Below are 243,793 nucleotides of genomic sequence, written 5' to 3'. Positions count from 1 at the left end.
AAGGAAAACACAGGGTAAGAGTTCACGGTGTGGTCACTGCATGGCGTCACCCTTCCCTCTGACCCTCAGGCCTGGGGGCTTTGTCTGCGCACTGCTTCAGCGAGGCTGCAAAAAGGAGAACACACCTCCCCAAACCTCAGTGAGGCTTTTGTAAGAAAAAAAACAGGCCACTTCATGGACATCTAATGACAAAAAATAAAATACACGTGGGCCATGGCAGGAGATGGAAAATCTCCCCTCATCTTCTGAGAAATGGGACAGCATTTTCTCTCTTGTGCATTAGTCAGGAGAGACTAGTTTGGCTACAGTAACAACCCCAGACTCAGTGAATTAAAATCACTCAGGTTTATTTCTCACAAATGCTAAATGTCTTTCAACATTAACTGGGGACTTTACCCTGCTTCATCCTCACTCTGGATTCTGTTTGACAGACAACAGCGACCTAAAATACTGCTGGAGAGGAGAAAGGGCTTTGTAGCATCTCATTCCAACAGTTAAATTCTCTGCCAAGAGGTGACAGTCACTTAGTTTCCTAACCCACTGGTTAAAACTTGTCACAGTGCTCCACTTAACCACGAGGGGTTTGGCAGGTGCAACTCTACCATGTATGTGGAAGGTACCTGAACATCAGTAACGACTAGCACGCTGGAGATTTGCCCCTTTTGTCTGCTTCCCTTTGCAGCCTCAGTCAGGAGTCCACGTGCTCTTGTTGCTCTGTGATCGACCACTATCTGCTTGATTCTGCCGTTATGAGTTTCAACTCACATTATCAAGAACTATGATTGGTAGATCAGCGGGTGGACAGGATTCCCTTGTATCCGCTGTTCACCCCGTGCCCAAGCAGCCTGGCTGGCAGGGTGGGAGTGGGGCCTGTGGTTCCTCCCAGGCAGCAGGGTTTGTAGAGGTGATGCAAGGCATTCCTAGTACTCCCACTCTGCCATGCTGTCTCCTTCCTCATTCTTGGCAATGTCTCTCATCTTGGCTTCTGTCACTCTGGCTTCTTCTCCTTATAACTTTTGGTCCCCACATGGGGACCAAAAGTTTTTCTCTATGTGCTTCTCAGTCCTAGAAAGACAAGAGGAAGTGACTAATCACCAGAATACAGAAGCCGTCTAGTGCTGCTCTATTAACAATTCATCTAGTTACAGCGGAGTTTCGCTCTAGCCCAGCCATATATACTTCGTTGCATATGTAGTCTTTGTACAATTTTGCGTCATGCATTTTTACATTACATAATGCTTATTTTAGGTTGAAAATCCTAAATCCACTGTCATAAGTGAATGCCAAGTTCATTTTTGGGCTTTTTCATAACTGTACACAGAGGATTAAATGCTATTTACCGGACCAGCTTTATAGTTTAATTTCTTTTCATCTTCTTTTTAAGTCATTAAATTGTATCACATCGAAAAAAAAAAAACCCCAAACCCTGCATTGGCGGTTTTCCCTAACGTTATGTAGGCTTAAGGGATAGTGAAACCAGGACAGAGAACTGTTTCTGTGCCCAAGCGAGTAAGGAGCAATAACTTATTCATTACCCGAGAGAGAATGCCACTCCTCCTTTCCAGGCTGCAAAGAGGCCAGGCTCAAAGGGCAGGCGGGCTGGCTTAGGCAGCGCCTCTGAGGCTACCTGGAAGCCGAGCAAGTCACCTGAGTCGTGCCGGTGCCTGGGCTGCCAACCTGCAGCCACCGGGCCGCAGTCTGCGGGGGCAGGAGGACACTCCCGGGGCGGGAGGACCCCCTTGGTCCTCTTAAGCAGGCAGCCGACCCACGGGTGCGGCGGCGCCAGGTGCCGGTACCCAGGTAGCGCGTGCCCCGGCACCTGCCGCACCAACCCCGCGCCCGGGGCGGGGCTTCTCGCGTCCCCTTTAAGAGTGCGTATCGCTCGCCCCTGACGTCAGGGTGTCTCTCCGCACGAGCCCGCGTCCCGCGCCTCTCCGCGCCCCCGCGCCCACTGCCCCGGCGGCTGCACGACGAGCTGCGGCTCGGCCAGCGCGCCGCACAGCTCGGTCCTCCCTCCTGGCTCCGCCGGCCGCCCGCTACCCGCACCGCAGCAGTCCCGCGGGTCTTCCTGCGCCATGTCGGTGGCCGGGCTCAAGAAGCAGTTCCACAAAGCCACTCAGGTAAGGCGCGTGACAGGTGCGCCGCGGGGCGGTCCCGGGAGCGGAGGGCGCGCTGGACGCCGGCAGCGGGCAGGGAGCGTGGGGATTACGGCCAGCAGCGAGCCGGGCCCGGCCGCTCCCCGCATTGCTCGCCCAGACCGCCGCGGCGGCGGCCCGGGCATCCCGGGGCTGGGAGCCCGCCTTGCGTCCCGCACCCCCGGCTCAGGGCGGCGCTGCGGGCATCCACGGGTCCCAGGCGTCCAGCCTAGTCGCTCCGAGTGTCGCCCCCGTATCGCCCCGCGCGGGCGCGACAGGGAGGGGGCCCCGGGGCAGCCTCGCCTCGGCGCGCAGGTGCCCGGGCGGCACGGTGGGAGATTATGTAAAGTCGCCTTTTCCCTGGTGACCTTGCGGTGTCGGTGCGCCCGGCTGTCCCGGGATGTGCTGGCTGGGGAGGTGGCGCGCCCTGGGGGTGGCTGCGGAGATGCCCGCGGTCTGCGCTCTTCCCCTGTGGTCTCCGAATTCCGCCTTCCAAGGCATCCGCAGGCTCCCTAGGAATGGGAGGATGGGGCTTCCTTCTGGGAAGCTCATGCGTTAACTTTTCCTTGGAGAACTCGGTCGTGAAACTCCTTTGAGGCCAAGGCTCGACCAGCAGTCTGCATGCCTATAAAAATTTCCCATGGGTTTTGCAGCCTTAACATTACCAACTCATCATGTATTTCAAAGTATTATTTTTAGTGAACCTTTTACATTGGATGTGCCCATCTTTATGGGGTTAATAAGCTGTGATTATAATAAAACTTCTTTAATTCAGATTTTAATAATTTAAATCTTGCTGGGCTGGGTTGAAGAATTTTACATAGGGAAAAATAAGTGAATACTTATAATGTGACCTATTTCTTATATAATGAGTATGGTTCCTTTTTTTTTTTTACCCTTCTGAAACAGTTCTAGTTTAAAATAAGAGGTCTTAAGCCAAGGACTTTGTTGACTTCTTTAAATATTTCACCTAATTTAGCCTTAAATATTTTTTTCATAGATTTGCCCATAATTAATGCTGAGCTTTCTCATAATTTCTCAGAGGTAGTGAGGTTTTTCCCAGGCTACCACAATAAGTCCTATTATAAACCACCTCCAGAGAAGGTGAGGTTTATGTTTTACAGAATTTTGGTTAAGTTAGGGTTAGAGATGCAGCATGAAGTTCATCCCGTGTGCCCACATGCCATCTCTATCACCACAGACCTGCCTTTATAGAATCAGTTATATTTGTCAACTTGGGAAATGGAGAAAAACTAAGACTATTTCGGTAAAAATACCCATTAATGTATTTTTGCTTTTCACCTTGGATCTTTCTGAGACTTCTCTGCCAGAAGAAATATTTGTAAGTATAAGTGCATTGTTGGTGTAATTTGGAAGGCCTCTAATAACTTTATACTTCACATTCCTTCGGGTTTACAGAAGCAGCATATGTGCTATCCAGAAATTGTCAGGCAGGATTTCTTTGATGTCACTAACCTTTTTTATTTCTGGTACTTGTCACTTCTATAAAGCATCACCCCACCCCCAGCACCAAATTGACTAACACCACATCCTTTTTCCACTTTGATTCTGAAGACTTCCTTTGCAAACCCTGGTGTCCTACAAGGCAGTTGGGAACCTTGGCTTTGGAGTGGGAAAGGCTAAGGATTGACCCATCTCTGCTGTCTATGACCTTGAGCAAGTTACTTAACTTTTGAATCTCTCCTTGCTAGAATGAGCATAATAACCATTTCTTAAAATTGATGTAAAGATAAATGAGTTTTTAGAACACACATTTTAAAATGTTCAATAAGTGGTATTAACATTAAAATAATTTTTTTAGTATAAAATACTGTCCTTTATATTAGTAATAATGAGACATGAGGAAATTATAGAAGCTGGAATTTCTAGCTTTGCTACCTTGAAAAATTAATCAAACCACTCCATTTTAGCTAAATTGTGAAGCTACATGCAACTTTGAAGTTCAGAATAAAAACTTGAATTGTGGTATGAAAGAACTTCTCAGAGCCTTGGAGGAGGTCTGCTTGTGATGAGATGAGATTAGTATTTATCACACTAAATCCAGATGCAGAATCACTGTGTCATTTTCATTTTTTTACTGAAAAGCCTTTCATTTTAAAGGGGAAGTGACGCGCAATCCCTTATCCATAACTTAACGTAGCACGATCTTAGAAAGCCCAAGGCAAATGTTATTCTCCCTGTGCATGTGTGGGCATTTTCAAGGGTGTGTAAAGCCAGCGCTAATGTTTGCATGTGACAAAGGTATTAGGGGAAATAGCCATGTCCTACTTTTTAAGCCATTTTCCCCCATACAGTTCCATGAACTTGATCTTATCTACAGAGGAAACTTTAGACCTAGAATTACTCCGTTTTGAGAATGGATATGCTAGATTAGGTACACTGTGTTTATAAGTGGAAGGCTCTGCTTCAGGAACATTTCTCTGGTCTCTGTGAAATTCAGTGTTTTGCTTATGTTTGTGAGGGGTGATATTTGTATTAATAAAGCAGTTTATTTTCAGTGTTTACCCACTGATTGGAAATCTCTGAATTAGATGTGTCACCACTGTTCTCTTGGTTTGGAAGTGATTATTTCTGCCTTGTTGCTGACAATTATTTTCAACATCTCTGTTCTTTGGAGGTTAAAAAATGCCTTTGCCAAATAAATTTTATTAAAGGGGAAAATCCTTCAAGCTTGAGAACATGTTAAAATAGCAAAAATTGATCATCTTTTTTACTTGAATATAATTTATTACTTAATTGCTCATAAAGATGTAATTTATCATGCAATTAGAATAAATAAGATACAGTTTTTTAAACTATAAAATAGGGCAAATGAGCATGCATTATTCTACTTTAGTGAATTTCATGTATATTGAGATTTCATTTTAGCAAGAGTAATGCCATTTTTTTTCATTTGTTGGTTTAAACCAGCAGCAGATTAGGTAAAAATAGCTCTCTGGTTCCAGTTAACAAGCTGTTCTTACAAAATCTATACTTTTCAAAAAACTTTATCAAGCATTTAATATGGACACACCTTGCTGTAGAGTGAAAGGTTCTTCAGAGTATAATTTGTTAGGTCCCTGTATTAGTTTGGTAGAGTTGCAACAAAGTATCACAAACTGAGTGCCTTAAACAACATGAATTTATTGTCTCACACTTCTGGAGACAAGGTGTTGGTAGGGCTATGCTTCCGCTGAAGGTACTAGGCAAGGATCTGTTCCAGGCCTCTTTCGTAGCTTCTCGTGCTTTGTTGGCAATCTTTGGCCTTTCTTGGTTTGTGGACACATCACCCCAATATCTGCCTTCATGTTCACATGGTGTTTTCCCTGTCTATGTCCAAATTTCCCCCTTTTGTACAGACACCAGGACAAGGGCAGATTGGGGGCCCAACATACCTGATGAGTATGGCCTCATCTTAAGTAACTATATCTGCGTGACCCCATTTCTAAATAAGGTCACATTCTGAGGTACTGGAGGATAGGACTTTGGCATACGAATTTGGAGGGGGGACTAATCAGCCTATAACAATCCTTATTTTCCTAAAATCATTCACCACAGTGTTCTTCTAAACATTGTGTTCGATTCAATGTAAAGGGACAACTCAGTCTGTAAATGGTAACTTTTTATTGCATAAAATGAGAAATGCTTTCGTCTTTTCAATGAGTTTGGTTAGACTATATACCTATTATAGACTATACCTTCTGATTTTTTTAAAGGATAAAGCATATTTGGTTAGCCTGTGTTAATTATGATATAGTCTGGTATGTAATTATTGTCACACTCAGATTCTTCAACTGGAAACATTTAATTACATTGGTATTTTATGCTTTTCTGTTTTAACTAATTTCTTCATGCTTTCCTCACATTTAAAATGCTGTGTTTTATATAGATGTTTTGCTCTGGAGAATGTTACATGAATCTGTTTATGCATTTGTTGATTCGGTGAGACTTAAAACTGGTTGAGGTATTTAATTAAATATATAATTAGTTATGACTCTGAGTGAGGTTCTCAGTTCCTTAATTGCCTGCTCTAAGCAGTAAAATCTCTGCTGCCTTCACAGTCTTGAGTATGACTTACCTCTATCCCTGCAGGTTCTTAGCCTGGGGTCCATAATAGACTGCAGAGGGCCTATTTATTTGTTAAAATTATGCCACATTTTATATGTGCAGTTTTCTGTGGGAGAGTGTCCTTAGCCTATCACCAGATTTTTAAAGGAATTCCTAATCCCTACCTCTCTTCTCAACAAAGTAAAAATACATTATAAGAAGTTGATCATGTCATCAGGAGAGAATGAGGTGGTCCTTATAATAGTGATCACTCCCTCCATTCTTTTTATTTATTTATTTATTTATTTATTTATTTTTTCCGGTACGCGGGCCTCTCACTGTTGTGGCCTCTCCCGTTGCAGAGCACAGGCTCTGGACGCGCAGGCTCAGCGGCCACAGTTCACGGGCCCAGCCGCTCCGCGGTATGTGGGATCTTCCCGGACCGGGGCATGAACCTGTGTCCCTGCATTGGCAGGGGGACTCTCAACCACTGCGCCACCAGGGAAGCCCGACTCCCTCCATTCTTTACTGGGCTTTACAATGTCTGCTCAGAATGCAGCCTTCTCTGAATGAATTTTAGGGGCAATCAAATATAAAAAAAAAAAGTTTCCAAAGGTGTCAGAATTGAATGGGGTGTTTGTGATAATTTATATAATAACCTTCTGATACACTTGGCAAATGGACCTGTGGGGTGTTTAAACTGAAAGTGGTGACTGAGAGTCATTTCCCTTGCGACTGAGATTCTTCGTGATTGAAGTTTTTTTCGTGGACACGGTTATATTTTTGCAAGGGCTCTCCCCTCACAGTGATTCTTTAATGCTTTAAATTGAGTTTATATGAATTTTGGTGCCAGTCTACTTGGAACATTTAAAGTACCTCCCAGATTAATTGGAAATACCCTTGAAAATGGCAAGGCTTGCTTGGGGAAAATGGTGACTGTTTTGGGAAGAAATGTCATTGTGGAAGGAGGGCTTAACATTGGGATGCTTAAGCTGGCAGAGCAGATTCCACTCTGCTGAGCCTGGCTGCATAAGGGCGTCAGGAGCCCTGGGCCTTCTTTACAGTGGGTGGTTTGAGGAGGTGAGCAAGAAGGGTAAGGCCACAGGTAAGTAAATAATGAGAATTGTGTGAGTTGAAGAACAGCTCCAGGGTTTAAAGTGGTGGGGCTTTCCTAGGGATGAGCGGTCCTTCACAAGTTAAGGCCGGATGGGCAAGATTCTGGGGGTTAGGAAATTAAAGGATTTCTTTGGCTTTCCTTTTTCCCCCTTTCTGTTCTTTTAATCCTTTGTACCCTTGTTTGTGTTCTTCTTTGTGATGACCAGTCGGGTGTGGCCACAAGTGGGGAACACAGAGGTTTAGGAAAACAAAGTTTATTATACTCACAGGTCCTAGAGAGACAGAGTCACTGCACACTGAGAGAGGTCACAGGGGAGGAGGGCCAGGAAAGTGGGCTCAACCAAGCAGGTGGGAGCCAAGAGAGAGGACGAAGACCCGTGGACAAGCCACCTTTATGGAAGGTCAGGGTGGAGTATGCAAGAAAAGGGATGAGGGAATTTCCTTTGTGCATGAGAATGTTACTAGTTCATGGTCAGGGGCAGGCAGAAAAACAAACCTTGTGGTGTGGCCCACCTTATCACACAGGTGCACTTAGTCACCTGGGTGGGGTGCTCACAGCTTGAGTGTGTGGGGATGTTGAGGGAGCAGGAAACAAAATATGAAGTTTTAAAAACTTTACAGTACAGCCTTTCTCTCTCTCGCACTCTTTTTCTTGGTTTAGATTTTCTTTATTTCCCTGACCAGTTTGGAGCCAAAATGTTTGAGTGATTTATATGGTCTATAATGGATAATAAAGACTAAGAAGAGAGCTGTGTATAGCTGTACCTATTAAAATGTCATGTTGTGAGACCCTGTCAAGTATTCTTGCAGACTATCGACGAAATATTTTCAAATGATATTGAAACTTCAGCTGAGTCTGATGCTTTGGGAAATCACTATTTATGAAGATTTTACATTTAGTACAACTTCTAAATTCAGAATATGATGTTTTTCTTGCTTTGCTCTCACCTTTCTCCTCTAGCCCTGGGTCAAATCATATATGGTATATGACTGTGAAGAAGCTATCTGTCATTCTCTAGAGCCACTCAGCTCCTAGGAGGTTTGCTCAGATTACTTTCTAGCCTCTTCTGACTTGTGATGTCTGAAAGAAACAGAAGTATCTTTCTTATAATTCAAACTGAATTTACAAATAGATCCTAATTGGAGCAGCTTAAGCAGTATCTCAGTATCAAGGCACAGTTCTTGTTAGGCACGTACGGGTAGTTTGCCTTTGCTTTTCAGTGTACAGGAAAGCTCATCCACAGTGAACACTCCCACTTGGGAAAAGAAAGAATGGGAATCATGGTATTTATGATCCATAACAGTGATGCCATCTGCTGAGTAAGGTGAAGTCCCCCGCCCCTACAGTAGAGGAAGTTCCTTGGTTTTACCCTGTTTCTGCAATCTGGGAAGAACTCTTTTGTTCTTTCTTTTATTTGGCCAAGTCTAAAGAGAGTGACAAGGAGGGTGGCCTCTGGGAGCTGCAGAGCTTCTTTAGGTGGCTTCCTGTTTATGTAAATTTGGGGGTCACTTTACAGTCACAGGCTTTTAACTACTCATGGCCCATGGCTGATTTGACCAATAACATTTCTTCAAAAACTTAGAAGACTTCTGATATGTTTTATTCTTGTTGTTCCACTTGCCACTTACCACAGTGGAATCTTTTTGTTCCCCACTGGATCCGTTTGACCTTCTTTAGATCTCATTTTCAACCAGGACATTTGGTTTTGTTAATCTGAACTTTGCACGAAGTCCTAATGCTTTGGTTTAACCAAGGGGTCTTAAGGGATCTTTGTTGCTCAAACTTCTTTCCATTCTTATTTCCTGTTATTTGCTTCAGGGATCCGGGATGACTAGGGTTCCGCCATCTTTAACACATGGTTTTCAAGATCGCCAAAGGGAAAGAGTGTGTCGGATCAAGCATGGGAGATTTTCACGGGCCAGACCTGGAAGAGGAATGTGGTCGGCAGGACATTAAGACCTTCAGTGACCCTCCCTCTTGTATGGTCCCCTCCCCTTTGAGTGTGGGTCAGCCTGTCACTATGAAAAGATGTCCCTCCTGAGATTATTACTTTATATGGCAAAAGGGAGATTATACGGTTGGGCTTAATCTAATCACATGAGCCCTTTAAAAGAAGAGCATTTTTTTCTGGCTGGTAGCAGAAAGGGAGGTCAGAGAGGACTGGACATGCTGTTGCTGTTCAAAGATGAAGGGGCCATGCGACAAGGAGTGTACTTAACTCTAGGAGCAGAGAGCAGCTCTTGGATGGCAACCTGCAAGGAAACAGGGACCTTCTAAGGTCCACAGCTTTTAAGAACTGGATTTTGCCAACCATGTGAATAGAAGATATTTCTTCCCCGGAGTCAGCAGATAGGAGCCCAGTCTAGGTGACACCCTGTGGCCTCGTGAGACTGAGCAGAGACCCAGGCGAGCTGGCTCAGGCTTATGACCTGTAGAAGTCTGAGCAAAATAAATGGCTGTTGTTTTAAGCTGCTAAGTTTGTGGTAATGTGGCAACAGAAAACTAATAGAAGGAACAATCAGTTACGTTTAGGTTCAGTTTGCTGGAACTTGTAACCTGGCCAAGCCATGGAATACCTAAATGCAAGGGAAGAAGGGAGGAGGCTGGGAACTGTGGTCTATCGAGTGTACCCAGAATGTAGAAGTGGGTGTTGGTAAAAATCTAGAAGCCTTTGCGATGCCTTGTGTCTATAACACATTCATTTGTATGGGTGCTTGTGTGTGTATATGTATACACACACATATACATACAACGTAAACACGCACACATAAAATTTAAGTCTCATTTGCTGTCAATCTTATTACATAAGGTTCAGTATTACATATGCCTCTTTTAATACATGTTATATTTTACAGTTTTTTCCCCATGGTTAGTTTGTTTGGTATTTTTCTCTGGTGAAACACAAGTTTCTTTTTGTCGTCCCTGATCAGTTTTAAACAGTGAAGCTGTTAATTACTTTCTGAGCATCCTCTTAGCTTGGTAGGCTGCTAGTGCAGTGACAGCTTCATTAACCTTGGAATGGGGATAATGTGGAACATTGAACAGTTTTTTGAATTGTTAGTTTCCAACAAGGCTTCAGGGATCTTTACCAGTGAGAGCAGAGTGGTTGACTGTTCATCCCACATCTGTTTCTGTGCTTGTGGAAGGCTGATGCCACCACAGGTACAGTGAAATGCCCTTATCTTGTATGGGCACATTAGACAGCTACATGGTAATTTGAAGTTGTTCATTAAGTAGTTGTCGAGGGTTCCAGATGACTGTGGCACACGTTGTGTTGTTTGCGAGTGATGTGTTAGCTTCACATTCTTTGACATGATTACTGGATCCAAAGCCCTGAGTGGTTTTCTAGGTGTAGCTGGTGGACAGTGCCAGACCTCTTTTGGAAAGGATGAGGTCTTGCACCCTGAGATGGCCTGTGCGGGCTTGGTGTCATTTGACAGCTTGGCCAGGGAGAGACTAGTCAGACAACGTTCTGTTTCTGAGTGAAGTAACCTAAAGGTGATGTATCCCGTAGGAATTGATTACAGAATGAGTACAGCTTTCACCCTTGTCGTTCCCTGCATTTACTGCTCACTGAAGTGACCCTGGAGTGCTTCTTTATGTTGCATGAATGTTGGCCATGTTTATAGTATTCATTAAACTGCTTAAGTGGCTACTTCTGGGCAACAGGGACCTGCAAACCCAAACCCTTGGCCGTGGCTGCCCTCCTTCACGTTTGTAGACTGACTGAGTGAAGTGCTTTCTGGAGATGTTCTCTTCATTACTGTTCCCAAGATTTTACTCATGCAAGTTAATATCTTGTTACCCAGAGATTCTATTCTGCTTCTTAACACTCAGCTTTTCACTTGAGTGCTGTCTCCTATTCCACTTTCTAATTAAGTTTAACAAAATTGTTTTTCATTAAGCTCTTTTCTGTCCATCTCATCCACTACTCTCTGTGTGACTTTGGTCCCTTTGAAGCTCACAGATCCAGACTCTTTAGATTTTCTACTTTTTTTGCCCATTACCTTTACCTTAAACCCAATCCAGAATTTCCAAAGAGATACGTAAAATGCTCATCATCCACCTCTTTTCTAAATTTGTTGATACAGACGTGGAAAACTCCTTTTTCTTAGCTCCAGCAGAAGCTTGGAAAGCTTATCATTGTTTACAAAATTTAAATTGTTCAGCAAGTATTTTGTGATCATTAAGATGCATTTAATTCATTTTTATAAGCTCTTTCAGCTACTTTCTATGTCTCAAGATATGCACACTTAAATCATTTTGATCCATTTTCACCATAAACCACCTTATGTGAAAGGATGTGTCCTAAACAGAAAGTTTATCATAAAATCTCTATAGCAATGCATTTGTCCATATTTGATTACTGTTACTCTGCTTTTATGAGGCAATGAGTTATGCTGATATCATGTGATATATATTGGCTTGCCTTTTATAACATTTAAATTATTGCTGTCTTACGTCGCTGTGTCTGCTGGTTGCTGCCGTGAGTGATTCAAGTGAATTTCTGTAGGCTCTTTTGATTTCTGTAGGCTCTTTCCATATGATTATGGTGGAGTAATTTGTTTCCCATATTTGGCATTCAGCTTTATCTTCATGACTTTTGGACATCTGCATTCATCTTTAATTTACTGACTTAAACAAGGAATCGTTATCCTTTGATAAATGGAAAAACCACTATCACTTATCATAAATAGAGGTATAGGAAATTATCATACAAAAAAAGAGAGTCAAGTCCTACATACTCTTGCTTGAGGAAATCTGTGAGCTTGAAGTTTATTCTGCTTTTGTTAAAACAGGAGATTAACAAATGTTAGACAAGCAGTAAATACCCTAACAATACACTGAAGCCTTTTTCCCTCACTAAATCAGAACGATTGTAAGAAGACTGAAGCAAATGATATCTTCATTGAGGGAATCAGTGTAATTGAGGATACAAGTCTGCACCAACTGTGTTGTTCAAGACTTGCCCCCTCCCACAGTTTCACTGTGTAAATGGTCGGCTCTTCTCTGTCAGGGAATTTTCTGCCCATGATGTAATTTGATCATGTATCATAAAAGCCAAGGTCATTTGTTTAGAGCAGCACTGAGTCATCTGTTCCGTGCTTAATGTTCAGAAGGGTGCCCCAGGCATGCTTCAGGAGAAGCTCTTGACATCCTGTAAAATATGGTAAAAGCCTGTCCATCATTAGGATAGTGTAAAACATGAGCGGTAGGAACCCAGGATTTAGAAACTCAGAGACCTCCGACATCCTCCTGGTTTTCCCATTCTGAGGGCCTGTGAGACCTCGGACAAGTCACTAGTCACTTGATTTCATCTCCACCCCCACAACCCCCAGTCCCTAAGTTCCACAGCCGAGGCAAGATGGACTTGGACGTGCGTGTAGGTTCTGACGTTCATGCTTCTGCTCTTGTTCGCCTCTGATTCATATCTGAGTGGAGCTATCATCATCTTTCTAAAGAGCAAATCTAACGTTGCTCCTCTGCTTAAAACTCATCAGTGGTCCTTATGGCTCCCAATATAAAGCCCTTGTCAGTCCCATGAGAGAGTTTGGAGTGTGGTCGGACGCTTTTTACCTACTTAGTCTCATCTCTCACAGCTGTGTAAGTGTGAGATTATCTTTTACCCCATACTGTACACACTTACCTGCTTTTGGGCCTTTGCACCATACTGGCCTCTTTGTGGAAATTCCCCTTCCCTCTCTTCCACTTTATACTTGACTAATCACTGCTTCTCTTTCAGGTCTCAGCTTGATAATTTCTTAGGTACCCTTCCCTCATTTGGTATGGGTTAAATGCCGTTCCATGTGCAATGAAAACTGCCCATAGTGCTTCTCTTAAGTGTGGGGCTTGGCCCACTGCACTGCTTGTTGGTTTATTTCCCTGTTGGTATCCGCCAGTGTGGGTATAAAGAAAGGGACTCTGTTTTGCTCTTCATTGTTTCCCTAATGCCTGTTCCTTAGTGGGTATTCAATAGACATTTGTTGAATGAATACATCCTTCCTGTTTCTCTTCTACTTATCCATATTTATGTATGTTTAAAAGGGGTTCTCTTGTGTATGTATTTTTTTTGTTTGGTGTTTTTGCGGTACGCGGGCCTCTCACTGTTGTGGCCTTTCCCGTTGCGGAGCACAGGCTCCGGACGCGCAGGCTCAGCAGCCATGGCTCACGGGCCCAGCCGCTCCGCGGCATGTGGGATCTTCCCAGACCGGGGCACGAACCCGTGGCCCCTGCATCGGCAGGCGGGCTCTCAACCACTGAGCCACCAGGGAAGCCCTGTGTATGTATTTTTTACTTTATTTCTGCTTAAAGATACATCACATATTTTGAGTTAATTTAGAAGTTGAACTAAAACATGCTCTTATAAAATTGTAAATTTGTAAATTTAAAATAAACTTCCTTAATTATAAAAATGGCCAACATGGTTATTAACTCATTAATTACCCAAACCAACCCCATAAGGGCATTATTATCCCCATTTCACAGATGAGAAAACTGAAGCACAGAGTGGTTAAGTAAGTTGCCCAAGATTACGCAGGTTTGGTGGCAGAGTTAGGATTTTCGTCCAGACTGGCTAGTTTCAGAGCTGATAACTGCCAATAATTCTCAACTACGTGTCCTATTCCAGCCTTAAATGTCAAACTAAGAAATATCTGAAAGGGTTTAGTAATCAGTAAGATAAAGATGAACATCTTAATAGAAAAATTAGAAAAGAATATGGAAAGACAATTCAGCTTTCCCTTGTTATCCACAGGGGATTGGTTCCAGGACCTCCACGGATACCAGAATCCGTGGTTGCTCAAGTCCCTTATATAAAATGGTGTAGTACAGTTGGCCCTCTGTGTCTTCAGGTTCCGCATCTGGGGTTACAGAGGGCTGATGTTATAGGAAAGGACTACAAGTGGCCAGGATACAAATATAAAAATCATGGAAATCAAACAGCAATATATGACATTTCTCATTATTTACATCGGCGTGGATTAAAGGGATGATAACATTCTGAGTCAGCAAAGGTAAGTATGTGGGCTCTCGTTTGATGGTGGGAGTATAGATGTCAGCAGTTTTCTTCCTTGTAATTCTTTTTTTAGGACTCTATTTACAGAAAATAAATGTATGAGCTTGCAAAACTTGTGTACACAGTTGTTCATTTTAGTAGTTATTGTAATGAAAAGTTGTAAAGAACCTAAATGTCAAATGATAGGGGATAGGGAGGTAAATCGTGGTATGTCTGTATCGTGGAATATCTATAGCTATTTTGTCCATAGGGGAGGATTTATCAGTGCAGAGAAGTATTCACGATGATTGCAGTGAAAAGAACAGGTCATAAAACAGATATGCAGTAGGCCTAATAAAGGGTAAAGAGCTACAGTAGTAGGTAAAAGACACTGAGAATTTATATGTCAGGCACTTTGCTATAAGATCGTTTTTAAAATTAACATTTAAACAGTGGTTTTTCCTGGTCAGTTGGGCTTATGGATGAGCAGTCGGTGTTTCTGCATTTCTTCATCTTTTGTAATTAAATTTTATCTATCACTACATTTTCTTTCCACTCCATCATCCTCACTTCTTATTCCCATCCCCACTTCCTCAGGTTAAATTGAAAACAAGGAATAGAAGAATCTTGCAAGCCATCTCTGGGATTGGAAGCAAACCCCATTTCCAGCGAAGTTCTAGAACTGTCAATCAGTGTAGGTCTGTTCCTTTAGGCGTTTGGCTTCACAGCATTAGAACACCTACCTCGCCCTCCATAGAGCCCTGGATTAAATTGTGCTGCTTGGGTTCTTTCTGAATGCGTGGCTGCTTCTCCTGTTTCTTCAAGAACTGTAGAGGCCTCATGAATAAGAACGCTGCTAATGACTTTGGCTGCCATTTCTCTTGAATGATGTTTTCTTCTTCCAGATCCCTAGTCTTATCCTTAGGAAAGACAGTGTCATGGCTTTGACTCTGTTTTGCATAAAGGGAAAGAGGGTAGCTAGGACATGTATGGTGTAAAAGAGTGTTTCTGCAAGATGCTCTCTGTCATTTGGTGCATACTGTCCAGCCTCATTCTTCAGCTCCTGTACCAGGAGTCTCCTGGGCATCTGTCACTTCTTAGCTTCTCAGCAAAAGGCCCGTAGGCAGTGCATCCCAGCAAAGAAGAATGAAGCCTGGTGGAGACTCTCTAACAAGATAGGAGACATCCCAAGTGATTGCCTTTGAACATGAATGCAGAATTCTGTTAACAGCCTCTCGTGGGCTTCCTTCTATTGAGGATAGAAAATGCAGAGTTTAGGACATAAATAGAAAAATTATACCTTCTTTGCACCCCAAGCAAAATAGAACAGAGTGGAAGAACCATGACCAGGAAACACAGCCTCAGTCATGAGATGGGCCGGCGGGATCAACCCGAGCACTGAGGGTGGCTTTGGGTTGGGTACCAGTGTGCCTTTATGGATAGTTCGGCTTTCTCTGGGGCCTGGCACTCTTTAATGGCTTCAGTGAAGAGTGCTTCAAGCTCTTAAGACGAATAGGCTGTGAAGTCATTTCTGGATTAAAGCTTGTTTTTCCAGCCTTTGCAGAATCACTTTAAATTTCTGGAGCCAATATTTGTAAGTTGAGAAATAGGAGTTGAAGACTCTGCCTCAAGAAATTTGTTTCCAGCATAGTAATCCTGCATATACTAAACGGATGCTTTTACTTGCTGCAGAACTTCAGGTTTTGGTCCTCTTAAGTGTTTTGAGACTTGAATATTTAAATAGATCCCTGAGAAAGAGTGATTTTTGAATTGAGGTATATGTAGCGTGATAGAACTTTGTTACCTATGCATTCTGGTCTGTGCCCTTCTTAGGTGGTTCTCTGAAGAGTGGAAGAGTTTTGCAGGACATTTTTCTCATAATTGGGCATTACTGGTGGAAGGTGAGGTGTGAGTCTATTTGATTTGTTAGATTTTTAGAGCAGGTTATTAAAATATGCTTTTAAAGCTATTCAGTGAATTATCTTGATTTAAAAACTGTCTCCATGCAAGATAGATTCTTATTTGTATCAGTATTTTAGTCTCTTTTTGTTCCTGAATGGACCGTTGGAATCCTGAAGTCTTGGTTATGGAGTACCCATGGACTGGGAAAAGGTGTGCAATTCTGTTCCTGTAGATTAAATTACTACACTTTTTGGTTATACTTCTGAAGATGCTTTCCCTTTGCCTCATGCTTCATTTAGTAGTGATTCTCACCCCAACCTACCATCTCTGCAGGTAGTTTAAGGCCACTTACACTTATGTAGTGGTTCCCAAACCTGGGAGTGCATCAGTCACACGTGGTTCCTACTGCATGGGAGTCTGAAATAGATGTGAGGAGGGGCACAGACATCGCCATTAGAAAACTCAAAACCCCTAAAACAGCTCCTCAGCTTTAGGGACTGCTGTCCAAAGAATCTTCTATTAATACAACAAGGGGGAGAGATACCTACCAAGACCAAATAAGTCTGAGAAATATTGGAAACCAGGTTAAGCATGTGTCTGTACCGCAGGGCTTTGCTGAGCCTAACCATCACAAAACGTTCAGAGTCCTTAAAGCAGGGTTTGACTACGTACAGTTGATTTACTAATCCTCCTGCCTGTTTCCTCCCCGCTCCCCTTCTATTTTTCTTTTCCTTTTTTCCCTCTTTCATTTCTCTTTTTTAAAAAAATTAATTAATTTATTCGTTTTGGGCTGGTTGGGTCTTCGTTGCTGTGCGCGGGCTCTCTCTTCTTGTGGCGAGCAGGGGCTACTATTCGTTGTGGTGCGTGGGCTTCTCACTGCAGTGGCTTCTCTTGTTGCAGAGCACGGGCTCTAGGTGCGTGGGCTTCAGTAGTTGTGGCTCACGGGCTCTAGAGCGCAGGCTCAGTAGTTGTGGCGCACGGGCTTAGTTGCTCTGCGGCATGTGGGATCTTCCCAGACCAGGGCTCGAACCCTTGTCCCCTGCATTGGCAGGTGGATTCTTAACCACTGCACCGCTAGCAAAGTCCCCATTTCTCTTTTTTTAAAAAAAAAAAGTTTAAAGGAAGATTTGTTGTAGACTACCCATATATAAAATAATGGTTCTCCTTCAGAAGTTCTTAAAGTTTGGTTTTGATATGTGTTTCTTTAAGTGGAAGCATCATCTGTATTTTGAAATAAATGTTAGGGTCTTTTGAATAACCCTTCTGCCAGATGAAAGTTCTTTATTCAGTATGTCAGTTAATTAGATCATCATGATTTGTCTCTTCAATAACTACTCAGATTCTTGATTTTCTAACATCCGTCTCAGGAAACTCACATTAACTTTTCCCTTTTTGTTGATGAACGTGGAGTGACAGCTTAACATTTTGTAGTGTGTACGTACTGATTTTACTATTCTAATACCTCTCTAAGGAGAAGGCATGTTGATACTTAACCATTTAACATATGAGAAAATGGAGTCTGAGTACCTTGCCTATAGTTTCTGCAGAAGCGATGGTATTATGAGAGTCTGGGCCAAACTTGGTTTGCATCCTTCTTGCCAGTCAGCAGGCTGTTTGTGCCTAAACCACTGCCTACACTGCCAGATGTGTTCATGGCAGCTGTGAGGGATTGGAAGGGAGAGAAGCAACGCAGGAGTGTGATGTTCTTAAGATACTGCAAGAGGCAAGGGCTGTAGATGGCTTGCCCTTGCCGAAAAAGCCATTTGCAAATACAGAAACTCATTCCCTTCTCACATTAGAAAGAACTTAAAAATATGCAGTCGTAGGTTTTTCAGGAAGGTTATGAGGATTGAGGAGTAAGCATTCAAAGATTTTTTGGTAACATTGTGTATTATTTACTTATTTATTTTCCTAAGAGTAATAAACCATGGTGCTGTTGAGTTGCAAATATGGCAGGACAAAGGCCTTTAGCCTCTAAGCTTTGTGATCTTGATTTGATATTGTTTGTATATTCAATATATTTAATACACGGGAGCTGTCTTTTCATGGTTAATAATTCATGTCCTTTGGATGAGTGAAATTGCTTCGAACTGGGACTCCTCTGTGGGAAATAGACTTTATCTAGTTCCTACTCCCATTTGGCTTTATAGGTCCTTGATTACAATGACTTATTTCTACATTGTACAGTCTCACACTTGTATCAAGGTTACTAATCATGTAGAATTTTCTTTTTTAAGAAATAAATTTATTTATTTATTTTCGGCTCCGTTGGATCTTCGTTGCTGCATGCAGGCTTTCTCTAGTTGCTGAGAGCGGGGGCTACTCTTCGTTGCGGTGCGCGGGCTTCTCATTGCAGTGGCTTCTTTTGTTGCGGAGCACGGGCTCTAGGCACGCGGGCTTCAGTAGTTGTGGCGCACGAGCTTAGTTGCTCCGCAGCAGGTGGTATCTTCCCGGACCAGGGCTTGAACCTGTGTCCCCTGCATTGGCAGACGGATTCCCAACCACTGCGCCACCAGGGAAGTCCTAGAATTTTCTTTTCTGATGCCAAACCTCTCCCGTCAAACGTTGGCAGTTGTTGTAATGTCAGGTTTTTTTCTTTTTTTTTGTTTTGACCGCGCCCTGTGGCATGTGGGATCTTAATTCCCTGGCCAGGGATCAAACCTGCGCCCCCTGCAGTGGAAGCGTGGAGTCTTAACCACTGCACCGCCAGGGAAGTCCCTGTAATGTCCATTTTGAAATGCTGTGGAAGTCCCTCAGTCCACTGCTCACCCTCCCTCACCCCCCACCATCGTGGTTCAAGCTGTGACCCAGCATCTCTCCTGCCTCCAGTCAGGTCACATTTTAGCCAGAGGGATCCAAAGCTGAATATATCTTTGACTCGTACGTGCTTAAAACCTTTCAGTGGCTTCTGGTTGCACAGACTAAAATCCTAAATCACGAGGTGCAAGGGCCTGCCTGATCTGACCCTTGCCTCTCCACCCTGATTTAGTGCCAGGTTTCCACTCGCACTGTGCTCTGGTCATCCATCTGTCTTACAAATAGTAGGCGTTAAATCGATTACCTGCCAGGTTCTGTGCTAAGTTCTGAGTGTAGGGAGGTGAATAAAATACTCATTCCCTGCCTTCATGGAACTGGCAGCATAGTGTGGGAGACAGACCAATAATCCTGCAAATGTATGGTTAGACATTGTCACAAATGCAACAAAGAAATGCTAGGGTGCTATGACGTGAGGTCATACCTGACGTTGTGCTGTGGAGAGAGACCACACTCCCTTCACGCCTAGGAAGAAGGTTCAGGGTGCTTATCAGGGGCAGCAGGGGAAGCTCTTACCAGCAGAGACAATTCCAAATGTGAGAAAGGGACCATTATTTGCATGTAAAGAGCAGATGATGGTTTCAGAGATACCTGCATATGTTAATTCAGAAAGGATAGCCTTGAGGATAGATACTACTTCTTGTATTTTACTGCAGCTAGGATCTTGGAACATATCTAGCTGGAGTAGCTTCTGTTGAATAAGTAAGATTGTATGATCTGATTTACAGCAATAGCTTTCTTATCAAAGACCATATCTCTGGCTTTTCAGAGTAGATGATCATAGAGTGTCTCTCTGAGGATGGGAATTTAAACTGAGAAGAAACCAGCCCTTTGTGAAGTTGCCAGTAGAACAGGAAGATGTGGGGCTCTGCTGCCAGGCCTTTGTGGCTGGATTGTGTGTGCCTGTCCTCCCCTCACCCTAGGGACACTTCAGTCCTACTCATCCTTTACCCTTAATGCAAATGTTACTTCTTGGAAGCCCCTTCTTGGATCTGATAGATTAGATGAGGTTCCCCTTTAATCCGTTTACTGTGGTTTGTTACTGTGCATTAATATTGTGGCCATTTGATTAAATGTTTATCTCCTTCACTGGTCTCTAAATTCCCGAAGGTAAGGATCATGTTTCTCTTTGCTTACTTTTGGGGATGATGATAAGTAACATAAAAATAGTGCTTACCATTTAGCTTAACCCCATAAAAAACCTATGGGGTAGGTACTATTACACCCATTTTACTGATGAGGAAACTGAGGCGCAGAGAGGTTAAGTGTCTTTCCCGAAGTAAGGCAGCTATTAAGTGAAATAAGTCAGACAGAAAAAGGCAAATACTGTATAATACCACTTATATACGGAATCTAAAAAATACAACAAACTAGTGAATATAACAAAAAAGAAACAGACTCACAGATATAGAGAACAGACTAGTGGTTACCAGTGGGGAGAGGGGAGGAGTGAGAGGCAAGATAAGGGTAGAAGATTAAGAGGTACAAACTACTATGTATGAAATAAATAAGAGCTCCATCAAAAACAAACAATCCAATTAAAAAATGAGTGGAAGACCTAAATAGACATTTCATCAAAGAAGACATACAGATGGCCAAGAGGCACATGAAAAGATGCTCAACATCACTAATTATTAGAGAAATGCAGATCAAAACTACAGTGAGGTTATCACTTCACACTGGTCAGAATGGCCATTATCAAAAATCTACAAACAATAAATGCTGGAGAGGGTGTGGTGAAAAGGGAACCCTCCTGCGCTGTTGGTGGGAATGTAAATTGATACAGTCACTATGGAGAACAGTATGGAGGTTCCTTGAAAAACTAAAACCAGAACTACCATATGTCCAAGCAATCCCACTACTGGGCATATACCCTGAGAAAACCATAATGCAAAAAGAGTCATGTACCACAGTGTTCATTGCAGCACTATTTACAATAGCCAGGGCATGGAAGCAACCTAAGAGTCCATCTACAGATGAATGCATAAAGAAGATGTGGCACATATATGCAATGGAATATTACTCAACCATAAAAAGAAATGAAATTGAGTTATTTGTAATGAGGTGGATGGACCTAGAGTCTGTCATACAGAATGAAGTAAGTCAGAAAGAGAAAAACAAATACCATATGCTAATGCATATATATATGTGTGTGTATATATATAGAATCTAAAAAAAAAAAAATGGTACTGATGAACCTAGTGGCAGGGCAGGAGTAAAGACGTAGACATAGAGAATGGACTTGAGAACACGGGGAGGGGGAAGGGTAAGCTGGGGCGAAGTGAGAGTGGCATGGACATATATACACTACCAAATGTAAAATAGATAGCTAGTGGGCAGCAGCAGCATAGCACAGAGAGATCAGCTTGGTGCTTTGCGACCTAGAGGGGTGGGATAAGGAGGGTGGGAGGGAGACGTGTGTATATGTGTACATATAGCTGATTCATTTTGTTGTACAAGAAGCAATTATACTCCAATAAAGATCTAGTAAAAAAATTTTAAAAAATAAATAAGATACAAAGATATATAGTACAACATAGGGAATGCAGCCAGTATTTTATAATAACTATACATAAAATGTAACCTTTCAAAATTGTGAATCCCTGGGACTTCCTTGGTGGTCCCATGGTTAAGAATCTGTCTTGCAATGCAGGGGACGCCGATTCGATCCCTGGTCGGGGAACTAAGATCCCACTAAGCCTGCATGCCACAACTAGAGAGCCTGAGTGCCGGAACTACAGAGCCCCCGTGCTCTGGAGCCTGCACACCACAACGAAAAGCCTGTGCACCACAGTGAAAGATCCCACGTGCCACAGTTAAGACCCAATGCAGGCAAAAAAAAAAAAAAAAAAAAAAATTGTGAATCACTGGGCTATACACGTGAAACTTATATAATATTGTACATCAACAATGCCTCAGTAAAATAAATAAAAACAAAACAAAACAAAAGCAAACAAAAAACACAGTAACGCAGCTGTTGATGGTGGAGGCAGAATTTGACCCTGGCAGTCCATCCTTTGGAAACTGGAGTAGACTTTAAATCAATCACTTAGTGTTTCATTTATTCAGTCAGTGGAGCAGAATAGAAGGTCCGGTGATAAGTAGTGCAGGTGTATTGTGGTAATTTGGTATACAATAAAGGCAGCATTTCAGATCAGTAGAGAAAAGAATGGGTTGTTCAGTAAATGATGTTTGGATAGTTATCTGTCCATTTGGAAAACTGGATCCTTTTATCACACTTTATACTGAAATGGATTTTAAGTGGTTGGAATGTATAAAGGTAAAAGAATATAAAGTAGTAAAAGGAAAATATGGGTTCTCTTGAACTGGAGAAAAACTTTCTGAACGTGATTGATAAGGTGCAGAGACTGTACAGTAAAGGTGGGCGATTTTTTGCTACATAAAAATGAAGAGCTTCTGAGTAGCAAAAGCATCCTAAATATGGCTGTAATGACTAGTGGGATTAAGATATGCAGCATACAACTAAAGAATAAAATGGACAAAACCCAGCTTTGGCAGGTGTGTGGGGTCAGGGGTTACTCTCATGTCCTGCAGGTTCCTCCTTTTTGGGAGCCAGTTAGGCAATGTGTTGATATGTAAGTTCCCTTTGATTAAGGCATTTCTTAGAATTTATCACAGATAGGAAAGTAGGAGGTGTGGTCAAAGAGAGATGTTCAGAATTCATCACTGTGTTAATGGTAGTGAAATATTGGTGTGGTCATCCAGTGGATTTCTGTGTGGCTAATGAAAATGACATAATCTAGATTAATTCACAAGAACACCTTTCCTTGATATCATCGGGGCCAGGGGGTGGATTTTAGCAAGATGTGTATAGTGTGAACCTATATGTAAAATTGTAGGCAGGGCCTGTATCCGAACATGTGGCTGGGTGCATGTCCGGATTAAGGTTTACAATGTTAATAATTATCTCTAGATATGTCTTTTAAAAGTTTTCTCTTTCTTAAATTTTTTTGGATGTTATTTCTTTCAAAGGTATATGCTCATTGTTTGTATTTTGTTTTTAATAATAACAAAACTATCCGGAAATGAGAATAAATATCTAAGGTGTATTTTTTTCCAATCTGAACAATTTTCCAGCTTATGAAATAAAAAAACATTAAGACTTTTTTTATCCTTTTGTAAATATTTAAATTTTTTATTATTTAAAGAATTTTTATGGAAGTATAGTTGATTTACAGTGTTGTGTTAGTTTCAGGTGTACAGCAAAGTGATTCAGTTTTATATATATACATATATATACACATATATATGTGTGTGTATATATATATATATATATTCTTTTTCAGATTCTTTTCCCTTATAGGTTATTGCAAAATATTGAGTATAGTTCTCTGTGCTGTACAGTAGGTCCTTGTTGGTTATGTATTTTATATACAGTAGTGTGTATATGTTAATCCCAAACTCCTAATTTATCCCTCCCCTCCCCTTTGGTAACCATAGTATTTAAATTCTTATATCACTTATTTTTGGCTCCTATAAATGCTATTCCCACTTTTGTTCTTCCTAGCCACTGTATTAGGGATGTTTGAAGTACTCAGGGTACTGAACAGAAGGTCAAACCCAAGGAAGGAAATGGGGTTCAGAAGCATTTTCATTAAAATTGCATGAATACTGAAGTTTATTCCACAGCACAAAGCCTTACTGCATGAGCTGGATCAATGTTTAATGGAAACAGCCTTTTAAGCATTCTTAAACTCTCTGTTCTTAAACTCTCTGTTTTTAATTAAACATACTCTGTCCTTTAGCCTTAAAAGATGGAGTAACTAACACAAAGGAAGGGAAAAAAAGCATCAGCGTCAAAGATAGGAGTATAATGTCGAAGGGAGAATTTCAAATAAAGCACCCACACACACAGCTCCCTCAGAGATAATATCAAACAGCACAGCTCGTTCAGATTCTGATCTTTGTTCAGTTAGATCTTCAGAGAACAGTTTAATAAAGCATTAATTATGTAGCAGCCCTACACACACTGTAGACAGGGATAATCTCGCTGCATAATTTTGCTAATGATACATCTATAGGATGCTATTTCTATCCTAATATATCTGTTCTTTAGTGACTAGGGGTAGGCTTATTTTAGAACCACAAGCAGCATTTGATAATTCAACACTCTATCTGCTTCAATGGCTATATGTACCACTGTTTTGGATTTTGTGGGGAATGGACTTCTAAGAATGGTTTTAAGGTAATCTGCAATGTGTGGACAAATTGGGGATTTTTAAAATAATTTTTACTCATTGTCCTAGGTGAGGAAGATTGGAAGGCAGAGCATAGGGAAGGACGGGATAAATTGTCTACATAGGTGAAAAATGCCACGTGAATTTAGGGTTTAGGATATGGAGATTGTAATACGTTGATGGAGCTGCAATAGGTAACAGATCGCTACAAATTTTTTTCTTTTTCGTTAGCTCTATGATAAAACACTGTGATTTTTTTCCCCCTTTAATCAGTGTGTTCCTCAGCCTTTTAAACCATTGTATGCACGCATCACCTGAGCTTTTCTTTTTCTTGGATGCCTTCTGCGTGTTGTCGTATCTTCATCTTTATCACACCACTTGGCATCTTCATCCCATTTAGGTCCTGTTTGGTGGTTTTTGTTGTTGTTTGGTTGGTGAAGCTCCTGTTGTCTTAAGTGAGATCATACCCTTTACTCTGAACCAGTCTGTTACCAAAGGACATATAGCAAAATGGGTGAAAGGTGGAAAAAATAAACACAGGGCTTAATATTCAGAGGATTTTTTTTTTTTTTTTTTTTTGCTGTACGCGGGCCTCTCACTGCTGCGGCCTCTCCCATTGCGGAGCACAGGCTCCGGACGCGCAGGCTCAGCGGCCATGGCTCACGGGCCCAGCCGCTCCGCGGCATGTGGGATCTTCCCGGACCGGGGCACGAACCCGTGTCTCCTGAATCAGCAGGCGGACTCTCAACCACTGCGCCCCCAGGGAAGCCCTCAGAGGATATTTTTAGAGCTCTCTGCTTTCCATGAAATGGTTGAGTGTAATTAATGGCTCATGTTTCCGTCTTTGGCCAGCCGTTTTTCTTTAACGGATGAAATGCTGATTTTTTTTTTCTTTTTTTGGCGGTACGTGGGCCTCTCACTGTTGTGGCCTCTCCCGTTGCTGAGCACAGGCTCCGGTCGCGCAGGCTCAGCGGCCATGGCTCACGGGCCCAGCCGCTCCGCGGCATGTGGGATCCTCCCGGACCGGGGCACGAACCCGTGTCCCCTGCATCGGCAGGCGGATTCCCAACCACTGCACCACCAGGGAAGCCCCGAAATGCTGATTTTTAACTGCATGGGTGCGCTTGTGTGTATGTCTGTGTGTGTGTCTGTGTGTGTATTTGGTCCTCCAGGTTCATGGAAAGCAGTGTGGTTATTTTGTCTAATGGCTATGTGGATAGTATTTCCTTTTATCTCTTGTAAAGTATCCTTTTTAGTTGTTACAGAAATCAAGTCTTTTTCCTACATTAGCTTCAGAAAAGGTGAAGTGGTATATAAAAATAAACCATGACAGTGAGTAAATTAAAAAAAAAATTAGGTATAGAGGAGAAACCCAGTGAGTGGTTAGATGACATTATTAATTTTCAGGTTCTCTAGAATGCTTAGGTACAGCCAGAAGTAATTTTTTTAGATCATTTGAGTTTATTTGGTGACTGTTGAATCCTCAGAATTTGGATGTGGTCATTGCAGGAGAGAGTCTCATTGTGGGAATCCAGAGTAGGTTTGATTCTGTCAAATAGTTACAAGTAATTCTAGTTCTAGTAGTTACAAAAGAGAAATGGCCAAGCTTGGGAATCATGAATTGTATTTTTAAGCTGGGGATTTTACAGATCATTTGACATAAGTGAAACTGAAACCTCACCATTTTAAGGGCATTTGAGAAAGCCTTCTGGCTTAACTTGATGAAACCTAACTCTTTCTTCCCAGATTCTCTTCTCCTTTTGAAAACCAAACTGACATTCTTCATATAAAGTGCTAAAAAATGCAGAACTCTGTTTATTGGTGGTAAGACTTAAAAGAGGAAAAGACTGAAGAATGACAATCAGATATCCTTGAATTCTCCTCTGGACATGAGGCAGAATGCTCTTGGTGTCCCAGCACCCTTTATCAGGATCAGGTTAGCTAGGGACAGAAAGGATCTTAAATCATGGGACCATGACTTGAAGTGGGGCTGCTGGGCTCCTGGTTTTTTTTTAAAAAAACGCTTGCAACAACCTTTGAGTTCGCGCTCAGTGCATTGTCTAACAAGCCAGGTCTGTCCTGCCTCTCTTTTGCCCTGAGGCTTGGCTTCTTACACACTGCAGTAGTCCCTTGGTATCCCAGGGGGATTAGTTCCAGGACCCCGCCCAGATACCAAAATCCATGGATACACAAGTCCCTTATATAAAATGGCCTAGTACAGTTGGTTCTCCATATTCACAGGTTCTGCATCCGTGGATACGGAGGGCAGACTGCACCTCAGCCCACTTGTCTCCCCCAAGATGCATCGTCACATGTAAGGACATTACTTTAGCTTATTTACCTCAAAAACCTACTCAGTGGTGTCGGTTTGATTGCTGTCATCTGAACTCTTTTAGTTTTACTTAGGTCGTTTGTGGTAGGTCACATTTGAAGTCAATTAATTTTATGGCTGGGTTATGATGAGGCATACAGAACTATCTCTGATTCAGTACATTTCATCCAAAACATTTTTGTGCGACTTTGTCTTCTCTCTTTCCAAGTGTTTTGTAGTGGCTTCTGCTGTAGAGGCCACCAGCAGCTTATCTCTTTCACCCTTGCCTCCAGGAGATTGACAGGTCTGATTACTGTCAAAAGGGTGGATCTCGCCCTCCAGGTGAGACTTGACCCCTTGTATAGGGAGGAGTAGCCTGGTCTCCTAGGGCCGTAGCAGTGTAAAAATAACAAATATTACTGATTTGAGAAAGAACGATTACCAACGATGGTAGCAAGACAGTTAATTATGATATCTTCCTCTTTATTCATCCATTTTTTGGGAAAATGGAGTGGGCACAGATAGGAAACACCTGTACCAGAATGGAAAATTTTCTTGTAAGAATAACAAAGGACTTATATTATTGAATTTTTTTTTTTAATGTTTGAACTAACTGCAGGGTGTCCAACATAAAAATAAATCCTACAGTTATTCTAGAAATTGATGTGCTGTCAGGAAAACTGCCTTAAATCCCCTTTGGAGTGCATTCAGATGCTCCTATTGTGGTATTTTTTTGGGAGATTATTTCCCTTGGGTAGCAAGTGTTTGTTTTATTTTTCAGTTATAGGCAAAGAGCCATATTAATGACGGGGGCCTGGACCCCGTGATGGAGCAGTAGTGTGTGTGACTCTGATTCTTGAGATATGCTACACATGTTTGGGCCTGTGTTGAGAGCTTGGCTCAGTTCAGGAAGATTTGTTTATGAGAGATCTCCTGATTTGTTAAAATTTTTCTGAACGTTATTTGAATCCATCCTGTTCATTAACACCCAGAGTTACCTGTATAACCATGTTCATAGGAACATGAGTCACAAGAGCCAAAAGGTGGAAGCAGCCAAGTATCCGTTGACAAAGGAAGGGATACACAAAATGTGGTCTATCCATACAGTGGAATATCGTTCTGCCTTAAAAAGGAAGGAGTTCCTGTCACGTGTTGTACGATGATCCTTGGGGACATTATGCTAAGTGAAATAGGCCAGTCACAAAAAGACAAATACCGTATGATCCCACTTATACCGAGAGTAGTCAGATTCACTGAGACAGAAAGTAGCATGGTGGTTACCGGGGACTGGGGGGAGGGGGAATGGGGAGTTAGTGTTCAGTGGGTAGAGTTTCAGTTGGCGAAGATGAAAGTTCTGGGGATGGATGGTGGTGATGGTTGTACAACAGTGTAAATATACTTAATGCCACTGAACTGTGCACTTGAAAATGGTTAGTGTGGTAAATTTTATGCCTATTTTATCACAATTTAAAAAAATCCAGAGTGGATCATTCTGCTTTGTTTTGGCTTCGGGACACCGTGGGGTGTGGCTCTCCCCGTCCTATGATTGTTGATGGAAACTGTCGGCTGGAAAGGACCTTAGACTTTCTCAGCTCCGACACTCATTTTGCAGGTGAGAAAGCCGGCTCTCAAGTGAGATTTACCCGCTTCATTGGTGGGCATAGTCCTCCAAGCTACGGCTCACCCAGTTTTCTGTGGAGGCAGTATAGAGAATATTAACAGGCTGGCTGTGGGGTCCTAGTACTGGGCTTCACTCTGCCTCTGCTACTTAACTCAGAATTCACACAGGTGGTTCAATTCTCCTATCCTGTTTCTGAATCTATCAAGTGGAAAACATAGTAGTATCCCATGAGGTTGTTATGAGCTGATCCATATTAGCACTTAACACTTAGCATAGTGTTTTTCCATACAGTAAGTGACAAATGAATGGTAGCTGTTTAAAACCTGGTGGTCCATGGGTTAGGACTTGGTGCTTTCACTGCTGGGGCCCGGGTTCGATCCCTGGTCAGGGAACTACAATCCCACAAGCCGCACAGTGCGGCCAAAAAAAAAAAATATTATTATTGTTCTTGTCTTGTTGCTGTTAATAGCTTCTGCAAGGAGGATTTGGAGACCAAGGTGTTGGGATCGAGGCCCAGTGGTAATTACGTCTTCTCTGTTCTGAGCTGAACTGCTTAGCGTGTCCTTGTCAACCGGTGTGTGAGCGGGGCAGAGGAAGTGCCTGTCGTGGTGTGGCTGTGAAGGAAGCAGTGCGGAGCCTGACAGAGCTTGGTTCATGGTTATGAGCTGGGTCAGTCATAGCGGTTAAGCGGAGGTCGCCGCGGGCAGCAGGCCTCGCAGCTGCAGCTCTGCAGCCCTGCAGCCATGGCCGTCAAGAGCAGTGCTGAGAGTAGACGTGCTCGGCTCTCGTCAAGGCCCGAGGCTGCAGGTGTGTTCTCGTGGGCCTGTTTTCCGGGGCCTCCTGAGGGAGGGCTCCTGGACTCCTCTGGGTCGGGTGTCCCTAGCAGTTGGCCCGAGGTAGGCCTGCAGGTAGGACTCGGCTTAGTTCGGGGCAGGGCAGAGGTGTTAAGTGTTTTCTCACAAGTACTTCTGTTTCTGATCCAGGTGCTAAGCACCCCTCACTACCGACTCATTGTCTTGTCAGCCCTTTTTTAGCTCTTCCACCAGTTTATGGTGGAAGACTTCATCCAAAATTAAGCTTACCAGGGAGGTCATTTGTGCTCAAGGCAAATTCACGTAACAAATAGGTATGGAGCGCCTGTGTGCCTAGCCGGGGATGAGAGGCTGGAGCTACAGAGAGAAATGAAATGATCTTGCCCTGGAGGGGCTCAGCACTCTACAGTCAGTATACAGTCCTCGCCCCTGAGACCTGAGAAGAACTGGGTAGAGATGTTCATCTTAGCCCAGATAGCATCTCGGTGAGGAGGACTGGGGCCAACATTGCAGTCTTACCATGTATTACAAGTGTGTGTGTGAGTTTGTGTTCAGTGTATATATAAACGTTCATGTGTAGGTGAAATATATATGGTAAACTTCCTATCAAAAAATTCATGGTGTGGGGCTTCCCTGGTGGCGCAGTGGTTGAGGATCTGCCTGCTAATGCAGGGGACACGGGTTCGAGCCCTGGTCTGGGAGGATCCCACATGCCACGGAGCAACTAGGCCCATGAGCCACAACTACTGAGCCTGCGCATCTGGAGCCTGTGCTCCACGAGAGGCCGCGATAGTGAGAGGCCCGCGCACAGCGATGATGAGTGGCCCCTGCTTGCCACAACTAGAGAAAGCCCTCACACAGAAACGAAGACCCAACACAGCAAAAAAATAAATTAAAAAAAAAATTCATGGTGTGAGATTTGTCATAGTCTCTGACATTCCTGGTTAAAGAATCTCCTAATATTGTTGACCTCCAAACCAGATGAATCCTGAATGACTTTAAAACTCCGGCGCCAGAGTGGACAGAGGACGTGGCTTCCTGTCTGGGTGCGTGCACACTCACCCAGATCAGGGTCAGGCTATAAGTCAACTAATTATTTTATCTGCTCTAAAATTTCTGCACTTGTCTACAAGATCACTGTCACTAATGGCTTATTCTTTTTGTCAGTAGTCTAATCCAGTAGTTCTCAACCCTCACTGCTGGGTTAGGATCACTTGGGTTAGCTTTAAAAAAAATGCTCAGACCCCAACCTTCCCCAGACCAATTAAACTCAGGTGATATCACCGTGCAGCCTGAGTTGAGAACTGTTAGCCTACTCTTTACTTGAATAGCATCTCCTTTCCCTTTTGATGTGAGCTATGCTAGTCTTCTTGCTTTAATGGCATGGCTACTATGCCAGTTGGGTTTTTTCTTGTTAGCCATCCTAGAGGTTTTTTTTTTCTTTTAATAAATTTATTTATTTATTTATTTATTTTTGGCTGTGTTGCGTCTTTGTTGCCGCGCACGGGCTTTTCTCTAGTTGTGGCGAGCGGAGGCTACTCTTCGTTGCGGTGCGCAGGCTTCTCATTGCAGTGGCTTCTCTTGTTGCGGAGCACGGGTTTCTAGGCACCTGGGCTTCAGTAGTTGTGGCACGTGGGCTCAGTAGTTATGGCTCGGGCTCTGGAGTGCAGGTTCAGCAGTTGTGGCGCATGGGCTTAGTTGCTCCGCGGCATGTGGGATTTTCCCGGACCAGGGCTTGAACCCACGTCCCCTGCATTGGCAGGCAGATTCTTAACCACTGCACCACCAGGGAAGTCCCATCCTAGAGGTTTGATATAGGAAACAAAAAGCTAAAATTAGTTTAAGAAGTTTATGTCACATTTAATTGATGCTCTCTAGTGAAGGGAAAGCTTGATATTTTCCTGAAGTCTGAGCTGCCTAACATTTTCTGTTTGAGGTTTTACTTTCTCTCCTTTAGGTGCGTAAAGAAGGAATTTAGTGTTCCCTGTTCTCTGTCCATCAATGCTGAAAGCTACCACAACGGATAAGTAAAAGTATGGAATTCAAGATATATTTTGACCAGCTTCACTTCTTGTCTAGGCAGCTTCTTCTCTGGCTGTGAAATGGCAAATTAGAGTGTCAGCAGTTGAAAACGGGGCCTTGCTGTGATTTCCCATGAGTTCGTGTGAAAGATGGGAGCACCCCACAAGCACACTGAGCTTCAGAGGAGCACGTTCATTAGCTGTTGCCCTTTCTTCCTTCTCTTCTTGTAGATATAGAGGAAGAGAGTTTGTGTGCCAGGGAAAGGACTACTTTACTATGGCTCTTTGAAACGGTGACACGTTTAGCTGAAGGATTAAGTAAAATAAATCATATAAGGCCTTTTCCAAAGTATTTTTTATAGGCTTACTATTCATAGTCCGTATATATTTACATCATATTCTGGGATGTGCATAATATGACCTGCTTCTTCAAAATTTGAATGGATAATACTTCTAGCAGTCTCCAAGAGTAGTCTGTTGTTTGTTTCAGCCCATAGCAGAATTGCCTGTATTGAAATTACATGAAAATAATTGTGTGAAACATGATACCATCACAAACTGATTATTCAGACTCATGGATTAAATGAGTTTATTATTATTAACAATTTTATTATTAACAGTTTATTTTGTTTTATTATTTATTGAATACTTTTCTGTCCCAAATATCTGTGTTCAGTGCTGGACGTATTGATGATGTGAAATTTTTTTACCCTGAAGAAATTCAGGATTTTTCTTTCCCCTCAGCTCACCTGTTGAAATTAAAACAGAATCCTGGTGTTTGGGGGGCTGAATTGCACTTGTATATCAACAACTGAGGAAATTATATATTTAGAAATAACACCTTTTTTGAATTTGGAAGCAGCCTTCTTTATGGTCAGCCCTTATCAGAGAAACCTGTTAAAGGAAACGTTGGTAAACACATTAGGTTCTCTCTCACCCAGTTCTCACCCACCCAGATTGGAAGCAACAGTTATTTTTCTTTGACTCATCATTTATCAAGTGACATGACAATTTGCTGATGGATGAAGCACAGTGATATTTCAGCTGCTTTGACATTCCCTAGGAAAGCATTGTTTCCTGCAGTTTGAGATTTGCTCATGTTTTCATGATTCTTCACTGTCTCTCCTTACATAAGACATTTTGAGACAGAAAATAAAATGACTCAAGGCTCAAAGCACAGGAGTTGTCATCTGGATTTGAGGTTAAAATTCAGTATCATAAATGTGGAAATACAGTTTAACCAATCCTTTTTACTTCTAGTGAATATAAGGCACTTAAAGTCCCATAATTCATAATAATTTCAAAAATAACAACTTTTTAGTAAATTAGCTCTGTTTTGGTGGATGGAGATCTAGGTGACCCACTGACACATAAAGGTGATCTGTTCTTTCGCCATCCTTATCAATAATGGCGAACTGATGCGAGCGTCTTCTGCTTCTGCATCACACTGTTGGTGTCATGGGGGATGCAGAGCTGAAGACGTGGTCTTGCCCTCAGTGGGCTTTAGTCCAGCAGGTGACAGTGCTAGTAATCAACATTATCCAGCCCTTAATGAAAAATAATTCAAATAGCCTAGTGGCACCCCCTTTTATAGGTATAGCAGTGACATGCAGAGAGATAATAGCTTGCTCAGGATCACAGTTTATATGAGAGAGAATTAGAGTTTCCACCCAGGTAGTCGGGGGTGTACAGCCCAAGAACCAAATAAGTAGTTTAGGTGAAATTTTTCTGGGATTTTGCAAAGGAGGATTGAGACTGAAGAGAAGAAGCAAAGATGCCCAACCTTGTGTTCAGGCAGATCCATTGAGCACTTTTTGGGTCATGGCCTTTGTACCTATGAAACTCTGACGGGTAGCGGGGGTTACAACTCGAATGCCTGCAGGAGCCCGGTGGGTAGAGTGAAGCCTGCCAGGTGGGGCTGTGGCGAGCTGGAGAGCCTCTCCATGGGGCAGCCTCGAGGTGCAGCTGTAGCCGTGGGAAGGTGAGCTCTGTATGACTGCTCTTTAGAAGGGCAGCTAATTAAAGGTCTGAAAAACACCTGTGGGCCATGACAAGTTTGTGAGTCTCTAGTGTGCAACGCTGGACATGTACTTGAAAGGCGGTTGGGGAGAATTTTTGAGAATGTGGGGAAAACACTTTGTTCTCTAAAAGAAATTTATACAGATCACATTACAGAGCTACGGCTGAGCTCTGTGAGGCTGCCCGAGAAGGGCCTGGGCTCTCATTGGTGGGTGGGAGGCTCTTGGAAGTTACAACAAGATGCACCACACTTGGGCTTCTCAAAGCGTCATTATGCTGCCCCGAGATCTCCAGGCCACTAACAAGAGTACCTTCTGATGCAAGTGTATGGCTCAAGTACTTCTTTGCTAAGTTAGGTGGAGCCCTTGGTACCATTCAATCCGATTTTTCCTAATTTGGTCAGTGTGTTATGCATTGTTAACTCTCTGGGCCTGGATTTGGTTTGAGGCCCCACCTTACTGGAACTTGGCAACCGTGGACCAGTTCTGCCTTCTCAAGATTCCGCTTCCTCAGGGTACTGGAAGGATTAAATACCAAAATACACATAGGGCTCTGACATATGGCAAATGGTAGTTTCCTTTCTTTTCATCCTTTTCATTGATCACTTGATTTATGGAAGTGATATCAAATGAGCTTTTCTGATCAGTGCTGTGTGTGAGCCAAGGGCTCTGATGTTTTAAAATATTATTTTATTTTATTTTTTATTGAAGTATAGTTGATTGACAGTGTTGTGTTAATTTCTGCTGTACAGCAAAGTGATTCAGTTATACATACATACATATATATACATTTAAAAAAATATTTGTTTTCATTATGGTTTATCACAGCATACTGAATATAGTTGTCTGTGCTATACAGTAGGACCTTGTTGTTTATCCATTCTGTTTATAAACGCTTACAGCTGCTCACCCCAGCCTCTGGCTCCATCCCCCCGCCCCCACCCTCTTGGCAACCACCAGTCTTTTGAGGGCTCTGATTCTGTTTGCAGTCTGTTCTGGCTGACAGGCTGGCTTGGGCATTAGGAGACAAAGATGGGAGTGAAAGGCCTGTTTCTATTCTCAGGTTTTTGATTTAGGGTGAGAGACACGTAAAATCGGAAGTTTGATGGTGGGATTGGTTTCAGTGTTTGGATACCTTTGGAATGGCTACAATGACTTTAATGGGGTGAGTGCACCCTGCAGTGGGAACTGAGAATTTAGGGAGACCCTCGCAACTGTTAAAACATATACTTAAGGGGCTTCCCTGGTGGCGCAGTGGTTGAGAGTCCGCCTGCCGGTGCAGGGACACGGGTTCGTGCACCGGTCCGAGAAGATCCCACATGCCGCGGAGCGGCTGGGCCCGTGAGCCATGGCCGCTGAGCCTGCGCGTCCGGAGCCTGTGCTCCGCAACGGGAGAGGCCACAACAGTGAGAGGCCCGCGTACAGCAAAAAAAAAAAAAAAGCACTTAGATTGTCTTCTGTAAGCTTGTTAGCTGATCCACTGGAGAACTGTAATAAAAATAGGGCAATGACCCCTTAATATAAGGCCTTTTATTATGTTATAGGAACACTTTTTTAAATGAATAATTTATATTTACTGATCCCTTTCTTTAGGTCGTAGGCTCCTTACACTAAAGTTAATACAGTTAAAACATTACTGTCTGGATAAAGAAAAGTTGTTAATAATGCCAGGGTGTTAAATAAAACTCTCATTTCTCTTCAGTGAAGCATCTTGTTTTGAATCAGCAATTAATGTTTTCCCCCGTTTCTCTAAGACTGTACTGAATCATTACGACAAATTTCATTTTATGAAAGATGTGAATAACTTTAATTAGTTTTTGTTGTTTATGGTATAGACATTATATATGAATATAACTTGCAAATAGGAAGATATGCTTTATTAGTCTTTTATTTCATAAAGTTTAACAATTATTTTGCTATAAAGAAATACACAGGTATAGTAATTCCATCTGATTTTAAGACAGCCTTGTAATAAGTAAGTGGATGACTTGCTTTTTACAAGTCTTCTAAACTTGCTTTTGAAGCCGTTTTTAGAGAAATACATCATAAATATTTATTGAGTATTTTCATGATTATGAAAGCAAGATTAATTTTTATGGGATAAGTATGCATCCACAATAGACATATAGTACATTTTGGGTTCTTTTTTTCATTTTTGCTTTTGGTTGAAATTTATCATGAAAACTAAAATATATTCTACAGTGAAACAAGTTTTCTCTTATCCTCAGGGCACAGCAATTTCATAGAAAGGAAAGCTCATTTAGAACTTTATTGGCTTCAGTTCCATCTAGCTACCGCAAAATCAGAGACGTTGAATTTTCATGGCACTGCAGTGGTATGTTCGAGAGGCGCATGAATTGAGTATGGGACATTATACCTGAGACTCCATGACTGGTAACCATTATTAAGTTTGTGATCTCACACTGATATTCTCATAGGAAGCTGGTGGATCCCAAAGACATGGACTAAGGCTTTTAGTGCCTCTCAGAACATGTCTTGTTTCACTTTGGTCGTTGAAGCCTTTCTTCTCTGGGAATCGGCGCTGCCCTCGCTAAACCCCTTCGGAGGGATCAGAGAGGGCAGTGCCTTGGCCTCTGTCTGCAGAGCTCCCAGGAGGGGGCAGCAGGAATCTCCCATCCCCCCAGAGTCTAACCAGCTTCTCTTGTCTTTCGGGTCCATCAGGGGAATTGGAACGAGAACTTGCCTATCTGAACACTTTTCCCCATCATACGATAATATGATACTTTATGGTTCTTTAGGCTCTTTTTGCAAGCATTTTTTTATTTCACCCTGGAAACAGCCCTGTGAAGTCCTCAGCTAGTGGTATTGGGTCCAGTTGTACATATGAGAAAGTTGTCTCGGAGGTGAGGGTGCTGGGGGAAGGTCTTGCAGCAGTAGAGCTGGCAGAGAAGGCAAGCCCATGCCCCGTCTATGTGTAAGGAAGTCCAAGGGTTCAGCGGTGGAGTTGCCTCTCATCCTGTCTGTACTACAGTACTACAGTACTGTGCCTGGGAAGGTCAGGGAGGAAACACCCTTCCTGGGATACTCCTTGGTGTGGCTTGTGGCCGGACTTGGGACAGTAACTTTTTTTTTGTTTGTTTTTGTTTTTGTGGTACGCGGGCCTCTCACTGTTGTGGCCTCTCCCGTTGCGGAGCACAGGCTCCGGACGCGCAGGCTCAGCGGCCATGGCTCATGGGCCTAGCTGCTCCGTGGCATGTGGGATCTTCCCGGGACCGGGGCACGAACCCGTGTCCCCTGCATCGGCAGGCAGACTCTCAACCACTGCGCCACCAGGGAAGCCCTGGGACAGTAACTCTTGTCAGTGCTCAGTGCTTTAGGATATGATGAGTCCATATATATGATACAACCTCTGTGGTGTGAGAAGCACATGACCCTCTTAACATTGCCATACCTGAGAGCTTGCTAGAAATGCAGAATCTCAGGCTCCACCCCAGACCTGAGGAATCATAATCTGCTCTTTCACAAGGTCTGCAGTGATTCTCATGTACCTTAAGTTTGCAAAGCACCAGCTCTAGAATACAGAGGACAAGAGATCCTCCAGTTGATAATAAAGTGAGGAGGGGGGAGCGTGAGTGTGTGTGATTCAGATGATACTTCATTTTGCATATGTGTGTTTATCTCATGTAACTTTTTAAAAAATAACAAGTTTAATGAGATATAATTCATGGACCATGTAATTTGCTTATTTAAAGGATACAATTGAGTGGTTAGTATATCTACAGACTTGTGCAATCATAAACACAACCAATTTAAAAATTGTTCACCACCCTAAAAGAAACTCTGTACCCATTAACATGCACTGGCCATTTCCCCTCGAAGCCCACCTGCCTTCCTAGAAGCTCCTGACAATCACTAATGTACTTCTGCCTTTTTGGATTTGCCTATTCTGTACATTTCATATATGAAAGAACTCATATAACATGTGGTCCTTTGTGTCTGAATTTTCTCACCTAGCATGGTGTTTTCAAGCTTCATCCATGTTGTAGCATGTCTCAGTACTTCATTGCTTTCTTTTACTGTCATTGTACTTGTCGTGAGTTATTTTGAACAGGAGTCAGGAGATGCTGCCTTTTTTCTTAGCCTTGATGAAGTTGAGACAGTCTTTTCACAGTACAGTAGGAGTCAACAAGAGTAATTTAATTTCTTAGTGCAGTTGTTGCTTTTTAATGCCACAAACTCTAGGATCTGAGAGCTGTGTGACAGTGAAATGGAGCATTGTTACATGCTTTCAATTGAAAAGAATAAAGTATTATTTTCCATTTTCTTTCCAAGTGAAGTTTTGATTCCTTAATTTTCATCCACTTTTTCTATGAAAGCAGTGGTATGCCATCCATGTTCTGCTGAAAACTCTGCCTGTCTTTACAAAATATCCAGCTGATGTTGGTGAAAATTAAAATGACAAAATACTGTTTTCAGATAAATAACAACAATAGCTATATTTTTGGCAAGAAACCACGATTGTCCCTCCTCCAAGCAGTCTGTTCCCTGTGGTTCTGAATGTTAGTAATTTTAAGCTTCCCAAAGGAAGACTGCATTCTTTCCTTTGCTGTCTGTGCTAAGCTCTGAAATTTTTATTTGTCAAATAAAGGACAAATTTTCCTCTAGATGTTTAAAGACCTTTAAGAAATCTGTCATGCAGAATACGTTACTGATGGAGGAAGATGTTTGCTTGGCCCTTGGGCTTTCTTTTTTTTTATAGGTTTATTTTATTTATTTATTTATTTTTGGCTGTGTTGGGTCTTCGTTGCTGCGCGCGGGCTTTTCTCTAGTTGCAGCGAGTGGGGGGCTACTCTTCATTGTGGTGCGTGGGCTTCTCATTGCGGTGGCCTCTCGTTGTGGAGCACGGGCTCTAGGCGCACGGGCTTCAGTAGTTGTAGCTCGCAGGCTCTAGAGCGCAGGCTCAGTAGTTGTGGCTCACGGGCTGTGTTGCTCCGTGGCATGTGGGATCTTCCCGGACCAGGGCTCGAAGCCGTGTCCCCTGCATCGGCAGGCGGATTCTCAACCACTGTGCCACCAGGGAAGCCCCGGCCCTTGGGCTTTCTGAAGATCATTTCATAATGCATTGTAATGTGTGATGAAAAGGAAAAGAATGGTAGCAAGATATTTTTATACCTGCACAGAAGTCATTTTAGCATTTCATTGCTCTGATGGTGTTACACAGTCATTTGGAGATGCTTACTCTGGTTTTAGCAGTGTGAGGTTTCCCTTTCCCTCGGCTCTCCTCCCTGACTAAGCTCATCTTAATGCCACTAAATTACCAGCGCCTTATTTGGCTGGCTGCCTGGTAAATCAAATGACTGACCGTACTGGAGATCTTGTGTGGCCACTTTCTAAAGGGTTTTGTACTTCTTTTGGACTCTGTCTCCCTCTCCTTCTTTGGTGGGTAGAGTCAATTATTTGGCTCTGTTTGAGAAGGCTCTGGGCAAGATGCCATCTATCTATCTTTTCAACTTTTGGGGACATGCTTTCTTAACCGATCTCTTTGGGAAGTAAGTTTCTTTCTTTAACCTAACTACTATTTTTTCAGTGCTGATCGTTCTCAGCAAATCACCAGCGTTCTGTTCTTCCTCAGCATCCTAGCAAAGTCGCTGTCTTGTGGATGTGCATTTGTGTGTGTGTAATGCTGAAAACGCTTGGTTTCCAAGAAGAGAAAAATAGATAAAGATCCTTGCCTCTTTTTGTCTTGGAAATGAACGCGACTGGGTTAACCAGATTCCTCTGTTGGACGAAATAGGAAGGATTGGATTGAACCCTTATGTCAAGGAAGTTGACTTGGCTGGATTTCAGGGAGCAAGCTGGACTGCGCCACTAAAGATTTGTGTCAGGATCTTTAGTAGCCTTGGAATTGGCCCAGGATAGCTATTGTTTTATAGTAGGTCAGACTCTGGGGAAAGGGGCTGGCGACCAACATTGTAGCAACCTTGCGAGCTTTTGTATTACTATTGTTGTTGTTACCACTGTTGCTTTATAAATGGAAAAACTGAGGCCCAGAAAGGTTAAGATTCAAATTTCCCTGCTTCCACATAACTATAAGCAGCATTTCCAAGACAGGGGAAAGCTTCCCTGGCCTCCAGGGACCCACAGAGGGGCCCAGCAGCCCGTGACACCCCCTCATTAGTGTAAGCGCCCCCTTAGCTCCATCTGAGAATGCCCTATCCTCCCTCCTCTGAGGGTCCTCTCTCCTTGTGGCCCCTCCCAACTATATTGGATATTTTGGCTGTGTGCTTCTTGCTCGCAGGTGCTAAGTGACTAGTAGCAACTCATTGTTGAGTGTTTCTTTTATTTATTTATTTATTTATTTATTTATTTTGCGGTACGCGGGCCTCTCATCGCTGTGGCCTCTCCCGTTGCGGGGCACAGGCTCCGGACGCGCAGGCTCAGCGGCCATGGCTCACGGGCCCAGCCGCTCCACAGCGTGTGGGATCTTCCCGGACCGGGGCACGAACCCGTGTCCCCTGCATCGGCAGGCGGACTCTCAACCACTGCGCCACCAGGGAAGCCCTGTTGAGTGTTTCTTACACAATTGGGTGAATCAAAGGTTGACCTCCCGGTGAGTACCCTCTGATGGGCTGAGGCTACGGACCCGCCCAAAGTCTGTTTTGTAGGAAGTGTTTTCTAGGACCTTTCAGCAGTTCTCAAATAAAGCCATGTAATTGACCACCTGTATTTTCTATTAATAAATTTGGACTTTTGAAAAATGTATAATCTTTCCATCTTCAAAATTTCCCCATAACACCTTATTTTTTTATTTCCCTCTATTAATACATGCTCATTGTAAAAAACTTAGAACAAAAGTTAAATTAAAAAAACCCTACCCCATTATGAAGAAATCCTTATTAAAGAATTCTATATTTCTTTCCTATAGAAAAATGTTAACACTAGCCTTGTAGAACTCAGTTAAATGGCAGCACAATCATTTTAATCAGTTACTAATTTGCTCTAGTAGTTTAAAAAATAGTTTCACACCATTGAATAAGAAAGTTAAAATTTGTGCTCGTTGGTAGGATCCAGAAAGGTGTTTATGGGAATGGAGGTTCTGAGACAGTCGGCATTCTGCCTTCTCCAGGGCTCCCTAATTAATGGTGTGATGACTTTCTAGGATATACAGTGAATCAGTGATCCATTTTTCAGGAAGGTAGCGGCTGCATTTTGTTCCATTGTGGGGAAAACATAATATATGGGTACAACTTCAACTGTAGTTAGTTGGTTGTAGTGATACTTTTTAAAAATTGGAATCAACAAGGAGAAATCTGCTAAAATGAATTCCATATGCACTAAGCTAATAAAAGAAGCTGCTGTATTTTTTTGTGTGTGGAGGTGGTGGGTTTTTTTTCTTTTTGTGAAGGGTGTGCAAGAGGGAGGGAGAAGGGCCTGGGAGTTGGAAGAGGCTGCAAATGATAGAGCAGAGTGAATAACTAGATGATGAATCTTGAGGAAATCATGAGGGGGAATAAAATATTGTTACTGTTCTATCAAAAAGTATTTTCTCCTTTATTATTTTAAAAACAAGAAGGTATCAGCCTTTAGAATCATATCAATGATAGGTTGTTTCTTGTTTTGCCTCTTTACTAATAGAGCCTGCAGTTTTAGTAACTTCTTTAATTTCTGTTTGAAAGAGACTGGTAAAATTAGTTTAAGTAGTTATTTTTAACTTTATTTTTTTTTTCTGAGTATATAATGCAGTCAGTATAGTACAAAAGATTAGACAGGGTAGTGTTCTGTTGTACTAGTATTGTGCCATCACTTACTTAACCTTTGTGCTTTTGGTGAATGTTTTCAATTTGATCTTTTGAATAATGCTGCAATTCATGAAATTGTAAACATAGGTACCTTTGTGAGGAAGGAAGTGGAAATCAACAACTGAATGATGGTTTTAGGATTGTCTCTGGAAGTTGGGTCTCTGTCATTGTTTCCCAGACTGGTGCTCCTTGGAACCCTCATCAGGGAAGTAGACGTTTTTGGAGTATAAGGAAAGTATTTAATGGCCAAATAGGCTTGGGGGATGTAGTGTTCTCTATTTTCTCTCGGAGCTTCATAAGCAAATTAGCATATTAAAGAATTAAAGTGATCACATGGTGCTAACAACAACCAAAAAAAAAAAGGCCAAGATAATTTTTCAAACTTATTTGAGCATCACAAATATCAAGATGCATATTAACATCTGTCAAGATGGTTTCTGGGAAAAACCAGTTCGGGAAATGTTGACCTGTGTGATTCTTCCCTGCCTCCCCACTTCCGTAGACAGTGAAAACTAGCTAAACAATAGATTTTTCAGCTGAGAAATTGCGTGCCTTTGGAGTCATGTTTCTTGACACCTGTAGCTTGCTTACCTCTCTGGTCATAATGCTTAATGTGAGAAATGCCTTCTTGGGAAAGCTGTATGTCAGGACCATCTTCTGTTGGTGGGCATGAAGACAGGCGGATCAGGTATTCTGTGTGGAGCCCAGTGTGAACTAAAGCCTTGAATTGTGAAATCATGTACTACTTGGAGACAAAAGCAAGGAGTTCATTTTGACTGGGATTCAGGGTATTGTAGGGGGTGAAGGAGAGTGGGGAGACTTTGTAAAATAAGCAGCACTCCAGCAGAAGTTGCCGTTTGGAGTTTCTGCTGTGGAATATGGAGAGGAAAGGGGTAGTTTTTTTTTTCTGTCCTGCCCTGGTTCTCAAGGAGGGATGATTTACGCCCCCGCAACCAGGGGACATTTGGCAACGTCTAGAGACATTTTTGGTTATCATGACTAGAAAGGTGCTTTGCCATCTAGTAGTGACCAGGGATGCTGCTAAACGGCCTACAATTATACAGGACAAAACACCACCACAACAAATTATTCAGTCCAAAAGGTCAGTAGCACTCCATTGATAAGCCTGCTCTAGTGGGATCCTGCCAGGGTTGGGGACTTAGTAAATTTATTTTATTTTTTTCTAAGCATCTGAAGTAGCATAGATCAGCCATGTGCCTTTTTGGAATGTTGCTGCTGCTGTGATGCTAGCATTTGATAATACAGGTTCAGGACTTTCATTCACAGTTCTACATTTAAAAAGCTCTGAAAATGTAAAGTTTCTGCATAATTTATTTAGCAGTAAAATCTCACCTGTACTGAGTTGTCTTGGTTTATTTGATTCTGTGTGAATGTTAGTTAGTGTTTTGATAGTAGGGTGCTGGCCCACACCTGGCTTGGGGTTTTATATCGAATGGTCAGTGCACACTGTATGGTCTTTCTAAAATACGAAAAATTCTGTATTTGAAAACACTTCGAGCCCCAAAGGTTTCTGATAAAGGATTGTAGATTTATATATTGAGCTGAAGTTTTGCCGAATTTGGTTTCTTTTAAGAAATTAGGAATTATTAGTGGATATTTACTGATTTTTTTTTTTTTACTTCAAAAATGACGTAGGATCCTTGTAAAGAATTTGATAAGTACAGAAAGGAAATAATATGATTAACCACCTGTGCAGGGCTTACTGTGTGTCAGGGGCTGTTCTCAGTTTACACGAATTAACTAATTCAGTCTTCAGAATTCTGTTGTTGATGTTTACAAGTGAAGAAACTGTGGCATAGTAACTTGCCCGAGATCCCATGCCTAATAAATGGCAGAGCTGAGCCTTTTTGAACTCAGCAACAAAGAAGGAAATCATCCATAGTCTGAACAGCTAGAGAGGTTAAAGGGTAGCTGAATGAACCGTAATTTATTTAAACAGTCTTCTATTGCTGGGCATTTAGACTGTTTTCACTTTTTCACAATAGAACATTGACATGGGCATGTTTGTCTTGAAATGTTTGTTCACATCTCTGATTATTTCTTTAGGGAATATTTTTGAAGGGAACCCTTAGAGTGCATAACTTTTTACAAACGCTTCATATATGCTGTGAAACTCCCACGAGCACTTCACCCTCATCAGCACTGAGTGTTCAAGTTTTTTTTCTGATTCTGGGATGTATAGTATCTTGGTGTTTTCTGAGAAGATGGGACAGATGGCTGGACATTTAGCATGATTTTTTAATTTTTCAGGATACCAGAGTTAAAAATAAAAATTTCCCAAGAAAAAACACTCAAGTAGTTGGAACAACTGAATTTTACAACTTTACATTTCAAAACATTAAAATGTATAGCCACTTTCTTTTCAGGTTGATTCCTGAAGTTAAATTGAGGCTCCATTTCAAATTATTATGCAGAGTTGGCAGAAATAAGGATATCCAGCATTAAGGAATATTTTGGTCAGAATCTAATTGGTATGTGATCAGTGTATGACTAAAATAACCCTTCACTAAATATTCACGGAGCATTTTCTATGTGCCAAACACTGCACTTTGTGTTGGAGATGCAGTGAAGAAAAAGGAATAACAAAAGCAAATGCTTGTAGTGCTTCTTAGGTATCAGGCACTGTCCTAACTGCTTACGTATATTAACTCATTTAACCGTCACAGTAATGTTATGAGGTAGGTACTATTATTATCTCCAGTTAATTGATGAGGTTGAATCACAGGGAAGGTAAGTAACATGATCACAGACATACAGTGGCTAAGGGGCAGAGTCAACGTCTGAACCCAGGCAAAGCCTGATTCTATGAGTTTGAGGAGTAGGCATAAGCGTGTTAGCGCAGTAATCTGGGCATGAGAAAATGGCGGTCTTAGCTGATGATCCAGCAGTGGGGTTGGAGAGAAATGGAAAGATCAGAAAGATTTTTCAAGGCACAATTCATCAGACTTGGTAAATTCATCAGATTGGCTGTGAAGGAAGAGGGCCACACCTAAGTTTTCTGGCCTGAGAGACTTGCTGGATGGTGGTACCATCAGTGGATTGGGGAAGACCAGGGTAGGAAGAGGAGCATGTTTTGGGGAGGTAGAGATGACTAGTTTTTGGATTGGTTATATTGAAGGGGTCTAAAAGATGGAGATGCCCGGAAGGCCATTATCTCTAAAATATTTGAGAGTTATTAGGTTTGATGCCCAGGTAGTTTATTTATCAGAAAGTTATTTTCTTTAACTATTTACAGTGTGTGGTTTATGAGAAGGTTCTGCAGCTTTTACAGATGTCAGCAGTTTCAGTTGATGGCTTTGGTTTTCATGTATCAAACATGTACAAATTTAATTGTGTCATTTTAATGCCCTTTAAAAACCTCATTTTAATGCTTATAGACAGTTTTATAATGTGGTTGTACCATTATTTCTATAACCAACAATCTGTGAAGGGATAGGTTATTGGCATTTTTTCTTTAGATAGATTGTAGATATAATTTTATACTTAGTGTCTTTGTTCATAAAACACTTCCATCATTTGGGATTATTTCTTTGGAGGTCGATCAGAATGAGAGCTACTAGATATTAGTACATATTGCAAAATTACTTTCTTGTGCTAATTTACATCCACCAAATATGTGCAGGACTTACCTCTTGATCAGCCAGTGGGTTGAATGTTGTCTTGATTTTTGTGACGCCATCATTCACTTCCTACTTTTTATAACATATCCTATAATCACAATCATATGATGACTTGTATATTCTGTCTTTATTTCATTTTGATCAATAGCTGATTCACATATTCACAAGAATGTTTACAAATCTCATCTGATAAGGATGTGGAGATTATCATCATTGTTCTTTAACTCTGTCTGAAGTATTACCAGCATGATATTTAAAGTCATTTGAGATTGTCTGCCAAAGTCTGGCTGATGATGGCATAAACACCTGGAATTCAGCAAAAGATGCCTGTTCTTCAGTGTGTGGTTTGCCTGTCTCTATGTGATAAGTGGAGAATTAAAGCCATTTTATGGATAATTCAGGACAAAACCAAACTTTACTATAAGTTATCTGGTTATCTGGGGCAAATTAAGATAACGTGTTGACTGGAATTATGCCAGTAATGGCCTCAGTTTTGTACTTTGTTTTCCACTTTGCTCAGTAAAAACTTTGCTCTCCAAACTTTAATTTCTATAATTTTTCCACCACCAGTATCCCTATTTTGTGTAATTTTCTTGAAGTTACTAATGCCTGCCTCCAGAGCCATGGTATTTGGCTTCTTTTGATTATTCTCAAGTGAAATTTTGAGAAAACTAGAATCAGGCTATTTGTCATGTTAGAATTTTCTGCATTTATAAACTGACCTTCTTATAACCTTTTAATGAACTTGCATGAGTTGTGATGAAGGTTTATTATTCAGGGATTACTTATTAGCCTGGTTACTTGTCAGAGTGACACATTAAAAAAAAGAAGTTTGTCTACCCATCTGCCTCTTCCCATATCCCCCCAAACAGTCATCAACTGGGAGAATAATAATATGCAAATAAGCCATCTGCAATGTCCAAATGGGAGGATAGCTTCCAGTTCTCAGTCAGAGATGTGTCAGAAGCTGGGTAGTAATTTCAGTAGTTTTCTTCAGAGGGCGGGGATCTCTTAGGAAGTAGCTTGATTAAAAATGTTCCCATAGTATTGATAATAAGGACATTTGGATGTGAGTGCCCAGGCCACTTGTGAGTTAAAAATCTCCTATTTCCAGATTCAGCCTATAACTGTGGGATGCCTATGTTTCATCATAGGTGTTCTCAACTTAATTTTTTTATCCCTCTACAAAGACTCCTCCCACCCCCACCCCCCCAAAAAAAGTGATACCAGCTAAAAAATATGAAAGAATACTAGTTCAGGTTAAATAATACCTTTGGTTTTCTGGTGCAGTCCTGGGCCTGTGTTGTTCTCTGAGAAAGTGGGTACCCTTGATGCCCTGATGTTCAAAATGAGGAAGGTGAGAGGCAGCCATGGCAGGTCAAGAAAAATGGATCCTGAACCTGACCTGCAGGTTCTTCTTTTGGAAAGGTATGTGTTCGGGACATGAGAACAAAGACTTAAAATTGTGACAACTGGTGCTGTAGTTTTAGAGAATGAGGACTATACTTGGTGTCATATCGCAGAGTAAAATTATACCTGCTCTTTTCTCAGTTCCTCCCTTTCTCTTGAGCTTTTGGGTCGTCATTCTCCTTAGCTTGCTGTTGTTGGAAGGCGTGAAATAGAGCATGGTTCTCTTCCATCTGAGTGGCCCCATTAGTGGTGATCAAGAGTGAGGGGTGAGAGGCTGGTGTCCGGTGGTGTTGCTTTATCAGGCCCCAGGCTGTGTCTGAATGTTTTCCAGATCTGGAAGCTGTGCCCTGTCAGTGCTGAGTGGCATGTACGGAGCTCGTGGGAATCTAGATGGAGAGGTCCAGTAAGTAGAGTGTTTGGGAATATGGACTTAGGTGGTGGTGTGTCCATGTGTAGTTCAAACTTTGGGTGGGAGTTTATATATGACACTGTGTAGACTGAGAGCTAGGGACCTACCAATTTTAGGGAATGAATTGAAGGAAAGTTGCATATGAATAAGAAGTCAGAGAAGAAGTGGGAAACCCAGAAGAGAACAATGTGAGGGAAGCTAAGACATGACAATGATTCAAGAAGAATATAATCAGAGGATGAGAGCACGTGTGGTTTTTTTGTTTGTTATTTTTTTTAAGATGTTGGGGGTAGGAGTTTATTAATTTATTTATTTTTACTGTGTTGGGTCTTTGTTTCTGTGCGAGGGCTTTCTCTAGTTGTGGCGAGCGGGGGCCACTCTTCATCGCAATGCGCGGACTTCTCACTATCGCGGCCTCTCTTGTTGCGGAGCACAGGCCCCAGACGCGCAGGCTCCGTAGTTGTGGCTCACGGGCCTAGTTGCTCCGCGGCATGTGGGACCTTCCCAGACCAGGGCTCAAACCCGTGTCCCCTGCATTTGCAGGCAGATTCTCAACCACTGCGCCACCAGGGAAGCCCACTTGTTATGTTTTTACTTGGAAATAATTTCAACTTACAGGAAAACAAGTACAAATAATAACTGTCTACTCTTTCTGCAGATTCAACTGCTATTAAAATTTAACACTATTTGCCTTGTTTTCTATATACACACATGCACCACTATACACCTCTACACACCCACACAATACATTTTTCATTTTGAAGATATGTTACATACATCATGGCCTTTTACCTCAAAATTCCTAAATATTTCATAAGAATTGGGATAGTCTCTCATATAACCACAGTACAGATTATCAACTTCAGGAAATTGAACATTGATACAGTTTTTAAAGTCATATCTAACATTCATATTCTAACTTGGTCAGTTAACTCAATGATGTCTTTTTAAATATTTTCGCCTCCAATACAGGATCTAGTCTACGCTCAGATACTTACTTTTATTTCATTCATTAGCTTTCTTTCATCTGAAACACTTCCATAGCCTTGTTTTATCTTTTATGACATTGACAGTTTTTAAGACTGTATCCCTCCCCTCTGAAAAAAAAAAAGAATGGCCTTAAGTTTGGGGTTGTTTGATGTTTCCTCATGGATGGATTCTGGTTATATAATCTCAGTTGGAATATTGCAGAGGTGATGTTGTATCCTTCTCAGGATATCACATGTGGAGGCGCATAAGGCCTATTGGTGGCGATAACTTTGATCACTCTGCCAAGATGTGGTCCAGTTTCTTGACTGTATGATTACTGTTTGCTTACTAGTTGCAGGAGAGGGAAAATAAATCAATGAGGAGACACTTTAAGATTATGAAAATATCCTGCTTCTCATAAAAATCCAAGTAATGTTTAGCATCCATTGGTGATTCTTACTAGATCTAATCTTTCCTGGGATAGGTACAAAATCACAGAATTCCACCTCAGTACTCCTTCCATATTTACCGATCAGCTTTCAGCATTCTACTATAAGCAAGAGCCTGCCATTCATTCTTGTCTTTCTGTCTCTCTATCAATCAATCAATCAATAGGTTATTGGTATAGACTCATGAATTCTGTTTTCCAGTGCTTTATAAGTCACAGTTGAACTCAATTATTTGGTGCTCAAATTCTCCCAGACTTGGTCAGTGGGAGCCCCTTCAAGGTGGCTCTTGTGTCCATGTGGTATTTCCCCATCATTTTTTTGAGACCTTTTCTTACTTTCTGGCATAAAGAGATGTTTTGGGATCACCTTGTCCCTACTCCACCCCACCCCTGAAGCCAGCCATTTCTTTGAGGAGCCCAGGTTTCTTTTAGTAGAGAAAGGATACAGTACCTGAAGGTCTGTGTTTTCGGTGATCCTCTCTGCTGTATAAGGATTGGGAAAACTGCCAATTTCTTGGTGATGAATTTTGGATCAGGTAGAAACCTTGTGGTAATGAGGAAGGGCAGCTGATTTTCAGTTGTTAAAGAAAGAATATATATTCAGAGTACGTCTGAGATGAGGATTGTTCTTGCATTTAATTTATTTGTAAGCCTTGGCTGGAGTTAGCCCGGCAGATGGTATCCCTTTGCCTATGGCCATACCTTTTTGGAAAGGGTCTGGCCTGCATTTTAATGAACGTGCCGTGCGTATTCTGGTCCTCTCCCATACCTGCATTTTTAGGTGTCCCTTTGTCACCAAGCTCTAGACTATCCTTTAACACTGGATCATTGTGTATGAATGGACGGGCAGAGGAGGGGAGGGGAGGGGAGGGTGTCTGGCTCCTCGGCGAGAGCAGTCTGCAGGTGCCATTGAGTCCACGTCTGTCTGTTGTTGCCTGGGTCCTGTCTGGGAGCCCCACCTTGTACTGCTGTGTAGAAGGAGCAGAATCATAATTGCAGGGCTGTGCGGACACATGGTTCCTTTTATAGTCTACCCCTCCTAATTTCCCCCATACAACCCACGGCTTCTGACCACTGGAGCTATTTAAAATGTATTCCTACCTGTCCCATCATGGGATCCTCTTGACAGTAGCCTTGCGTAGTGATCAGGGAAAGATTAATTCTGTCTTACAGGTGAGGAAGCTAGGCAGAGAGAGATGAACTTTCCAAAGGTGAAACGGCTAGTAAGTGGCAGAACCAGGACTTCAGTCCAGCTTTTCTGTCTCTCCATTCCACGCTCTTTCACCTTGGTTTTGGAGATTTGAAGACTAAGGAAGGTAAGTGAGCCCTTTAGAAATGACCTAGGCATGGAAATTGGTGGGGGCAGGACGTGGGTTAGATGACATCCTTCTCAATCAGCTTCCTGTATGGGACTTCACATATCGAGGGTATACTTTTTCAAAGTGAAAGAGAGGACAAGGTCACTCCATGTCCTCATGGAGAACCAGACCCAGGAAGTATGTCCAAACCCCAGGGCTACCCCGAGGTAATTAGGGGAAACAGTATAAAGCAGCCTCACTGCTTTGCGGTTGATGAAGCAGAGCAGAAAAGCTGTTCTTTTCTCCTTGGCTTTAGTTTGCGCTTCCTCCCCTGATCCTCCTTGTCTGACCTGATGGGCTGGCTGTCTTGCTGGGCTGGGAGAGGTATCCGCTTGTCTCCCTGGCCGTAGCACGCAGCAGATGGAGCCAGTGGGAGCCTGTATTTGTATGCCTCAGCAGGTGCAGTCTGATGGGTTCTGACCTCTGCCTGGTACTGTATGTCAGGAGGATCTCACCCCATATGAGTATTTCCAGATTTCCTCTGGCCTGGGGCCAGGTTTGGGAACACCAGCAGTGATGCTGAGGGGGGCCTTTGTGAGGGGCCCTTGAGATAGCCTGAGGTTAGAAAACCACCGAGCTGCCCCTTCCGAGCTGAGCTGTCTCCACGGAGCTGTAGCTTCCCAAGGGAGCTGAGCCTGAGGCTTAGCTTCAGAATGGCTGTAGTTAGGCTGTGTTCTCATCTCTCGTATTTCCCGCTCCAGTTGTGTTTTCATTGTTTTGTTACAGGCTCGTGAGCTTGGCTTTTTCAAGTGGCAGCGATGATACTTTTCTTGTTTTTTAAAAAAGAGTAAAACAATGGCGATCTAGTGCAGTTACTTCAAGACACACACCAGCTACCCTTCACCAGTAAATTGAAGGCCATCAAATTAGTAGTTCTTAGGGAGTCTGTGGACCCCCTGAGATGAAATGCAGAATGTTACATGTGTGCATGAATATGTTTTTCTGCAGATTTGCACAGGTATTTGACAGCCCTTCTCCAATGCATGGCCTCCAATATCTTTCCCACCTTCCCTTGGCTTTGCCTGTTGTGTCCCTCAGAGGTTTCTGAGCCCTTTACTTAAAAAACAATTTTTAAAAAAATTTTAAATTAATTATTTATCTGTCTGCATTGGGTCTTTGTTGCTGCATGTCGGCTTTCTCTAGTTGTGGTGAGAGGGGGCTACTCTTTGTTGCGGTGCGCGGGCTTCTCATTGTGGTGGTTTCTCTTGTTGCGGAGCATGGGCTCTAGGCGCACGGGCTTCAGTAGTTGTGGCACACAGGCTCAGTAGCTGTGGCTCGCGGGCTCTAGAGCGCAGGCTCAGTAGTTGTGGCGCACAGGCTTAGTTGCTCCGCGGCACGTGGGATATTCCCTGACCAGGGCTTGAACCTGTGACCCCTGCATTGGCAGACGGATTCTTAACCACTGCACCACCAGGGAAGTCCCTGAGCCCTTTAATTTGTGGAAGAGTCCAGGGAGAGGAGGCCTTGAACATGGTCTCTCCTTACTACAACATTGCGAGTCTTGCCCTCCCCTGCCTCCTCCCGGTGCCTTGAGCACCATTCTGAGCTGGGATGACTTTCTTTCTTCTGCACTTAGTGTCAGGCCCTGGACTACATGCTGTGTGCACCTCCCCTCATTTAATACCAAGATTCCCCTCTAAGGGAGGTGGTAAACATTCAATAACACTTTCAAGCTATTAAATAGAGGAACTGGGACTACCAGTCACATTTGCCAGTTCCAAAGCCAGTGTTCTTCCAATACACTCCACAAAAATGCCAGCTGTCATTGTCTGAGCACCCACCAACGAGACACCCTCTAGTGTGCTCCCTCACAGCCATCCTGCGGTGCTGCAAGGCACCCCACTGCACAGAGAGTCCTGGGGGCCGCCTTGCAGCCCTGCTTCCTGTGAGAGGCAGAGGACTAGCCTGCTCTTTGGGGAACAGTGGCAGAGCTCTCAGAAGCTTCTCCATCCTCAGCCACTTGGCTGGATTCTTCATTCCTGGCCCAGATGAAGGCTCTTCTCAAAACGAAGACCGGAAACTGTGGCCTTCTTGCCTACAGTGATTCTGCTGGAAAAAGACAAGTAACACAAATGAACCATTAGCAAGCAGACACCATCCGTTATCTGACTTTTAAAATTAGAAATAATTAAAGTAATTAATGTTTTTTAATGTAGTCACATTGGCATGACAAATATAAACCCGAAGCTCAGGGATTTTAACTCTGGGAGTGTAATTTGTGTGTAATGCTATGAACATTGTCAATTAAAAAAACAAATTGCTGTGGCTGTGCTCTGATGGCACTCTGAGAAGGTAAACGTATTTATTATCTTGCCATGCCCCTTCGTCTGTCGTGCTGACCATGTAAACAAAGGCTAAACCCAGGTAAAGCTCCTGAGATAGAGGCTCCAGATGGCCTTAGCTGAAAAGACACCTGGCATCCAGCGTGGCCATGTGGCTCTTCATACATGAACCATGGGGAATTTTTTTTTTTTTTCACCGCTCTAGTGACTCAGGCACACAGTGGTGATCTGCGAAGTTTGGCTTTTAGCCTCTCCTCTGCTGTATTTAACCTCTCCATACCTCACATTTCTTCCTTTTTTCCAGCCATCACACAGGCTGATTGTGAAGATAAGTGTAGAGGAGATACAAGCGCCCTAAGCTCTCTTGGGTCAAAGGAGTGCTATCCCTCTGAGGAGTGTTTTGCAGTACAAAGCAGAAGTCAGTGCACATCGGAGACTGATGCTGTGGCCGTGGGAAAGTTACTTAAGCTCCCCTGAGCCTCAGTTTCCTCTTTTCAATATGATTCCATCATTCAAAATCATGGGTGATCGTTGTGCAGGTGAGCCCAAATAGATCAGGCACTTAGCATTGTCACTGGTACATGGGCACTGGGGGAGAAGGTGACTCTTCTCCCTGCCCCCTCACCTCCCTGTGTGTCCCCAACCCAAGGAGAACCTAGAGTAGGAGCATTAATCTATTTCTCAGACACAGTGCCAAGCTTAAAAATACATCTCTAGGGCTTCCCTGTTGGCCCAGTGGTTAAGAATCTGCCTGCCAATGCAGGGGACAAGCGTTCGAGCCCTGGTCCGGGAAGATCACACATGCCACGGAACAACTAAGCCCATGCGCCACAACTACTGAGCCTGCGCTCTAGAGCCCGTGAGCCACAACTACTGAAGCCCGCGCACCTAGGGCCCGTGCTCCGCCACAAGAGAAGCCACTGCAATGAGAAACCCACGTGCTGCAACTAGAGAAAGCCCGCGTGCAGCAACGAAGACCCAATACAGCCAAAAAAACAAAATCTCTAGCTCTGGAGATGGCCAGGGAACTTTATTATGGGGGGTGTGTGTATTAATCTATGTGAGTAAGGATGCATAAGTCAGGGTCTCACCTAACGAGAGGAAGCTTGCCTTGGTGACTTCAGTTCTTTTTACTCTGATTTGAAGATCTTAAGGTGAGGAAAGATAGAGTAACAACATATATTTGAAGCTAGAAGACTCAGTGGCTTGTTTGGAGGATTTTTTTTTTAATGGATAGCTTAAATTTCCAGCAAAAAGTTCTGGGTAGGTTTTGTCTAGCTAACGGGAGAATTGCATATCGGGCACTAACTATTAATGGATGAAATCCTGACAGCTACCCTTTTATAGATCTTCATTGTGAAACAGGGCTTCATATAGGTTGCCAGCTAAGAATCGATCTTCGATCCAATTCCATCAGAGCAGTTTTAATATTTTTAGAAGTAATGCTCACCCAAGCACAGCAGACGGTGATATGGAATACCAGCTGTTTATAAAAATCTATGTTTTAATTAATTTCTAGAAAATTAAATTTCCTTTTTTTTCTCTCCGATGCCTTCTGTCCAAACTGTATGAAACTGCATCAGGGTTCAGGAAATGGCCTTTGCAGAGAATTTAGAGGTGAATTTGGATGTTGACGTGTAGGACATGTGGATAGTATGGTATTGGGATAGCTGGGGCCAGGAGACCTGGGCTGTAGCCCCAGTTCTGCCTTTCATGAAATGTGTGATCTGGGCTTGATCACAAGGCCATTGTGGCCCTCAGATTGTGCAGTTATTAAATAAGGGGATTTTATGATCTTGGGGATTTTATGATCTCTAAACTTCGATCATGTTTTCATTTCAATAAATTATTATTATAACTGCATGATAGAAATGAAATACAGTGTTTGTAAGTCTCTGTCCTAAAATTGTGATATTATGTCCTTTAGAACCATGTAGCTTGGGTGGTTCTGAAGAATAGTTTGGGAAAAATGAGATTTAAAGAAGCAAGATATTGGTTTTTGGCAGTCTGGCACTACATCCTCGCCATATTAAGTAGATTCTCTTGTTCTGTATTTGAAGAGCATGTTCAGCTTACCTTAGACCTATTACTTTCCCATTTACCCAGGTTTCACGTTTTGTGATTGGCCACTGTAAGGCCCACCTTCTGCGTACACCTGTGATCAGGTTTCTCGGTTCAGTGAAGTCCTGTAGTGCTGTTCATTGATACCGACTTGGACTCTCAGATGATTCCTTGAATATTTCTTTCTGTATATATTCTGACCTCTCTTAGGCCACTGATTGAAGTCTAGTTCCCAGGCCACCTGCAATAGAATTACTTGGAGGTTCTTGATAAAAGTGTGGTTCCCTGTTCACATCCGATTCTTACCCAGAGCCGAGTGTCTTGGGATAAGACATAAAAATCCTAATTTTTTATAGCAAGCTTCCCAAGTGACTCTGAAATTTAAATCGGCCTCAGAATCACTGTCTTTGGGAACTGAGGCTATACCTTTGTTCATGTTCTCAGGATCTAACATAACTGGAGTTCAATGATTATTTTTTGAGTAAATGAATCAGTGCATGAATGGGTGAATATGTAGTAGTTTATTGGAAAGCTATAAAATACCTTTACCTGCCCATTTGTATTGAAGGCTCTGAGATATTTATTGAATGAATGAATGGTGCTGATAACAAGGTGATGGAAGTAGTATTTTCATCGATCAATTTCTAACCTACCACCTTTCATTTCATAAGTGTTCCTCAAACATTCATTTCATAAGTCTTCCTCAAACAATATATCTGTGTTAGAATATTATTGAGTGTGTACTGAATGTTACTGGAGGCGGCTCTGCTTGTGCACAGGTGTCTTTGACCTTGTGTTCAGAAGCACACTACTCCCTTGGTGAGAAGCTTGTAGGAGAACATAGGCACCGGGTTGCAGTGTAGGAAGGCCATCAAGTGGACTGACTAAAGGGCGGGATGTGGAGGGTGGGTAAACATGCTCTGGCTCCTTGCTTTTGCTTGTTGTTTTAGAGCTTTGTGGTTGTTACATAACACCCCTAAAACTAGAGACTAGGCAAGGCCAAAATGCACTGATTAAAGAAACTACTGCTGATTAGCAGTTAATCTGGAAACGGCCTATTTCCTTACTTCATTTTATGTTGATGATGTAGCCTGAGGGGCTTCCAAAGCGCATTTGGCTGCTGGGGGGTGGGAAGTGGATTTTGGTTCTGAGGCCCAATCTCTGCCTGCTCTTTATGGTCAGGGCAAGGCTTGATCAGTGGTAATTTCTTCAGTCATGGCCCCTTTCTCCCATAATGACAGTAGATGGTTAGGACCCTTTAATTGTTGAGGAACTTGGTTATTCAGCAGATAGATGCAATCAGAATGATGGGAAGGAAAGGTAGGTAGCAATTGATTTAATATGTGGTCTTTGATAGAGATAAAAAAGTATCCAGAGCCTGTGAACACTGCGATGGCTTGATAGTATAGTTTTAGTTTGAGTAACGGCATAGAGATGGTGATTCTCTAGAGGCGTGGTTGAGAGGAAGAATTGAACTGATCTCTAGGCTTCTTAATTCTTAGAAACTTTTCTGTTAATAAAACCAGCCTAAAAAGGTGAAGCGTACAGTTAATAGCTAATAATGTAAGCATAGCAGACTCCCCACTGTTGTCACATTTCTTCTAAGTAATTCTGTTTTGGCAGTACATTTTGTTCTTAGAAAATACAAAAGTGTAGTAATTCATTTTTCAGAGAGCGAGGTGGATACTATCCATCTTTATTCCCTTTAGAATTCACAATAGCCTCCTTCACACAATCCCTGTTGGTGTGAAATATTTTTCTAGTCTTCTAAGATGAAATTTTTCTTCCTAGTCTCCTGAGTCTGTTTTCTCACGTCTAAAATGAGAGTTTTGTATCACAAATGATCTTGGACGCCTCTTTCAGCTCTAATAGTTAGATTCTGGGTAAGAGACGGTTTTTTTCTAAATGGATAATAAGTTTAACTAAGATCACACTTTACTTGCAACATTTTAGGTCTCTTAATATTTGTAATCTAGTCCTAATATCTTTCCTTAAAAATTTTTTTTTCTTCCTCCATCCTCCCTTTCCTAGATTTATTGAGAATGTATTCTATAGTTTGATTAATTTGCAATAGAAAGGTTGAACTTAGATTTTAAATAAACCGTTTGTATTCCAAGGATGAGCTGCAGTTTCCTCAGTTCCATGAAAACTGCCGCTGGTGGGTTTCTCTGCCGTGCCTTCCCCGGGACTCTATTGGCCAAATTCCCTCTCAGGTTTCAGTGCAGTGATGATGACTGTGACAAGAGGCCCTGCTTGTGTGGACAAGAAGCAAAGAGAACCAGGAGTGTGTGCACACGAGGTTTCTGGGAACCCTGGCCATAGCGTAGTCCTGGTTGTGCCGTGCATGGCCTGCGTGACATCGGTGGGGAGAGGCCACTGGTTGTGTCTTTGCCTTTGCTCAGCAGTAAAGTGAGAGGGTTATAGTAGACAGGCGTCGAAGTAGATGACCTAATACTGACGGAATGCTTCAGATTACCAAAGTGTCTTTTAAGTCGTCAGAGAAATTACGCTAGTTATAGTTTGAGTGTAACACACACTTACGTTCTAATTCACCAAATATTAGTCATGTAAATATGGAATAGAATAGAATTGGTGGTTTCACACTGGGTGTGTAAGATGGTATGTGGAGATGTAGGAAAAAATAGTAGAACTTAATATTTCTACAGTTTTCTCCAACTTAAAAGTTGTTTTTATATTTTGAACTAATGTAGGATGCATATTGTTTCTAAATAAAAATATCAGGGCCCTGCATGCTGAATTTTTACTGATTGGGGTTTGTATTTGGGGTTAGAAGACCACGAGAACAGATTATAGGTCTCTTTCGCCCAAAAGAATGTATTTCATTAGGACATTCCAGTGTCTGATTGTTAAGCAATAGGATCTTCTGCCTTTCCTTGGGAAAGATTATGATAAAGAATTATTGTTTGAGTGTGTCCAATTCAGCAAAACTTTACTACTATGTATCTTGGGGTGTGTTGAGAGGGGAGTAGGTTTAAGCAGGCAGTTCTTGCCTTCATAGCATATAATTAAAATAAAAACAACAGCTTATGTGTTCCAATACCCTCTTGTTCAATTCTTATGTTCACCTGGGTATGGGATGTATTTGGTGAACCTTGGCCCTTCTAACTATTCCTGCTGCCATCTCTCTTGCTATTCTTTTCTGGGTTTATTGTAATGTAAACTGACCAAACAAGACTTCTGGAAGCCCTTTAGATGGAAAATATGAAGACTTAATTTGATATCCTGGAGAAAATGAAACCCCACCATACTGGATGTTCACATCAGCTGGGCTGGGTTACAGTGCTGGTGAGTGGGTGCTTTGAAGGCACTAGGGTTAAATGTTTTGAATACCACCCTAAGCAATAAGATCTTGGGTTCTGTGGGGCTTTAAAACATCCTTTATTCTATCCCACTTTTCACTGACCTCTGCAAACATTTTATAATTTTCTATACTCTTTCTGAAAATGAGCTTTTTTTATATCCCAATCATGTACCTGGAGAAGACATACTTTGAAAAGTAGAGAGGTTGGCTTATTGATGGGTTTAGGGCTTCTCCCTAGGTGTTCATGTTTACATTTTTTTTTGAAATTGACCTAAAACATCAATGCTTTGCTTTAGTTTTGAAATTTTTATGATAATTCCTTTCTGGGCATGTGAAAATATTGTTTCTTGGCAAAAGCATTTTCTTTTTAGGGTTGAGCATCTTCTTTTTAATGAATATTTTTGGGAAGATTTTAATAGAGCTTAAGGACTTTCTTAACCACATACAACATTATTTTTTCTATAAATTTATGGGAAAGGATCAATGAAAGGGTTAGCATAACACTAATTAGTGAATGTCATTTTCTCTAAAGCTGGCCTAAAATTGTCTTTGCATGCAGAAAGAGTTTGAAAAATTGATCAAAACTTAGCACCAGAAATAAAAAAATATTACAAACAAATAGGTCTTTCACTATAAAAACAAACTATCTGTAACAGCAAGGAAAAATAATATAAAAAATTCACTGTCCCTAGCTCAACTATTTTTATTGATAGTTATGCATGTTGTTTTAATTTTTGTCCATATAGTTATAAATTACTTATTTGATCTGGAGCAATTAGTTTGTATATATTTTTTAACATCTTTATTGGGGTATAATTGCTTTACAATGGTGTGTTAGTTTCTGCTTTATAACAAAGTGAATCAGTTATACATATACATATGTTCCCATATCTCTTCCCTCTTGTGTCTCCCTCCCTCAGTTTGTATTTTTATCTGCAATTTATATATGATCACTCTTTTAGTTTTTCCATTTACTGTACAAATATTACTGAAATAGCTACATAATGGGTTATCCAGTTGATTTACTATAATCAGTCTCATATTGTTAAGAATTACATTGTGTGCAGTTTTTGACACTGTAGACAATATTGTTGGAAAAGTATTTTTGCCTGTAGTGTTTTCCTTTTTGGGGATTACTTCTTTAAATTAAATTTGGACTTTACATTTGGAGTTTCTGGGTCAATGTTACTTTCATGGTCCTGAAATAAAAGTTTGTTTTATAGTTTTTAGAAGAAGTTTTTTGACAATAATGCAAAATGGAGAAGAGAGAATGACAGAGCTAGCCTAACCTTAGTTTTTAGCTTTAAAAAAACACCTAGAAACATTTAAGACATTTGCCCAGGTAACAAAAGTTAGTAGCAGAATCAAGACATGAAGCTAAGTCTCTACTGAGTGCCAATGAGCTCATTGGGGCCTGGCTTCTCTCATTCCCGGTTTCTCAGACTTTAATGGACGTCAGAATTACTGGGGTTTCTCAGAGCTGCATTGCTGGGCTCCACCTCCAGAGTTCCTGATTCAAGGAGGCCTGAGAATTTTCATTTTTACCAAGTTCCAAGGTGAGGTCAGTGCTCACACTTGGAGAGCCGCTAATACCTTTTTGCCCTCAGACAAGTCAGTTTGTGTGTCTCATCCCTTTGATCTACTATAAAGCAAATACAAATGTGGGAGAACATATGCTTACATAGTGCTTACTCCATGCTGGGCACTGAACTGAGTGCTTTGGACATGTTATGTCATTAATATCTCTAGTGATCCTTTGAGGTAGGTGTTACTATTTTTCTCTGTATTACACATGAGGAAATGAAGGTACAGAGAGGTTGGATGGCATTAAGTTCCCTTAACCAGGAAATGTTGGAGCTGGTATTTGAACACAGGCAGTCTGGCTACAGAGTCCATGTTCTTAACCACTAGGTGAAAACAAAGGTTGTGACAGTGTCTACCTCCTAGGGTTTTCTGTGACGATTATATGAGATAACCTTTGCAGTGGGCTGGCACATGTGTGTGTTTAAAGTCTCCTTCCCTTATTCTTATTCCACATGTAAAAATAAAGTCTAATTTTCCAGCTGTTAAGCCCTGTGGTATGTTAAAACACTGACCAGAAAGTGACTTTTGGCAGGAGAGGCAACTAGCCAAGTGTAGTTTGTGTCGCAGTTGCTCTACAAAGGTATGTTGAATGAATATGTGAATTCTGAATTGTCTGAATTAATGTGAAACCATTGCCGTTTTCTCTTGTGACACTGGATTAGATTTCTAATCTAAGATTTCTTAAACAGGACACAAAAAGCACGAAGTACAAAAGAAAAAACTGGTAAAATGGACTCCGTCAAAATTCAAAACTTTTGTATCTTTCAAAGAACACCTGGGGATAGAAAGGCAAGCCGTAGACTGGGAGAAAATATTTGTAAAACATAAATCTGGTAAAGGGCTTCTGTTCAGAACATATAAAGAACTCTCACAATAATAATAATAAAAGAGGCAGCCCAATTAAAATTTGGGCGAAAGATGTGAATAAACAGTTCATTAAAAAGGTACATAAATAACCAATAAACATGTGAAAGGATGCTCACCATCACTAGTTGTCAGGGAAATGCATATTAAAACCTCCGTGAGATACTATTACAGACCCACAAAAATGACTAAAGTTTAAAAGACTAACAATGCCAAATGTTGGTTAGGATGTGGAGCAACTGGAACCTTTATATGCTGCTGGTGGGGATCCAAATTAGAAACCAGTATGGCAGGATCTTATATAGTTAAACATAAATTTGCCGTGTAACTCAGCACTCCAACTTTTTGGTATTTGACAAGGAGAAATGAAAACATCTGTCCGTATAGACTTTTATGTGGATGTTCATAGCAGCGTTATTCATAACAGTCCCAAGCTGGACACAACCGAAGGGTGGCATACCTGTGCTCTGGAATACTACTCACAAAGGAACAAAATATTAATACATGCCGGTACATGTTGAATTTTAATGAATCTTAAAAAATTATGCTACGTGAAAGAGGTCAAACTCAAAAGAATAAATATTATCTAATTCTGTTTGTATGAAATTTTATAACTGGAGAAACTAGTGATAGAAAGCAGGTCAGTGATTGCCCGCGCTGGAAGTTGCCTGTGCATATAGACTGCACAGGAGCACCAGGAAGCATTTCAGGGCGATGGGATTGTGATAACTTGAATGGAGGTAGTGGAGGTTACAAGGTTGTGTATAATTACAAAATTTATCACACTGTACAATTAAAATGAGTGGCTCTTATTGTAATTTATTATTTTAATTCTAATTAATCAGTGAAATGATAAATTTTACCTCATAAAGTGAAAACGTTTAAAATATATATAGCCTCTGCCAGTTTATCTTACTGGCTTCTACCAGTGAAGCATTCTGCAGTGTTTCTTAATTAAATGTGGTAGTAAAGAGTTATTCTTCTAAGCATTTTATGCTCTTAGTCTTTTACTAGTCATTATGTGAGTGGAGAATTTGGAAGGAGGTTACTTTTTCCCTTTCCTTTCTATGTTTTTTTAAACCATATTAATCCAATTTGCTGGTCCTTTATTATTTTTTTCCCAAGAGCATTTTTTCCACTTACTATTAAAAAGACTGGACAGGTTGATGGGACACATATTCTGTTTTGTACTAGACAGCTTGTACTTCATAATAGTAAAGAAAACCAATAACATTTGTATTTTAAAAGGGCCTCTCTCAACCTGTTTTCTTACTGGAAAAGAGCCCGAATACTGCCCCTTGCAGGGCTGCTGTGAAGGTGAACTGAGACCACCTGTTTGCTGTGGCTGTACTATATGCCCAGGGCATGGCCCTCAGCAGGGCCAGTGGCTTTCCTGTGCTTTTCCATGACACTTGGTTCAGTTTTCTCAGAGCCAAGGCCTGGGAATGTTTTAAAAGGTTTACTTGAAATGTTTATTTTCTGTGACTGTGTTTTATTTATTTGTTTACTTACTATTCCTGTGTCCTTAAAATGAAGGCTGTATTATACAAATATTCCGATCAGATTTAACATATCATTCAGGCCTAAGAGAATATTCTTTTCTTTCAACATGTTACCTAATGTAGCATAATAGTATAGGATTTCAAGTTTCTAAATTAATTCCAAGGAAGAATGTAAATATAGAAAAGCTTGCCTTTAGAGATTACCTAAATTTATGTATAAATTCTAAGTAAAATACTGGCAGTGCATGTGGATACAGAATTACATAATCCTTGTGATTATAATGAAATTGAAAAGTTTTGTTTGGTTTTTACCTGGATGAGTTCCTTCGTAAAACTTATTTTCAAGCTTTTAAAAGGAGCCTTTTTGGGTGGGTAGATGCTGACTCTTTTATCAGTTTTCTAATATTCTAGACTCTGTGCTTAAGTTGAAGTTTATATTTTCACCTCTGACACTCAGTAGTGTTTCCAAGCAAGTAGCTTTTCCGGTTGTCTGAAATTAGGCCCGGTCGCTGTCTCCCTACTGCTCCTAGAGTACGCACTGCTTCTGGTAACAGATGAGAGCAAAGGTGCACCAATGAGATCAATCCATAAATATTTTGAACTCAGATTCTTCTCAGATTTCTATGGATATGAAATTGACAAGGCACAAACTGCTTCTCTAAACTGACTGACTTGTAAAAGAAATTTATTTTAAGGAAAGATGGAATATTCTCTAATCACACATATATTGTTTGTTTCTCCAGTGTATAAAAACACTATGCTGTATATTGTGGGAAAAGACTAAAATGAATAATAGCTAACACTCAGCAAGAGCTCATTGTGTGCCAGATGCTACACTAAATGCTTCATGTGGGTGATTTCATTTAATGCCTACAACAGCTCAGTGAAAGAGCTCTTGTTAGTTACACACACACACACACACACACACACACACACACACACATTTGAGGAAACTGCTGCTTTAGGAAAATGCAAATGATAGAACTGGGATGCTAATTCAGACCACAGAGCTAGTGTTCTTAACTCCCATGATTAACATCCAAAGCCTCACCTTCCTCATCTGTAGAATGGGGATAACAAACAAGCTTGTCATGAGGGTTAAATATAGTCATGCTAAAAAACACTTGGTAGTATACTTAATGGTAGTAGCTATTATGGCAGTCATTGGAAAGGGATTGTAAAGATTAAAATAAATAAAATGTATGTAAAGCACTTAGCAGAGTGTGGCACCTAGGTACTCAGTGGCACGAAGAGACATCCTTTGAATTGGACCTTAAAAACTGACAGGGTTTTTACATATGTAGATCAGTGCTTGGGGGAAAAACCATGACCAATATTAGGGAAATGCATGTACAAAGGCACTGAGATGGGATTGAGGACTGTTAAGTAGTCAGCCTAGCTACATTAAGGTACCTAGGAAGAGTAGGAAGCTGGAGAGCAAAGGTAATTTGGGGCCAAATCACTATAGGTGAATGTCAGGCAACCAAGTTTGGCTTTATCCTTCGTTTGGAAAGCCAGTATGCCGATTTAACTTGTTCAAAAATGTGCTGTATTTTTCCTTAGCATTAGTAAATTAATGATTTAGACACTTGAGAAGGAGAGTTCCCTTGGATTATTTTCTTATTATCATATCATTTAATACATTAATTTTCCAAAATGTCCTGAGATGGTGCCCTGATAGAATCAAAGCTGCTCAGAAAATGAACCATTGGCTTCTTTCAGGTAGCTTCTTAGGGTTCTAAATTACTGTGTTGTCAGGTCCCAGATACTGTCTCAGGTCTGTCTTTTGTTATATCTGATGTATTCAAAAGAGTTTTCTGTGATAGTTTGGTTCATTCAGGTTGAAATGATGAAGATAGCTCCTAGAGAAAGCTGACAATGTAGGTTACAATTGAAAACCTGGAAGCAAAGTACTGTGGGCTGTTCATCACATCAACAATTGATTTTCTTTTCAAATTATTACAATGAAATCCAGGTAGAAAAAGCACTGCTTCATCAAGTATATTATTTTATTCTGAGTATAAATGTGTTTCCTGTGTGACATTCATTGTGAGTGTGTGTGTATAAATCTGTTAGTGTGGGCTTTTATGCCTTTTTCTCTTAACTCACATATTCATTATAAGGTTCTACAGTATATATTTTTAAAACATTTATTTTTTTATTAAAGTATAGTTGATTTACAATATTGTGTTAGTTTCAGGTATACAGCAAAGCAAATATATGTATATATATATACACACATATATTCTTTTTCAAATTCTTTTCCCATATAGGTTATTACAAAATACCGAGTAGAGTTCCCTGTGCTGTACAGTAGGTCCTTGTTGTTTATCTGTTTTATATACAGTAGTGTGTAGCTGTTACTCCCAAATTCCTAACCTATCCCCCCCAACCTTTCCCCTTTGGTAATCATGAGTTTGTTTTCTAAATCTGTGAGTCTGTTTCTGTTTTGTAAATAAGTTCCTTTGTATAATTTTTAGATTCCACATATAAGTGATATTGTATGATATTTGTCTTTCTCTGTCTGACTTACTTCACTTGCTATGTTAATCTCTGGGTCAATCTATGTTGCTGTAAATGGCATTATTTCATTCTTTTTTATGGCTGAGTAGTATTCCATTGTATATATATATATATATATACCACATCTTCTTTATCCACTCATCTGTCTATGGACATTTAGGTTGCTTCCATGTCTTAGCTATTGTAAATAGTGCTGAAATGAACATTGGGGTGTACAGTATACATTTTTAAAGAGAGAAAACAACTATATTTTGTATTTAACAACTCACTTTACCTCACAAATACTGCATTCTGATTTGGCCAAAAGGTCTATGTTTTCAGTATGATTTAAATGAAAAAATAATTAATAATGGTATGATAAAGATAAATCTGTTACTAAATGGTATGATATTTAAAAGGGCAGGGGGGAATGCCATAAAACTTTACTTTTTTCTATTTCAAATGAAAAATAAATTAGTTTTCTCTATGCCTATTAATTAATACAAGTGAGTTTGCTTTATTAGACTTAGCTCAATGAAGCAGCACAGTTTTCTTTTAATAAAAACCTATGCAAGGCATCATTTCAGCCATGAGGAAAATAATGAATGTTTTTAGTTATTTTGAATAAAAAATGTGTAACACTGTTTTACTTAGAGCAATGTAGGTGCTTTTTCTACTATGCCTAAGTTTTGAACAGATAAATGTTTCAAACCAATTTGTCATACATCTGTTATAACAGAGAAATGAGGAAGAAAAATCACAGTTAACAGTTTTGACAGGTTTGTACCAAAATGGTATTTAATAAATCCAGATGTTCTACCCGGAAAAAAATGTAGAATGACTCATAGTTTAACTTAATCTAAAAGAAAAGCCTTCATATTCACCAGTTTTTATTTAGAGTCCCACACATTTCTAATATACTGACAATAACATCTTCTCTGTAGAGAGTAAAGTTGACTTCATACGAGCTCTGATTAGAATTTTAACTAAAAACAACAGTTCAGATGATGTAATTTTCATTCAGATTCTCAACTCAGTTATGGAATAAAATATTGCACATGTGTATCGATATAAAATAAGTAAGATGTGGTTACTGCCAGGATTTTACTTGAACTAGAAATAAGTGTCATTCTTGTAATCATTTGAAGTACACAAAAGAACATGAACTCTGGTTTGTGTGTTCCCCAAGGCTTAATAATCATGTTGCAGTCATCCCTTGGTGTCCGTGGGAACGATCCAGGACCCCTGTGGACACCAAAATCCACCAAAGCTCAAGTCCCTTATAGTCAACCCTCCACTGCCTCTGGGTTGCACATCCGTGGAAATCTGTGGTTGAAATGTGTTTGAGGTGATATCCACATGATGTTTTCAGTTAACTAACTGAAGCATATTTTTGTAAAACTGTCTGTAAATGGTAATATTAAGGATAAAGCAGATCTTAGTACATTATAGAATCTTGTCATATTTGGAATATATAAATACATGAGATTGCTCATGGTAATTCTTTGTTTTAGAGCATCTAGAGCCTTTCCTCTACTGCATAGGTGTGTTTCTTATTCTATGGAATACATGGTTTCCTTCCCTTCACTGGTCACCCTCATATCCTAATTATAGAGCCATAGAATTTCCCCAAATCTGAATTATGACACCTTATCACTGACCCCAGACCTTTTCTCTGATTCCCTTCTTTCCCCCATTTGTGTGTGTGTGTGTGCGCGCGCGTGTATGATAGCTAGAAAGAAAGAAAACATATTCTGTTTCATGACTTTTCTTCTTGATTCTTTTTCATTAGTTTTTACCATTCTCAATTACTGTTACATGATTAATTTTAATATCTGGCAGGATAAGCCCCTTCAGCTTTTGCTTTAGTTTCTTCCAAAAAATGTCTTAGCTGTTATTTTTCTTTTTTTCTTCCATATATGTTTTTAGAATTATTTTGTCAAGCTCCCTCCAATTCCTGATGGGATTTTATATGCAATGCAGTGATGTTTTAAGTTAATTTTAGAGAAACTTGATATCTTTAAAAATGTTAACTCATCCTGCCCATGAGCATCTCCTCTCTCTATATATACAGATTTTTTTTTGACATCTTTATTGGAGTATAATTGCTTTATAATGTTGTGTTAGTTTCTGCTGTACAACAGAGTGAATCAGCTATATGTATACATGTATCCCCATATCCCCTCCCTCTTGCACCTCCCTCCCACTGTCCCTATCCCACCCCTCTAGGTGGTCACAAAGCACTGAGCTGATCTCCCCGGGCTGTGCGGCTGCTTCCCACTAGCTACTGGTTTTACATTTGGTAGTGTATATATGTCAGTGCTACTTTCTCACTTCGTCCCAGCTTACCCTTCCCCCCCTCATGTCCTCAAGTCCATTCTCTATGTCTGCGTCTTTATTCCTATACAGAGATTTTTAAATGTGCTTTAAGGTTTTAACGTTTTCTCCTTGAGAATCTCGTGCAGCCTTTGTTAGGTTAATTCCTAGATATAATGCTTTTGTTGTTGTATATTGTTTGTTGTCCTTATTACAGTGGAGAGGAATATTATTGATTTTATGTATATTGGTTTTGTACTTGACAGTTTTGTAAAACTCTCCCATTAGTTCTCTATTCCCTTATCATACACCTCTTTGTTTTATTTTTAGTGGTCTGTGGGTGGGGTGATTAATTCTTTTGGCTTTTGTCTTTCTTAAAAAGTATTTCACATGATAGTTTTGCTGGGTAAAGATGGTTGATGGTTTTTGCTGTCAACATGTTCATCATATCATTTTCATATTTCCAGGATTTTCTTATCATTAATATTGATGTTACTTAACTGTTTTAAATTCTTATTCTCTTTGTTTCCCTCACTCGTTATTTCAGTAGTTATTTCCTCTCTATTCTGCCCTTAAACTCCTTGGATTTTGGTTTTTCTTATGGTGTGAGGGAGGGATCTTTGCCATTTCTTTGCCTTCTCTCTTGTCAGTCTTGCCTAAGGCTATTCTAAATCATTAGCCTTTAAAAAACACCACTTGGTTGTTTCTTAATCTCTCTCTTTTTTTATTTTTTGGTCTTCTTCTAGTTCATTGATTTCTGCCCATATCTTTATTCGCTGCCTTCTCATTTCTGACTTTATTCTCTTGGCTTTGTCTTCCTTAATGAATTAACTTATTGGCTCAGAGTCTCCTGCTGTTACTGTTTCAGGCACAGTCCACAGATTTTGGCATGAGCTCTTCCCTTGTCATTATGCCGTAAGGATTGTGAGTTCTCCTTGCTGTTTCTTCTTGAAATCACATATTATTTTTCATTATTACTTTTACATATATTTCAGATAGGATATCTTCTAGTTATCCTTTTATTATTTGTTTCTGCCTATTATTATATTGAGGTAAGAACATAATCTGATGAACTTTTTGGTAACTTTTTGAGGATTCCATTGTCGTTTATGAAGTGGTCAGTTTCTGTGAATATTCCATGAGTGCTTAAGAAGAACACATAGTCTGTGTTTCTAAAGTTCTATGTGTTACTATTAATTAGTATGTTTACATTTTCTCTATCATTTCTGAGAGGAGTATCTTAATATTACATGTAATATATATAATATTATTAATCATTTATTTAAATATCCTGTCAGTTTCTATGGGGAGTATATTAAAGTAACTGATGAAAATAGTTGATTTGTCTATTTATCCCAGTAGATCTGTCACTTGTTTACTTATATATTTTGTGGTCCAATTTTTAGGTACATAATACTTCTGTGATTATTGTAGTCTTGTTCTGTTTCATTCCTTTTCTTAGTAGGCAGATTCTCTCTTTGTCCTTGATGATGTTTTGGCTTTAAAGTCTATTCTATCTGATAGTAAAATTGCTATATTGGTTTTCTTCCATTTTATGCTCCTCTGACTTATATTTTCCATACCTTTAATGTTGATTCTTTGAGTCACGATTTTTAAAAAATTCAATCTGAGAGTCTTTTGGGTATTCAGTTTCGTCCATTTACTTTATTGCTGTTCTGTCTGCCTTATTTATGCCACCTTATTTTGTGTTTTGTCTTCATATGCTTGTTTTTTGCCTGCCTACTTGCTTGCTTTCCCATCTTCCACTGGAAACTCTTTCAACTGGACGTTTTAGCCCCACCCCCCCACCTCAGTTCTTGGAAATTCTTGCCTGTTAGCTTTTCAGCTGTTTTTTTCCCATCTGTTTACATTTCTGTATCCTCATGAGACTCATCTGGAGAGTTTCTTGACCTGGTTTCCTCAGAGGATATAGATTGTTGTCTTTCATTCCTAGTGCTTGTGTTCCTCAGCTGCCTTAATATCTTCTCTGGACTCATTTTAATTCCCCGGGAATTATCACCTGTCTTGGTAATGATGTCTGCCTGAGACTAGAAAACTTTGATAGGAAAAAAAGGGAGGAAGAACCTTTCTCTAAGTGAGAGTTTAAGACTCTCTCTGAAGCAAGAGTTGTGTGACCTTATGGGATAACTTGTTTGGACTTAGGTTTTCCCAGTAGGAGAAGAAAGGAATAAAAAGAATTCTCAATAATTGAGTTCTTTCATGTATTAACCTCTATGCCAGGCACTGTCCCACAGTATTCTCATTTAATTCCAACAGAAATCCTCAGAGGGGTAAGTAGCTACCATTCCCATTTTACAAACAGACCTAGAGGGAGTAACTGACAGAAGGAGGTAAAGAGCAGAGGTGGAGCAGAGTCTTTAGGAGAGCCACCAGCTTCGATACCCCGGCAAGCCACAGTCATGAAAAGAGGAGCATGGAAAGAGTCATAATGTTTGAGATTATGCATTCACCGTGTGATGATGTGTGGGAAGGGGTAGGGAAAGACCAATGTGTTGAAATGATTTGTTGCTTAGAGGAAGTTAACTTTTTCACGGAAGCTGGAAGGGTGAAAGCAGTTCATTCGGTGGGCAGCTGAATTGGGCTGGTCCTACGAAAGAAGAGGAGAGATGTTTCCTTAATGAATGTTCACGGAGACCTTCATAAGACGCCAACATGGAGGGTACGGGATAGCTTAGCTTCAAGTACGTAGAAAACATCAAGTTCAGAATAAAAGGAATGACGAGAAAGGTTTTTTTTTAACCCTGGCAAAAGCAGTTGTACAGTATATTTACACAGCCAGACTTCTGTCATTATTCAGTCTACATTTTAAGCTTTGACTTTTCCTTGACTCTAATTAGTGACGAGCTGCTAGAAGGTGTCAAGCCAAGGAGAGAGCTGGCAGGTGGTGGGAGGACAAGAAATCAAGAGAATCCTTTTCCCAGTCAAAGGAAGACCAGGCTGCAAAAGTTAATACGTCTCTGGCTGCCCCCTTCTCTTCCCTTCTCTGTGTCTTTGTTCATAAATCATTCACGATCTTTCCTTTCTCTGGTGATTGTGACTTATTTCTCTGATGGGTTTCTGTGCTGTTTCCCCTGAATAACTGCAGTCCAGGAGAGAAGGGGGACTGTTGTGTTTTTTCGTATTTGTTCACTGACGTTTTGTTATACAAATGAGTGGATAAGCAGTCATGGAAAATGTAGCAGTAGATATGAATCTTGCCTTTCTGCTAAGAAATGAGGGTTTTGATTTGTTTCTAGGAGAGCTCTGTCTCTGAGTCAGTATGCCTGTCTGAAAGGCTAGCCCAGAAGAGTAGATTAGGGCCCAGAATCAACGGAATTTAATGATGAAAGTGATATATACCATGTCCGGGAATGTCCAGGAATCTCATAAGAGAAAATAAGAAAATGTTTAAAGAGAACATTTATGAAAATGAAGTTGTGGGTAAAAATGAATTTAATCACCACTGACTGTATTAATCAGTAATTACTGTGGATAAGAAATAGTATGCTGAAAGATAAGAGAACACATTGTTTTGTGACAGAAGTGTAACACTCTGTTGCAACTTTAAGAGTAATAAGTAGAGAAAATGAGGTAATGGTAAAAAGTGAAAAATAACTGGGTGTGGTAACATGTGGACATTTTCCATCTAAATTGTTCCTTTTAATGACAGAGACATGCTGCTCCAGGAGGATGTGATTGGAGGTCTGCAGTGAGATTAAATAGGTCCCGGAAGAAACCATGGTTCAGTGTTCTGCAGATGTTCAGACATCAAACAGTTCTTTGCCTTTCTGTGAAATATCCCTCAGCAGAGGGCGGTGATGAAGAGAGGAACTGGATCAGCGTGCATTTTTCTTTTTTCTCTGGAAATGCTCTGGACCCCTAAGAGGCTTTGAGCCAGGGTCCATGAATGGGAAGCTGTAAAGGGGAAAAGAAAATCACAATCCAGCAGGTCAGAAGACCGTAATTTATTATAAAATAAGTACCTAGATGACATTTCGTTGTTTCATCTTTCTGAATTCGCATAGCACTTGCTTTTTCAGGTAACTGTGGGAATATGACAACAAGGAACACACTGCAGTCTCTTTTCCATCCCTCTCCCCAGGTTCAACTCTGTAATAGGGAGATTGGGTGTTTTACTACACGCTCTGGCTCTGCCTCCCTGATCATACAGCTTGGGAAGCTGGTGACATGAACTGAGTCCATTCTAATAATGCACATAGCAGCATGACTTAATATTTCACAATATTTTTTTTAATAGATATTTATTATAGAGGTAACTTTTTTTTTTATAATAGTGTTTATTTATTTTTACTTGTGGACAGTTTGCTTTATTTATTTATTTATGGCTGTGTTGGGTCTTCGTTTCCTTGCGAGGGCTTTCTCTAGTTGTGGCAAGCGGGGGCCACTCTTCATTGCGGTGCGCGGGCTTCTCACTATCGCGGCCTCTCTTGTTGCGGAGCACAGGCTCCAGACGCGCAGGCTCAGTAATTGTGGCTCACGGGCCCAGTTGCTCTGCGGCATGTGGGATCTTCCCAGACCAGGGCTCGAACCCGTGTCCCCTGCATTGGCAGGGGGACTCTCAACCACTGCGCCACCAGGGAAGCCCTCACAATATGTTTTGTATGATGGATGATTTATGCGCCTTGTAAGTTGAGTCTGAATAGTCAATTTTCAAAAATCATTTACAAAGAAATTTGTTTTACGTTACACCTTGATGACCTAAAACCTTAAAAAAAACCCAAAATAGTGTTTATTTAAACATACCACTTAAAACCTAAATGTTTTGAAATGCTGATTGAAGCACTTTTCCTTTATTTTTCACATCAGCTGACCTAGTTGCTGTCACATCTTCTGGGTCTGCCTCCTCTGGACTTCTAGCCCCAGTAATGTTCTTTAGCACACTGAACAGATCCAGTCCATGTGGTCTAAACTGGATCATCTCTAGGGTCACCATACCCTTCCTGCCTGCTTGCCTTCAGCCAGAGCCTCCTGAGTCAACCCCACCTGCTGTGTCCCAGGAAGAGGGGAGAAGGGGGTCCAGGTGGCTCTGCACAGAGACCTGTGCTTCTTGAAGCTGAAGGAAAGTACTGTTAAGGCCTAATGTGTTACATTTTAAGTTAGGATGAGATCTGAGGTTGGTTCACCCCTTCTGTTCTGTCTCAGTGCCCTGAATCGTACTTGGAATGAACTGTGGATACGTATAAATAAGCTCTTTCCTCTACCATGTTCATGTGCTGCTATTGAGTCATATGCCGACAGAGTTTTGGTTTAGATGCCATATATAAAATATATTCATGCTCGGACCAGAACTAAAAGTGTTGTATTCACCATATAGAACTTTGAATTGGTTTGGAGTATCTGCAGATACTCTATTAGTTATACGCTCAGCTTAATTTCAAAAGCAGTAAAAATACCAGAGCAATACTTTAAATTTCAGCAGTGGCTTTGAGGTAACATTAGCCTTAACTTCATGGGCAAATGGACTGCTTAGTACAAAGGAAACTAATTCTGTTTTTAAATAAATTTATTTATTTATTTATTTTTGGCTGCGTTGGGTCTTCGTTGCTGTGCGTGGGCTTTCTCTAGGCGAGCAGGGGCTACTCTTCGTTGCGGTGCGTGGGCTTCTAATTGCAGTGGCTTCTCTTGTTGAGGAGCACGGTCTCTAGGCACGGGGGCTTCAGTAGTCGTGGCGCGCGGGCTCAGTAGTTGTGGCTCGAGGGCTCTAGAGTGCAGCCTCAGTAGTTGTGGCGCACAGGCTTAGTTGCCCCGCGGCATGTGGGATCTTCCCTGACCAGGGCTCGAACCCGTGTCCCCTGCATGGGCAGGTGGATTCTTAACCACTGTGCCACCAGGGAAGTCCACTCATTGTAGTTTTGATTTGCATTTCTCTGATAATTAGTGATGTTGAGCATCTTTTCATGTGCTTTTTGGCCATCTGTATGTCTTATTTGGAGAAATGTCTATTTAGATTTTCTGCTCATTTTTTGATTGGGTTGTTTGTTTTTTTGACATAGAGCTGCATGAGTTGTTTGTATATTTTGGAGATTAATCTTTTGTCGGTCAAAAACATTTTAAATTATTAACAAAATGTGACTGTTCCTAGGGAATGGTCTTGAAATAGAGTTTAGTCATCAACCTCAAAGAGGAATATAATCTAATAGACTTAAGCACATTGAACTAGTATTTCATTTCTGCTTTTTTTTAGTCCCTACTAGTTGCCAGCCACTTTATATTAAGAATTAATATATTATGTGATGAATAATTATGTGATGAATACCTCATCATCTTGCCTTCCAGGAGCTTCTTGTCTAAAAGGAGAAAAAAATGCATGAACAGGCCATTTTAATATACTGCAGTAAGCACTTTGATAAAGGTATGTACACGTGACCACTTGGAGAATTTGGGGCAGGAAAACAGAGAGATTTAAGGGGCAGATGGTCCTCGAGGTCTCCCTGTGTCATCCTACGTAGAGGTGAGACCTGTGGCAGTAGGTCCTTACACGCCCTACGTGGGTCGGCTCTTATGGTTGACTTGGTTTCTGATGTCAGCGCCTCTAACTACTTGTGCCTTTAGGCAAGTTACTTACCTCTCTAGTTGGTTTCTTCATCTATGAATTAGGGACAGAAGTAAAAATACATGCCTCATAAGGCAGTTATGAGGACCAGAGAGATAATGTGCCTTACTGTGCTTTGTAAACAGGGAAACGGCATATGCGTGCTATTAGTTGACATTCTTGGCACTGACCTTGTCACTTGAGCTAATTACTTAATCTGTCTATACTTTGTACTTAGGTGTAAAATAGTAGTTTCTTTGTAGGGTTAATTGTAAGGATTAATGAGTTAAAATATGTAAAGCCCTTAAGACAGTGTCTAGCACACAGTAGAAATTGGTTATTTTAATTATTATTGCAACAGAAGAGGTTGACCCTAACTCTCAGTGATTCTAATGGAAGATTTTCAGCATACTCAGTTTACAGTGCTCTCAGCATAAAGATTCCATGTAGTTTTTTTTTTTTTTTTTTTTCGGTATGCAGGCCCCTCACTGTCGTGGCCTCTCCCGTTGCGGAGCACAGACTCCGGATGCGCAGGCTCAGCGGCCATGGCTCATGGGCCCAGCCGCTCCGCGGCATGTGGGATCTTCCCGGACCGGGGCACGAACCCGCGTCCCCTGCATCGGCAGGCGGACTCTCAACCACTGCGCCACCAGGGAAGCCCTGATTCCATGTAGTTTTAATGGCTTAATAAAAATTTTGTGTTGTTGGACTGCTGTTATAGATGAGCATCCAGAATTGGATTAACTGATTAGCTGCAGGTAGGATCGTAGGAGGTGCTCCGTATTAGATCACTCTTGAGGCCGAATTGTTCGGAAATGCTTCTTTCTGGTATTCGTATCATATACTCTACTCTGGCTGCAGAAAGTTGGTTTAATGAACAGTGAATAAGATGCTGCTCTTTTTAACAGTCTTTAATAAATTGTTAATTAAAAACTTCAGTCTGGGGCTTCCCTGGTGGTGCAGTGGTTGCGAGTCCGCCTGCCGATGCAGGGGACACCGGTTCGTGTCCCGGTCCGGGAAGATCCCACGTGCCGCAGAGCGGCTGGGCCCGTGAGCCATGGCCGCTGAGCCTATGCATCTGGAGCCTGTGGTCCGCAGCAGGAGAGGCCACAACAGTGAGAGGCCCGCGTACCACAAACAAAACAAAAAAACTTCAGTCTGGAGTGTCTGATGCTGTACCTTCAGCAGGCCACTTATAAGGAAAAACCCTTTTCCTTTTCTTGTGAGGGCTATGTAGTGTTGGTGGTTGGTGTCTTTTTCCTCTTGATACTTTCTTCTTTCCTAGCAAAACAAAATCTATAATAGATCTATTTTGTTTATACAACTACAGCAAGGTGAGTAGCCATTTCTGATAACTTTTCTTTTTTTAGTAGTAAGTCATAATACTTCCCTTTTGTTTGATTTCTTCTTAAGGCATGTTTTAATTCCCCTCCCCTTGGGATGTCTAAAAAGGCTTTATTTCATCTGAATTTCACTAGATGTGTGAAAGAAAATGGGTTTATAATAACAGTTAATAAAAAACAGTACCAAACAACATTGCTTATTAAATGTTTGCTATCTATACCATCCACAGTGCTAGGCATTTTAATACATAACCTCATTTAAAAATCATTTAAGAACATTGGGAGATATCCCCCGCAGTAATTTTTTTAAAAAAACTGGATGTTTATTTGAAGGTGGCTTGAAGCTGCATTTACATAGCAGGAACTCTGTAGTGTATTTACTGGGAGGGGAATTGTTGGAAATTGCGGGGAGGAGTGTGACTGAAGTCCTCCAAGCTGTACCTTGAGGTCAACACCTCTCGCCCTACCAAGGGACCAGAAAATCTACTGTGAGAAATGAGTCCTTTAGATGAAGTCTTCCCATCTTTGGGAGCCCCCGCTTAAAATGCAAATGTCCCTCAGAGGTAACTGATTAAATAGGAAATCAGTCATGAAATTATCCTCCTCTGAGCAAAAATGGAGCTGAACAAAGGCTCAAGTGACTTTTAATGGGACATGGAGAAACGGCGACGGAAATTTTCTTGCTAGCGGTAGTTCCTAGGGAATTAACTGACGGGAGAACGGGGGACCTAGGGAGGAAATACGGAGTGGGGAGGAAGAACGGGAAAGGGGAGAGAGCGTGAGGCACCTCCCTGTACTTACATGGGGATCCCAAGTTATGAAGGAAGTCTCTGTTTGGCTCTGATCCCTCCCTCAGACAATGCTTTGTTTCTCTTTGGTCCGCTATTGTATGTTCCTGGCATGACTCTCAGCCCCATGCGCAGGCTCAGCAGTAGATAATACAGCTGTAGGATAGGAGCCAGCAAATCCAGTTTTGAGATGCCTGGTAGGTGTGGGGACAGAGACATAGAAGTTGTCCCTGGAATGTCAGCCCTTGAAGTAAGTGTGGTGTGTGTATGTTTTCACACCAATATATTCTGTATGTCCCTGGGCTAGAGAGAGGTTTATGAATGAGTAGAGGTTAAGAAAATAGAATAGTTAATCTTTGGGTGCCAGTATTTAGATTCAGGGAGAGAACACTTAATCCTATTTACACAGAATATTGTATTTACATGTCCTCTTGAATTCAAGTTAGGAACTGGTGCTAAAACACAGAAATGAGTGTACTCGCAGGGTTTACTGATTATTTCATCAGGTAACAGTTCATAGTCAGTGTTATTTATTTGTTCCATTAAAGTTGAAATTGGCTTACTTTAGAGGCACAAGAATCTGGACAGTGACCTCCCAGCTAAATAAAAAGTGCAAGTCAAGAAGTATCTTCTAGTTTTAAGACTCACTGCTTGAGAGTCTTTCGTCCCTATTAAAACTGGAAGACATAAAACTGGGTTTTTGGTGTGTCAGGGGAGAATCTACTAATCTTTGTGACTTACTTCCCCCAATCTGTAAACGTGGATAATCGTAACTGCCTCTGAGGGTGGCTATAAGGATTAAATGAGGCAGTATAGTGCAGGTGTTTAATTAAACAGGCTTGAATTATGACTCTGCTACTTCTTAGCTATGTGGGCAACCTTACTTAATCTCTCTGAGCTACAAGTGCCTCATCCATTAAAACCCTGGTTGTGGAAAGAAAGAAAGTATGCAAGATGCCTGGCATATATTGAGTGGTTTGCCAGTTGGATGTGGTTTCTTTGATGGGGACTGTGTCAAATTTGAAATCGTTGCTGACATTTAAGCCTCAGAAGAAATCAGAAGATCTGGCCACCTTGCACCGGTGTCTCTGGCTGCCTGCTTGAGCTGTGTGCCTGCGGGGTCCTCTTTGGGTGGGACCACTGCTCCCAGCTGGCTATACCTTGCCTGCTCATTCACTCATGCTGTCTGGCTGATCCTGTAGGCATTTATTATTTTGCCAATAAATGGAGGTTTTGGTTAGGAAGTATGCAGCGCTGGCTGTGACACTTGGCATCCATCACCATGCTCAGTTAGTGTTTCCCTTTTTCTCTATTAGGCCACTGATGATGTAGTGAGAACGCAGGTTTAATCCAGATGATTTCGGCCCTGAACTAGATTCTGTCTCAGTTGACTGGGTGACCTGAGAGAACCACTTAACTTCTCTGAATCGCAGTGTTTTTTTTTCAGATAAACTGGAGCATTTGGACTGGTTGGTTCTCAGGGCTTCTTCAAGTAGTGAACTTGTCTGAAAAGTGGTATATACCACACTTAAACTTCCACAGGGTGTTTGCAGAAATCTTGTATGATATCCTAAAAAGAAAATGGTGAAGTATGGATTGTGAGACCAATTAAGTGAATTAAAAAGTGGCTGAGGGCTTCTCTGGTGGCCCTGGTGGTTGAGAGTCCGCCTGCCGATGCAGGGGACACGGGTTCGTGCCCCGGTCCGGGAAGATCCCGCATGCCACGGAGCGGTTGGGCCCGTGAGCCATGGCCGCTGAGCTTGCGCGTCCGGAGCCTGTGCTCCGCAGCGGGAGAGGCCACAACAGTGAGAGGCCCGTGTACTGCAAAAAAAAAATGAAAAAAAAAAAAAAGTAGCTGAAAAAATGTGTTCAAAGTTGTTGGTAATTCCAGTCTGACAAGCTGAAGAATTAAACCTGTGCTGTTGAAATTTTCATTCTTGATTGAATAAAGCTGTTGAGGGCAGGTCCATCAATGTCGCAGCTCATGTGAAGCTGGGAGTGACAGTCAATGATGGATGACAGGCCGCGGATAGAATGGAGCAGTGGACCGTAATTGAGCAAGGATAAATGGGCAGTGCTATAATTTGGGTGTGAAAAATGAACTGTATAAGTAAAGATGGGGAAGAAAATATCTTAAGAGCAGGTGAAAAAGAATGCTCAACCTTGAGGGATATCCATGACCATCACTGTGTTACATAAAGAAAACATTAGGACCTCTGTTCATGTTTATTTAGACGAGCATCTTTTCAAAATATCTACTTTTTGTATGTTGACGTACGTAGTAGGATGGTAGTACATGAATAAAAACGTTTGGAACACAGGCTTTCAAAAAAAATAATATGGGAGGGTGTGATCAAGTTTGGCAGTTACTGGATTGGAACCTCTGTTTGTTGAGAGGTAACATCGTACTGTGGAAACTGTAGACTTTGGAGTCAGATATTCTTGAATAAACTTTTTAGCTTTAACACTTAATGCTTATGACCTTACATAGGTAGCATAGCTTCTTTGAGTCTCACTCTTTCATCAAGTGTACAATACCTTTCTCAAAAGTATGTTGGGATGGTTACAATGAGATAATTTTCTTACCATCTTTCAGCTATTGGTTTCTAGTTTGATACCATTACGGTTGGAGAATATACTCTGGATAATTTTAGTTCTTTTGAACCTGTTGAGGTTTGTTTTATGACCCAGGATGTGATTTGTCTTGGTGAATATTCCTTGGGCACTTGATAAGGATGTGTATTCTGCTGTTGTTAGGTGCTGTGTTCTATAAATGTCAGTTAGATCTCATTGGTTGATGTGCTGTTCAGTTCTCTGTCTCTGCTAATCTTCTATCTAATAGTTGTATCAGTTGCTGAGAGTGGGATGTTGTAGTGTCATAGTGAGATGATTTTTTGTAAAGTGCCTGCCCGGTATGCCCGGAGTAGTGAGCATGGTGTACCTCAGAGAAGAGAAGACTTAGTACCTGCATAATATTAGGTCTTCAGATATTCACAGGACTGCTTAATGGGAAACAGAGGCTGCCCCTCTGAACAAATGCAAAAAATCCATAGGCGTAGAGTTTTCAGTACCATACAAGGGAAGTGTTCTCATCTTATGGCTTCCCATGAATTCAATATCTGATTCTGTCACTATTAGCTCTCTAGGTTTATAGAAATACTGTCCTGCCTTTGTACCCTTCATGGTTGTTGAGCAACCTTGAACACCAGAACCTCCAATTTCCTCTCTATAAAATGAGTTGGATAAGTTATTCTTTTAGTTTTTAATGACTCTTAGATACAGTTTCAAATATTTGGCCCTTTCTTTTGACATGTAGCACATAGAATTAACATGTTTTCACATTTCACAGTAACATATGTAAAATTATATGCTTTCTGTTCTTTGGCCAAATCCTTTCTTAATAAACCTCTTGGGGAGGACATATTCTAATGCAGGAGAAAGGAGTTACATGTTAAGTGACAAAAAATAGCCACAGGCTTTATATCTTAACAAAGCAGTCATTCATCACAGTAACATTTTGTTTCTTTGTGCCTCATTTTCTGGAGAAAGCTGTCCACTTCTTTGGGGGCATTTTTCCCCTTGGAATTAAGAGAAACTAAAGCAGCATCTATTGGTGTCAAAAAAAGACACATAAATGTGACTGCTGAAGCATCAAGTATTTAGTAATAACCGTAGCAGAGCAGTGCCACTATATTTCAGATGTGTCTCTTAAATAGCATATTGCTGGAATTAAAAAAAAGTCCAACTGAGAATTGATCTGTTAGCTGGTGATTTTTATGTAGAACAGATATATCAACTGTGATGGCTGTTATATTGAGATTTATTTATTTCCTCAGTTTTTTCCTCCATTTTCTATTTACTTTTGCTTTTTTTTTTTTTACTATGCACTAATGCTTTTGCTTTTTTTAAAAAAATTAATTTATTTATTTTTGGCTGCACTGGGTGTTTGTTGCTGCACGCGGGCTTTCTTTAGTTGCGGTGAGCAGGGGCTACTCTTCGTTGCGGTGCGGAGGCTTCTCATTGCGGTGGCTTCTCTTGTTGCCGAGCACAGGCTCTAGGCACGCAGGCTTCAGTAGTTGTGGCACCTGGGCTCAGCAGTTGTGGCTCAGAGGCTATAGAGCACAGGCTTCAGTAGTTGTGGCATGTGGGCTCAGTAGTTGTGGCTCACAGGCTGTAGAGCAAGGCTCAGTAGTTGTGGCTCATGGGCTTAGTTGCTTCACGGCACGTGGGATCTTCCCAGACCACGGCTCAAACCCATGTCCCCTGCATTGGCAGGCAGATTCTTAACCACTGCACCACCAGGAAAGTCCCTGTAATGCTTTTTCTTTTTTATTGCTTTACCCTTATTTATTATATGGATTAAACGTTTTCATGATTTCCCTTCCACTGGTTTGGAATGTTATGCATTTTATTTCTGTTAGGCTTAAATTTTAACCTGTATGCTCTGGTTCATTTTACAAAAGATAAATCTGGCTTTTAGCAAAGTTGTGAATCAAGTAAGTAGGAATTTATTATGGATCAAAAAACATGAGCACTAAGTTCTGAAATATGGATTTGTTGTTGTTCTGTGACTGCAGTCTGACATTTAGTAGTTACTTGTTAATTATATTCTTATTAATGATTCTGGGGAATGATCCATCATAGAGATGTGAAGGCTGATGTAAATCTACTGTGAGATGATTTAATCTGTGCCTCGGCACTGCAGACTTACTGTTAATGCATCTGTAATTAAAGTGAAGTTGCTGCCAGTGGCTGAACCTGAGTTAGGAAATGAAATAACAGTTAAAAAGCAAAAATAAACCTCTCTTATGAAACTAAAAAGTATCTATTGGAATAGCATGAATTAAAGACTCACCATTTCATTAGTGAAACGAACTTTTTTTTTCAGGTATGGAAAGAGGTGCTCTACCAGCCATCTTGGTTATAGTCACCACCTGTGGCAGTTTTAAATGCAAGAATGCCAAGGGAGAAAAATTCTGAAACAGAAATATTGCTATCATTAAAAAAAATGTCCTTTGGAAATGGTCTTTAGTTTTAGCTTTCCTGTATTCATACACAAAAGCTTTCATTTATGTCTAAATGAAGTTGGTAGCAGCTGAGGAGCAGCTGTTGGGAATGCTATTAGGCTTAAATCTCTGGTTAAAACATTGATACTGGTTTTTTCATCTCTTTTAAGCAAAAATGAATTCCCATGAATATGTTAGAAAATGGGCTTCCCATTACTATTTCTCTTACCATATGTAGTATCCAGAAATGTGTGCTCCAAAACAAATCAAATCAAGGCACTTGTGATGTGGAAATTGGGTCAGACTTGTGGAGTTTTCCGTTCCTGGCTTGCCTTGCATTATTGATCCTGAGAGGCATGCACAACACTATATGTCTTTGCTTTAGTATTTTACTCTTTAAAAATGAAAATTATAATGAGTTTGAACTCACATGATCGTGAGGCAGTTGAGGCTCTGAAAGAGGCAAAATTTTGCATTTAAATACATTGTAATGGAAATATATTAATGTCAAATTTATGAGAAACAAACTTATTTGGCAAAGACAGGGAAAGTGACTGACTCTATGATTGTATAGAAAATTCAAAAGTACCTTTGGAAAGAGTCAAGAAATATTTTCCAACTACTTCCATGCATAACCTTTCTTTCCTAGACCTTCTTTTCCTTTTAATTCTCTCAACTCTCTGGAGAACAGTGACATTTCACAGGGAGATTCATTCAAAACACAGAGGGAGGTTTAAGAAGGTTTTCTTTGCTTGAAAAAGCTGTTTCTATTTCTTTGCTTTGATTATATTTTAAAGAAACTGATGGCTTTTGAGTAACTTTTTATTTTAAAATGATGTCAAATTTACAGAGAATTCCGTGATTTGCTTAAAAAGCTACCAAACATAAACGTTACCCAAATTCGCCAAGGTTTGACCATGTGCTTCACTGGCTTTTTCGTTAGCTCTTTCCCTCTTGCATACATACTGTTTTTTTCTGAACTGTTTGAGTTAGTTGTAGACTAACCCTTACGTATTTCAATACATATATCCTAAGAAAAAGACATTTTCTTACATAACCTTATTACATTGATAAGAATGAATACTTTTAAAATTTTATCTATTGTCCTAATAACGACTTTTTTAGCATTTTCCCCTAATACTGGGTCCAGGATCCATTTGTATGGATAGTATTTAATTGTCATGTCTCTTTAGTTTCTTTTAATTTGGAACCATTCTTTATCCTTACTTGTCCTTTCATGACCTTCGTATTTTTGAAGAGTACAGGCAGAGTATTTTTTAGAATGTACCTAAACTTAGATTTGTCTTATATTTCTTCATATTGTATTCAGATATTTGTTTGCTTGGTTATTTCTTCTTTTACTTATTTATATTTTTATGAACTCATGCATTATTAGTCAGTGGTTTATAAACTGTTACTACCAGTACTTAACTTTGATGCTCAAATTCTCCCAAATTCGGCCAATGGGAGCTCCTTCAAGCTGGCTCCTTAGCATTTAGAACATGCCCTCATCATAATTTGCGTTATTTACTTATTTTCCAGCACAGCATGATGTTCCAAGCTCATTTTGTATTGTATACTTTCTCTGCTTCAGTCCTGGAATCAGCCAATTCGCCAAGGAACCCTAGTTCCTTTTAGGGGAGAATGGTATTTAGATCTTGGTGCTAGGTGTGTTCATTGCTACCAGGGTGTCGTAACTGTTAGGCCCTCTTGGAATTCCAAGCTAGAAAGAAAGAAAAAAAAGATCTATAGACAGACACATTACATATAATGTGTGTATACATATATACATATATATATACATAATGTGTATGTATACAGCTATCCATCCATCCATCCATCCATCCATCCATTAAAAACCATGAATTCTTACTGGTACCACCACTTTCAGTCTAGTACCACAGAGCTCTTTCTGGCATTCGTTCCTTTCCATATTTGTAACTCATTCACCACCTGTGAAAAACCTGACTTCCAGTGTTCTCAATATACCTACTTACTTGCTCAATCCTAAAAATTCTTTTAGAATTTTTTTACCTGTACTACTGTGAAAAAGAAACCTAATCACTAGAGTTCAATATTTATTTATGGTTCTTTTTGTCCTTAGATTGAGGGTATGTAGTGAAAGTACTGCATTCAAAAGTTGCTTGAGCTAATTCCCTTTTTCCTTTCTTCAATGGGATTATGTTCTGTATTCGAAATACGGTTGGGTCCCGTGTTTCTGTTGTGTTCCATTTTAGGATCCCTTTACTCATGCTTGTTGTTTTTATTTATTTGACTATGTAAAACATTAATATGTACCCAGAAAGTGAAAGTGAAAGTTGTACCCAGAAATGTCCACGCCCCCCCACCCCCACCCCAGTTCACATCCTAGCTCCTAGTACCTATAAGTAACTACGAGTGTCAGTTTCTGGTTTATCTTTCTTTTATTTCTTTTGCAAAAATATGCAGATACAGTTGGTATATTTTCTTTTCCCATTCTTTCATACACACGAGGTGACGTATGGTATATGTTTATGGACTTTGCTGTTTTCACTTAACAGTATATTCTGGGTTCTTTTACAGCAGCATAGTGTCCTTTGTCTCGATATCACGTGGTTTATTTAGCCAGTTTTCTAAATGTTCCCATGTAGGTTGTTTCTGGTACTTTGCAATCAGAAACAGTGCTGCAGTGGATAACTTGATGTATGTATAATTTCATAATGTTAGAGGTGTATATTTAAGGTAGATTCCTGGAAGTGAGATTGCTAAGTCAAAAGGTAAACACATAAGTTAATTTTGTTAGATATTGCCAAATTCCCCTTGGCTGTACCAGTTTTCATTCCTAACAGTAAGCTATGAGAGGGCCTTTCTTCACAGTCTTGGCTAATACCCCTTGGTAACTTCTCTTTCTCAGTGATTTTCGAGCGTGGGGAGAAACAGTTGTTTTTTGTCAGTGACATGATTTTGTCTCATTTAACCTGCTTATTGAATTGTAAATGGGCCATCAAGTTAGCATGCCCTCTGTTTTCCCAACTTCAGTGCTATTTTTGGTCCAATTTAGCTTGGAAAATAAAGTGGCAGAATCAGGTTTTATCCCTCTTTTATCTATTCAAAGCAGTAGGATTTTATATACGATACTTCAGTGGTTCTCAAGCTTGAGTGGGCATCACAATCACCTGGAACACAGAGTGGTGGCTCCACCCCCAGAGGTTGATTCAGTAGGTCTGGGGTGAGGCCAGATTATTTGCATTTCTATAATCTCAGGTGATACTGATGCTGCTGGTCCGGGGACTGCACTTTAAGTCTAGGACTTCCCTGGTGGCTCAGTGGTTAAGAATCCGCCTGCTAATGCAGGGGACACGGGTTCAAGCCCTAGTCCAGGAAGATCCCACATGCTGTGGAGCAAGTAAGCCCGTGCGCCACAACTACTGAGCCTGCGCTCTAGAGCCCGCGAGCCACAACTGCTGAAGCCCGCGCGCCACAACTACTGAAGCCCGCGCACCTAGAGCCCGTGCTCCGCAACAAGAGAAGCCACCGCAATGAGAAGCCCGCGGACCGCAACGAAGAGTAGCCCCCGCTCGCCGCAACTAGAGAAAGTCCGCACACAGCAATGAAGACCCAGTGCAGCCAAAAATAAATTAAAAAAAAAAAAAGAACCAGTAGTCTATATTAATACAGTGGTTTATGGAGTATCTCAAGGAAGCTGTTAGATCTTATGATTGATACTGTATTTGAGTGATTGTATAGGACAGATGTCATCATGTCTGTACTGCTGAAAAGGCAAGCTATCTAACAGACCTTTAAATCTTAGTACTGAAAGGCGATAGAATAGTCAAGCTTTAGGTCATCCATTTATTGAATCATACATTTATCAATCACATTTATTGGCTTTGAACTGTATTTGCTAGAAAGTGCAAGTGCTTCTGTTTTACATATTGAAGGCTTTTATTTAAGGAAAGTTACATGTATTTTCTAAGATCCTACATTTAAAAAAACAAAGCCCTTGACCTCAGGACCTTCTGAATAACCTCAGCAGTTCTGTGCGTCTTTGTGCACATAATTGATTTTATTGCAGTGGAGCTGAAAGTTAAAGCTGAAGTCTAATTCCACAAACTTAATAATGGCCTTCAGAACTGATAATGACACCTTGATTACCTTGAGATGATGTGGCTGTTGGTTGAAACACTATGACTTTAGGTGTTTATCTTGACACATAACAACTGTGTTACCTCATCAAAGATTGTACCCATACCCTGACTCAAATGAAACTATACCAGCCAGTTAATCCCATTTAAATCAGTGTAGAATTGACTGGGAGGTACCCACGGAGTAGTTTCAGAGCCTAGTGTGTCACAGGACACCTAATAGGAAACTGACCTCTGCAACCTGATGTTTTATTTTGCCCTGAATCTACTCTGCCATGTGAAATACAGTTATTTAAAGATATGTAAAAATGCAGATATTGAATTTTCTTATTTTGTTGTGAAGGTGATACACAGACATTTCTGGTTTGGCAATAGTTAAAATTGGGAGTAGAGAAGGAAAATTTGAGAAATCTTTGTTTCCAAGCAACTGAACACATAATATCAGATCCGTGTACCACTTGCTTAATGTTAAGATTCCTGAAGTGTAAATAATTGATTGAACAGAGATGAAAACAGCCATTATAGTCAGCTGAATTCTAAACTCCTTGACCTGAGTCAAGGCATATACATGGATTTTGAAGAGTTGATGGACTTAAATAAGCATTTAGTTTCCAATCTTTGGTTTTGTGAACGTGGGAATCCTGAGCTATAACCCATCAGGAGGTGAATGAGCTGCAACAGAGCCTTGGGCTCTCCCTTCACATCCCTCAATACAGAGGGCCTAAGGAGTGATTATTGCTATAAACGATACAAAGTGTAATATGCCTTACATTCATCAAATCCTATAATAACTTTCACTTCTAATTCTCCCTCTGATATCTCTCTTTTCACTCTAGAAGCTTTCCCTGGTTGATTTCATCTATACTCATGGTTTTAATTCTTGTACTTACATAGATGACTTCCATATGTACCTCTAGCTATATTTTGTTGATAATTCAGACTTGTATATTCCAGTACATGCTGTGCATCTTAACTGTTCCATTTGTAAGTCAAACTCAAAAGGTCCGAGAAGGAATTTATCTCGAATCTACCTTCTCCAGAGAAGACTACTCTGCCTGCTCTGCTCTGTCCTATTTGGAGATGATACGTGGGGATAGTATTGGGCTCTTTGATTTCTCCCTTATTACCCTTTACATCCAGTCATTTGCCATGGCCTGCCAATTCTTTATCAGTAGTTCTCCCCAATTAGTATACGCTCTCTTTTCCTATGGTCTCTCACCTTGACCTTGACTGTTCTACCTGTCACTGGGTGTGGCCTTCTCAATCTTCTACATCTTATTTACTGCAACCATAATCTTTTAGAAACATAATTCTAACCATAGTACTCCCCTTCGAACACTTGGATGATGCTTGATCACCAGCAGAATAAAGCCCAGACTCCTTATAGCCCACTGTGATCTCACTCTACTTCTCCAGCTAGACGTCTTGCCGTTCTCCACACATCCCTCAGAATGCAGCAATTCAGAACTGCTTTTAGTTCCCTGAAAATACCGTGATGTTTCACACATCCTCACTTGTGATTGTGCTAGTCTCTCTTTACTAACCTTTCTGCCCCTTGTAATTCTTTTGCTTTTAAGACTTTGCTCTGTCTGCTCTAGGATGCCTTCCTTAATTTCTCTTGCTCACTCACCTACTACCATCTCAGATTGTCTGTTGATTTTTCTCTACGGTCTCCATGGGGTACTCTATGCATATTTCTATGGTAGAATCTTGTCTACTTTATTGAATTCATTTTTAAGTTCCTTGAGTGGAGGGTCTCTATTTTGCTTCTCCTTGTATTCCTCTTGCCTAATAAGGCTCCTGAAATCATTATAAATTGATCTACACATTTGCTTATGAAGACGTGCAGAATTAACTGCATAGTGGTAGCAAGGAGTATCTTTGCCTTTTCAGTGACAATTTGAGGTAGTGACATTTTGGGGGTATTTATTTAGGGTGTCTATTGCTGCATACCAAAACACTCTAAAACTTTAGTGTTTAAAACAACAAACGTTTTATTTATTCATGATTTTCTTAGAAAACTTTGGACACCTAATTGGGCTGGGCTTGGTTGGATGTTTCTTCTTTTGGTCCTGTCTGGGCTCACTCAGGTGTCTTCATTCATCTGATGGCTTAACTGAGGCTGGATGGTTTAGAATGATCTCACTCACATGTCTGACAGTTTGGTGTTAGCTCTCAGCTCTGCCTCTCTCTCATCCTCAAAAGAGCTGGCCTGGGCTTCTTTACATGGTGGTCTCAGGGCTACAACAAAGTGAGGGTGGAGGATGCAGGTCTAGAAGTCACATGGTGGCACCTCTGTCACATTTTTAGGTTAGAGCAAGTCAACAGACTGGCCCAGATTCAAGGCATGGAGAAGAGCAGTCATGTCGCATTGCAAAGGAGTGCATAAAGGGATGGGAGGAGTTTTGTGACTTTTTTTTTAAACCTTCAGTATTCCTTGTTAATACTGGATTGACTTCTCTACTTTTTGAGTTCTTTTTGCACATTGTATTACTTCCATGGTAGTCATCTTACATGCTTTACAGCTTGTATGTTTTACTTCCTTCTTTAATTAAGTGATCTTTTTCTTGCATTTAGGAAGAGTATAATAAAAACAGATTTCATAGTGCATACCAGATTTTTTCATTTGGCAGGCTTTCAGTAAATACTTAGGGAGTGAATTATTTTTTTCAGTTAAGAATATTTCAAGTATACAGAGAAGTAAGAGAATAATATAATATATAGCTGTCTACCTACACTCTGAACATCTTTCCTGAGATAGAAATAGTGCTGTGAACCGATAGCTAAAATAGCATTGCCTGTGCAGTTACATGTGACTTATAATAAGCTGTTGTTGGCTGACTTGAGCTTTTAACAACCATTTATGACCTTGTTTCAAAGGGAGAATGAATTCAAGCACTCTGCCTTGCAAATTTAGCTGAGTCGTAATTTGGGGACCGCTTTCAAAGCCAAGGAGCTACCCCTGCATGTGAATATTATAAGCATTTGGATAATGTCAGTATCTATCTGAAAAGAATGAGCTAATTACCGAATTCTTTTAAGTTGTACAGAGGTAATTGTTTTCCTTGGAACTTCAAAATTCTTTGCTACAAGAGACTGAGGAGTAGATAGAGGTGCTTTAAGGGTGTAGACATGCTGTGTCTAGTACTGTTATTTGTTGTCAGGAATACCCTGCTAAAAATCTAAAGCTCTAATTGCATATTGGATTTGCTTCACAGATGACCAGCAGAACCCAGTAAAAATCCTAAGGCTTTCACTTGCATGTTGGATTCATTTCATGGATGGCTTTTCCCAGAGTGCTTGGAAGCTGTGTGTACACCATAGTGAGCTGGAGAGTGAGAGAATACAGCAGGTTAGAAAAAGGGAGAGAAATACTTTCTAGTTTAGGGACGGTGCATACTGTTCAGTTCACTGTGCCCTGTGTTATGTCTGGAAAACATAAATCCCTGCAGTTAATCTTAATTCCTCATCTTAGTCTCTGATGTCTCCCCCTTTTTTTCTACCTCCCCTAACTTTACTATAAAAATAATTAGGTATTTAGAATTATTTTTGCCAAAAGTTTGAAAAGTATATCACAGACCTCATTACATTTTCTTCCTTGATAAATAATTGTGCATCTCTAAAAATGACATTTTCCTACATAGTCTCAGTATAGTTTTCACAACTCAGATTTGTCCTCTTAAAATGAGAACGATGATTCCACCTTCATTGAGTCAATGGGGTTGTGGCTAAGTAGGTCTGAGACATAACAGGTGTTTCCCCAGCTTGCTTTTCCATCTGTTCCTGGTTTCCTTTATGTCTTTTTTCTCTATTTCTTTTTTTTTTCCCATATTTCTGCCTCCCTGTTTCTGCCCTGAGTTCTCTTATTGGCATTTCCACCTTGTGTGCCAAATATCTTAACTCCTCTGTCTTGGTTTCTTCCTGAAGTGACTGATGGAAGCCATTGCAGCACCAGGGCTGCTCAGAGGGGTCACCAGCCAGTACCCAAGGAAAAGCATCCAGAGAGGCCTCCCCCTTCCTCATTTGCCTTCAGTCATCCCTGTGGACTTAGGGATTTCTGCAGGGGTGAGCATGAGCTTCTGGCTTCAAAGTACCCACAATTATATTCTGACTTGTTCTCTGTGAAGATTTCAAAAACATTTTTTTTTCCCTGAAAATCTACATCTGTGCCCATTTGTGCAAACACTGGAGTCTCTTCATTGTTTCCTTTTTTGCCTATCCACATGTTGTCATTCACTAAATAATCTTGGTTTCGGCTTATGTTTGGCCTTTATGCATATAACATGGATTGGATAATTTTCCAGTGATGCAGTGCTCTGACATTGTACAGGTGATATTTCAATATTGATTTTTCTAGTGAGTGCTTTGAAATATTATCAATTAGAAGCATTTAGCAGTTTCTGACCTTTCACCAAGCTCTTATTTTGGGATCTACAATGGTTCCCTTAATATGTTAAATGAACAAGTTATTATTTCACACAACTCACACCAAATCTTTTAGCCACCTCTGCTTCTACAAGCTCTGAGTCTGAAAGTAGCTACATTAAAATGAGCAAAAAAAAAATAGGTAGAAACTTATGATGAAAAGTACCACAAATCATTTTTAGGAATGCTGTATTATTCTTAAACATAAGGGGGAAGAGAGAAGTGGCAAAAAATGTCTTAGTGTAATCAGTACAGGATTGGAAGCCTGTGCTGTAGGAACAGCGAGTGACACCCTGGTAATATTATCAGTTCACGCTTTGTTCTCTTTTTCTTTGCTCTCCTTGTGTTGTCCTCTCACAACTTACCTGAAACAATGAAAGCATATTTCTACACCTGCTGTAGGCTTTCCTGTGATACATGTCTGTGTCACCGGAAAGCCTCCTGACTCTTGAATTAAGGAAACTTGGTATCAAATCGGAAATGAAATGTTCGTCCTTTGCAAAACCCATCTGGGTTGGATCAGTTCTACGAGATAGCATTTTAATTTGAGTCTCAAGCACTGGGTGATATAATTCTCCTTAGCAAGTTGACATGATGTATGTGCATTTGTGTATTTCAAACACCAGAATCTTTCATGTTAATAAAAACAAACACACAGACAAAAACTCACAGGAACAAGCTACTGCTAGGATGTGGGAAGCTGGAAAGAGTATTGCCCCTATGCTTACAACAGTAAAAAGCCAGATGATCTACAAAAGTCACAACTTTTCTTGAATCCATCAGAGATTGGATCATAACACAAATTAATTCACGAGTCCATACTCATATAAGTAAGTAACTGAATAAATTTATTATTTATATTATATAAATAATATAAGTAAATAACTGAATAAATTAATAAATGGGGGAGTAGAGACAAATATCTCATGCAGAAGAATTCCAAATAATTTATGTACTCTGCTGTAAAGGAGGGGGCATGTAACTCCTCACTCCTTCAGTGTGGGCTGCTCATAGAGCCTTTCTTCCGAAGGCTACAGTATGACAAAGGGTTTTGGGGAAAAGAGTAACTTTACAGTGGGGAAACCTGACAAACGCTGTCTGAGCCAGGTGATCTAGGTTCCTATTAACAGTAACAAGTCGTATTGATAGTATGTACCCTGGATGTGTTATGATGAAAATGGCACCTTACCTCTGTGGTAAACCCACACATGCAGTCTAATTATGAAAACCATCAGACAGACCCTAGTAGAGGGGCATTCTGTCATATGCCTGACCAGCAATCCTTATGACTGTCAAGGTCATCGAAACCAAAGAAAAGTCTGAGAAACTGTCACAGCCAAGGGGAGCCTAAGGGGATGTGAAAACTGATGCGATTATGTGGTGTCCTGGATGCATGGTAGAACAGAAAAACATGTTACTAGGTTAAAAGAAGGAAGGAAATCTGAATAAACTATGCACTTCGGTTAATAATAATGTATCAATATTGGTTCATTAATTGTAACAAACGTAGCATGCTAAGGTAAGGTGTCAATAAGAGGAGACAAACAGGAGGCCCCTGGACCCTCCTTTAGACTGTGCTGACCACAGACTGTGAGGCCCCATGTGGTCTGGCCTTCTCTTCTCAGCTCCAAGTGTTAGCACTGCCCACTTTAGCACGGCTCCAGCTTCATTGGCTTTGTTGGTCTTCCTTGAGCACGTCAAGGTTCTTCCTGGTTTTCATTGGCCATTTCCCCTACCGGAAGTGTTTTCCCCCGGATGTTCACATATACTATTCACTGCCTTCTGGTCTTTTGGCAAATATTACATCATCTGAAAGCCCTTTACTGACCATCCTACTTAAAGGTGTGTCTCTTGGAGTCTGTAACCACAAAACCTGTGTTCTTTTTCTTCATGGTACTCAGTATTTCCTGAATTTATTTATTTTTAAAGTTTTCTATCCACCCCACTAGAACTTAGGTCACATTTGGTCAGGAACTTGGCTGGTCATATTTACTCCTGCATCTGTAGCTACTGGACCAGTCCTTGGTACATGGTAGGTAGGCACCTAGTATTGATAAATATCAGGTGAATGAAAGAATTCCCGAATTCTGCTCTTTTCTATTAATGCTTACACCATATTTCCTGTGCCTCTCATAACAACTGTGCTCTGCTGTGCATTATGGTTTTGTATGTATGAGACACTGTTTCCCTTCTGGATTGCTACACAGCAGCAGTTGTGTATCTCTCATTTATCTCCTGTCCCCATGGTGTCTAGCTTGTTGCCTGGCAGGGCATTACTGCTCAAAAGCTATTTATGGGATAAATATTTGTGTCTGCATTGCATCTGTCTTATAACTGCTCTCAGCATAGCCCAGTGGGATGCCACAGGCACTGCATCAAAAGTTAGATACGTCTGCTTTTCTTGGGGACATTACATCTTACATCCCTACTATTATTCTGAACTTCTCCATGCTTTAGCTCCCTGGATTTTGACCTCTTTGACTTTGGTCTTGGTTTCTCCCGCATCATATGTGCTCTTTAGAATTGGAGACATCACTTTAATTTTTTACCAAGGCCATGACATAGAAGTCCTGTAGGATGACATCTCATCTTGCCCAATAATTGTGGTTGTGAGGCATCTGGCTCCTGTGGCCAGCTAAAGACCAAGACAGATGTGAGGGCATCTGGGGAGGAAAGTCAACACTGTGAATGTATCCTGTGGCTTGCAGGAGGCAGGCAGTCTGCTTAATGGGAGATCGACTCGCTCCCCAGTCCTTTCCTAGCTCCTCACTTTTATTAAGAATGACAGGCAAAGTGCCAAGTACTGGGTACACCTAGATGAGTAAAATACAAAGACTTTGAAGAACTTATAATACAGATAAATGGTCTTCATATAGTTGAATCATGACACCTATGGCAAGCCAGGTCATTTGTTCATGATGCTTAAGCCAGGGTCCCCTGTTCACTTGGTACAGCTTCCATGAATGAGTTGTAGGCATAAGGATTAGCTAGAAGCAAACAGACTTCTGCGATGTAGCCTCCCAAAATTTGCTCCCAAAGCAGTGGCAAATATACTTTTAAATAAGCTCACCCTATGAAGAAAAGGGCATGTTTTGCAGAGTGGAGACTTCTGCAGTACTTCATAACCAATCAGTCTTATCGTACTACTTAAGTCAGTGATGGGTTTGTCCCTTGTAGGTGCAACACGCTAGGTTTCTGCTGTTCACGTTTGTAACATGTATATTTCTGTTTTCACCTTACTCTGCTGAGAATTAACTACTTTTTTTTTAGGTTTTCAAGGGAGTAGTAGTGACCAAATGACTAAGGTTTCTATGCATTTATCTTCTTTACTTTGGGAAGAATTTCCTTTAGGAGTCTCATTCCAGAGTCTGAGTAACCTTAAGCACTGTGTTTTTCATAACCTCAGGACCCAGGAGTTTTAGAGAACAGTTTATTAAGTGATCCTTTGAACTAAGAGAGTCTCTGTAGTTAAAGCCATGTCTGTGTTTTAAGACTGTTTTTATGACTTAGGTGTCAAGGTTGGTTCAGAATAATTTTTGCAGTTGTGAAAAGCTGGTTCAGTTGAACATAACTGCATTTTTTTTAAAGCAGGGAATCACGCTTGTGGCAATGCCCTTGATTCTGTTCAGCTAATTTCTTTTCTAGATGATTTCTTTGTTGGAGTACTTATTCCCAATTTATGGTCTCAGTTCTTAATTTCTCATGGACTAAATTCTTTATACAAAGTATAGAGATGGCAAATTTGACCTTGAAAAGAAAGCAGTTTCCCCTCTCCTCATACCTTCAGCAAAGAAACAAAACTCCTTTTCCTTTTGTCACATTTCTCATTTCTTCTATTCTCATTTAATTAATGATGAAACTATTTTCCTCTGGTAACTTATGGCAAAACAGATCTAGAGCTTAAAGAATCTATTTATAGTCCATCTTCTTTAAGACAAAATTGAAGGCTCTTTGGGTAGGTAAGTCAAAATCGGCATTTTTTGTCACTAGGCCCCTACAGTTTCCTCCCAGGTACTTGAATTATCAGCTTTTGAATTTTATTTTCTAGGATTGACGAATCTCCTTATTTGAGTACATAGGGACAAGACTTTAAACTTCTGGTAGTCATTTGCAGTTTTGCATGAATTGTTCAGATTTATCGTTTGCATTGACTGGGCATTGATATGGTAAAGTTCTAATGAGGGAGAACACAAAAGTATAATTTGGGGCTGTAAAATAATGCTTATGGAGAAAGATCTGTGAGGGTGCTGTCGTGGGCAGCCTGAATGGTCTAAGAAGACTCAGTTATTCATTCAGCAGTTATGCCTTGAGCACCTGCTGTGTGCCAGGTACTGTTCCAGATGCTGAGCATATGGCATAAAGAAAACAAAACTCTTAGACCTCATGGGACTTGAGCACTAGAGGAGGCGATTTGGAGAAGAGGCTAGTTCCAGGAGAATGCCTTAAAGTTCTTAATAATGTGGCCCAAGATTCATGCTGCTCCCCTTTCTTCCCCAGTAGTTTTGCACCTTGATATTAATTGTTCTGCTGTACACACTGCATTGAATAGAGCTGTGGATTGGTAAGCGCTTTGCCAGTAGAATCATGTCCAGGTATTTCTTCAGTTGTCTTTATTCGTTGTTCTAGTTGTTGCTTTATAGGTTTTTACCAGTTTTGAAACTTTCTTTTGAGACCTAAATTGCCCTTTTACTTCCTTTCTAACCCTAAGTCCACTAGCATTTTACCTTGTTAGTCAGAAAAATTACCATCATTATCAATAAAAACATTAAAGACGTTTTATTTACTTCTTGGACAGATCATATACAATTGATTAATAATACATTGCTCAGAACAATATGAGTACTTAGTGCATTTCTTAGTAACTTTGATTTTTCAGGGTAATCTACGAATGAGTCCCTTGTATAATTGGTTTTCGTCAGTTTATTACATCTTAAGCCTGTTTTTCCATTTGTTTTCATGTGATTCCTATGTGTAAAAGCGAAAATACTTTGTTTATTGAACATATGAAGCATGACTGGATTTGTTTAAATCTACACATAAACTGAATTGCTTTCTTCTTAATTTGCTGTTTTTGTTTTCAGACAAAAATGGATGGGATTTGTAATTACAGAAGATTTTTACACCAACATAGTTGGTATTTGATTAAAAAAACAAATGTGCTGTTCTAGTAACTATAAGGATTATAGACTTTTTTTCATTCTTGAACATTATTTAGATTTTTTTCTGATCATCATTTGTCATTTTGTCAGTATTTTATTTTGACTTTAAAATGAATGATTTTAAATGCTTTTGGCAGTTATTGTAAAGTACTACATACTCCATATAAATTGCCTGATATTCTTTGAGGGTATGTGCTGAAGAGGGTATGTATTTTAGTCGTTAGAAGAAATGGCTCAATTAGGAAACACCTATCAAAATTACAAATGCAATCAATTTCTGAGCATTTATTCTGAGGTATACTTATATGTGAAGTAACATGTGCAAAGGTACATTTTTGAAATGGCAGAGTATTGGAGAGAGACCATGTAATTGTATATTAACGGTATAGATGATGACGGTACATCAGTAGTGGAATACTGTGCGAGTGTTGAAAACACAGAGGGAGCTTGCTATGTATTCATATGGAGGAAAGCAAGGTGCAGAACACTCATCATGACAGGCTTTCTGTAGGAAGAGGGGTGGTGGTTCTGTTGTAACAGTAAGGCTGGGTAAGAATCACGGGATTGGAGATTGATGAAAGGTAGCCAATATTCAGTTCGAGAATCACGTGGTTTATTTCACACCATTACCACACAAGTTAGTCAAGTAGTGAAAGTAGAAAAGAGGGTCACGAGCCCTTCCAAGAAGTCCGGGAAGGAGGCCTCTTAGCAGGAGCAGTGACCCCTGGTCCAGCAATGGGCCTCTTGACAAGTGTGAGCGGGAAGTTGCCTTCTGCTCCAACCGAGCTGCTAGTGCAGTGTCCCTGGAAGAGCTCTCAGCAGCGTGGAGTCATGTCTTCCAGCGAAGAGCCAAGTCCCTTGGCCCAGTTGTCTCACTTTAAGCAGTCCATCAGTAGGGTGTTAACAGTTGCACTCCAAGCTGTCTTGTCTCTATGTTTGCTCCTTCTGTCCCAGTGAAGTCTCCCTGCAGACATTACCAAACAAATTCCTTGTCTAAGGTAACACTCTTAATTTATCACACTAAGACACTCACAGTCCTGGATCAGATGTCTCAAAACAACTATTATGAAAAAGTCATTGCTGTACTCAAGGTTTTCTAGAATTTCTATGTTTTCATCAAGGAGTTGTATAGTTTTCGCATTTTGTATTCAGACCTGTGGTTCGTTTTAGGTGATTTTTGTAAAGGGTTTAAGATCTGTGTTTAGATTCATTTTTTGCATGTGAATGTCTGGTTGTTCCCTCCCATTTGTTGAAAAAACTGTCTTTACTCCATTTGATTTTTTTTTTTGTTTGCTCCTTTGTCAAAGATTAGGTGACTGTATTTACGTGGGTGTGTTTCTGGGCCCTCTGATCTCCTTGTTTATTCTTTTACCAGTACCGCATTGTGTTGTTTACTTAACTTTATGGTAAGTTGCCATTGAGTAGTGTCCGTCCTCTTTGTTTTCTCCTTCAGTATTGTCTTAGCTATTCTGGGTCTTTTGCCTCTTCATTTAAACTTTAGAACCAATTTGTTGACATCACAAAAATAACATCCTGGGATTTTGATTGGATTGAATCTGTTGATCAAGTTGGGGAGAACTGATGTTTTGACAGTATTGAGTCTACATTATTTAGGACTATCTCTTCATTTACTTAGTTCTTCTTGGTTTCTTTTATCAGAGTTTTGCAGTTTTCCTCATAAAAATCTTCTACATATTTTGTTATAATTAATACATAAGTATTTCTTTTTTTGGGTGGGTTAATGTAAGTGACGTTGTGTTTTTAATTTCAAAATCCACTTGATTATTGCTGGTAAATAAGGAAGCAATTGATTTTGTTTAATAACCTTGTATCCTGCAACCTTGGTATAATTGCTTATTAGTTCCAGGAGTTTCTTTGTTGATTCTTTTCAATTTTCTGCAGAGACAATCACGTCATCTGCAAAAACAAAGACAGTTTTATTTTTCCTTGCTGATTTATATACCTTTTATTTCCTTTTTATTATTTTTTTTGTCTTATTGTATTAGCTAGGACTATCCATACATTGTTGAAAAGGAGTGGTGAGTGGGCACATCCTTGCTTTGTACTTAATTTTAGTGGAAATACTTCTAGTTTCTCACCTTAAGTATGATGTTAGCTGTAGGGATTTTTGTGGATATGCTTTATCTAGTTGAGGTAGTCCCTCTCCATTCCTAGTCTGCTAAGAGTTTTCAGTTGGTGTTGCATTTTGTCAAATGCTTTTTCTGCATTTATTGATATGATCATGTGATTTTTTCTTTAGCTTATTGTTGTGATGTATTATATTAGTTTATTTTTGAGTGTTGAACTAGCCTTGCATTCCTAAGATAAATCACACTTGGCTGTGGTGTATATATATATATATATATATATATATATAGTCTATACATTGGTGGATTCAATTTGCTGATACATTGTTGAGGAGTTTTGTGTTGATGTTCATGAGGACTGTATACTTTTTAGTGCTGTTGGTGTTTTTCAACCATGTCACTGTATTGCCCACTAAAATTAAAAAGTTTTTAAAAAGTCTTGGCCACTTGGGACCTTACATGTATACCACTATTGATAACGAGTTTTGTAAATTTGCTGGGTATCTCTGTGAGCAAAGAAAAAGTGATGTTTGGACACTGGATTGGGGTCGTCTTTTGAGATTTTTGATTGCTGGTGATCTTTTGTCCTTTGGCAAGCACCTGAGCTCTGGTTCCTGGAACAGAAATCCCTGCAGTAAGAAACCTAGTGGATACTCTTTTGGTTGCATTAGATGCATGAAAAAAACAAAGAGATGAACTAACTACACAATTTTCATTTTTTAGGAGTTGTCATTGCTTCTTTGTAAAATGGGGATAGAGGTAATATTTTTGTTTTTATTTTGTTTGGTACAATTTAAGTGGTATAAAGGCTCTTTAAAGAAATAAAAAAAGAAAGTTTGCTTTTTATTCTACTGTTTTGTACAAGAGCCTTTCCATACACATGAAAGAGGACAGCAGAATTGCTGCGTGAACATTTATAATTTTCTCTCTAATATTGTTTTGTAAGAATTGAGTTGAAATTGCTAAGAACTTGATTCATTCCCTACTGGTTTAAATAAGCAGGCAGTGAGCCGAATGCATGGAAAAGCCATTGATGGGAGAGGGATCTCATTTGGCTCTCAGGATAGGCACTGAACTTCAGTATATTTGGAATAATATTAACTACTTATTTCTTGGTTGGAAATTTATGATAATTTAATTCCTGTTGATAGAAGAGTTTATTATTGAATGTATAATGGAAATTTAGGATAATTATTAATGATCTGAATTTATATGAAGTATATGTTAACTTTCATTTTACTACTTTCTTCCATGCCTACTATTTCTCAAGATATTCATTGGCAATGGTTCTCTCTTTTAGCTAGTTGGAAACTTTCATATTATTCAGAAAGGAAAAATCCTGGTAAGGAAGTTGGAGACAAGAGCAGATCTTGGAATGTACCAAGAGTCCGGTGTTGACCGCCCATTTTTTATGCTAATAAGAAAACATTAGTTCTTTTTTTCAGGGGAGTTTCTCGAGTGTTTTATTCTAAAAGGAACTATTGCTTTTTTATACCATAATCCTGGATTTGCTGTATGCTAGGCATGTCCCTACCAGCTTAACAGTATTGACTATCATTTAGCCTTCAGAATTCAATTTATAAAATGTCATTTTTTTTTTCTTTCTGTCAGCTGAGACAGTAGAGCTGAAGCCAAGAGAGGAAAAAGCAAATATTTGAGAGTGTGAATATTATAAGTGTGTGACGGGTAGAAATGAAAATATCCGTCTCTAGGTAAAGTGTGCATATTCTTTTTAGATTTCTATGTGCCAGTAAAATGGGGATGAGTAATTCCCTAAAGAGTTGCTCTGAGGTATTAAAATAATTGGGTTAAATGCCAAACTTCATATTCATAGATCCCACTAAAATTTTTGCAAATAGGGGTTACGGACTGGACTAATCTTTTTTTTTTTTGGTAGGGGATGGAGTAAGAGAGAAAGCACTTCAGTGATATCTTTCACAGCAATCATGATGTTGAGTTTTGAGAAAATCCAATAAAAATTATAGAGTGCTATAGAATAAATAAATAAGAAAAAAATAGAAAATATCCAGAGATTGCTACAAGGGAAAGAGGCAAAAACTACTAGAGGGAATACAGAGGAAGAAGATAATTAGAAAACAGGTCATAAGAAATATCATCTTATTCTCTCCCCTGGCTGTTTTTTATGGCTTTATTCATTGGGTGAAAATGTTCAGTGATATCTCTTAGCTCAGCATTTTATCAAGATCTTTTCATTTTCTCGTAATGAAATGCAATCCCTCTCCCTTCTTATGGTGACGGGCACATGATGAATGATGGGAAAGGAATTCAAGGACCCCAGGATCTTGTTTCTGCTTGATACACAGCAGATGAGATGCCTGAGGTGTCAGTAAATATTGGAGATTTTATTTCCAAGTGGTTAGAAACTTTACGTACCGCCTCTCCTTTGCACTCATACGGAGTAATTGGATTATTTTCACGGAGTCAGTCAGGATTTTGGTGTCACGTAACATCAGTGAAAGAAATGTGATTGCTTGAGTCTCACTCAATGTACCCCGGCAGATCGAAACTTTCTCTAACCAGGAGGTATGTGAACTCCTTGTGTGCTTGCCTGGAGCCTTCTGACCTTCTCTGTCAAAAGCCGTTTCTGTCCTGACGTTCCTGGTGACGGTCGTGGGTCCGATGGCAGTTACATAACCACAGTCCCTTTTGCAGTCAGGCTGGCCTTTATTCAGAGAGCTAGTACAGGATTTCTTCTTGGCAGAAATAAGCAAAGAAAAAGCTATTCAGATTTTTTTTGTTAATGGAAACATTATGAAAAACAAAGTATCTGAATGGCTCTGAAATTTGAGGATGGTATTTTATCTGAAGGAATTGGTGGAGAATATCAGGGTCATTTCTTAGATCTGATCTTTGTAAGTAATAGGGGCCTTTTGTATTGACGTTGCATTTTTAAAAGGCATCTTGACATACTGGGGGTTGGGGTCCGGTGTGGGGGGACCCTAGATCAGGAGGAGACAAAGCCACTAGTTCTAGTCCAGGCTGTGTTGTGGTCTCACTTGTTTAGCCGTCTGATTCATGGAGGCCCTGTGTAATCCCAAGGTCCTTGCCGTTCTGAAGCTTGGTGTTTTAATTAGGGGCAGCTTGAGGACTCAGGAGGCCCACGTTATTGACATTAAGAAGACACCTTTTTTTGGTGGGGGGGGCTTCCCTGGTGGCGCAGTGGTTGAGAGTCCGCCTGCCGATGCAGGGGACACGGGTTCGTGCCCCGGTCCGGGAAGATCCCACATGCCGTGGAGCGGCTGGGCCCGTGAGCCATGGCCGCTGAGCGTGCACGTCCGGAGCCTGTGCTCCGCAACGGGAGAGGCCACAACAGTGAGAGGCCTGCGTACCGCAAACAAAAAAAAAAGAAGACACCTTTTTTTTTCTTTTAAAGAGGATATCTTTGAAAGCTAGTGTTGGAACTCAGGGAAGGATATTTTAGCCACAAATTGCTGTTACATTTGTATTTTATGATGATGATTTCAGATTTATGCTTGTGCCCTGAAGCTAACTGATTGTGAAGAAAACAAAAGAAAAAAGGAAGAATGCTTGCATGTATCACAGCAGAAAAGCGATCACTTGACTCTCAGGGATGTGGCTCCTCACCTGCTTTTTTTGGGTTCTTCTAACCGCCCACATCTTTTGTGTAGGTACTAAAACTTAAATTGACCTCCATGCATACCTTTGCAGTGTATCTCTGTGACCCTCTGACATTCCATTACTTTCTTGGACTTGTGCTCATTTTATGGTGGTTTTGAGAGACCGAACATATAGAAACCTCAGTGTCTTTTACAGATACAGTACAGTAGTTGATTAAAAAAAAAGTGTGTGTGTGTGTGTGTGTGTGTGTGTGTGTGTGTGTGTGTGTGTGTATGGAAAGAACGGACGCACCACTGGGGAGTGGACTAAAAGTCTAGTTGGAACTTTGATGCTGTCACAGGCTGACAGCTCCTCCTCAGGGGTCACTGACCCCACACAGGTACTAGAGTCCACATGGGATGTGAAAACTGGGAGATGAACACTTAGGCGTGGGCAGATATATTGCTAACAGATGCAGACAGTCCGCTCTCTTCCATGTTCATAGCTGGCTTTCCATTTTCAGCTTGGGCTCATCCTCAAATGTATTCCTGTATAAACTCCAATCAGAGTAGTAGCCAGTCCCAGCTTTTGTGTTCATAATATAACCTGAGGAATTCAAAGCAACATTTTTAGTCATCTGGCATAAACAGTTCTTGTATTAGCAACTTCATTAGAAATCCCCTGGTGCATAATTTCTGTTAATGACTTCATCAAGGAATCCCCATCATTGCTTCCCAAACAGCCTTTTTGACTACTGAGCTTGAAGTGAATCAAGGAAGGTTTAAATATCCCACAGTTTTGCAGTTTCAGAAACTGCTAGGAGTTGTAAGCCATGTCTCCTCACTATGTGGCCTGGGTTGCTTCTCCTGCATTCTTCTTGTCTTCTCATCTGCTCTATCATCATGATGTTGCTTGAAAGGAAAAACAAATACCAGATTGGCATTGAATCTCCAGAATCTGGAAGTGGGCTATTAGAATTTGAAAAGCATATTCATTTTCTGCTTTCTGTCTCTCTGTACTTACTCCTGTTCACCCCTAATCTTGTCCTGTAGCTGGTGTGTAGGATTCTATCATCAGCCTTAAATATATTTGACCAGGTACTACCCTAGAAAAACTTAAGGATGAATATTATGTACTTTAATAGACTCCTGGGTAGGAAGACTTGGAGACCTGGACTCAACTCCAGACACAGCTATTCACTTATGGCTTTGGTCAACACCTTAACCTCCCCAGGGTTCCATTGTCTGGTCTAATAAAGCATGGTGCCTTCTGACTCTGAATTTCTGCCGCATGAAATAATCCAAGCCATATTGTCAATGATTACTGCTGTTCCTATCAGCCTTGGAGACAGAGCTTTCCAGACATGCTCTAAGTTCTGGACTATACAAATACGTGAGCTTTTCTGTATCCGGTGGCCCCAGGAAAGTAAAATATAGCTGCTGGCATTTTTGAACTTTGTTTGAACTGGCTTCTGTTTTTGGTCCACATAGAAATGGAATCGGATTGAAAAGCAGCCTCCTCTCTGTGCTGTGTACTCCTTTACCCTTTATGTTGGACAGAGAAGCAAAGGCCTTGAGGTCATTGAGCCTTAAGATAGAACATTTGACAATAGTTATGGGGAGAGGTGGGGAAATCCCTGTGGGGAATGCAGTGTGGTTGTTGAAGAACCTTAATGGTGTACAGTTCTAGGGGATTAATGAAAGAGAAGACTTGTGCTCACAGGTGTGTGTGTGTATGAGAGAGAGAGAGAGAGAGGGAGGGAGAGAGGGAGACAGAGAGCAGAAGAGGTAGATCGATATCTGGAAAGTCTTCATGAATGGGAGAGAACCAGCAGAAAGTCCTTGGGAAGTTTTTATTTTTATTTTTTCATCTGTGTGAATATGTTTGTATTGGAATGGTTCTGAATCCCAGGCTTTAGATAACCTAAGGTAGTAGGACATAGTATCAAGAGGTAAAATTTAATCAGCCAGAGTTGAGAAGTATTAAATAACTGAGAAAGAAGAAAAAGAAAGAAAAGGTGAAACTAGATGGAGAAAATGATGCTGGGCAGATCATTTAGCAAACTCTCTGGCATTGTTTCTGCATATGTAGAGGAGTTGGACCAAATTAGACTTTAAGCTCCTGTTCTGTGTAGGTTATAAGTACAATGGAAGATGTTTCTGACCTTGAAGAGAAGTTAGATGTTTCATCAATTTTTTTCATTCAGTTTTTATTCTTTTCCTGAAGGTATAGTATATGCAAACTGTAAAAAATAAAATGACAGAATAGCATGTGGGAAAAAAGCCAAAATTCCCTGAAATATCTCCATCTATATAATCCTAATGGGTTTACCGTCAATCATTTGGTGACGATATTATTAGACTTCTGTGCAACCAGCATAAACTCTTTCATATCATTCAAGGTGAAGGAAACAAATGGTCACATCTTATATTTCTCCAAACTAAGTTAAAACCCACTGAAATATATACTTGCCAGATTGACAGGAGTTTCAGTATTACCCTCCAGGGATGTCCTCTCCTGTCTCTCCCACCCCAAGTTTACACAGTCCAAGGAGGAAATTCACTGAGACTGGCATTCAAGCAAGAAGAGCCTTAGTCTGTCTCCCGCGGCTCTCCCTGCCCCTTAGCCCTCCTGCCATGCTGAACACTGGCCCCACGTGGCTGACCAGCAGTGCTTGCCTGCTTCACTGTGTTATGTCCTGAGCTTAAACTCCCAGGAAAGACCACGTGGCTCTTCGAATAAGGCCAGCTCCACTGGCTTAGTGCCCCATCCATTTTATGTGTTACATAGAATTTCACTGATGACTTGTACCATCATTTGTTTAGCCAGTCATCTAATGGTGAATGTTTAGGTCATTGTCAGTATTTGTCATAATTATGTCATGGTGAAAACCCTATTCAATCATGTCTTTAGACTTAATACCCAGGGGTCATGTTGATGGATCAAAAAATATACCTGTTAAATTTCTACCCCTATTGCAAATTTGCATCCCAGGATAGATGGATCAATTTACTCTCCCAGTGAGAGTGCATGAGAGTGCCCTGCATTGTCACGCTTGCTGGTGATCTCTCTGAAAAAAGAAAATAGTTCTGGCTACCACAATCTCCAAAGGAGAACATATGGTCCCACACGTGGGCAAAATTATATTTAGAGAACTTGAGCTCCTCTGTGCGTTCAGGATCCATCTGTTAGGGACTTATTGTTTTTCCGTTTTTTTTTTTTTTATTGGTTTGTTTTGAATTGATTGTGTCTACCCATTTGGAATCAGAGGATGGGCTATTTACCTCATATTCTTTAAATCATATATGAAGATGTGGCCAGATTTCTCTCAACCTGCTGGGCATTTATGACTTTTTTATTATGTTTTTCCATATACATATGATTTACCCAGTAGAATAAATTTAAGTCCAGGAAGTCCAATTAAAATTTCCTTAAGTGGTATCCTAAAAGCCAGCTGTGAGCTTGAAAACTCAGCAGAACTGTGAAGTTGTTAGAGATCTCTCCCTTAGCCCTCTTTTTCTGTGGTTTCCTGATGGCTAGGTTACGTTAGGTTAGCCAGTATTCATTTCTGAGTCTGTCTCTGTTGTTTTTCTGAAGATTACCCGTTATTGTCTGTCTTTTGTTCTTTAGCCAGATTCACTTGCCATTAAAAATTTTTCATCTTTTCCCTTTATTTTACCCTTCTTCTTTGGAAAATGTCCTATATTCTATGCTTTTGATTTGAATGGTCTCCTAAATATTACAAAGGCCTATGTTAAAATTTTGTCAGCAGTGAGGCCATATGGTTTCCTAGATGTTCCACAGACTAAAGAAAACACTTATTCCAATATTTTGAATCCAACTCTGAGGACTTAAACATATGGTATAAAGATGCTAGGCAAATGGCTTTTAATATTAGAACCATATCCAGCAGAGTGGCAGATGAACTCATCTCTAAGACTTGCTTAAAGAGAGGGATGGAGCTTGCAGCTGTGTCTCGTTGTGCTCATGTGCAGTGTGCCTGCCCTTGGGGCAAGTCCTTTCCTGTTGGGCCTTCGTTCCTCATGGGTAAAATGAGCTGTAACGTTCCACCATTTCATAACCCCTCCCCTTGAAGTGGGCCCACAGAAGCAGAGAGGGAGGCAGTGAAAATGGAGTGTCTAATACATCAAGGAAGACCCCCTCTGAGGTCTGAATGAGCACAATCTGTACACAGGAGAAGTCTGTGCACAGAGGAATAAGACCGGAAAACTTGAAAAAAAAAATGTCTTGCTACAAAACTTAGGAATGCTGGATAAAATATAACAATTATATGTTTTAATGAATATCAGGGATAACCAGAAAATAAAGGAAATATCAGGGACCAAACATGAGGAGGTAACTGAAGACCTGATCTGTCCTGGGAGAAGTCGGAGTAGGGGCCGGGTGAGGGGGGGTGAGACCACAGGAGATGGGGAATGAGGGTGGGGCTTGAGTTTTATCTTTTTGAGAAGTTGGAAGTGAGTCATCCTCTCAGAAACTCAGGACACTCAAATAATTTTTTAAATTCACATATACATGTCCTAACAATACAAAGGAAAATATCCAAATGTTGAAAAACATGTAAATGCTTAAAGACAAAATATTACCTAAAATATGACAGAATTAAGACCAAAGCAGTGTGTATCCCAGGGCTGCTGTAACAACCACAAACTAAGTGGCTTAGAACAATAGAAATTTTTTCTCTCACAGTTCTGGAGACTAGAAGTCCAAAGTCAAGGTGTTGGCAGGGCCATGATCTGTCTGAAGGCTCTAGAGGAGAGTCTGTTCCATGTTTCTCCTAGCTTCTGGTACTCCTGGCAATCGTTGGTGTTCCTTGTCTTATAGACACATCACTCCATCTGTGCCTCTGTCATCACAAGGTGTTTTCCCTATGTTTCTGTTTCCTTGTTTCTTCTCTTTTTATAAGGCCATCAGTCATATTGGATTAAGGGTCCACCCTAATGCAGTATGACCTCATTTTAATATGATTACGTCTGTGATGGTATACCAAGAAGAAGCAGACCAACATTTTTAAAAAGCAGGATTATGTCTGAACCTACTATCAGACATAATTAAATCAAGGGTAGAAAGGAAAGAATTAAATGGAGCAAAAAATAGCTTGCTTTTTACAGAAGAATGACACCCAGTAAATGTGTTAGGAACGATAGAGTTAGAAAATCACAATTCTCTAACCCCCAATTGAAAAATGATTTTGATAAATGATGTTAGAGTCATTAATATGTTTGTATGGTACTAGGTTGTCACACCACAAAATTATTCCTAATTGAAAAGGTGGAAATCTAACTTTATCAAGGGGAAACCTGGAGGTGACCACTTTAACCAAGTGATCAAACTGAGCATTGATAATAGTGGGCCAACCTGACATGTGTGCCTCCTGATGTGATGTAACCTGAAGCACATATCCTCACCTTAGGAAGCAGTCTTCAGCCAAATAATTAACCTGAACCTAATTAAGCCTTGTGCACCTATCTTTGAGATTTCAAAAAATACATAGAGGACCAAGTTAAGTGACGCCATCAGAAAACAATTGGATGAATCTGAAGTTTGTAACATTCTCCAAAACAGTTGAGCCGGTCTGTTGAAATACCAGTGTCATGGAAGAAAAAGAAGAAGGGGTAGGGGAAACATTTCAGAACTGAAAGACTAGAAGGATATAAAAACTAAATGTCATTCATGAACCATGATTGATGTTCTGGAAAAGTGAGTTTAAAAGATGTTCTGAAGATCTAAGCAAATCACACATGGATAAGATACGGATATTAGGAAATTATTGTTTTAAAGTGTGGTATTGGCATGTGGTTATTTGAGACAATGTGCTTATTCTTAGGAGTTGCTTAATAAAATATTTGGGGATGAAGTCATAAAGTTGGAATTTGCTTTCACGCGGTTAAGCAAAAAATATATATATAAATCTGTATGTAATATGTATATACACGTCAAAAACAAATCTACAAAATTGTTAATTTAAAAAATTGAGATAGTACATATATAGATTATTCTTGCACTGTTGTTTTCAAGTTTTTTAAATAACAAAATGTTGGGGGAGAAATCCAGTTGGTCTTATTCAAGCTCGATGATGGCTTACTATGAGGGAGGCTGCTAACACATTTTGCCATGTTAGGTGCAAGGAGACGTATATAATTATTTCCAGAAGTGATAAAGGCATTTGATACAATTGAGTATTCATTCCAGTAATTCCTTATAGGAATAGATTAATGCTTCCTTAACCTGCCTCAGTCTCACCAACCAGCATCATGCCAAAATTTTAAAATACTCCCATTAGAGTCAGGAATAAGACTGTTGCTTAACTTTATTCTGGAGGTACTTTGTCATCAACACAGTTCAACAAGGAAAAAAGAGTGGGAGTATAGAAACTGAAAGAGGCAGTAAAATCGTCGCTATTACCAGATGATATGACTGTGTACCTAGAAAGCTTTATGGGATCAAATAGAGAATAACATGACAAACAATAAGCACACTCTTTTTTTTTTTTTTTCCGGTACGCGGGCCTCTCACTGTTGTGGCCTCTCCCGTTGCGGAGCACAGGCTCCGGACGCGCAGGCTCAGCGGCCATGGCTCACGGGCCTAGCCGCTCCGCGGCATGTGGGATCTTCCCAGACCAGGGCACGAACCCGTGTCCCCTGCATCGGCAGGCGCACGCTCAACCACTGCGCCACCAGGGAAGCCCAGCACACTCATTTTAACATACAGAAATAGCTTACATAGATAAAAACAACCACCAGTTAGAAGATAGAGTGGAAGAAAAGACCTCATTTGCAGTAGCATTAAAAAAAATGGCTAGGAATAAATTTTTTTTTATCTTAAATTAAAAAAAATAAAGTAAAATTCTTCCTTAGAAGGAGGCATAAGAAATAGAAAGGCATACCATGTTCCTTTTTAGATAAGGAGACTCAGCATCATAAAGGTATCAGTTTTACCTGAATTAAACTATAAATGTAACGTGATACTTGTAAAAAATGCTACTGTAAAATTATCATGAATTTTTTATGAAGAAATAATCAAGTATAGCTTGAAAAAATATAAAGAAGGATCATAAGGTAGTTAGCCCTGACAGATATTAAACACATTTAAAAATCTTTAGTATTTAAAACAGTGTGTTACTGGTTCTGTGACTTTGAAAATATTAGAAAAAAATAAATTAGAAAGACAGGGAATATGCTGCAGAAAATCCTATTAAACTAAATTTAGACACTTGCCCCTTGCAGTGTTCCAAATGCTCATGAATCTGTTAATGCCTTGCAGTCAGCTGGTTATGTCACTTGATTATCCTTTTGTTAATCCTGGCTCTTGCTCTGACCTGAACGAAGCCAGTTACTTTATCCTGCCCTTAGAAATCGCTTAGGACTGGGACAGAAGACAACCCAGCCGTCTTTACTAAATCCTTCAAGGTGTGTATACATTAGACATTGGCAGGAACCTCAAGCTCTTCAAAGACTCAACCCAGATGAAATGTGGAGGTAGCCTGGGTGTGTCCAGAATTTCTGGTCCTTTGCCAGATGAAAATCAGCTACATTCTATGCGTAGGGAAATTTTTTAAGGATTTTGTGGCTCAGAAAAAAAACATTTTTTTTAACAACTAGACTAAGTGAACCTTTTTTCATGAAGATATTTAAGATGCTGTGAGACCAACTAATTATGAGATTGATCAAGGTTGAATCTTGATACTCATAATGATAAATGTGACTTTTAAAATGCGTGTGACTGTTTAGAATAACATGTGCTGGTTTCATCCAATTTGTAAATTTCAGATTTTAAGTAAAGCTTAGAATTGTATTATTTGAGAATTTACACCTATTTATTTTGGAGTTAAGGGACTCTGGGCCACTCAGTAGGGCCTGGATTCCAGATCTCCCAATCCTCATGCTTGTGCCCTTTCTATAGGATCATACTTCTTTTCACACCTTTAAATTAGGTATCTTCATTTCCTTAGAATGTGTGCTGAAGTTTTCAGAAGGGCATGATAGACGTGAATGTAGTTTTATGGTGTCTTAATGTAAATGTTTTCTCCACATTGCCTGTGATGCTAGCACTTTTTCATGAACTTTCCTATGCTCTAAGTTGCTGCCAGATGCAGCAGGAACAATTGCTATTCCTAAGGAAACCCATAGCTCACTTTATTTTCCTCTTACCTTTTCTTACCCTGGTAAACTTTCATGGTCATTTAGCTCTGTCATAAGAATGAAAGGATGCAGTGAGTTTAATCTTTCCTGTGTTCAGTTATATGGTCCACACTATTTGTGTCTTCATTCCAGTTTTTTTTGGTGTGTGTGTGTGAATGGAAAGTTTTATTTATGAGGGAAGATCTGCATCTTTTTTTTTTCCCCCTCCCAGCTTCAGATGTCTCATAGATGGGCAGCTCAAGTCACTTGGATCTTCCTCATTTGTCCCTCTCTTCCTGATGTCTAAGGCTAATCTTATACTGTTAAAATGAATAATGACATAAAAAATAGAAGCCCGCTTCCTATATAGGAGAGACTTAATTAAGAGCCAGAGAAGGCTAGAGAAAGCTGCTGTAGGGTTTTGCCTCAACAAAGTAGTAAGTGTTGAAAGGAAATGCAAGCAGTGTGCTTTGGTAAGAGAATTGTAGCATGTCAGGGTAACAAGGGACTTTTAGGCAACATCTGTGTATAACGATGTGACGTATAAAGCCCCCCCAACTGCTGACCAGTGGTCAGCCAACCGTTTGACCCACGCTGAAGACCAGAAACTTGTGAGTACAGCTAGAATGACAGAAAGAACCTTGGCTTTTGGTAGGTCTCTGCATCCTGACTGCAACACATGTGCTCTGTTACCTTGGGCAAAACCGTCTCTCATCCTCAATTTCTTTATTGTAATCTCATTAGGCTGTTACGAGAATTCAGTGAGATCACAATAACTATTATTCTCAGCTAGTCCGTACTCAGAAGCAGAGCTGAAGATATCTTCTCGTTCTCATCTCTTGGTTCTGAGTGTACCTCTTGGGGCTATGCAGAACGTGTTTGTAATCTCAGTACCTAACCTCTATGGTTTAATTTAATAATTTCAGATCTCACCTCTCTCTAGGGCTGTTTGTTGTCCTTTGTGTATTTGAAAACTGTGTAATTGAAGGACAAATGCACACAAAACATTGGTAAGCTGGTGGCACCTTAGAGCATTCTCTGTGATCTACCTATATCCTACTGCGTTATGCTGAGTTTATGCTACACAGACAGTCTCATTTGTGAACTTGGTGTGTTTATGAACAGAAGCTTAAATTAAATTTAACTGTTTCAGTCATCTACTGATGTGGAAAATTGTTCACTTTCTGGAGAATATACTGTATACATATGTTCAGTCAGAGGAGAGTGAGAGTTATTGGCATCAAACATTTACTTTACAGCTGTTAGAACTTAACCCTAAATCCTTACCCCTAAGATATAAAGCACAGCCTATACATAAGTCTTTTCCACTTGCTATTGATAATCGAAATCCTGTCCCAACACAACAGGTGATAAAGTAACCCCATAGACATATATGATCTCACACATACCCATCACATGTATTTACTCTTTACATTCCAAATACAGGGTGAGACCTGGAGAGACACATTTTCACGTTTGTCCTCTTAGAAGCATGTGGCTTTTATGCATGCTGTCCCCATCGTGTTAAGTAGAGTGTACAAAGATAATTCAGCAGAACTTTATCTCTGGGCATCTCAATTCTGAATGGTCTGTGATTCAGGGGTGCCCTCAGGGCCTCTGAGATGGCTCAAAAAGGGTCTGTCCCTGGATTCTGGACTATTCTTATTGTCTCTTTCTTCCCCTCATGGTCATCTTTGCTCTTTGCAGTTGCTGTGCCTTCTTCTTGACATTCTTATCACCACCTCTACCCCTTTGTTCTTTTTTTTTTTCCTCCTACAATTTCCCTTACACTTCAGTTTGTTTTTCATATTCAGCGATGCTGAATTTTGCTTCAGCTTAATTGATTGCCGTATGTCATACATTTGATTATTTGAGCTTCACCCTTCTTGGTCCTGTTTCATGTCAGATATTTGTTTCTAGAGAAACTCTACCTTGAGTAATTTAGGAACCCTGGAATAGAACATATTCTCACTTGGGCTTTTAAACATGTAAAATTTGAGGATGGACCCTGTTAGATCTTGACTTCCTTAGAACCTCATTGTGTATATTGTTAGCAAATATATATGATTGTATTACATTGCACTCATAAATTAAATGTTCCCTAACCACAAGCACAGTGGTCAGGTCTCTCTGGTGGCTTAAACAGACCACTTTACTTACCCTCATGTAACTCAGATAATGAATGCCCTTTGTTGTGCTTCCAATTTGCTATGTGAAGGAGGTCCACTTCTGAGATCGGTTTTAAAAGTGTTGTTTCAAGGCTGTCTGCATGGCCCCACTTAAGAAATTAGGCTATGCAAATCCAACCTGATTACATGATTCAGGTCTAAGGAACTTCGAAGTTCATTTGAGGTTCCTGGTTACCATAGCTTTTAGATTTTACTGGAATTGAAAAACTGAATTTTAGGCTTTTTACGTTTGATGCAAGAATTCCACTTCTGGCACCAGTATGTTTTCTTTAATTCTGAGACCTAACTGACCAGGCTATAATTTTTCTCTATATTCAGAAATTGATTCTGTGACCTTGATATACTTTTGTTTATCAGTTTATTTCCTGCTGCCATGATTCTTACTCCTATCAAAACACTTGTTTCTAATGTAGGTAAAGTGCTAAGCCCAGAGATTCTGCTGATCTGTAATGTTCCTAATTGTGCAGGCTGAAGTGTCCCAAGGCTTGCTCATTTAGGGTCCACGGAGAATGCATTTGGCCTGGAAGAAGCTTGTTTTGTTTACTTATATCTTGTGAGAGAGGTCACTCCTTTATAGTGACCTGGCATGGGCCGAGGGCACGACTCCCCTTTTAGGCCCAGCTCATCAGTAGAAAGCCCGGCAATGTGGTTTGTGACTATTATTTTTCCTGTGGCAGTGCAGTGTGGAAAGCCAGAATCTTTTTGGAAAATCTGATGTTTTTTCTTTACCAGAAAGATTCACAGAATTAAAGGGAAAAAAATCCCGCAGTCGTCTAGTGTGCACAGTTCGAAACTGTCATTTATTTTAGTTTGAATTGTTGCTTCAGGAAAACGGTTATCCATAATCTTTTATCAGGTTTAGCTGCATGCTGAAGTACTCTTCTAATATCTTATTATTAGACAGTGAAACCATTTTTGCTCTGTGTATGAGTATAAAGCAGAAGCTTGTTAAACCTTTAATCAAGAAGTCATCCCAGATTCCTAGTCCCACATGGAAGAACATATTTCTTGTGTGGCGTGTTCATAAAATCAAAGGCCCAGTCCATGCACAGATGCATGTTACTCCTCAGCAGAGAGACACCCTAGATATTAGCCTGTATCTGGTACTGTGCCTGTCATTCAAGGGAGCTGTGTATCATTGGCCTCTTTTCCCCCACTGTGCTTAACAGGGCCCCCAGACTGCATCAGAAAGAACTTAAGAATGAAAATGGAAACTAACATGTGAATGCCTACATGTTACATATAAAAAAAGAGGTTTTCTCATTACACATATATGTATGTGTGTCTAACCTATGTGCATTATACATACACACGCACACATATGTTTAACCTATATTCTGTCTCCTCTGTTACAGTGCTTACTTTACAAAACGGCAATATTTTTATTCTTTGGATAGCTGAACTGGCATTCATTCATATATGTATTAAGTTTCTACTAATGTTCTAAGCACTATGGAAGAATAAAAATATGAATCTTGTTGTCAAGTAGCTTACAAGAGGTAGAACCATTAATATAGAGTTGAGGGATGTGCTAATAGAGATACTATATGTAAAAGGTGCTTTGGAACCTTAGAGGAAGGAGTGAAGTCCTTGGGTAGGGATCTCAGGGTAAGATGGAATTTTCTGGGAAAGACCTGCTGTGTTGAGGAATCTGAATTTCACCCTAAAGTCAGTTAGGGAACCGTTCGTGAATTTTATCCCTCAGAATGACATGGTCAGATTTGCCTTCTAGGAAGTTCACTCTGTGAACTACAATTTAAGAATGAGAGGGTAAGGTTATTCCTCAAAAAATTAGACATAAAATTACCATGTGATCCAGCAAGTCCTCTTCTGAGTAAATTCCCAAAAGAACTGAAAGTCAGGTACACGCATATTCACAGCAGTACAATTCACAATAGCCAAGAGGTGGAAGCAACCCAAAGGTCCATGGAAAGATGGACAGATAAACAAAATGTGGTATATAGATACCACAGAATATTATTCAGCCTTAAAAAGGAAGGGCATTCTGACACATGCCGCAACATGATGAACCCCGAAGATATAACGCTAAGTGAAGTAAGCCAGTCTTCATCTGTGAAGTGTGATAATAGCACCTGCTTCATAAAACACCAGGGCAGTCCTGAGTGATAAATGAGTCAACTCATATAAAGTGCTTCAAAGGATGCCTGATACACGGTAACTCCTCAGATACTAGCTGCTACTGGTGCTGCTTTTGCTGCTACTATTACTACTCCTACTTTATTTGAAGCAGTAAGAGGATAGATACAGCATATTAATCTTGGTTCTTTGACTTTGATGGGATGTCCTATTTTTAACAGTTTTATTGAGGTACAGGTGACATACAATGAGTGCACCTACTTAAAGTGCACAGTTTGCAAATGTTTGACATATGTATACATCCATGAAACCATTCATGAAATACCGAAAGTGAGAGTATCCATTGCCCCTCAGATTTTTCTCAGGCCCCTTGGTAATCACTCCCTTTCACGTCTGGCTTTATCTTTCCAGGCAACCACTGCTGTTCTTTCTCTTGCTATGATTAATTTGCATTTTCTAGAGTTTTATATAAATATGGTCATACAGTATGTACTCTTTTGTCATCTGACTTATTTTAATCAGCATAATTATTGGGATGCATCCATATTTACCTGTGAATAGTTCATTCCTTTATACTGCCAGATAGTATTCCATTGTATGGATATAGCACAGTTTGTTTACACATATGCACCTGTTGATGGATATTTGGAGTGCTTCCAGTTTGGGGGTATTACAGATAAAGCTTCTGTGAATATTCATCTATAAGATTTTCTATGGACAGAGATATGCTTTCTTTTCTCTTGGGTAAGCCAAGGAGTGGAATGGCTGAATCATATAGCAGTTTTATACTTAGGTTTTCAGGAAACTCCCAAACCAATTTACAAAGTGGTTGTTCCGTTTTACATCCTAGCGGCAGTACAGGAGAGCTTCTGTTGCTCCACATTCTCACCAGCACTTGGTATGGCAGGCTTTTTAATTTTAGCCCCTCTAATAGGTATACCGTGTACAGTGGTATTTAACTGTGTGGGGTTTTTTTGTTTGTTTGTTTGTTTTGCGGTACGTGCGCCTCTCACCGCTATGGCCTCTCCCGTTGCGGAGCACAGGCTCCGGACGCGCAGGCTCAGCGGCCATGGCTTACGGGCCCAGCCGCTCCACGGCATGTGGGATCCTCCCGGACCGGGGCACGAACCCGCGTCCCCTGCATCGGCAGGCGGACTCTCAACCACTGCGCCACCAGGGAAGCCCTTAATTGTGGTTTTAATTTGTATTTCCCTAATGACTAATGATGCTAAGTATCTTTTAATGTGTTTATTTGCCATTCCTGTATTTTCCTTGATGATGTGTATTTTCACATCTTTTACCTATTTATTGGGTTGTTCGTTTTCTTGTTCAGTTCTGTTTTATATGTGGATACAAGTCCTTTATCAGATATATGCTTTGTAAATATTTTGTCTCTGTCTATGGCTTGACTTTTCATTTTCCTAGCACTGTCTTTGGAGCAGCAGCAGATGTTAATTTTGAAGCTCTAATTCATCATTCTTTTCTTTTAAAATTTGTGCTTTTGATGTCATATCTAAAAAAATCATTACCTAATCCAGTATTACAAAGATTTTGTCTTATGTTTAGTTTTAGAAGTTTTATTGTTGTAGGTATTAGAGTTAGATCTCTGAACAGTTCGAGTTAATTTTTGTATATGGTGGAAGATATGGATTGAAGTTTTTTTGTTTGTTTTTGTGCATGGATATATAATTGTGATAGCACCATTGGTTGAAAACTATTCTTTCTTCACTGAATTGTCTCTCCACCTCTGTTTAAAACAATGTGTTGTCCTGTATATCTTTATTAATTTCTGGACTCTCTATTCTGTTACACTACTCTCTTTGTCTATTTGATGCCAGTACCATACTGCCTTGATTACTGTAGCTTTATAATAAATCTTGAAATCAGATAGTGTAAGCCCTTCAACTCTGTTCTTCTTTTTCTAAGTTGTTTTGGCTATCTGTGTTATTCATATTTCCATTTGGATTTTAGAATCTGCTTGTCAATTTCTACACATATGCAAAAGATTGTTAGAATTTTGATTGAGTTGAGTCTATAGGTCAATTTGGAGTGATAGAGATCTTAACAGTATTGAGTCTTCTAACCTATGAACAAGGTTTTTATTTAGGTCTCCATTTACTTAGGTCTTTTAAAAATTCTCAGCAATGACATAGTTTCCACTGTACAGGTATTTTTTTTTGTCAGATTCATCCCCAAATGTTTTACGTTTTTGGTGCCATCTTAAATGGTATTTTCATTCATGGTTAGTATATAGAAATACAGTTGATTTTTGTAGGTTGACCTTAGATCCTACAACCTTGCTAAACTCACTTATTAGTTCTAGTAGCCTTTTTGGTAGATTACATTGCAGTTTCTACACAGAAGATTTTGTTACCTGTTTTCTTCTTAACTTGAATTCTTTTTCTTCTCTTTCTCATTTTATTATATAATAATAAGTATCTCAGTGGCTAGAACCTTCATTACAGTGTTGAATAGAAATGTTAAGCCTGAACATCCTTGTGAATATTCTTGCTTTGTTCCTGATCATGGGAAGAATGACTTCGTTTTATTGATCATTAAGTATGATCTTACCTGTACATGAAGTGTTAAATTTGAGGGTGTTCCTTTCCACTCCTAGTTGGCTGAGGGTTTGTAGATGTTGGGTTTTGTCAAATGCATTTTCTGTATCTTATTGAGATGATTATATTATCTTCCCTTTTTAGCTTCTTATATGGTGATTGATGTTTGGAATGTTAATCTAGCCTTATATTGCTGGGATAAACTTCACTTATTAGTCCTCTAAAATTTGTAGAATATGTGGTGATATCACCTCTCTCATTCCTAATATTGGTAATTCGTGTTCTCTTTCTTTTTTCCTGATTAACCTGCCTAGAGGGTTATCAGTTTTATTGATCTTCTCAAAGAACCTGTTTTTTGTTTTATTGATTTTTCTCTATTGTTTTTCTGCTTTTTATTTCATTGATACTTGCTTTGAACTTTATATATAAAAATATGTTATTTAACCATGTGTACATACATTTATATGTGTGTGTGTATACACATATATAATATGTTTAACCATGTAGTATTTTCTGTGCTCTTCATTTTTTGTGTACATCTAGATTTCCATCTGATATCATTTATCTTTTCCCTGAAGAGCTTCCTTTAACATTTCTTCTAGTGTGGTTCTTGTGGTGATGGATTATTTTAGTTTTTGTATTTCTGAATATGTCTTTATGTTGCCTTTGCATTTGAAAGGTGTTTTCACTGAATATAGAATTTTTGGTTGACACTTTTTTCTTTTAGTACTTTTAAAGACGTTGCTCCACATTTTTTTGTTTGTTTTATATTGTTTATGCTGTCAACCAGAATCTTTATTCCTTTAATCCTCTGTATGTAGCATGTCTTTTTTCCTCTGGCCCACTCTTAAGATTTTTTCTTTCTTTTTTTAAACAGAAACAGACTCACAGATTTATTTATTTATTTTTAATAAATTCATTTATTTATCTTTGGTTGTGTTGGGTCTTTGTTGCTGTGCTCGGGCTTTCTCTAGTTGCGGCGAGCAGGGACTACTCTTCATTGCGGTGCACGGGCTTCTCTTTGTAGTGGCTTCTCTTTTTGCAGAGCATGGGCTCTAGATGCACAGGCTTCAGTAGTTTTGGCGCACAGGCTTCAGTAGTTTTGGCACACAGGCTCAGTTGCTGTGGCTTATGGGCTCTAGAGCACAGCCTCAGTAGTTGTGGCGCACAGGCTTAGTTGCTCCGCGGCACGTGAGATCTTCCCGGACCAGGGCTTGAACCCATGCCCCCTGCATTGGCAGGCGGATTCTTAACCACTGCGCCACCAGGGAAGTCTCAAGATTTTTTTTCTTGATCATTGGTTTTGAGCAACTTGATTGTGATTTGCTTTGGTGTGGTTTTCTTCATATTTCTTATGTTTAGGGCTTTTTGAGCTTCTCAGATTTGTGGCTTCCTCAAGTTTGGAAAAATCTCAACCATTCTTCAAATCTTTTTTTTGCCCCCCACCACTCTCCTCCCCTCCACAAACTCGTTATCCTTATATTAGCTCACGTGAAGTTGTCACCCAGCTCATTGGTGCTCATTTATTTACTTTTTTAGCTTCATTTTTCTCTGTTTCATTTTTGAGTAGTCTCTATTGCTATATTTTAAATTCAGCAATTTCCTGCAATATTTCCTGTTAATGTCATCCAGTATGTTTTTCATTTCAGACATTGTAGATTTCATCTCTGGGAGTTTGATTAGCATTATATCTATATCTCTATATAAGAAACTAATGTTTATTATTGAACATACGGAATACAATTACAGTTGTTTGAATGCTCTATAATTAATTATATCATGCATCAATTCTGAGTTAGATTTAACTAGTTGTTTTTTTGTATTATAGATTTTTTTGTTTGTTTCCATTTTTGATAATTTTTGGTTGTGAGATGTTGTGAATTTTATCTTATTGGTTGTTTTTATATTCTGTAAGACTTCTGGACCTGAGTTCTGGGACACAGCTAAATGACTTGGAAACAGTTTTCATCTTTTGAGTCTTTCATTTAAGATTTGCTGGGGAGGACCAAAGCAGGTGTTACAGCACCTTATTTCGCACTCCTGAGGCAAGAACTCTCTAAGTTCTCTACTCAGTGCTGAGTCAGTTATGGTTTTCCAATATTTCTGATGGGAATATACTCTGTTCCTCTCTCCATGTGAGTCTTGAATGCCGTTCCCTTTAATCTTCTTGGATGATTCTTTCAGCAGTCTTGGTTAGTTTCCTTACATGCTTGCGTTGATCAGTTCTCTGCTGAAAGTCAAGGGGACCCTCTACAGATCTCCATGGTTCTCTCTCTGTACAACTGTGCAGCTCTCTCCACTCCAGTACTCTGCCCTACAAATTCTAGCCTCCTTGTTCTCCTCAGACTCTAATCTCTGAGACTTCACCTGTGTTTTTCCTCCTTGCATTGTGGCCTGTAAAATCTCTCAAAACAGTAAGTTGGGGCAGTTGTAGGGCCCATCTCATTTGTATCCTGCCAGTCAGGGATCAGTGTCTCATTTCCTGATACCCAGTCTTGAAAACTGTTGTTTCTTATACACATGTACACACATATGCGCACACATGTGCACAGGCATACATACATATCATATGGTTTGTTCGTTAATTTCCGGCAGGGGAATAAATCAGTCTTTCTTACTCCATCTTGCTCTGGAACTAACTCTGATATATTAGTTTCTGCTGTACAGTGAAGTGAATCAGCTATATGTATGCCTATATCCCCTCCCTTTTGGACCTCCCTCCCCCCCTTCACCCCTCCCCCCATCTAGGTCATCACAGAGCACCGAGCTGAACTCCCTGTGCTATAAAGCAGGTTCCCACTAGCTATCTGTTTTACACATAGTAGTATATTTATGTCAAACCTAATCTCCCAATTTGACCCACCCTCCCCTTACCCCCCGTGTCCACATGTCTGTTCTCTACGTCCACGTCTGTATTCCTGCCCTACAAATAGGTTCATCTGTACCATTTTTCTAGATTCCACATATATATGTTAATATATGATATTTGTTTTTCTCTTTTCTAGATTATTTCACTCTGTATGACAGACTCTAGGTCCGTCCACATCTCTACATATGACCCAATTTCATTCCTTTTTATGGCTGAGTAATATTCCATTGTATATATGTACGCCATCTTCTTTTTTTTTTTTTTTTTGCAGTATGCGGGCCTCTCACTGTTGTGGCCTCTCCCATTGCAGAGCACAGGCTCTGGAAGCACAGGCTCAGCGGCCACGGCCCATGGGCCCAGCCGCTCCGCGGCATGTGGGATCCTCCCGGACCGGGGCATGAACCTGTGTCCCCTGCATTGGCAGGCGGACTCTCAACTACTGCGCCACCAGGGAAGCCCTACCCCATCTTCTTTATCCATTCATCTATCATTGGACATTTAGGTTGTTTCCATGTCCTGGCTATTGTAAATAGTGCTGCAGTGAACATTGGGGTACATGTGTCTTTTTTGAATTATGGTTTTCTCAGGGTATACGCCCAGTAGTGGGATTGCTGGATCATACGGTAGTTCTATTTTTAGTTTTTTAAGGAAACCCCATACTGTTCTCCTTAGTGGCTATATCAATTTACATTCCCACCAACGGTGCAAAAGGGTTTCCCTTTTCTCCACACCCTCTCTAGCATTTATTGTTTGTAGATTTTTGATGATGGTCATTCTGACTGGTGTGAGGTGATACCTCATTGTAGTTTTGACTTGCAGTTCTCTAATAATTAGTGATGTTGAGCATCTTTTCATGTGCCTCTTGGCCATCTGTATGTCTTCTTTGGTGAAATGTCTATTTAGGTCTTCTGCCCATTTTAAAATTTTTAATTGTTTTTTTGATATTGAGCTGTATGAGCTGTTTGTATATTTTGGAGATTAATCCTTTGTCCGTTGGTTCATTTGCAAATATTTTCTCCCATTCTGAGGGTTGTGTTTTCGTCTTGTTTCCTTTGCTGTGCAAAAGCTTTTATGTTTAATTAGGTCCCAATTTTTTATTTTTGTTTGTATTTTCATTACTCTAGGAGGTGGGTCAAAAAAGACCTTACTGTGGTTTATGTCAGAGTGTTCTTCCTATGTTTTCCTCTAAGAGTTTTATAGTGTCTGGTCTTACATTTAGGTCTTTAATCCATTTGGAGTTTATTTCTGTGTATGGTATTAGGTAGTGTTCTAATTTCATTCTTTTACATGTAGCTGTCCAGTTTTCCTAGCACCATTTATTGAAGAGGTTGTCTTTTCCCCATTGTATGTTCTTGCCTCCTTTGTCATAAATTAGGTGACCATATGTGCGCGGGTTTACTTCTGGGCTTTCTGTCCTGTACCATTGATCTATATTTCTGTTTTTGTGCCAATACCAGTCTGTCTTGATTACTGTAGCTTTGTAGTATAGTGTGAAGTCAGGGAGCCTGATTCCTCCGTCTCCGTTTTTCTTTCTCAAATTGCTTTGGCTATTCAGGGTCTTTTGTGTTTCCATACAAATAGTAATTTTTTTTTCTAATTCTGTGAAGAATGCCAGTGGTAGTTTGATAGGGATTGCATTGAATCTATAGATTGCTTTGGGTAGTAAAGTCATTTTCACAATATTGACTCTTCCAATCCAAGAACATGTTATATTTCTCCATCTGTTTATGTCATTTTTAATTTCTTTCATCTGTGTTTTATAGTTTTCTAGGTACAAGTCTTTTGCCTACTTAAGTTTATTCCTAGGTATTTTATTCTTTTTGTTGCAGTGGTAAATGGGATTGTTTCCTTGATTTCTCTTTCTGATTTTTCTTTGTTAGTGTATAGGAATGCAAGAGATTTCTGTGCATTAATTTGGTATCCTGCAACCTTACCAAATTCATTGATTAGCTGTAGTAGTTTTCTGATGGCATCTTCAGGATTTTCTATGTATAGTATTATGTCATCTGCAAACAGTGACAGTTTTACTTCTTTTCCGATTTGGATTCCTTTTATTCCTTTTTCTTCTCTGATCGCTGTGGCTAGGACTTCCAAAACTGTGTTGAATAAGAGTGGCGAGAGTGGACGTCCTTGTCTTGTTCCTGCTCTTAGTGGAAATGCTTTCAGTTTTTCACCATTGAATATGATGTTTGCTGTGGATTTGTCATATATGGCCTTTATTATGTTGAGGTAGGTTCCCTCTGTGCCCATTTTCTGGAGAGTTTTTATCTGATTATCTCAGTAGATGCAGGAAAAGCTTTTGACAAAATTCAACTCCCATTTCTGATAGGATGCTTTTTGAATTGTTAGAACCTGTTAGATGAATGTTTTTCAAAGGCATCCATTGTGGTGCAATGGGAACAGTGATATAAGGCTGTGAGAGCCTCATCCTTTCTACCAATGACCATCTGTATAAGTTTTATCAAGGGATAGACTCATGGAGTCTCCTGGTTGGATGGGACTCTACAGGTTATGTGGCTGATCCTCCAGCTGATGCATAAAACCCTTTCTGTACAGTCTCTCCTATACTCTCCCATGTTGGGCAACTTGCCTTTTTAAAGGACACATTCCCTATTTAGATGTTTCTCATGGTTAGAAACTTCTTAACTTACATGAGCTAAAATCTTTCTCCTACTAACTCCCATCTAGATTTGTCTAGTGAAGTCATGTGAAATTACTCTAATCCCTTTTCCACACAATAGCCCCCCTTACATTTGAGGGCCAAGTGCCTGCTTTCTTCCCAGGGCATCTCCAGGATAAATATCTTGATCTCTGAACCTCAATTGTCTTATCTCTTGAATGTAGTTACAAAAAGGATTCCTGCATCTGTGAGTGCCTTCGTGAGTGAGATTCCATGCTAGATGCTAAGGATACAGAAGAGAATATACTGTCTCTGCCTCCCAGAAACTCACCAGGGAAGAGAAGTCAAATGATGCAGCAGAGAGATGAAAAGCCCTCTTAATAGAAGTGTGCAAAGTGTGCTGGACCCTTCACAAGATTTTAGAGAAGATTAAATTAATTAAGATATTGGAAGTATAGTCTATACACTATAAAAGACTGTAAGTGTGTTTGGTATTACTATTAGCGGTAGTCAGAGATGTACCAATAGCTGATCTGTCCCCATTATTTTTTCTGAAGCCTGTTATGCCTCTGACCTTTTCAGTTTGAAGCTTCTGTTTGAAACCTCTGAGTTCCACATAATTAATGAGTTTGGATAGGTGATGGTGCCCACAGGGGGCTAGAAACATGCCAATAAGTTTATCTTTCCTCCTGCTCTTGCAGGTTGTTTGGGTTCGGGGCTTGTAAAAGACAATTGTACTCAGTGATTTTTTAAGTGAATTCAGATCTTATAAGCTAGGGACACTGTAAATCTCTACTGATGCTTTATTGTTTAAAACTCCAGATGGTGATGGTAATACTTCAGCTTTTCTCCATATGGAGAAACAGAAGACAGCTTTCAGAAGAAAGCAGTGGCAAAATTCAGATATCGTCATTTTGTAACACTAGGTCACTCTGTGTCTCCCTCACAGGGTGTTTGAGCTTCTCATGGTGATTTTTCAAGCATCTGTTTACTTTGCCAAGCATATCGTAAATGTAAGTAAGAGGAAGAACTATATATTGATGTGACATGATGCTGAGATTAGGGATTGCCACAATATGGCAGCATTTCTTACACTTGGGGAACTTAAAAATGCAGATTCCCAGACCCTACCTCCAAATACTCGGATTTAGCTATCTGGTGGGTGTTGGGAGAGGGGGAGAGCTGCTGCAGTGTACTTGAAATTCGTTTCTGGATAATTCTAGTACAGGTGGGCGCTGCATTGAGAAACACTGGGGGCAGAGTGCGCCTGTGATATGAGGGCAGTAAATCTTGTCCCGCCTCTGACTCTGTATTTGTTCTTGCCTCCACTAACTTTGGAGGGTCTCCTTTTTATCAGGAGTTTATATTGTGAGGAGTCAGCAAGATGAGTCTGATAGTTCCATTCTCAAAGAATCTTCAGTATAGCCTTAAGATGTCTGTAGATCCTGGTTTAGTAACTACATGACTTGGAGTGGGTTACTTTTAAGCTTAGTGATATAACCTGGATAATACAATCTACCTTTTCTTCAGGATTTTTAGGAAAACTGATTAAAGGTTAATAGGAAGACTATTATCTTCCCTAAGCTGGACAAGAACTGATTGAGTATAGCTGATATCCATTATTCAAGAGAAAACATTTCTCCATGCCATCTTGAGCATTCATTTCCTTTTGGACGTACTTTTGTTTTGTTTTGTTTTGTTTTATAGTTGTAATTTAACTATTTGGCCTTTGAGTGTGCTGTAAAATGTTGGGTTACAAAAGTTCCTTCTGTTACCAAATGGCTCATCAGGATTTAGACTTCTCTGGGCCACTTCCCTTCAGAGTCTGCTAGGGCTGCTACCACCACCACTTATTGTCTTTGTAAATTAGCCGTTTTCTTCTGTCAGTAATTTCTGTTGAAATCTGATTATACCAACTAGGCTTCCACTAGGAAGTGGTAGGTGTAGGTGTATCCAGGGCACTCTAAATATAATTACTGGGTTCTTTGAGCTAGCTCATTATTTCGGCTTCATGGTGCCCCATACCCCTTTCTTTCACAGATGTCTTTAGCTAAATCACCAGTACCTGATTAGTAAATTTGCTTCAATTGTAAAAGATAAACAATACTCTATAGTAAAAGCACATTTAAAATACACAGAAAGCAGAAAAAAAAAAACCCACCGCAACGTTTTCTGAGAGACGAAGCAAGCTTACTGCTGTGGTATAAATAAATGGTCTTTGTGGATTTCATTTGCATTATTTCTGTACCAGAGTTTTCATAATGTACCCTCAAAATCTCACATTATATATTTCTTACTTCTTTTTTTTTAACATCAAGAAAACTACCAACAACGATATATTTTTGAAAAGTAAAACATCATATGCTTTTTGTACATGCTTATAAGCCTTGCGAGAGCAAGGCCTCAAAAAATTGGGGAAAGACTCAGAATTGTTCCTCTCCAGGGAAATCTTTAGTAAAAGGTGAAAGATTTATATGATCTGAAGAGAAACCAGAGTATATTTCTTACTTTTTTGTACCATCAATAATCAGTGTTCGAGGAGTCTTCTGGCGTTTCTCCTGACTGCCCACTTTTATTTTTTACAAACATTGAAATCTTAAATTTTTAATTAAAAAATATGAATGAGTAAATTCTCTGATTGTGTGGTATAATTAATCTCACCTAACTTTTGCCTTTATTATCACCCACATGGTACATGCTTATAAGTAGTTAATAATTGAGTCACTTCTTTCTGAATATTAACAAATGAGTCTATATGAATTTCATACACCAACTTAAATACAAAATGCCTTGATGACAGGTCTGGTTGAGAAATGTATCTCAACAATCTGTGAGATGAAAGAGTTGTTAACTTCTCATAAACTTTCAAATCATGTAGATGAGAGTTTTTTAAAAAATTGACTGTAATGAAAAGGTAGGTTTTAGGTAATATCTTTTAACACCTGAGATCAGTATTCTCTTCATATTTTCTCTCAGCACTACCTTCCTGAGGTAATTCTGCGTTCTTCCTCTCTTTGCCGGAGGATTTCTGCTACCTACGAAGACCCTTTCCAAATGTATTTTCTGGGATTTTCTCTCTCCCACAGTCAAAACTTATATGTCTTTTCCTGATTTTTCTTTAAGCGCTCTGGCCTCCATTGTTTTTGATGAGAAGTCAGCTGTTAATTTTATGTTCCACAGTGGAACAAGTTGTTTTCCTCTGGTCGATTTCAACAATATATCTTTGGCTTTCAACATTTTGATGAGTTTGGGTGTGGTTCTCTTTGAATTCATCCTACTTGGAGTTCATAGAGCTTCTTAGAAATATAGATTAGTATGTTTTTTAAAAATAAAATTTGGAACATTCTCAGCCATTATTTCTTTGAATATATTTCTGTTCCATTCTCTCTCCTTTCCTTCTGGTACTTTCAGTGTGCGTATGTTCTACAGTTAATGGTGTCCAACCTTTCTGAAGCTCTTTTTATTTTTTTTCTTCTTTTTTCTTTCTTTTCTTTGGATTATATAGTCTCTATTCATCTGTTAATAAGTTTCCAGTTCAAATCTGCAGAGCCACTGTACTGAATTCTTCATTTCAGTTACTGTACTTTTTAACTCCAGAGTTTCCATGTGGTTCTTTGTTGTATTTTCTATCATTTTGTTGATATTCTCTGTTTGACAAGACATTGTCATCAAACCTTCCTTCACTTCTGTAAGCTTGGCTTCCTTTTGTTCTCTGAATATACTTAAAATGGCTGCTTTCAAGTCTTGTTAACTTCTGGGCACCTGTAAGTTTCTATTGCCTGTTTTTTTGCCTGTGTATGGGTCAAACTTTTCTGGGTTTTGTTTTTTTCTGTTTTTTGGGTGTTTCATAATTTTTTTGTTGAAAACTGCACATTTTAGGTAAAATATGGTAGCACCTCTGAATACTGACACTCCTTTCCCCTTCCTTTTTGGAGGAAGTTTGTTGAAGTTGGTGTTAGGTCATTTATTTATCTGTTTAGTGACTTGGCTGGACTAATTCTGTAAAGTCTGTTTTTCCCCACATTACGTCCTCTATGACGTTCTTGCTTAGGATTTTTTTTTCTTGTTTTTATTTTTGGCCTGAATTCTTAAGGGTTTTCTGTGGGTCTTTATCAACCATTTATTGATCACAGTTTGTGCTTAAGCCGCCCTAGCTACTTAGATGTGTGTGTGTGGTTTGTAGACTGTTTTCACACTTCAGGGAGTTTACAGTTTCTACCCATTTTTAGCCAGGGTCCAGTAGTTCAGAGGTCTTCTCTCCAGTGTCTCCAGGGAGGGTTCAGCACTGGCTAGGCACAACGTCTTCCAGACCGCAAGGGATAAATATGATTTTATTTTTAAGCCCAACTTCCTGACTTCCTTCTAGGTTAGAGTGGCTTATTGTTTAGCCAGTGTTTTGGTCAAAGGTTTTGCTTAAACCTTTTAAGTCAGTAAGGCTTCCACATTTGCTGATGGATCTATGTATGACTTGGGGAGTTTTCATGACTGCCCCAAGTCCCACTCTGGTTACTCCTGAGTGGGTACAGCCTAGGATATGTTCTCCCTCTTTAGGACCCTCAGGGATGAGTGTGATCCCAGGAGCACTCTTCTTGGATGTCTCTTAGGCTTTGTTAAATTTATGGCTGGTCCATCATTTTGTAATACGTATGATACATCATGATACTTACATCATGAAGCTACTAGGCGCATGTAATTATTTGCTTGCCACCGGAATCTCCATTGTTTTTGACAGTGTCCTTAGGCATGAACTTCTCCCTGGTATGTCCCCCAAAAAAACAGTCGATTCAGGCAGCATCCTAGAGCTCTCTGTCATTAGGGCTTCCCTCTTCTCCTGGGCAGAACCTCTGTGCCATTACATCAGATCTTTGGACGGGAACAGTAGCCCACTTCTCCCGGAGTGACAGCCCCTCTCTACAAGCAGGCACGGCATGGTTTTTTAGCTTGCTTCTCTCAGTGTGGAATCTTTGCCTGATGAGTGAGCTAGGGTTGCTCACTTGGTGATTGGAGCCCTAATGTTCTCAGCCTGTTGCTCCTGGGGCCAAGCCCTGCCCTGCAAGTAGAAAAGGAGTTGGGGAAGAGGATGTAGTCCTCTCAGCAGCACCTGCCCAGATTTGTGCTTCTGCATTGGAGGGTTAGGAGTGGAGGAATGGGAGACACTGGCAGCCTAGCCTGCCTCTCTCAGATGAAACCATAGCCCTAGACTAGGAGCTGGGGAGAGATAGAACCCTGTTCTTGGCTGTCTTGTCTGTTCTTGGCTAATCTACCCAGATTAGAGCTTCCATCACCTCCTCTTTTCCTGATTGTTTTCAAGGCTTTGCTGTAGGCTAAGTGATATTTAGCTCATCTGGCGATTAATCCCTTGTAGTTGAATGTGCTTCTTAGGTTGTGGTTTCTTATATCTTTATGTCTCTGTTGCTAGTACCGTTAATGTCATAGGAAGTACTCAGTAAATGTCCCTGGATGAATACCATATTTTTCAAGTGATGTGTTTATTTTTACTCAGAGTGGGTGATGTATACAATGGGGCTTTTGAGTACTTGGGAGCTCTGCTGGGTGTGGAAGTAGGTCTACACTCTGCTGACCTAGGCCAGTCATAGCCAGTCAGAACTTTCAAAATAAAAGGAGGATAAAGAACTACCACATGGCACGTGAGTAAGAAAAGACAACCCAATAGCAGAGCAAACATCAGTAGCAACCAAAAAAACAAAAAAATAGGCACGTGATATGCACAGGCAGCCCACAGAATAGGTATCCCAGAAGATCAGTTAGTGTGAAAGGATGTTCACCTTCCCTAGTAATCAGGAATATGGAAATTGAAAGCAATATTGTAATATACATCCATAACTATCAGATTTGCAAAAATTAAGAAGTCTGACAAAACTAAATATTGAGGAAGATGTGGAGAAACGGGAATTTTGGTACACTGAAGGGGGGCTATAAATTGGTACAACTTCTTGGGAGAGTAATGTGGCAGTAATGAAATAAACTGAAGATTCATGTATCATGTGTACCTTATGACACAGTAATTTCACTTCAGGGCACATATCCTAGAGAAAACTCCTACTCATGCAGCAGGAGACACTCACAGAGGGATGCTTATTGCTGTACTGTTTGTAATAGTGAAAAGCATAAAACGACCCAAGTATACATCACTAAAAAAATAAATTTTTATGTAGTCTTACAGAGGAACACCGTACAGCAGTTCAAGTGAATCGTCTGCCTCTACCTACAGTGCCATCTGTAAGTTTGATGTGTGACAAGTTATGGAAGGATGGGTGCAGTATGATACCATTTATATATGCTAAAAACAGAAGATAAACCTTTACACTGTTTACAGATTTTATAGCACAGGTTTCAGCATACCATGATCTGTGGGCCAAATCTGACCCATGGCCTATGTTAGAACAACTCGCTAGCTAAGAATGATGTTTATATTTTCAAATGATTGTAAAAACAAACAAAAAGCAAGCAAGCTATGGCTTTTCTCCAAGCAGGTCAGATAGACACTCCAAGGGAAGCTTGGAGCTCTGAAAGAAAGTTTACTGTATAAAAGGGAGAGTGTGCTTTAATTTAAAAAAAAAGTATGAGGCATAGAATGTATCTGATTGTCTTATAAGCCTGCTATAACAAAATACCATAGACTGAGTAATTTATAAACAATAGAAATTTATTTATCATAGTTCTGGAGGCTGGCAGTCTAAGATTTGGTGTCTGTTGAGGATCCTCTTCCTAGTTCATAGATTATCATCTTCTCACTGTTTCCCCACATGGCAGAAGGTGCTGTCTGGGGTCTCTTTTATAAGGGCACTAATCTTATTCATGAGGACTCCACCCTTACGATCTATTCACCTACCAAGGGCCCCATCTCCTAATACTAAAACATTGGAAGTTAAAATTTCAACATATGAATTTTGGGAGGATGAAAACACTGTCTATAGCACTGACCGTCAAGTCCTAACCTAGTTCTACTTGCCACTTTACTAAAAATTTGCTACCCCCTGGTAAACATATGCTCTGTGTGTCTAGAGTCATATTCCCTCAGCATAGCCTGGTGGATAGTTCCAGCATCCTTCCTCCAGCCTTTCTGCCACAGGAGTTTCTTCTATGTCTTGGAATTTTAGCTTTTTCTGGGTATTGCCTGACCTATCTGGAGGCAGCCTTCAACCAGTGGAAACATGAATCAGATGACTGCCCCAGCTTCATCCAAGGAACAGTACTGAGGTGTGTTCCACATGGTTCCTCACTGGGACCACTGCAGGAGCAAGCCACATTACCCAATTCTGGAGTGTGGTAACCAGCTCCAGAACACACTTTTCTGGGCTTTGCCTTTCTCTGCCCCACTCTTCCTGCTCCCTCATTCTGCTTGCTGGGACCACCATGCAAATAAACTGCTGCCACTTCATGCATGACCCAGACTCTGTTTGGGGAAGCTCCAAACTAAGACAGACACATAGACAGTAAAAGAACAAAACTGCCGTTGGGAAGGAGAGTGGTACTGTGGGGGTGGCAGAAGCAGAGGGGGGCACAGGGAGCATGAAAGGAGCTTTAATTATATTTTTACATTTTACTTATTCATAAGTATCCACAACAACTAGGGCAGAAGGTGAGCTTTTTAAAAGCTGAGTTGTGTACAGATGGGTATTTACATTTTAGAGTTTGAAATCATGTGCCAGATTTCTATGTGAAAATAGTCTTCCTCTTAAGTTTTCTTCGGGAACCTGTTTCTTATGGTGCTTAAAATCCAGCTTCTGCCTTGACACGTTGATCATACCTTTTTGAGTGAAAGTAATTCATTATGAGAATAAAAGAAAGGCACCCATATTTAAATAGTAGAGAAAATGCACCAGAGTAATTCAATTGAAAGAGACTTCCCCTTCATTTTTTAAAAAGATACTTCACAGGATAACTTTCTCCTCTAGTAGTAGTGATATCGAAAACCTTCTGCTGTGTTCAAGATATGCTCCTGAGCTCTAAATGACAGGTTGAGCATGCTCTGCGTTAGGAAGTATTATGTAAGAGCAGAAGGTAATTCACTCCAGAGAAACACAGTTTACAGGAAACTATAAAATAACTCATTGGGAACATTTCTTTTAGATTCCAGAAAATTAAGTCCCACTGTGGGTTTTCATGCAGAGTGTAGAAAAGGGAAACAAAACCAAAACAAAAGGACAACAACAACAACAAAATTGTGTTCTCTAAGCCCCCTTAGAGAGCAGGATGTTTTTATTAGCATATTTGGGACTTGATGCAGGCAAGACTTCTTTCAGAAAGAAGCCATATGTTCTCTTGTGCATGCCAGATTTGTGACAATCACGATTCTGTGGTCTTGCAAATGAAAGCAAAATGTTGTGTAGCCCTCCCAGCAGGGATGAAACCTTTTCCTAAAGCAGCATCCTTTTGTGATGCCCAGCTCTCATTTGACTGAGCTGCTTTGCGCTAAGTATATCTAGCAAAAGGTTTTAAAATTATAAATCCTCTCCTTTTACGCTCATTGCTCTTAGGATGAAGGCCTTCATTTGGCCCAAAAAGGCCTGCAGTGTCTGACTCCTGCCAGCATCTCCAACATCATCTTGGGTGCCTTTTCCTTCCCTCTCTAATCTTCATTCATGCTGGGCTCTTGGAGGAGCCATGCTTACCCCGGGACCTTTGCACATCCTCCTCCTGGTCTCTTCCTTGCCTGACAAATAAAAAGCATTCAGGGCTTCCCTGGTGGCGCAGTGGTTGAGTCCGCCTGCCGATGCGGGGGACGTGGGTTCGTGCCCCGGTCTGGGAGGATCCCATGTGCCACGGAGCGGCTGGGCCCGTGAGCCATGGCTGCTGAGCCTGCGCGTCTGGAGCCTGTGCTCCGCGATGGGAGAGGCCGCAGCAGTGAGAGGCCCGCGTACCGCAAAAAAACCAAAAACCAAAAAACATTCAGTAAATACTTTGCAAATGAATGATAGAGGTTAGAAAGTAGCAGAATCTTACATGGTGGTGGTGGTGGAGATGCTGTGGCAGGCAACAAGCATATAAAAAAGGCACCACTTCTGTCTAATCACCAGTGTTTTAAATGGGTATGGAATAGGCCAACTCTTCCTTTTACTCTCCTTTCCTATTTTCATCGTAGTCTTATCAGCAGTCATGCCAGCATATTATCTTAATAATAATTTTTTAAAAACTGTTTAAGGTACTGTTGGAGAATGTGTCCAGAGCTGCTGCTGATTATCCTGTATCCCATCAGACTTTGCCACCAGTAGAGGGGTATTTTGAGGGAAGGAAGAAAAGATAAGTACAATGATTGTTCAGGGGAATGATACCAAATAGAACTGAAATAGGAAAAAATTAAGCAGACCAAATTTGTGCATAGGTTGGTGTACTGACATACACTGCAGGCCAGCCCTGTGCCAGGGCAGTGCTGAGCACTAGGAAACAGATGAACAAGACCAAGATCACTGCCTTCTAGGAACTCTAAAACGTTGGAGAGGCATTCAGGTAGATGATGATAGTACAAAATACAACCTAACGAGTGCTGAATAGAGTCTGACCCAGTGTTACCGAACCAAACTTGGGTCCACTCGCCTGATGTGCAGCAAATCCGAGCTGCTGACACCAGCTTGTGGTGAAGGAAGTACAGTGTTTGTTGCCGGGCCAGCTGAGGAGACTGGGCAGCTTATGCTCAAAAGACCTGAACTCCCCAATGGCTTTTAGGGAAGGGTTTTTAAAGACAGAGTGAGGGACTGGATCCTGGGGCACCTGATCAGCTCGTGCACAGTTCTCTGATTGATGGGTGGTGAGGTAATCCCGTGAGGTCACAGGGATCAGCATTAATCAGTCCTCAGGCTCCAGCTGGTCTGGGGGCTACGTGCTCATGGTCATCACGTAGTTAGCTTCTTCCACCTGGTGGAGGTTTTAGTATCTGCAAAACAATTCAAGGACATGGCTAAGGACATTATCTGTAGCCCCTGAGGAAGAACTAAAGGTTCTTGACTAACCTATTCTTATTTTGTCTTGCTTGACTGTTTTCCTTTGTTTCTGCATTTTCTCACTTTTCTGATTAAATGTGTTCTTTGGAACTTGGGGAAAGCCTAGGAGACTAAAGCTTTTCTACAAACACGAGGCAGGTGGGGGATATGAGGGGTGGGGAGTCTGTCCTTGGGAAGGCCCTACAGTGTCTTGCTCAGTGTCACCAGGGCTGTGGGAGCACAGAGGAATTTGGACATCTTTACAGGGGAAGGTACAGGTGACCTAGTGACGATTTGATCACAGTAGGTACATAGGCACAGGAAGAGAGTTACAGATTTATTATTGAAGGACAGTAAAACCTAACTGATGTTAATCAAATCTTGTTAGTTACCAAGAAAATGCTTAGCAATGATTTTTAGCAATATAGACAGTTACGGAAAGCAAGTTAAATTTTTTAAAGAACTTCCGTACATTAAACTATCCTCTGATGTTGCAGATTGGTATCTATTGATTACCGCTAACCCAAGTAGACTCTCTCCTGGAAAACAGGATTTTTCTTTTTTTTTTTTTTTTTTTTTGTGGTATGCGGGCCTCTCACTGTTGTGGCCTCTCCCGTTGCAGAGCACAGGCTCCAGACGCGCAGGCTCAGCGGCCATGGCTCACAGGCCCAGCCGCTCCGCGGCATGTGGGATCTTCCCAGAGTGGGGTACGAACCCATGTCCCCTACATCGGCATGCGGACTCTCAACAACTGCGCCACGAGGGAAGCCTGGAAAACAGGATTTTTATTGAGTATGGGAATCGAGGGACCTGGGTTTCAGTCCTATCTCTGGTATGACCTGGCTGTCTGACCATAACGTATCTGTTTATCTCAACCCCACGTCCTCAGTGCTCCCCACCCCTGCTCCTCTCCCTACCCTCCAGCACACACAGGTACCCATGGGATGATGTAGTCCCAACAAAAACACAATTTTACTCCTGCAGTGCTTCTATTCTGAGGGGTGACCAGACTCCCTCCTTCCTGCAACGTCACCTCAAATTAGAATTGGAATCCCTTATTTTGCCAGAAAAAACCCAGCCCCCCCCAAAGAAAAAAACATACTGCATGCCCTCATGAATGTATTCACTTTCCTCTCACATTCTCCTACTTAACCTCTACTTGCTACCTCCATGAACTGCTATAACACAGAACTCTGGCTACGTGGGTTGATTTGATAAGAAAACTTAAGAGGTCACTTCTGAAAAATGGGTTCTCAGTATAGCATTGCATTCTGAAATGTAAATCTCCAGTTCATCTTTAACTGGTAACGAGTGCCCGCAGGAACACCATTTTGCTCTTTAAAGTTCCTCATCTGGGTCGATGCCGTATGTATTAATGGCCTTCAAGCCTTTATTTGGCCTGGATTTTGGGACGTGTCTGTGTCTTCCTTCTACCACAAGTTAGTCCTGGGTAGACATATTTTGGAAGTCTCAACCTTACAGTCGCCATGTCTGTGATGTCACTGTGTTCCTTTTAGGTAACAGAGTCACGTGGTGGTTCTTCTAGAGTAACGACACTAATCCTTTGCATTGGTGAAGTGCTTTACAGTCAACAAAGCACCTACTCAGTCATCTTATGTAATCTTCATAACTGTCCTGTGAGGTTGCTTTGAATTATCCACATGTCAGAAAAGTTGAGAGGTAAAATGATTTGCCCAAGGTTATCAACCTAGAAAATAACACAGAATGTCCATCACCTTATGGATGGACAAAGAAAATAGGGTATATTCATCCAATGAAATATTATGCAACCATAAAAGGAAGGAGGTACTAATACCTGCCACACATGGATGAACCTTGAAAACGTGATGCTAACTGAAAGAAGCCAGAAACAAAAGACCACGTCATTATATAATTCCATTTCTATGAAATATCCAAAACAGATATTTCCATAGAGACAGAAAGTAGATTAGTGGCTGCCAGGGGGTGGGGCCTTGAATGGAGTTGAGGCTGACTGCTAATGTGTACCAGATTTCTTTTTGGTGTGATGAAACTGTTCAAAAATTAGATTATGGTGATGATCACACAGCTCTGTAAATATACTAACAGTCATTGAATTGTATATTTTAAATGAGTGAATTTTGTGGCATGCAAATTATATCACACTAAAGTTGTTAAAATTTTTAATTCAGTTTTCTTTTCCCTACACCCCAGAGCTTTAGGGAAGTGACTTTAGGAAGTGTCTTCTTGATACATATTTGGCTTCACATTTCCCTGTCATGAAAAGAGATGCCCAGCCTCTTCTTAAGTCAGTCCCTTCCAAATATTCCTCCATCTCTTCTCTCATGTCCCAATTGAACAAATAAGAGGACAGCCTTCTCAGGGTCCCTGTGTCCACCACTCCCTAGCTGACATTAGCACATCAGTAAACCTGAGAAGAATTAAAAAGACAGTATTCTTTCTTATGTCCTTTCCATAGTTTATTTTTTGGCATATTTTTATCAGAGCTTTGCAATCAGTCAACTCATTCAAGAGCAAGTCTCCCACATGGTTGGTTGAAAAGCACTGGGCAGAAACTTGAAAGGAAAGGAAGCCAGTAGTGCCAGTTTGGAGTGCTGGAATTGTATTTAGACCCTGTCCCCAATTTAATGTATAACTTTGAGCAACTCTAAGCCTGGAGGAATGCCAAATACTTCCTACGTATATGTTTGTGTTTATATAAGTGTTTGTGTGTGTGTGAGAAATATAACTATTGGTACAGAATTGACTGAAGCAATAGGAAATTGGACAGTGAAGTGAGTAGTTTCTTTCCACACCTTAAAAGCATATTGGGAAAGAAGGGGTCAAATTAACTTTTAGATGATGTGGGATGCAGTGACATTACTCTGAACACATGCTCTAGCTGTTGCAGCAGGCTTGCCTGTGAAATATACCCTGCAGGGGCAGAGGACACCCAAAGTTCTAATAGTAGAAATAACGGGTAAAAAGCAAACCAGGAATTTGTATGATTGTCGGGGAGGGGAGCTTCCTCCACGCCTCCTTCTCCAACTTCAGCATGAGCCTACCAGGTGTGAATCTCCACAGTCGGCTGCAGTGCAGGCAGCAGACCTTGAAGCTTGAGGTAGAAGCAGAGTGGTGCACCTGTCAGGGCTTAGTCTTCTTAGGTGGTGACAAGATGCTTAGCATTCAGGAAATTCTGCCCAGATTATAAATGAAATCTGTATCTGTATCTGCCTTGTCACTAAGGTGCTTTTAACATTTTTGGTTCAGATGATGGAATTTCTGTCGGTATGAGTTATCAAACTTGATATCTCAGACAGGGATCCATCTTTCTGAGTTTTGTGTTGTTATTCTGTGTTCCCAATTGAATCCCTCTATTCGCACGTCAGTGATTTTTCTGTATAAGGTGGTGGATCTGGTGTCTCTTTATTGAATGCCAAGTGGTTGTCCATCCACTTTCGTGACTATCTCTGAGGTCTCTTCATATCTTCTCTTTATTATTATTTAAGGTAAAGCTTACTACAGCTAAGAGCATGGTGCTAGCTTTCTTTGGCTTAGGAAGAAAGGAGGATTTTTCTCAGGATAGAGCTTGGCTGCCACATTTGGTGATGTAAAATGCTATAGAGAGAGCTGAGTGTGGATGCGTGAAATACTTGCAGGAAGTCTCTCAAGTGTCTTCAAATACCCACTGGCTTGCAGTTTGTCCTTGATGTTTGCTTTCTGCAAAGGTGAGGTACCTACCTTGAATGGATGGATGGAGGCTGTCCAAGCGTTAGTGATAGAAATGGAGCATATTCTGAGCTGCCTGCCCTGCAGCTGAGACCCAGCAACTGTCAGTTACTCTACTTTTTATGGGCATCTTCTACTAAAGATGATTTATTGTCTTTTTTTTTTTTAATTTTAGAAGGAGATTTGCATCAAAATAATTCTAATCTGAGAATCTGGGGGTGGGAAGGGGGAGAATTCCATAGCATTTTCTCTTCAAACACTTTGCATGGTATTTTCTCTTCTCCTTCCTTTCCTAATTGTTATCTACCTTTGATGTACTATAAACAGCACTCCAGCAGGTAGAAATTGCATCAGTAAGGGTTCTTCAGAGAAACAGAAACAGTAGGATATGGGGGCAGAATTTCTTCTTCCTCCAGGGAACCTCACTTTTGTTCTTAAGGCCTTTCAGTTGGTTGGATGCAACCCACCCACATTTTCAAGGATAATCTTATTTAGTTAAACTCAACTGATTGTGGAATTAACACATCTACAGAATATCTTCATAGCAACAGCTAGATCAGTGTTTGATTGAATAACCAGGTACTATAGCCTAGCTAAATTGACTCATCAAATTAACCATAATACAAATAGACATCAAATTTTAAATTGGAAGACATCTTAGAACTCTCCCGGTTATCTAACCACACCCTACCCCTGCCCCATTTAGTGGATGAGGAAACAGAGGTCCAGGGAAGTTTGTGATTTCAGTTCACACACACACAAAAGGGCTTCCCAGCAGTTTCTCTTAACAATTGAAGGTCTGGTACTACTTCCCCTTGCCTTATCAGCTGCGTCATCAGGCATTAGGTTCTAGGCTATTCATTAACCAGGACTGAAATCCCAAATGATCTACTGGTACCTTTTTTTTTCTCTTTTTGAGTTCTTCTTTTTTCTCAAGGGATTTTATGACTGAGCTTTAAATAGAATTTAAAAAAAAAATACTGTGTGACATAATTCTAGCCCCAAGTCTTAGTGTCTATTTTTAGCAGACACTGTCTTTTTATGTTTTGTTCAGTTTGGGTGGCTTATTGCAGTAGACTATGAAAATGTGTATTTTTTTCCCCTATTGCCAGGGATGGGAAACTTTATGGAAATACTCTCCCACTCTGTGAATCCCCCTTGCTAAATTACCCCTTATCTGATGAGGAACTAGATTATTCTGGGGAGTTGAAAAATACAGAAGTGGTTATTGGTTTTTTATTCTGCACATTTTATATACTTAAAACTTTTTTTTTTCTTTCTGAAGGACAGAAATAGGATCACTTGTGAATGAAACTGTAGGTGATAGTATAAACTATGTTTCCAGGGAGGGACTGAAACTTGCATGATACCTCTCCTACTAACTCCCTTTGAGGGGTGTGTGTAAGTAATTGGCCACATAGTCCATGGGAGGTTCTCACTTTAGGGAAACAGGGCTTAGAAAGTTACTGCTTTTAACTCCAGTGAACCACACCAGAAGCTCAGAGAACATCATGTAAATTAATTTCTGCATTTTCTATATAGTATTTGACAAGAAGCAAGATAGGCTGAAAGCTAGGGAAAAGGCCAAAAGCTTAGCTCACCTAAATTCACTTTAAAGTTTGTGACTCCAGACATTCCAAGAAAATCATTCGCCATTCTATTGAATTCTTGGGGCGCGGGGTGGGTGGAATCACTAGTTTTTAGATTTTTAGGAACCTTTCTATTTTTCTTCAATATAGTGAGAAATAGCACAGTTAGCTCAATTAACTCAATTTAGATAGATGAAAATGCCTTTACTCATTTTCCAAGAAAGAATACAACATTTCTTGACGGGAAAAATAAATATATATTTTCTGAAATTCACTTTCAAAATATCATGGCATTTAAGCATTCCAATTTAATGACAGCTAAGAAAAACTAGTGTGAAACCTATATCCCATAAAGTGTTATCCACCCTGCCTTTCATACATGGAAATACCACCATCTGGAAAAACAAGATCTACTTGTATTTAGCCAGATACCAAGAAAATACTGCTGTAATTTTGACTTTTCTGTTTCCTTCTGAATATTGGGTATGTCATCAAGTATTACCATTTAATTTTTAGGACCTAACCAATGAATAATAATTAAAGAACTTTCATTAAGATTCAGAGTATGGGCTTCTTTTATTTATTATCATAGGTGATGCCTTTCTACAAATATTGGGAAAACAATATTTTGAATTTTCCGTTTTTTTGCCTGTTGACAGCGAAGAAGATATGACACTTTACAGGGGAGGTAAGAGTCTCAGAAAGAAGACTGAGAACCAGTGCTCATTCATAGTGAAGGGTCCTCCTTCAATTTATTTTTGTCTTAGAATAATTCATTGAGATACATTTTTTTTTCAACTGATAATTGTCTGCTCTGCAAACACTGTGTTAGGTGCTGCAGTCTCAGATGTTTTCAGACAAAGAAGCATGTGACATGATTCCCACCTTTTGCATCCTACAATAAGACGAGCAGAAGTTCTCAGCAATTTTACTCATCAAGTAGCTAGTTCCAGGGGGTCCAGCAGATGATGTGTTTCATTAAGAGTTCACAGGAAATCTAGTAACTTCCATCTAGGGCAATCAAGATGAAGATGGAGAAGGTGAAATCTGGGTGAACAACTTAGAGAATTGGTAGGATTTGAAAATAAGAAAAGAGAAATAGATCCAGACACAAGGCAGAAGGAATTAACACAGCATATTTGGTGGATGCTAAGGAAACCTGGCTTTGTATAATGAATGATGAGACAAAGCTAAACAAAAACAGGGACATTAGGCAGTAAATAACTTTGCAGTAAATAACTTTGCAGGGACATTAGGCAGTGACGTATGAATCAATTTGGTCTTAAGTCTATTGAATTTCACTGATGTGATTTTCAAGGAGGCCTTTATTAAAAGTAGCTGGAGATATGGTAGTTGGATCTTCAGTGTTTGATTGAAATGCAATGCAGGGAAGAATCAGAGCTGCCACTGGAGAATGGAGTGTCTTTTGCCTAGAGTTGACAGTTAATGTGGGAGAGGATGAGTCATTGTTGGAAAGCGAGAGGCATCCTTTGGGCTGGGAACAGTGGTCATTTATTTAAGCTGTCTCCTGCTGCTGGTTCCCTTGACATTTTTCTTATTTGGCATATAGAAAAAAATAGCATGAGACAACACTACTGCAGACTCAGAATTAAGACTTAATTTAAAACGTGAGTTGATTATATTATTTATTTTCTTTTTTTGAAGAGAAAAACTATCCCTGAGTGAGATAATCAGTCTTGTTTGCCTTACTTTATGCCTCCTTTCAGTCATCTTAACATTAACATTTACAAAACTACACTGTAGTTCAGTCCACAAATCTTTCCTGAGTATGTGTTGTGAGGAATACAATGAAGAATAAGAAGGTGGTGAGATTTTCGGTTTGGTTGGAATACAGAATATATGGAGAGTGTAATAGAAAATAAGATTAAAAGTATAAGCTCTCAGGCCTTCCCTGGTGGCGCAGTGGTTGAGAGTCCGCCTGCCGATGCAGGGGACACGGGTTCGTGCCCCAGTCCAGGAAGATCCCACATGCTGTGGAGCAGCTGGGCCCCATGAGCCATGTCCGCTGAGCCTGCGCGTCCGGAGCCTGTGCTCCGCAACGGGAGAGGCCACAACAGTGAGAGGCGTACCACAAAAAAAAAAAAAAAAAAAAAAAAAGAGTATAAGCTCTCAGTGTTGTGCTGCATGGGTACAATTGAAGATTTTGAACAGTAGAGTTGTTTTTAGACAGTACAGGTGGGCATATCGACTCATTTATACTGTTTTGTTTGATTCACATAACTTTTGCTGGTATTTATTTAAATAGGGGATCAATTTCTCAAAACGCAAGCATATTAGCTAAAGTATACTAAACAGCATCGGAAATCATTCAATTCTATGAAATCTTGGTTTTAGGAACCACCTCACTGGAAAATAGTAGGGCAAAACTATTCTTAAATAAATGGTGCTAGGTGAGGAAAACAAAACTCATCGTTGGCCAAATGAGCTCAGAGAGCCTGTCTTCCTCACCATGACTCTTATACACAAAGGCAATAGAAGTTTTAGTAACGTTATTTAAAGAACAGGAGGAGAAAATGTTTGGCATACTCCTTAGGAGCGAGAAGATTGTTATTTAACACATTGTTTAATTCAATGCCTTGATATGTTTAGATCCTTTGTGACTTGGGGAAAACAATAGCCCAGAGAACAATGTGGATGTCGTTTTGAATACTCTTCTTTTTCTGTGAATCTAATTAGATAAGAAAATTTATATCAACCAAATAATCAGACCAGGACCAGTATCTACCTGTTAGCTTCATTCAGTATATTTGGTGAACTTTTCTCTCAGAGCAGCTCAAATGTCAGCTTTTGTGGAGAATAGAAAGATTCATATTTTCTCTTTCTCCCTTCCTCTCTGTCTTCCTGCCTTCCCCTGCCTCCCCCTCAGTACTTAAGCCAAATAGTTAAAGCCAGTGGACTGATGAGTTGTCCTCCATGTGAGTTACCAGGACTAGTTCTAAATTACTAATGGCCAGTGTGATCCCATTTGATACAGAGCCAGCAATTGTGGTGCTAACCTGTTGATGGATGCAAAATGGGAGGAAATTAAAATTACTCTCAGTTGAGCAATATGGGATTGAAAGTATTATATAAGCCCTTGTGCTTTTGATGAAGGTCATATTTTATGGCTTAGAGATGGCCAAAATGGGATTAACCCAAGGTTACCAGGATTCTCTAATGTTACTGTAAATGGAGACATTTCTCAGCTGCTTGGTTTTTGTGACAGTTTTGCAAATGAAAATTAAATATCTCATTCACGGGTCATGGGAGGGGTATATCTATAATGATCCTCTTCAACTAAAATGGGGCCTTGTGATATAGTGAGTTCCGTGACATCGAAAACAGACAGGTAGAACTGAGACAGTTGAGTCGGGGTTGTGTAGCTTATATTTCTTTATTGTGCAGGAGTTCACCAAGATTAGAGTTTCCCAGCCCAAATTTAACAGAAAACCACATACTTCAAGAATAAGACACAAGAGGGGGGCTTAAGTATGAGCTAAAACTGCCATCACTGAGCAAAGTGAAAGGGAGGGAATCAGTGTAAAACTAATAGTAAAATTAGTTTGGTGATAGGGAAAATTCGATATTAATAACCTTTAAGTCCCCTTCTATCCCTTTTTCTATAACTTAAACCTCAACATGCAGGTTAAGTTACTGGCACTTGGAATTCCACTAGGAGGTTCTAAACTGAATCCTAAGGCCTTCCCATCCCCATTTCTGGGTTGGTAAACATCTTTAAGAGTAGGTAAAGAAGCTGACTTCTGGGCCAGATCACAGTTGATACAGGCTTTTTAGATTTGGTGATAGTGATGCTACACAAAACCTGGATCTGTGCAGACTGTTGAAATAGTTGATAGCCATCATCACCTAGGATACAGGTTAAGTGAGAGTGCTGATGTCAAGGACCGAAGGTTAAAGCAGTGAATCTAACTCTGGCCATCTGGCCCTTTGAATCTAAAGGAACTTCGGGCAGAAGTGGCCAGCACCACGGACAGCTCTTTAGCGCTGTGGTGCAAATGCAAAGCCACCTAGGGTTTACTTGGGAAAATTGCCTTCCAGGTCCTGGTTCCGCCTCTTCCTAGCTAAAGATCCCTACCATGGACAGGCAGTTTAATTTACTCAAGCCTCAGTTTTCTCATCTGCAACATAGGAATAATGTCTGCTCTACATAGTTCTTACGGTATGCATACTGGATGATAAATTACAAGTGAAAGTACCAGTTATACAAATTAAAGATGTGAATATTGTTTTTACTAACATTTCATTTTTAATCATTGACCTTTATCTGCCTAACATTGTATTATGTTAATGAAAATTGCTAGATTCTTCTCAAAGTATGAAACAACAGTTAAATAAACGGATGGGAAAGACCAGGGTATTTAATCAGATATACAGTTTACTGGTAAGAGAACAGAACTAGGATATATTGCATGTCTTGTAGGTTCACGCACCGGTTTTTATATTTACTATGCCATTTATTTTCATAACAACTCTGTGTACCATGGCAGTCCATTCCATGCCCTTCCATCATAGCATATTCCTCCTGTTAGTGCTGCTGAGGTGAAATCTGGGCCAGAGTGGTGATAGAATTCAGACTCTTGGTTTTCCCAAGAGTAATCTCTTCTAAAGGTTTTCCTGATGGCAGAATGCAGGAGTTAAAGAAAGAACGTGTAAGGACTATACCTCAGCCCCCTATAAGGGGATATCAGAGCTTCCACGGCCAGAAAGATGGAGCCACGTATGCCAGGACCCTTTTAGAAGGAGGTAACCCAAGCTCACTTGGATGACCCAAGTTGTTACTGAGGTTGCTGCAGGTCTGGCCATGGTGGGGATCCTCTGCAAAGACCCTCAACACAGTGGCTATTAAAGGAAATGGAAAATTCTACTTCAGTATCTGTGTATGATAACTTTATGTAGCACAGTGACATCTTAGTAAAAAGCATCTAACTACCTTTACAGTTATTTTAAGAGGAATGAAATTCTGGTGTCATTAGCATTTAATATTTCCTGTCTTTGATGAAATTAAAGTATCTTCCTTGTGATCCCTTCATAATTTTTATTAGACTTAATTTGAGTCTTTATTTCAAAACAGAATAGAATATCTAATCTTTTAATGAACATGAATTCTACATGTGGAAAATGACCATTGGCATATGTAAATTGATGAAAATAAAATGTATGATAATGGGAATTGATTGGGTAGCAAAGAATTGCCCTCAGCATCTTTCCACATAGTTTATCTTATGTATATAAGGATGTAGACAGCTACAGGGAGATTTATAAGATCTGAAGATCAGCTAGGCTGATATTTTTCATACCAGTTTGATAGATGCTTGTGATTATCTGTTCAACAGCCCATTGAGGAATAGGTTGAAGATGTAGCAATTTTCCACCTAGGTAGCATTTTAGATCCATTATCAGAGGGAAATGATTATTGTATGATGCTGTTTTCCCTAGGAACTTTCAAAACGAAAACGTTAGTGATTTGATAGTTGTGTGATGATTTATATAATAGAAAGAGCACTAGGGTTGAAATCAGAAGATATAAGTTTGAATTCTTGCTTCAGTACCTACCAGATGCATGGATTTTGGTAAGTTGTTCATATCCGCTGAGCCAAAGCTGTCTCCTATGAAAATGGGACGGCCCACCTACATCAGAGAATAGTTATGAGATTGTATTAGATGATGTTTGTCAAAGTGCTTAAAACTTGTGACACATGTTTAAAAGAAATTTTATTTATAATTCCTTTTTTGGGTTATTTTCTACAGAAAGTGAGTGAGAAAGTTGGAGGAGCTGAAGGAACCAAGCTAGATGATGACTTCAAAGAGATGGAACGGGTGAGTCTTCATCACTCAGAGTTCCCTTGACATAAAATTGCCCAGCATACTAAGTGGAGAAGAGAGAAAGGAAAGGGGAAACCGTTCTCCACTGGTACCTGAGAATACATTTGTTATTCTTAAAAGTACTCTCCTTTTAGTGTATATTTTAAAACAGAAAATGTAAAGTATCTGTTTTTTTTTTACTATCCTAAGAACAAAGCCTCCATGAAGGTGAAATGTCATAATGGATTTTATCATTACTTTTCCAAATAGGGGCAACACGGAGCTGGTGTTTGAATTGTGCTGGGGTGGGACGAAAAGAGGATAAGGTGGGGAATGATGTATCAAATGTTTTGGGGAGAGTTTGAGTCACTTTCTAGCTTTCGAGAACTTTCCTGAGGGGACTGTGCCAGCCAGAGGCAGCATGTGTAGTGAACACAGTGGTGAGCCGGTCTGACCTTGGCCTGAGCTCCACTTCTACTGCCTGTTGCACAAGTCAGCATATTGCTCTGAGCTTCTCTATTTTCATAAATGTAAAAGCAGAATACAAATGCGTTCTTCAGAGACTTTTATTAAGGATTAAAAATAATATAAATCATTTAACATTCTTCCTTAAAAGATAGCAGATTCTCAACAAGTCAGAGTGGAGGTGGTGAACAAAATAAGCCTTTTTATTTTTCTTGTGACAGATGCCGTATTTTCTCTTTTACTTTTCTTTCACTTTGAGACTGTCCACAGAAAGAGATACATAGGCTTATGATGGACGGTGGGTATTGCATTGTGCAATTAATTATTTTAGATTTTAAATTGTGGATGAGTAAAGGAGCTGGGAATACAAACCCTGCACTTGAACAGAGAGGATGGCGAAAGCCTGTGATACCCAGAAACCACATTTTTACTTTCTGTCCCGTCTTTTTCAGTTTTTCTTCTGAAGAGTTCATTGATGAATACAACACATTTTTGTTCTGTACCTCCTCTGAGACAGGCATGTAGGATATAGTAGTGAACAGGATAGATAAGATTTCTGACTGCATTAAATTCATAATCTAGTGGGGAAGACAGACATTGGACAAATACTGAGCAGTGTGGCAAGGGTAACGAAACATGGCACTAGAGAAGCTTGGAACAGAGGAAACTCACCCACATAGGGTGGTCAGGGAAGACTTTCCTGATATTTAAGTGAGGATATAAAGGATGAGTAAGAGTTAGCAGAGCCTAGTGCGTTTCTAGTAAAGGAAACAGCAAGCAAGAGACAACCGGACAGGGACTTCTGTGGTGGTCCAGTGGCTAAGACTCCGTGCTCCCAGTGCAGGGGGCCCAGGTTCAATCCGTGGTCAGGGAACTAGATCCCATGTGCCGCAGCTAAAGATCCCGATGCCGCAACTAAAAGATGCTGCAAGCTACAACTAAAGATCCCACATGCTGCAACGAAGACCCAGTGCAGCCAAATAAATAAATAAATATTAAAAAAAAGAGAGAGAGAGAGAGAACTGAATACATTTGAGTTCCTGAATAAAAGATGAGTTGTTGAGAGACAGGAGTCTTGTGAAATGAGACTGTTTAGTGTTTACCTAGCTGGTATTTCTGGCTGAGTTCTTGAGATGGACCTCCCCGATAGAATAGGGAGCCTCACTGATAGGAGATTTCATGAGTCTCCAGAACCCGACACACCTGCTCAGAATGACTTGGCTTTGACTCCTCTGCTCGCCATAGTGTCCTCATAGGACCACTCCCCTCTTTATGAGCAGCCCTGTGGGTCTGTTCATTTGCACCAATCTCTGTCTACACCCAGTCTTCCTTCGTCCGCCTTATCCTTTGACGTCTCCCTCCCATCCCCACCCTGGAGGGAGTGTATAATATTCCACGTGGCCAGTGCCCTGTCACTAATGACAGATTAGGCAGGTGTTTAGGAATTTAGGACCAAGGAATCAGAATTTGAGTCCTGCTTTCAGCCTCTGCCAGGACACGAGGTAATAAGCTCGGTAGCCGACGGCCTAAACTGAGACAAACTAACTTTCTATTTCTTAAATGAGATTAAAAAGAATAAGAAATTTGGAGAACAGTGTTTATAACTGAACAACTAATTGAGCCTTTGAATCCATGCCAGTCTTGCAAAGTAATTGAAATAAAAGAGGACCTTACAAACATTTTACTTCAGGCAGAGACCCACAGACGTCCCTCTGAGTCTGTTGGTAAGGTTTATTTCTCCTGTTTCCTAGAAAATAATGAGTTTCTGAAGCTTTTATTTCAAAATCTAGATATTACCGTAATAAGGTTTTGCTGGTTGAAGAACACACTTGTGGTCTTGTATTTGGGTTTATAACTAAGTAGACTGAGAGATTTAGGTTTTAGTGAGGTGTGGAAATTGTTTATGCCGCTTCATCCCACACATCTTTTGCCTTATCTCTACTCATGTTAAATTCACATTAAAGGTAGAGGTTTCTGTGGTAATTGGAAAGCACCTGCTTTAGATTTAGACTCCAAATCTGTTCTGTTTATATGTTTATTACACACACAAACATTTGAGCTCTGCAGGTTTTCCCAAACCTGCAGAAGAATCACCTTTCCATGGTCAATTTCCTGTTCATCAAGCATTTAGAGCAGAGAGACCTTTGTTCACTGTGTTCTTAGAGGTGCAGTGAGACAACAAAATGAGATAAATTAGAGGTTTGCATCACACAGCACTACTGGGAGAGAGAAGTGGGTATTCCTAGAGGTTGCTTCCGTAATCAGCCACCGCATCCACTCTCCTGCTGAGATACAGTAAAGTCACCACGTGCATCTCTTAGCCCTTGTAGCCTTCCCGTCCTGGAGCTGACTGGGTGGACTCCTTCGGCTGTGTTGTGGCTGCAGGAACCCTGCCTGTAACCATTTCTGTCCTCCTTCTAAGTGCCTGCATGGAATTGTTTCTTTGTTCATTTTAAGTGGTATTTGTTGCTTACAAGCTTCCTCACAGACTAAATTTCTTACCATGGTACAGACATTGTGTGGATTTTTTTTCTTTGAAAAGACGCAGATTTTTTTATCAAGAGGAAGCACTAGAATTTGAGGGACCTGGTTTCTTTGAAATTTACATCAGTTGCTGCAGTGATTGTGTGTGTGTGTGTGTGTGTGTGTGTGTGTGTGTGTGTGTGTGGTGTGTGGGTATGTTCATTAATTCACATGGAATATCTGTAAATGCGTCCATGTGGCAGGCATCCTGCTAGGCACCAGGAATATAAAGATGATTAAGGTACAGTTCCTGCCTACAGGAGCTTCCAGTTTTGATGGAAGAAATAGACACATAGATTAGTGTCTTATGGGACAACGGTGCTTGATGCCTTGGGGAGTATTTTCATGGAAGACCTAACTCAGGTTGGGTAGACGAGTGGAGGCTTCCTAGAAGAAAGGGCACCTAAGCTAAATCCTGAAATTTTCTCTTGTTTCTGTGTATATGAGTGATGTAGAAAGAAGTCCAAGCCAAGGGGGTACCGTGTCTCTTTTAGGAGCCTGAAAAGTATCATGGGAAATCCCTGCTGTTGAAACCAGGAGTCCTCAAGTTGAAAGCATGGCTGTAGACCATTTTAATGAGAATGGAATTTTTCTGAAGGGGCAGCCTCAAGTTTTAAGGCAAGCAGATGTTGAGAAAGAATGGAAAGATTGTCATTCCTTATACGAGTGAGGGAATGTATTGTTTGCAGAGCAGCCTGTGGGGGAAGCGCTATAGGAGAATGTCCATGGTCATTATCTCCATATACTTAACTAGTCATTGGGTGGAGAGGAGCTAGATCCTTCTGTTTAAGCCCAAGTGGTAGGCTAGAATCAACGAGTAGAAGCTACGGGGAGATAGATTCAGACTCAACATAAGAAAGAAGTTTCTGTTGTCGGAGCTTTTTAAATAAAAAAGAGCCTTGGGGATTACTGAATTCCCCATCACTGCCCACGTTTAAAGAGAGGGTAAACCCGCGGTTCCCACATTCTGTGTGAAGCACAATAGTTGTCATCTCCTTCGAGTTTTGTGGCAAGTAATTTGTTACTAATGTCATTTTTCATAATGTCAGTCTCACTTGGATTCTGGTGATCTATCCCAAATGGGAGAGAAAGGAGTAAAGTCCCAGCCAGCATGCTCAGAGTTTCACATATCCCCGAGTGCACCGTGAGCACCTGTCATATACGTGAATGTCTTCTTCATGGGTGTGGTGGTAAAAGAGAAGCTGTGGATTACGGTACTGAGACACTCACTTGCTGGTGTGGAACTGTAGGATGGGTGGGAGCCCCAAACAAGATGAGCTTTAAAGACATTTTTCTGCTGATCCTGAAATTTAGTGAAGACTAGCTTCTTCTCAGTTACGTGTTTGCAACGTGTTTCCAAGCCAATGTTCATTGAAGGTAAATGCCTAAGAAGATTAACAAAAAAAATACATTGGGGCAGTCTCAGCCTAATGTGTTGTTTATTTTTGTTTTCAACACACAGTTCATTAATCAGGCTTTCCAAATACATAAGGTAACTGCTGTAAAGCAGAGCAGTCTGGGGACAGGTACATTAATTCTTCCATATCAGTAGGGGACTATGAAAACATCCCCTTATTGGACCAGCCTGTATCTCACTGCCAGACAGACTTTCCCAGGATACTGTTTTCATCGTGTCTCTGTGATTTGTTTAGTTAGGTGTTCTCCTTTAGGTCCTGTCCTTTAAGTGGGTGTGCATTCATTCTTAATAGGTACATTTTCTTAATTTCAGTGACAGAAAAATTAAGAATTTGAAAGATTTTCATGTTTCATATGACATTTTAACATCTCTTTTGCGTAACCACTGTAAGTTAGCCTATATTTAAGTGGGTGCTTAATTCATCTATTTAGTATTGATCACTAAACCCACAAACGGTGCTCCGTTTTAAGATGTCCATTTTATTTTTCTTAAACTCTGCTACTGTGTACCTGTGACAGCATCAGGTATAATGCAGTGTCTGATGTTGTGAAGTCATATCTTTCAGTCCTTTTGTTAGTCCACAAAGAATGCTGTGTTTTTCACCTGTGCTGCCTCCTGTGTTCAGGAAACAGTGACTGCTCCTTTTCCAATGGGGAAGGGTAATGTTCAGATGCCTCAAAACAATAGCCCCATTCTAGTCAATCTGGTGCCTTTCAGTTCTCTTGTATCTTGTCTCTAAAGACCGAGACAGCTGGTGAAATGATGGGCATCCGTAGATTCAGCGTGGCATGCCTTTATGAAAGTAGAACCTTAGCGCAGGGAGCAGCAAACTTTTTCTGTAACTATATTAGGCTTTGTGGGCCAGAGGGCGTCTGTGGTCTGTGTTGCAGCTCCTCACCTCTGCTATTGAAGAGCAAAAGCAAGCATCAGTGGTATTTGAATGAAGGAGCATGGCTGTGTTCCAATAAAATTTACCCAAGGACACTGAAATTTGCATTTTGTATAGTTATTATGTGCAACAAAATAGTCTTCTTCTTTTGAATTGTTCCAGCTATTTAAAAATCTAACAACGGGGGCTTCCCTGGTAGCACAGTGGTTAAGAATCCACCTGCCAATGCAGGGGACATGGGTTCGAGCCCTGGTCCAGGAAGATCCCACATGTGGCGGAGCAACTAAGCCCGTGCACCACAACTACTGAGCCTGTGCTCTAGAGCCCGTGAGCCACAACTATTGAGCCCAGGTGCTGCAACTACTGAAGCCTTGCACCTAGAGCCCGTGCTGCACAACAAGAGAAGCCACTGCAACAAAGAGTAGCCCCGCTCGCCGCAACTAGAGAAAGCCCGCGCAGCAACGAAGACCCAGCGCAGCCAAAAATAAATAAATATTTTTTTTTAAAAAGGAAAAAATCTAACAACAGGCAGTGGCCCAGATGTGGCCCGCCGGCCATGGTTTGCCAACCCTTGACTTAGCATGAAGAAGGGAAATGTTATAGTGAGTAAAGCGGGTTGAGAGAGCTGTTTCTCTCCCTACTCATAGTTGTAAATTACAAGACTGGATAGTGGAGGAAGAACCTGCTAATGTATTGAGTTGCTAAAATCTTGCTAATGAGAAAATTGAAGTAAAAAGACCAGAGGAATATGTGCCTATGCTTTTACTTTGAGGAAAAAAACCCAGAACTTATTTCGTACAGATAAGTTTTTATTTCCTGCAAACATGCCTGTATCTTATATAGTTAGCTTCACCTCCACCAAACAGCCTTCCCTAATGACTCCGTGCCCCAATCCAGACAAGGGTGGTTGAAGAAACAGAGGCTCAGGTGCTCACAAAAATGGAAGTTGCCGTTTGGGACACATCAAAACTTGTTTTCAAGCAGTAGGAAAATTTGGGCATTAAGGAAATCATTAGGTACAATGTCATAAGTTCAGAATTAAGCTGTGCTGTTCTCAAACGGGAGTAAGCTCTTGCCAGTTATAATAAATTATTTAAGTGGAAAACTTCTTAGTTCATGGTAGTTATACTAGGCCTGTTAATAAGAGGGTGTATGGTTGGACATTGACAGTTGCGGTGTATAAATAGTGTTCCTAGCAAGAGCCTGACAAGGAGCGTTTAAGGTTCTCACAGGGTGATGGCCTCACCTTGTCCACGGCTGACACACTATAGTTTTGTTTAACAAAAAGAGTTCTGGACAAAAAGAGGACAGAGATGGAGAGAAGTTGGACGTTGGTCAGCCTCCTACTGGCTGATGTCATCGGGCGGTCCAGTTCCTCCAGCATTCTTCCTTGGAAACCGTGTCTGATCCATGACCTTTGGAACTGTATTTCTTCCCATGATAGCTGCTTGGGTTGTGTGACCTCAGAGAATTCATTTCCCTTCTCCAGGTTCAGACTGGCATATTTAAAAAATCAAGGCTTTGGACTGGATGCTCTACTGGCCTTGTTCTCTTATGTTTATTAAGTCTGTCAAGTGTCAAATCAGGAGTAAGATCCTAGTAAATGAATTTGCTAGTAGCTCTTGCCTGTTTGGTGTATGTCCTGAAAATGCATTCCGCAAATTATTATATTGGATAAAGTTGTTTTCAGAGGTGGATTGCAAGTGAAGGTTATTTTATGCTCTGATCAAAAGGGTTTAGCTAGAAATTTCTCTAGATTGATATCTAGATCAGGTACCTGAAAGTGTTGAAGGAATCTGCCTCAGTGGGCACAAGATCTGGGGTTGTATGGGCTCTTCCCTGGGAGACTTTGGCCAAACCATGGGGGACACTGAGTAGTTTTTATTCTCATTCTTCTTCTAAGGTTGAATCCCACTTTGGGGACCAAATGCAATGCTCTAATATTGTTGTCTCCAGCGTCTCTGTGCCTCCCCCAAGACCACTGGCTTTTGCCAAGCTGATAGCTTCTATGTATAGAGCCTGAGTACTTGGGCGGTCTATTTACAGAACCCAGAAGGGAAAAGGGGTTTCATTTCGCAAATGAGAACCACTTTTCATGCTTTCCTTGCTGACTTGCCCATGGACCACTCCAGATATACACTACTAGCACCCAGCCTCTGTAGAGAAGCCAGTGTAACTGAGGGCATGTGGTCAAACAACTTAGCCTGGGACAGCCTCCCTTTTGCAGAGGCCCAGGGTAGAATAGTTCTTGTGAATGAGTTTCTGTAGACTTTCAGGACTTTCAGAACAAAACCAGAAGGTGAGCTGGAAGGTGCTTTCCTCCTGGTCCTGTGTGGTTGGCCTCTGCCAGGTCTCCAGCTCCATCTAGGAGATGGTACAGAGAGCTTTGCAGCTCTGACTTGGTGTCTCTCTTCAGGTCAGGAGATGTCCCTGTTGCCTTTTCGTGCTTTCAAGAAGTATTGGGTGGTAGTTAACAACACATATGCTGGAGCCGGAATTGGGCAAGTTTCTTAACCTCTGTGTATCTGTTTCATAAGGCTTCTGAGGATTTAGTATGTAAAGATATTTAAAGCCCTTGGAACAATTTCTGACAAATATAAAGCAGTTTATGATGATGGTGATCATGATTATTACTGAGGGTAGAGATGGGGGAAAGTTAGAAATTGGTTCGCTGCCTCACATCAGATGAGTTCAGAATACCAAGTGGTCACTGGCCAATGCAGTCCCTCTGGCACTCTCCCTTAGAAACTTTGACCTTTGGAACTACTTTGCTTCCAGTCATAGCCACATAGGACATTTGGATACATTTGACATTGAATGCTTTAAGCCCTGTCATATAGTCAGCAGAAGATCTGTGTTTTTGTCCTATCACACACGTAACCTGGACTTTCAGCCTGTTTTTTTCTGCACACACCCTTTGACTTCATTTCCATTACATTGAGTGCATAGTGGTTGGTTGGCATGTTGGTAATGCTTCCAGGACCTCTGTGTATGGCCACACAAGTTCTGCACTGTAAAACTCTGGGGGACCACTATTTATTGCAGAACTAAATACTACTTAGCCACATACTCAAATCTAAGATGTATTGAAAACTGAAGTTAACCAAAAGAATGTGGTACAGGGTTCACATGTGGGCAGGCATCTCTTATAAATAGGAATGCTTTTTAAGGTAATTTTATACCATGATGACCTCATAAGAAAAAATGTTTCCTCTATTAATCACAGGAGTAGCAAGCTCCTTACACACACAGTAATCTGACTGCCATGGAAGGGGAACTGATTAAGTATTGAAAAACAAAGCTGAAAGATAAAATCTTCTGGTTATGGTTTGGTTTCTGATTATGAAAGAGAAGAAGGCTTACACACGTAGAAAACAAATATATGGATACCAAGGGGGAAAGGGGTGGGGTGGGAGGAACTGGGAACTGGGATTGACACATATATAGTACTGATACTATGTATAAAATAGACAACTGATGGGCACATACTGAATAGCACAGGGAACTCTACCTAATGCACTGTGGTAACCTAAGTGGGAGGCAAGTCCAAAAGGGAGAGGATACCTATATGTGTATGGCTGATTCTTTTGTTGTGCAGTGGAGGCTAACACGACATTGTAAAGCAACCATATTCCAATAAAAATTAATAAAAAAAAGGAAGAGAAGGAGGCTTGCCCCATCCATAAAAGGTTGATTTTGTATGTAGGTGCAGTAGGTTACAGAAAAATTGGAATTGAGGGAGGAGCCCTTGAACTCTAAAGAAAACAACGAAGTCTCCTTGAACTTAATTGAGATCTGATATTCCGCCATCAAAAATTAATTCCCTTCATTCATACTTACGTATTCCATGTACATATCTTGGATAGGAGGATGCACTAATTTTCAGTAGTCATTTACCCTGCAGAGTGAATGAATGGACCACACGTGTTGATAAGGAAAGGATTTCATGGGGGAATGTAGAGAGGACCTCATTGCACGGCCTCTTCATGTGGTAAAAAGGGTGCAACAGAGAGAGGACATGGTGACCTGCTGAGTGCAAATACTGACCATTCAGAATTTTGCAAGGATAGACTCTAGGACCATGATTTTAATTTAGAGTTAACCAAAAGTTCAAGAACTGATTAGAAGTGTTTGCTCAAGATTTTTATGTACTCGGGATGTTCTCAGAAGTTAAATAAAAACTTTCCCTCTCTTACTTGAACAAACAGAGTCGATGTGGCATGTTTCTTTCTTTAGAACAGTGAAACATGCCACCATGCCTGGCCCTGTGTAGACATCCAGTAAATGCCTCTGGGGCAAAATATGTTTCATAGCTCCACATTTTTAAAAAATTTATATTTATTTTATGCTGAATTTATTCCTGGGTCATGTATTTTTGTTTCTTCAGTTTCTTTTGGGACATCTTCTTCTGTGCAACCTCCTCTTCAGGTTTAGGTACAATTTGCTCTTTTTCAATCGGGATCATCTTAGTGTGGCAGAGAGGGCTCAGGTAGGGGTTAACCTGTCCATGAGCTCTGTAAGTCCAGGGCCCATCTCGGATTCTGTTCCCCTGGATGTGCTCGATGCCAGAGACGCTACATCAAAACCCTTCAGTGTAACTTTACTCTCCGCATTTTTAAGCATGTGCGGCAAAAAATTCACTCTTTTTTGGGTCATGGACCCTCTGTCCAGCCCCACTCTTTGACCTGGATGGATACGCCAGCCAACTCCAACACTGTAATGATGGAATAGCATGCGTTGCTTCTGTAAAGTGACATCTTTCAGAGACTTGGTGGCTTTTTGGATATGCCTACCCTCTATGGCCTGGCCAGCTTCATGGGTGTTCTTAAAGTGAACATGAAGATTTGAACCTCTTGATTTGCAAGATTTTGTGGGGTTTTCTGTGTCAAGTGAAGAGTGAACCATTCTCAGAGACCACATCAGGCAACTTCCAGTGAGAGGAAGCTATATCCACATTATTTTACCAGGAGATAAGGAAGTATATTTTGAAACACATTTTAGGAAATTAGTAGGTTCCTTTCTGGGTAAATGGGCTTTCCAAGTCTTGATGGAACACAGCTGAATGCAAAGCCAGTGGTAATTCTGGCAGCTCTGTGAGCCCCTCACCTTCCACCGCAGGATTTCGTGCTCGGTTGTACCACCAGTGGTTGTATATATGCTCAAGCAAAAACTACGTTTCTAAAGCTAATAATTTGCATCATTTAGAATATTTATTTTCTCATTTCAGAAAGTGGATGTCACCAGCAGGGCTGTGATGGAAATAATGACTAAAACAATTGAGTACCTTCAACCCAATCCAGGTAAGGGCTCGTTTTATACTTGCAGGGGTATCCCTCCAGGTAACTTTTCGTTTCTCTTTGGTAGACAGGCTAGGTTTGGTGTGCTTCTGCTTGCTCTGTCCTCCCTTCTGGAAGTTCAGTGGCTTCAGGTGGAGCATTTCGACCGGGAAGGGAGGGCTTTTTAGGTTCACACAAGTACTGGAGGCTTCCGTGATACTTTATCTGACTGTAGTGTAATTAACAAACAGCACTGTGTGGACAGCGTGGGTGGCACATGATGTCAGGGTAGCTGCAAGCTGTTATGAACTGAACACTCATTTGAAAGGGATTGTAAGAAAGTAAATTGGGAGAATTTTCAGATAAAACATAGTAATTCACCAAAGGTGTGAAAAAGTAGGAAGTTGAATGGTTTTTGTGAAATACAGAGGGTTTCTGTCCATACGCATCTCTGAAGTCTTTGGAGGGTTGTTCTTTGTTCTGATTTTTCTCCAAGCACATCACAGATCAGCACTTTTCTTGCTAACCTGTTACACTCTTAAGAGAAGGGAGTTATAATAGAGATAATGGAGCTGTACCTTGAAAAGAGAATCAGGCAGAAGTGGGGTGATCTCAAAGAGCACAAGGTGTAACAGCAAAGCAGCTGATACTCTAGACCTCCTCAGCACTCTTCCTGAGTAGCAGTTCCTAACTGCAGAGTATAGAAACTTGAAGCAAGTTTGAATATATTTAAGTAAAACGTATGAATATTGGGAAAACTGCGTATCTTGAGACCAGTTTCTTTGGGAGTTTCAGGTTGAGATTCCTGTGTCTTTGGTGGTCCTAGGGGAGATGGTTCAGGCACTGTGTCAGCCCCACTGTGTTTGGAATCTGAGCGTTAATGGGTGAGAGATAAGAAAAGGAAATACGTGGGATAAGAGGAGGCAGACAAGCAGTCAGTGCTGACCAGCTCCCTACTGCCTTCTGCTGCTGCTGGTTGCAGCTTTCGTTCAGCCCAAACTGTGGGAATAACATTCTCAGTTTTTTTAAAAACTGCATCAGAGATGGGATTATGTGAGGAAGGAAAATATTGAAGTAAGTGATAAGCCATAGGAACCAGGCCTTTAACTGATAGTAGACCAAATTGTTGGCAAATTAGACAACGAATAGCAAAAATGAAGTTTCCAATTTTTGCTTGCAGCCTTCTTCATGACCTCTGTATTCCACAGAGATTCAAGGATCTCTTATCTAAGAGATCTTCACCTGTTCCTAAGTATTTAAACAACTGTGATAGGTCAGTTTTGAAAAGAGAACTGCTCACCCCAAGTCTCACGGTAAGAAGTCATTGTTTAGGGAAGGATGTTTTTGTCTTTGTCTTTGAGTAGAATCTTGAAGTGCTCCCTCATTTCCTGGGATTTACGCATGGATGGTGCTAGGATTACTTAGCCCTGCTGTTGTAGGGCTAATATATATTTTTTAACATCTTTATTGGAGTATAATTTCTTTACAATGTTGTGTTAGTTTCTGCTGTATAACAAAGTGAATCAGCTATACAAATACATATATCCCTATATCCCTTCCCTCTTGCATCTCCCTCCCACCCTCCCTATCCCACCCCTCTAGGTGGTCACAAACTCCCTGTGCTACGCAGCTGCTTCCCACTAGCTGTCTGTTTTACATTTGGTAGTGTATATATGTCCATGCCACTCTCTCACTTTGTCACAGCTTACCCTTCCCCCTCCCTGTGTCCTCAAGTCCATTCTCTATGTCTGTGTCTTTATTCCTGTCCTGCCCTTAGGTTCATCAGAACCATTTTTTTTTTTTAGATTCCATATATATATGTGTTATCATGCAGTATTTGTCTTTCTCTTTCTGACTTACTTCACTCTGTATGACAGACTCTAGGTCCATCCACCTCACTACAAATAACTCAATTTCGTTTCTTTTTATGGCTGAGTAATATTCCATTGTATATATGTGCCACATCTTCTTTATCCATTCACCTGTCGATGGACACTTAGATTGCTTCCATGTTGTAGGACTAATATTAAGTGTATGGAAGGAGAGGGAAAATATAGTATTTACTGAGCACTAATGCATTTTCATTATGTCGCTAGTTATATACACTGTCTTCTCTCTAAAAGTAGCTGTTTTTTTCCTGATTATAAAAAGAAAACGCAGTTGAAAAATTCATAGTATAGCAAAGAAACTAAAAATCCATGAACACAGATCTTCGGTGGGGACCCATCTGTGTTCCTGAGTATAATGGAATTCAGGTGTATGGAGGTATGCTGTGTTGAGTAGGTTGTCCCTCAAAATCCAGGGCTACCCAGAACCTCCAAATGTAACTTTATTTGGAAATAACATCTTTTGAGATGTAATCCGTTAATGATCTTGAGATGAACTCATTCTGGAGTTAGAGTGGGCCCTAAATCCAACAACTGGTGTCCTTATAAGAAGAAGAGAAAACACAGAGAGACACAGGGCAGAAGGCCACCTGAAGACAGAGGCCAAGATTAGAGTGATGCTGCCACAAACCAAGGAATGCTGGGAGCCACCAGAGCTGGAAGAGGCGAGGAAGGATTCTCCCAGAGAGCCTCAGAAAGAACCAACCCTACTGACACCTTGATTTCAAGTGTCTTGAACTGTGAGAGAGTAAATTTCTGTTGTTCTAAGCCACACAATCTGTGGCAATTTGTTATGGCAGACCTAGAAAACTGATATAGTAGGCTAGCCTAATTTTCCTCGGGAAAAAACAAGGGCCAGAGAATTTAAGAAACTTTCCCAAAGTTACACACCTAGGAAGGGACGAAACCAGGATTGGAACCCAGGTCTGATGCCCCCGAGCCCAGGAACTTTCCATTGCACAGTCCTGCTTCTGAGAAGAATGGGTTCTTCATTTAGGTGCAAAGGGTACTTTACTTTCAGAGTGGATATGACAGAAATCCAGAAAGGGAACAAATTGTGGGGTTGAGCCTTATTTTTATTTTAATAAAAAAGATAGCAGGAGGAGGTAATTGGGGGAGATTTGAAGTTTTAGAAATGACGTATTTTTAACAGAATCCTGAATGTGCTTATTAGCTACCAACATATTGGTTTTCTGGCTATTTAAAAATTGAACGAACATCTGCCACCACGGAGAACCATTAAGGCCGTCACCAGGCGATCACAAGTTGGTTTCAGAAAAGCAGTTATATGTGGGCAGGGCACATATTTATACAAATAAGTGTCATCTACAAGGGTCCAGAGTAAAACAAAATTTCATATGCTCATTCTTCAGAATTTAGATAATTTGTGTTTAATTGGCTTATAATAGATATGACTTAGTTCCTCCATGAATTTCTTGCCCTGAGAGCAGACACTGGCTAGAGCTCCTGAAAGGTGGCTGATCCAGTACACTTGTTCAGAATGCAAGTGTCCTCGAGAAGGGGACACAAGATTCTAGCCAACACCCAGAGGCTCCCAGGCCTTGGGCACAGAAGAGCAGAATATTCCCAAACTCATGCTGTTTGATAAATGCTTTGACCACTCAGCCTCTCTGTGACCCCAGAAACTGGGTGAACCAATATGGATCACTGGTTTCTGGTCCTGAATAAGCAAGATCTGGCCAGGGTCAGGATAGGGGCTTATGCAAAGTAACAAATTTACCTGGACAGGCCAGTAGGATCTGTGGAAATGAATGCTTTGAGGGTACTTGGAGAGTATCTTGTATTTGATTCATACTCTAGGATGCATTCTGGCTTTCACATCTTGTGGTTATGGAGCATACACATCTGTATAGTCTTGAAACTCAATTCCTATTGAAATGATGACCAAAGAGAGTTGGATTACTTTTCTTGAATCTGTAGCTGTGCTCTGTGTAGGCACCCCCATCTGCTCTTGCCCACCTCCGGAGTGATATTTTAAAAGGCGGACCTGATCATGTCATCATCTTGCACAAAACCCTTCAATGGATTTTCACTGCTTTTAGGATTAAGTTTTACCATTTTTAACAAGGCTCAAAGGGCCCTCCCTACATGGTCAGCCTGCCCTTTCCCCTCTACCTTGCCAGGCAAACAGTCTCCTCAGGTCCAGCATCAAGGTCATTTAGAAAGAAGCCTTCCTGAAGCCCTGACTGCATTAGGTTCCACCGTCAATGACCCTCTTATGGACTTCCCTGGTGGCGCAGTGGTTGAGAGTCCGCCTGCCGATGCAGAGGACACGGGTCCGTGGAGCGGCTGGGCCCGTGAGCCATGGCCGCTGAGCCTGTGCGTCTGGAGCCTGTGCTCCGCAACGGGAGAGGCCACAGCAGTGAGAGGCCCGCGTACCACAAAAAATAAAAATAAAAATAAAAATTACCCTCTCATGATCCCAGCTGCTTTTCCCTGGTGGCACATGCCACACTTACTGAAATTGCATGGTGTGTGTGCTTTGGTTTGTCCTCCCCTGTAAGGACAGGGCTCTGCCTGTCTTATTCCCCACCATCCCCCCATATGCCCCCAGGCCCCAGCTCAGTTCCAGGCAGCCCAGTGACATTTGGATATTTGAAAAAGTGGATTATGGAGCACAGTTGATACTCAGTGGCTAATGTGATAAAACTGCTATAATGTAAAGGAGAGAAGGAGAAACTCTTCCTTTCCCCTAGCCCATCAGCTCTACCCATGTAACCAACATTTATCAAATGCATTTACTTTTATACAAGGACCTATGCAATTCTATATATAGTGGGGGTAGATACAGAACCAAGATTGGGCCCCTGCCCCTTGGGACCTCACAGTCTAACAGCATAAAGTATGTGTACTCTGAGGAGAGCTGTACAGAGGCCTTCATGGCTAATTCCTTCTGGAAATTCCAGCTAACTGATGAAGTGAGGAGGGGTGAGTGAGGTCACAGGCCTGCAGGTGTGGCCTGCAAAGGCAGGGCTTTCGAGGACATAGAACAGAGAGCTGTATAAAGTCTTTCAGCTTGACTGTGAAATGATTCTGACAGGAACAACATAAACCAGTACAGATTTCCAAGCTGCTTAGATAAGAAACAATTTGAATGCGAGAAGTCCTGTGTACTTCTACTGATTGTGAGCCCCTATTCTCATGGTATCTAAGAGCAAAGATCATCAGAGAAGATATAAATCAGTTTTCTTTTTTTTTTAATGAATTTTTAAATTTTATTTATTTATTTTTGGCTGCATTGGGTGTTCCTTGCTGTGTGCAGGCTTTCTCTGGTTGCAACGAGCAGGGACTACTCTTCACATTGCGGTGTGCGGGCTTCTCATTGCAGTGGCTTCTCTTGTTGTGGAGCACGGGCTCATGGCACATGGGCTTCAGTAGTTGTGGCACATGGGCTCAGTAGTTGTGGCTCGCTGGCTCTAGGGCGTGGGCTCAGTAGTTGTGGTGCACGGACTTAGTTGCTCTGTGGCATGTGGGATCTTCCCGGACCAGGGCTCAAACCTGTGTCCCCTGCATTGGCAGGCAGATTCTTAACCACTGTGCCACCAGGGAAACCCCAAATCAGTCTTCTTATATGAGTATTCTGATGCTTGTGGGGGGAAAATAAATCAGCAAATAAATCAGCAATGTCCAATAGAAATAAGATGCAAGGCACATGTGTAATTTTGAATTTTCTAGTAGCTATATTAACGAAAGTAAAAAAGAAAGGTAGAGAAGAAGCAAGAAGAACTACAATCCTGCAGCCTGTGGAACAAAAACCACATTCACAGAAAGATAGACAAGATGAAAAGGCAGAGGGCTATGTACCACATGAAGGAACAAGATAAAACCCCAGAAAAACAACTAAATGAAGTGGAGATGGGCAACCTTCCAGAAAGAGAATTCAGAATAATGATAGTGAAGATGATCCACAACCTTGGAAAAAGAATGGAGGCAAAGATCGAGAAGATACAAGAAATGTTTAACAAAGACCTAGAAGAATTAAAGAAAAAACAAACAGATGAACAATACAATAACTGAAATGAAAACTACACTAGAAGGAACCAATAGCAGAATAATTGAGGCAGAAGAACGGATAAGTGACCTGGAAGAGAGAATGGGGGAATTCACTGCTGCAGAAGAGAATAACGAAAAAAGAATGAAAAGAAATGAAGACAGCCTAAGAGACCTCTGGGACAACATTAAACACACCAACATTCGAATTATAGGGGTCCCAGAAGAAGAAGAGAATAAGAAAGGGACTGAGAAAATATTTGAAGAGATTATAGTTGAAAACTTCCCTAATATGGGAAAGGAAATAGATAATCATGTCCAGGAAGCACAGAGAGTCCCATACAGGATAAATCCAAGGACAAACACGCAAGACACATATTAATCAAACTATCAAAAATCAAATACAAAGAACAAATATTAAAAGCAGCAAGGGAAAAACAGCAAGTAACACATAAGGAAATCCCCATAAGGTTAACAGCTGATCTTTCAGCACAAACTCTGCAAGCCAGAAGGGAGTGGCAGGACATATTTAGAGTGATGAAGGAGAAAAACCTACAACCAAGATTACTCTACCCACTAAGGATCTCATTCAGATTTGACGGAGACATTAAAAGCTTTACAGACAAGCAAAAGCTAGGAGAATTCAGAACCACCAAACCAGCTTTACAACAAATGCTAAAGGAACTTATCTAGGCAGGAAACACAAGAGAAGGAAAAGACCTACAATAATAATCCCAAAACAATTAAGAAAATGATAATAGGAACATACATATCGATAATTACCTTAAATGTAAATGGATTAAATGCTCCAACCAAAAGACATAGACTGGCTGAATGGATACAAAAACATGACCCGTATAAATGCTGTCTATAAGAGACCCACTTCAGACCTAGGGACACATACAGACTGAAAGGGAGGGGATGGAAAAAGATATTCCATGCAAATGGAAATCAAAAGAAAGCTGGAGTAGCAATTCTAATATCAGACAAAACAGACTTTAAAACAAAGACTATTACTAGAGACAAAGAAGGACACTACATAATGATCAAGGGATCAATCCAAGAAGAAGATATAACAATTGTAAATATTTATGCACCCAGCATAGGAGCACCTTAATACATAAGGCAAATACTAACAGCCATAAAAGGGGAAATTGACAGTAACACAATCATAGCAGGGGACTTTAATACACCACTTTCACCAATGGACAGATCATCCAAAATAAAAATCAATAAGGAAACAAAAGCTTTAAATGATACATTAAACAAGATGGACTTAATTGATATATATAGGACATTCCATCCAAAAACAACAGAATACACTTTCTTCTCAAGTGCTCATGGAACATTCTCCAGCATAGATCGTATCTTGGGTCACAAATCAAGCATTAGTAAACTTAAGGAAATTGAAGTCGTATCAAGTATCTTTTCTGACAACAACGCTATGAGACCAGCTATCAATTACAGGAAAATATATGTAAGAAATACAAACACATGGAGGCTAAACGACACACTACTTAATAACCAAGAGATCACTGAAGAAATCAAAGAGGAAATTAAAAAATACCAAGAAATAAATGACAATGAAAACACAACGACCCAAAACCTATGGGATGCAGCAAAAGCAGTTCTAAGAGGGAAGTTTATAGCTATACAAGCCCACCTTAAGAAACAAGAAACATCTCAAACAACCTAACCTTACGCCTAAAGCAATTAGAGAAAGAAGAAGAAAAAAACCCCAAAGATAGCAGAAGGAAAGAAATCATAAAGATCAGATGAGAAATAAATGAAAAAGAAATGAAGGAAACAGTAGCAAAGATCAATAGAACTAAAATCTGGTACTTTGAGAAGATAAACAAAATTGATAAACCATTAGCCAGACTAATCAAGAAAAAAAGGGAGAAGACTCAAATCAATAGAATTAGAAATGTAAAAGGAGAAGTTACAGCTGACACTGCAGAAATACAAAGGATCATGAGAGATTACTACAAGCAGCTGTATGGCAATTAAATGGACACCCACAAAAAAAATGGACAAATTCTTAGAAAAGCACCACCTTCCGAGACGGAACCAGGAAGAAATAGAAAATATAAACAGACCAGTCACAAGCAGTGAAATTGAAACTGTGGTTAGAAATCTTCCAGCAAACAAAAGCCCAGGACCAGATGGCTTCACAGGGAAGTTCTATCAATCATTTAGAGAAGAGCTAACACCTATCCTTCACAAACTCTTCCAAAATATAGCAGAAGGAGGAACACTCCCAAACTCATTCTACAAGGCCACCATCACTCTGATACCAAAACCAGACAAAGATGTCACAAAGAAAGAAAACTACAGGCCAATATCACTGATGAACATAGAGGCAAAAATCCTCAACAAAATACTAGCAAACAGAATCCAACAGCACATTAAAAGGATCATACATTATGATCAAGTGCGGTTTATCCCAGGAATGCAAGGATTCTTCAATGTACCAAGATCAATCAACATGATACACCATATTAACAAATTGAAGGGGAAAAACCATATGATCATCTCAATAGATGCAGAGAAAGCTTTTGACAAAATTCAACACCCATTTATGATAAAAACCCTCTAGAAAGTAGGCATAGAGGGAACTTTTCTCAACATAATAAAGGCCATATATGACAAACCCACAGCCAACATCGTCCTCAGTGGTGAAAAACTGAAACCATTTCCTCTAAGATCAGCAAGAAGACAAGGTTGCCCACTCTCACCACTCTTATTCAACATAGTTTGGAAGTTTTAGCCACAGCAATCAGAGAAGAAAAAGAAATAAAAGGAATCCAAATCAGAAAAGAAGAAGTAAAGCTGTCACTGTTTGCAGATGACATGATACTATACATACAGATTCCTAAAGATGCTATCAGAAAACTACTAGAGCTAATCAATGCATTTGGTAAAGTAGCAGGATACAAAATTAAGGCACAGAAATCTCTTGCATTCCTATACACTAATGATGAAAAATCTGAAAGTGAAATTAAGAAAACTCTCCGATTTACCACTGCAAAAAAAAGAATAAAATATCTAGGAATAAACCTACCTAAGGAGACAAAAGACCTGTACACAGAAAACTATAAGACACTGATGAAAGAAAGTAAAGGTGATACAAATAGATGGAGAGATATACCATGTTCTTGGATTGGAAGAATCAACATTGTGAAAATGACTTTACTACCCAAAGCAATCTACAGATTCAATGCAATCCCTATCAAACTACCACTGGCATTTTTCACAGAACTAGAACAAAAAATTTCACAATTTGTATGGAGACACAAAAGACCCCGAATAGCCAAGGCATTCTTGAGAAAGAAAAACGGAGCTGGAGGAATCAGGCTCCCTGACTTCAGACTCTACTACAAAGCTACAGTAATCAAGACAGTATTGTACTGGTACAAAAACAGAAATATAGATTAATGGAACAGGATAGAAAGCCTAGAGATAAACCCACGCACATATGGTCACCTTATCTTTGATAAAGGAGGCAAGAATATACAGTGGAGAAAAGACAGCCCCTTCAGTAAGTGGTGCTGGGAAAACTGGACAGCTACATGTAAAATAATGAAATTAGAACATTTCCTAACACCATACACAAAAATAAACTCAAAATGGATTAAAGACCTAAATGCAAGGTGCGACACCATCAAACTCTTAGAGGAAAACAGGCAGAACACTCTATGATATAAATCACAGCAAGATCCTTTTTGACCCACCTCCTAGAGAAATGGAAATAAAAACAAAATTAAAGAAATAGGACCTAATGAAACTTAAAAGCTTTTGCACAGCAAAGGACACCATAAACAAGACAAAAAGACAACCCTCAGAATGAGAGAAAATATTTGCAAATGAAGCAACTGACAAAGGATTAATCTCCAAAATTTACAATCAACTCATGCAGCTCAATATCAAGAAAACAAACAACCCGATCCAAAAATGCACATAAGACCTAAATAGACATTTCTCCAAAGAAGATATACAGATTGCCAATAAACACATGAAAGAATGCTCAACATCATTAATCATTAGAGAAATGCAAATCAAAACTACAATGAGGTGTCACCTCACACCAGTCAGAATGGCCATCATCAAAAAATCAACAAACAGTAAATACTGGAGAGGGTGTGGAGAAAAGGGAACCCTGTTGCACTGTTGGTTGGATGTAAATTGATACAGCCACTATGGAGGACAGTATGGAGGTTCCTTAAAAAACTTAAAATAGAGCTACTATACGTCCCAGCAATCCAACTACTGGGCATATACCCTGAAAAAACCATAATTCAAAAAGAGTCATGTACCACAATGTTCATTGCAGCTCTATTTACAATAGCCAGGACATGGAAACAACCTAAGTGTCCATCAACAGATGAATGGATAAAGAAGATGTGGCACATATATACAATGGAATATTACTCAGCCATAAAAAGGAACAAAAGTGAGTTATTTGTAGTGAGCTGGATGGACCTAGAGTCTTTCATACAGAGTGAAGTAAGTCAGAAAGAGAAAAAGAAATACTGTATGCTAACACATATATATGGAATCTAAAAATAAAAATGGTCAGAAGAACCTAGGGGCAAGACGGGAATAAAGATGCAGACCTACTAGAGAATGTACTTGAGAATACGGGGAGGGGGAAGGGTAAGCTGGGACAAAGTGAGAGAGTGGCATGGACATATATACACTACCAAATGTAAAATAGATAGCTAGTGGGAAGCAGCTGCATAGTGCAGGCAGATTAGCTAGGTGCTTTGTGACCACCTGGCGGGTGGCATAGGGAGGGTGGGAGGGAGGGAGATGCAAGAGGGAAGAGATATGGGGATGTATGTATATGTATAACTGATTCACTTTGTTATAAAGCAGAAACTGACACACCATTGTAAAGCAATTATACTCTAATAAAGATATTAAAAAAATTAAAAGAAAAGAAGAAAGCAGCAAGGGAAAACAACAAATATAACATACAAGGGAACTCCCATAAAGTTAACAGCTGATTTCTCAGCAGAAACTTTACAAGCCAGAAGGGAGTGGCATGATATACTTAAAGTGATGAAAGGGAAGAACCTACAACCAATATTACTCTACCCAGCAAGAATCTCATTCAGATTCAGTGGAGAAGTCAAAAGCTTTACAGACAAGCGAAAGCTAAGAGAATTCAGCACCACCAGACGAGCTCTACAACAAATGCTAGAGGAACTCCTCTAAGTGGGAAACACAAGAGAAGAAAAGGACCTACAAAAACAAACCCAAAACAAATAAGAAAATGGTCATAGGAACATACATATCGATAATTACCTTAAACGTGAATGGATTAAATGCTCCAACCAAAAGATACAGGCTTGCTGAATGGATAGAAAAACAAGACCCATACATATGCTGTCTACAAGAGACCCACTTCAGACCTAGGGACGCATACAGACTGAAAGTGAGGGGATGGAAAAAGATATTCCATGCAAATGGAAATCAAAAGAAAGCTGGAGTAGCAATTCTCATATCAGAGAAAATAGACTTTAAAATAAAGAATGTTACCAGAGACAAGGAAGGACACTACATAATGATCAAGGGATCAATCCAAGAAGAAGATATAACAATTATAAGTATATATACACCCAACATAGGAGCACCTTAATATATAAGGCAACTGCTAACAGCTATAAAAGAGGAAATTGACAGTAACAAAATGATAGTGGGAGAGTTTAACATCTCACTTACACCAATGGACAAGTCATTGAAAATGAAAATAAATAAGGAAACAGAAGCTTTAAGTGACACAGTAGACCAGATAGATTTAATTGATATTTATAGGAATTCCATCCAAAAACAGCAGACTACACTTCCTTCTCAAGTGCGCACGGAACATTCTCCAGGATAGATCATATCTTGGGTCACAAATGAAGCCTCAGTAAATTTAAGAAAATTGAAATCATATCAATCATCGTTTCTGACCACAACGTTATGAGATTAGAAATGAATTACAGGGAAAAAAGCGTAACAAACACAAACACATGGAGGCTACACAATATGTTACTAAATAACCAAGAGATCACTGAAGAAATCAAAGAGGAAATCAAATAATACCTAGAGACAAATGACAATGAAAACATGACGATTCAAAACCTATGGGATGCAGCAAAAGCAGTTCTAAGAGAGAAGTTTATAACTGTACAAGCCTACCTCAAGAAACAAGAAAAATCTCAAATAAACAATCTAACCTTACACCTAAAGGAACTAGAGAAAGAAGAACAAACAAAACCCAAAGTTAGCAGAAGGAAAGAAATCACAAAGATAAGAGCAAATATAAATGAAATAGAAACAAAGAAAACAATAGCAAAGATCAGTAAAACTAAAAGCTGGTTCTTTGGGAAGATAAACAAAATTGATAAACCATTAGCCAGACTCATCAAGAAAAAGAGGGAGAGACTCAAATCAATAGAATTGGGCGATTGGGATTGACATGTATACACTAATGTGTATAAAATTGATGACTAATAAGAACCTGCTGTATATAAAATAAATAAAATATTAAAAAATTTTAGAAAAAGGTAAAATTGATTTTAATAATATTTAATCCTGTATATCCAAAAGTTTAACTGATGTTAAAAATCATTGATAAATTTTACATTTTTTTTTCTTATACTAAGTTTTGAAATTTGGTGTACGTTTTATACATACAGTACACATCTGTTTGGACTAGCCACATTTCAAATGCTCAGTAGCCCCATGTGACCATTGATTCCCATAATGGACAGCACAGGACTAGATAGTTTGCCATTCTAGCTCTGTATTATATTTTGCTATGTGTTTGATGTTTAGCTTCTTGGTTTATTTATATTGATGGTTGATTTTTTCAGTAGAAAAATGGACTCTTTATTTTTGGTTCAGGATATCTTTAAGTTGTTTTTTGGTCCATTTCTTTCAGCATTCTGCAAATCCGTTTCATGGCACTGTAGTGGAGACCTTCCCCTGACATAGAACTGTAGGCATGGTGGGATTGGCTGGCTGTTTCCTTCCCAGCCTTATCAGAGTGGTGATGACAGAGACCTTTTTAGTTGGCACTGAAAAGTTATTCTGATCATGATGTCATCATCCTATATAAACTTCCACGATGTGTAGATAAAAAGCAGTTTAAACATGAAAAACATCGTGCGTCAAGGTTTGGTTTTCTAAAGAAATGCTTTTTGCTTGAATGCCTGCACAGTCTGAGGTTCTCCACATGCCTGAGATTGGGACATTAAGTCAGGGTCATTAAATGTCTATTCAGAACTTCTTAATAATAATTTAAAATCTCATTTGTGGAATGTTGCCTGTAGAAATAAAAGTTAGCTCTATTAATTTTAAAATATCTCATTAATCCCTGAAAAGCTATTACATCAAAATTATTATATTTCTTTCTCATGGGCTGCCCTCTTAATCAGCCCCTTCCAGAGATGCATAAATAAGATATTTGGTGGCAATAGAGCTGAAGATCAATGCGTATATTGTTCGGCATTCATGTCTCAAATACTTGCCTCCAAAACACTGAATTTGCTGTATTTCGTGGAGGACAGGACCTGAGTCGTGTTCATCTTCTTGTGTTTCAGGGTTCTTAGCATTGTGCCTGGTGCATTGTTTGCCCTCAGTATGTCTGTTGAATAAGTGCACGAATTAATATATCCATCCTTTACTTAAAGAATAAGGGATTTGTACTGCGTCTAATAGCAAGGGCTTTTGCTTTTCTAAATCCTGACACCGAAAAGTAATGAAAATGCATAAGGACGGATTACAGAAGATTACTTGGCACTGGCTCTTTCCTCTTCCTGAAGTGCCCCAACTGCCCTGGCAGGTCACCCCCTGCCTTCTTAGTCATCCTTCCTACCTCAGCTTAAATACTCTGGCCCCCTGTCTCATCAGGTCCACTCCACTGTCCTCATGACACCTTGACTTGAGTCCCCTCCATAAATCTCTCCAGTGGTTCCCCATTTAGAATAACATTGAAAGCGCTCAAGGTCCGATGACCTGACTTCATTTCCTGAAATCCTACAAGTCTCCCTCCATCTGTACCAGTGTCCCTGGCCTTCCCATTGCTCCTCTCACCCACACAGCACCCTCATTCCTGGGACTGTGCCAGGCCATCTGCCTGAACCACTTGGCTCCAGGTATCCCCCAGGTCTTCACTCAGGTCTCTGCTCTAATGTCACCTTATTTGTGTGGCTTTTCCAACCGTCTTGTTTAAAACACCACCCTCTAAGCCATTTCCCTGTTTTGTTTTCCTTCGTGGCACTTGTTACTGCTTAAACTTTTATTCTGTATTTACTTGGTAAGGTGTGGCTTGTCTCTGCCCCTAAAATGCAGGTGGCCTGAGTGTAGGATTGCTGTTTGTACATTGTAGTCAAAGAGCCTGTTCTCACCTTTTATTGTACTTATCACAATATTTACTTTTATAAGGTGTTTTTATTTGTTGCTGATCCTCAGCCATGCTCAGCTTGTTTCTGCCTCAGGGTCTTTGCACAGGAAGTTCCTCTGCCTGGAATACTCTTCTCCTAGCTCCCATTATGGCTGTGCTTTCTTGTCACTCCACCTCCCCATGGAGTCCTTCCCTGGCCACTCTTTCTGAAATAGCCTCTCCCTACCACTCTCATATCCCCTTCTAATATCCTGTCACCATTTTAAATTGTCCTCTATTTTATATATTTTTTTAAAAAAATCATCTACCCATCATTGACATCTCCCATCTAGAATATAATGTCCACAGGAGTAAGGACTTTGTCCTGTTTATTATCCCTAATGTACAAATAGTGCCCTCATTATTTATTGAATGAATGCTGTTTATCTCTCCCACGGTATTATAAAATCATCAAAGACAAGGAACATGGCTATTTTCGTGTATGTGTGTGTGTGTGTGTGTGTGTGTGTGTGTGTGTGTGTGTGTGTGTATAACCTAGCACAGTAGTGCTTATTAGGTGCTTAATTTGTTGAATGAGAGAATCAAATCATGTTAATCATATTTGAGCTCCATGTATGGGAGTTGCTAAAGTTTCAGATAGAGTTATTGTCTGCAGACCTGAACAGGCCAGAATCAGAGCTGTTACTCTGTATAATACCTACTTGGTGTCATGCGCAATTAATACATTTCACAATTGCTTTTGAAAAAGTGTAGAAGTGCATAATCTCATGTTTAAGATCATTGGGTTGAAGCTATTGACAGCACGTTCATATTTACATAGATAATAGTTGTTCCTATTTTCAGACTAGAAAGCTGAAGCTTCAAGAGAGATTAAATAATTTGCCCAAAGTCTTGCAACAAAAGAACCAGAATTCATATTCACATATGGCTGTCTCCCTGGTCCATTTTGTCTTCATTGCCATATGCTACAAAATATGAAGACACATTCAGTCTTGGTGTGTTTGCAGAATACACTGGAGAGGCCCCTAATGATTCTTGTCCTTTGTAATCCCTTCCCTTTGAGTGTAGGTGGGATCTGTGACTGACTTTTAACCAGTAAAATATGGCAAAGGTAATGGGATCACCGCTCACCACTCCCTTGGTTAGGTTACGTTACATGGCAAAATTGTGGGCTATTACTCCCATGATCACATTACATTATATACAACTTTCTTAGCAGACTAGAGTGAGAGGGATTCTCCTGCTGGCCTACGAGAAGCAGACAGCCATGTTGTGACTGTCTTAGAAGAGGGATGAGTGCCAGAGAGCTGGGGATGGCCTCTAGCCAACAACCAGTAAGAAGCCAGCGCTGTCAGTCAAAACCACCACAGGGAAGTGAAATTTTGTCAGTAACCCAAGGGAGCTGGGAAGCAGATTCATTGCCACTGAAGCTTCCTGATAACAAGGCAGGCTGGCTGACACCTTGAATTGAATATAGCCTTGTGAGACCCCGAACAGAGGACTCAGTTAAGTTGTGCCTGGACTTCTAACCTACAGAAACTGTAGGGTAATAAATCTGTGGCTTGAAGCCACTGAGTTTGTGGAACTTTGTTACACAGCATGGAAAACTAATACAGTATGGCTGTTTGTTCCCCAACCAGAGTTCCCCAACCATATCACTGTCTGCGGGGGCCAACAGGTCATTTGCCCTTATCACGTTGGGCTCCTTAATATGGAAGCAGGAAGTCGATGGGGAAAACCTGTCATATCTTTTCAGCTTTGGATGAAGTCTCCTGAACCCCTGAGGGAGTGGTAGGACAAGTCCATTCTATGCTAAGCCTGAAGATCTCTTTAAAACATGTGACAGTGAAAAGCATTTGGTACAGTGCAGGGCACTTTATAAGGGCTCAAGAAATGTCACTCACCTTCTCTTCTCAGTGGTCTGCAGCCCTACCTCAGGGTATCTCAGGGGCTTACCCAGCAATTCCTCCACAGGTAAGGCCTCCAGGGAAAAGTCCCACTATAGGACCCCTCCCACAAGAATATCATAGTTCTATCTGCTGCAAAAACCTGACGAAGCAGAAGCTCATGATGTTAGTGCACAGAGGATTGTGTACTTTTCAAGTGGCAGGAACCATTCTCTGCTCCTGTGATGTAATTGCCTGCTTTCCCAGGGCATACTGTGAGACCTGTGTTGGCATCTTATAACACCCCATGCGGAGGCAGGAGATGTTTACTGTCCCATCTCACGGGTTCTTAAGGGCTGCTGACTGTATCACGGCTGAGTGTCTTAAAATACCTCCGCACTATTTCCCACTCAGCAGGGGCATACAAGAGCTTTGCTACCTTGGAGAGAAGTGTTTTATAAATAGCATTATTTGGGTTGAGAGTAGTATGATTCCCTGCTACAACTACATATTTGTATAAGTCAGCAGGCAAAACTTCCTCTTCCCTTTCCTCAGTCCCTTCTAATATTTAACTTCAAGAGCAACTGCAAAGGTTTGAGGTTATTTACCTAAGTCCTAATTACCATATAAATCTTTTGTACCCTTTAATAATTGTTAGTGTGCAAGGCTAGGAAACATGTTGCTCACAGTACAAGGCATCAGAGAGATCATTTTAGACTTGCAAATATTCTGAGATTTCATCTGGAAAAATTAGGCCATTATACACAATCATCACAGGTTGCCAGTGTGAAATATATGCTAAAATGTTACTTATTACATACATTTTGTTGCAAGTATTAAGCCCCAAATCTAACTTAGTGTGATTTGGGGATTTGTATTCATATCCCGATTATAATCTCTGTAAAAGACTTTACAAATTTAGTTGATGTAATTCAGACTTAACTTTTTGCTCCAACTAAAGATATCATTGAGCTTTGATAGATAATAAAGAGGTAAGTAGATTTTTAGCTCTTGGTGACTATTTCAATGAAATGGGCATGAACTACAGTTTTTTTTTTTTTTTTTTCCCCAGTCAAAAGGGGGAAAGGGAAGAAAAGAACTAACATTTATTTACTGCCTGCTTCGATTACATGTATCACTTCATTTCACCATCACAACAATTCTGTAACTAAGTATTAGTATCACTTGCTTATAATCAGGAACAGTGAGATTGGGGTAAACCTTCTCTTCTCAGCAGAGCTACAGTGAACCCTGTCCTTTTATCCTTTTGACAACACATGCCCTTGCATTAATTAGTAGGGAATGATAATAGATTCCATCACAGAAGAACGCAGTTCTAATTTTTTTATCTTCAAAAAGAGGCTATATTTTCCCATCTAAATATCACTTTTGTCCTCTCAATTTTAACAATGCTTGTTCACAATATTTGTTGTGTTTAGTAATTAACTTCCCTATTGAAATTTAATAACTTTCTACAAGAAGAGAGAGTAAATTACCTTCTTGTTTTCCTTGAAATATCTATTTGATCTTTTTAAAAAATTCTTGTTTTTGTAAAGATACAGAAACCAGATCATTAGGAAATAGTCTGGCTGTAGTATTCATTCTTGTAGGAAAAAAACTGAATAAAGGAGGAATTAAAAAAAGAATAAAGGTAAAATCTTTACATTGGAGGTTTAAAGTAAGACCTATTGGTTTTGATCTCCAAGAGGGTTTTGCAAAGGACGAGTTTCTTTGGTTCTGAAAATTTACATTAAGGTTCTGTGTACACTGGGATAGATACCATGTACTCATTTGTAGGTGACTTAGTTCACTTATCCTAGTGGATTATAGTGCATGTATGAGAGGTTGTTAGATTTGAAAAGCATTACAGACATCAGGTAAGCTGGTCTTCTTAGGTTTGAGGCGAGGAAGCAGAGGGTTGGGTGGCTCGCCCAAGGTCGCGCAGATGGAGAGACCTCCAGTCTCCTGACTCTGGTGTAGCACTCATCCTGCTTCCTGAGTCACAGCATGTATCACACTTCTTCACCTCTGCATTTTCAAACACCTAACAAGTGTAAGTATAGCTAGAGCTCTACATCTTGTTGCTGACATGTCTTAATTTGACCCGTTTTAATGAAGAAGTAATAAAGCAGCCAGAGTCAGAGTGGCATCCTGAGAGGAAATCGGGTTTTTGAGACACAGCTAGGATTCAGTTTTTGCTCAGCTTCTTGTTGCTGTGTGTCCTTGAGCAAGTACATCATTTCTTTCTGCTTCATTTTCCTTATCTGTAAAATGGAGAAGCTGAAGCTGTCTCTTGTATTTTGGGGAGGATTAAAGAGACGATGTATGTGAATTACACGTAGTAGATATTTCTGAAATGATAGCTATAAGATGAAATGTCATCGTGATCTTCAGTTATTCAAAGGTATTTCAGGGCTCTTTCTAAAATTTCAGACCAGATGGTAGCATTTATGAAGACTAGTACAAATCATTAAGCATTTGTCTGCTAAAGCTCTCTGCTCTTTGAGGCAGCTAGGTTTGTTTTCTGTAAGGTACGTAGAGATGAGAAAGGAATTAAGTCCCTAAAAGAAGTGAAAGGTTTCTGAAAAATTTATTCCCCGTCTTTGGCCTTCCCTGATGGATGCTAAGTCCATTAGGTTTCCCCTCTCAGTCAGAACATGAAGATGTGACTTGGAATGCTGTGGCCACGTCTTCTGCCTGAGTGTGTCAACTACCTTCATCAACACTGGCCAGGGTTGGGGTGGCTTTTATTCTTCCCTGTTGTGACAGACAGATGCCCTGTCACTATGTTTTTTTATTTGAAATTTCCCAGTTGAAGAGAGAAGGGAGCTACTCTTGAGAGCATTATACAGCAGTTTAAAGCAGGTTGTACTTTTTTTGAATTTACAGAAGGTCTTTTGCCAAACACTCCTGTCCTGATCATTCAGCGTGGAAGAGAGAGGTGAGGTGCAGACTCATCACTCATCCCTTCCCCCTTGCAGTGAACACTCATTTTCACCACTCTGTTCCCCTTCACCCCCTCACCTGCGCTCAGATTTGTGCTGGGCCTCTTCATTCCAGCTTTCTGTTCCGCAAAGACTGCTGTAAACCTTGATTTTGAATTATAGTTAATGAAACTAAAAAAATAAAATAAAATGACATCAGAACTGTCTCTCCTTTTTTTTTTCTTCCTCTTAGGAAAAAGAGCGCTCCATCTTTTGCCATCACTGTCTTTGGGATCAACCCCTCTTTAGAAAACACCACTTTTGCCTTGTCCTCAGAGGCTTGGGATCCACTTGTCCTGACATTTCATGGAACCTTTCTAGAAAAGCAGCCTCAAGGGTTTTCCTACAGATGTCTGTCAGGACCTCAGCTCCCACTCATATGAGTGTGCTGCAGCCTGTTTTAGAGATGTAAAAGGAAAACTACTGTTTTTTCCCTACAGTCTGCCCACAGAACACTTCTGACACTAGATGAGTACGTTTTTCTCCCTACACCAATCAATTCTCTGACTCTACCAGGGGGTCATACAATTCAACTCAGTTCTGACACTATCTACTTGGAGTTGGCATCAGATAAGGGCTCAGTCGCACAAGACTGCTCCAATGTCAGGTGCCTCTGCTGCTTCTGACCCCCTCCTTGGGTTTGCTAATTTGCTAGAATGGCTGACAGAACACAGAGAAATGCTTATTTCATGTTTACTGGTTTATTATAAAGGAAGCAACTGAGGAACAGCCAAATGGAAGGCAAAGGCAAGGTATAGGGAAGAGTCTTTCATAAATGTGAGAGAATTCATTTCTATTGTTGAAAGTCACCCAGTTTATGATAAGTTTGTTACAGCAGCCCTAGGAAAAGAATACAGACAGTAATAAAATACTTATTTAAAATTGCTCCAAAGTCCCTGCAACACTCGTTTTCAGGGGGTCTTCATTGGCCCAGCCAGCCAATTTGTCCCACACGGCTCCATAAGGCGTCCCCTGACGTAGCATTCACTTAGGAGAATATTAAGGTAGGAAGCACAACATGCCAGCAGGGCAATGTCATGCATTTTCTTCAGTGGGGGTTCTCTCGACAGCAGTCAGGGGTTATTTCTGGCTCCCCAAGGGAGTCTAAATTCAGTTTTTCCCTCATAGTAACTTTTGAGAACTTGGGCAGATTTTCCAGTCTCCCTGAGCCTCTGCATCTTCACCTTGTGGATGCAGCCCTCTCTCCACAGTGGGAATGACACAGTGAGACCCACAGGCTGGTGTTGGTGTTGGTGAAGATTAAGTTTAAATGTTTATGTGCATCACAAAACTACTGTGGGCTGCAGATGACAGGCCCCAAAGAGAAGAGCGGTCCGGGGCTCCCTGGAGGGTCTACCTCCAGCTAACATTAGGAACTTAATGCACATTTGCTATTTTCTGTCATCCCTTTAAGCTTCTAACTCAAATTAGTGATTTCTAAATATATAAGGTTTCAAAACATGAAGATTTTTAAATCTTTATAATCTTTAGGTCGCATGCTTTCCAACTTCTTAATAATTATCCGCCAGACCTTGATTAGCCTCTTCTTCCCTCAGAATATCCCATCTAATCTGCTTCCCTCATAATTAATTCCTCATTATGCCAAATCTGAGCTCGTATCTTCCTCAAGGTTTTTACAAGCCCTGTCATACACAAACCCTTCTAGAAAACTAAAATGTGTGGCTAAAAAGCCATTAATAAACTTTCCTTCTGTGTGTCATCTTTGGAGAAATGTCTATTTAGGTCTTCTGCCCATTTTCTGATTGGGTTGTTTGTATTTTTGTTGATGAGTTGTATGAACTGTTTGTATATTTTGGAAATTAAGCCCTTGTCAGTAGCTTCGCTTGCAGATATTTTCTCCCATAGGTTATCTTTTCATTTTGTTTATGGGTTTCCTTTGCTGTGCAAAAGCTTGTGAGTTTGATTAGGTCCCATTTGTTTATTTTTGTTTTTATTTCTATTGCCTTGGGAGACTGACCTAAGAAAACATTTGTATGATTTATGTCAAAGAATGTTTTGCCTATGATTTCTTCCAGGAGTTTTATGGTGTCATATCTTTGTTTAATTCTTTAAGCCATTTTGAGGGTGTGTTTTAACTTCATTGATTTACATGCGGCTGTCCAACTTTCCCAGCATCACTTGCTGAAGAGACTTTTTCCCATTTCATGTTCTTGCCGCCTATGTTGAAGATTAATTAATCATAGGTATGTGTGGTTTTTTTTTCTGGGCTCTCTGTTCTGTTCCATTAACGTCTGTTTTTGTGCCAGCACCACACTGTTTTGATTACTGTAGCTTTGTAGTATTGTCTGAAGTCTGGGAGGGTTATGCCTCCTGCTTTGTTCTTTTTCCTCAGGATTCCTTTGGCAATTCTGGGTCTTTTATGGTTCCATATAAATTTTAGGATTATTTGTTCTAGTTCTGTAGGAACTGTCATAGGTAATTTGATAGGGATCACATGAAAAGATGCTCAACGTCTCTACTTAATTAGAGAAATACAAATCAGAACTACAATGAGGTATCACCTCACACCAGTCAGAATGGCCATCATTAAAAAGTCTACAAATAACAAATGCTGGAGAGGATGTGGAGAAAAGGGAATCCTCTTACACTGTTGGTGGAAATGTAAATTGGTGCAGCCACTATGGCAGACAGTATGGAGGTTCCTCAAAAAACTAAAAATAGGGTTGCCATATGATCCAGCAATCCCACTCCTAGGCATATATCCAGATGAAACTATAATTCAGAAAGATACATGCACCCCCTGTGTTCATAACACCACTATTTACAATAGCCAAGACATGGAAACAACCTAAATGTCCATCAACAGATGAATGGATAAAGAAGGTGCGGTATATGTTTATATACAGCGGAATACTACTCAGCCATCAAAAAGAATGAAATAATGCCATTTGTAGCAACATGGATGGACCTAGAGATTATCATACTAAGTGAAATCAGAAAGAGAAAGACAAATACCATATGATATCACTTAAATGTGGAATCTAAAATGTGATACAAATCAGCATATCTACAAAATGAAAACAGACTCACAGATATACAGAATAGACTGTGGTTACCAAGGGGGAGTGGTGGAGGAGGGAAGGAATGGGAGTTTAGGATTAACAGAGGCATACTATTATATATAGAATGGATAAACAACAAGGTCCTACTGTATACCACAGGGAACTATTGATATATTCAATATTCTGTGATAAACCATAATGGAAAAGAATATGAAAAAGAATATATATATATATATAACTGAATATATATATATATATATATAATGGAATCACTTTACTGTACAGAAATTTACAAGTACAACGTTGTAAATCAACTATACTTCAATAAAATTTTTTTAAAAAAACTGTTTATGTATGGGCTTCCCTGGTGGCGCAGTGGTTGAGAGTCCGCCTGCCGTTGCAGGGGACACAGGTTTATGCCCTGGTCCGGAAAGATCCCACATGCCGTGGAGCGGCTGGGCCCGTGAGCCATGGCCGCTGAGGCTGCGCGTCCGGAACCTGTGCTCCCCAACGGGAGAGGCCACAACAGTGAGAGGCCCATGTACTGCAAAAAAAAAAAAAGTTTATGTAAAGCTCCTGGCTGATGGTAACACTAATTACAGCTAATTCCCACCTACCAAATATAAAACCAGAAGAAAAAGAAAACTTGTGGAATTTTGTTTTATCTTGATTTGGGGGGGATTTTCTTCCCCTTCTTCCTTTTATCTAATGGCCTAGACTTCAAGATTCCAGGTGTTTCCTTCTTTATTATGGCTGAATAATATTCCATTTTATAAATGTATGTATACACACCAAAAAATTGTATGATCTCACTTACATGGAATGTAAAAAAAACAAACTCATAGAAACAGAGCTCACATGGGTGGTTGTAGCTGGGGGGTAGGGGGAGTGCATGAAATGGGTGAAAGTGGTCAAAAGGTACAAACTTCCAGCTATAAGATAAGTAAGTTCTGAGGATGTAATGTATAGCTTGATGACTATAGTTAACAGTACCATATTGTTTAACTTCTGTATTTCAATACCATATTGAAAGTTGGTAAGAGAGTAGATCTTTAAAGTTCTTATCAGAAGAAAAAAAATTGTAACTGTGTGAGGATGCATGTTAACTAAACTTCCCATAGTGATCATTTCATGATATATGCATATATCAAATCATTATGTTGTCCACCTTAAACTTATTCAGTGCTATAGGCCAATTATATCTCAGTAAAACTGGGAAAGAAAAAAAAAAGATTCCAGGTGTTATCAGATAATCTACCCTCTTTTGGGCTCAAGACCCATGTATTTAGTTATATGTTTAGTCCAACCTTGTGGATATTCTGTTAGACTTTGTATTTGCTGAATTTGAAACACCTCTATATTTCCCCCCCAAAGTCTCTTCCTCCTGTGTTCTTCATCTCAGATTTTTATCATCACCTACCCAGGTATTCAGTCTAGAGATTGGAATGCAATGTTCTCAAACTTGGTGTATGTTAGAATCACCTAAGGGACTTTAAAGACTGTAGCTGGCCAGACCACAAGGCAGACTGGTTACTCGGAAATCTGGAAGTGGCACACAGGCATCAGGTTTTGTTTTTTTTTCTGAGCTTTTTATTGATCTATAATATACAAAAAGTATAGTGCTCAAATCATAAATGTATGGCTCAATGAATTATTACAAACTGATACTGTCATGTAAAGGTACCTAGTTTAAGAAACTGCCCATTGCTGCCCTTCCAGATGCAAGCTGTCCTGATTTCTAAGGCCATATAGTTCTGTCTAATTTAGACTTTTGCTTAAATGAAATCATAGAGCATGTACTCTTTAGATCTGCCTCCTTTTGCTCAACTTTATATTTCTTTTGCTGTGTGTACGTATAGTCCTTTCATTCTCATTGTTGTCTAGCGTTCCATTGTGAGAATAGAGCACAATTTATTTGTCTGTTTTCTCACTGATACACATTTGGGTGTTTCTATTTTCTGGCTATTTTGAACAGCCCATTTTTGTATATGAGTCTTATGCCCATTTCTGATGGATATACGCCTACAAGTGGAATTGCTGGGGCACAGGGTGTAAGTCTTTTCAGCTTTTGTAGATAGATACTGCTAAGTTGTTTTCCAAAATGTTCTACCAGTTCTTGCTCCCACCAGCAGAATTGGACGTGTAGATGTATTTCTGGTGTATCTGTGGGGAGGAAGGTGATCTCCGCGTTTTACTCTTCCACCATCTTCCCCGATGGTCCCCACCAGCAGAATTTGAGAGTTCAGGTTGTTCTACACCCTCTGAACACTTGATATTTTCTGAGTTTTTTTTCTTTTCTTTTTTTCCCACTTTAACCATTCCTGTGGGTATGTTTCAATGTGGTTTCATTTGCATTGGCAAAATAATGAAATTGAGCCCCTTTCAGATTAGATATTTGAATATCTTATTTGGTGAACTGTCTGTTCAACCCTCTTGCACATTTAAAAAATTGGGTCATCTTTTTCTTAATGGTTTATAGGAGTTTTTTCTTTTTAATATTTTGGATACAAGTCCTATTTTGGATATGTGTATTGTGAGTATCTTAACATTTTTTTGGCTGCCTTTTTTTTTTATTATTTGTTTGTTTTATTTTTGGCTGTGTTGGGTCTTCGTTGCTGTGTGCGGGCTTTCTCTAGTTGCGGCAGGGGCTGCCCTTCACTGTTGTGGTTTCTTTTGTTGCAGAGCACGGCCTCTAGGTGCATGGGCTTCAGTAGTTGTGGCATGCAGGCTCAGTAGCTGTGGCTTGTAGGCTGTAGAGTGCAGGCTCAGTAGTTGTGGTGCACGGACTTAGTTGCTCCGTGGCATGTGGGATCTCCCGGGCCAGGGCTCGAACCCGTGTCCCCTGCATTGGCAGGCGGATTCTTAACCACTGTGCCACCAGGGAAGCCCCATTTTTTTGGTTGCCTTTTAATGCTTTCTAATGATTTCTTTTGAAAGATAGAAGTTCTTAATTTTAACACAGTCCAATTTAGAAATTTTTTTTTATGAATAAGTGTTTGTGTGCCCTATTTTAAGAAATATTTGCGTATTCTACAGGTCATGAATGTGTTCTCCGATATTATTTTTTTAAAGTTGTACTGTGTTTCCTTCCATAGTTAGATCTGCAATCCACTTAGAATCAATTTTAGGTATAGTGTGAGGTAGAGTTGAGCCGATGTTTTTTCTTATAGAATCTCGTTGACCCAGTACCACCTTTGAAGGAATCATTAGTTTTAAAACCTCCCCAGGTGATGAATGGGCAGCCAGCCACTGCCCTAACACCATCCTAGATGCCCCTCTCCTTTCTCATCACGTTTAATCAGTCACCTGATGAATGCTACCCACCACAGGAGTCTAAAATTTCTCTCTTCTCCTGTTTCCTCAGGACTCATCTATTACAGTGTTTTCATAACTGGTTTCTCTGTCTCCAGTGGCTTTCCATTTTAGGAAGACCCACTTCTCAGTTTCCCTAAGTTGATGATAGGAATCTTTTTTCCAAAATCTAAACCTGATATAATTTGAATTAAAGCCCTTTTGAAGGTCTAGATGTTAAATAACTCTCTGTCAGAAACCTTTGATGGGAGACTCTAAGCTCCTCAGCATTCAATTCAGGGCCCTTCACAGCCTGGTACCAGCTCTGTGGCCTCTTCACATTGTTCCATTTGGCCTTGCACCTAAGCCACAGACACTTTGAAGTTTCCAAATGCACCAGGCATTGTTATGTGCCTTTGCTCATAGTCTCCAGATGCCTGGAATGGCCCTTCCTACTCCTCTGCCTTTACAGCTCACTCTTCCAGAAACCCAGCTCCAGTGTCACCTGTTTCATGACCCTTCCTGGCCTTACTCTCCCAGCAGAATTCATTGCTCAATTCTGTGGTGTGAATACATTATAACCTTATTCACAGTATGGCCTGAGTCTGCCTCAGATCACAGTGAGTGGAGGCGCTCTCTGACTCTCCAACTAGACAATAAGCTCATTGAGGACAGAGACTGGGCCTTGCTTCTCTCAGAGTCTCTCTGGCATAGTCCCCCTCAGGCAATGAATGTTTTATTCATGTAATTATTCATTTAATCATTTAATCATTCATTTTATTCATTTAATCATTTAATTCATTTCTAAAAAAATCTTTAGAAAACTGATTTTTTGGTAAATACCACTTCACTCAGGGAGTGCAAATTCATAATTTTTCTGTAGTGGGGGATACATAATTGTTTCCAGTGTCACCTATGTATTGATTTTTATTGATCTTTTTTTATCCCCTTAGGGTTTATAATTTAGCATAGGAGCCCTCTTTTGTTGGGAGAAATGAGAGCCTCTATCCTGATTCCAGGAGATTGTGTGATCAGCTTCTTATCATTTTCCCATAAAGCACTTTTTCATGGCATAATTGAGAGATGTCGTGCTTCCAAAGAGCCAGCATTAATAATGAGTGAATGGAAAATGGGGTCTTACCCTTCTGCACTTTAAAGAAGTGGAGTCAGGAGAAATGAAAAGGCCCAGCATCCTCGGAAATCTTAAAATCTCGTGTATGTAAGGGAAACACCAGCCAGATTGCCATCAGCATGACCTGCTCTCCCAAATCATCCTATCAGATCGCAGAGTTAGTGTGTAATTAGATCATATCAGCAGCCTCTTGCTCCGTTTTAGAGCACAATAAGAGATTGTTGTCCTTTTGAACAGGGAAGTCTTTTCTAAGGATTAGAAAAAATGTTATATACAGAAAATTGTATAAAAACCCAAAACTTTTAAATGAAATCATTCAGCCCACAGTTAATAAGTAAGCACCTGCTGTATGCTTGGCCCTTTGCTAGAATTCAGTAAGATGTAGTTTCCTAACTTGTATCAGGAAACAGACATGCAGAAAAGAGAGAAAGGATCATGTGAGATATGATCAGTGTATGTACAGGGCATGGCGGAGACATAAAATGAGGGAAGGGTCACGTATACTTGGAGGCAGTAGAGGTAAAGGGTAATTGGGAAGAACTGTAGAAAAGATGTGCCTCGTGTTGTGTTGGGCAGGTAGACAGAGAATGGGGTCATTCCAAGAAGAGGGACAGTTCTAGCAACTTCAGGAAACTGCTGAAGTTTTCTACGGCTGAAGGCCAAGGCATGCTTTCCTGGAGAAGTCTTCTATCTAAGAAGAACCACCTTAAGTAGGGGAACTTGGAAGAGTTTTAGGAATTATCCAACTGCCTCCTTTTTTTCCAACTTTTTATCAGTGAAGAACCTGAGACTCAGAGAGGTAAAGTAACTCATACAAAATCACACAGGGAACTTGCTGGCATGTCTGATACTCATAGAAATAGCCAACATTTATTGAATGTTTATCATGTACCAACATTGTGACATACATTATATCATCTAATCCTTGCATCATCCTAACCTTAACAATGAGGAGGAGGTACCATTTTACAAATGAGGAAACTGAGGCCAGAATCATCTAGCAAGAAATATAGCCAGGATTTGGTCTTAGACAGTCTGACTCCAAAGTCTGTATCTTAATCCCACCTTGTTAAACTGGCTGTCCTTTCTGGTTTTCTTTCCACAGTTAGCAGCTAACTCCTACCTACAGAGCTGCAGAAATTTATGTCCAGCCTGAAAACAGAGTTGCACAATTGAAATATTTACAATCATTTTTATTGACTTACTTTCAGGGCTCTGTCAAGGATAAATCATAATTTTTTTTTACATCTTTATTGGAGTATAATTGCTTTACAATGGTGTGTTAGTTTCTGCTTTATAACAAAGTGAATCAGTTATACATATACATATGTTCCCATATCTCTTCCCTCTTGCGTCTCCCTCCCTCCCACCCTCCCTATCCCACCCCTCTAGGTGGTCAGAAAGCACCGAGCTGATCTCCCTGTGCTATGCGGCTGCTTCCCACTAGCTATCTATTTTACGTTTGGTAGTGTATATATGTCCATGCCACTCTCACTTTGTCAAAGCTTACCCTTCCCCGTCCCCATATCCTCAAGTCCGTTCTCTAGTAGGTCTGTGTCTTTATTCCTGTCTTACACCTAGGTTCTTCATGACATTTTTTTTTCCTTAAATTCCATATATATGTGTTAGCATACGGTATTTGTCTTTTTCTTTCTGACATACTTCACTCTGTATGACAGACTCTAGGTCTATCCACCTCATTACAAATAGCTCAATTTCGTTTCTTTTATGGCTGAGTAATATTCCATTGTATATATGTGCCACATCTTCTTTATCCGTTCATCCGATGATGGACACTTAGGTTGTTTCCATCTTCTGGCTATTGTAAATAGAGTTGCAGTGAACATTTTGGTACGTGACTATTTTTGAATTATGGTTTTCTCAGGGTGTATGCCCAGTAGTGGGATTGCTGGGTCATATGGTAGTTCTATTTGTAGTTTTTAAAGGAACCTCCATACTGTTCTCCATAGTGGCTGAACCAATTCGCATTCCCACCAGCAGTGCAAGAGTGTCCCCTTTTCTCCACACCCCCTCCAGCATTTATTGTTTCTAGATTTTTTGATGATGGCCATTCTGACTGGTGTGAGATGATTTCTCACTGTAGTTTTGATTTGCATTTCTCTAATGATTAATGATGTTGAGCATTCTTTCATGTAATTGTTGTCAGTCTGTATATCTTCTTTGGAGAAATGTCTGTTTAGGTCTTCTGCCCACTTTGGATTGGGTTGTTTGTTTTTTTGTTATTGAGCTGCATGAGCTGCTTGTAAATTTTGGAGATTAATCCTTTATCAGTTACTTCATTTGCAAATATTTTCTCCTGTTCTAGGGTTGTCTTTGGGTCTTGTTTATGGTTTCCTTGGCTGTGCAAAAGCTTTGAACTTTCATTAGGTCCCATTTGTTTATTTTTGTTTTTATTTCCATTTCTCTAGGAGGTGGGTCAAAAAGGATCTTGCTGTGATTTACGTCATAGAGTGTTCAGCCTATGTTTTCCTCTAAGAGTTTGATAGTGTCTGGCCTTACATTTAGGTCTTTAATCCATTTTGAGCTTATTTTTGTGTATGGTGTTAGGGAGTGATCTAATCTCATACTTCTACATGTACTTGTCCAGTTTTCCCAGCACCACTTACGGAAGAGGCTGTCCTTTCTCCACTGTACATTCCTGCCTCCTTTATCAAAGATAAGGTGACCATATGTGCGTGGGTTTATCTCTGGGCTTTCTATCTTGTTCCATTGATCTATATTTCTGTTTCTGTGCCAGTACCATACTGTCTTGATTACTGTAGCTTTGTAGTATAGTCTGAAGTCAGGGAGTCTGATTCCTCCAGCTCCGTTTTACGTTCTCAAGGTTGCTTTGGCTATTTGGGGTCTTTTGTGTTTCCATACAAATTGTGAAATTTTTTGTTCTAGTTCTGTGAAAAATGCCAGTGGTAGTTTGATAGGGATTGCATTGAATCTGTAGATTGCTTTGGGTAGTAGAGTAATTTTCACAATGTTGATTCTTCCAATCCAAGAACATGGTATATCTCTCCATCTATTTGTATCATATTTAATTTCTTTCATCAGTCTTATAATTTTCTGTATACAGGTCTTTTGTCTCCTTAGGTAGGTTTATTCCTAGATATTTTATTCTTTTTGTTGCAGTGGTAAATGGGAGTGTTTTCTTGATTTCACTTTCAGATTTTTCATCATTAGTGTATAGGATTGCCAGAGATTTCTGTGCATTAATTTTGTATCCTGCTACTTTACCAAATTCATTGATTAGCTTTAGTAGTTTTCTGGTAGCATCTTTAGGATTCTCTGTGTATAATATCATGTCATCTGCAAACAGTGACAGCTTTACTTCTACCTTTCCTATTTGGATTCCTTTTATTTCCTTTTCTTCTCTGATTGCTGTGGCTAAAACTTCCAAAACTGTGTTGAATAAGAGTGGTGAGAGTGGGCAACCTTGTCTTGTTCCTGATCTTAGTGGAAATGTTTTCAGTTTTTCATCATTGAGGACGATATTGGCTGTGGGTTTGTCATATATGGCCTTTATTATGTTGAGGAAAGTCCCCTCTATGCCTACTTTCTGCAGGGTTTTTATCATAAATGGGTGTTGAATTTTGTCAAAAGCTTTCTCTGCATCTATTGAGATGACCATATGGTTTTTCTCCTTCAATTTGTTAATATGGTGTATCACATTGATTGATTTGTGTATATTGAAGAATCCTTGCATTCCTGGAGTAAACCCCACTTGATCATGGTGTATGATCCTTTTAATGTGCTGTTGGATTCTGTTTGCTAGTATTTTGTTGAGGATGTTTGCCTCTATGTTCATCAGTGATATTGGCCTGTAGTTTTCTTTCTTTGTGACATCCTTGTCTGGTTTTGGTATCAGAGTGATGGTGGCCTCATAGAATGAGTTTGGGAGTGTTCCTCCCTCTGCTATATTTTGGAAGAGTTTGAGAAAGATAGGTGTTAGCTCTTCTCTAAATTTGATAGAATTCGCCTGTGAAGCCATCTGGTCCTGGGCTTTTGTTTGTTGGAAGATTTTTAATCACAGTTTCAGTTTCAGTGCTTGTGATTGGTCTGTTCATATTTTCTATTTCTTCCTGATTCAGTCTTGGCAGGCAGGTTGTGCATTTCTAAGAATTTGTCCATTTCTTCCAGGTTTTCCATTTTATTGGCATAGAATTGCTTGTAGTAATCTCATGGTCTTTTGTATTATGCAGTGTCAGTTATTACTTCTCCTTTTTCATTTCTAATTCTATTGATTTGAGTTTTCTCCCTTTTTTTCTTGATGAGTCTGGCTAATGGTTTATCAATTTTGTTTATCTTCTCAAAGAACCAGCTTTTAGTTTTATTGATCTTTGCTATTGTTTCCGTCATTTCTTTTTCATTTATTTCTCATCTGATCTTTATGATTTCTTTCCTTCTGCTAACTTTGGAGTTTTTTTGTTCTTCTTTCTCTAATTGCTTTAGGTGCGAGGTTAGGTTGTTTATTCGAGATGTTTCCTGTTTCTTACGGTAGGATTGTATTGCTGTAAACTTCCCTCTTAGAACTGCTTTTACTGCATCCTATAGGTTTTGGGTCGTCGTGTCTCCATTGTCATTTGTTTCTAGTTAGTTTTTGATTTCCTCTTGGTTTCTTCAGTGTTCACTTCGTTATTAAGTAGTGTATTGTTTAGCTTCCATGTGTTTGTATTTTTTACAGATCTTTTCCTGTAATTGATATCTAGTCTCATAGCGTTGTGGTCGGAAAAGATACTTGATACAATTTCAATTTTCTTACATTTACCAAGGCTTGATTTGTAACCCAAGATATGATCTATCCTGGAGAATGTTCCATGAGCACTTGAGAAAAATGTGTATTCTGTTGTTTTTGGATGGAATGTCCTATAAATATCAATTAAGTCCATCTTGTTTAATGTATCATTTAAAGCTTGTGTTTCCTTATTTATTTTCATTTTGGATGATCTGTCCATTGGTGAAAGTGGGGTGTTGAAGTCCCCTACTATGAAAGTGTTACTGTCGATTTCCCCTTTTATGGCTGTTAGCATTTGCCTTATGTATTGAGGTGCTCCTATGTTAGGTGCATAAATATTTACAATTGTTATATCTTCTTCTTGGATCGATCCCTTGATCATTATATAGTGCCCTCTTTGTCTCTTCTAATAGTCTTTATTTTAAAGTCCATTTTGTCTGATATAAGAATTGCTACTCCAGCTCTCTTTTGGTTTCCATTTTCATGGAATATCTTTTTCCATCCCCTCACTTTCAGTCTGTATGTGTCTCTAGGTCTGAAGTGGGTCTCTTGTAGACAGCACATATATGGGTCTTGTTTTTGTATCCATTCAGCCAGTCTGTGTCTTTTGGTGGGAGCATTTAATCCATTTACATTTAAGGTAATTATCGATATGTATATTCCTATTTCCATATTCTTAATTGTTTTGGGTTTGTTATTATACATCTTTTCCTTCTCTTGTGTTTCTTGCCTGGAGAAGATCCTTTAGCATTTGTTGTAAACTGGTTTGGTGGTGCTGAACTCTCTCAGGTTTTGCTTGTCTGTAAAGGTTTTAATTTCTCCATCAAATCTGAATGAGATCCTTACTGGGTAGAGTAATCTTGGTTGTAGGTTTTTCTCCTTTATCACTTTAAATATGTCCTGCCACTCCCTTCTGGCTTGCAGAGTTTCTGCTGAAAGATCAGCTGTTAACCTTATGGGGATTCCCTTCTGTGTTAATTGTTGTTTTTCCCTTGCTGCTTTTAATATGTTTTCTTTGTATTTAATTTTTGACAGTTTGATTAATATGTTTCTTGGCGTGTTTCTCCTTGGATTTATCCTGTATGGGACTCTCTGTGCTTTCTGGACTTGATTAACTATTTCCTTTCCCATATTAGGGAAGTTTTCCACTATAATCTCTTCAAATATTTTCTCAGTCCCTTTCTTTTTCTCTTCTTCTTTTGGAACCCCTATAATTCGAATGTTGGTGCATTTAATGTTGTCCCAGAGGTCTCTGAGACTGTCCTCAGTTCTTTTCATTCTTTTTTCTTTATTCTGCTCTGCAGTAGTTATTTCCACTATTTTATCTTCCAGGTCACTTATCCGTTCTTCTGCCTCAGTTATTCTGCCATTGATCCCATCTAGAGTATTTTTCATTTCATTTATTGTGTTGTTCATCGTTGCTTGTTTCATCTTTAGTTCTTCTAGGTCCTTGTTAAATGTTTCTTGCATTTTCTCTCTTCTATTTCCAAGATTTTGGATCATCTTTACTATCATTATTCTGAATTCTTTTTCATGTAGACTGCCTGTTTCCTCTTCATTTGTTAGGTCTGGTGGGTTTTTATCTTGCTCCTTCATCTGCTGTGTGTTTCTCTGTCTTCTCATTTTGCTTATCTTACTGTGTTTGGGGTCTCCTTTTTGCAGGCTGCAGGTTCGTAGTTCCTGTTGTTTTTGGTGTCTGTCCCCAGTGGCTATAGTTGGTTCAGTGGGTTGTGTAGGCTTCCTGGTGGAGGGGACTAGTGCCTGTGTTCTGGTGGCTGAGGCTGGATCTTGTCTCTCTGGTAGGCAGATCCACGTCTGGTGGTGTGTTTTGGGGTGTCTGTGGACTTATCATGATTTTAGGCAGCCTCTCTGCTAATGGGTGGGGTTGTGTTCCTGTTTTGCTAGTTGTTTGGCATATGGTGTCCAGCACTGTAGCTTGCTGGTCGTTGAGTGAAGCTGGGTGCTGGTGTTGAGATGGAGATCTCTGGGAGATTTTCCCCGTTTGATATTATGTGGAGCTGGGAGGTCTCTTGTTGACCAGTGTCCTGAAGTTGGCTCTCCCACCTCAGAGGCACAGCACTGACTCCTGGCTGCAGCACCAAGAGCCTTTCAGCCACACGGCTCAGAATAAAGGGAGAAATAGTTGAAAGGAAGAAAGGGAGGGAGGGACGGAGGGAGGGAGGAAAAGAAAGAAAGAAAGAAAGAAAGAAAGAAGGAAAGAAAGAAAGAAGATAAAAGAAAATAAAGTAAGGTAAAATAAAATAAAGTTATTAAAATAAAAAAATTATTATTAAGAAAAAAAAGTTTTTAATAGAAAAACAAACAAGAAAACGGATGGATAAGAACCCTAGGACAAATGGTGAAAGCAAAGCTATACAGACAAAATCTCACACAGAAGCATACACATACACACTCACAAAAAGAGGAAAAGGGGAAAAAATCATAAATCTTGCTCTCAAAGTCCACCTCCTCAATTTGGGATGACTCCTTGTCTATTCAGGTATTCCACAGATGCAGTGTATATCAAGTTGATTGTGGAGCTTTAATCCGCTGCTCCTGAGGCTGCTGGGAGAGATTTCCCTTTCTCTTCTTTGTTCACACAGCTCACAGGGGCTCAGCTTTGGATTTGGCCCGGCCTCTGCGTGTAGGTCGCCGGAGGGCGTCTGTTCTTCTTTCAGACAGGACGGGGTTAAAGGAGCCGCTGATTCGGGGGCTCTGGCTCACTCAGGCTTGGGGGGAGGGAGGGGCACAGAGTGCGAGGCGAACCTGCGGTGGTAGAGGCCGGCGTGACGTTGCACCAGCCTGAGGCGTGCCATGCGTTCTCCCGGGGAAGTTGACCCTGGATCCCGGGACCCTGGCAGTGGCGGGCTGCGCAGCTCCCCGGACGGGAGGTGTGGATAGTGAGCTGTGCTCGCACACAGGCTTCTTGGCGGCGGCAGCAGCAGCCTTAGCGTCTCATGTCCGTCTCTGGGGTCCGTGCTGTTAGCCGCTGCTCACGCCCGTCTCTGGAGCTCCTTTAAGCAGCGCTTTTAATCCCCTCTCCTCGCGCACCAGGAAACATATAGGGAAGAAAAAGTCTCTTGACTCTCCCACCCGTCCACACTTTTTCCTGGACTCCCTCCCGGCTAGCTGTGGCGCACTAACCCCTTCAGGCTGTGTTCACGCTGCCAACCCCAGTCCTCTCCCTGCGCTCCTACCGAAGCCCAAGCCTCGTCTCCCAGCCCCGCCCGCCCCGGCGGGTGAGCAGACAAGCCTCTCGGGCTGGTGAGTGCTGGTCGGCACCGATCCTCTGTGCGGGAACCTCTCCCTTTTGCCCTCCGCACCCCTGTTGCTGTGCTCTCCTCCGTGGCTTCGAAGCTTTCCCCTCCGCCACCCGCAGTCTCCACCTGCGAAGGGGCTTCCTAGTGTGTGGAAACCTTTCCTCCTTCACAGCTCCCTCCCACTGGTGCAGGTCCCGTCCCTATTCTTTTGTCTCTGTTTATTCTTTTTTCTTTTGCCCTACCCAGATACATGGGGAGTTTCTTGCCTTTTGGGAGGTCTGAGGTATTCTGCCAGCGTTCAGTAGGTGTTCTGTAGGAGTTGTTCCACGTGTAGATGTATTTCTGATGTATCTGTGGGGAGGAAGGTGATCTCCGCGTCTTACTCTTCCTCCATCTTCCTCCTCTCCCATCATAAATTTTTATCAGTTTAGATATTGGACCATCAGCCACTGTGTCAGTCAGAGTTCAATAAGGGAAGCAAAGACATGGTGGATACTATGGACTAAGAGATTTATTAAAGGAACTAGAGCTTGTACAGTTGTAGGAAGATCTGGGTAAATAAAGGCCAAAAAAGTAGAGTTAAGGATCAGAGAAAGTTCACTGACCAGCCCTGACCCAGGTAAACAAACTTACAGGAATCTGGCAGGTAGGCAGGCTCAGCTGCTGGAGCAGCACTGCACAGGGCAGCTGACATGGAAGGCTGCGGAAGACTGTTGTGTCTTTAAGGTTACCACTTCTGTGTGCAGCAAAAGCTCTGTGGTGGGCCTGGGGGCACTCTTGGTCAGCAGAATCAGCATTCAAGAAGAGCTGGGCACAGAGTATGAAATCGAGGACAAACTGGGACCTGTGTTCACCTCAGCCTTCCGAGTGTGTGGCTGCTGCTTCACCTTCGCCTCCCAAATGTGCACAGCCTCGCTTTGGACCAGTTCTAGCTTGGAAACATGCAGGGGAGGGTTCTGGGAAATGTAGTTTCCCATACAACCAAGTTGACAGTGGAACACTTCACACACATTTCTAGAAAGAGAACATGGAGGGTAGAAAGGAGTGCTTGCCCCTGTCTCCTGTGCCTATGGTGTGTGTCTGTGCTAGTTGCTCTTCTGGCTGTTTATCACTGAATCCTGATAATAACTTTCAGAATTAAATGACTTTTCAGGGATACACAGCTAGCAAGATTTGGAGCCTGGATTTTTACCTGTGTTTGTATGAACCAAAGCTAATGTTTATTGTAATGCTCTATGCTGTTTTCCATGACAGACAAGACCTAATGGTCTGTTTTCCTGTTTGATCATTTGGATTAAGAAATATATATATATATATATATATATATATATATATATATATATATATATATATGTATTTAACACTAAGATTTAGCAGAAATACTGGGTTTTCAACATTCCCAGTTAGTTACCATGCTAGTTGCTTAGGAGAGACTGAGCAGTGACTCACAGGGACACCACTTTTAGGTCAGAGGAAAATAACACCATTTGGCAGTGCGAGGAGAGCGTCTGTTTTACTCTCCGCAGAGCTTTGACTTCCCTTTGGCTGTGCCCAGAATTAGAAAACTCTTCAAGGGATGGTACAGATTATGCTTTAGAGTCCAGAGCTGATACGGATTGAGCTTTGACTGCCCCTGTTTCTCTCCCTGAATAGATAGTATAAATTTTTGAGGACAAAAAAGAAACTGCTCCCCCTCCCCTTTTTAACAGAAGACAAAACAATGGAAGCCCTTTGGGGGAATAAATTAGCTTTCTTGGTCATCCTAATTTTACTTCCTGCTGTTTCAGTTCACCAGATACATTTCCTTCCAGAAATCACCTAGATGTGGACTCATCAAGACCTTGCCTCTGATGGTTTTTTCCTTGATGGCATTTCACCTGTTAATCCTTATGAACTTTTCTCTTCCTAGCCAATTCTCTGTATACCACTGAACATACTTTTCAGCAGAACTTTTTGGTGGAAACACCCTTGAGGTTAGAGCAGTGCCCAGACTGTGAAGATACTGTGAGTAGTTTATGCAGTTCAGCCACTAAATTAGGTCTACTGATGGAAAAAGAAGTGGGAAATATGTTACATTTAGTACTTCCTAATGGAAGTAATATATGCTCATATTATAAAAAAATAAAATATTTTTTAAAGCTTTTTACAAAAAATAGCAGTCCTCCTGGAGTTACTTCCCCCATTTCCGTTTCCCAGAAGCAACACATCTTTCCCCTCTCTCATTTTTCCAGTATGTTTATAGCATAATTTATGTTGGATCAGTATTCAGTATTTACATTTTACACCCTTGTAAAACTTGTACAGATCTGAGACATACAGAATAATATGGTTATATTTCTTTTCTTATGCAACCTTTTTGTTTTTCCTGGAGTTAATAATTGTTTTAATTTTCAGTTTCTTAACTTTTTGTGTACCTTTCACTGATTCTTTCCCTAACCCTCTGCCACAGATATGAATTTCCTGTCAATACATTGAAACGTGCCAGGTGTCAATCATCTTTCAGATATGTATCTGATGCTGCATTCTAGATTGGTTACTGTCTTAGTTTGGGTCCCCCCAGAAGTAAACCATGTGCATGGGTGTAAGCACAAGTGGTTGATTTAGAAGATGATTCCAGGAAATCCTGTTAGGAGATTAGGAAAGGGGAGGAGGCCAATGAAGGGTGCATTATAAAGCAAGGTACAGTAGTGGACAACTATAACCTGGAGCCTATATTTCCCTTTGGCTCATGGCTCCCTGAGCTGCATGCACCTGGTCATGTATAGTGTCAGCTACAGTTGGTGCTCAATGCCTGATGCACAAGGACCATCTTGGGATCTCCCTTTATCATCATTTTTACCTCTTTTCTTACACTGGATCCCTTTTTCTGGATCTCTTAACCTGTCCCTGTTCTCAACTGACACCTTTGTTTTGGTAGAATGCCTCTTCCATTGACCTTGGGAAGACAAATTAAAATCTTCCTTGTGTATTTGAAAATGTCATATGTTACTTTTATACTTCATTGATGATTTGAATTTAGGATTATAGATTATTTCCTCCAAAAATGTTGGAGTCATTGCTTCATTGTTTTCTGAGGAAATTTCTCATGTTGTTCATGGTTTTCTCATGTTCAGTGACCTTCTAATACTTGATACTTTGTGTGTAGCCTATTTTTTCCTCTCTGAAAGGTTTTAGGACTGTCTTTTTGTCTCCAGTGTTATGAAATTTCATGTTAATAGTCCTTGGTAGGATCCTTTTATCCATTGTCCTGGGCGTTCGATCAACCCTTTCAATCTGGGAACACGTTTGTTAGTTCAGAGATTTCTTGAACTTTTACAAAGAATTTCTTCCCCTTCTATTTCTGTGTTCTTTCTTTTCGGAGCTTCTATTATTCAGCTGCTAGACCTCCTGGACTGATCCTGATTTTATGTTTTCTTTCTGATTTTTTTAATCTCTGGTTTTTTGTTCTACTTTTGGGGGGATTTGCCTCAACCTCAGCATCTGTGCTTCTACTGATTTTTTAAAATTTTATGTTTTATTGAAACTCATATTTAAAGTTAAATTATATTTTAATTTCTAAGAGTTCTCTGTTTCTTTTTTAGTTCATTGATAAAGTATCTTAGACACCTAAGAATGTTAATGATAGTTATTTTTCTTTCCCTGAGTTGTTTGGTTTTTACAATTTCCTTGTTTGTTTTGCCTCTTTCATGTTAGAAACTTTCTTCAAAGTCTGATGTTAGTGGCTAACCTTTTCCTCTTAGGTGTAGGACAGTAAAGCTGGGTCAAGGGAGGGTGCTTATTTACTATTATAGCTTCATTCTAGGGTAATCAGCCTGAAGTCGTTGCATTGGGTGCTTCCAGCTGTGAATATCTGTAGGTCTCTTCACTTGAGTCGGTTGTATTCCCCAGAGAAGAATCTTCCAGTCTTCTGCCCAGAGGGTTCAAACCTGACTGCCAGTTCTCTAGGGCAGGGCTCCCCAACCCCCGGGCCACGGACCGGTCCAGGTCCTCGGCCTGTTAGGAATCAGTAGGAGGTGAGCAGTGGGCGAGCCGTGGAAAAATTGTCTTCCACAAAACCAGTCCCTGGTTCCAAAAAGGTTGGGGACCGCTGCTGTAGGGGACCAGTAGGGGAAGTGCGCTGGCAAGTCTCACAGTTCACAGTCTGGACTGGCCCTAAAGCCCTGTTTTCAATATAGGTCAGGTAGCTTCTCTCTGCAAAAGAACTCTATTAGATTGCTATACTTTTTATTCTTCATAAAAAAAACAAGTTTTCTAGTTCCCATTCTCTTTTATGATTCAAAAGGCTGTCAGTCACGTGAGCCATAGGATATGGACAGAGTCTGCTTATGAAAACCACTTCCATGACCGTCTACTAGTTTCTAAGATAGTCTATTTATTCGTTTATTCTTTCCTTCAGCAATCCAGGTTAAACATCTAATGCGTGTACAGCTTTATGCTAATCCTGTCTGGGAGATACGCAGAGCAGCATACCAGTATCCTGCTCTCATGGGCCAGAGGAGAGATTGCTATTAGGAAACTGTTTCTGCAGTAAACCCAGTGGGGGCAGGTTGAACTAGAATAGCAAAGGTGGGAAAGTAAAGATGGGGGCTTAGAGAGATTGTAACAATTTGAAAGAAAGGCTAAAGCTATGGCAAATATAAAGATAATGTGAAGGAGAGGAGTTAGGTCCCTTTAGAAGAGAAGAGAAGGGTCCCTAAGGGCACATCTAACTTGGTGAAGCTATCTAGCCCGAGATCATATTATAGGAATTCTAGTGTCTTAAATGTATATTTTTCTAGGCTTCCTCTCTGTTTCTTCAAGTACTGCTTTTTAAAATATATATATATATATATACATATATTTATTTATTTATTTATTTGGCTGTGCCGGGTCTTAGTTGTGGCATGTAGGGTCTTTTAGTTACGGCATGCGGACTCTTAGTTGCAGCACGCACACAGGATCTAGTTCCCTGGCCAGGGATCGAACCCAGGCCCCCTGCATTGGGAGCGTGGAGTCTTAACCACTGGACCACCAGGCAAGTTCCTTCAAGTAATGCTTTTAAAAATCATTTAAAAATAATTATGTTAACACTTAAAAATGGTTAATTCAGACATCTGATGATGTTTTTCAAGAACACAGAAATTTTACTAATCCAAGAGTCTTAAAAATAGTTAATAGCTGTGAATAAATTTAAAAGCTGGTCTCTTCAAATATATGAATCAATAAGTATTTTAGATGATTTGAAGAAATAAGCTAATAGAATATGGTTTTCTTCCCCCTTCTCGTGAAAATGTAGAACATATTCAAGATGTTCCTAAGTAATTAATGGAAGAATTGAACAACATAATCGAACAACAGTGAAAATGATAAATTTGAAAATCAGCCACAGTATATTAAACTGTTACAGTTATTTCAGGTAATTGCTTACCGGAAGGACAGCTCTTAGCAGAACCAAGATCTAAGCACAAATCAGTAACCAAATTCGTAAAAGGAATAAATCTTTAGAGTGTAAAAACAGGACTTGAAGGGATTAACCACCGTGTGTGTTTTCATTCCTCGGTTTCTTTGATCTCCATTTATCTTCTTTCCTTCTGTTCATTTGGTACCTCTTATTGTCTGGTGTCTGCTTATTTCAGTTGTATTTGTGCTAATGTTACTCCTTCTTTGTGTTTCCCTGGTACCTTGTGTGTGTTAGCTGTTATTGCATTTATCGCGTTTGTTGCCACTGTTACCGTATCTGACACCTCACTCTACTGTGAGCACCTTGGCAGGGACTGTGTCTTTCCTGGATTTCAGATATGGCCTATTGTAGAAAAGTCTTTGAATATATACTCTAATTATATCATTCCCCCCAAAAATGTGTCATCATGTGACATTTTCAATTTTTTAAATTTAACGTGTATGATACACTTTTCTATGAGAAGCAAAGTAAAGAAAATGTGAATTTTACATTTTTTCCAGGTACCGCCAGGCTTTACATCTGTTAGCGTGACTAATTGCTACTCATTATGTGATTCTAAGCTTAAAGATATTTCTCACCCGAAACCTTCTTTGCGATGCCCACTCCTACAGACTAGGGTGATGCGGTGTACTTTCGTGACTTGCTGTAATCTCCCCACATGACACTTAGTATATACACTTCACTCTAATTGCTTTTAAAATAGACGCTACCCTCAGTTCACTATAAACTTCATAAAGGCAGAGGCCATAGCTGTCTTGTTCATTATAATATCCCTGGGCAAACTTGGGAGGGTGACCTCTCATAATAATTCCCTTTGTCTGCAGATTCGACCTTTGAAGCCCAAAGTTTAAATAAAAACCTATTCAAAAGAAATGTTCAAGATGAAATGGCAGCCACTAAATGCTGGAAGTGTGTGCTTTAGCTGTGATTCTATCAGGGGTTTCTAAACAGATGGAATCCTGGGCATAATTCTAGGTTAATGTACATTCCCAACTCTGATAATGGACCTGAGAAGCCGTAGTATCGTAGCATCAAGTAAATCATTGTCTTTAACAGTGTGCTAATAAAGCCGTTTCTTCCATGAAAACTGGATTTGCCTTCTAGGCATCTTCTTTTATAAAAGTAAAAGCAAAAAAGAAATTGAAATGCTGTCTTTGTGGCACAAAACTAATTTTCAGAAGCAGTTATGTGCGAGAAAAGTAATTCTTTTTAATGAACACAATATTTCTGTTCTTCATGGGACTGTTTACTGTTAGAATCTTAGTTGAGAGGTGATTTTGAAAATAGTTCTATTTTATACATGGTGTGAGTGAAACATGGCATAAGGCCCACACTGCAGGAGTTATCAGTTAATTTCCTACTTCAGTCCATAGGCTTCTAGAATTGAAATAAAAGGTAGAATCTTAAAACTTCGAGATCACATAATCCTGTAGTTTTTGAAGTGCTTTCTGTGGGCCACCCAGATCCACAGAGGGACTGAAGGGCCACAGCAATGAAGAGAGTATCAGAAAAGGCACAGGAGTAGAGAATGGACTTGAGGACACGGGGAGGGGGAAGGGTAAGCTGGGACAAAGTGAGAGAGTGGCATGGACATATATACACTACCAAATGTCAAATAGATAGCTAGTGGGAAGCAGCTGCATAGCACAGGGAGATCAGCTCGGTGCTTTGTGACCACCTAGAGGGGTGGGATAGGGAGGGCGGGAGGGAGATGCAAGAGGGAGGGGATATGGGGATGTATGTATATATATAGCTGATTCACTTTGTTATACAACAAAAACTAACACACCATTGTAAAGCAATTATACTCCAATAAAAATGTTTAAAAAATAAAATAAAAAAAGAAAAGGCACAGGAAGACGGGCAAGATGGGATCTTCACCTGGAAGAGCTTGCCTTTTCTATTAAATTCCTCTTGAGATTTTGAGAGAAAGGGAGAGTTTAGCGATTAAAAGAGCAGGTGTGTATTTATCTGTGGACCAAGCTGCACATATTGCAGATGAAGACATTGGTGGAGGGGCAATTTTCGGTAGCTGAGCTGGTTTAGAGACCGGTGAAGGCCTGACTCCCCACCCAGCCCTGTCCCTCCTACATCACGTTGCCTGCTCTGAAAGTCTCTTATCTCTTTGTCTTCAGCTTCCAGAGCTAAACTCAGCATGATCAACACCATGTCAAAAATCCGTGGCCAGGAGAAAGGGCCAGGCTATCCTCAGGCAGAAGCGCTGCTGGCAGAGGCCATGCTCAAGTTTGGAAGAGAGCTTGGGGATGATTGCAACTTCGGTAATGTATGCTTCTTCACATTTTCATTTTTCATTCGTCCACGGGATTTTAGTGCCACTAAGAAAACTCTGTAGGAAATCATCCAAACCATTTTATATTTTGATTCTCAATTTTAGGTCTTGTCCACATAGGCCCCAAATTTCTTTTCAGACCGTTTCATCATTTGTCTTAGGAATTTTATGTATTTTCTTTTTTCCTAATGAGATCCCATCATTACAATAGCTGGGTGACACATCCGGATGCCTGGACATTTACCGTTGCACGTGTCTGGCGGTAACTAGTGTTGGGACAGAGGGAACTGTCAGCATGACTCATGCTGACTCAGCATGAGTCAGCACCCCACCCCATGAGCTTTCTCTTTGCTCCCTGCTCTTCTATCCAGGGTACCTAATTTGACTGCCCCAGGTGAATTCCTTCACCCCTCCCTCCTTTGACCCTCAGCCACCATAGTAACCACCTTCTGTTTTCACTCCTTCACAATGTGAGGTCGCAGCAAATGACTGTCCTTCCTGATTGAGCCCTGTGCTCTGTTCCTGGTATTTGCTTTTGCTCAATGCGCTGGCCTTAAAGAGGTCTCCTCTAAAGGAAAGCAAGCACTTACAAAGGAGGGTAGGGAGCTTCCAAATTGCTTTTTAAAGGAAAAGCAAAATTTTATGTTCTTTATAATAAGGGGTCCCTCTACCACCCATTGGGGGCATTGAGTCTATTGTACTCAGTGAACTTTCATGTACTGTCTCAGGTGGAAAATACACTGATCTCCAGAGGGCATTATATGCTGTCTGTTGTCTTGGTTGTCTTCAGAAGACAGACAGTAATCCCAGGTTTTTCGTCTGTGATGGGCGCTGTTATTGCAAGTGCATTTCACCTTCACCTTTGTTCTTTAACGAGTACAAGTGCTTAGTTATCCCCTTGCAGGCCCAGCGCTTGGTGAGGTGGGGGAGGCCATGCGGGAGCTCTCGGAGGTGAAGGACTCTTTGGACATGGAAGTGAAGCAGAACTTCATTGACCCCCTTCAGAATCTTCATGACAAAGATCTGAGGGAAATTCAGGTATCTGCAGCTAGTTATTTGGGAAGTGGGCAGTTGGAATTGTACAGATGCAGGTGCCCTTCTCCTTTAGGAAACATTTTTTAAAGCTTACCGTGCATGTTGTCAACACTGAGCATGTGAACTGTAAAACAATCCAGCACGATAAATCGAGAGAAACCAGAAATGCAGTACTTTTACCCCCAATGTTATGATGACTGTGCCACTCCTGAGTATTACATTTGACTTCTCCACGTTCAATTTTCAAGTTTTTTCAAGCTTTTCTCTCCATGAGAGTAATATCCTTTCCCTGTGTGAAATCGCCCCCAGAAAACCACAGAATAATAAAGAAAATTTGTTAGCTTAAATACATAATTATTCTGTTACTCTGTAAACATGTGTTTTCATATTCTCATAATGTTTGTTAGGATTGAGGGAGAACCCAACTGTCCTCTTTCTAAAACATGTGGAAGAGTTTAGCTATTCCAAATAATAAACTTCAACTGGCTTTACCTAGAACTAGGTGTGTGATGTTCACTCATTCATTCTTTTAACAAATATTTGTTGCACTTGTCTGAAATTTGATTTCCTTGACTGTAAAATGAAGTACCACAATGTGTAGTCTCCCTGATCTTATTCTAGCTTAAATCTCCTTCAGCCCTACCGCCGGCTCAAGGTCACACAGTTAGTATGTGGCAGACTCACTCCAAATCTAACATGTAACCCTACCTCCAGGACTCTACCCTGCAGCTGACTGCAAGTTCAGATGTTCTAAAAGAATATTCCTTCCAAAGATACACACATTTAGTCTGGATCAGGGCATGGATTGGAGGCAGGGTGTAACGTGGGCGGGAAGGTCGAGGATATCCTTCCTCCTTCCTTCTCATTTCTTCACCACTCCCAACTCTGTTTCCGTTTCCTTCCCCTTTACTCCTTGCACACCCAGGATCAAGGAAAGTCTAGCATTTTCTCCCACCCATTAGTAGTGAAACACTGCTGCTCATAGGACAAAAATACTTTGTAGCTTTCGGAAGGAAACTACTTTCCTACTTGGTCAGTGGAGGTGTCGGACAAGGCTAGGCAGCCACACACCAGGAATGTGTGCATCTGGGGTGATGCAAAGAGGAATTGATGCGCAGTGTATGGTGTTAGGTCCTTTCCAAGTTAGGTCTAGATGATGACTAAGTGTCATCATCTGTTAGATGGGAGGCTTAAATTAATCCATGATTCTCCTAAAGATACATCAGTCAACTAGGGTAAGTGCTGAGACATAGATTCCTAGGCCTCAGCCCTGGATATTCTAATTCAGGTGATCAAGAATCCATATGTTTAATAAGCATCTTAGGTGATTCTAACAGACCGGATTACCTCAAAGATAAATCCTTTCCAGCACTAATGTTCTATGATATGAAAAGGAAGGCTACCGTGCTATCTCACTCATTTCAAGGAAAGCATTTTTCCTCTGCCTTCCCATGAGATACCACTTCCCTTGAAGATGGGGACTTGTGAGCCCCATATACCTGTGCTTTCCAAATGTGTAGGGTGTGTACACACATTCCTGGCTTCTGTCGTGGGATGGAGAGGGATATCTTCCACTTTAGCTTTGACCCAGCAGGGGTAGAAGTAAAGGGTATTGGTATTTCCCACAATTTCTTTCTTGCTATTAATTATTTTTAAAGATGTTTCCCAACATAAATGTTTTAGCATTTGGAAGCATTTGCCCCAGTGATGCAGGTTTCTTTATTTTTCTGGTGACATGATGTTTTAGAACTTAGCCTGTCTTATTTTGGAAGCTAATAGGCATGATGGGGAAGTGAGCTGTAAATAGGCCTTTTCCGTACATCCTTTCAAAGTATATTCCCACCCTTGACTTTTTCAGCATCATTTAAAGAAGTTGGAGGGTCGACGCCTGGACTTTGATTACAAGAAGAAACGACAAGGCAAGATTCCAGATGAAGAGCTACGTCAGGCTCTGGAGAAATTTGATGAGTCTAAAGAAATTGCTGAGTCAAGCATGTTCAATCTCTTAGAGATGGATGTGAGTGACTCTCCTGTGGTTTTTAATTTAGCTTTGGCTTTGAGGCACGAGATTAATGTGTTAAAGGGTTATGTAATTAAAAATGTTAATGACTGTACTATGTGGTGAGAACTTCAGTAGATGGTTATTCTTTCAAATTATTTAAAATTGTAAAGTAGACTGAGAAATGGTGGAGCTTTTTCTCTATTCCTATAGTTTGATTTAACTAGATTTTTGTCTGCTAATGATCTTAAAGTATTATAAATAGTGGGGAGATAAAGAATGTTTCTGATGATCTATAGAAGTCCAGTAGCTTAAGCAAATACTCTGTTGAAATGTGAAATGTAAGGCAGATTGACTTCAGATTAAATAAGATTATCAGTCAAGTAAAATGTGTTCAGAAGTGAGTGTCCAACATAGGTTAAGATGGTCTGTATTTTGAAGTAAAGTCGACATTTTCTTTCCAAAGATGATTTCAATTGAGATTGACGATTGTAGCATAGATACTACATTTGGGACATAGAGGAGATAGTTTAAAAGTTGCCTTCACATTTCCAGAGTGCTGAATTACTATTCACGGCTTTAGAACTTACATTCCGACCGCTCATGTCATAAAACCTGTTAACCAGCTTTCCTGTCCTTGCTCATCCCCACCTCCGGCCCCATCAGTTACTGACCAACTTCTGCCAAGATATTTACAGAGCCTTTATGTACTTATCACACCCCAGACTGGTGACAGGGGAGGCAAGTTGAACATATCCAGACTTTCACACTATCCAGAGACAGTGTCAGAGTGTGTGTTTATGTAAAACAACGTGTCCACCTAACTACTGAAGAGGGGATGAGGGTGACCCGAATCACAGTGTTCCTTCCCTTCACCCAGAACCCTACCCCACCCCAAAACCCATGGGGCAGCATTGCCTCTGTTAACTCAGAGGCCATTATTCAGCTGGATCACAACACAAGACTCAACATGAAGAGTAACCAAAGATGCTTAGAATATTAGAGCTGGAATGAACCCAAGATGTCACTTGCCTCAACCCTTCATTGCAGATGAGGGTCAGAGAGAACAAAAGATTTTCCATCATACCACGCTGTCTCCCATAGTGCTTCATGTGAGAAATCAATACCCACATTTTTATTAACAGCACTAATACTGACTTGGCATGAAGTTATAGAGAGCAAAGAATGTTCTAGTCAGTGCATCTTTTGTCCTATAGGAAATCAATAAAATAAGCCAAATCCTAATCAGAAGGTTGTAGCTAAGCATGAGACTGTTTGATGAGAGTTATGTCATCTTCAGGAGGATTCTGACTAAAGTTTCTTCTCATAGCACTAGAGTTTCCAAACACAGGGATGCTTTCTCATCCTTAATCAGTTTGTAACTTGCAAAACTATCTATCGGTCAGCCTGGCTCACCACACAGTCATGGGCATCACTGAGCACTGGTCCGTGTGTCCGGGGTAGCTGTGTCGTGTGGACTGGGCACTAGCAGCTGGTTAAGGACAGTAACCTGGTAACTAAGGTGTGATTCCCCTGTTGATCTGCAGATCGAACAGGTGAGCCAGCTGTCTGCGCTCATCCAGGCGCAGCTGGAGTACCATAAGCAGGCAGTCCAGATCCTGCAGCAAGTCACAGTCAGACTGGAAGAAAGGTATTTTACAGCTCCCTGCATTTTCCATTTCCATTTTCTTGCTATGAAATGGTGTATAAAGAAGTGGAGATATTAGAATACATTCGAAGAAAAACTTCCACCAAAATTCCTGCTGATCCTACAAAGACACCTTATGGACCATTTGTTTTGATTTTATGTTGTCTTGGGCTTTGTTTTACCTTGTTCGGTTGAATCTAGTCTTGTGTTTATGAGAGCTAAATACTTAAGGAGTATTTTGGATGCCACAGATGGGACGCCAGGACTCTGCTAATGATAATGGATGTGATTTGCTGAGCAGCTATTCTGTGTGGGTACTGAACGTGTATCATCATCAATCATAGAAGAGCCCTGTAAACCAAGTATTGTTAGCCTCACCTAACAGACGAGCAGACTGGGGCTCAGGGTCACACAGTGGTGCAACAGGGGTTCACGTTTAAGCATAACCTGTTGGAAAGCCTGTGTCGTTCCATACCTTGTATTTCTCTGAATGGTGACGAGGTCCGTCAGAGGGAGCTGTTTTCTTATGTCTGTTCCACCTCCTCAGATGGGCCTCATAGCCAGGCTGGGTGGTTTAATTCATGAATGAGTCTCCCTGGAGCTGCAGGACACAGCCTGCACAGCTGTACACGGTAGCCCTGTGCTATATCATATGTGTTATTTTAGTTAAACTAAATGCACATACCTCAAAGGATGGCCTCAGCAGCTTTTATTCTCAGCTCATGGCCAGAGTCGACTCTCATAGCTGATGATATGGCTATAAGTGCCCAAGGCAGCCTCCAGTTACGGTGCTGTATTACGGGAAACGACCTCACCCGTTTCCATCTGGCTAGCCTCTTCTTCTCCTCAGTATCTTCCTTGACTAGTGCTTGGATTGTTCATCTTTCCTCAGTGCACCCTTGTGGAATTATGTGTAACACTCTGAAGCCTCTAGAATGGTTTAAAACCATGCGCTTCCACGTACTAAAGAAATATTATATGTCTTTGTGACATCTGTTGAGCATGAAGGCCACTTTTCTTTTTTGCCTCTGAAATACGTCCAAAGCCACTGTCATTCTACAATCGCCATACCCTAAACTCCCCCCACCCTTGCAAATGAGCTGTTCACTTTGCTTCGTGAACACCTGAAGCTGTGGAAAATACTTCCGGGTGTGCAGAATACATTTACTGCCTGTACCTTTCCACCTCTCTCGTGTCTCCCTTGGATTCTCTCCCCCTTCCTCTGTGCTGTTCCCAGAGCACACAGTACTTCCCCCTTTCCTCCCTCCATACCATCTGAAGCTCTACAAGAAATAACTTTCTTCTGGAAACAGCTGTCCATCTAGAAATGACTCCTACCTATCTTTTACCTTTTCTCCTTAAACCTTCTCCAACTTCCCCATGGACAGGTAGACTCCTCACCACCCCCAGCTCCACCCCTGGGTTCCTGTGGCATTTTGTCCTATCTCCGTAGCAGCACTTACTACAGTTGACAGTAATCAGTTGTGTATGTTCTGTCTCCCCTCCAGGCCATAAGCTGCTTGAGGGTAGGAACTGTGACTTATTCATCTTTGAGTTCCTGGCACCTAGCACCCTGCATACTTGCAAAGTGAGCTCTGAGTAAATGAGGGAGAAAGTGAGAGGAAGGATGAAGGCAGTGAGGGTATAACCACAGCGGGTGTGACCACAGCACTAAAGTGGAGACAGACACAGATAAGAAAACTAAGGGTCCTTTTCAGATTTCCCATACTCCACAATGGTAGGTTGGTGGGTGACCTAAGCATTTTCAGGATTGTATTGCTTTTCTTTTTCTTCTTAATTGGCTGCATACTCTACCCCCCTTTTTCTTTTTAATGCAGAATAAGACAAGCTTCATCTCAGCCTAGAAGGGAATATCAGCCTAAACCTCGAATGAGCCTGGAGTTTACAACTGGGGACAGCACTCAGCCCAATGGGGGCCTCTCCCACACGAGCACTCCCAAACCTGCAGGTAAGGAGCGGAGGCCTGCAGAACCCATTCCCCGGGCCTGGGCACACTGCACTGACACTCTTCCAGAAATGCTAGGAGCAGTCCAATCTGTGTGCATAAGGAATCCACTATAATATATTTCTTACAGGATGGTTTTGTCAGGTAGAAACTCTTAAAGGAGTTCCTTCTTGTCTCATTGATTATCTCTTCCCCTCCTTTACTCTCTCTCTTCTATAAAACTTTCTTTGTTAAGTCCCTTTTTTCTCTCACTGTCCATCATCAGCATATACTTAACTGTTCTAACAAACACATTTGATTTTGACCCTCCTTTGTGGTCTTACAATTACCTTAATATGGGAGTTTAGTTGTAGGGATGGCATCTTTTCTTCCTGTTATTCTGCTTCCGTGATTCCTGCCTGCATGAGGAATCATGCTTCTGGGCAGTGCGTGCCCACGTACACTCACATATAACCCACAGACAGCAGGCACTCCAGGAACTTGCTGAGTTGGATTTCCTGAGTCACAGTAGCATGTGGGTGAATATATTTGTAGATGACTATATTCTGAGTCTCAGCATCTGCTAGACTTCCCTCCTTTCCCCACCCTCCAGCCGGTTCATCGTGCTGTGGTAAGAGGTTGATACAATGGGAGCTAAAACCTATTTTCCATCAGGCATGTTAATGTATACCCAGTAATGTATTCTTTTAGGTGGTACCACCGCTCTCCACCCCCTACACACAGATCAGATAAAAACCTGTGCTTGAAATAGATTCAACCTTGATAATCCTCTTGGTTGAAGAACAGGAACTATCTCATACTGGATGTGGATTTTAAGGATATACAGCTTTCTCCTGTTTTCCCTGCATCCCCAGTGCCTGATGTTCTACAGTAGGAAACATAGATGCTCTCAGGAGACCATGAAGGAACAAAGTGAGGTGTGTGGCGACAGTTGGAGTTCTCTGCCCCTTGTGCTTAGCTCTGCTGCTCAGAGCCCTCAGTGTGCGGATAAACAGCAGTGGTTTTTAGAAGTTATCTGGTTACAAGGACTAGTCATATAAGTTATAGGTAACCTGCTTCCCCCTGCTCAAAAACCAATCCCATATTTCACTTTTCTTTTGGAGACTCATTAATTTGCTTTCTCTAAGTAAAAAAAAAAAAAAAAAAAAATTCATTGTTCCCCTTCAAAGCCATCTAGATGGCATGGAGCTGTATGCACTTGTCTGCGTCGATATACATATGTGTGTGCCTGCTGTGTTAATATATTTGCTCATTTAACATAGATCCCTTTTAAGCTATGATCCCATCCTTCAATATTTAACTCAAGGAAGAATATATTATTTTTTCTATGCCGTAGCTCTGATGCACACCTCATGTTTATATATGCAATATATAACGCAAAGGTGTAAATTATATCATTTTTATATAATCTCATTTAATAGCCAGAGTAGTACTGTGAAAAGTAAGTTCTACTGTTAGTTCCAAGTTTAGACAAAGAACCTGAGAGCAAAGTGCCTTAGGCAAGGTCACAGAGAGTAAGAACTTGAACCCAGTGTTTTATATTGTCTTATTTTTACTACATTACAGCGGTTTCCAGAGGCTGGGCGGGGAGGGGTCTTTATTTTTAAAAAGTGAGAACTGCATTGTTATTCTGAAGTTGTAACGTTTTGTCCGTGTAATAAACTCTATTATTTCACATGTGCAGAGATCTTAAAGTGCTAGCATGGAAAGAATTCTGGCCACGCTTCATTTTGAACCTAAATCTCGTTAATACTCCTTAAGTCATTGGGTCTCCCATCTCTGGGCATTGTTAGCAAGGCCAACCTTGATGAATTGTGTTGTACGTATCACAAGGATAGATGTGGCCAATTTTTCATACTGGAAATAGAAACAGCAATTCAACAACTTCAAGAAACATGAGAAAGCTTCTGAAGACTGCTGGAGGGCAAGGTGCCGTGCAGCAGACACTGGGGACCAGTAGCAAGAGGAAGCGTCAGCGGGAAGAGGAGTGAGGGAGGAACCAAGGGGGACAGCAAGCTGGGCAGGTGCAGCAGGAGGTAGATACGTGCATTAAATTCCCCTTGTCTTTCTGTGTTCTTCTCTCCTGCTCTTACTCCCAGGTGCCCCAATGGATCAGCCCTGCTGCCGAGCTCTGTACGACTTTGAACCTGAAAATGAAGGGGAGTTGGGTTTTAAAGAGGGTGATATCATCACACTCACTAACCAGATTGATGAGAACTGGTATGAGGGGATGCTCCATGGCCAGTCAGGCTTCTTCCCCATCAATTACGTGGAGATTCTGGTTGCTCTGCCCCATTAGGATGTCATGCTGGCTGGCTCACCTCTTCCTGACCCAGATAGTTAAGTTTAACCACTGCTTTGGTAATGCTGCTTACAACACATCCCAAGTGCAGGCTGCAGTGGTCCAAGTCATCAAGCCCCACTGAGTACGTTTCGTTGACTTCTGTGATCCCACGAGAGTCATGGTGATGGATGGTATCTTCTTAGCCTGGTGGGCATGGCATGTGCTTTGTAAATACCATCTGAGACCAGCCAGAATTCACAGAACTGCTGTTGACACAGTTCTCAGGAGGATGTGGCTTCTTAGAATATGACGATCAGCCACATCACAGATAAACCATCCTGCCGAAGATGTTATCTACCACCCAGGGCCGTCTCAAGGTCTCAGGTTCTCCATTTAAATAGAGGAGAAAGTTCTCGTTTTCACAGTGACCCCTCCCAAACATATGGGTCACAGAATTGTCAAAGGAAGCCTCCCTCACCAGCAAATTGTCTTCTGGTCTGAACGAGCGAGTCCCTTGATGCTGTCAATATAAAAGTGTTGAGTGTGGGTTCAAAGCCTTCTCTGAGAACAGTCACCTTTGTTCCACAGCTTATGCCTATTTCTGAGTTACAGCCGGTTTTCTTCCCTCCCTGCTATTAAAGCCAGAGGGGGATTCCCATTTTATTTCTAAGTAAGACAGTTAGCAGTCAGCATATTGAGGGAGGAGCTGAAGAGGAGATTCTCCATTATGAGGAAATGGGAAGAGATCTGGTTTCCAAGCTTAAATTTCTTGCTGTACAGAAACCATGTATACATACAGGGCATTTCTGAAGGTACCTGGACAGAGGAACAAATATCTTCACTTCAGTCTTATTTATGAATTACGTGTTTCATGAATACATTTGGTATAGAGACACAAGAAGAAAAACACTAGAAACCATTTTCCCACTAGTTCATAGACCGAGAAACAGTAACCATCTTCCCACTCCACTTTCACCTTGTGTTCTTTGAACATCATGTGTGCATATTCTGCCCTCAATGAGGACCAAATAAAGATGATTTTTGTGCTTAGCAGTTTAAGATGTGTGGCTGCATATGCAAAGCTCTTTCCCGATTCAGTCATGACTTTTATTTCTGTCCCTTCTATCTCCTCTTCATTTTGTGTGTACAGTGCTGTGTGTAAACTTATGAGTAGTTTTCTTCATTGATTTGTTTCTTGCGGGTTTTTTCGTATCAGTCATTAAAGTCCTGTTAGGCATCCAGAGTTCTATTTATCTAGCTGTACAGATTCTTTCAGAGGTTTAATGTGCTGCTTTGGATGTGCCACCTGCGGTAGTGGATCATGTGGAGCGACAGGCAAATCTTACTGCTTAATGTATAAACTCTTAACCGCGGGAAGCGTCGCTGTTTCCAATAAATATTGCTGAAGACAGAACCAAAGGCTCTGGTCCTTTATTTTGTGTCAGTTCTCTGGGTCCGACAGTGGGTGGACTAGTCTTCATTGCCTTCTGATACAACCAAAGCAGACCTGGTTCCAACCTCAGACCTACTTCTCTGTAAGCAAGGGAAGTTCCATTATCAAGAAGCGACTTAGCGTGGACACTGGTAACTTACTGGTAACCCAGGGAAGGAGGAGATTTGAAAAAGAAGATAAGAAAGTGGAGAGAAGAGGTCTTCTAGAAGTTAAATGAGATAGCGTCATGGTGATATAATCAGAAGAGTGTAATATTCAGAGGAGCAAATAAAATGTATCATTTCAATCAGTCTTTTGTTTTCTTTCATGCTTAAAGAGAAAGGAATAGACGTGGAAATACAGACTGGCCAAAAGGTGGCCGCTTTTTCTCTTGATGTATATATGGGGGGAGGGGTAGGTAGGTGGGGGGAGGGGAGCAGTGCATACAGAATATGTATTTCCTGAGCTCCTGAGAAAATAAACATGTTCTTTATGTACTGGGTGCCCTTTGTATTCCTCCGTGCCGAGGCCAATAGTCCAAATGTTCTAATCTAAAACAAATTGTTTTAATCAAATATATTAGGTTCACATATATACTGTATGCGAACTGCTGTAACATGAAAATAATATTTTTGCTAGCTATGAGTTAGAGTATTATAGATCAATTCTTCAAACCAATTTAAAGAAGAAATTACCAATGACATTATTGTGAATGTAGAAAATCCAGAAAAGTCACAGATAACCTATTAGACTCAATAAGTAAATTTAATAGGATTACTGAGTATATAATCAATATCCAAAAAATTTTTATATACCAGTAACAGTCAATTAGAAAAAAGTAATTAAAAGGCATCAAAAATTCAAGTCTATAGACATAAATCTAATAAGAATTATATAAGATCTCTACATAGAAAATTATGAAACATGTTTGAGAAAAAATAAAGAAGACCCTAATGAGTGAAGAGATATTTACATTTATGGGTTGGAAAACTCAGCATTGTAAATATGTCATTTCTACCCAAATTGGCCTATAGGTTTAGTGCAATTTCAACCAAAATCTCAGGAAGTTTTTTGTGTGTGTTTGAATATTGACAAGCACATTATGAAAGTTATGTGAAATGCAAACGGATATTTCTTCTTAAAGAAGAACAGCTTAGTTGGAGGACTTTCTCTAGATGTAAAACATAAAGCTATAGTAATTCAGAAAGTGTGATGTTGATTCAGTGATAGGACAAAAGATGATCCGTACAGAAGAGCAAGTCCAGAAAGAGGCATCTATGTATTCAACCATATTTGAACTAGTAAAGCTTTCTGTTGTCTTTAATGTTACAGTCAGGTGTGATATATATATAATATATATATTATAAACTGAGTAATTGCTGTAAACCAGAAACTAACACAACACTGTAAATCAACTATACTTCAGTTAAAAACAATCATGCCTCAGTAGTAAAAGCTGGTTTATAGTTATAAAGTTAAAAAAACAACAACTGCTTTTGCAGACTGCCTTTCATCCCATAGGGGTGGTGATGGTGACAGGAAGGACTTAATGCTAAAGAAAGCAACATCTTGAAGCTACCATTTGGAACTCTGTGTGGTGGTTGGTGAAGACTTACTGGGCTACATGGAGAGGTGGCTACACCAGCAATTTCTAGGCCCAGCTGTTGGGGCCCGAGGAGATGTCAAGGAAAAGAACAAACCTATTTTTGAAAGGACCCGATGAAGCTAGCCGCTTAAAGGTCAGGGTGTTGAATGTCACTCACTTCTCGTGTGTGTCTAAGTGATGGTGGCCTCCCATCTGGGTCAGAGAAGCTGTGATTCTTGACAGGAGTGAGGCAGGCTGTCAGCTTTGGAGGTAAAGGAGTGGAGAGCAGCATCTCAATACCATTTTCTCAAAAAGGAACCCTGGACTTTTTTTGTACTACCTTATGTGGTTATTCACCCATATGTACCGAGGCCAAGATTTTGGGAAGTCCCTTCAGATAAGAAATAACAAAGCTTCACAGTAGAGGGGTGGAGAATAAAGTTTGAATATCAGGAAAATTCGAAGATGTTTGGAGACCTTCGTGTCATCTGGGTTCTTGAATTTTTTTCTGCATGATGAGTGTGGTCTCAGAAACAAGGGTTTCCTATCTGTTTTCGGATGTCATCTGAAAAATGTTTGCAGCATTCCCGAAATTAGGAATTTTCCTTTCTTTATATTCCAGGCTTGCAAAATGTAGATTTCTTCACCTGGCAGAGTCTATCCTGATTCTAGGCTTTTAGGGGCCTTTAAGCAATAAAAATAGGTGTGTATTTACAGCTGTGTTTGAATTTCCTGTATCATTGTTTTCACACCAGGGAATCAAACACATTCAATGCTTTTATCAGATGATGCTTGTAATTGTTGCTTGTAATTGTATTACGGTGTATCGAGCACTTCATTAAGCTCAATATATGTGATTTTGATTGAAGACTAAGGTGTTAAACACTTGGCTCTTTGGGGTCAAACACTGGAAGAAAGAGAGCTTTGTAATAGGGTTGATTGTTGACCCCATGTAGTCTCAGGCTTACTGGTATTTAGAGCTTAGAAAAGACAAAAGAACCTATCAACATTATGAAATATCTTGGTAGCAAGACAAAAGGTGAGCTCCTTGATGGTGAAATAAAGAGACTATAAGGTCTTAGAAAAGGCTGGTTTTATAGAATGTCAGACATAGGAGATGAAGAAAGTAAAGAGAGAAGTTTCAAAAGAAACATTTTTCACACTTTACCTCCCTGCTAGTGTTCCGGCTTCCTCTAAATCTTTCTGTGTGTGACTGGTAAAAGAAACATCACATTTCTTTATTTTTCTAAACCCAATTAAGTATGGCTTTCTTCCCGCTCCCACCAGAATTGGCAGGCAGTGCTCTCTCGGTTCTGTCTGTGGGGAAGGGCCTCTGGTCCTCAGCGTAGGTGATGCTACTGCTGCCAGGTTTTCTCGCCCAGGCCTTTGTGGTCTGCTAGAAAGTACAGCTCCAGCCCTGTCTGCCTGAGCTTGGTGCTGGGTCTTTGCTGAAAGTCCCAAGCTGGAGCATCAGCACCCAGCATCCCTAAGCACAGGGCCATCCCCCACTGAAAATTTACCCCTTCTTCATTTAAGTCCCTTACTCCAGTAAAACAAAATACACCATGTACTGCTTTACCACCTATCCTAGATACAGTGATTGACTGGATTTGGGGAAAAGGCCAGAGAATCTGTATTTTTAAAAAGCTCCACAGTGATTCTTACCTGCATCTCTTACCAAAACGTCTGCCTCCATCAGGGCTCATGAAGATGAAGAAATCAGGAAGGCACCTACAGAGCCTCCTAAACTTACCTAATGGTTAAGAGTCACGTGGGGGAACTTGCACAAATTTCCAGGTTCTCCTTCCAGCTGCTCTTAATCAGAACGGCCCATTGAAGGGCCTGGAAAGGTATATTTACCCTCAGAAAGGTTTAGGAAACAATCATCTACAGTGCTTCTAAAACTGAAACATGCATGAGAATCCCCTGGAGCTTGTTAAAACAGATGCTTGGGCCCCACCCCCCAGAGATTGATTCAGTAGGTCTGGGGTGGGGTGAGAATGTGCGCTTCTAATAGATTCCAAAATGATGTGTTTCCTGATCCCTGGACCACACTTGGAGTAGTACTGCTCTATGAGGTACACTTCTTAGGAAGAGCCAGCTGTGTCACCACTCCTGTCAGGAGTTAACCTGTGCATTCTGCAGTACTTTTAACTCTCTTTTCACGGGAATCTGCCTTGTAGCACGCACCTCTTCCTGCTTCTGATGGGAATGGAGGGTGTGACCCATTGATCTAAATAAAAGCCAAGGCAGATTCCCGGGTCCTGATGCCTGAGATTCTGATTCCGTTTCCTAGAGTGGAACCCAGTATCTGCAGGTGTGTCAGGCATCCTGTCCCACCTCATAGCTTACGCAGGCAGTCTTCAGGCCACATGGAGAAACCCTGGTTCAGACTTGGGACTCCTTAGGTTTGTGAGTACCGTGGAAGAGAATCCCTTAACAGACATGGGTTGGCAACTAAGAAGGGGAAAGGAGGGAGGAACCAGCTTCCTTTCACATGTAGTGCCAGTTCTTCCCATAAAAAAGAGAGAGAAGTATTGCGTAATGCACAGGGTAACCCCTGACAGGAGTAGTGACACAGCCTTTTTCTTGCGTTGATTTTTCTTTTTATCAATAGGAACATCAAAGCATCTAAATGTATTATGTAGGAAATACAGATGGGAGGAGAAGGGCGGAGAACGGGAAGGAAGAAAGTGGTTTATGAGTCTGACGAAACCAGACTGACTGCCTTAACAAACCTAATCACCGAAATGCTGATGCCATCTGATTATTATATATTGTCTTTTATGTTCTTTTTCCCCCTTTTTGTTTTCTCTTTTTATTTTTATTTTTTTTTGCGCTACGCGGGCCCCTCACTGTTGTGACCTCTCCCGTTGCAGAGCACAGGCTGTGGACGCGCAGGCTCAGCGGCCATGGCTCACGGGCCTAGCCGCTCCGTGGCATGTGGGATTTGTTTTCTCTTTTTTCCCTCGGTTTTATGGGACCTAGATTGCCCTCTGCTGGCCAAAACAACAAAAAATTTTTTTTAATCAGATAAAAAGCTGACAAAATTTCCTGATTGTTTTATAATCATCGTGTGTAAACAGACCTTAAGATCTGGCTCTTTCTCAGGGCGTGATGCTTAAGCTACTGCTCTTTTAATCAGTTAGTCATTTTTAGCATATCTGGGTATCAAATGGATACCTAGTGAAATAACGTGTGATGTTCAGAAAGAGACCTGAGTTCCTGCTCTTGTCGTTAAAAAGTACGGCATAATAATCCAGTTAAGACACATGTGATTAGCAACTTACAATGACTGCATGTGTGCAGTGTGGGAATTAAACTGTGGTCTGCTCCCAGCTTTCTGAAGCTAGGCTGAAAAGAAGTTGTAGGTCATAGTATCTCACCTTGAACAACAGCCTTCAAGAAATGCCATCTCCAGAAACAATAACAAAAGTTACAAAGTCTAAACAATGTACTTTGGAGTAATTTTTAAAGCCGATTTACTGAGGTATAATTTTACATACCGTAAAATTTACCTATTTGAGATACACAGTTTAATTATTTTTAGTACATTTATAGAATCGTGTACCACCATTGAAATCTAGTTTTAGAACATTTCCATCACCCCAAAGGGATCGTGCCCATTTGCAGTCGATTCTGCTTCTACCCCCGCCTCTAGGCAACCTCTAATCTGTGAGTAGGGTTGTTTTAAGGCATAAAAATTGAGACATCTTAGTTAAGTGGAAAAGATAATGATTTAATTGATAAATGGTCCTGGCATAGTCGGCTATCCATCTGGAAGAATATCCCGTCTCACTTGCTCACCGCCATGAATCTTGTGACCCCTTCCTTAACACTCTGCAGAGCAGCTCCGGCCTCTCACCTCACTTACTGTGGACTATCACCCTAACTAAGCTGGTAGGAGCTGTCGCAGTGACCTGTTAGGATGGCTCGAGGTGTTGAATGCAGGGTCACAAGAGAGTCCTCCCAAGCCAGTAACCGCTCCACCTGCCAGCCTTACATTCTGCACACCCATCCCCACTTCAGCACGCTCACTAGAGATCCACTCCCACATGTCTTCCCCCAGTTCCTGCCAGTTCACACCAGCCGCCTCTTCTTTCACTGTGGAGACTCTTGCTCCCAGACCAGGGACTGGATTTCTGGGTTCTGGGTGTGCTGAGCTCTGATGCTGTTTATTAGCCTGGAAGCAGGGAGAAGCAGCAGGCTCTGCAGGTGGAGTCTTTGTAGGGGCTCCAAGGAGGCGAGGCTGCTCTCCTCTGACAAAGTGGAGGGAGGATGGGCCTCTCGCAGATGGGATGATTCAGAGCGCTCGGGAGTTTAGGGTTCTGAGCCTTGTCTACCTGAACGGCTCCATCCTAGTCCTCTGGGTCCCACTCTCCTGACTTTAACAGAAGGGAACTGTCAAGGCTGTATAATCAGTTTTCTTTGTAGCTTTGCCTCCTTGGCGGATTTTGAGTTGATTTCCAGTGAAGTCCGCCCTACAGTTGCAGGAGATAAGGGTTTCCTAAGCGCCTCCCTGGAGGCCCTCTGTTTTTTACAGTTTATGGCTGGTTGACCTGTAGCTATCTTTTTTTTTTTTTCCCCAAGATATTCAAACAGTTACCAAAGCAACGAACACCATAGCCACAGCCGTCATAATTACCATTTCACTGTGCTGTTCAAGTGTTCTTCACCTTCCACCAGTGCCTAATCCTATTACCCCAAGGTAAGAGTTCATTGTGATGCTTTGTCCCTCAAACGGCCACCGTAAATGGGGCCCTTGCCGTCTGACCAGTGGGTAGGCAGTCAGCTGCCGAATCCTCCTCCGAGAGTTTGCTTTCCAGGCCATTTCTGGTACTAACTTTCTTAGCCTGGTACCCCAATATCCAGAGACTGAAACGAAGGCTTGCATGCGGGTGGGTTTGGAGGGAACTGTAATTCCAGGAAGCCGGAAATCAGGATGGGGAATCCACAAAAGACAAAGATACATTTTTGAGGTATTTTACTGCTTTGCAATTAGTGTTTGATCCCACTGGATTCTACCAAGGAGAAATATTCTCTTGGGGAATGAAAGGGCTAAGCACTGATCTATTGGCCCCTATGCCCTACACTTTTGGGTTTCTCATGGCCAAGTATAAGAGTGGGTTCCCAAGGGGTGAGGGGTAAGCAGCCTTAACCCGAAGCAAGGCTCTATCTATCTCCCTGCATCTGTGCAAAGCTAGTCAAAGCTTGCATGGAAGTAGATGCTGCAGCTTTTTGGCTGCAGTGAGAAGTAGGGGAAGAGGATTTTGAAGTGCACACCATACCTACCCCGCACCTCATGCAGCTTCTACTCAATCCATTTTGGCCCTTCTCTCCTCAGGTCTTGCAGCTCTTGTTATGATCAAGGGATTATCTACCACGTTGGGATAAGCCCCTAACCTGGAGGAAGTATATTCTTGCTGGCATCTTTTGAACCCCTGAACCAGCTTATTAAGCATATCCCCCGGCACAGCTTCTTCCTAAATGTCTCCTCACCCGATTTCTTTATTTTGGATGACCCTTGGATGTTTCCTGAGACTGAGGATTAGATACCCCTCCTAATTTGGCTCAAAATGTCATTATCCATACTGCTATTGTTTCCATTAATCTTGTTTTGTGTGACATGATGGAGGAGAACTGGAAATGTCTGTCTCGTGCTGCCATGTTTATACTGGAATTCCTACTCTGATTCTTTTAATCACACAGAGGTGGAAATGTCAGGTCCCTGAGTGAGAGGCAAGGTAGAAGGTTTCACGCTCTCCTGTGTTACCATCCATGCAGGGCCAAACACTACTTAGATACTAACCTTGTTGATTTTAGCCCCTGCTGAAGGCAAGATGTTTCAATTGTCTTCACAATCCTGGCTCCAGAGCTGGTGTGAGTCCCTTGGTGATGATCGGTGGGGCTTTGTCTGCACGCCAGCCAAGCCTCCGTGGTAGCCACCAGGTGAGTGTTCCCTAGGAGTGGGGGGAGTACATGTTCTGACATATTTTATTATTTTTCCTCAGGGTAGAAAATATAGGCCCGCGGTGATGTCTAATTGCAACTCTCTGACCTCATTTGTGGCAGATATCTCCCTGTGCTTTTATAGAAACATAAAAATCAAGCAAGCATGATTTCTAACCAAAGAGAGACTTTTAAACGTTTTTTTCTTTCATTGCTATGTATGAGTGGCCTGTTTCCTAAGAAAGGTCTCAAATGTTTCAAGTATCTTGTTCAAAAATCCACAGGCAATAGTCTGTCAATCCCTTCTGCTTCACAGGAGGGATTTTTCCAAGGGTTTCCCGTAGCTCCTGACATATATTATCTCATTTAATCCACACAACAAACCCAAGAGAAAGGTGTTGTCAGCCAGTTCTATATATGAAGGAACTGAGACTCAGAATTCTAACTCAAGTTTTTCTGACTCCAAAGCCCATACTCTTCTGGTACCATAGGACACAGCATTTCACATAACTTGTATTTTGTGGATGAGGAACACAAGTCCCCCAAATTCAAAACACACGACCCCCTCCATTTACTAGTTTTGTTATGTTGGGTAAACTACTTAAACTCTCTGTGCCTCATTTCTTTGTTTATAAAATGGGGATCAAATAATACCTACTTCATTGTTGTGGTAGGTTGTTGAGGATTAAATGAGTTAACACGAGAAGTGTTTAAAATAGAGTGACACAGGGAACTCCCTGGCAGTCCAGTGGTTAGGACTCTGCGCTTTCACTGCTGAGGGCATGGGTTCGATCCCTGGTTGGGGAACTAAGATCCCATAAGCTGCATGGTGCAGACAAATTAAAAAGTAAAATAAAATAACGACACAGAGTGGGCGTGCCACGTGGTTTAATAAAACCAAACCAAGGTTCTGGGACTAAAATCAATTCTTCTGACTCCTGCCCCAAAGTCTTCCTCTGTGAAGCGTCTCTGAAATGGTAACTAAAGTCAACGGGAAAATGCATTATACTTTCCAAATGCTTTATGCACCTTTTTTCAGCGAACATTTACAACATTAAACAGTGACAATTTATGTCTTTGGTTATTTGGACACTGCAGTCAGTGTAGAATAATTCAGATCCATTCACTAGAAGACCATTTATTGCTCATGCCAGGGAGAGAGCAGGAGATCGTAAGGTTGGAGCTAATGGATCTTTAAAGAATGGAGGTAGCAAACTGGGGAGACCAGGTAAACGGAGGCTGAACAGGCCAGACAAGCCATATTTGTCCTACACATTGTAGTGGTGAAAGTCTTCACTGCAAGTGACAGTAACCTAAGGTGCACCAAAACAAAAACAAAGAAAGGAAGGAATTGGTACATGTGATTGGTAAGTTCAAGGATAGCACTCACTTCAGGCAAGACTAGATCTAGGGACTTGAGCAATGTCATTGGAATTTACCCCATCTTTCTTCCCCCCTCATCTCTTCTTGTTTCTTGTTTCCTAATAATTTATTGGCTTCATTCTGTACTGCCAGAGACAACTCTTTGTACATCATGGGGAAAATGATTACTGACACATCCATGTCTTCATCCTTACAGGAAGGAGAGCACTTTCTCTTCAATATCCAAATAGAAAAATCTCATGGAAGAACATCAATTGGCCCTGCTTGGATCTGTGTCCATCCTTGGACCAGTCACTATGGTCCGGTCACTATTGTTAGTTGGATAGGGTCCCATGAGAGTCCCAGCCTTGGTCGTTGCCCTCCCTCATGGAGTAGGAGAGTCAAGGCTTTGGGCTAGAGAAGAAATAGCTCTCCAATTAAAAGGGGAATACTAGACAAACAAAAATCAATCAATGCTTCTTGCCCTCTGTATACAGTCTCAGGTTTTCTCAACTGTTTTCTTCTCCTTTCCCCTCAAGTCTATTTCCAAACTGGCTTCTGGCTGTTGGTTTAATTTACCTTCCATAATCTCACCCTTAGACTTAATGTTTACATGTGAACCCTAGACTCCTGACTCCTGTCTGCACCTCAAGGATTATGGCTCAGATGTGTTCTTCCACTCTTTCTGCTTTAGACAACAACCTTAAGTAAGATTTCCTTCCTTGGCAAATCCTATGGAGCCCAGATTCTAGCACCAGTTTCATCTTCCCAATTCCGTTGAGCTTCCCAGAATTAGAGATTTTGTGTGACATGAGAGTATGTTTAGAGTACATTAGGACTTCCCTGGTGGCACAGTGGTTAAGAATCCGCCTGCCAATGCAGGGGACACAGGTTCAATCCCTGGTCCGGGACGATCCCACATGCCATGGAGCAGCTAAGCCCGTGCACCACAGCTACAGAGCCTGTGCTCTAGAGCCCGCGAGCCACAACTACTGAGCCCGCATGCCACACCTACTGAAGCCCACGTGCCTAGAGCCCATGCTCCTCAATGAGGGAAGCCACCGCAATGATGAGTAGCCCACGCACGCAACAACAGAGACCCAATGCAGCCAAAAATAGATAAATAAATAAATAAATAATCATAGAGTACATGTGTCTGATAGTAAGTAGTAAGCCTTCAGTTTATATAACCCACTGAGGGCTGGGATCTCAGGAACACTGGAGTAGGACGCATTTGAGGATTAACAGTGGATCAGAGTAAGAGCATTTCTGTAGCTCAGGACCATTTCTATAGGTCCTGGGAAAACTGTGGGACTTTGAGATTAAAAGGGAACAGATTGACTCCAGGGTTGATAAGAAACATGGGGACATCAATACAGCTTCCTTTTACTGCGGGGAGGGGTGGGTATGTCTCTTAAGACTCACTTAAACTGAAGGTTTCTTCTCTGTTTCTTTCTTTTATTGCAATTTGTTGAAGACACAGGATGATACATTTTATAGAGTGTTCTCAGTAATTTGGTATTTGGATCTAGACAAGTGACTTGATCAAATTCAAGCTTGAGTTTTTAGCAAGACTACCTCGTAGGTAGTGTGTTCTTTCTTTAGGAGGCATTTAATCTTTGATCATATATATCTTTTTGTGATTTTGGCAGTCATTGAAAATCATTCTTTAGATACATGAATAGAAGTTGCAAAGTACTGATATTCTGTTATTCCTTCTACACTTATTTTCTAGAATACCTTTATAAAAAGAAACTTCCTTTTATCAACTATTTTTTTTTCCTAGTGGTACACTGCATACAGGAAAGGCAGGATAAATTCTTGATTCCTTTTTCTGTTTTCCTGTTTTCAAGATAGTTAATTCATTAGCATTTCCAATAGTGACCAATAGATTTTGTAAGTATCGTTATGAACTCATGGATCTAAACATATTTAATATGTTTCAGTTCATTGAAGTTATCCTTATTGATACTCAGATTGCCCCTCTTTTGGCCAGTGTGAATCCCTTTAAGTTGGCATCTGAGTCCTTTTAATACAACCTTAGGAGTCTCTGCTAACTTCCGCTCTTTCTAGTGAAATGAGATATATGGGCTCATCTGGCAGGTTTCTTGCCCCAAAACTAGAATCGGCCATTTCTTCAAGGAGCCCTGGTTCCTTTGAGTAGTAGATCTCAAGACCACAGCCGAAGTGCTAGGGACTTATTTTATCTTCTGAATTAACAAGAAGGCAAAGTTATTCAATTACGATCTACTTAAGTAATATGAAGGCGCTGAAGGTTACTAGTTCTACGAAAAGGCCCTATAGATTTTCAGAAATTTTGGACACTGTATTAGTCAGGGTTCTCCAGAAAAATAGAAAATAGAACCAATAATCTGTCTATCCATCCATCCATCCATCTATCCATCTACACATATATATAAAGAAGATTTTTTAATGAGGAATTGGCTCATATGATTATGGAGGCTAAGTCCCACAGTCTGCAGTCCACTAGCTAAAAACCCAGGAAAACCAGTGACGTAATTCCAGTCCCAGTCTGAAGGCCTGAGAACCCGGGAAGCTGATGGTGTAAATCCCAGTCCAAGGGAAGGAGAAAACTGAAGTCCAGTTTAAGTGGATAGGCAGGAAGGAAATGAATCCTCCTTCCTCTGCTATTCTATTCAGGTGCTCAGTGGATTAGATGATGACCACCCACACTGGGGAAGGCTAGCTATTGGAATGAATCCACACATTCAAATGCTCATCTCATCCAGAAGAGCCCTTACAGACACACCCAGAAATAATGTTTCATCTGGCCCTGTGGCCCAGTCAAGTTGACACAAAAAATTAACATCACAGAGAGTGTGTTTGACAATATGGGTATGTTTAAATACTTTTGTGAAATGCCCCCTAATTATCTCAAGAAGGTCTTCAGGGGCTTTTTAAAGATTCAGGCTCTTATCCTCCAGAAGGGTTGAAGCTGAGGTATGATGAGAGGCCCCTGGGACTGCTGACTGGGTGAGATGTACTAAATGAACAGAGAAATCAAACTGTGGTTCAAGTATAAGCCTAAAATTGAAGTCACTGGGCTAGATGCTTCAAATTGCAGGCATTGATTTGCAAGAGCAAGCTGTTTTTCACGTGGGTAGCCCTATGTAATTGGTCTCAGGAGGACTGGCAGCTTGGATTGATTTCTTTAACAATGGTTAAACATTCACCCAAGCAATGCTGGATGCCAGACAGTGGGAAAGCTATCACACAGGCTGAATAGGCCATATCAGTCCCTCTGCATGTTTGTTTGTTTGTTTGTTTTACATGGGTGAACTGTGCAGAAAGCTAAATTTTAATCTCAGTGTACTTCATCTGAGTTCAGCTAGTTGTTGGTGGTAGTGTTCAGCCTACCATGCTCTGACAGCCTGTTGCAATTATTTCCACCATGGGGCTGGCCGGCCATTCCTGCAGGAGGTCTGGAATGTACCTTTCACTGGTCAAGTTCCTTCCCTGGACATGGCTGGAGGCTGTTCAAGTTGTGTAAAGAGCCATACTCCCCTTTATGAGTGAGTTCATACCACCACCTCCCCTTTATCTTAAAAATATGGCATTTTATATGCGTTTTCTGATGCAGGTCAACTAGAGAGTTTTGGAATCTTTAGCTGGGGGAATTCTAGGCCTTGCACTAAGCATGTGAAGTGCATGAAGACTTTGAGCGACACTTGTCTGTACATCTGAAGGAGGTCATTGACTTTGCTTTCCAAAAATGATTCACTTCATTCTTCGGACCTGAAGATGGACAGTGGACTTTTCAGAAGGCATATCTAAGTTGCAGAGCTGATTGGCTTCTGGGTGAGAATGTCAAATTACAGTTGTATGTTTGGGGCTATCACCAATGTCAGACTAAGGATTTGGAGTGACTAAAATCAACTGGTGGTTAGACCCTGAGATAGTGTGACATCATATTGTCCAGCTAACATTAATAATGTAACTCTTTTTTCTTTAAATTTATTTATTTTTATTTTTGGCTGCGTTGGGTCTTCTTTGCTGCGTGTGGGCTTTTCTCTAGTTGTGGTGCGCGGGTTTCTCATTGTGGTGGCTTCTCTTGTTGTGGCGCATGGACTCTAGGCACGTGGGCTTCAGTAGTTGTGGCACACGGGCTTAGTTGCTCTGCAGCATGTGGGATCTTCCCGGACCAGGGCTTGAACCCGTGTCCCTTGAATTGGCAGGCGGATTCTTAACCACTGCGCCACCAGGGAAGCCCAATAATGCAACTCTTAAGTGGTACCTATGCCATGTTTTAAAGCCTCCCTAGCTAGTGCGATACTGAGAAAGCATATTCCTGTGGTATTTTTATGGAGGAGAAAGCATATTCCTATGGTATTTTTATTGAGGAGGTTGGCTTCAGTGCTTTTACTTCTGAGTAAGCACAGAACTTTCACCTTCGCCTTACATCGATTTATGAAGGAGAGGGAGCTTATTTGGGTCAAAAAAATGACACAGTTAGACAAGCATATGTAAGAGTAGAATTTCTGGTGGGCAGATAAATGAATTATAAACAACATTGATTGGGAGCATATCATATGACAGGAACAGCTCTAGTATTTTACATGGATGGTTTCTCACACTTCCTTATAACAACCCAGTTAGGTAAGAGCTGTTGTTGATCCTTGTCTTTGTCCATTCAGGCTGCTATAACAAAAATGCCACATACTGGGTGGCTTAAATAAAAACATTTATTTCTCACAGCTCTGGAGGCTGGGAAGTCCAGGACCAAGGCACCAGCAGATGAGGTGTCTGGTAACAGGCTGCTTCCTGGTTCATAGAGATGGATATCTTCTCACTGTGTCCTCACAGGGCAGAAGGGGCAAGAAAGCTCTCTGGAATTTCCTTTATAAAGACATTAATTCCATTTATGAGGACTCTACCCTCGTGACCTAATCACCTCCCAAAAGCCTCACCGCCCAATGCTATCACTCTGAAAGTTAGGATTTCAACATATGAATCTTGGGAGGAAACAAACATTCAATCCATAACAACCCCCGTCTTGCAGCTGAGAAAACTGAGGCCCAGAGGAATTAAGTTATGCTGAGTGCATGTTGTTTGCCAGAAACTGCTAAATATATTTTCTAATAGATCTTTATTGGAGTATAATTGCTTCACATTACTGTGTTAGGTTCTGTTTTACAACAAAGTGAATCAACTATATGCATACATATATCCCTATATCCCCTCCCTCTTGAGCTTCCCTCCCACCCTCCCTATCCCACCCCTCTAGGTCATTGCAAAACACCCAGCTGACCTCCCTGTGCTATGCTGCTGCTTCCCACCAGCTAACTATTTTTCATTTGGTAGTGTATATATGTCGTTGCTACTCTCACCTCGCCCCAGCATCCCCCTCTCCCCCAGCATGTCCTCAAGCCCATTCTCTATGTATACGTCTTTATTCCTGCCCTGCCACTAGGTTCATCAGTACCTTTTTTTTTTTAAGATTCCATATATATGTGTTAGCATACGTATTTGTTTTTCTCTTTCTGACTTACTTCACTCTGTATAACAGACTCTAGGTCCATCCACCTCACTACATATGACTCAATTTTGTTTCTTTTTATGGCTGAGTAATATTCCATTGTATATATGTTCCACATCTTCTTTATTCATCTGTTGACAGACATTTAGGTTGCTTCCAAGTCCTGGCTATTGTAAATAGTGCTGCAATGACCATTGTGGTACATGACTCTTTTTGAATTATGGTTTTCTCAAGGTATATGCCCAGTAGTGGGATTGCTGGGTCATATGATAGTTCTGTTTTTGTATCAATTTACATTTCCACCAACAGTGCAGGAGGGTTCCCTTTTCACCACACCCTTTCCAGCATTTATTGTTTCTAGAGTTTTTAATAATGGCCATTCTGACTAGTGTGAGATGATACCTCATTATAGTTTTGATTTGCATTTCTCTAAGAATTAGTGATGTTGAGCATCTTTTCATGTGCCTCTTGCCCATCTGTATGTCTTCTTTGATGAAATGTCTGTTTAGGTCTGCTGCCTATTTTTTAATTGGATGGTTTGTTTTTTTGATATTGAGCTCCATGAGCTATTTGTATATTTTGGAGATTAATCCTTTGTCCATTGTTTCATTTGCAAATATTTTCTCCCATTCTGAGGGTTGTATTTTAGTCTTGTTTATGGTTTCCTTTGCTGTGCAAAAGCTTTTAAGTTTTATTAGGTCCCATTTTTTCTTTTTGTTTTAATTTTCATTACTCTAGGAGGTGGGTCAAAAAAGATTTTGCTGTGGTTTATGTCAAAGTGTTCTTCCTATGTTTTCCTCTAAGAGCTTTATAGTGTCTGGCCTTACATTTAGGTCTTTAATCCATTTTGAGTTTATTTTTGTGTATGGTATTAGGTAGTGTTCTAATTTCATTCTTTTACATGTAGCTGTCCAGTTTTTCCAGCACTGCTTATTGAAGAGGCTGTCTTTTCTCCATTGTATGTTTTTGCCTTCTTTGTCATAAATTAGGTGCCCATATGTGCGTGGGTTTATCTCTGGGCTTTCTATCCTTTACCATTGATCTATATTTCTGTTTTTGTGCCAGTACCATACTCTCTTGATTACTATAGCTTTCTAGTATAGTTTGAAGTCAGGGAACTTGATTCCTCCAGCTCCATTTTTCTTTCTCAAGATTACTTTGGCTATTTGGGGTCTTTTAGGTTTCCATACAAATTGTAAACATTTTTTTCTAATTCTGTGAAGAATGCCATTGGTAGTTTGATAGGGATTGCATTGAATCTGTAGATTGCTTTGGGTAGTATAGTCATTTTCACAATATTGATTCTTCCAATCCAAGAACAGGGTATATTTCTCCATATGTTTATGTCGTCTTTGATTTCTTTCATCAGTGTTTTATAGTTTTCTAAGTACAAGTCTTTTGCCTCCTTGAGTAAGTTTATTCCTCGGTATTTTATTCTTTTTGTAGCAATGGTAAATGGGATTGTTTCCTTGATTTCTTTCTGATTTTTCATTGTTAGTGTATAAGAATGCCAGAGCTCTCTGTGCATTAATTTTTTATACTGCAACCTTACCAAATTCATTGATTACTTCTACTAGTTTTCTAGTGGCATCTTTAGGATTTTCCATGTATAATGTCATGTCATCTGCAAACAGTGGCAGTTTTACTTCTTCTTTTCCAATTTGTATTTCTTTTTCTTCTCTGATTGCCATGGCTAGGACTTCCAAAACTATGTTGAATAAGAGTGGCGAGAGTGGACATCCTTGTCTTGTTCCTGCTCTTAGTGGAAATGCTTTCAGTTTTTCACCATTGAATATGAGGTTTGCTGTGGGTTTGTCATATATGGCCTTTATTATGTTGAGGTAGGTTCCCTCTATGCCCATTTGCTGGAGGGTTTTTATCATAATTGGGTGTTGAATTTTGTCAAAAGCTTTTTCTGCATCTACTGAGGTGATCAAATGGTTTTTATTCCTTAATTTGTTAATATGGCGTATCACATTGATTGATTTGCGTATATTGAAGAATCCTTGCATCCCTGGGATAAATCCCACGTGATCAAGGTGTATGATCCTTTTAATATGTTGTTGGATTCTGTTTGCTAGTATTTTGTTCAGGATTTTTGCATCTATGTTCATCAGTGATACTGGTCTGTAATTTTCTTTTTCTGTGATATCTTTGTCTGGTTTTGGTATCAGGGTGATGGTGGCTTCGTAGAATGAATTTGGGAGTTTTCCTCCCTCTGCAGTTTTTTTGGAAGAGTTTGAGAAGAATCAGTGTTAGCTCTTCTCTAAACGTTTGATAGAATTTGCCTGTGAGGCCATCTGGTCCTGGACTTTTGTTTGTTGGAAGATTTTTAATTGCAGTTTCAATTTCATTACTCGTGATAGGTCTGTTTATATTTTCTAATTCTTCCTGGTTCAGTCTTAGAAAATTGTACCTTTCCAAGAATTTGTCCATTTCTTCGTGGTTGTCCATTTTATTGGCATATAGTTCTTTGTAGTAGTCTCTTAAAATCCTTTGTATTTCTGTGGTGTCAGTTGTGATTTCTCCTTTTTCCTTTCTAATTTTATTGATTTGCATCCTCTCCCTTTTTTTCTTGATGAGTCTGGCAAAGGGTTTATCAATTTTGTTTATCTTCTCAAAGAACCAGCTTTTAGTTTTATTGAACTTTGCTATTGTTTTCTTCATTTCTATTTCATTTATTTATGCTCTGATCTTTATGTTTTCTTTCCTTCTACTTTCTTTGTTCTTCTTTCTCTAGTTGCTTTAGGTGTAGGGTTAGAGTGTTAATTTGAGATTTTTCTTGTTTCTTGAGGTGAGCTTGAATTGCTATAAACTTCCCTCTTAGAACTGCTTTTGCTGCCTCCCATAGGTTTGGGTCATCGTGTTTCGTTGTCATTTGTTTCTATGTTGATTTTTTATTTCTTCTTTGATTTCTTTAGTGATCTCCTGGTTATTTTGTAGCACGCTGTTTAGGCTCCATGTATTTGTGTTTTTTACAGTTTTTTTTCCCCATAATTGATTTCCAGTCTCATAGCGTTGTGGTCAGAAAAAATGCTTGAAATGATTTCAATTTTCTTAAGTTTTCTGAGGCTTGATTTGTGACCCAAGATGTGATCTATCCTGGAGAATGTTCCATGTGCACTTGAGAAGAAAGTGTATTCTGCCACTTTTGGGTGGAATCTTCTATAAATATCAATTAAATTTATCTGGTCTGTTGTGTCATTTAAAGCTTGTGTTTCCTTATTTATTTTCTGTTTGGATGATCTGCCCATTGGTGTAAGTGGGGTGTTAAAGTCCCCTACTATGATTGTGTTACTGTTGATTTCCCCTTTCATGGTGGTTAGCATTTGCCTTATGTATTGAGGTGCTCCCATGTTGGGTGCATAAACATTTATAATTGTTATATCTTCTTCTTGGATTGATCCCTTGATCATTATGTAGTGTCCTTCCTTATCTCTTGTAACAGTCTTTATTTTAAAGTCTATTTTATCTGATATAAGTATTGCTACTCTAGCTTTCTTTTGATTTCCATTTGCATGGAATATCTTTTTCCATCCCTTCACTTTCACTCTGTGTGTGTCCCTAGGTCTGAAGTGAGTCTCTTGTAGACAGCATATACATGGGTCTTGTTTTTATATCCATTCAGCCAGTCTGTGTCTTTTGGTTGGGGCATTTAATCCATTTACATTCAAGGTTATTATCGATATGCATGTTCCTATTACCATTTTCTTAATTGTTTTGGGTTTGTTTTTGTGGGTATTTTTCTTCTCTCATGTTTCCCACCTGGAGAATTTTCATTAGCATTTGTTGTAAAGCTGGTTTGGTGGTGCTGAATTCTCTTAGCTTTTGCTTGTCTGAAAAGCTTTTGATTTCTTTGTCAAATCTGAATGAGATCCTTGCTGGGTAGAGTAATCTTGGTTGTAGGTTTTTCTCTTTGATCACTTTAAGTATATCCTGCCACTCCCTTCTGGCCTGCAGAGCTTCTGCTGAAAGATCAGCTGATAACCTTATGTGGATTCCTTTGTATATTATTTTTTGTTTTTCCCTTGCTGCTTTTAATATATTTTTTAATTTAATTTTTGTTCGTTTGATTAATACGTGTCTTGATGTGTTTCTCCTAGCGTTTATCCTGTATGGGACTCTCTGTGATTCCTGGACTTGGGTGAATATTTCCTTTCCCATGTTAGGGAAAATTTCCACTATAATCTCTTCAAATATTTTCTCAGACCCTTTCTTTTTCTTTTCTTCTTCTGGGACCCCTATAATTACAATGTTGGTGCATTTAGTGTTGTCCCAGAGGTCTCTGAGATTGTGTTCAATTCTTTTCATTCTTTATTTTGCTCCTTGGCAATTATTTCCACCATTTTGTCTTCCATCTCACTTACTTGTCCTTCTCCCTCAGTTATTGATTCCTTCTAGTGTATTTTTCATTTCAGTTATTGTGTTGTTCATTTCTGTTTGTTTGTTCTTTAGTTCTTCTAGATCTTTGTTAAACGTTTCTTGTATTTTCTCAATCCGTGCCTACATTCTATTTACGAGATACGGATCATCTTTACTGTCATGACTCTGAATCTTTTTCAGGTAGATTGCCTATTTCCTCTTCATTTATTTGGTCTTGTAGGATTTTACCTTGCTCCTTCATCTGTGACATATTTTTTACTCTTTTTTTTTTTTTTTTTTGATGAGTGGGATTGCATTCCTCTCTTACTGGTTGTTTGGCCTTAGGCTTCCAACACTGGAGTTTGTAGGCTGCCAGGTAGAGCTGGGTCTTGGTGCTGAGATGAGGACCTCCAGGAGATCTCACGCGATGAATATTCCCTGGGGTCTGAGGTTCTCTGTTAGTCCAGTGGTTCGGAGTTGGAAATCCCACCACAGGAGCTTTGGCTGGACCCCCATCTTGTGAACCAAAATCCTGCGAGCCACTTGGGGTGGCAAAAAGAAAAAAAAAGGAGAACAATAGCAAAGTAAAAAATAAAATTAGGAAACTAACAGTTATGTTAGAAAGAATATAAAAATAAAAATATGGATAAAACAACAACCAGAAGGTAAAACAGAACCACAATAGTAAAGAGGAGGAGGAGAAAAAAAAAGGTGGAAAAGGCCTTGGCTGTGGAGGGCAGGGCCTAAGCAGAGACGGGGTTTGGAGTGGTGGGTGGTGCCTATGCTTAGGACTCACAGGGCTGGAAAAGGCCCTGGGGGCTGTGGGTGGGAGGGCTTAGGCTCAACAGAACAGATGGGGCCCAGGCATGCCTCCTGCCTCTGGTCTCAGAGGGCAGGGGACCCCACCTGGGAGCCCAGAAGGTTTCCCAGTCTCGAGTGGGTGGAGCAAACGTCCTTCACTCCTCTCCCTCACTTCCTGTCCGGAGGGGCCCCTCCTGCCTGCCTTTCCTCTTCTTCCCCAGCCTCCCTCCTATGCCCCCAGGACCAGCATGGCCCAGAGGGGCCCTCTGAGAGCATAGGACCCGGCCCAAGAACCGGGCAGACTTCCCCGGCCGATCGGGCAGGGAAAATGCTGGGCATACTCTCCCCTGATCTGAGACCCCGAGGGTCCCTCCAGGCATGGGAACCCCTCCCCCTTCTCAACCAACCCTCAGGGGTGCTGATCCTGTCCAGCCTCCACTTCTCCTCCCCCCTCAGTCCAGCCACATCCTACCGATTCTCCTGGGGCTTCCTTCCGTTTCCTTGGGCGTCGAGGTCCCTCACCAGTGTCTGGCCGGTGCACTAGTTGTGGGGAGATGGGAACTCCACGTCTTCTGTGCTAAATAGTTTACTTGGATTATTTCACATAATTCCTTACAATTACCTGATAAAGTAGAACTATTAGTAATCCCCATTTTATGTATGAGGAAACCAAGGCACAGAGATTTAATTATTTCCCTAAGATCACACAAGGGTGAGTAGCAGAGCTAGAATTTGAGCTGCAGAGAGTCCAGTCCTCTTAAAGGGCCCGTTTGTTCTTGGGATTGTTTTAGCCTCTTAGGATTTATTTCTCATGTAGCAGCTGTGTTTGAGAGGAGGGGACATCAACTTTAAAAAGTCCTATAAAACAAGGGTGGGTTTCAGGGCAAAAGAAGCAGGAATTGGCGTCTGTCCTGGCTCTATAGGGTCCACATGGCCCCACTGTGGCTAGAAGCGCACCCTCTGGGTGCGAAGAGGGCCACATGGAGAATCCCAGCTCTGGGTTCAGGCCTCACTGACAATTTCCATGCAACAAGCCCTTTTAAAACCATGTCACCCAGAAAGCCTGTAGTGCTTTCTGATGGGCTATTATTGTTGCTAATAATACTTTGTAACTGGGTAACTTTCTGAAGTGGGTTGGTCCTCTTCTCCTCCTCCTCCCCCTCTTGCCCCCTCTTCTTGTTACTTCCCCTCATCCTCCCTCTCCTCCTGTTAAGGCAACTCTAAAACAAGAGAGCCCAAACAGAGCATCAGGGGGGCATAATGGAAAGGCCACCAGGTGGGGTCTGAATGATGAGGGCTTGCATGTCACTTCCTTCCTCCTGGATCTTGATTCCTCATCTAAAATGATGTGTTAGGCTAGGCCAAGAGTCCCAGTCAGAATCTCTGGTGTGTGATCCTGAAATCATTTGTAGACACTCCATGGGTGAGAGGCAATTTTGAGAACCACTTCCTGAGAGGAGTAAGGTCAGTGTCCTCCAAGTTTTCTGTTGCTGCTTCCAAACCACAGCTCTCCTGTGTTCTTGTAAGGAGAGGCTGAGAGGCTCATGTATCTGTCTCTCCCTGTCTTTATCGTTCCTTTCTGTCAATCACCACCCACCACCTTCACTGATGATTTTGACAAGTGGCTCAGAGACTTCTTTCCACTGTCTCCTGATCATCCTGGTTACTTTCACGCTAGCCAGTTCAACTTTCTAGCCTAGTTGCTTGGTGTTTTCACTTCCCCTCCATGACCACCACCTAGAACTGCATTGCCTCAAGATCTTGAACAGCAGTAATCTACTCTTGACCTACATTCCATGGTCCCCATTGTAACTGGTCTCTAGCTAGTACCCTTGTCTGCTTCATCCCTTTATCTTTCTGCCATGTCTCTGGCAGCATCCCATTCCATCCCATGATGCAGCTGTGTGCTTTCTTCTCTGCCCTAGGGCCGCCAGGCTTACTGGAAAAAATAACACAGATGCATGCCATAACATTATGTGAGTGTTTTCTAACTCTAGCCAAGGACTTAACATTGCTAGCAGTACTTCTCTGTTCCCTCTCCCCTTCCTCACAACAGCTGTTTTGGACTTGTACCACAATCCTCAGGGTACCTGTCCCTCCCTTATGCCATCTATATCATTTTTAGTAGACATTCTTTCTGTTCAGCTGGAGAAATCCTTAAATTCCTGCCCTGCCTCAAAGAGATTTTCTTCTCTTGTGAAGGTTGATGCATTTTTCAACCTGAATTTTGGATTCTACCTCCATGACAGAATAATTTATTGTGATGTTAATTTGTGCTTGCCCTATGTTCCTCACCCATCCCCAGGCCCACGACCCCCCATCTCAGGGATGGTTTGTGGCAAATGGAGTAACAGAGGTTGCTGGAATCCCTGCTCTCTGTAAATACTCAAGTTTATGGAAAAGGGGGCAGGTAGAGAAGGACTGGCCTGTAAAGGCAAGAAGAGAGGAGAATGATTTCTCACAGATCAGGAGGATCCTAAAGGTAGAAAGGAGAGGAGAATTCCCCTGAATGATGGGGACTCAGTGGTAGCGCCCTGGGGAATAGTGGGTTGTCTATGTGATAAATCTAAGGATGCCCACCCCCAGGCCTATGGGCTCACAGTCTCCCTCAAAGCAGATTGGGCCCTGCAGGCTTGAAGAGTGAGCATCTCTGCACTCTGTGCTAACCAGTGTGGTCAACAACCAGAATGGCTTCTAGATGTTTTGATGCTAGGAACCTTGCATGATTTTGGGAGGGAGGAGGACCCCATTATTGACTGGGATTGAATTTTCCACCAAAGAGTTAATTTGCTTTAGAAGGAACTGTGATCTGAAATGGTTTGTAAAGTTTACGCTTCCAACTCCCCCCACCAGAAACTTCAGGGTCTCACCTCTTCAATTATCACCTCAACCCCCTCTCTCATACCTCTGCCCACATCCTCTGCTGGTTCCTTCCCCTCAGTATGTAAGCACATTGAAACCTCCCACATCTTGAAAAGATACCCTTCTCTGGGACCCATGCCTTCCCTAATTATCCTTCCATCTCTCTCTTCCTTTTCACAGGCTTCTTCCTGAAAGGACATCTACTTGGGTCCTATCCGTTTCATCTTTTCAATGTCACCAACACTTGCTTCTTACCCAGTGCTCACCAAGGGTTAAGGTCACCAAGGGTGTCATTTCACTTATCTCCTCTGAAGTAGGATGTTTCCTTCTGGAACCTTTGTTTCTTTGCCATTGGGGAAACGCTTCATTCTCTTTACTCTCTCCCTTTGGCATTCTTAGAATCAATGGAGCTTTCATTCCTATCTGTGTCTGAATGTTGACCATCACAGTGTTTCTTCCCTGACCTTCTCCTCTTGTCTCCCTCACTCTAAATATGCTCCAAGGAAAGTGCCCAGATCTGCTTCCGTGGCTTCAATAACCATGTCCTTATAGATACGTTGAAAATCTTTATCTTAAACCCAGATCTTCTGAGCTCCAGATATAAAATTCAACTGCCCTCTGGCTCCACTTGGCTCCTGAAACTCAGCGTGTCCCAAGCAGAATTCATCATTTCCCTCCCATCCGTGACCTGCTCCTTCTCCGAAATTCTGCATATCCAGGAGCGACCTACCTACTTGGAATTCACTCTTGATTTCTCCCTTCATCTCATCTTCCAGCTCCCTAAATAACCAAATACTGTCCATTTTACTTTCTAAACATTTTTTTTTTCTCCCTTCTCTTCCATTCTTAGCAGTTCAGAGGCAAGGTCCTAATCTCTGCCTCCCTCCCCATCCACACTTGCACTTTTTTTCTTATTTTTTTAAAATTTATTTTTGGCTGCATTGGGTCTTCGTTGTGGTGCATGGGCTTCTCATTGTGGTGGCTTCTCTTGTTGTGGAGCACGAGCTCTAGGTGCGTGGACTTCAGTAGTTGTGGCTCACGGGTGTAGCTGCTCCATGGCATGTGGGATCTTCCCAGACCTGGGCTTGAACCCATGTCCCCTGCATTGGTAGGCACATTCTTAACCAGTGCACCACCAGGGAAGTCCCCACACTTGAACTTTTACAAGTATCCTAACTGCCCTCAGGCTTCTTATCTTGTCCTCTTCCATTCGTTCTCTGATAGTTATCAGCCTTCTTAAAACCTTCCATTATTCCTCATGTCATAGAATATGAGTGTTATCAGTGAGCATACTTTGGTTAGAAAAAACAATATGTAACCAGGAGTGGCTTAAGCCCTAAGGGCATAAGAGGGCTGCCCCTAGGTTCATCAGAACCACTTTTTTTTTTAGATTCCATATATATGTGTTAGCATACAGCATTTGTTTTTCTCTTTCTGACTTCACTCTGTATGACAGACTCTAGGTCTATCCACCTCACTACAGATAACTCAATTTCGTTTCTTTTTATGGCTGAGTAATATTCCATTGTATATATGTGCCACATCTTCTTTATCCATTCATCTGTCGATGGACACTTAAGTTGCTTCCATGTCCTGCTATTGTAAAGAGAGCTGCAATGAACATTGTGGTACATGACTCTTTTTGAATTATGGTTTTCTCAGGGAATATGCCCAGTAGTGGGATTGCTGGGTCATATGGTAATTCTATTTTTAGTTTTTTAAGGAACCTCCATACTGTTCTCCATAGTGACTGATCAATTTACATTCCCACCAACAGCGCAAGAGGGTTGCCTTTTCTCCACACCCTCTCCAGAATTTATTGTTTGTAGATTTTTTGATGATGGCCATTCTGACTGGTGTGAGGTGATACCTCATTGTAGTTTTGATTTGCATTTCTCTAATGATTAGTGATGTTGAGCATCCTTTCATGTGTTTGTTGGCAATCTGTATATCTTCTTTGGAGCAATGTCTATTTAGGTCTTCTGCCCATTTTTGGATTAGATTGTTTGTTTTTTTGGTATTGAGCTGCATGAGCTGCTTGTAAATTTTGGACATTAATCCTTTATCAGTTGCTTCATTTGCAAATATTTTCTCCCATTCTGAGGGTTGTCTTTTCCATCTTGTTTATGTTTCCCTTTGCTGTGCAAAAGCTTTGAAGTTTCATTAGGTCTCATTTGTTTATGTTTGTTTTTATTTCCATTTCTCTAGGATGTGGGTCAAAAAGGATCTTGCTGTGATTTATGTCATAGTGTTCTGCCTGTCTTCCTCTATGAGTTTTATAGTGTCTGGCCTTACATTTAGGTCTTCAATCCATTTTGAGTTTATTTTTATGTATGGTGTTAGGGAGTGTTCTAAATTCATTCTTTTACATGTGGCTGCCCAGTTTTCCCAGCACCACTTATTGAAGATGCTGTCTTTTCTCCATTGTATTTTCTTGCCTCCTTTATCAAAAATAAGGTGACCATATGTGTGTGGGTTTATCTCTGGGCTTTCTATCCTGTTCCATTGATCTATATTTCTGTTTTTGTGCCAGTACCATACGGTCTTGATTACTGTAGCTTTGTATTATAGTCTGAAATCAGGGAGCCTGATTCCTCCAGCTCCATTTTTCTTAAGATTGCTTTGGCTATTCAGGGTCTTCTGTGTTTCCATACAAATTGTGAAATTTTTTGTTCTAGTTCCATAAAAAATGACATTGGTAATTTGATAGGGATTGCATTGAATCTGTAGATTGCTTTGGGTAGTAGAGTCATTTTCACAATGTCGATTCTTCCAATCCAAGAACATGGTATATCTCTCCATCTATTTGTATCATCTTTATTTCTTTCCTCAGTGTCTTATAGTTTTCTGTATACAGGTATTTTGTCTCCTTAGGTAGGTTTATTCCTAGGTATTTTATTCTTTTTGTTGCAATGGTCAATGGGCGTATTTCCTTAATTTCTCTTTCAGATTTTTCATCATTAGTGTATAGGAATACAAGAGATTTCTGTGCATTAATTTTGTATCCTGCAACTTTACCAAATTCATTGATTAGCTCTAGTAGTTTTCTGGTAGCATCTTTAGGATTCTCTATGTATACTATCATGTCATGTGCAAACAGTGACAGCTTTACTCCTTTTCTGATTTGGATTCCTTTTATTTCTTTTTCTTCTCTGATTGCTGTGGCTAAAAATTCCAAAACTATGTTGAATAATAGTGGTGAGAGTGGACAACCTTGTGTTGTTCCTGATCTTAGAGGAAATGGTTTCAGTTTTTCACCATTGAGAAAGATGTTGGCTGTGGGTTTGTCATATATGGCCTATATTATGTTGAGGTAAGTTCCTTCTATGCCTACTTTCTAGAGGGTTTTTATCATAAATGGGTGTTGAATTTTGTCGAAAGCTTTTTCTGTATCTATTGAGATGATCATATGGTTTTTCTCCTTCAGTTTGTTAATATGGTGTATCATGTTGATTGATTTGCATATGTTGACGAATCCTTGCATTCCTGGGATAAACCCCACTTGATCATGGTGTATGATCCGTTTAATGTGCTGTTGGATTCTGTTTGCTAGTATTTTGTTGAGGATTTTTGCATGTATGTTCATCAGTGATATTGGCCTATAGTTTTCTTTCTTTGTGACACCTTTGTCTGGTTTTAGTATCAGGGTGATGTTGGTCTCGTAGAATGAGTTTGGGAGTGTTCCTCTGCTATATTTTGGAAGAGTATGCGAAGGATGGGTGTTAGCTCTTCTCTAAATATTTGATAGAATTCGCCTGTGAAGCCATCTGGTCCTGGACTTTTGTTTGTTGGAAGATTTTTAATCACAGTGTCAATTTCAATGCTTGTGATTGGTCTGTTTATATTTTCTATTTCTTCCTGGTTCAGTCTCAGAAGGTTGTGCTTTTCTAGGAGTTTGTCCATTTTTTTTGTGGTTGTCCATTTTATTGGCATATAGTTGCTTGTAATAATCTCTCATGATCCTTGGTATTTCTGCACTGTCAGTTGTTACTTCTCCTTTTTCATTTCTAATTCTATTGATTTGAATCTTCTCCCTTTTTTTCTTGATGAGTCTTGCTAATGGTTTCTCAATTTTGTTTATCTTCTCAAAGAACCAGCTTTTAGTTTTATTGATCTTTGCTATTGTTTCCTTCATTTGTATTTCATTTGTTTCTGACCTGATCTTTATGATTTCTTTCCTTCTGTTAACTTTGGGGGTTTTTTGTTCTTCTTTCTTTAATTGCTTTAGGTTTAAGGTTAGGTTGTTTATTTGAGATGTTTCTTGTTTCTTGAGGTAGGATTGTATTGCTATAAACTTCTCTCTAAGAAGTGCTTTTGCTGCATCCCAAAGGTTTTGTGTTGTCGTGTTTCCATTGGCGTTTGTTTGTAGGTATTTTTTGATTTCCTCTGATTTATTCGGTGATCTCTTGGTTATTTAGTAATGTGTTGTTTAGCCTCCATGTGTTTGTATTTTTTACAGAATTTTTCCTGTAATTGATATCTAGTCTCACAGTGTTGTGGTCGGAAAAGATACTTGATATGATTTCAGCTTTCTTAAATTTACCAAGGCTTGATTTGTGACCCAAGATATGATCTATCCTGAAGAATGTTGCATGAGCACTTGAGAAGAAAGTGCATTCTGTTGTTTTTGGATGGAATGTCCTATAAATATCAGTTAAGTCCATCTTGTTTAATGTATCATTTAAAGCTTGTGTTTATTTATGTATTTTCATTTTGGATGATCTGTCCATTGGTGAAAGTGAGGTGTTAAAATCCCCTACTATGATTGTGTTACTGTCGATTTCCCCTTTTATTGCTGTTAGCATTTGCCTTATGTATTGAGATGCTCCTATGTTGGGTGCATAAATATTTACAATTGTTATAGTTTCTTCTTAGATTGATCCCTTGATCATTATGTAGTGTCCTTCTTTGTCTCTTGTAAGAGTCTTTATTTTAAAGTCTATTTTGTCCGATATGAGAATTGCTACTCCAGCTTTCTTTTGGTTTCCATTTGCATGGAATATCTTTTTCCATTCCCTCACTTTCAGTCTGGATGTGTCCCTAGGTCTGAAGTGGGTCTCTTGTAGAGCGCATATATGGGTCTTGTTTTTGTATCCATTCAACCAGTCTGTGTCTTTTGGTTGGGGCATTTAATCCATTTACATTCAAGGTTATTATCAATATGCATATTCCTATTACCATTTTCCTAATTGTTTTGGGTTTGTTTCTGTGGGTCTTTTTCTTCTCTCGTGTTTCTCACCTAGAGAATTTTCTTTAGCATTTGTTGGAAAGTTGGTTTGGTGGTGCTGAATTCTCTTAGCGTTTGCTTGTCTGAAAAGCTTTTGATTTCTCCATCAAATCTGAATGAGATCCTTGCTGGGTAGAGTAATCTTGATTGTAGGTTTTTCCCTTTCATCACTTTAAATGTGTCCTGCCTCTCCCTTCTAACTTGCAAACTTTCTGCTGAAATATCAGCTGTTAACCTTATGGGGATTCCCTTGTATGTTATTTGTTGTTTTTCCCTTGCTGCTTCTAATATTTTTTCTTTGTATTTAATTTTTGATAGTTTGATTAATATGTGTCTTGGCATGTTTCTTCTTGGATTTATCCTGTATGGGACTCTCTGCGCTTCCTGGACTTGACTATTTCCTTTCCCACATTAGGGAAGTTTTCAACTATAATCTCTTCAAATATTTTTTCAGTCCCTTTCTTTTTCTCCTCTCCTTGGACCCCTATAATTCAAATGTTGGTGTGTTTAATGTTGTCCCAGAGGTCTCTCAGACTGTCCTCAATTCTTTTCATTCTTTTTTCTTTATACTGCTCTGCAGTAGTTATTTCCACTATTTTATCTTCCAGGTCACTTATCCGTTCTTCTGCCTCAGTTATTCTGCTATTGATTCCTTCTAGAGAATTTTTAATTTCATTGATTGTGTTGTTCATCATTGTTTGTTTGCTCTTTAGTTCTTCTAGGTCCTTGTTAAACGTTTCTTGTATTTTCTCTCTTCTTTTTCCAAGATTTTGGATAATCTTTACTATTATTACTCTGATATCTTTTTCACGTAGACTGCCTATTTCCTCTTCATTTGTTTGGTCTGGTGGGTTTTTACCTTGCTCCTTCATCAGTTGTGTGTTTCTCTGTCTTCTCATTTTGCTTAAGTTACTGTGTTTGGGGTCTCCTTTTCGCAGGCTGCAGGTTTGTAGTTCCTGTTGTTTTTGGTGTCTGCCCTCAGTGGTTAAGGTTGGTTCAGTGGGTTGTGTAGGCTTCCTGGTGGAGGGGACTGGTGCCTGTGTTCTGGTGGATGAGGCTGGATCTTGTCTTTCTGGTGGGCAGGACTGTGTCCGGTGGTGTGTTTTGGGGTGTCTGTGGCCTTATTATGCTTTTAGGCAGCCTCTCTGCTATTGGGTGGGGTTGTGTTCCTGTGTTGCTAGTTGTTTGGCATAGGGTGTCCAGCACTGTAGCTTGCTGGTCACTGATCGGAGATGGGTCTTAATGTTCAGATGGAGATCCCTGGGAGAGCTTTTGCCATTTGATATTACGTGGAGCTGGGAGGTCTCTGGTGGACCAGTGTCCTGAACTTGGCTCTCCCACCTCAGAGGCACAGGCCTGACACCTGGACAGAGCACCAAGACCCTGTCAGCCACACAGCTCAGAAGGAAAAGGAGAAAAAAAGAAAGAAAGAAAAAGTAAAATAAAGTTATTAAAATAAAAAATTTTTAAAATTATTAAAAATAAAAAAATTGAAAAGTAATTTTAAAAAAGGAAGAAAGAAAGAAGAGAGTAACCGAACCAAAAAACAAATCCACCAATGATAACAAGTGCTAAAAACTATACTAAAAAAACCCTAGAAACAAAAACCAAAACTGACAGACAGAACCCTAGGACCAATGGTAAAAGCAAAGTTATACAGACAAAAGCACACAAAGAAGCATACACATAAGCACTCACAAAAAGAGAAAAAAAAATCTATATATATAAAAAAAAGGAAGAGAGCAACCAAATCAATAAACAAATCTACCAATGATAATAAACTCTAAATACTAAACTACAGTAGGCATAAAACCAGAAATAAATTAATGCAGAAAGCAAACCCCATGTCTACAGTTGCTCCCAAAGTCCACCACCTCAATTTTGAGATGATTCATTGTCTATTCAGGTATTCCAGAGATGCAGGGTACATCAGGTTGATTGTGGAGATTTAATCCGCTGTTCCTGAGGCTGCTGGGAGAGATTTCCCTTTCTCTTCTTTGTTCTCACAGCTCCCAGGGTTCAGCTTTGGATTTGGCCCCGCCTCTGCGTGTAGGTCGCCTGAGGGCAGCTGTTCTTTGCTCAGACAGGACAGGGTTAAAATAGCAGCTGATTCGGGGGCTCTGGCTCACTCAGGCCGGGGGGGGGAGGGAGGGGTGTGGAATGTGCTGCGAGCCTGCAGTGGCAGAGGCCGGCATGACGTCGCATCAGCCTGAGGAGCGCTGTGCGTTCTCCCGGGGAAGTTGCCCCTGGATCACGGGACCCTGGCAGTGGCGGGCTGCACAGGCTCCCGGGAGGGGAGGTGTGGAGAGTGACCTGTGCTCGCACACAGGCTTCTTGGTGGCTGCAGCAGCAGCCTTAGCGTTTCATGCCCATCTCTGAGGTCCGTGTTGATAGACGCAGCTCGCGCCCGTCTCTGGAGCTCATTTAGGTGGTACTCTGAATCCCCTCTCCTCGCGCACCCCGAAACAATGGTCTCTTGCCTCTTAGGCAGTTCTGGACTTTTTCCTGGACTACCTCCCGGCTAGCTGTGCCTCACTAGCCCCCATCAGGCTGTGTTCACGCAGCGGACCCCAGTCCTCTCCCTGGGATCTGACCTCTGAAACCTGAGCCTCAGCTCCCAGCCCCGCCCGCCCCGGCGGGTGAGCAGACAAGCCTCTCGGGCTGGTGAGTGCTGGTCGGCACTGATCCTCTGTGTGGGGATCTCTCTGCTTTGCCCTCCGCACCCCTGTTGCTGTGCTCTCCTCCGCGGCTCCGAAGCTTCCCCCCTCCGCCACCCACAGTCTCTACCGGTGAAGGGGCTTTCTAGTGTGTGGAAACTTTTCCTCCTTCACAGCTCCCTCCCACTGGTGCAGGTCCCGTCCCTATTCTTTTGTCTCTGTTTTTTCTTTTTTCTTTTGCCCTACCCAGGTACATGGGGAGTTTCTTGCCTTTTGGGAGGTCTGAGGTCTTATGCCAGCATTCAGTAGGTGTTCTATACGGGTTGTTCCACATGTAGATGTGTTTCTGATGTATTTGTGGGGAGGAAGCTGATCTCCACGTCTTACTCCTCCACCATCTTGAAGATCTCCCCAAGAGATCTTTTGTTTTGATGTGATTTTAAACAGGATTGTTTTTTTACTTTCTCTTTCTGATATTTCATTATTAGTGTATATAAATGCATGGATTAACAGACACAAGCCACTATGTATATATAATAGATAAGCAACAAGGATATACTGTAGAGCCTGGAGAATTATACCCATTTTCTTGTAAAAACCTATAACAGAGTATAATCTGCAAACATACTGAATCACTGTGCTATGTACTTGAAACTAACACAGTCTTGTAAATCAACTGTACTTCAGTTAAAAGAAAGAGCAGTTGTCACAGCTTTCAACTCCTAGAGCCCTTGAACATGTTCTCTGTCACCTCCCTGCCTCTGCCTTCATAGATCCATCACCTGGAATCTAACTCCCCGTATGTACACACCACTGCCTTCCCTGGCTGCTTCCTAGCCCCTTACAAACCTCGGCTCGTATATCACTCCTCCCCCTGCCCACTGGATTATATGTCCAGCGTGTGTTCTGAATTACATCATTTATCCTACTCTAATTCCAAATTTCCATTCCTCATAGCAATCTTCAACCCCCTTGAAAGCTGGGGCTGAGGCTTTTCCCCCTATTATAGCCACAGTCCATTTTCTTTGAAGGGGCTGAAGTATTTTTAATAATCCCATTTGTGGATTTGAATATAAAGCCGCTTCCTCTTTGTGGTTTTTCCCCATGGTTTGGTTAGCTGCCCATAGCCAGTAGAGGGCACTCTGGCCTTTGACTAGAGTGCCCTTTGGTGGTAGTTTGATTCCTTCAGCATTCAGCTTGCTTTTATTTTCATTTTCCCCCAAAGAGGTGCTGATTTGAAGTTTCTTAATCAAGAGACTGAAATCATACATTAGATATTTAAAGTTATATCTTGTTTGTATAATGCATCCAAAGAATATATTGGGGTCGTGGAGAGTGATGACACACCTTCACTTAATCGTCTGAGGTTTACTGCTGAATCCATGCAGGCTCGAAAATTCCCCTCCTTAGGCAGAGTGGGTGCAGCTGTTGAGTTCTTGACAGTAGCTGAACGGGTCTGAAGAGCATAATGTGGTGTCTTGCAAACGTACTAACCTTTCAGGGCTCCAAAGCTTGCTCCACCCCTCGCTGAGGCTGGATTGGCCTAGGGTAGTTTTGATGAGTTGTGATAGTAAAAGTGAATATTATTTGAGGAATGGAGGGGGAATGAGTCTGGTTTAGGAAGTGAGGGTAATGGGTCGTTCATTCATCCAGTTAGTCTTTCACGTGTTTAATAAATATTTGAGAACCTACCATGTACCCAATGCTATTCTCATCACTGGACTACAGCAGTAAATAAAACATATTAAGTCCCTGACCTCATGGAGCTTATGTTCCAGGGAGGGATATAAAATTAAATTTTAAAAATATATGATAAAATATAAGGAAAAATCCCACGGCGGGGGCGGGAAATACAGCATGCTGAAGGGTTAGGGAAACAAAGAGGGTGCCGTTTTAGGTGTATGCCATAGAGGGGAGAACATTCCAGACAGAGAGTTCAGAAAGTGCAGAGACCCCCAAAGCAGAGAGTGCCTGGTGAGCTGAAGGGATGGAAAGAGGCCAGAGGAGCTGGAGCAGGGCTGTGTGGTGAAGGTGGTGGGAGATGAGGTCGGGGAGGTAGCAGGGGTGGGGCAGGGAGAGCTGGGGGGCATGGTTAGGACTGGGATGTTCTTCGCAGTGTGATGAGAAACCACGGGACAGATGGTCAATAGTGGAAGCAGGGAGAACAGCCTGGGGGTTAATGCAGAGTCCAGGCAAGAGGTGCTGGTGGCCGGACCACGGTGGCAGTGGCAGAGGTGGTATGTAGTGGTCAAATTAGGCTGTATTTGAAAGACTTTAAAGACAGAGTTCCTGAGATTTGTGATAGATTGATTATATGAAATGTATATAAGAGAGAGAGTGGCCAAATCCAGGGTCTCGTTTTCCCCTTTCTTTTCTTTTTTTTTTTTTTGTGGTACGCGGGCCTCTCACTGTTGCGGCCTCTCCCGTTGCGGAGCACAGGCTCCGGACGCGCAGGCTCAGCGGCCATGGCTCACAGGCCTAGCCGCTCCACCGCATGTGGGATCTTCCCGGACCGGGGCACAAACCCGTGTCCCCTGCATTGGCAGGCGGACTCTCAACCACTGCGCCACCAGGGAAGCCCTCCCATTTCTTTTCTTTCCTTTTTTGAAAAAATAAATTTATTTATTTTATTTATTTATTTTTGGCTGCATTGGGTCTTCGTTGCTGCATGCGGACTTTCTCTAGTTGTGGCGAGGGGGGGCTACTCTGCCTTGCGGAACACAGGCTCTAGGTGCATGAGCTTCAGTAGTTGTGGCACACGGGCTCAGTAGTTGTGGCACATGGGCTCTAGAGAGTAGGCTCAGTAGCTGTGGTGCACAGGCTTAGTTGCTCCGCAGCATGTGGGATCTTCCCAGATCAGGGCTCAAACCTGTGTCACAGGCAGATTCTTAACCACTGTGCCGCCAGGGAAGCCCCTCCCCTTTCTTTTCTGAGGATGCATTTAAACTGAAGCCAAACTAGTCATCCTCCATCTTAAGCTCTTGTTTCCCTAACACCAAGCCTAGCACTGAACAGCTGTTGTTTATGCTGCCGTTGACAGTGAGGATTTCTTTTTTTTCTTTCTTTTGTCTGCACTGGGTCTTGAATGCAGCATGTGGGATCTTTAGTTGTAGCATGCGGACTCTTAGTTGCGACATGCATGCGGGATATAGTTCCCTGACCAGGAGATCGAACCTGGGCCCCCTGCACTGGGAGCTCAGAGTCTTACCCACTGGACCACCAGGGAAGTCCCAACAGTGAGGATTTCTGATTTCAAATAACAGGACTTCAGCACAGGGGCTTCCTTCATTGTTCTGTGATTGACAGCAGTCTGTTCATCAGGTTTGGATGATCTGCGAGGTGTAACATGAGCACCAAGGGTTTTTCCCTTTGTGGCCTCTTTCCCCCAATCCTCTTTCTACTCTTTTATCTAGAATGAAGCATTTCATTTTGTTAGCTGAAGAAAGCCACCTTTCAAAGTTTCATCCCTATACCCCAAGAAAGAACATTTTATATCCCTTCTGAAAAAGTGCAATGAAACCTCAGTGTGGCATTTGTCATTATTTCGAGTCAGGTTGGCGAGAATCTCCGTGATCAGGGCAGATTTTAATTCTTCTGGGCTCTGTGCCTGTAATTCAGAGAACTGCCACCAAGTGGCGCAAAGTCTAATGGGCTAGGCCTCTCTGGGTACAGGTAGGAATGGAGAGCAAACTCCAGGCTTTTTTTTTTCCTCAAGAACTTGCAATTTATAGAGATGAACCTCATTTAAAATTATACCCGATAACTTGGAAAGAATAATAGCACGATAATTCATAATGAAAAAGCCTGTCTTTTAAATGTTTCCCATCTCTCACCTTCTCTGCAGCTCACTGCCTGTTTTAGGTCCCCTCCTCATCATGTCATGTCTCCCCCAATTCCCACATCACCAACCTCCTAATTGCATTCCCTGCCCCTCACCAACCCTACCCAGTCTTTTATTTTTTACCCCCAAAATGAGCTCTCTAAATCACAAGTTTGATCTCATCACTCTCCCCCTCAACACTTTGCCTCCCATTGTCTACAGAATAAATCCCGAACTTCAAGCTCTTCATAATCTGGCCCAATTGACCTTCACATCTGCATCTTCTCCCACCCCATCTTTTCAACCCTATGTTCTCTTGGTACTGGCCGCACTCGTGTTCCTTTAGTAAGATGTACATTCAAGCCTTTGCTTTTCTCCATGCTGTTCCTTCTGCCTGGAATGCTCTTTCCTTTTTCCCTGGAAATTTCATACTGATTCTCCAAGCCTCTGCTCAAAGCACCTTCTCTGTAAGATCTTACACAGCGTACTCATGATAAGCTCTCCTGTTGCTGCCGTAGCGGTTTTTACAACCCCCAGTGCCTCTATTCTAGTGCAGAGGCTAATCACCAAAGCTGCTTTTTGTTGGTGGCTTTCTATGTGCCAGGGACTCCTTAAGGTCCTTTGTCTTAACAATAACGTGGATATATGTCTCACATGCAAGATGGCTTGAAGATCAAGGTTTGCTTACATTCTGTAACTTTTCAGAGTTTACTAATATACCAGAGGCACAGCAAATGCTTATAAATTTCCCATCGATTAAAGACCCAAAGATTTTGGTTTTGATCTTGTGGGTTCTCAAGCACCACCTGGTGATTCTAAGAATTCCTGTAAGATTTTTTAAGAGTTCCCATAAGAATTCTGAGAAGACTAAAATATGCACCTTTTCACTGGGATGAGGTTTGGGGAATGCCTCACTTTATAAACCATGGGCTATAAACCACAGAGGGAAAACCCGGTCACCCCTCTCTCTTATTAAGAGCATTTCCAACTTTCTGACAATCATTGTAGATTTAACATGTTTTGGATAATAAGATGAAATGTAATCAAGTTACCCAAAGTGTTGTGAGGTTCTAGTCACATGTGCGCTAAATGAATAACTCAGTTATTGTCTTCCCTTCCCCTCCTCCCTTGTGTAATTTTAAATGTTTTAGGAGTTCTAGTACAAAAATAGAGAGCAAGTGAAAATGTTTTCCTTCACTCTGAAAAGTTTCAAGGGTTACTAGGAGTTTCTCTACAGTTTGTTGGAATGTAAGAACATCACAGATACAGGGAATTGTATGGATTCACTTTCTTCTCATGCTGTTTTGGACCGAGAAGGGTAGAACATCTGCAGACACCTGTTTGTTCTTGTAACTGCAGGGCGAACAGGCCGATCTAAATGTCTCATGGGAACTGGGGTGGGAAGGGTTATTCTTCCTGTGAGAGAAAGAGTAGGTGAAAAATATGGAGATAGTTAGATGATAGACTGATCGATAGATGTATATTCAGGCCCTTCCATGTCTGGATTAAGACTCTTAAACAAGGTATGGAGACCAAAATTAATGCCTGTCTCTGGGATGAGTGCCCTGAATATGCAGAGATAACCTACTGAAAACCAAAGTGGTATGATCTAGTTTGGGGTCAGAAGGGAAAAGTAATTTTTAGTGTAAACCTGGGTGGTGGCATTCAGCTGTCTTTCAAACCAACCCCAAGAATCTTGGACCTAAATTCCTCAAGACTGAGACTAAAATACCAGGGCATGTTCCCATCCTGGAGCCTAATAAGGAGCTACAAATACTAGTGTAAAGTGAAGCCTTCCTCATCAACTCCAGAAAAGGAAATAGTCCTGGAAGGGAATCGACAGTAGTTACAAAGGAAGCCCCCAGGGGGCAGAAAAGAGCACCATCAATGGCAGTGGTAAAACCTCAGTGGATACTTTAGGGGAATGAAATATGTGACTAACCTGGGAAAAGGGTAACCTCAGGGGTCTTGGATTTCCACTCATTTTACTGGGTGTCCAACAGAAAAACATATCCATCAGGTATGCTGCCCAGCCATTTTGCCCAGACACAGTTCATACTGACTAATCTGGTGTGTGAATGCACTGGGGGAAAGTGTAGCTTGTAAGGATTTCCCTACAGCTCTTGCTATGTTGTACTATGATGTGTTATTTGTGTGTCTGTCTCTCTTTCAAGATTGTAAACTATTAGGGAGAAAGAAGTAAGCATTATTCATTCTTGTACCTATAGTTCCTAACTTAGAAACGACACTGCCAGTTGATCCACAAATCCTGGTGAATGAATGAATTTCTGAATCAATCACTGAGTGAATGGATGAGGACATGGTTTGGCCCTCTCTCTGCTCCTGAAGCCTGACTCCACATACTGCTTCCTAAAAAGTATTTCGTGATTGCTGAGAAAGTTTACCACTAGCACAGTCCTTTGCATTTTAAAGGTGCAGGATTGAGAACAATTGCTTATCTATGCAGACAGGGCTGGAAAGAGCTGATTCATGGTTTGCAGGTCCCTTCAGTAGGCACAAACAAGACTTTTCTTTGACTTGTGTCTCCAGATGCTCTCTACAGACTCAGCCCAGCTTCCCACAGCTCAGATATTGGACCAAAACACCATCCACCTTTAATTCAGTTCTTTCATCAATAGTTGATATGATTTTCAGGCTCTGGGAATGAGTGGACCAAAGGGTGCTGTGAAGGAATGTGTGGGGACCCTGTGACAACTTCCTGTGTGGAACCACGTGCGTCTATATGAAATTCAGTACAGATTAAGCAAGTTACCAGGGTATTGTTTGTTTTGTTTTTGTTTGCTTGCTTTGCTTTGTTTTATTGTAAGCTTGTTATCATCATCATCAAACACCTGTGAGGGCAATTTAGGTTTCAAATAAGCAAACCACAAATACAGGCAAGCACATAAGTGTATTGAAGAACAGGAAGTTGGTGGAAATAGTTACCCTCTCAGACCCAATCTGTGTGAATGAACACTAAATGAAGAGAACTCAGAGATGAGTCTTTTCATGATGAACATCTTTGTATTTTATGAAGAACTTGGAAATAACTTACCTCTATGGATGGACTATAAAGAGTCGCTGAACCTCTGGTAGCAAAAAACCAAAAAACAAAAACAAACAAAACAAAACAAAACAGAAACCAAAAAACTCACTCTTGTTTCTAGGATAATCATAAATTCGTTGACAAGTTTTTGTGATTCCAGAGGGCTGAGAACATTTTATCATGGTGCATTTATTTTAGAATGTACTGGGGTGGAATTGTTTTGGTCCACAGCTGTGTTTTTGCACTTTACAATTACCCCACTATGCTAAATTAATTTAAAAGTAATTAAATTTGAATGATTTAAGTTATGGTGATTAAGATTTCTATAAGGTTTGCAAGTCTCTGACATTTAAGCTTCTACAAGATACTGTGGCACTTGCATCGTGTGGAAAGTGATTTATAGATGGTTAGGTGACCCAAGAAGTTCAGGACCTATCTCTCCCCAACCTCCAGTCCCCCTGGAATCTGAGGGAGAAGATGAGAATGACAAGCAAAGGGCTGGTTGGGGCCTGACCTGGTGTGGAGCTTGGCCAGCTCATGGACTGAGTGTCTCTCTCGCCTGAAGTGTGCTGGCTGAAGGTCCAGCTCCACAGCAGAAGAGGAGGCTTCCTCAGCTCCCTTTAACCCTGTCCACACTGAAATCTCAGGTCTCTGAAGGTTACCCTTAAGGGGGACGAAGGGCAAGCCCAAGGAAAAGTATGCCAAGAAAGAGGAGGAGCCAAATGCTGCAGGAAGCTTTCTAAGCACGAGCTCCCCATTCACCTGAAGAAGGCTGTTGAGTCAGTCCACCATCTAGCAATTCCACGGGGTTGCCAAGGTGGAGGGAGCTAATGGCGACAAAAAATGGAGCAAGAGCTGCCACCAGAAAACAAACCAAAAAAATTTTTTTGTCTGTCTTTGTATAAGACTTTTTCATAAACATGGTGTTGTCCCTGGGCTTACTTTGCTGTAAATGGAGAAATGACTCATACCATCTAATCATTTCTGTCCAAATTTAGTGTTGTATTCATGATGGACTTTGTAGTCTTTGGACTAAATCTGCTTTATAGGGATCAAATAATTATATGGAAACAGCCAAGTGTTGTTTCACAGTTATGAATCCATTGAACACGTGTTAAACTTGTTTTTACTGTAGCTACCCACACCTGTAGCTCATCATTGGAGACACCGTGGGAGCTTTCTGGTTGGCCCTTAAAAATCTGTAGAGTTCAGAGTTACCAGGTCTTTATGATGGTCAGCCAAGATTGAGAACTGTCAATCTAGCTTCCTAGTTCTAGCCTCCTAGAACTGTCAATCTAGCCTCCATGCCTAGTGGTCTCCCCAAATAGGTGTTTTGTTTATGCTCATAACTTAAGTGCTTTTCTCTATGTTCTTTTTCTAAACCCTAACTCTTCTCTTGTCTCTTATCTTTGATGAGACCTTCTCTGAATATGTGATTAAACAAAATACTCTCTAATATCTGAATACTTACAGAATATATTTCTCCCCTTACATACTTAGTCATCTTTTGAGGTCTGTAAATCTGACTTCTCAGACCTGGGGGCAATCAAGTGTATAGCTCTTTAAGACTTCTAAGAGATTAATGGCTACACAAACAGATGTTCAATGTACATTTGCCAATTAAAAAAAATAGAATTCTAAACCTAAACTGATGAATGCTAAATACTTCAATTTTGAGCCTACTTAGAAATTTTTTGCTAAAGAGAACATGAAATTACAGTGAAATTGGTGGTGTAAGTGTCAATGATGGGATTCTCTTACAATAGAAACCTTCCAATCCTAAGTCTTGATAACACTGAAAGGCATTGTAGGCTCTCTATTCAGAACTCAAAGGCAAGCCAATCTCTGGGATAGTAAGTGAATTAAGGGGTTGAATGACAAGGTCCATATTAAGGTTCTTGCATGAAGTAGTACAGTCCTCCCTGTGCATGGCTGCACTATGCATGAATTTCAGTTAGTTAAATAACACTAGTCCCACAAAAATATGATTCAAATTTCATTACCATGTTATACTTACTGTGAGTAATTGCATAACATACAATTTGTTCCTAGCTCTTCAGGCAACAAATATCTATGTAAATAACATGCAAATCATGATCAGTAACCAGTCATGCCCTTTATTTCAAAGTCTGCGCGTGATTGGTCTACACACATCCTTTTTTAATTTGCACAGTCAGCAAAACATGTAGTTGTATTACCTCCTTGTCTCCCAGGGATAAACCAACATGACATTTTATAAAAATGGATAATCAAAAAGGAAATTGGCCAACAAAGATAAAAGTGCAAAAATGAAATGAAAAGTGATAACCCTGGAAGTGAAATTTGAATCAGACATAAATGGAGTCATGGAAGTACTGCTCACTATGGAAATGTTGACAGGGCTGCTATTTGAAAGCTTCGGCATATACAGCTGGAGGAACTTAGGGAAGGTGAAATTATGTATCTAAATCAAGGAAAGTGGTTGTGACAAAAAGGATACCGTAGAGGAAGTGGGGCTATCTAGTAAAGAATTCCCCAATAAGTGAACTTTCAGAGCTGTTTCATGACATTGAAATTGCAAAAGATACAGTATTGGAAGTAGATCCTAACACAGAAAGGAGTATGACAATTCACCAACATATAAACAATGCTTATTCTATATCATAAATTATATATGAAAAGGAGAAGGCAAACACTGTTCAAACTACTCTTGACAGGTTTTTAATGAACAAATAAAACATTTTAATGTTCAATGTTCCTAATGTGCTAAATTACAATGTACTAACTAAACATTAGTTTTACTATTTCTTTCCATTTCCCTATCCATTTATGACCAACAGTAGGAGAGTTTTTACTATTTTGACAAAAATTTTTAAAGGTCACAGAGCAACTGTAATTTTCCCCATTGATTATTAACATTACTTTGCACAGTTTCAGCTTCCAGGGTCATTTTTACAGTCTTGCACTGCCATGCAAAGTGAGGACTGCCTTTATTATTTCAAAGTAGACTGTTATAAATTAAGAATGCTTATCATGATGTGTAGAGTAAACACTTAAAAATACATAAATAAAAGGTACATGGAAAAGGTATAGCTAAAAGGTTTATAGAAGAATTCAAAGAGATTACTTAAAATTATTTGATTAACTCAAAAGAAGGTAGGAAATTAAAACTAGTGAAACAAAAACATCTTTTTAGATGGCAGCAAGGTAATAAAGTCAACTATATCAGTGATTACATTAAGTGTACATGTGCTAAACACTTTAATTAAAATTCAGAGATTGTCAGATTGGACAGAAATCAAGTTTCAACTATATGTTGATTACAAAAGACACAATTTCACATAAAGACG

General features: G+C 40.6%; 1 protein-coding gene, 1 long non-coding RNA gene, 1 other non-coding gene and 1 pseudogene across 4 annotated transcripts; 1 reads left to right on the top strand and 3 right to left on the bottom strand.

Moving 5' to 3' along the window:
- Positions 1–330: 330 nt before the first annotated feature.
- Positions 331–1,939, bottom strand: LOC125964716 (uncharacterized). Its single transcript, XR_007477952.1, has 2 exons — positions 1,536–1,939; positions 331–1,065 (listed from the first exon to the last, which is right to left on the bottom strand). It is a non-coding gene; the product is annotated as an uncharacterized LOC125964716 (long non-coding RNA).
- Positions 1,940–1,982: 43 nt separating this feature from the next.
- On the top strand, positions 1,983–203,278 carry SH3GL2 (SH3 domain containing GRB2 like 2, endophilin A1). Of its 2 annotated transcripts, none has more exons than XM_004276109.3 (9): positions 1,983–2,120; positions 139,964–140,032; positions 150,539–150,611; positions 192,778–192,921; positions 193,837–193,970; positions 195,826–195,984; positions 197,514–197,617; positions 199,453–199,583; positions 201,680–203,278. In XM_004276109.3, exons 1-9 carry the CDS (start codon positions 2,076–2,078, stop codon positions 201,877–201,879), a joined length of 1,059 nt encoding a protein of 352 aa, XP_004276157.1. In that variant the 5' UTR covers positions 1,983–2,075; the 3' UTR covers positions 201,880–203,278. The 2 variants fall into 2 exon arrangements, with proteins under 2 accessions (XP_004276157.1, XP_033295617.1); XM_033439726.2 differs by lacking the exon at positions 1,983–2,120 and adding an exon at positions 119,907–119,969.
- On the bottom strand, positions 121,340–121,455 carry LOC117203776 (U5 spliceosomal RNA). Its single transcript, XR_004486668.1, has one exon. It is a non-coding gene; the product is annotated as a U5 spliceosomal RNA (small nuclear RNA).
- Positions 149,666–150,216, bottom strand: LOC125964700 (60S ribosomal protein L17-like; annotated as a pseudogene).
- Positions 203,279–243,793: the final 40,515 nt, after the last annotated feature.

This window comes from Orcinus orca, chromosome 6 (genome assembly GCF_937001465.1).
Source record: "Orcinus orca chromosome 6, mOrcOrc1.1, whole genome shotgun sequence".
NCBI lineage: Eukaryota > Metazoa > Chordata > Mammalia > Artiodactyla > Delphinidae > Orcinus > Orcinus orca.
Note: the sequence above shows the minus strand (reverse complement) of the source record. Positions and strands in the feature narration are given on the sequence as shown.

Coding starts and splice junctions, on each gene's coding strand:
- SH3GL2 (XM_033439726.2), top strand. CDS start 119,922: ATGGTGATTTTTCAAGCATCTGTTTACTTTGCCAAGCATATCGTAAAT. Junction 119,970..139,963: donor TTGCCAAGCATATCGTAAAT/GTAAGTAAGAGG, acceptor TATTTTCTACAG/AAAGTGAGTGAGAAAGTTGG. Junction 140,033..150,538: donor ACTTCAAAGAGATGGAACGG/GTGAGTCTTCAT, acceptor TTCTCATTTCAG/AAAGTGGATGTCACCAGCAG.